This window comes from Symphalangus syndactylus, chromosome 16 (genome assembly GCF_028878055.3).
Source record: "Symphalangus syndactylus isolate Jambi chromosome 16, NHGRI_mSymSyn1-v2.1_pri, whole genome shotgun sequence".
Taxonomy (NCBI): Eukaryota; Metazoa; Chordata; class Mammalia; order Primates; family Hylobatidae; genus Symphalangus; species Symphalangus syndactylus.
This window is the reverse complement of record NC_072438.2, coordinates 62771840-63060197: the sequence shown is the minus strand read 5'-3', so window position 1 is coordinate 63060197 and position 288358 is coordinate 62771840. Positions and strand designations below refer to the sequence as shown.

The following is a 288358-nucleotide window of genomic DNA, read 5'->3' as shown; positions in this document are numbered from 1 at the left end:
ATAGACCAATGGAACAGAATAGAGAGCCTAGAAATAATACTGTACACCTACAACCATCTGATCTTTGACAAAGCCAACAAAAACAAGCAATGGGGAAAGGATTCCCTATTCAATAAATAGCGCTGGGATAACTGGCTAGCCATATGCAGAAGATTGAAACAAGATCCCTTCCTTATATTATATACAAAAGTCAACTCAAGATAGATTATAGAGTTAAGTGTAAAACCCAAAACTATAAAAACCCTGGAAGACAACATAAGCAATACTATTCTGTAAATAGAAACTGGTAAAGATTTTATGACAAAAAACCCAAAACAACTTCAACAAAAGTAAAAATTGACAAATGGTACTTAAACTAAAGATCTTCTGCACAGCAAAATAAACTTTCAACAGAGGAAGGTGATCACCTACAGAATGGTTGAAAATATTTGCAAACTATGCATCCAACAAAGGTCTAAAATCCAGAATCTATAATGTACTCAAACAAACTAACAAGCAAAAAGCAAACATTTCCATTAAAAAGTTGGCAAAGGACGTAGACATTTTCGAAAAGAAGACAGACACATGGCCAACAAGCATATGACAAAAATGCTCAACATCACTAATCATTAGAGAAATCCAAATCAAAATCACAATGTCACAATGAAATGCCTCTGACACCATTCAGGTTTATTATTAAAAAATAAAAAAACAGATGCTGGTGAGATTGTGGATAAAAAGGAACACTTATACACTGCTGGTGAGAATGTTAATTAGTTCAACCATTGTGGAAAGCAGTTTGGCAATTTCTCAAAGAACTTAAAACAAAACTACCATTTGACCTAGCAATCTCATCACTAGGTTTATGCCAAAAGGAATATTATTATTCTACCATAAAGATACATGATTGTGGCCGGGTGCGGTGGCTCACGCTTGTAATCCCAGCACTTTGGGAGGCCGAGGCGGGTGGATCACGAGGTCAGGAGATTGACACCATGGTGAAACCCCGTCTCTACTAAAAATACAAAAAATTAGCCGGGTGTGGTGGCAGGCGCCTGTAGTCCCAGCTACTCGGAGAGGCTGAGGCAGGAGAATGGCTTGAACCCAGGAGGCGGAGCTTGCAGTGAGCCGAGATTGCGCCACTGCACTCCAGCCTGGGCAACAGAGCGAGACTCCGTCTCAAAAAAAAAAAAAAAAAAGATACATGATTGCATATGTTCATTACAGCACTACTCACAATAGCAAAGAAATAGAATTGATCTAAATGTCCATCAATGGTAGACTGGATAAAGAATGTGGCACATATACACAATGATATATTATGCAGCCATTAAAAAGAATGAGATCATGTTCTTTGCAGCAATATGGATGGAACTAGAGGTCATTTTCCTAAGCAAACCAGTGCAGGAATATAAAATCAAATAATGCATGTTCTAACTTATAAGTGGGAGCTAAACATTGAGTACACATAGACACAAAGAAGAGAACAGCAGACACCAGGGTCTACTTGTGGGTGAAAAGTGGGAGGAGGGTGAGAATCAAGAAGCTTCCTATCAAGTACTATGCTTATTACCTGAGTGATATAGATTATTTCACCTATACAACAAACCCTGATGACACACAATTTAGCTATTTAACAAACCTGCGCATGTGCCCCTGAACCTAAAGTAAAAGTTTAAAAAATTAGAAGCTAAATAAGCAAATAAATAAATGCTGAATGTATGAATGACAAAGAGGCTCAGGGTGGTTAAATAAGTTTCCCAAACTTATGTTTTAATATTTAGTAAATATCAAGGGTCAAGATTTCAATCCATTCTGTCGTCTCTAAAACCTACATGCTCTCATTGATACCACAGTGATTGGTAAGCAAGCTTTAAGAGGTTTAATAGTTCAACTCTCTCTTCATGTGGATGTCCTTTATAATTTAGTTAACTTACTTTGGCATGAAATCTCTTTCTTGAGCTGCACGAAGCCCAGCTGCAGGATCAATTTTCCACACAGTGCTAGAGTCCTTGGAATACTTTGAGACACATATGTCCTCCTAAACTCCTGAAAAAGAAAGAAAAAAATCTTCAGTAGGAAAATACCTGTATCTTTTCCCTATTCTCCTAGGAGTCTGATAAAATTTTTATCCATTTATATTCTCTTGCAAAGCAAATGACCATATTTAGCTTCCTGATGAGATCTTTTCTAATTATGATTTTGTGCATTGCATATCACTAATATCTACCAATATTCTACACTGAGAGATTTAATTCACATCCTCACATTTGCTTCTGCATTAATCCACACTTGAGGCATGAATTCTAGAGTCAATTTCCTTCAGATGCATTGCAGCCCTTTGGTCTAACTTTAACCCAGCATATGCAGGACCTCTGAAGTGTCTAGTTGAATCCCTAAATGTTATAATCTATGTTCAACCTTCAACCTTCCACCCAGTTCTTTTGTTTTTCCATACATTTAATTTACCATACACCCATCATGTTCTACCAAGTATTTATGGGTATTAAATACATATAACTTAAAAAACAAACTTGTATAAATCTCTTCCTTATGTAAGTTTTTTAGGGTAATAATAGGCCTAGATTAAAATAATTTTCACCATCCATGGACTACCTGCCTCTAGACATGAGAATATAAACCCATGATCAAGCTATTACCTACAGCCGGTCCTGACTGATGGGGTGAGGAGACAAAAAAGGAAAGCAACTGGAGCACATTACAGGTTGCCTGCAAGAATATATAAGGTCATCAGGACAGGGTTCTAAAGGGAAAGAAAACATGTAAAAGGGAGAAGATAGAGAGTCACTAGAGAAAAAACAATCTTGACTGTGTTAATACTTGTCCCAAGGCCCAGTCCAACCCCTTCAAAAGCCTGATGACTATTGACCACAGTGGGGATTAAACATAAGCTGCACAGCAAAAAGCAACTCTCTGAGCAACTGTCCCTGTAGGACAGGTTTCTTATTTCTCCACAGAACAGTGTTCCTTGCTGCCATATTTCTGTTTTATTAGGTAAAACTCATTTCATAACTCTCAAATTAATTTCAAACCATTTATCATGTTTATGTTTCAAAAAGTCTTTTTCATTGCCAAGCAAATAGAGGATGATAAAAATGGCTGGATTCATTTCAGTCCAGGAGCAATGGATTCTCATTTATTTTCAGTACTAAATCAAAACATGACTGAGTTTGGTTTCTACTTTTAAAGAAATTATACTGATTTTAACTACACTGCATGTATAAAAGTACCTATGAAGAGACAGCCAATCCTTAATAAAAACCCAAGCCATGGAAGTTTGCTGACTTCTTACCATCTCTCCTAGGTCCTGGGGCAGAAAGTGCTTCTTCCATATCACTAGAAGTTACAATTCCCTAAACTCCATGAGCACCCATGGGATCATTGGTTTAGTCTGTTACTGTGGAAATCATATCCTAGGACAAGTAAAGAGCCAAATCATGGGAACAGGGTGAGGCAAGAGAGACACTCACCTCAGGCTCAAAATTTAAGGTGGGTAAAAAAATAGGTTATTAAGATAAATAATATTTGTGTGATATTTTTGAAAAAGCAATGACCCAAAATCCATGATGAAGAAAATATCAAAGTTTTTAATACAAACAGAATCTGACCCTGCATGTGCATGACATCTTACTCATCTCACCCTAATCCCAGCTCTGATGTCAAGTTGGGCTGGAAGGTCTCCATTGGCTCAGATGTAATACTTCCTGTATGTGGGGGACAGTTGCAAAATAAAAGCACAGAGAAAAAAGGCAACAACCATTGAGGTGTAACCTTGGGAAGGATACTGACCATTTATAGAGCATCCAAGGCCCCACATGGATCTTATTAATGGGCTTTCCCAGAAAATCAGTGCCTTCCTCCTCCCATCATTCCATCTCCAGAAACATGTTGATGTTTACTTGGCCTCTGCATGTTCAAACATAGCCTAGGATATTTCCATACCACCATGCCCTCAGACAGGACATCCTTGCTCCAGCTCCACTGGCATCGATGTGCCCCTATAGCTTCTGAGCCTTGATGATGCCCAGAGTCCCCTCTGAACCCAGGCTTTTCTCAGGTCCCACTTTGTCTTGAGCCCAAGCTCTTCTAGTTCTAACATAGCATGGTTAAACAAAATTGATGTCAGTAGGCAACAGTGACCTGATATTTTTCTATTTTCTTAATATTTAGAAAAATATAACATCATGATTCTTTTTTCTCTTTTCATTAAGGTAACCCAATAACATGACTTCCAATTAACAGATGTCTCATTTCTGCCTTAGGTGGGGCTGGAACCACCCAGGCTGAATAGGTCTTGTTTGTGAAACTTTCATTAGTACAAATGGCACAGTAGGTAAAAATGGAACTTCATACCCAGGTATTGTTTTAAATATGATTGCCATATGTACTTGTGAGTCATACATTATGTTTCTAGGCAATCCTGCCAGCAGCAATGCCAGATTAAGGAAGGTCTCTGACCTGAGGCATTAACTAGAGAAAATAATTTCTTTCTTCAGTTCTGTCCCCACAGAGTACTATATTTTGAAAATAAAAACAAACCATGTGCCCATGTGGATCACACAGCAGTGTGCATTGCTACAAAAGCAAATGTTCCCAAAAACTTATAGACCATATTTGAAGGTGGTCTTCCTGATCTCCTGATGGTTTCTCTAAATAATATAATTGGACCATCACTAATGCCATTTGATTTAAGCAAAACTAATCCTTGAAATACAAAAAGATTTCTGAAGCTCACTTTTTAGAGACTAGACACTATAATTTTTCATAAATTTATATTAAAATGGTCTTCAATTTGTTGTTTTCCTCTAGTAGTTTTTTATATGAGTTTCTTTTCTAAGGCCAAACATTGAACATTATGTCATATTTATAAGGATTCTGAACACTTGCTTCATACCAAAAATGGTTATGATGTTATGGTTTTCTTAACTTTTTATGGGACAGACACATTGTCTCTCCACTTCTCATATTTCAATCTTTTTCTTGCTTCTGAAAAATTGTACCAAATAGAGATAGGAATTGCATCTAATTTAGCTTATTCCTCTTTTCCTTATTATGTATCATTATTGATCTCTACCGTAGAGGGAGATTAGCTCTGCATATACTGTGGTACCTCAAAGGGAGGTTGGCTCTGTATATATTGTGGAACCTCAGAGGGAGGCTGGCTCTGCATATACCGTGGAATCTCAAAGGGAGGGTGGCTCTGCATATACTGTGATACCTCAGAGGGAGAATGGCTCTGCATATACTATGGAACCTCAAAGGGAAGCTGGCTCTGTATATATTGTAGAACCTTAGAGTGGGGTGCAGGGCTCTGGATAAACTGTGAAACCTCAGAGAGAAGGCGGTTTTGTATATACTGTGGAATCTCAGAGGGAAGGTGGCTCTGTTCATACTGTGGAACCTCAGAAGGAGGCTGGCTCTGTGTATACTGTAGAAATTCAGAGGGATTTGGCTCTGTATATACCGCAGTGGCCATTTTCTAGTACAGGAGGAGGGGAAAGCATGCCTTGAAGCTGACTAATAGATGGCTACTTTGCCTTTCCATCAAGCAACACTTGAGAAGCTGGTTGTTCTCAGTAATATTGTTGATCATATTATGCTACAGTCTTTAACTACTGAAGGAACTTGGTTGTCTAAGGTCACAAAGGAGACAAAGTAATCTTTTATTTTGCATGGGGTTTTAATAATTTTTTTTTGCCCCAAGCATAACAGCCACTCAGAAACCTGCCTCATTATCCATGTCTCCTTCTGCCTTCTGCATCCCATTTTATTCATCTCTCCATCTTCCTCCATCTTAATTTCTTGTCTCAGTTAAAATAGACAGTAAGAGAAAAGGCTAGCACTCTCAGGATCTAAGTGAGAAGTGGTGGTGGGGATAAGAATGGTTGGGGTTGAAGCATTCCTATGGTTTTTTTCCTCTGATTCAGGTGTGGGGGTCTGTTAGACAGGTTCTCTTGTTTTCTATAACAGTTAACAGCAAGAAGTCTGAATACAGAATTTGAACAAACCTGCTTCTGAAAGCAGACCCGAGATTATGATTATCTGGAACTCCAGGCTCAGTGAATATGCTCATTGCTGGTATACAGCCAGTCATTCAAGGGTTAGCTTAGGTAAACGCCTGCATTTGGCCGCAGTTAGCCTGGCCAAGTCTGATAGATTCAGTTAGCATGAGATTATCCTCACAGGCAGGTGTCTGCTCTCACTGTGACCCAACTCAGAGATCAAATACTCTCCTGGAGTCAGCTTTTCATTCTGTTCTGTCACTAGGCTCTAGGATCCTTAGGAATATCAAAGGGTATTCCCACAGGGCATAATAAAGAAGGCCAGGCTGGCCCTCTAATTGAGCTAGCAGGACCACAGGAGTGTGGAAGTTATGATTCCTTTGAAATGTGTGCTAACCTGTGTGGTGCAGTAGGAGTCCCAGCAGCACTCCATCACTGGCCTCACTTTTGCCAGTTTCATTCTAGAATCTCTGTTCCAAAAGAAAGACTTGAATAAACTCACTCATTTCATCAGAGATAACACACAGAAGGGCACGTAGCTTATTTTTAATGTGGGATAATATGCATTTATAGGCATTTTCTTGGTTTCTCTACCTTTTAATGAAAGCGGCTTAATTTATTCATTACACATGATTGTGCTCTCCATTAGATACAGCCTGGTGCTAATCAGGTCAACGACTTCATTGCCAGAAGGACCCATTGGTTTTATCTGTTTCCAAGGCTTCATTACTCACAAATTCCAAAGAACTTGGAAATGTCTGTGTAAGGAACATGGCTGTGCTTTGGTCAAGGAATAGGCCAAGGTAAACATCCAGAGTGACTCAGTGAGTTTGGAGCACAAGCATATAACTCCACTTGTTATCATAGCCATGTAGACATAACATAGAGAAGCTCACTGCCATAGTCATAACATAATGAAGGCTCCATTACTTGGCTGTATGCCACTATTGTCTGTAAAATATATAATCGTCCTGTTGACACGTGCGGGAGTGCTGGTGCCCAGAGAAAGAGAGAGAGCCAAAGCTGTCCATCTTTGCAGATGGACAGAGGGGAACCAGGACACAGCTCGGCTCACTTGTACCCAGAGAGAGAAAGAGTTGAGGTGCTAACCCTGAAGTCAGGGGAGAGCTGGCCACACAGCTGTATGTGGGACCCGCTGGCTCAAGAAGCCGAGACAGGGCAGACAGTGTGAGAAAGCTGTTGATGAGAGCTGCTGCTGAATAAAATCATCCTTCACCTGCCTGTGGCCCCCCAAGTGTTCTTTGTGCTCATCCACCCACTCCCTCAAACCTCAGCATGGGCTGGAACCCAACCCTGGGTGTGACATTTGGCATAGTCGTGAACCTGACTGTCTGCCATTGTCACATGAAGTACAAGAGATGGATTTGAACTGGCCTTTCATGGTATCCATATAACCTACACATACAAGAGACAACATTGATTTCTTGTTGTTGTCGCTGCTGTTGTTATACTACAGCATCACACGATGCTCTGGGATGGCCAAGAGAGGCAGCAGCCACAAGTAGAATGCATGGACCCAGAAGGCCTCAGTCCTTCCAGTTCCTAGGTGTGTGACTTTAGGTAAGTCACTCTCCTTCAGCTTCTTCATCTGTAAAATAAGGATGAAAAAAATTAATCCTTGTACCACTTTCTGCACAAGATTGTTTTGAAATTCACAATAGATCATGTGCACAAAAGTGCTTTAAAAACTATAATGTCTTTTAAAAATTACAGTTTTTATTGCCATTCGCCATTTTAAACCATAATCTCCCATTATTCATGGGTAGAAATCATCAGGGCACAGCTGGAGATAATACACGATTCTTCAAGTTTAAAACCAGGAACATACAGTCATTGACTTGGAGTAGAAAGAAGATGGTCTTTCCTGTTATATAGAACTATAGTAGGGCTGGATTCCAAGAGCCCACTCACTCCCAAAGCAGGAGAACCAGGTATGAAAAAAGAAATGGGTCCTCATCAATGAAGTCTGAGTTAGGAAAATAACTGATGTATGGGGGAATCCATTATTACCAGTAGAGAATTGGACCTAATTTAACAAGCACCTGCTGAATTTGTGGCACAGAGGTATGAAAGAACTATGGCCCAGAACAGATAGGAGTGGAGTGGAACATTTCTGAGTGGGAAGATCTTTCTTCTATCAGCAAATATTTGTCATAGAAGTCCTAAGGATTTCTTAGAGTGACCCAGGCTGTCATCACAAACTCTCATTTTTCCCATTACAAGAGATACTTATTGCCCTGAAATAGATAATTTATTAAAAATATCTGATCACTGAGACTTTGGGTTTCTGAGTAACCTTAGCTAAATTCCCCAAACTGGTGATAGATGAGACATTGCCCAAGTCCCACCAGCACTTCATAATCTCCGCCATAGGCTGTGAGATAGAGAGCAAACTCAAAGCAATGTGTTTAGACAACATGGGTCATTCCCACAAGTCAAATTTGGGAAGCAGAGGTAAGTAAGTACCCCTGAGGATTTCTGACTTTGGCTTAGAATAGTTTTATTTTGTGGGCCTTTGGTCCACGGTGCTAATTGTGTCTGGAAGGGATATTCAATTTGCTGTGCTTCATTAAGTATCTACTTATAACCTCACAAATAATAATTTTCAAATCTTTTAGGACTTCATGTCTAAAACACCAAAAGCAATGGCAACAAAAGCCAAAATTGACAAATGGGATCTAATTAAACTAAAGAGCTTTTGCACAGCAAAAGAAACTACCATCAGAGTGAACAGGCAACCTACAGAATGGGAGAAAATTTTTGCAACCTACTCATCTGACAAAGGGCTAATATCCAGAATCTACAATGGACTCAAACAAATTTACAAGAAAAAACAAACAACCCCATCAAAAAGTGGGTGAAGGACATGAACAGACACTTCTCAAAAGAAGACATTTATGCAGCCAAAAAACACATGAAAAAATGCTCATCATCACTGGCCATCAGAGCAAATTGGGCACTCAGCAGTAGCTTTAGCCAGGTCAGCCTTGGTGAGTGGAAGTCCATGTTGCTGAGCCCATGCATAACCTCCATCCCTGCCACTGTGGCCACTTTGTTCATGGGCCCATTGGGCAATGACAGGGGTGGCTGGGGAAAGACGCTGAGTGGTGTCCACAGAACAGGTCATCCTATCCACTTAATTATTAAAACTTTCTTCTGCTGAGGTCACCTGTTGGTGAGCACTCACATGGATACAAATATCTTCACAGTTTTTGACCACTCACAAAGGTCCATCCACATACTTCTTCCCCAAATTTCTTTGTCACCAATTTTCCAATCGTGCTTCTTCTAAGTCCCTGACCATCCAGCCAAACCATTCGCTACAGCCCATGAATTAGTATATAATCCCACATCTGGTCATTTCTCCTTCCATGCACAGTGCACAACCAGGTGCACTGCTCAAACTTCTGTCCACTGGGAAGATTTCCCTTCACCACTGTGCTTCAGGAATGTCCTAGAAAGGGGCTGTAGTGCTGCAGCTGTCCACTTTCAGGTGGTGCCTGCATATCATGCAGAACCATCTGTGGACTAGGCCCTAGTCTTCTTTTCCTCTGTCAGCTGATCACAGGGAACTCCCCATGAAGCCATCGGTGCAGGCTGGGGGAGAGAAGGCAGGGTGGCAGGAGTGGAGACCACAGGCATTTGAGCTACTTCTTCATGTATCTTACTTGTACCTTCAGGACCTGCTCGAGCCCTGTCATGTATATACCACTTCCATTTGATGATAGAATGCTTCTTTGCACGACCCACTTTATGGCTAGATGGGTCAGAAAACACTCAGTTCATGGTAGGCAGTTCAGTTCACATGGTGACTTGATGACCCAAAGTCAAACATTCAGTTTCCACCAAAGCCCAGTAACAGGCCAAGAGCTGTCTCTCAAAAGGAGAGTAGTTATCTGCAGAAGATGGCAGGGCCTCTCTTCAAAATCCTAGAGGCCTCCACTGTGATTGACCTGTGGGTGCCTGCCAAAGGCTCTGAACAGCATCCCTATCTGCCACTGACACATCAAGCACCATTGGATCTGCTGGGTTATATGGCCCAAGTGGCAGAGCAACTTGCACAGCAGCCTAAACCTGTTGCAGAGCCTTCTCCTGTTCTGAACCCCACTCAAAACTGGCAGCCTTTCAGGTCACTCAAAAAATGGGCCAGAGTAACACACACAAATGAGGAATGTGTTGCCTCCACCATCCAAATAAGCCCACTAGGCATTGTGCCTCTTTCTTGGTTGCAGGAGGGGCCAAATGCAGCAACTTATCCTTCACCTTAGAAGAAATATCTCAACAGGCCCCACCCCACTGGACTCCTAGAAATTTTACTGAGGTATAAGTTCCCTGAGTTTTAGTTGAATTTATTTCCCATCCTCTGGCATGCAAATGTCTCACAAATACGTCCAGTGTGCTTGCTACTTGTTGCTCACTGGATCCAATCAGCATAATGCCATCAATATAATGGACCCGTGTGATATCTCGCGGAAGTGAAAAGCGATCAACATCTCTCTGAATAAGATTATGACACAAGCCTGGAGAGTTTATATATCCCTGAGGTAGGACAGTAAAAGTATATTGCTGGCCTTGCCAGCTAAAGGCAAATTGCTTCTGGTGGCCCTTATGGACAGGAATAGAGAAAAGGCATTTTCTAAGTCAGTGGCTACATACCAGGTACCAGGAGATGTGTTAATTTGCTCAAGCAATGAAACCTCATCTGATACAGCAGCTGCAATTGGAGTCACCACTTGGTTAAGCATATGATAATCCACTTTCATTCTCCATGACCCATCTGTCTTCTGCACAGACCAAATGGGAGAGTTGAACGGGCATGTGGTGGGAATCACCACCCCTGCGCCTTTCAAGTTCTTGATGGTGGCACTAATCTCTGCAATCCTTCCAGGGATATGATACTGTTTTTGAATTACTATTTTTCTAGGTAAAGCCAGCTTTAATGGCTTCCATTTGGCCTTTCCCACCATAACAGCCCTAACTCTACCAGTCAGGGAGCCAGTATGGGGATTCTGCCACCTGCTAAATATGTCTATGCTAATTATGCATTCTGGCACTGGGGAAATGAGTATAGCATGAGTCTGGAGACTCATTGGACCCACTATAAGTTGAACCTGAGCTAAAACTCCATTAATTACCTGACCTCCATTAGCCCCTACTTTAACTGGAGGACCTCAATGATGTTTTGGGACCCCTGGAATCAATGTCAGCTCAGAGCCAGTGTCCAGTAGTCCCCAAAATGTCTCATCATTTCCCTTTCCCTAGTGCACAGTTACCCTGGTGAAGGCAGGAGGTATACTTGGAGAAGATTGGGAGACAGATTCACTGCATAAATTGTTAGTAATCTAGTGGGGTCCTTCCTTAAGGGGACCCATCCTCCCCTTCATTCAAATGGTTCTGGGTCTGTAAACTGGCTCAAGTCTGGAAATTGATTGAGGGGCCATGATTCTCTGTTTTCATAATTCAACTTAGTCTTTTCTCCATTAGACCTAGAAGTTTTCTCCTTATATAAATTAAGTAGGAATGCAGTAGGCTTCTTATCAATTTCACTTCTATGAACACTTTGATTAATTAGACAGTGCCAGAGCTCTACACAAGTCAGACTATTCTGATTGCCACTTTGCCTCTGCTGTCCATTCTGGTAGCTATGCCCACCTTGCTGTTGAAAGTTGAGTGCCTCCACTTGGCCCCTGCCACCTTGGGATTTAATTATTCCCATTGTATTTAAATTTTGTAGTTGAGTGACTGTGGTTCCCATTGTTAGATCTGGCATATAGAGAAGAGCAATTACAGGGACCTTCAAAGATGCAGATGCTGCCCTCACAAATCTATTTTGCAAGGTATTTGTCAAGAGTATATCTTCTGGACCCTGCCGGCTGACATGAGTAGGTCTGAAGTGACTAATCCACTCCACTATCCCAATCTCCCTAAGTCTTTGGATCTCTTCCTCTACATTAAACCAAGGGAGATCAGATATTTCCAGCTTGCTCACAGTGAACCATCTTTTAATCCATATTTCAGCTAACCAAGCAAGTAAACTATTAGAACGTTTTGTCTCCCCAGGCTACAACATTAAATGCAGAGTCCCTACTTAGTGGGCCTAAATCAATAAATTTAGCCTGATCCAACTCTATGTTCCTTCCACCATTATCCCACACCCTTAATATCCATTCCCATGCCTGTTCTTTAAATTGCCATTTATATAAATTAGAAAACTTAAACAATTCTTTTCAATTGTAGTGAACCTCCTCGTGTGTCACACTCTCAACCTCATCTCTAGGGGCCTGCCAGGACTTTAGTTATAGGTCTAGAACCAAACAGGGGTGTTGGGGTGGCTCCTAAGGAGAATCAACATTATTTTGCCTGGAAACTACCTCAGGGGAGGCCATCACAGTTGCTTCAGGGAGCACAGGGTTTATCTCCTCAGACAAAGGTGGAAAGACTGATGTCAGCTTGGGTTGGGAGGGGATATTGCCACTACTGGGGATGGGGAGGCTGTTTCTTCTGGCAAAAAGGATTCATCAGAGTTTACAAACTCAGTGTCCCCAGCTTCATCAGGGTCCTCCCATACACCCCTATTCCAAATTTCAAGGTCCCATTCTTTTCCAATCAACGCCCTCGCTCTAACAGTAGGCACCTGGCAAGGCTGTGCATGCACCTTTCGTTGCAGGTCAGCCACTTGCATGATAAGAGCTTGTGTCTGTTTTTCCACAATTTCAGCTCTTTCTCTACAAAAGAGAACACTCTCACTCAGGGCAATCTTAGCAGATTTGAGGTTCAGTATCTGCTTCTGAAGCTGGGAAATAGAATCCCTGAGTTCATCATTTTCTTTCATCACTTTGTCCACTGAACTTAGGAGCAAACAACCAGCTTTATTATGTTCTTTAGCTCTCCACATATGGTCAAAGGTATTATGTACAGAGTCACTAAACTCCTTGCCTCTCAGGAGTGATTAATCAGGAGTGTCAAATGCATTTATTTTGCATAACTCTCTAAACAGTTCACACCAAGGTCTATCAGTGTTCTCCATAGTGTTAGAAGTAAAGTCCTTAGCATTTTGGGGTCTAATCATATTAAGCAGCCAACTCCAGAAACCCCAAAACCAAGGAAAGAACTCCATCCTTAATATTCTCTTCCTCAAGTACAAAATCTGTATTAGTCAAGGTTCTCTAGAGAGAAAGATATATATATGGAAGTTTATTAGGTATTAACTCACACATATATGGAAGTTTATTAGGTATTAACTCACACATATATGGAAGTTTATTAGGTATTAACTCACACAATGTCAAGGTCCCACAATAGGCCATCTGCAGTCTGAGGAGCAAGGAGAGCAAGTCCAAGTTCCAAAACTGAAGAACTTGGAGTCTGCTGTTTGAGGGCAGGAAGCATCGAGCAAGGGAGAAACACGTAGGCTGGGAGGCTAAGCCAGTCCCTTTTTACATTTTTCTGCCTGCTTATATTCTAGCCACCCTGGCAACTGATTAGATTGTGCCCACCCAGATTAAGGGTGAGTCTGCTTTTCCCAGCCCACTGATTCAAGTGTTAATCTCCTTTGGCAACACCCTGACAGACACAGCCAGGAACAATACTTTGTATCCTTCAACCCAATCAAGTTGACACTCAGTATCAACCATCATAGACACTTTTTGCTGAACTAACATACCAAAGCTTATAAGCATCAGGGCACAAGCCATGTCAGTACCATTAATACAGTCATCAAGCTTAGGATCCCATTAGTAAAATGGGATTTTCCACATCAGTAAAATAAGACAGTTGAGCTAAAGGGCCTTAAAGTCAATTTCCAATATCTATAGAGTCTCTATATTCTAGGAATTCAGGTGATGCCTGCAGACTGGGGTGATAAATATACATTAATTTATCTATTGAACAAATATGTGTTGAGAGTCTACTATATACTAGACATTCTGTTGAGCTTTGGGGATATACAATAACAACATGGTTCCTACCTTTCACAATGTTTATAGTCTACTGGGTGAAACAGATAATATAAAAACAGACAAATCTACAAAGGAAAGAAACAAGATGTGGTTGTAGAGAAGGTGGAGGAAGGGGTATCTAATTTAAATAAGTAGTCATTAAATATCTCTTGGAGAAGGTAATATCATGTTTAAGGGATGAGAAGTAGGCACCAAAACAAAGTGCAAGAGGAAAAGCTTTCTTGGCAGCAGCAGGAACAGCACTATTAAAGGCTCAAATGAAAATAGCATGACACAATAAAAAGGAGAAGAAAGAGATAATAAGGTCATATTTACTAGACACTCTCTACATGTCCTAAGTGTTTACATTTGTGATCTCTTTTAGGCTTCACGCTTTTCCTATATCTAGGTGATACCATTATTCTCATTTTAAAGAATGGAAAAAAGAAACAGAAGTAAAGAAATTAAGTCCCTCTCTCATGGTCATAAAGACAGTAAATAGTGAAGCTGGAATTGGTTCTCTGGAAGACTGACTGTCATGCCCACACTCCTAATTATCATGCTTTGAGTATTTAAGGAACTGGAAAATAGCTATGTGGCTGGAGTACAGGGAGCCAGAATAATGGAAAGAGATGAAGTTGGAAAGGAGGTAGGGGCCAGGTCAAAAAAAAAAAAGAGAGAGAATGAAGGCCTATCATATAACTTTATTTAATCCAATATGTAATGGGAAGCACAGGAGAGTTTTAAGTAGGAGGGCAACAAGGTACAATTTGCCTTTTAAAAGACTACTCTGACTGCTGGATATAGATGGAACAGAGCCTAGCCTTGGACTTTCAGCATGATCATCATCTGGGAGCTTGTTAGAAATGTAAACTGGGCCGAGCGCAGTGGCTTACACCTGTAATCCCAGCACTTTGGGAGGCCGAGGTGGGGGCAGATCACGAGCTCAGGAGATCGAGACCATCCTGGCTAACATGGTGAAACCCCATCTCTACTAAAAATACGAAAACAAAATTAGCCAGGAGTGGTGGTGGGAGCCTGTAGTCCCAGCTACTCGGGGGGCCTGAGGCGGGAGAATGGCATGAACCCAGGAGGCAGAGCTTCCTGTGAGACAAGATCATGCCACTGCACTCCAGCCTGGGCTCCAAACAAGGTATACTGAATCAGAATCTTCATTTTATCAAGGACCATGTGTAAATATATATACAGTAAAATTGGAAAACCACTAGATTAGAGCAGTAGTCCTTAATCCTGGAGATACATTTGAGTCGCTTGGAGGATACTTTCTATAAACTCCATTCCAAACCCGTTGAATCAAAATTTGTGGAGATTGGGACCCAGACATCTGTAGATTATTCAATGTGCAAACTGGCTTGAGAACTATTGGATTAGAGGAAACAAGAGGAAGAAGGAAGACCAACTCAGAGGCCCTTGCACTAGTGTGGAGTTTGGTTTCCCTGGAGATAGAGGTAGATAGACTTAAGGTATCTTTTGGAAGTATAATCACCAAAATATGCTAGTGGATTATATGTGAAGATTGAGGAAAATGAGAAATTAAGATGACTCTACAATTCTGAGGTGAATATCAGTGGTGAATATGATAGTGATGACTTTTAGTAAGATGGAGTAAATTGTGGAAGAAACAGATTTGAAGAAGAGAGAAAAGAGGAGCTCAGGATTGAGCTTTGGACCACTCTACCTTATAATAGTTGTAGGGAGGAGAAGCCCACAAGTGAGACTGAAAAGGTATAGCTATTAAGGAAGAGAAATCAGAAGAGGAGAGCTACAGAAGCTAAGAAAAAAAAAATTCAAAAAAGAAAAAGAAGTATGAGTTGCATCAATGCTACCAAGATAACAAATAAGCTAGATGAGGATCAAGTGGAGGCATCTTAGTTTATTCAGGCTGCTCTAACAAAATATCTTAGGCTTGGTAATTTATAAACCATAGAAATATATTTCTCACAGTTCTGGAGACTGGGAAGTCCAAGATGAAGGCATCAACAGATTTGGTGTCTGTTGAAAGCTACCCACTCTCTGATTCCAAGATGGTACCTGATATAGTTTGGCTATGTCCCCACCCAAATCTCACCTTGAATTCCCACATGTTGTAGGAGAGATCCAGTGGGAGGTAACTGAATCATGGGGGCAAGCCTTTACTGTGCTGTTCTTGCGATAGTGAATAAGTCTCATGAGATCTGACAGTTTTAAAAAGAGGAGTTCCCCTGTACAAGTTCTCTCTCTTTGCCTGCTGCCATCTATGTAAGACATGACTTGCTCCTCCTTGCCTTCCACTATGATTGTGAGGCCTCCCCAGCCATGTGGAACTGAAATCCAGTTAAACTTCTTTCTTCTGTAAACTGCCCAGTCTCAGGTATGTCTTTATCAGTAGCATGAAAATGGACTAATACAGTACCTTTTTGCTGCATTCTCCAGAGGGGAAACGTGCTGTGTCCTCACATGGCAGAAAAGATGGAAGGGTAAAAGGGCCAGGCAAGTCTTTTGAAGCCTCTTTTATAAGAACATTAATCTCATTCACAAGAGCAGAGCCCTCAGGGCCTAATCATATCCTCAAAGCCCTACTTCTTAATACCATCATCTTGGGGTTAAAGGTTCCAACATGGGAGGGACACATATGTTCAATCCATAGCAAGAAGGTCCTAATGACCATGTAAAAATAGGTCCAATGGAGGGTGATGATGAAATCAGAAATCAGACTATAATCTTGGGCAAACAGAACAGGTCTCTGAGAACCCAAGTCAGGATGCAGAAGATTTGAGCCAAGTTGACTTACTAAGGTCAGAAAGTAAATAATTAGGAAGGAAAGAGGAATCCCATCATGCCAGGGTCAGGGTCTAGAAGAGAAAAGATCAGAGAAACAAAAATCTATCCACACAAAGATTACCTGAGGGTCTTAACCACCAGCTGTTCTCTCCACCTTTCTTGAATAATGTAATGCACCTGGTAATGTCACCCATTTCTTAGGTAGGATCCAGATCAATCAGAAAGTCACAGTAAACTTGGGAATTTTCCAAAAGATTTATTCATCTGTTACCTGCCAGACAGTGGCCTAGATACTGAAAATAGTGCACAAGAGAGACATCTCTGGTGCCTGCCTTTCTGATCTTACATTGGCATTGGGGAGAGGGAATGGAGGATGTCCAGAGGAGAGGAATAGAAAATAAGCAAATAGATACAAAAAATGATGTCAAGTAGTAACAGTATTGCACATCAAACTAGACCAGGGTAAGAGGATAGAAAGGGATGGGCCCACCCATCTCCCTGGGGCGGCAACATTTCAGCAGATATTTTAATAAAGGGAGAATTAGGATACATCAATAACCAGATTTATTTTTAAAGAACTTACCTACATAGAACAACCCTATACAGATTGTTTTGGAAATGTCAGTTTGTTCATTGAGCAAGCCCTCTTCCAATTTGATAATTATTTGTAATAAATAACTAAGGACCAGACCTCTAGGAAATTATAACAAGCCCTCTTGGGCAGTGGCTTGAAGCTCTGTCTTTTATGAATGTCTTGGCAGGATGAGGCCAGTGAATCTGTGAGGCCTTGAGGATGAAGGGGCTGCCTGAGCCATCCATCAGCTCAGTCTAGACACTGCTGAGTTATGGTGTATGGGGGTGCTAAAGGGCCCAGCTCACTCCTACTCTCATAAACCTCTTTTCTTTCCTTCCGCTTTAATGCATTATTACACCGTTTTCTCCCAGTGGGTTCTCAGAACCACAACTCTGTTACAGCACTGTAACAGTAATTCTCTCAGCAACAGCTTCTTACCAAACCCCAACCCCCAAAAGAACCTAACCAGACTGAGGAAAGATGTGACTCAGCTTCTATTAAAGAGTCTGTCTTGAACCAGGCACAGTGCCTCATGCCTGTCACTTCAGCACTTTGGGAGACTGAGAGGGGAGGATAACTTGAGCCCAGGAGTTTGAGACCAGCCTGGGCAACAAAGTGAAACACCTGTCTCGAAACGAAGAAAAATTTTTAAAAATTAGCCAGGCATGGTAGCATGTGCCTGTAGTCTTAGTTAATCGGGGGGCTGAGGCAGGAGGATCACTCAGAGGATGCAGTGAGCTATGATCACCTCACTGCCTTCCAGCCTGGGTGACAGAGTGAGGCCATCTCAAAAACTTAAAAAGAGGTTAAGTTTTTTTCCATCTGTTTAAACCATCACAAACTTTCCTCCTGCTGAAGACCAAGACTTGAAAATATAAAGGTGAGGTTTTCCTCCCAAAAAAACACTATGTCTATCCTAAGTGCAACACATTTACTTCAAATTTTCTATTTCAGCCAGTAGATATTTGTCACAATATGACACACTGTACATTTCCTTATAGCATATCAAGGCCATCTGAAAAAATATATTATTTCAATTAGATGTGTCAAACCATCTGCCACAAGAAAATGTGAAGTGCCCTTTCTGCCACCTGATGGAACATAGTTGATTTATACAGAAGGTGGCTGGAACATTGGCAAAGGCTCAGCTCTTCATGGAGCAGGCATTGCTGTCATAAGACACATAAACAAAAACTTCACTCAAAATAAAAAGGGAAGGCCTGCTGAAGGCAATGTGAGAGATAACACAACAGATGCCCTTCTTAAATTAGTTTAGTTTACAGTAGACTGCAGATCCCAGGTCAACTTAATGTGAATGAATCTTGACATGATCCTTGGAACTTGGAAACCAGATCTGTTATTCTGCAGCTGCTTTGCCACAACACCTGCATATTTTGGGTGTGGATGACATGCAGCCTCTACAAGCCTTCTCATTAAGTTTGACATAGAAATCACCACATATGTACAATATACAACCCCTTGTAAATTTGCGAGGGAGGTGCATAGGACTGTAAGAGGAACAGAGCATGTCAGTAATTTCTCTGGATTTCTTTCCTCCCTGCAGGACTACCAACAAGTAGGGAGGTAAATACCGAATGTTTTATTTTAGAAAATCAGTAGTGAGGTATGAACAATATTAATGTAATCTCAAGAAGAGAATGGATACTTTGTCTTTCTTATAACAGGAATGTGCTGAATCATACTTTATCACCACCAAATCTGATGTTTTAAAATATCCCATGTGGAGTAGAATTGACCAAGGTTTGTAATTCATTATCCCTACACTGCCAACTGTCTCTGAAACCCTTACCTCAAAGACAAGGTTTTCCTAATCTCGGCACTGTTGACATCTTGCACCTGATAATTCCTTGTTGTCAGGGGTGGTGGCACTGCTGTCCTGTGCACTGCAGGACGTTAGGTAGCATCCCTGGCCTCTGCTTAGCTAGATAACCAGCAGCACCTCCCTAGCCATGGCAATAAAAAATGTCTCTAAACATTTCTAGTTGCCCCTGGGGTGAAGGGCTAAATGGCACCCAGTTGAGAACAATTCCTATAAGGGTTTTGGGGAATAGTGATGTCAGAGTTCCCTATGGCAAGTCACATGACATTTTTCAACCAATTGTAGCCTGTTGGCACCTTCAAGATGACAGCTGTCTCAAGTATTAAGAAGGAGTACCCATTGTTTCTTCATGCTGGTAATGAAACTGCCAATGAGACCCAATTCTTGGACGTAAGTGATATGTGAATATGACATTACTAAAATCCCTTTTTCTAGCAGTCATGGTAGAGACAAATATGCCATTTGTGTGAGCTGGATTAAACTGTCCAAGATGATGAGGTATCTTGTGGTCCTCTCAGCCAACTCATGGCAGAACAGATCAAGAAACTCATGGTCTAGCTAAACCCAACAAAAGCAAAGCATTATTCACCCAGATGGCACAAGATAGTAGCTCAGATTTCAGTACAATTCCTACATGAGGGGCATGTCAGGAAGCAGTGAGGTCCATGATATATGTGGGTTATAAATACTGTGAAACTCAAAATAGTAATAAGTTCACATGCCCAAATGACATTATAAACTAACATGTGAAAAAATACTTTATGCTTTTAATTGAGAATAAATATGTCAGAAATAATATGATTAGGTAGATACAGTAGCACTGATATTTGACAATATTTTCCTTTTCATTTTATACACACACACACACACACACAAACACACACACATACACACTTACCCCATGGTGTATTTTAACCCAGGATTTTGCTTCTACTTTACTCTATAAAGAATATAGTCCCAGGTCCTACATGACCAGTTTTCATTATCTGAAAGTTATCATTTTTCATTATGCATAAAAATGATTTAAGACACTTTAAAATATCAGGAAATATTTTCTAAAATTCTGTTCCATTCTTTGTGAAGTGTAAAACGTATTCCTTTAGTGGACAGGGATCCCTTTCTTACATGCTTATTGGATAATCCATAGATCTTGGTTCTCTTAACACCAGAGCATAATATTGCTAGATAATAATAGCAAGATTTTGCATTTTTATGGCACTGTTCCATATAGCACTTAGAACTGTCTTGGATATCATCTTAATTAATCTTCACAAATTCAACAATCCTCATTTGACAGTTGAAAAAACTGAAACTGATTTTTTTTCAGAAGCATCTGGGAAGAGGAGGAGGGAGAAAGATTAAACACTGCTTCTCTGGTTTTCATCAAAAAACAGCTTCAACCACCTGTGTTTGTTGGATATAAAAGAGACACATTGGTTGCCGAAACTGTTCAATGCCATAAATTTAGATGTTTAGATCTGAATGGCGGAAGACGAAATGTTTAAGGAAGAAATGGTAACAAACTGTAATGTTACAGCCTACGCTGGCTCTTTGAGAAGTTTAAGTGTTTGGTGTACCATATTAAGGATAGCAGTACCAGTGGTCAGTGAAAGCTGCAAATAGAAACAGTCCCAAAGTATACCATGTAATGTGTGTTCCTCCCCCTCCTATGCCACAAATTTACCCAAGTGAAATCAGGCTGACGTAAACAACCAAGAGTAGCCTGGTAGTTAAAGGAAAATCATAAAAAGAGAAGATATGACATTTGGCTAGAGAAGGAGCTAGTTTCTATTATTGTAGCTTGGTAATAACAGTAGGGCTTATGGGCACATTTTATCATGGAATCTTAGACACATTTTTAACACCAGCTGACAGAGCTATCTTCTTTTTTCCTTCCAAGCAAACTGCCTTTCTAAGCCATTACTTTTTAGCAACAAGCCCAGGTCAGCCCTCAGGCTTATCGCCCCAGCACCTCCAGAACTACTGGATCTAGGGAAAGTGCTCTTACTTTGGGATGGTATTGACAGTGTGAGTGAAAAAAAAAAAAGGCTTCATAGTTCAGCACTTAAGGAAGCATGAGTAACCTGAGTTTCATGGTCTCACACCCTCTCTCAGGAACCAATTTACTATTAGATATGTTTAAATGTTCAGGGGCTTATAAAAAAATTGAGGCTCATAATAAAAGCCAGCCTCCCTAAGGTGATGTGAATAGCTCACAACGAAACACTTTTGACTCAGGCATATGTTCAGCAGACATCATAATTAACAGTGCCCAGGTGATGGGCACTGTATAACTTAAAACTGAATAGATCTAGGAATTGAAAGCATTGAGGGTTTATCAGCCGCTCCCATGTATTAACGTGTGGTCCTGCCAAATAGTCTCATCCATGCTTGTCATCCTTTTGCAGTCACTGTGCACCAATTATCTCTGCACATTATTCTCATTATCTCTGATTATAATAATGAGAATCCAAATGTTTCCAGAGCCTCAAGTTACTTCCAGATACTAAAGAAAGAACATTAACTCTTTTAAGTTTTTAGGGTGTTATTAAGGGCACAGCAATGGTAACATGCTAAATGGTACGAAGTAGCCAGAAAAAAAAAGAAAAATCTGCCTCTTTCAGAGCCCAGCAGAAAACCATGAGTTCAGTGCAGGTGACAAGAGAGGCCAGTAATAACCATGCCACATAAAAGAGTGACATAAAGCATTATCCTTATTTAAGCATTGAGTTACAATAATAATAATCCTAGTGTTTTGGGACCTCTCCTTGGTTGCAGCTAATTTTAATTTCTTAGTGTTTTTGCAGCACATAGTTAGGCTGGATCTTTGTTTTTTGTACATACATTCCATGGCTCTTGCTAAGTAATAAAGGCTTAGGCCTTATAAGACAGTGTCTCTTGAATCAGACAACTCTTGAAAATACATTTTAAAGACTCCAGGACCTTCAAGAGAAGGCAGCCAAGAGAAGCAAGGTTCCTAGAATTTAGAGAGTATTTAGAGACTACAGAAGGATGTCACTGGTGTAGGAACCAGCTTCTTTTCAGTGAAAAGTTATTAAAGGGCTGAAACAACACGCCTGCCACTGCAGCAGGATTACTTGCCTTTTCTGACCAGTCCAATTAATTTCTCAGTGCTGTGGGAATCCCAACATCTACACAAACCCAGATTGTACGATGGAAGCCACTGTGTTCAAAATGTCTTTCATTATGCCCAATTCCTTCAACATAGCAGATGGCATTCCAAACTTGTCTAGAAAATGCCTTTAAAGACTTTCTGTTTATTACAGTGATTTTTTTAGACCCTTATACTTTGGGTTATAAATTGTCACTACAATGTTTGAGTATTCATCAGTGAATCGACACCACATCTGCCCAGAAAAGGGACATGTGTTCTTTTCCTCCCAAACTTGATGCTTATATACCAGCTGAAGAAATTCAAATAACAGGATGGGAACTTTCAGATTTTCAATTAAGCTTCTGACCATACTGTTAATATTATATTCTCATAATTTTTTAATAAATAAGGAGACATAAAGGAGTTTTTTCAGCACAAATACTGTCCTTCTTACTTAGGTAAGCGGATTTATTTATCTTATTACAGCAGTGTAAACTTGTATTTTTTCTGAGACCACATCACATTTCAGGTTAAGACACTCACCTATCATATGTACACAGGATAATCTCCATGGCAACCTTCCTTCTTTTTAATTTTTTAGGGTTGACATTTTAAATGTAAATGATCTGGTTGTTTAATTGCATACACAACAAGTCAAAATATGCAACTCATTAAAATGTGCATAACATTGTGTTCTGATGTCTCTAGAAATGAAAGAATATTCAATAAAAGCCCAAATGTTCATTATCATGTAGCTTTGTGCTATTGTTTCCTCACAGCTTTAACCTCTGTACCCATGCCAAAAAAACCAGCCAGAACGCAGCAAATACTTTTAAAGCTGATCCCATCATCAAGGTAGTTAGTTTCCGTTCCTTTTATCTTACCTTATTGTAGCTGCTAAAATGGGGAGTTCTGGAGAGATTTACATTGCCAAAGCTGCTGCTTCATAGATTCTAAGAGTCATCAGGTTATTTGAAGAATGCTTGACAAATTTGATGGAAAAAAACACTCCATGAAACATATTATACACTTTAAATCTCATCACCCATGTGACAGTTTATAACAAAAAATTATAATAATTTAAGTGTGTGTACCTCACAAACATACATATAAATAATAGTTAACTACATATGGGTGCCTTTGTCACTTGGGATCCATTGCTCAGCTGTGGTAAAGTGCACATCATAACCACCAACACCCATGCTTGTTACTAACACCATTCAGGCCCCTGAGAAATGCTTCTTCTCATATCTTTTCCCTGTCCTAGAAACAGATGGCTACCACATCCAAACACCATGAAAGTTTTGGGCTATGTTCCTGTTGACACTGAAGAAGAATGCAGCTATGAAGTCAGAGGAGGATTTAGGCAGCAGATTAACTTAGGTAAAAAGAAAACAAAAGACTAATTTATCCAATCCTTCCACTCCAGTAGAATGGATACAGTATTCTTGCATGATAAAGCATCATTTCCCAGTAGTGCTGAATATCCTTTTTCTTACTCTTTTATTATTTTCCAACTTGTAATTCTGAGGATATTCATGAATTAGCACAATATTCACAACAGTTACACTTGGCTGAGAAACATTTAAAAATATTAAAGGTTCATGTTTCTCTTAAATGTGTACATCTAGGTATAACATCAAGGAGCACGATACCTCTTACTAACCTTGCTGACTAGTCGAAAGATTAATGATATAAGTACTTTTATAATAATATTTAATAAAATTAAATTACTTTTTAATATATTTTAATTTCAGCTCTAAATAATTTTTATTTTAAATGTAATATACATAATTGCAATTTATATTTTTTATTTTAAATATAGTTTATAATTATGAATATTAAGTTACATAAAGCCATGTAAAAACAATAACTTTACATAAATTTTTAAATTTGTCATTATGAAGGTAAAATTTTAAGGTAGTTGATTTATGACTTATAAATGCTCAAGCCACACAAATGTTAGGGGTGAGCCTGTTATTTGCTTTTAGTCAAGAATTCCCAATTTTGTGTTCAGCTCTACCATACCTGGATGGCCTCTCACCATGTTCCTCTCTCCACACTACACTTCCAGAGTTTCCTTGGATTATCACAGGGTGATACAGATGGACCAGAGGGATGAAGCATCTCCAGGATTCACGCAGGTTATCTTCTGCATTCCCTTCTGATACTCATAGACATACAAGGACAGGATCTCAAGGCTTTCAGGAAATAAGGGCTATCAAACGCTCACCAGAATGACTGGAAAACCCTCCCAAATCTATCCCTGGATATGCATTCCCCCAAAAAAGAGAATTTTCTTCTTGCCCTTAATCTTATCACTTTACAATGAATTCTAAAAATACAAAATATTTATTCAACTTAAGTATATAATTCATATTCTGTGAGCAAAGCAAGATTTTCTGATCAGTGAGTCATTCCCTCAAAACAAGAAAAGAAACAGAAAAAGTGCTCACATGGGCTACAGTCACTTGGTGAAAGTTTCTCAAACATTACTTCTTATCACTCTTCATTATAATTTTATATGTTTGCTTTTATGTTCTAAATTTGAAAACTTATCTCTTTGAACTTTATTTAGAAGAAACATTCTTTGTATCATTGTTTTAGAAATGCCTAGGATCTAGCCAATGAAGGAAGTGACTATTTCACCAATCTGTGCACTCAAGTCTGCAAGAATCCATCTCTCAAGATGTTTAATACATGTGTAAGCTACGATGAATAATTCGTCATGATTAGGGAAAAAATTAGATAATTCTTTGACTGTCAGGTTGTTACCCTAATGAAAAGCTGTCAAGATAATTTTATTTTACTCTGAAATGTCTCCATCAATTAACTGTATCTGATTGCTAGAAAATTAACCTTGGTTTTCCTTTCAGATCTGCTAGTCCCACAATGATGAGCAAAGTAAAATATGATATCAAATATTTTACTATTTAAAGTTGATTTGTTGGATTTTTTTCTATGCTATATAAATAAAATCTAATATCCTAATCAGGAAAATGTATTAACTATTTTCCTGGTATTAAAAAAATATATCTACTAGAAAAAGCCAAATGAATTATTGATCCTATAGCAGGTACAAGACTTATTTAGGTTTTTTGACGTCCGCAGAACTGTATGATCACATAAAGCTGCAAAATAACTGACCCAACAAAGTCACATCCACTGTTACCATTGCTAGAAGTGACACCTATACAAGATCTCCTTGACAATGTTGGAATGGTAGGCTCCTCGTACTCATCTTTTCCACGCATGAAGCAGGTTCAGATAACAGAAGAGAGCAGACTATATCAGCATTTTAATAGCCCCAAGAGAATAGGTTAAGCAGGTGATAATATCTTTGGAACTCTCATCTTCACCCCAGTTCTGTTGCTCTGTCTCCTTCTACCGGAGCTCTTTTCCCTCATAGAAACGAGGACATATTGGGGTGTTGGTGCAGAGAATAATGATTCATAAGATTCTAACCAGAGTTGAGTTTACAATTACTCCAATTGTGTTTAAGAAAAATACAGGGACATCATGTTACAGTGTTGATATTTTCTACAGTTCAACAAAATCATATTAAATAGACTTTGTGCACTTCCTTCCCTACTTGATTGTAAGCTCTTCACGACAGGAATCATATCCAATACATAACTGGCTCCCCCAAATATCTAACACAGTAGTAGATATTCATTAATTGTTGGTTGATTGGGATAATAAACAAACAGCCTTCTGTTTCTGATGAAATATTTGGCCAGGTATCCAACTAGGAATAACCACAAAAGACTGAAGAAAATATCTTTAAGCCTTTTTATTTGCACTGAAAACCTTGAAAAATGGTAGGGATTTTTCAGGCCAAATTCTACCTGCAGGAGGAAACTCATAAAAATACATTAGAATCACTTTTGCCCTGAGAGCATTATTTGAACTTTACAAACTTGAAGTTCACTTTTCATGACCTCACTGGTGTGGGAACAGAAAACCAAGCTCAGAGCCTGCCAGAAGGGAAGTTTAATGGGAGACCCTCCCCCTCATAAAGTTCTACTTTCAGTTAATAAGTTCAAATCAGAGGTAAATTGCTGCTTCTCCCAACATGAGAGCACTTGAAGAAAATTTGTTTTGGTGTTGAGCAGAGAAGAAAGAAATGTCCCTAGGAAGTCATAAATAATAGCTGGCCATTATGCAGATTTGTAAACTAAATTTAAATTCACTAGAGGTCTGTAACAAATGTACCATGCAGATAGGGATATTGATGGTGGGGGATGCTGGGGGGAAGAGGGGAGATGAATTAACTTTCTTTCATTTTGTCTACTTTGCTGTGAACCTAAAACTGCTCTAAATAATAAAATCTATTTTTTTTAAAAATATGTATTAGTGGGAATCCACAAAAACTTGAAACCAGTAATTTTGTTTTACATTTCAACTTTTATTTTAGATACAGGGGTACCTGCGCAGGTTTGTCACATGGATATATTGCTTGATGCTGAGGTTTGAGGTATGGATCCTGTCACCCAGGTAGTGAGCATAATGCCTGACAGGTAGTATTTCCACCCATGCCCCCTATCCTCCCAGCCCCCTCTAATAGGCCTGCAGTGCCTATTTGCCCACTTTTTAACGGGGCTATTTTTTTTTGCTTGTTTATTTAAGTTTCTTATGGACTGTGGGTATTAGATCTTTGTTGGATGCATAACTTGTGAATATTTTCTTCCATTCTTTAGGTAGTCTGTTCACTCTGTTGATCTTTAATTTCATTTGTCTGTTTTGCTGTGCAGGAAGTTTCTAGTTTAATCAGATCCCACTTGTCAGTTTTTGTTTTTGTTGCAATTGCTTTTGGAGACTTAGCCAGAAATTCTTTGTCAAGACCAATTTTGAGAAGGGTATTTTCTAGGTTTTCTTCTAGGATTTTTTATAATTTGAGACCTTACATTTAAATCTTTAATCCACCTTGGGTTAATTTTTGTATATGGTGAAAGGTAAGGGTCCAATTTCAACCTGACAAACCCACAACCCACATCATATTGAATGCACCAAAGCTGGAACCATTCCCCTTGAGAGTTCGAACATGACAAGGATGCCCACATTTACCACTCCTCTTCAGCATAGTACTGGAAGTCCTGGATAGAGCAAGCAAATAAGAGAAAGAAATAAAAAGCCTCCAAATAGGAAAAATAAGTCAAACTCTCTCTCTTTACTGATGATATGATCCTATGCCTAGAAAACCCTAAAGGCTCCTGGAACTGATAAACTGACAAAAGACCTCTGGAACTGATAAACAACTTTAGTAAAGTTTTAGGATGCAAAAATCAATGTAGAAAAATCAGGAGTATTTGTATACATAAATGATGTCCAGGCTGAGAGTCAAATCAGGAACACAATCCCATTTACAATAGCCACAAAGAAAATGAAATATCTAGGAATACAGCTAGCTAAGGAGGTGAAACATCTCTACAAGGAGAACTATAATACACTGCTGAAAGAAATCAAAGATGACACAAACAAACGAAATAATATTCCAGGCCCATGGATTAACAGAATTCATATCATTAAAATGGCCATACTGCTCAAAGCAACTTACAGATTTCAACACTATCCCTATCAAACCACCAAAGTCATTCATCACAGAATTAGAAAAATCTATTCTGATTCATATGGAACTCAAAATAAGCCTGAATAACCAAATTAATCCTAAGGAGAAAAAAAAAGCCAGAGGCATCATATTACCCAAGTTCAAACTATATTATAAAGTGACAGTAATCAAAACAGCATGGTACTAGTACAAAAACAGCCACATAGATCAATGGAACAAAAATAGAAAACTCAGAAATAAAGCTGCACACCTACTACCATGTGATCTTCAACAAAACTGACAAAAACAAGCAATAGGAAAAGGACTCCCTATTCAATAAGCGTTGCTAGAATAATTGGCTAAGTATATGGAGAATTTCATTTAAAAGTATTCCAGACTACTGAGGCTCCACGCTTCCCAAGCAAATGTAAGTCTTCTCCGAAGAAATGCCCCTTTACCGTAGGTGTCAAGAATTCCCACAAATACTTTTGTAAGGATGCACGTAGTTAAAAAACAAAAGCACCCAAGGAAACAAGGCTTCATGAGTAAAATCTGGCAAAAATAAAGTGCTTAAAATTTCAAATATTAAAATAAGGCTCAGAATTGAATATAGATCAAATATAAGCTTGAAAATATTTTCAGAGAGTATGAGATATAAAATATAATACAAAAGAATTGAACCACCATATAATAGTACTTTTAGAAATGATAAATGTAGTTAAAATAGAAAACTCAGCAAGTGGATTTATCAGCAAATTGATACAGCTTACTAAAGACATTAACATAAAAATAGGCCAAAGGAAATGCTTCAGAAAGTAGCATAGAAAAAGGTAATGGAAAGTATGAATAAGCACCTAAGAAAGCATAATATACATATAACTGGAGTTCCAGAAAGAGGAGAAAAAGAAGGGATTGGGGCAATATTTGAAGAGATAATGGCTTATATTTTCTACAACTGATGAAAAACATTAATTCATTCATTCAGAAATCATAAAGAATTCCAAGAAGGTAAATATAAAGAAACTCGTATCTAGTCATATCGTGGAGAAATTGCCCAACAACAAAGGTCATGAGGAGATTTAAGGCAGCCAGAGGAAAAAAAGCAAATTATCTTTGAAGGAGCAACATTTATATTAAGAAAGCCATAGGAGATGGGAGGATTTCTTCAATTCGCTGAAAGAAAATAATTGCCAACAAAGAAAAGAGAGAAATAAAATTCATTTTCAGATAAAAAAGTTTGCCACCAGCAGATCCTCACAAAAGGAAATTTTAAAGGAGGAAGTAAAGTGATCACAAATAGAGCTGTGATTTATGAGTAATGAAGTTATATCCTACAATTAAAGCATGATGAGAATTAAGAATTCACCTCTGAATTTAGCAATATGATAGCCAATCATGACTTTCATTTTTTTTAAAAAAGGTCTTTTTGGTATAAAAGCCTGGAGCAAAGGAAAGAATGAAAAGAGAGAAATTGGAAACAAGTATAGATAAACCCATTCAAGGAGATTGGATCTAAAGGGGAGAGAAGAGGGTATCTTTTGAGGTCAATGTCTCTAAGTGAACAGGGTAGATTGAGAGATATTGGAGGGTTTTACCTAGCTAGGAATTCAGGGTAGTTTAATCTGTTCATTGTGACAGAAGAGAACACAGACTATACAGGTTCAGATACAAACAGGTGGATAGATAGAGTGGTGGGAGTCTGTGGAAGAGCTTTCTGACTCTTTTATTTATTTATTTTTGTAAAACAATAAGTAAGGTCGTAGCCAAAGAGTAACTGTGATAAAGAAGGTATAGGAGGTCGGGAAAAAGAAAATATGACATAGTCCTATGCAAAGTGGAAGAATGAATAGGCCAGGGAAACAGTAGATTGCCTGTTTACATTAAAGGTACAGTTGAAGCTCTGGGGTCAATAATTTAAAACAAGACCATCGTTATGTTTTTTTTGTTGTTTGTTTTTTCAGCCACATCTACCTACACATAAGCAGTCATTAAAGAGGGAGACAATTGTTTTTAACCACATAGGTGGTTAGGCCAAGCAAGCTCAACAAGGCAGAAGAGAGCAAGGGAGTTGACAGTATGTATAAAAGAATGATTATAATAATTAATACTGAGTGTGTTAAGGCAGGCCCTCTGAGAAGCAGACATCAAGATGGAATTAAACGTCCAAAGTTTTTTTAGGGAAAATGCCTCCATGAGAGAAAATGAAGAGCCCAGAAAAGCCAGGCAAACTGTCAGACATTGATACATGTGAAACTCTGTTCAAAGGAGAGAGGGAAGGTTGGTTTGCTGTGCAGCCTAAAGAGATCTAAAGAAGCTCAGTGAAGCCTTTGGCCTCCAGCCACAGTGAGGCATCCAGCTCAGAGAAGAATCCAGTGTCTCCCGCGAACAGGCCTGTCTCTGCAACCCTGCTGCACTCAGCCACTGAGACAGTGAGATGCTTGCAGGAAACACAGGCTGGCCACAACATAGCCATGGATTTCAAAGCTCAGAAACTGGGGCCCTTAATCACTCCCTGTGGATGCAGGTCTGAGAGGCTCAGTCTGTGAGGCTCATTCTCACAGCCACCACAGTAAGCAAGGAAGGAAATGAAAATGAAAATGGTGTGAGATAAAGTGTAAAGATTAAACTCATAAGTGCAAGAATGAGAAAAATGTTACAAGTAACACATGTATTATGATTCTATTTATAGAGTCCAAAGATGGGCAAAAGAAAAAATATATATATGTATGTGTATATATAGCTTACGTTTGCATACATAGATGGTAAAACTAAGTAAAAGCAAAGAAATAACTAGGTAACCTGCAGGTTACCTAGTTATTTTTTGGTGAGAAAGGGCACTCAGGAGGCATCTTCTAATTAAGTGGTCACTGTTAGGTTCTTTAGATTACGTGGGTGTTTGCTATATAATTGCTCTCTAAAATCACTATATGTTGGCCAGGTGCAGTGGCTCATGCCTGTAATCCCAGCACTTTGGAATGCCGAGGCGAGTGGATCACCTAAGGTCAGGAGATCGAGACCAGCCCAGGCAGCAAGGTAAAACGCCATCTGTACTAAAAATGCAAAACTTATCCAGGCATGGTAGTACACCCCTGTAATCCCAGCTACTCGGGAAGCTGAGGCGAGAGAATCACTTTAACCCAGGAGGCGGAGGCTGCAGTGACCTGAGATCGTGCCACTGTACTCCAGCCTGGGTGAGAGAGCGAGAGTCTATCTCAAATAATAATAATAATAATAAAATTACTATATATGGTTTATACACTCCTTTATGAATTTCAACACTTTAATAATGAAAAAGAATACTGAATGAATGAATGAATAAACAAATGATCAATGGCTGCTGATTGGTAATTGCCTTTTCCACAAGAGCTCTTACTCTGGGCTTCATTTACATGGCTGCTTACATTTGGGGAAAGTTAGGTGAACCAGTCCACTACCATCCTTATTTGAATTTCCAGCAGTCTTGTGTTTCTTAAAAGAACAAAAATTTTTCTTTTAAAATATAACAATAGCCATTCCTGGAAACTCATTCAGTAGCATTTTAAACAGTCATTTGTTCCTTTTTAAAAGCTTTTTATCTTCAAAGTCTCCTCTAAAGCTTTAGATTTTGTATGCTTTTTGTTCCTAAGCCAGGCAATCTGCATAACAACTGTATTTCTTTTGAAACTTGCATGCAATTTCTGGAAATAGTCTGCCTGCCCACTATTTGTGGTATATTATTGGTCCAGCTGAGGATTAGACAAATGAGGTGATAGTTTTAATTATTTTCACTGTATTTAACTCCTACTCCTTTCTCAAGCTTATCAACAGGCTTTGGAGCCAAACATGCTTATTGTCAAATTCTACCGTTGTTATTTACTAATTGTATAGATTTGAGTAAGTCCATTCACCTCTCTAAGCCTCAGTTTCTTCAACTTTGTAGGGTTGATTAAAAAGATACGAAACAAGACAGGTAGGACATCTCTCACCAATATCTGATGCATAATAGTGATGCATGAGTTTTCTCAGTCACTTTGCAAGCAGGGGACCTCTGGCCAGCAAAGCTCCTGCCTAGGCCTCACTTGAGCATGCTACCTGCCACAGGAAACAGCCAGCTCACTCAGCCCACACGGGCTGTGCCTGGCTTGTGCATGAGCTCAGTCTGTGGTTGGGTCCCAGCCTGCCTGTGTTATAACTTGCACCTGCATTCAGCGGTGCCTGAGTTCTTGTCCCTTACCCAAGAAGAATGAGGATATGCCCACCATTGAAGGGTGATGAGGGCAGAGAATGTTATTGAGAGACAAAACAATTCTCAATGGAGAGGGAACAGGAAGGTGGTCTCTCACCTGAAGTTGGGTTGTCTCTCTCCCAGTGTGGCTGGATCTGGGGCTTTTTTGGGCTCCTAATAGGGGTGTGAATGCTGATGGGTTTCTGAGCATGCAAAAAAGTTAAAACAAAGGTACCACCAAAAGGTGGGCATAACACTGCAAAAAAATCTAATTAGGGAAGGGTGTGTATATGTAAAACAGGTGAAAGGTAGGGATCAATCAGAGGAACCCACACCAAACAGGAAGACAGGCTCTCAATCCAGTCCATAGATTTACCTGGAACTTGTAGCTAGGCTTTAAATTGTCTTCAGCTTGAAGGTGGGGTTTCACTGGGGACTCACCTCTGTCTTCCTAGGCATTTGTCTGCCTCCTGCCGCCATCAATATTTATTCATTAATGGAAATAATTATTACACCTGACTACATCTGACTAATTCAAGGAGATGAAGAATACGAAAACGAGAGTAAGAGGAAAAGTCTAGGAGGGAGAATAGAGTCCACTTCTTCCTACAAATGCTTTTTCCAAAATGTAGGTAGCAGCTAGATAATTAACCAGTTTTTGTAGGTGACAGTGATTTATCCACGACCATAAACATATCAAACCTGAGATAGGAATGCTGGATTCCCCAGGGGCTGACCCTCAGTCCAGTTATCTTTCAACCAAGTCTCAGTGCCTCCAAGGACATCTAATCAGATTCTAGAGCCCTCCTGAAGAATAGAGGTGTTTATCTCAGTATCTGGCACCTACGACTGTATCTGACTCTGTGGGCTTTAAAGATACCCCCATACCCCCGGGTAGGCTTCCTTGGCTCATTTAGCCTAATTTTCTCTAGACTCTGAGAGCACATCATGGTTACAGTTTTCTCAAGAACCCCAAGTTCTTCCCAAATGAGGTTCTTGAGGCCATAGTTCTGTTAGCTACTAGGAGTTCCTCATTTTTTATGTTACTTTAGTCCTTTATTCTCTCACACACCTGTGGAGTTACAAAGTGATCCTGGCCTTTTCTTCTCCACATCAGTTTAACTTCAGAGCTAGTCAGATTTTATAAGGGAATGAACAGGAAGTGACATGATCACTCATAGTATATAGTAGGTCTCTGCAAGATTGTGCTTATAATTTTTCCTTGCTTTTCATTTTCTCTAAGTTTCATTGTTAAAATGTAATTTTTATATTTTTCTAGGAGAAACAGAACCATGAATTATGTCACAATCTATACAGTTGCTTATATGTCCTATCATTTTGTGTGTTCTTCCAGCGGCTTTTTTCCAACCCCTCTCCTGCCACCCTGCGCCTATGTTCTTCTCATCATGTCATGTTTGCCCTGCTGTCTTGAAGGAGTTTGCATATTGTGATATAGTTAGGTATGGACAGGGCAATATTTCTTCTCTGTAAGCAGAACATTCTGCTTATCTAGAGTAGGAGTTAGTACAAATGTAATGCTCTCTGGGTGTGTAAAACCAGTAGTTTCCATTTGAGAGAAGAGCTAGGAGCGTGGAACACTCAGATTTTAGTGAAGTCAAAGAAGTAAAGGGAACTTTATCACTGAAGTTATTTTAATGTAGTCTAGGCTTTGATTTTTTTAAGTCAAATATTTTAGTAGTTTAACACAAAAGGAATTCAATTTCTTAACTCACACATACACAGAAGGCATTCCTGGATAGTAATACCATCCTCTACATCAAATTTGGATGCCATTCCTTGAAGTGCCATGACCAAAGAAGCAAAAAACAGGTTATTTACCTCTTCACACCCTGAAGAAAATGATGAAACAGAAACGATATTTGCAATAGAAACTCCCTTCTCAGAAAAGGCAGAATGGGAGACAGTGATGCCTGTGATCCACAGCATTGATGTCATGAAGACTGCCCCAGCAGTGTTTCTATTCCTTTATTGACTCTGACCCTGCCTTAGAGGACTCGACCAGTGTTTGCCTGGGGCGTATTATTTCATTGTTTCAACATGCTTCCTGTTTATACAAGTTTAGGAGGCTGAAGGCTTTTTTTTTTTTTTTTTTTGATGAAGTCTTACTCTGTGACCCACCACCCAGGCTGGAGTGAAGTGGCACGATCTCAGCTCACTGCAATCTCCACCTCCTGGGTTCAAACGATTCTCCTGCTTCAGCCTCCCAAGCAGCTGGTATTACAGGTGTGCACCACCACAACTGGCTAATTTTTGTGTTTTTAGTAGAGACAGGGTTTCACCATGTTGGCCAGGTTGGTCTCGAACTCCTGACCTCAGATGATCCACCCGCCTCGGCCTCCTAAAGTGCTGGGATTACAGACGTGAGCCACTGCTCCCAGCCCGAAGGCTTTTCTGAGGCTTGAATACTCAGTGACTTTTTCAGGTCATGCTATTTTTTTCATTGTCAAATTAATTCCCTCAAAATCTTATTAGCTCTCTTATTCATTTATCAGTAATCATACTTTTCCATGTATCAGTAACTGTAGCTACCCAAAGTGCTTTCCTAGACATACTTGTCCTAGATACAGTTTTCAAGTTTGATTTATGTTTTTTGTATCCTCAACCTCATTGTTACTTGTGAATGAATGAACACACATCAGTAGAATCTTCTGTACAAGTCAGCAACTTCTTTCAATACTTATTGAGGAGAATGCAAAGTGGTAAAAGACATGACCTCAGATCTCAGGAAGAAATATGGGTAGGGTGGGAGAATATATATGCCTAAAAAAGACAAAGAACAATTCAGGGTATTGTTTCAGTACTAAATGAATGATATAAGTAATGTTTTATACCAGTTCAGAAGAGGAAATGATGGCCAAAGTGGTGGGAGGAGATGGGTTGTTGGCCTGGAACAAAGGTCAGAACTCAGACAGGCTGAGAAGATTTGGAAGGATCTGTCAGGCATTGTAAATGGCGGGAAAACAGTCAGTGAGATACAAAAGCACATGATCTGCTGAGTAGACAATAGTAGACCAATTTGGCTGGCATGAATAGATCATTCATATAAGGGAGGAACAGAAGAGAAGTTTGGTGAAGTAAAGAGGGATCAGGCCTTAAGTAGCCTTAATGCCAGACTAAGCAATTTTGAATAGAAAGTCACAAATTGCAAAGAATTATGGGAATAATGAGAGTGGACTCTGGGTGGAGACAAACATTATATATCTGAAGCATGGCTCTGTCCGTACCAGCTATGTGATTTCATTTAAGTTGCTAAATCTGTCCTCATCCATACAAGGGGGATGATCCAACTTACTTTGGTTTCGAGCAGATTCAATGAGATAATTCCTGTAAAGAGTTTAGCATACTGTCTTGATAGTACTAGGCAACGTAATAGCTCCATTAAGAGACACACTGCAAAACTACGGAAACAGTAAAAAGATTAGTAGTTGCCAGAGGTTAGTGGAGAGGGAGGGATGAATTCACAGAACACGAAGGATTTTTAGGGAAGTGAAACTATTCCATATGACATATAATTATAGATATCTGTCATTACACATTTACCATAGCCCATAGAATGTTGACAACACCAAGAGTGAACCCTCATGTAAACTATGGACTTTTAAGGTGTCAGTGTGGGCTTACCAGCTGTAACAAATGTACTATCCAGACGCAAAATGTTGGTAGCTGGGGAGACTGTGCATGTGTGGAGGGAGGGGGTTATAGGAACTCTATAGTTTCTGCTAAATTTTGCTGTGAATCTAGAACTGCTTTAATTAATGAAGTGCATTTTAAAACTCCTTTAATTTTTTAAAAAAATTACTATCACCAGGGATTAGTAGTAAAGTTCACTAATTGTGGCAAAATATTATACGTAAATAATTGAATTACGATGATGTCATAAGTAGAGTTGAGTCTCTATACTCACAAAAATTTATTCTCTTCAACCTAATGAAAGGGGACACTATGTATTCCCTCTAGAGTGTCACAGGGGCTTTATCTTATTTATTGTACTGATTTCATTTCCCTAGTAGGACTCCCATTCACTAGATTTCTAAGTGAATGTGGGACAATCTAAAATTATTCCAAACAACAAAAAAGTATACTCCGTAATTTAAGAGACAAAATATCACTTACTCATTTATATACACCCTTAAGAAACTTCCGTCTATTACTAGTATAAGAAATGAACACAAATGAGGATTCATCAGTGGAAGAAATGACATCCTACTTCACTGAAGAGACACCACTGGGCTGATGGTAAAAGATGGGCAGGATTTAAACTTCTAGAAAGGTATTTCAGAGAGAAAGAACAAAGTGAGGAAAGGCTAAGTGGAAAAGTATGAGACCATATGAGTACCAGCAGGGTGTTAATTGTCCTGCTATCTCAATAACTCCTCACCAAGAAGTAATACAATACATACTTCCAAAATAATTTTTATTTCCCATAAAGTTGCCCAAGATACCTAAGTCATATCACATTAGGAAATTACCATATTAGCAAAAATTACAAATGCCTTTTCTATTGTCAAATACAAAAAGAAAGGCTTTGCCATCATTTCAGTACATTTGCTCTACGATCTTTTACACATATCATTCTTGATAAAGTGCTGAAGAAAAAAGTTGCAACACAGCTCAATTTTCTTTGCGGGATACTTCTGATTATCCAAACATCTAGAGTGGGAGAGTGATTGATTCAGCCTACCACATTAGATTCATTGTACTTTGGGAGTTGCAAAAGTGTTCAGATAGAAACTAAATTTGCTTTTGAAGATCTCAGCCATTTAGGATGCAAAATTCAGGTGGGCAGCTGCATGGTATTGGAGAATGTGTCTGTCCTGTTCACTAATGTTTCTCCAGTTTCTAGCATATCTGGTATATTTACTGAATACAATGTTTACCAACCAGAGTGTCTTTTGAGGTTTTGGTCTCCATACATGTAATATGAGGACTTGGAGGTGGAGTCAGGTGTGATTCTCTTAGTGTTTTTTTACATAACAAAACTTATTTTTTAAATTGTACATAATTATGGGGTAAAATTTGATATTTCTATACATAAATATGTTATATAGTGATCCAATCAGGGTAGTTACTGTATCTATCACCTCATGCATTTCTTTGTGGTAAGAACATTCAAAAACCTTTCTCCTAGCTATTTTGTAATATACAACACTTTGCTGTTAACTATAGTCACCTTATGTGCAGTAGACCACTAAAACTTATTTCTTCCCATTTAAACCTTGTACCCACTCACCAACCTCTCCTCATCCTTCTGGACCCCCTCCCTTCCCCAGTCTCTGATAACCACTGTTCTACTCTGTTTGTTTCACTTAACATGATGTCCTCCAGTTTCATCCATGTTGCTGTAAATGTCAGGACTTCATTATTTTTATGGATAAATAGTATTCCATATATCACATTTGCTTTATCTATTAATACATTGTTAGACACTTAGGTTGATTCCATATCTTGGCTGTTGTAAATAATGCTGCAATAAATATGAGAGTTCAAGTTCCCATTAAGGATCAAAACCTGAAAATGGAAGTCATATATGCTGAAAATCATCACATCCCAGTAAATATCTCTTGGACATACTGATTTCATTTCCTTTGGATCAATATCCAGTAGTGAGATTACTGGATTATATGGTAGTTCTGTTTTTATTTATTTTTATTTTTAAGGATTTAGGTGTATAAGTGCAATTGTGTTACATGGATATACTGCATAGTGATAAAGTCTGGGATTTTAGTGTACCCATCATCTGAATAGTGTACATTGTATACCCAATAAGTATGTCATCCCTCATCCCCCTCCCACCCTCCCATTTTTTGGAGTCTCCAATGTCTATTATTCCACTCTGTATGTCCGTGTACCCATTATCTAGCTCCCATTTATAAGTGAGAACATGCAATTTTTGACTTTCTATTTCTAAGTCATTTCACTAAGGATAATGGCCTCCAATTCCACTTATATTGCTGAAAAAGACATGTTTTTTTTCTTTTTATGGCTGAATAGTAATCCCTGGTGGGGCATGTGTGTGTGTGTGCATGCATATGTATGTGTGTGTGTGTGTGTGTGTGTGCGTGTGTGTATTTTTTAATGCCATCATCCACTGATGGACACTTAGGTTGATTCATTATCTTGCTATTGAGAAAAGAGCTGCAGTAAACATACAAATACAGGTATCTTTAATAAAATGATTTCTTTTTCTTTGGGTAGACACCCAGTAGTGGGAGTGCTGGATCACAGTGTAGTTCTATTTTTAGTTCTTTGAAAAATCTCCATACTGTTTTCTGTAGACATTGTATTAATTTACATTCCCATCAAAAGTGTATAAGCATTCCCTTTTCTGTGGATATTTGCCAACATATGCTGTTTCTTTTTTTACTTTTTAGTAATAGCCATTCTGACGGCTGTAAGAGTATCTCATTGTGATTTAAATTTGCATTTCTCTGATTAGTGATTTTGAGCACTTTTTTCAATGTTTGTTGGGCATCTGTATGTCTTCTTTTGAAAAATGTCTGTTCATGACATTTGCCTACTTTTTAATGGGGTTGTTTGGTGGTGTTGTGGTGGTGGTGGTTGAGTTGAATTTCTTATAGATTCTTGTTATTAGCCCCTTGTTGGATGCTGATATGGTTTGGCTGTGTCCCCACCCAAATCTCATCTTGAATTATAGTTACAATTCAAGTTAAATTTTGATATTTTGATATTGAATTATAGTTCTCATAATCCCCACATGTCATGGGAGGGACCAAGTGGGAAGTAATTGAACCTTCCACTTCCGGTAAATGGTGGTTTCCCCCATACTATTCTTGTGATAGTAAGTTCTCACGAGGTCCGATGGTTTTATAAGGGGCTTCCCCCTTCGCTCGGCTCTCATTTTTCTTCTTCCTGCTGCAATGTTTGCTTCCCCTTCTGCCATTATTATAAGTTTCCTGAGCACTTCCCAGCCTTGTGGAACTGTGAGTAAATTAAACCCCTTTCCTTCATAATTTACCCAGTCTCAGGCAGTTCTTTACAGCAGCATGAGAGCAGACTACTACAGATACATTGTTTGCAAATATTTTCTACCATTCTGTAGGTTGTCTGTTTACTCTATTGATTATTTGTCTTGCTGCTAAGTCATAAATTCTTTGTCTAGACTAATGTCCAAGAAGAGTTTTCCCAGGTATTCCTCTTGGATTTTTATAGTTTCGGGTCTTACACTTGAGTCTTTAGGCTGTCTTGAGTTAGTTTTTGTATATGGTGAGAGACAGAGGTCCAATTTCATTCTTCTACGTATGCCAGCATCATTTATTTAATGTGATGTCCTTTCCCCAGTGTATATTTTTGTTGACTTTGTCAAAGATCAGTTGGTTGTGGATATGTGAAATTATTTCTGGGTTCTTTAATCTGTTTCATTGATCTATGTATCTATTTTTATGTTAGTACTATGCTGTTTTGATTACTATAGCCTTGTTGTATAATTTGAAGTCAGGTAATGTGATTCCTCCAGCTTTATTCTTTTTGCTTAGAATTACTTTGGCTATTCAAGCTCTTTTTTGGTGTCATATGAATTTTAGGATTGTTTTTTCTATGTGCAGAATCATGTTGGTAATTTGAAAGAAATCGTGTTGAACCTGTGTATTATTTTTGGCAATATGGTCATTTTAATGATATTAATTCTTACATGAGCACATGATGTATTTCCATTTTTGAGTTGCCCTTTATTTCCTTCATCAGTATTTTGTAATTCTCCTTGTAAAGATCTTTCACCTCCTAGGTTAAATGTATTCCTACATTTTTTTGTAGCTATTGTAAGTGGAATCGAGTTTTTGATTTGGTTCTTAGCTTTATCATTATTGGTGTATAGAAATGTTACTTATTTTGGTATGTTTATTTGGTATCCTGAAATTTTACTGAAGTTATTTAGCAAATCTAAGAGTCTTTTGGAGGAGTATTTAAGGTTTTATATGTATAAGATAATATCATCAGTGAACAGGGATAATTTGACTTCCTCTTTTCCAATTTAGATGCTTTTCATTTATTTCTCTTGCTTGATTGCTCTAGCTAGGACTTCCAGTACGACGTTGAATAGGACTGTTGAAAGTGACCATTCTTGTCTTGTTTCAGTTCTTAGGGGGAATGCTTTCAACTTTTGCTCATTCAGTATTGATATAGCTTTGATGTTTGTCCCCTCCAAATCTCATGTTGAAATGTGATTCCTAACATTGGAGGTGGGGCCAATGGGGAGATATTGGATTATGAGGGCTGATCCCTCATGAATGACTTAGTGCCGTCCCCTTGGTAACAAGTAAGTTCTCATTTGTTTAAAAGAGTATGGCAGCACGCTCCTCTCCATTTTCTCTTGCCCTTGATCTTGCCATGTGATGTGCCTGTTCCTGCCTCACCTTCCACCATAATTGTAAACTTCTTGAGGACCTCACCAGAACCTAAGCAGATGTTGGTGCCATGCTTGTACAGCCTGCAGATCTGTGAACCAATTAAACTTCTTTCTTCATAAATTACCCAGTCTCGGGTATTCTTTTATAGCAACAATTTTCTGTGTTAGGCCGTCTCTGCATTGGTATAAAGAAATACCTTAGGCTAGGTAATTTATAAAAAGAATAAGTTTAATTGGCTTGTGTTTCTACAGGCTGTGCAAGCGTGGCACCAACCTCAGCTCAGCTTCTGGTGAGGGCCTCAGGAAGCTTATAATCATGGTGAAAGGTGAAAAGGGAAGCCAGCATATTACACGGGAAAAAGGAAGAGAGAGATGGAAGAGATGCCAGGCTCTTTAACCAACCAGATCTCAAATGAGCTGACTGAGTGAGAACTCGCTTATCACAAGGAGATGGTGCTAAAACATTCATAAGGAATCTGCCCGCATGATCCAACAACCTCCCACCAGGCCCCACCTCCAACACTGGAAATCACATTTCAACATAAGATTTGGCGGGAACAAACATCCAAACCATATTAAGTATGATGTTGGCAGTGGATTTGTCACATATGGCTTTTATTATTTTGAGGTATGTGCCTTCTTTGTCTAGTTTGGTAAGAGTTTTTATTATGACAGGATGCTGGATTTTGTCAAATGCTTTTACTGTATCTATTGACATGATAACATGGTTTTTCTTTTTAATTCATTTTATGTAGCAAATCACATTTATTGATTCGTATATGTTTAACCAACATTGCATCTCTGGAATAAAACCTACTTGATCATGGTGTACTATCTTTTTGATGCGCTGTTAGATTCAGTTTCCTAGTATTTTGTTGAGGATTTTTGCATCTACGTTCATTAGGGATATTGGTCTGTAGTTTTTTTTTATGTTGTGTCCTTGCTTGATTTTGGTATCGTGGTGATGCTTACTTCATAGAATGAGGTAGTAAGAATTATTTTCTCCTCGATTTTTTGGAACAGTTTCAGTAGGACTGGTACCACTTCTTCCTTGCATGTCAGGTGGAATTTGGCTGTGAATGTGTCTGGTCCTGAACTTCTCTGCTGGAAGATTTTTATTACTGATTAAATGTTACTATTAATTATTGGTCTCTTCAGGATTTCTATTTCTCCCTGGTTAGATCTTGGATGGTTGTATGTTCCAGGAATGTATCCATTTCTTCTGGGTTTTCTAGTTTATATACATAGAGATGCTCCAAGTGGTCTCTGATGGTCTTTCGTGTTTCTGTTGTATCAGTTGTAATGACATCTTTATCATTGTTTGTGCTTATTTCAATCTTCTCCATTTCTTTCTTGGTTAGTCTAGCTAGTGGTCTATCAATTTTGTTTATCTTTTCAAAAAACCAATTTTTCTTTTTCATCAATTCTTTGTAATTTTTTGGTCTCAATTTTGTTTAATTCTGCTCTTTGTTATTTCTTTTCTTTTGCTAGCTTTGGGTAGGCTTTGTTCTTGTTTTCTCTAGTTCCTTGAGGTGAAACTTTGGCTGTTTATTTTGAGATCTTTCTTTTTTGTTTGCTTTTAGCCATACACATCTTTTTTAAATTTTTTAGTTTTTGTGGGTATATTTAGGCATTTAATGCTATAAACTTCCCTCTTAGTACCACTTTTGCTATATCTCAGAGGTTTTGGTGTGTTCTGCCTTCATTTTCATTTGTTTCAAAAATTTTGTGGGTTTCTGTGACTATGGAGTAGTAATTCTTTTGTTTCTTTGCTTCTCTAATTAACTTGCTTTCACTTTAAAAAATTTTTAATTTCTTCCTTAATTTCATTGTTGACCCAAAAATCATTCAGGAGTAGATTATTTAATTTCCATGTATTTTTATAGTTTTGAGGGCTCCTCTTGGTTTTAATTTCTAGATTTATTCGACTGTGGTCCAAGAAGATACATGATACGATTTCAATTTTTTAAAATTTATTGAGACTTGCGTCATGGCCTGCAACATGGTCAGTTTTTGAGAACGCTCAATGCACAAATGAGAAGAATGTGTATTCTGCAGTTGTAGGGTAGAATCTTCCGCAAATGTCTGTTAGGTCCGTTTGGTCTACAGTCCAATTTGCATCCAGAGTTTCTTTTTTTGATATTCTCCTTTGATGATCTATCTAATGCTGTCAACGGGGTATTAAAGTCCTCTACTATTATTGTATTGCTGTCTATCCTTTTTCGTAGGTCTAGTAGTATTTGTTTTATGAATCTGGATGCTCCAGTGTTAAGCGCATATATATTTAGGATTATTATCTCTTCTTCTGGAATCAATCTCTTTATCATTATGTAATGACTTCTTTTGTCTTTTTTTTTTTTTACTGTTGTAGATTTAAAGTCTTTATAATGTGATAGAAGAATAGCTACTACTGCTTGCTTTTTGTATCTGTTTGCATGAAACATCTTGTTCCATCCCTGTACTTTGAGGCTGTTAATGTATTTACCCATTAGGTGAATTTCTTGTATGCAGCATATGGTTGCATCTTAGTGTTTTATCCATTCTGCTAACCTCTATATCTTTCAGGTAGAGCACTTAGTTCATTTACCTTTAAAATTAGTATTGATGTGTGAGGTTTTGTTCTTGCCATAATGTTAATTATTACCTAATTGCTTTGCAATCTCGATTGTGTAACTGATTTATAAGACCTGTGTTTTTATGATAACAAGTATCGCTGTTTCATTTCCATGTTTCAAACTCTTTTGAACATTTCTTGTAGGAGCAGCCTAGTGGTGACATTCCCTTAGTGTTTGCTTGTCTAGAAAAGACTTTATTTCTCCTTCATTTATGAATTTTGGTTTAGCAGCATACAAAACTTTTGGTTGGATTGTTTGTTTCTCTAAGAAGACTGAAAATAGTACTCCAATCTCTTCTGGCTTTGAAACTTTCTGCTGAGGAGTCTGCTGTTAGTTTGATGGAATTTCTTTTATTGGTGATTAGATGCTTCTCTCTTGCCACTTTTTAGGATTTTTTCCTTTATGTTGACTTTGGAGAGTCTGATGACTACATGCCTTGGTTAAGTTATTCTTGAAGTGTATCTTCTAAGGATTATCTGAGTTTCTTGTATCTGGATGTCTAGATCTTTAGCAGGACCAGAGAAGTTTTCCTGCATTACACCCTCAAATAGGTTTTTCATACTTTGTACCTTTTCTTCTTCTCCCTCTGGAATACCTGTAACTCGTAGGTTTGGATGCTTTGCACAATGCCATATTTCTAAAAAGCTTTGTTCATTAAAAAAAAAAATCTTTATTTTTGTCTGACTGGGTTAATTCAAAAACCCTATCTTTCCACTCTAAAATTTTTTCTTCTGCTTGGTCTAGCCTACTGTTAAGGCTTTCAAGTGTATTTTATGATTCCTTCCATGATTTTTTTTTTCAATTTTAGAAGTTCTGCTTTCCTTTTTAAAGTATCTATCTCTTCTTCATATCCTGAATTGTTTTCCTGATTCTTTTGTGCTGGTTTCCAACTTTCTCTTGGATTGCATTGAGCATTAAAGTCAATATTTTGAATTCTTTATCTGATATTTCAAAGATTTCATTTTGATTAGGATCCATTGCTGAAGACTTAGTGTGTACTTTGGAGGTGTTTTAACACTCTCTCTTTTCATACTTACACAATTGCTTCTCTGGTTCCTTTCCTTCTTACTTTTGAATTTATTTTCATTCGGATAGGATTTCCCCCCGTTTTGAGGATATTACTAGAGTGTGTGTTGTGCAGGATCCTTCGGCATCAGTTCTGGGTGTTTTCAATGTTAAAGATTCTGTATAAGTTCCTTGGTTATAGATAGCTTTTGTTTGGTGGCTTTCTCAAATGCTGGTTGAAGTCGTGATGTACTGTGTGTGTGAGCAGGCTCACTGCTTCCTCCTATGGGGCTGTGAGGGTGGTGGTCTCATGAGACTTACCTCATTCCCTAGTGCTGTGCACTTGTGTCAGCAGATTTTTCTATTGGGTTAGACAGTTCAACCTCCAAGCCAGTAGGTGGCACTTATGGATAAGAGCTGGCTGCAGCTAATGAAGATGGTATAAGTTTGATCTTTGTTTACCATGAGAAGCTCTCTGTAGATTCAGATATTAGACTGTCCTGTGGCATACATAACAGTCTGAGCTCCCTGGTTAGCCCCTGAGTGGGGACTAAGGGCCAGATCAGCAGGCCTGCCTACACCATCACTCAATGGCAGGCATAATTACCAGGTCCAAGATGGGATCCTGGGTACAGCCATCAAGCACCCAGGGATGTACTAGGGAGTAAAGTGTACAGACCTCCACTGTTCCAAGTTCTGTGCCTAGGACAGGTGGCCTAAACTCCTAATCAAAAAGAGTGGGTGCTCCAGTCATATGCCTGCAGATATGACTGGGCATGTAGTGTAGAGGGCGCCACCGCACCAAGAGGGGTAGTGAGAGGGAAAGGGGGTGACTCAGGCTTCTACTCCAGGTGAGTAGGTGCACTGATTGCTTGGAATTATGCCCGGGTATGGAGAGGAGAGGGCACCACTGCACCCAGATTTGTGCACAGGAAAGAAGGGGTGACTCAGGCTCCTAATTCAGGCAGCAGGTGTGCCAAATACCTGGAGATATGTACTCTGGCAAGAAGTGGAGTAACTCCTGCATAACATTTTAACAGCTGATGCAGAAAGGTCTTTGCAGGGGAATAAAGGGGCACCTCAGGCCCCTATTCCAGGCAAGTGGTTGTGCCAAATGCCTGGAAATATGCCCAGGTGTGGAGAAGAAGGAGCACCACCGCACCAAGTTCTTTGCAAGGGAAGAGAGATGTGGCCCACATTTCCACTCTGGGTGAGGAAGAGTAGGGTCTGACTCCGTCTTGCACCTCAGAGCTGGTGGGGCACTGTCTCCTGACTGACCAAGGGAGCAATCTGGGGGACCCAGCAATGACAGAGGCAGACCAGTCTCAAGCTACAAAGCTGTTCCTGGCCAGAGATTACACCACTCAGGAGAACCTGCAGCTTCAGCAATTCTCCTGCTCAAGTTCAGTGATGGGAGAAAGCCCAATTCTAGCACCTACTTCTGGGGTGCGCTCTACACTTGCCACTCAATTTTGGCTTTGGGCACTCTTCCCACACTCCAGAGCAAATGGTCTAATCTCTGGCTGGAGACTAAACTGTTTGTGACAGACACCACTGCCAGAGCATCAAGCAATGACTGACTGCATGAGTCCAGATTAAAAATGATATCTTCCACCCGGGAGTGGTGGCTCACGCCTGTAATCCCAGCACTTTGGGAGGCCGAGGCAGGCAGATCACGAGGTCAGGAGATCGAGACCATCCTGGATAACACGGTGAAGCCCCGTCCCTATTAAAAATACAAAAAAAAAAAAAAATTATCAGGGCATGGTGGCGGGTGCCTGTAGTCCCAGCTACTGGGGAGGCTGAGGCAGGAGAATGGCGTGAACCTGGGTGGCGGAGCTTGAAGTGAGCCGAGATCGCGCCATTGCACTCCCGCCTGGGCAACAGAGTGAGGCTCCGTCTCAAACAAAAAAAAAAAGAAAGAAAGAAAGAAAGAAAGAAAAAAAGAAAAGAAAAGAAAAGAAAAGAAAAGAAAAGAAAAGAAAAGAAAATATATCTTCTTCTCAGTCCTGGGTCTGGGAATATGCCTGCAGCTTTTCCCAGTGGCTTTTCCTGTTATTCTCTCCCAGCCTTTCCCCAAGTTAGCTCCAGCACTTCAGAGACCCAAGGTGTTCCCTCATGGCCTAAGTTGCATGGATCCCTAATGGAAAACTGAATCACAGCTATGCTGTCTGCCTCTCATGTACTGGGGATTCACTCACTTTTATCAGTAAATGCTGACACATAGCCTGCTTCCTGCCTTCTCTTTCACAGGAAATGTAGAGTCCTTTGCTTTTTGGGTGAATTCACATATTCTTTCTTGAATAAAAGCTCACAGTATTGATCTTCATGCACTATTTTGCTGTGTCCAAGTTTATGAGGCACACTAAAAGCCTCTAATTTACCATTTTGGAAAAAAAAAAAAAAACGTTAGCTCTATTTTCAATTTTTTTAAGAACTCCCATACCACCAGTACAGAATGGCTGTACTGGTATACAATTGCACCAACAGTGTGTAAGTATTCCTTCTTCTCCACATCCTTGCCAACTCTTGTTTTCTTTTGCCTTCTTGATAATAGCCATTCTAACCGAAGTGAATAGACTGACAGCCAAATGATTTTTCTACAAAAGTGCCAAGAACACATATTGGCAAAAAGACAATCTCTTCAATGAATGGTGCTGAGAAAATTGGCTATCAACATGCTGAAGAATGAAACTAGACCACTACTTGACACAATATAAAAAAAAATCAATTCAAAATAGATTAAAGGTTTAAATGTAAAACCTGAAACTCCAAAACTACTAAAAGAAATATAGGGAAAATGCTTCCCAAATTGGGCTGGGCAAGGATTTTTAAAATAAGACCTCAAAAGCACAAGAAATAAAAGTAAATATAGACAAATTGGATTATATAAAACTAAAAATGTTTTGGACAGCAAAGGAAACTATTAAGAAAGTGAGGAGACAACATACAGAATGAAGAAAATGTTGTGAACTATACATCTGACAAGAAGTTAAAATCCAGCATATATAAGGAACTTAAACAACTCATCAACTTAAAAAAAAATGACCTGATTAAAAAATGGGCAAAAGATCATAATAGGTATTTCTCAAAAGATGACACACAGTCAACAGATATATGAAAAAAATAATGTTCAGCATCTCTAATCATCAGGGAAATGCAAATCTAAACCACAATGAGAAACCTTTTAATGTTCTTTTGATGGCATGCTCTAAGTAGAGTTCACATGGTGGCCCAGAAACATGCTCTGTTTGATCTGCGCGGTGATCTAAATTTTTTTAATTAAATGCAAAAAAAAAATGGAGATTCCACACATAAAATACACCTGAAAAAAATCAACAGACATGACACATTGTGCCAACCGATCTGCCGATCAGATGGTTTAAATGAGTTCTTATGTCTCCAGTACTTGTGCTACACTTCCCACCACTCCCTATTACTTATACGATAGCTCATTTCACCCATTTCCTCTAACTCTTCAATCCCTGTAGAAATTTGATTTTGTGATCTTCTTAAACTTCCATAAAATATAATACTCTTCCCATTTAATAGATGGGAATAGAGACACAAAAAAATGCTGTATGATTATAATAAAGTTCTCATGAACTATCAAAGTCTGAAAAAAGAAATCAAATTCATTGAAACTTTATATCCAAGCCATAATATACTTCTTCAAGCTTTGAACTCCTTACTGCCAAGGATTAGCTATCTTTCACGTAAAAGTGTACTAGAGATTCATTTGGAAAAGAAAAAAATGCCATACTCAAAGCAATTATAAATTAGTTTCTATAGAAACTGCAGCACCAACTACATTTTATAATTAAAAATTTGTGGTTTTTTAAATTAATTTTTCCGTTAAGCATTAGCTGTAGTGACTCATACTATTGGATTAGTCAATTTCCATCTCCCTACCCTATAGATTGTTGTTTCTTACATTGTTTGGAACCACTGTTAAGGATCTGAGAGATGTTCCAGTCTATTGTTAAAGCAATTTTCCATTGCCTACAGAAAGGCTGCTTTCAGTGGATGGCAAAAGTCTATGGTTTCATTGACAGAAGAGAAAAACAGGGCTCCCAAAATTTGGCCACTTGCTCATAGTCACAAAACAAAAATGGCAGAACTAGAAAAAGAACTGTATGTCCTCATTGTATTTGAACTCTTTCCTTTACACCATGCAGACCATTCTGCTCCCATCTGCACTCCTCCTTTCAGTGCTGCAAAGAGAATTGTTACTTTCTGGAAGAGTGGTGGTAATAAGTTTAATCATGGCCCATTTTACCAAGCTTAGAGATATCAACAAACTTGTGGAATTTCACAGATTGCATGGCTTTTTGTTTATTTCTATAGAACTCTTCCTATCTAAAAATTGAACTGTCACTCCTTAACAAAATACTGGTTAAAATGGAATATCACTAGAAAATTCTACTGCTTTCCTGTTGGTCATGGCTAAATACTAGTCTATATTAGGAAAATGGTCAAATCATCTGAGAAACTAATAATTCTGCTAGCAATGTTAACCAATTAATTAAGATTAATCACCCAATTATGGACTCCCCATTGTTTGTGTTGAGGGGCACAGTTATAAGGTATCTAAAACAAAAACAAAGCCTAGAAAACAATTATTTTCCAATCTGTGTGAGACTCAATTCTCATACATTTTCACATCCTTTTCCTACTGTATTCGGAATTCAATGAAGAAATTGATAAAGCAATCTGGGATAAGAGGAGCAGGCTGCTCAGAAAAGATTGGGCTCTACCTGGGTCTTAAAGTAAAAGTGGATTACAGGTAACTGAAGAGGAAGAAAGGCAGTGAAAATGCATGAGAATCTATACCAAAAGAAGCGCTAATATAGAGTATCTACAGGTTGCGAGCAAGAACTCCACTTTAAACATTTCAGGAGCAGTGTGTAGGGAATAGTGAGAGAGGTAGTAGGTAGAGTGAGAGACTAGACACAGTATTTAACACTGAATAACATTCAAGGAGGTGACTGAGTAGGTAAATCTAAAAATAACCAAATCAAATATAAAAACAAAAACTAAATTTTTAACAATATATTAAAAATTAAAAATATTTTTAAAACCCAAATATTCATTATTTTTTCATCCTGTTTAGTAATAGCTTTCCTTATTAAAACCATTGTATTCCATTTTATAATAACCACCCCCCTGACAGACACATGCAAATAAACATTGTGTTTGCTATTACAGATCTCAGCAATGCCTATATGAAAGAACTTATATTCCTGTAAAAATTTTGTTTACTTTCCACATGTTGGAAAACAAGATCCAGCGATTTACCCTGAGAGCCTTTTCACTTTAAAATTCTCTTAAATTCCTGCGTAACATCTTGTGCCTTATTGTATATTGGGAAAACCTTTGTCTCACTTCAAGTCAATTCACGGCAGATTTGCAGACCTGTTTCTGAGGAAAGTTATCTTATTTGTTTTTAAAGACATAACTTCTGTTCAAATTATCACCCATCTGCTGTCTCACTCATTGGTATGAATCAATAGCCAGGGCTGTAGCTTCTGCAGTTTATGCCAGACGTCCTCCTTCAAGCTTCTCCAAGTCTGACCAGGGTCATACATAAATCCATGATGAAGGGAGCCAGCTTCTGCAGGCCACACATGTGCTCAGGTTGAAAGCAGAGACACAGGCAAGGGTTCTAGTTTATCTGCATGGCTTCCACTTTGTCTTCCCTTTCTCCAGCTTCACATTCAGTTTTTCTTTCCAGCTGCCTGCCCGACTGGCCTACAGAGACAATAGGCCACAACCAAACACAGCAATAACATCCTCCTGTAGAATTCTATCCCAACTCCTACAAATATGTAAGTTCTAATTCCTATGAAAATTCTTTATCTTTCGTAGTGATTCTGCATCATTGAATAAACTCTAGCTAAAACAAAATCGTTTTACCTTCAAACTTTCAACATCCATATATTTCGGGAAGTTCTCTTGTAAACCTTATAACTTGGGTTTATATATTCACATTCAGAAAATCTTTTAGCTTGATTATGTTTTTCATACTTAATGTTATTTTGAGGACATTTGGCTTTAAATAGACTACATTAATTTTTTTTCTATTTGTTCCGCATGTTCTACTTTACTTTTTACTCTGTTTTTGGCATTATTCTGAATTAATCTAGTATTTCCATTGTTGGTTTTACATTCTTTCGCTATTTTATTTTTAGTAGTTGTACTCATTAATCTTTAATTTACTCAAGTTTAATGTAAGAAATAGATCCACATTTCCTGTTGTTAATGGTGTATTTGGGTTTAAATATGACATTTTAAGATTTAATTTCCATTTGTTACAATGTTTCATATAACTTTCTCCCTTTGTTATTTTTTAAATAAATCAATTTTATTATTCCATTTTTTCTCCCTTTTAGCTTGTTATCCATTATTTTACTCTTCTTTTTGTGTGCTAGAGATTAAAACATGCATGCTTGACTTGTTAAAGTACCATATAAAATTTTCAGACAATGCAAGAATCTTCAACACATTAATTCTACTTACCCTTCTCCCATCATTTGTGCTATTGTCATATATTTCCTATACGCATTTAAAATTCCATAAAGTATTGTTTGTTTAGATCATTCCACATATTTACTCTTTCTATTACTTGTTATATCTATTCCCATTTCTGTATTTTCCTTCTGCCTCACAAACTCCCTTTAATATTTTAATACAGGTCTTCTGGTGATAAATTCGCTAATAGTTTTGTCTGCTTAGTGATAAGTTTAGTTTGTCTTATTTTAAAATTTTCTGTCCAACTTTTATATGTTTGGGGGTATATTTGCAGGTTTGTTACATAAGTAAAATCGCGTGTTGTAGGGGTGTGGTGTGCAGATTATTGTGTCATTCAGATAAAGGGCATAGTGCCCAATAGGTAGTTTTTCAATCCTCACCCCCTTCCCAACCTCCACCCTCAAGTAGGCCCTGGTGTCTATTGTTCCTATCTTTGCATCAATGCGTACTCAGTGTTTAGCTCTCACTTATAAGTGATAACATGCAGTAATTGATTTTCTGTTACTGTGTTAATTTGTTTAGGATAATGGCCTCCAGTTCCATCCATGTTGCTGCAAAGGATATAATTTCATTATTTTTTATGGCTGCATAATATTTCATGGTATGTATGTACCATATTTTCTTTATCCGGTCCACTGTTTTGTTTTTTCTTTTTTTTGAGATGGAGTCTCGCTCTGTCGCCCAGGCTGGAGTGCAGTGGCGCCATCTCTGCTCACTGCGAGCTCCGCCTCCCGGGTTCATGCCATTCTCCTGCCTCAGCCTCTCTGAGCACCTGGGACTACAGGCACCCGCCACCACGCCCGGCTAATTTTTTGTATTTTTGATAGAGATGGGGTTTCACCCTGGTCTCGATCTCCTGACCTCGTGATCCGCCCGCCTCGGCCTCCCAAACGGCCTCCCAAAGTGCTGGGATTACAAGCATGAGCCACTGCGCCCGGCCTATCCAGTCCACTGCTGATGGGCATGTGTGTTGATAACATGTCTTCGCCATTGTGAACAGTGTTGTGGTGAGCACACATATGCACGTGTTTTTATGATAGAATGATTTATATTCTTTTGGGCACATACAGAGTAATGGGATTGCTGGGTCAAATGGTAGCTCTGTTTTAAGTTCTTTGAGAAATCTCCAGACTGCTTTCTTCAGTGGCTGAACTAATTTACATTCCTACCAGCAATGTATAAGCATTCCATTTCCTCCCCAACCTCTTCAGCATCTGTTATTTTTTACTTTTTAACAGTAGCCATTCTGACTGGCATGAGATAGTATCTCACTGTAGTTTTAATTTGTACTTCTCGACTAATTAGTGATGTTGAGCATTTTTCCATATGCTTGTTGTTCATGTGTATGTGTTCTTTTGAGAAGTGTGTCTGTTTATATCCTTTGCCCATTTAAAAAATGTTATTTTCTGCTTGTTGATATAAGTTACTTATAGATTCTGTACATTAGACCTTTGTCAGATGCATAGTTTGAATATATTTTCTACTATTCTGTAGGCTATTCTCTTTATAGTTCTTTTCTGTGCAGAAGCTCTTTAATTAGGTTTCACTTATCAATTTTTGATTTTGTTGCAATTATTTTTGTAGTCTTTGTCATGAAATCTTTGCCAGGGATGATCTCCAGAATGCTATTTTCTAGGTTTTCTTCTACAGTTTTTATAGCGTGGGGTTTTATATTTAAGTATTTACTTCATCTTGAGTTTATTTTTGGACATGGTGAAAGGAAGAGGTCCAAATTCCATCTTCTGTGTATGGCTTACCAATTATCCTGGCAACATTTATTAAATAGAGAGTCATTTTCCCATTGCTTGTTATTGGTGGATCTGTCAAAGATCAGATGGTTGTAGATGTGTGGCTTTATTTCTGGGTTCTTTAACCTGTTCCATTGGTCTACATGTCTTTTTTTTTTTTTTTTTTTTTTTTTTTTGTACCAGTATCATGCTCTTTTGGTTACTATTACCTTGTAGTATAGTTTGAAGTCAGGTAGTGTGATGCCTCAAGCTTTGTTCTTTTTGCTTAGGATTGCTTTAGCTATTTGTGCTCTTTTTGGTTCTATATAAATTTTAGAATAGTTTTTTTAAATTTTTTTATTATACTTTAAGTTCTAGGGTACATGTGCAGAACATGCAGGTTTGTTACATAGGTATAAACGTGACCTGGTGGTTTGCTGCACCCATCAACCTGTCATCTGCATTAGGTATTTCTCCTAATGCTATCCCTCCGCTAGCCCCCCAGCCCCCAGCAAGCCCCCATGTGTGATGTTTCCCTCCCTGTGTCCATATGTTCTCATTGTTCAACTCCCACTTATGAGTGAGAACATGCGGTGTTTGGTTTTCTGTTCCTGTGTTAGTTTGCTGAGAATGATGGTTTCCAGCTTCATCCATGTTCCCACAAAGGACATGAACTCATCCTTTTTTATGGCTGCATAGTATTCCATGGTATATATGTGCCACATTTTCTTTATCCAATCTATCATTGATGGGCATTTGGGTTGGTTCCAAGTCTTTGCTATTGTGAATAGTGCTGCAATAAACATACGTGTGTATGTGTCTTTATAGGAGAGTGATTTATAATCCTTTGGGTATATACCCAGTAATGGGATTGCTGAGTCAAATGGTATTTCTAGCTCTAGATCCTAGAGGAATCACCACACTGTCTTCCACAATGGTTGAAATAATTTACACTCCCACCAACAGTATAAAAGCATTCGTATTTCTCCACATCCTCTCCAGCATCTGTTGTTTCCTTACTTTGTAATGATCGCCATTTTAACTGGTGTGAGATGGTATCTCATTGTGGTTTTGATTTGCATTTCTCTAATGACCGGGGATGATGAGCTTTTTTTCATATGTTTGTTGGCTGCATAAATGTCTTCTTTTGTGAAGTGTCTGTTTATATCTTTCATCCACTTTTTGATGGGTTTTTTTTTCTTGGAAATTTGTTTAATTTCTTCGTAGATTCTGGATATTAGCCCTTTGTCAGATGGATAGATTGCAAAAATTTTCTCCCTTCTGTAGGTTGCCTGTTCACTCTGATGACAGTTTCTTTTGCTGTGCAGAAGCTCTTTAGTTTAATCAGATCCCATTTATCAATTTTGGCTTTTGTTGCCATTGCTTTTGGTGTTTTAGCCATGAAGTCTTTGCCCATGCCTATGTCCTGAATCTTATTGCCTAGGTTTTCTTCTATGGTTTTTATGGTTTTAGGTCTTATTTTTAAGTCTTTAATCCATCTTGAGTTAATTTTTGTATAAGATGTAAGGAAGGGATCCAGTTTCAGCTTTCCGCATATAGCTAGCCAGTTTTCCCAACACCACTTATTAAATAGGGAATCTTTTCCCCATTAGGATAGGAATGGTGAGAGTGGGCATCCTTTTCTTGTTCAGGCTCTCAAGAATAATCTTGTTTATTCTTTCAAAGAACCTACTTTTGGTTTCCTTGATCTTTTTTATGACGTTCTTCATCTCCACTTTGTTCAGTACAGCTCTGATTTTGGTTATTTCTTTTCTTCAATTAGCTTTGGGGTTAGTTTGCTCTTGTTTTTTAAGTTTATCTAGGCATGATGTTAGTTTGTCAATTTGAGAACTTTCTAATTTTTTCTTGTGGGTGTTTAGTGCTATAACCTTTCCTCTTGATTTCTGCCTTAATTTCATTGTTCACCCAAAAGTTGTTCAGGAACAAGATTGTTTCATTTGCATGTAATCATATAGTTTTGAGGGATCTTCTTGGTAAAAGTTACAAAAGTGTGTCAGCTCCCAAGTGACTGAATCCCCCTTGGAGTTTTTGACTCTCAGGCTTTCACACACAAGCATTTTTAAACAAAAGAAGTCAGCTCTCTGTTTTATTTTTCCTCCTTTAAGAGTAGTATGTCTTTTATCACTCTGGCTGTTTTTAGATCTTTTTTTGTCTTTGACTTTCAGCTATTGGCCACTGATATACCTACTTAAGTTTTTGTTTTTGTTTTTAATTCTGCTTAGGTTTGACGGAGCTCCTTTGAATCTGTGGTTTAAGTGCTTTTGATAATCTTGGAAATTAATTGGCCAAAATTTTACCTATTAAAGCTTTTAGCCCCTCCCTTTCTCACTCTCCTCTTCTTCTCTAATATTTTTACACAGATATTAGACCTTTTTTCACCATGTTTCATAGGTCCCTTACATATTTTTTGTATTTATTAATCTGTTCACTTTTTCTGTTTAACTCTGGATATTTTCTATCATCCTATCTTTCGGTTTACTAATACTGTTTCATTGTCTTGTCTACTGCTACACACATATATCAGTTATTTTTTTTGTTTTTTTGGCTGTTTGTTGTTTTTGTTGTTGTTATTGTTGTTGTTTGAGATAGAGTCTTGCTCTTGTTGCCCAGGCTGGAGTGCAATGGTGCAATCTCGGCTCATTGCAACCTCCGCCTTCCAGGTTCAAGAGATCCTCCTGCCTCAACCTCCCAGGTAGCTGGGATTAAGGCATGTGCCACCATGCCCGGCTAATTTTTTTTTGTATTTTTAGCAGAGATGGGGTTTCTCCATGTTTGTCAGGCTGGTCTTGAACTCCCAACCTCAGGTGATCCGCCTGCCTTGGCCTCCCAAAGTGCTGGGATTAGAGGCATGAGCTACCGCGCTTGCTACATTGGCTTCTTGACTTTATTATGTAAGAATTTCTCTGGTTAAATTATCCACCTCATCATTTATTTTCTTGAATATATTTATCTTTTTCTATGTCCGTGTCTAATGGTTCCAACATACGGGACATCTGTGTGTAAAAAATTGGGGCAATACTTTGAAGTGCTTTCTGAGATCTTTTTTATAGGAATTTTCTTTTTCTTTCTATTGCATACTTCTGAAGTATAGTCTTCAGGAGAACTATAGTTGACCCTTGACCAACATGGGGGATAGGGAAGTCATCCCCCTCGTGCAATCATTCTTTGACCCCAGCAATCCCATTACTTGGTATATACCCAAAAGATTATAAATCATGCTACACATGCACACATATGTTTATTGCAGCACTATTCACAATAGCAAAGACTTGGAACCAACCCAAATGCCCTCAGTGATAGACTGGATAAAGAAAATGTGGCACATATACACCATGGAATACTATGCAGCCACAAATAAAGGATGAGTTCACATCCTTTGCAGGGACATGGATGAAGCTGGAAACCATCATTCTCAGCAAACTAACACAGGAACAGAAAACCAGACATCACAAGTTCTCACTCATAAGTGGGAGCTGAGCAATGAGAACACATGGACTCAGGGAGGGGAACATCACACACCAGGGCCTGTCAGGGTGTGGGGTGCTAGGGGAAGAATAACATTAGGAGAAATACCTGATGTAGATGACAGATTGATGGGTGCAGTAAACCACCATGGCACGTGTATACCTATGTAACAAATCTGCACATTCTGCACATGTATCCCAGAACTTAAAGTATAATAAAAAAATTGCATATAACTTTTGACTCCTCAAATACTTAACTACTAATAGCCTTCTGTTGACTGGAAGGCTTACCAATAATGTAAGCAGTCTAGTAACACATATTTTATATACTATGTGTATGATATACTGCATTCTTATAATAAGCTAGAGAAAAGAAAATGTCATTCAGAAAATCACAAGGGAGATAAATTATACTTACTAGTCATTAAGTGAAAGTGGATCATCAAAAGCGTTTTCATTCTCATGGTGTTCACATTGAGTAGGCTGAAGAAGAGGAAGGATTGATCCTGCCATCTCAGGAGTGGCAGAGGTGGCAGAGGTGGAGAAGGTAGAGAGGAGGAAGGAGAGGCAGGCACACTTGGTGGAACTTAATGGAAATACATCATAATTTCTGACATTTTGCTTGTTTCATTTCTCTAAAAATATTTCTATATAGTACCAATACTTCTTCCACTATTTGCATTAGTTTCATTGCCTGTATCATAGAAGGGTCCATGTCATAAAAGAAGTCAAAAGCAGTTTTGAATAATTGGAATCCTTCTGTCAAATTGTCTAATGTCAATTTGTTTTCTGGCACTGCTTCTTCTGTCTTCTTTTTCATAGTTTGGCATGGCTTAGAAGCATTCATCTTTTATGAAGTCATATTCTGTTAATTCCTCTGCTGTGGTGCCTATTACCACTTGAATTTCTCTAAGATTCACAAAATCTTTAAACACTTCACCCCCTACCTTTTCTTTTTTGCCATATCTATAACTTCTTTCACGATTTTCTTGATTGGCTCTGCTATAAATCCTGTGAAGCTATGCACATATAGACACAGTTTTCTTCAGCAGGAATGTATTATTTTGAGCTTGATGGTTTTCATGGGTTTTTCTATAACAAAGATGGCATAATCAACGGTGTAATCCTGTTAGACTTATGTAACATTCTAACTATCAGGTTTCTCTGTCATAGCATTGAAAATCTTTTCCATAGAGTAGCATGTATAATGAGCCTTAAAGGTTCCTATGACCCCAATCTAGAGGATGAATTAGAGATGCTGTGTCTGGAGGCACATAGACCACTTTGACACCTTCAGTATTAAACTCACAGGGCTCTGGATGAGCAGGGGTATGGTCCAATATCAAAAGAACTTGAAAAGGCAGTCCCTTACTGGCAAGGTACTTCCTGACTTCAAGGACAAAACTGATGAAACCAATCCAGAAAAGGGGATCCTACTGTGCAGGCCTTCTTCTCGTATAATCAGAAGACTAGAAGCAGGTGCTTATCTTTTCCTTTTGTTGGCCTAAAGAAAGAAACTGAAGCACAAAATACAACTTCAAACTTGAACTAAAATGAGAAGAGCTTCCCAGAAGACTCACACCCAAACCTTGGATATGTGCTCCATGTAGCCTTTGTTACAGTAGGTTTTTAAGGGCAAACAAGGGAGACAAGGAGTGGGCTAATACAAAGTTGTTTGTCAGGAATCCTTCATGGATTCACAAAAGTAGAATTTATTAGTGATTGTTGTACATTTTTGAACTATAGGGTATGATTTATGGTGTCCAGTATGTGGGATTGTTAGGTTAGTTTACAGCTATTTGTGCCATTAGTCAGTCTAGAGTGCACATAGCATGCAGCTTCAAGTGATGATTATGTAGCTCAAGGGGGAAGTTGGACACAGTTGGTGTCTCATTCCTATGCCTCCCTAGGCCTGATAATTTAGAGGAGATACATATTCCTCAGATAAAATGTTTATTTTCTTTTTTACCTTCAAGGTTCAGCGGATAGCAGTTTTATAGGTAAGGGCAATCCTGATCATAGACCTGACTGAACTTGCATAAAACAGTAGAATTAGCCTATCTCTTCCTGCTTTAAATCCCAGTGCTCACTTCTCTTCCTTACTAATAAATTTCTTTTGTGGATTTTCTGGAATAGGGCACTTTCATCTGCATTAAGAACTTGGTCAGGCAGATAGCTTTCCCTTCAATGATTTTCTTAATGGCATTTAAGAACTCATCTGCTGTCTGTTGGTCAGCAGAAGCTCCTCCTGTTATCTTGACATTTTAAAAGTCAAACCTCTTTCTAAAATTATCAAACCATCCCTTGCTGGCATTAAATTTTCCTTCATCTTCTTTTGCTTTAAGTCGTCACATATAATGACTTTGCTTTTTCTCAAATCATATTAGAGTTTATATGTATGCCTTTCCTATAATGCAACCCTGCACCCATATAAAGCTGTGTTTTCAATACAGATACAAGATAATACAAGATAAATAGGCGCTTCACAAAAAGGGCAAGGATTTTGTGCCTGCTAGCATAGCTGCAGCAACAGCTTCATGAATTCCCTTCCTTTTTTATTTTTTGACAGTGGTCCTTACACTGGATGCATTTATCCTGAAATGGTGGACAATCACAGCTTTAGACCCCTATCTGTGGTACACATCAAGTGACCCAAACTTTTCTTGTAATGCCATGACTTTTCTATGCTTCTTGGGAGCACTTCCAGCACTACTAGTGGCACTTTGTATGAGTCCCATAGTATTATTTAAGGTTTATGGTATTGCATGAAACACAAGAAAAATGTCCACAAAAATCATGAGAGATCACTTTTTACTGTGATAAGAAATTTACGGCTGGGTGCAGTGGCTCACGCCTGTAATTCCAGCACTTTGGGAGGCCGAGGCAGGCGGATCACGAGGTCAGGAGACTGAGACCATCCTGGCTAACATGGTGAAACCCCGTCTCTACTAAAAATACAAAAAATTAGCCGGGCATGGTGGCAGGCGCCTGTAGTCCCAGCTACTCGGGAGGCTGAGGCAGGAGAATGGCGTGAACCTGGGAGGCGGAGCTTGCAGTGAGCCGAGATCGCGCCACTGCACTCTACCCTGGGCGACAGAGTGAGACTCCGTCTCAAAAAAAAAAAAAAAAAAAAAAAAATTTTTACTAGAGAGACAAACTGCACATATGGAGATGATTAGTATGGCATGGCATTTTAAATGGAGACTTGGATACTCACAACAGGAGCTCACTGCAATTGCAAAAGAAGGTAGCTACAGTTATTACAGTAGTACAGTATTACTCCAGCTAATTTTTATGCAGTTCTCACTTACTTTATATTTATTTACATTTCTCTAGACTGCAAATGACACTGTGTGTAGTGAGTGTGTGCATAAGTTTTGATAAATTTTAACTTTTTATGTTAGATTTGTATATATCTTATGGTAGTAAAGGACAAAATAGATTAGTATCTACATATATTTTATGTATTCTTGACACACCTAACTTTATTTTTCTAAGCTACATGGTTTATCTGCAAGTTATTTCCAATTGTTGCAAATCTCCAAAATATTTTCAGTGTATTTAATGAAAAAATATCTGCGTAAAAGTGGACCCATACAGTTCAAACCTATATTGTTCAAGGGTCAAGTGTAATTGGAATTCTAAGGTCTTTAGTAGGACCGTTTTTCCTTGGCTGGCTCTGATTCCTAATTGTCGTCTCCCTAATTTATAAGATAACTTAAGCTCATCTGAGCTTCTCAGACTCTTAGCTGTCACTTTATGTTTACTTTCTCAGTGTTTTGGCCCTACAAGTTCCGTAAGTTAGCAAACACCTCAAAGGGGACAATACCATGGAATGTCAAGCTTAAGAATATAAGACTAACCTCATTTTGCTTCTTTATTGCTCCAGAAAGTTTCAGTTTCTCTTTGATGCCCTGAAACATTTGTGTGTGTGTGTGTGGTGGTGGTGGTGGTAGAGATAGTGGAACAGCGGTGGGGGTATTTTATCCAGCCTTCCTGGTAGCTTTCTGTTGCCAGATTTATCTATACCAATCTATGCCACCATTCCTGGCAGTAGAGAACTCCTAGCTTGGTTTCTAAAAGAGTGATTTTCCTCATTTGCCTTCAAAAATACTACTCATTGTCTGCTTCATAAAATTAGATGGATCTGGATATGCACATAGTTACTAATGAGACAATGCTGATCTTTCATAACTTCTCATTACAAGGCCAGAACAAGCTCTCACTCAGTACTTCTACACTTTTAAATCAACAGGTGTCCTTGGTAATAAACGAGAATTAATGAAAAATCACCGTGAGAATTTATATTCATCTTTAATGGCTTAATTAAGCAGCATTTTAAATTGCCATTCAATGCCACTAGTTCTTGATTTCATATGCTACACTTGGCCAGGAAGAGGATAGATCACTGAAAATCACAGATAATCCAACATTTCTTTTGGGTCACTAGTTTCAAGCTTTCTCTCCAAACTTTCTTTATTCTTAACCAGAAATTTTACTGTATATATTCATGTTCGAGGGAATACACAAACACATACAGAAATTCCCAAAGACAAATGGGAGAGCAAAAGTAAAAAAAGCAGGGACTGTAAAAAACCTACAAATGAAACATTATCTCTAGTGTAAAGAAGAATTTTTTAAATTGGCAACTATGTGCCAGGAACTTAAGATATATTTTAAATCCTTTCAGCAGCCCTGTGAGGAAGGCATTATATCCATTTACATATTAGAAAACCTACCCAGTGAGGTTAAGAAACTTGATTAGAGGCATCTAGCCAGTGGGTGGCATTCCTAGGTAAACCAAGTAAAGAACTTCCTAGGATTAGTAGGAAGAGTACAACCATTTCTTTTTATTCCCTTTGGAAAAAAAGTCAAGAAGATCATCTATCAAGGGTTTGAGCAGATTGAAAAGGCAGCCTTTCAACACTGATTTTTCAACTTTATTTGTAGTTGAAATTTTTATTGAGATAATTTTAGTTTCACATGAAGCTGTGAGAAATAACAACGGGGAGATCCCATGTACTCTTTACCTATTTTCCTCTGATGGGATCGTCTTACAAAATTATGTTACAATATCACAACTAGGTTAATGACAATATACTCATTTTATTCATATTGCTTGTGCTCACTTTTGCTTTACTTTTGTGTGTGTGATTTAGTTCTGCTCACTTGTATTACATGTGTAGGTTCATATATCCACCACTACAGGTGAAATACAGAACAGTTCCATCACCCCAAGGATCCCTCCTGTGACTCTGCTATAACCACACAAACCTCTTTTCTACTTTCCCTCCCAGATCCCTAAACCCTGACAACATCTGATATATTCTCTATTGCTAAAATTTTATCATTTCAAAAATGTTACATAAGTGAAATCATATTGTATACAGCCTTTTGCACAGGCTTTTTTTTTTTTTTTTCTCAGTGTAATTTCCTGGAAATTCATCCTAGTTGTTGCATATATCAATAATTTGTTTCTTTTTCTTGCTGAGTAGTATTCTATTTAAGAATTTCCCACAGTTTGTTTAACCATTCACCCATTTAAGGATATCTGGGCTGCTCCCAGTTTTTGACTTTCATAAATAAAACTGCTGCTGATATTCTTGTATAGGTTTTTATATCAACATAAGTTCATTTTTCTGGAATAAATGCCAAATACTGCATTCATTGGGCCATACAGTAAACTACATGTTAGTTTTATAAGAAACTGCCAAACTGTTTTCCAGAATGGCTATATCATTTTACATTCCCCCAGAAATGTATGAGAGATTTAGTGTCTCCATATCCTTACCAACATTTGGTGTTTTCACTGCTTTTATTTTAGTTAGTCTGTCAGGTGTGTGGTAGTATCTTAGTATGGCTTCAAGTTGCATTTCCCTGATAGCTAATAATGTTGTTTTTTTTTCATGCTTTTTGTACTTATTTTCATTCTTCTGGGGTTTGCATTATTCGTGATTAAAATAATAAAAATGAACTTGATTTAAAAAATCCATCCTCATCTTCTCTCTTCCATTGAGATTGTAGTTCCTCTTGACTAAATTGCTAATCCCAACCCCAAGGAATCATCACTAAATTTTCTTATTCAAAACTGTAATTATCATAAATATGCTATAATGGATATTGCATTTATACCTTTCCTTTGAAAACCCTTCTAATATGACAAATTTCAAACATACAGTAAAGAAAAGTATAATTAACTTTCATGTACCTGTCACCCCCAGCTTTACCCAAATTTTGCCAATATTACTTCATCGATTTTTCTGTAATTGTCATTATCATCACTATTTGACAGAGTATTTTTAAGCAAATCCTCATGTCCGATCATTTCACCCACAAATTAATACTTTTCCTGACAAGGTCAAGTCATGAGATTCCCGACATTAAGGGACATAAGTTGGTTGTGGAGCAAAGTTTCAAAATGCTTTCTATTTTTATTATTAAAATTAGTGCTTACAAACTATGACCTATTTGGCAGATGAACTTCTTATGCTGTTTTAGTAATTTTTTAAAACGTATTTGCTCTTTTTCTGGACTAGACTTATAGGTTGTATACATACTGGTAGATTGATAGATCTTTTTGTGCTATGGTCTTGTTAAACGAAAAAAAATTTTCCTTATTAATTGGATAGCCATTATGAGATAAACAAATGGATGTATGTATGGAACAGGTTTGTAAATGACTTTATGTTTTCATTTTTCCCTTCTAACAATATAAAGTAGTTTTATGTTTATGCCAGAGTTAAGTTTTATAAACATGTTCGACTTTAACACCAACTCAGATGTCCTTGGAACATTTCTGCTTCTCCATATTACAGATGACAATGAGGTCATTTCACAATTGCTTCTTCTCTGAAAAATACAGCTGGCTCAGTTCGGTTAGCAGCATTCTCACTGCTGCATTTCCTGAGTCACCAGAGTATTTCAATTGACCCCTTCAGAACAGATTGTATCTATGTAATATCCTTCCACAATAAAACATCCATAATCAAATGACTACAATAGCCACTGAGTGGTATGGCTTTCACCCTGGGCCAGAATCATTCTATTTCATATCCTTTTAATAACTCTATTATTTCACTGAAACTTTAAAGTTCAGATTTTCTCAGATCAAGCACAAGTGATGTTTGATTTTTGTCCTCTAACCTCTTTTACCAGAGTTCTGCCTTGTGGCTGAATTCTTTTTGTAATTTTTCACAGATGATAAGTTACTTGATCTCCATATTGTTTTGAGGGTTTTTTTTTTTTTTTTGGTTGGTTGGTTTTTATTGTCAAGAGTCACTTTAGCTTCTTTTTACACATGCTTTCACATTTTATTGAACAACCTGTGGCAAATGTAAGAATGTGCTGAACAGAGGCAAGTAAGAAGTATTAATATAACTTCAAGACCCTTTAAAATAACCTCTCATGGCACTCATACTTTTTCTTCATAAAAAGAAAACTCAACACAGTTATAAGTTAACTCTTAAGGGTGATTATGTGATTAAGAGCTATTTCTCTCCACTAGACTCTAAGGTCCATGAGGGTGAGACAATATGCTTTCTTATTGCCATATCCCTAGCATCTAGTACACTGCTGGCTTATAGCAGGTACTTATGTCAGTTAGCATCTTGCTGACTTCTGGCTCCAAATCCACCTTTCATTGCTTTGTCCAAGATAATACAGATGAAGCCTGCAAATATGACTTCTTTGCCAACTGGCACTATATTAAGCTTTGTCAATAGAAGGTGCTAGAGAGACACTGGAGGAGGAAGAGCTTTATCCTCCTAGTTCTGGTGTGCTTCTCTTTCCATGGTCCTGCAGCACACATAGCTTCCCCAGTACCCAACGATCACAGTAAAACTGGCTTTTCCCATTTATGGCTCCTGCAGTATGTGGCATCCTATGGGGCCCAGCAGCCAGCTACATCCCCCAGAATTCTTTCAGGTGTCTGTGCCGTGGAATGCCCCAGATGAGACAGCTCCCTGTTAACAGACTTCCCTAGCACCTCTTCGGGTGGCTTTGTGGCACCAGGAGAAGCATGGCTCCACCTCTGTGACAGCTTCCTGTTGCACCCCAGAGGCAGATTTCGAGAAAGTTCTGTTGGCATAGCATCACATGACTTCTCTGCCATCCAGTGAGCCACAGCCATGCACTTTTGAACAAGGTCTGGATCTCAGCCCTGGAGGCCTGTTCTTTGGTGCTCTATTTCAACTCAAAGTGTAGTGGTTGCTCCTTATAGCTGTTAATCTCATGTTGCTTAGAATTTGCTTTACTTCTTACTAGTCAATTATGCATTCCTCCAATTTCCTGTTATGGTTAACAATTCTTTATTTTAAACTTTCTCTGTGCAACTCACCATGTACTTTCTGTCTCCTGATTGGACTCTGACTAATAAGAGTGCTCAATACATATATCTTAAAAGGAAGAAAGGAGAGGCGGGAAAGAGATAGCGACAGAGAGAGACCTTAACTATCCCTGGTATCTCTGGGCCAGTTGTGCTTGTTTGCTGTTATTATGTGGAGTTAGAAATTTAAAAAGACAAACTGAATTTTGTCTAAATATGATTCTGTGCCACTGAGTTATTTATTAGTTCATATTCTCTTTACTCACTCTTTCACTAAAAATTTATTGAGCATCTATTGTTTGCCAAGCATATACAAATAGGTTTTTTTGGATAATGAGAGAATTAATATGTTTACAAAGAGAATCCAGACTGTAAAGCCAGTAGAAATTTCCTTGAATACCAGATTTTAGGAATGCTAGATTCCAGTACTGTCTCCAAATTAGACTACCCAACACCTCTCCTCTCTCTCCCTTTCTCTCTCTCCCCCTCAATTCCTACCAGTAAATAAATGAACATCATGGTGTATACCTTAAATATATGCAATAAAATTTAAAATAAATGAATGAATAAATAGGTCATTTAATTCCTGTTTCTTAAAATCTCATTGTCATGAAATGCTGGTTAGTGTCTAAATTAAATTCCACACTCTCTTCTTCTTCTTTCCCTTTGGGCCTGGGCATTCTTTAGTTATAAACGGCAGTTTTCTAAATTCTTGTTAAACCACTCTTTTAACTTCTCTTCTGCAAGTTAAATATTCCATGGCATTTTATTCTTTCTCCATAGTTGTATTATTTTTAATTATTTGTTTTCCTGTGCTTTCTCCAATTTGATCACATTCATCCTAAATGGCATTGTTCACTTCAACAATCTCATATAGAGTTTCATATTACTGACTTAACAGAAGTACCTCCTCAGATGCATTGGCCTTCTATACTTTGTTTATATATTTGAGTATCTACACCATGTTAAATATCTTTAATTACAACATTAAAAATTTTTCTTTTTATTTTTTTTTTGAGACAGGGTCTCACTTTGTCACCCATGCTGGAGTGCAGTGGTGCGATCTCAGCTCACTGTGGCCTTGACCTCCTGGGCTCAAGTGATCTTCTCACCTCAACCCCCCAAGTAGCTGGGACTACAGGTGTGTGTCATCATGCCCAGCTAATTATTTTGTATTTTTGGTAGAGATGAGATTTCACCATGCCTTGCCCAAGCTGGTTTCAAACTCCTGAGCTCAAGCTATCCACCTGCCTCGGCCTCCCAAAGTGCTAGGATTACAGGCATGAGCCACTGCACCCACCCCAATACTTAAACTTTTTCACAGATAAACTTTTCTTTTTTTGAGATGGAGTTTCACTCTTTTTGCCCAGGCTTGAGTGCAATGGCACGATCTCAGCTCACTGCAACCTCTGCCTCCCAGGTTCAAGCGATTCTTCTGCCTTAGCCTCCCAAGTAGCTGGGATTACAGGCATGAACCGTGCCCAGCTAATTTTGTATTTTTAGTAGAGATGGGGTTTTGCCATGTTGGTAAGGCTGTTCTTGAACTCCTGACCTCAGGTGATCCACCTGCCTCGGCCTCCCAAAGTGCTGGGATTACAGGCAAAACTTTTATATACCTGAAACAGAAATTGTGTGTATGGAAAAGATGGGTGTGAGGGGAAAAGGTTAGGAGGACACAGAGACAAACCTGGAAGGCAAATCATGATGGAAAGTTTCCATAATGAACACTTGGATTGCTGGGGGAACCATTTTTAAGCACTTATTTACATACACACTAATATAATTACCAACTCTTATTTGTGAAAGAGGTCCTTAGGGACTATTTTCTATGCAATCGGTGCTGTATGTAATAGAATGTAATGACAAGATGTTTCTTTAAAATATTCTGAAATCAAACATTATGCCAATTCAGAAAGACCTGAGAGGACTCCTTGCAATTCACTGATTTTAGCAAAGATAAACAATTTTCCACATTTTATCACCTCTGAAATTGAGATGCATCATCTCACAAATGGTGGCACACTACAATTGTCTTGACACCCTTGGCCTCTGGTTGCACTACTGTTCCAGAGGGGGAGCTGAGGCAGGCACCAGCTCCCCACACCTCCACCCTTCTCCTGACCTGATCCCCATCCTGACCCTGTCCCTTTGACCATTTGACCCCTCTTGTCACTGATAAACTCCTGGATTGCAAATGCACAGACTTCAAGACTGGTCAATTTTCTTGGGTCATTAACTGCTTGCAATGCCTATCAGCTGCACAAGGCATCCATTAATGACTCTTCTTTGCCTTAAACGGGCAGGAAGTAATTGGTGAACTCACCTGGGACTGAGGAGAAGTCTAAAAAATCTTAGTATCTACACAATAAAATTTCTAAGTGATAAAGTAAACAAAATCATAGTGCATTTTAAAATTGATGCTCTTAACATTTAAAGAAAATACAATAATAACACTTAAATGTTTCATATAAAGTGTGTCTTGCTGAACCCTAATGCCTTCTTACTCCAACCCCAACCCCAACCCACTCCACAGGCTCCAGTCTTCTTCTTTCCATGGATCCTGTCTTTCCTGTTGGAGGAAACTAATAGATCTCACTGAGCATTCCTCTATGTCACCTATAACATTTACTTTCAGGATACAAATATTGAGATGGAGCAGGGACCCCTCTTTGAGGCCTGATGGGCCCACAGAGCATAGAAATAAAAGAAAACCTGGAGTCCCTTCAAGGAAAATCCCAGGCACCTAGCTATCCTTGAGAAGTGGCTAGCTAGCCTATGAGCAACCTGTTAAGCAAAAAGGTAAATATAGCTTAAAACAGCCAAAGAAGTGAGAGCAATGAAATATTTGGTTCCCTATAGAAACTCAAGAGAACATCTTAATTTATGTCCCTGAGTTGTTTTTCAGAAACCCAGATCCCCAACAAATGGAAAATGCTCTTTGCTGGCACACAGACCTCAGATATTAGGGAACTGAGGGCTGAACTCTGACCAATGTTCTTCATTCTGAATTTCTTCCTAAGGGGCCTGAAGGAAGTCATGCCCACAGGCCAGAGCTTAGCACTTTTTTTCTACTGACCCCAAGTTTTTAAGCAAAGCTTATCTAAATGCAAATCAGAAAATCTTGAATCCATCTATGACCTATGGGCCCTGCTTCAAGATGTCCTGCCTTTTTAGGCTACACCAATGTACAGCCTCCATGTATTGACTTATGACTTCACCTGTAACCTCTGTCGTCTTGTCTTTAAAAACCCTTACATGTAAGCCATTGAAGAGTTTGGGTCCTAAGCATGAGCTGCCTAATTCTCCTTGCTTGCTGCCCTGCAATAAATACCTCACTTTTTCTTGCTGCATATCCCAATATCAGTGTTTGGCTTTGCTGTGTCAAGCAGGTAACCCATGTTCAGTTTGGTAACAATCTTAGCTTTATTTCTGGGGCTCAACTGAATTAGTCTGAAGTACAACTCTGACTTTGAACGTGGGTAAAGGTTAATTGCAAACAAACAATTTCAGAAAGTTGCTCAGCCACAAAGATAAAGCAAAGCCTGTCAGTCCCTCTGGTTGATGTCAGGTGAGCATGCTTACCTACATAGAACCTTTCATGTAAGCACATCGGGTAATTACAAGTCTTCCACGGGGACATTTTGCCTGGTGGGTGGCATCATCGTTTTTACCTGACAACTACCCATTTCCTTATAAAATGGGTTGTGTATAAGAGCTGTGAGGGCAGAGGGAACAAAATTTGAATATTTGTTCCATTAGGTTTAGAGAATTTGGACTCTGTTTTATAGCTTACCAAAGAGCCACAAATCTAGTTCTATCCAGGGGATTTAATTCACATCTCATTAACTACCTTGGCAAAATCCAACATTAGCCCTGAAAAGCTAATTTGATTAAAGAACTGACAGACATTACTTCTTTCCAACTAATCAAGTTAATTTTAATGGAGGTAATAATGTCTCCCTGGCAGGTTATTACGAGAATCAAATAAGCTAGCTAGCATATTTTGGGTACTTTATAAATTATCAAGTGTTAAACATGTGACCATTGCAGGTCTCTTTATTCCTGTGTTATGCCTTCCATATTCCACCTCTTGTTTCTTTTTCTTTTCTTACCTCTTCCTAAGGTCTTACCTTATTATTTAGCTGAGGGAACTCCTCTAAGTGTGGTGTACTATGACCCATGTTTTCAACCAGCAAATTGATTCAATAAATATTAACAGAGCAATTACAGAAACAGTTTGGAGAGTTGAGTACTCCAACCCCAAGAATGCAAAATGGGAGAAGCTACCTTCTATCCCCACATTAAGACAGAGGGTCTTCCAAGGGAACACCAAGGTTTTATATGCCAGCTTCTGGAACTGTCTGATTTCCTCTTAAAAACTTAAAAGGGCAAGAGATAGAATACCTGGTGTTTAGGAGTGAGCCAAAAACAAAAAAATGGCTGTGTTGGGCATCTGGGATCCTGTAGTTTGTCAGCAGAAATAGGTGTGTTTCCAACATACACACTGTGGGCCACGCAAGAGTCAAGGTAGAGTTGCCTGAGGCCCTTTCCAACAGGACCATCCAGAGTGGCCCCCCATGAGGGGTGATAATGACCACAATCAAACACATTTGTTTCCCATAGACAAAGGAGTTACCAATTAGTTATCTGGAGTGCTGTAGGCATCATGCTCATGGAAGCTGCTGTGTGATCCACAAGGGGTGTTTGGATGATTTTACACAGATGTGTCTAACTTTATGGAGGCAGGATCTTCAAATATATCACACAGATGTGCACTCAGATCACATACACTTATTGGTATTTATACTTAAATCCACTTTGATATTCAGTATTGTCTCCAGTGAGAAGGCAGTGTCATTAAACAAAAGGACAGGAACAATAAACAATTCTGTCTCCAAGTAATATGATGGCACAGCATTTTTAAAAGATGTCTGTTTTACAGCCAGATATTTTAATTACATCTTATAGAACCACAGTGGAAAACAGTGTGTTCTCCCCTATTTTAAAGATGGAGGATCTAAAAATAAGCTTAAGAAACTCAAGATCACACCCTGAGAAAAGGTAGGAAGTTAGTGCCAAAGGAACCCACTTTATTGATTAAATTTTTGCTTATACTTCCATTGAAATAACATCCCAAACTTGTGCTGAATACACTGAGATTGGAAGAGAATGAACCTCTACTCATAACCTCCCTACTCACTGTAAATACCCAGAAATGCTCTTGTGTTCTCTGGGACCAGGTACAAGCAGTTTTGCTCATATTCTGCATAACTTCTCTAGGAGACCAGGTCCCTCTCAGAACTCAAGAATTATGGCATGCATGTTGGGTCATGCCTGTAATCCCAGCACTATGGGTGACTGAGGCAGGAGGATCACTTGAGGCCAGGAGTTCCAGGCAAGCGTGGGCAGCATAGTGACACTCCGTTTCTATAAAAAATAAATTAGTCAGGTGTGGTAGTGCATACCTACAGTCTCAGGTACTCAGGAAGCTAAAGTGGAAGAATCACTTGAGCCCAGGAGGCTAAGGCTGCAGTGAGCCGTGATTGTGCCACTGCACTCCAACCTAGGTGACAGAGTGAGACACCGTGGTGAAAAAGAATTACAAAAGCTGTATGATTTCACTGTGCTTACAGGTGACAAAAACTCTGCTCAAGCAAAAAGGAGATTTATGAACTCTACCCAGGCATGGCTGGAGGGAAGTTGGCCTTAGGCACTTCCAGAACCATCTATCCAAATACCACCAGAATGCCCCCACTGACACACTTCCTATACAGCTCCATGTTTTGTGTATCAGTTTCTTTCTCTCCAGCTGGAGCTCAGCTAGGTGTGTGCATGTGTGTAGCAGACAGATGTGGTACTGGTGTCAGATTTACATTCTTATGGCTTCATAGCCCAAGAGGAGTAAGAAAGTTGACTTCTCATCTGTTTTTTAAATGTTGGAGAAATAAACTGGTACATCCTTGGTCATATGCACAACCCTGGGTATAACCACTGTCGACCGAGGAGAGCTATCAGAAGTAGCAAATCCTGGGGACGTGCCCATCCCTTTGTTACCAGAGGAGCAGCAACACAGATGCTAAGCAGACTACCACTAGAGCCACTTCAAAATGGAAATAAACTCACAGCACTAGGCAACTAATGTGTACAGTAAAGGAAAATGTTACACAAAAAGCAAACAAGGATTCACACATGAAGCCTTGGATAAATTATTTTTATAAACATAGCAGGCTCTGACAAGGAGCAAGTTGTGAAACTCAATGTTCATTTGGTCGTTCTAGAAGAACAATATCTTTTCTCTGGTAAGATAAAAAGAAAAGCAACAACTTGACTAGAAGTTGTGATGTGCGTATGTTTATTGCGGCACTATTCACAATAGCAAAGACTTGGAACCAACCCAAATGCCCATCAATGATAGACTGGATCAAGAAAATGTGGCACATATACACATGGAATACTATGCAGCCATAAAAAAGGATGAGTTTATGTCCTTTGTAGGGACATGGATGAAGCTGGAAACCATCATTCTCAGCAAACTATTACAAGGACGAAAAACCAAACACCACATGTTCTCACTCATAGGTGGGAATTGAACAATGAGAACCCTTGGACACAGGAAGGGGAACATCACACACCAGGGCCTGTCATGGGGTGGGGGAGGGGGGAGGGATAGCATTAGGAGATACACCTAATGTAAATGACGAGTTAATGGGTACAGCACACCAACATGGCACATGTATACATATATAACAAACCTGTGCATTGTGCACATGTACCCTAGAACTTAAAGTATAATTTAAAAAAAAAAAAAGGAAAGGAAAAAAACAGAAGTGGTGATGTGTGCTGACTTTATTGTTAGCTATCCTGACAATCTGTTGCATTATTCCCACATTTAGCAATGCCATTCCCAAGTGAAATAAAGGACAGTCACACTGATCTATATCGCTTTGGAATATTTATTGTATTCCTTAATGCATTTCCTAACATATATAGCACTCTTTAATCAAGAATATAAAGTCATCTACTTAGAATCACATTATCTTAAAGATGCACACTGGAATGATAAGCAAGTTTGAAGATGTAACTATGAACAATTCTTTTCAAAATCATATCAATATATTACTCTCATGGAACTTGCACATTCTAAGAAGGGTCATTTTTCCCCCCAGTACTGGGAAGGTATGCATTTAACCATGTGGTCAGCCAGAAAGGCTATTTTATATATGGTGTGTGTTACTCATAAAAAGCCTGTCCTTTCTCTAATATTGTACATTACACAATTGTAGCTACACCTGAAGAGATGTGAGTTTCAATGACCACCAGCACCTAAAAACATGAATAAGTTTCTATATTTAGGACCAGAGGAATGATATATTGTACTGTACTATGCCTACCTCTGTCCAGAGGCCAGCTGTCTCACCTGTTCTTCAGGGTGCCTAGACTTTTTACCCATCTATTATCTGGGATGCTTCTGAAGTCATTCCCATGGGCCCCTGTCTGGTATTGAGAATACCTCTAAGGAAGTTTCTTTCAAACCTAATCTACCCACCATGTTTATTCCCTGACACTAAAAGTTCATTGATTCTTCAAATCCTAGACTTGTCCATCATTATTTTCCCTAGTTGGATAAGGCTGAATTAAAGGCACTTTGTTAAAGGAAGTAGCCTTGGCAGAAGAAAAACCATTGTTCTGTAGAAGTGTCATTCAATATTTAAAATCTCCTCTGAACCAAAACGAGAGCCTGAAAGTAAAACACGTTTTATTTTTTAACTCTGCTGTCATTGCTACTAAGGATCCATGGTAAATTATCCCGCAGCCCTTCTTGGCTTGAGAGGAGGTACAGTACAAGTAGCCCACAGGGTCTCAATAACAGAAGTATTCTCAAGGACCCTGGAGGATACAAAGGAATACTGGGCTGTTGTAAAATGAGAAAACTGAGAAGAATCAGTTAGGTTTCTAGCCCTCTTCCTATAATACGCCTTAGTCTTTGCAAAGCATAGATAGATAGTTGGTTTGAACTAGTTATTTCTCCCTGCCCTCCCCCCACAAGAGACATTCCTGCTTGCCTTCTTGGGCATCTGTTTAAAAGCAGTATGGGAGGAAGGGGATGCTCTAGGGGGACAAGATGTAATCATAAAATCTGAAGCCCCAAAAGAAAAGTTAGAGGAGGGTGAAGAAAAAACAATCATGACAGCAACTCTCCTAACCACAAAATCACATATGTTATCTTTCTTTCAGGACTAATAATTAATATTTAAGAAGAAAGCCACATCAATTTCTAGGGCCCTTCTTGGGGAAAGGTTCATATAATTTAGCATACATACCATATTCAGTGAAAATGCATTCAATATAATTACTTATTATAAAGACAATCTTCTCAGCACTTAACAAATGAGATAATTATAAATGCTCCTTTTGCTTTTTATTAAAATGTCACAGCATGCCTAGAGAACAGTTTATATGGCTGCATAAAGTCTGAAACACAAGAAAACTAATCAAAAACCACCTGTCAAATACACAATTATGATTACTGATGTCCTTTCAATTAAATCCTATGTGTTTAAAATGAAAAACACGCAGCCCGGTACAAATATCCACATTTCAATTTGCGATCTGTTGCATTGGCATGAGTTTTGGTGAAACCTGGTAAAAGAGGAAAAAAAATCAAATTATGAAAAACTGCATGATATAAATCTCTCTCCTTTTCATTTCCAAATTTCAATCATGTAGGCAACAAGCAGCCTTGCCATGGACATTCCCTGGAGTTGCCATATGATTTTCCACCCTGAAACACTGAGACAGAACAGTTCTGTTTACATTTTGGGTATTTCGTAGTTCTCAACCTTCTTGTATTAGCTCCTAAATTAAGGATGAACAAGGCTGGCAACAAGGAGCGGGTGGAAGAGGAGCAGAGGAAAACAAAGGATCCCAATAACCAAGCCCCCTGTCAGATGGATCACTGATCTCAGAGACTGATGCCTCTGAGACTTCACTTAAGACACAGTACAAACCCCAAGTCTCCAAAACCTCAAAATAGATCCAGCCAATTCATAATTTTGTTGAAAGATGCTTTATGTAATCTTTGGATTACCTAAATACATATTAATGAAGAGACATATGATCAATGATAAATCTTATCGGAAATTTCATAATCAGAATAGAAATGATACAAAGGCAACAAGAGGATTCCAAGTTATTAAAATATGGAAGTAATAGCATTAAAACAATTAAATGTTGATTATAATTATGTTCAGTGTATAAAACAGTCAATGCTTTCCTGCAAATCTGCAAGCAGAGAAAAGTGACAATGAATGTATATTTAAGGTAGAGCCAGTTGCAGGAGAACCATAAATATAAGCGGTCAGCTTAACTGTGACAGATTTTTCAAAGTGTGGTACCAGGTATCCCTTAATTCAACAGGGCAAATATTGATTGGGTTCTAGTTAGTAACAGTCCCCATGGAAAGCAGGAAATACCAAAATTTGAGTGCTTTTTGAAATTCTGAAAGATGTGGCAATCGAAATGAGCCCAATTAGCACTTTACCTTCCAGAATAAACAACATTTTCTTAAATTGATAAATGAACAAATGAATAAGTAGATAATTATACAGGTTTCAAAGAACCAGAAGGGAGGTTCCTAATAGAGGTTAAATCAGTATTAAAAACTGAAAGAACAGGCTGTCATTTGGCTTTCATAAGGTTAAATAGTTTTAGTTCATTCATAAGTAATGTCTGCATTAGCTCTTCACAATTAACTCTTTATAGTATCAAGAGTTAATGTCTTGTCTTCCATTTTTCTACTAAAATATTAAACCAGAATGGCAAAAATGTCTACTAAAAGAATAAATAAGAATAAACAAGAATAAAAAAGTTCAGCACGATTTGGTATATAGCTTATGGTAAATGAGAACGCATTATGACTTATTTCTATGAGTAGACATATAGACAAAATAAACAGAATAAGTAGACAAAAAGTAACATCACACATATGCACAGATTTTCAACTCTACTAAGAATAACATTTAGTATTTATTTAGTATTTAGATAAGTATGTCTCACAGTTCATTTTCTTTCTTTTTTTTTAAACAACAGAGCATCTGTGGAAATAATTTAGTGAAACTTTTTTTTTTTTTTTGAGACGGCGTTTTGCTCTTGTTGCCCAGGCTGGAGTGCAATGGCGTGATCTTGGCCCACCACAACCTCCACCCCTGGGTTCAAGCGATTCTCCTGCCTTAGCCTCCCGAGTAGCTGGGATTACAGGCATGTGCCACCATGACCAGCTAATTTTTGTATATTTAGTAGAGACGGGGTTTCTCCATGTTGGTAAGGCTGGTCTTGAACTCCTGACCTCAGGTGACCCACCTGCCTCGGCCTCCCAAAGTGCTGGGATTACAGGCGTGAGCCACCGTGCCTGGCCCAATTTAGTGAAACTTTTTTACTACAAATCATTTTCTATAGATGCTTCATAGCACTTCCTTTAAAAAGAAACTGGACACATTAATGTTTTTAAACATCTGATCCTTTTCCTTGTCATGTCAGCCCTATTTTGAGCTCTTAATGTCATTTACATTCTCAATGTGAAAAATGACATCAAAAATAAGATAATGCTTCATATAGACTGACTTTGCCTGCTTTTTAATGAAAAACATCTACTAAACCACCATTTCTCGTTCTGTTCTCCCAGTCTCATCAACATTGTAAATTCATGCAAACCAAAGGAGTTTATTCTGCCAACGTGATCTGCAGGCTAAGCACAAGGTGACATGATTTAGGTATAGAAGACAAGCCAATGATTTGTCTTCCCAGTGCATTAATATCCCAAAAGTATATTGCTTGACTGTGGTAGAATGCCAGTTCATAGTAGATACTGAGAGTATAAATTTATTCAATTAGGCAAGGAATGTCTGCAGCTTCTTTCAGATTCCACTGCAAACATATCAACAAACAATGCTTTTACTAGTTTTTTATTTGTTTGTTTGTTTTGCCACTGGTGGTTTAGGTATATTCCTGCGTGGAGAATAAGGCCAAGGCTCTTGGGAGCAAGAACCATAAATTAGTTCTATTTTATTCACATTTTACAGCTCAATATGGAACATACATTGGGTGTATGACTAGTGACGTCTGGAAGTTTATTCTACCACATAATATTTAAATATGGGATACATTTTTAATTTTTTAAGTTAAGAAGACAAAATCAAAGAAATACTGTTTCAAAAGAGGTCCACAGACGTGTGGTTTATAACAACATCTATTTTACATAGCTTAAGCATTCATCAGAAAAGAAACAACCCAAATAACCAATTGAAAGCCGTTATTTTCAATGGCAAAACCATTTATTAAACTGCAATTACTTTTGCATCAACCTAATACTTTCGCCCATCAAGTAACTGGCATACTGAATGCTGTTAAGTATAGCCAAAAAATAAAGAAATTTGACATATTCATTAGCTTGTCACAGCTTTAATATGACATCATTTTGACTGTTTAAATATTTGGGAGACAGACGTCTTTCAAAATCTGAGGATAATGGGAGAAAAATAAGCCAAAGGATTCCTTAGTTGTGCAAATGTTGGGCTCTAGTAGCATAAAAGACAGACAGAAGACTATACTGAACTTAAAAACTTCCATGTGTCAAAGAAAACAGTGAAAAAGCAACCTATGAAATGGAAAAGAACATTCAAAAATCACCTGATAAGAGATTAGCATCCAGAATATATGAGAAACTTTGAGAACATCACCAGATAAATGCAAATCAAAACCACAATGAGATATCACCTCACAGCCATTAGAATGGCCACTATTAAACAGAAAATAACTGTTGGCAAAGATATAGAGAAATTAGAACCCCTGTGCACCGACAGTGGGAATGTAAAATGCGGCAACCATTGTGAAACAGTATGGCAGTTCCACAAAAAATTAAAAATAGAAGTATCATATGATCCAGCAATCCAAATTCTGAATTATATATCTAAAAAATTTCAAAGCAGAATCTCAAAGAGATACTTGCACATCCATGTTCTTTGCAGCACTATTCACAGTAGCCAAGTGGTGGAAGCAACCCAAATGTCTACCAACAGATGAGTGGGTCATGAAAGTGTGGTATATATGCACAATGAAATATTATACAGCCTTAAAAAGAAGAAAATCCTCTCATACGTGCTACAACACAGATGAACCCTGAGTACATTATGCTAAGCAAAATAAGCCAGTCACAAAAGGGCAAATACTGTATGACTCCACTCATATGAGGTATCTAGAATAGTCAAAATGATAGAAACAGAAAGCAAAAACAGTGGTTGCCAAAGGCTGTGTAATTAGTGTTTAATGAGTAGTTTCAGAGCTGCAAGTTATAAAAGTTCTAGAGATCTGTTGTATAACAATGTGAATACATTTAATATTACTGCATTGTACACTTAAACATGGTTAGGATGGTAAATCTTTTTAAAGTTTTTACCACAGTTATTTAAAAATAGGAAAGCATTACTGAACAGCATCACAAGCATTTGTAGAGCATGAACATACATACAAGGCTCTACCAATAACGCTGGGGACAGGGGAGCCTTTATTCCCCACTTCTCATATCCCATTCCATGCGGAAGGACACCTATCTATTCGTGTAACTACCCTGGCCTCTGGTGTGTCCCTTATTGATGTAATTAAATGATTATTTGGGCAGAGGAACCTTAACATGTGAAACTCAGCCTGACTCCTCCTCTTCATTGAGGTCTTCACCTAGACAGCAATGCTCTGTTTTGCTCTCAGCCATGTGGATGGAAGCTCAGAAATGAAGGCTACCCTTACGGGAGGCCTGGGTTTCTCTGGTGCTGCCTACACTGGGGAGCCAAAGCCTCTGTATCTGTGGGGTTCACAACTGGGAAGCCTGCTGTGGCTGTACACCTAGGCTACATCCCTCACTCTAGCCTGTATAATAGTAATACTTTTACCTCTACCTGCTAAGCTCCTTTCTCTCAAGGGATTCAGCGCTCAATTCCCAAGAAACAGCAAAGTCCCTATCTTCATAGCATCTACATTTTGAGGGAGAGTAATCATATGGTTGGCTTCTCTAGCTGTAAACAGCTCCTGACTAGAATCTTATTTTGGGTGTGTGCTGAAGGTTCCAGAAATATAATCAATATTTGCATTTCTACAACAAAATTTCCACAGCCTCTACCAAGTTCCAGACATATATGACCTTCAAGATACTGCCCTCCAATGGAAAACTCCAACTTTCAGTTGATACAAAATCATGAACAAAACTGTGACAGTCATTACAGATTTTTTAAAGTTATGTTTCATGTGATAGAAATCATATTTTTTCCATTTTTTTATTATGGCTAATAACACTATGATATATATGAAAAAGTCTTAGTAATTCTTTTTTTTAACAGTGCCAAAATATTTCACTATCATTCTTTTTTGATACCCTAAAACCAAAATTTTGTCACGTCCTATTATCTGATGCTGTCATATTTAGTCTTTTACTTTGGAATTCCCAGTATTTTCCCAACCAGCTAATATCCACATAATGTAGCTTTGGCCCATTCACTTGCCCATATCCTTAGGGATACAGAACTTTTACCAACACATTTTAAAATTGTTTTGCACTAGGATTTTACCTTTTTTTCTTTATGAGGCAACACTGGCCAATCATTCCCTTCTAGAATGTTGACTGCCAGTTGAAGGCTGAGTTCTAGGGGCTTTTCTCAAACAGAACTTGAGCAAATAGTATACAGTCACATAAGGAGTACAATGCTAGCTATGCAGTGATAACCACAGGGAATATTTTCTGAATTAAGACATAGAATGTCTTCTGAATTATCAAGAAAGAAATGCTTTCTTCAATGCACTTTTGTAATTAAATGTATCCTTATTGATAATCCAGGTATTAAGTAGAACATTTTATTATTTAGGGCACTCCAGCTCTAGCCTTACAGAGAAACAAACTGTTATATGTGATTTCATCTGTCAGAGTCTAAAGAGATGCCATTGATTGTCAGATGCTCAAAAGCTAGTCCTCTGGATGGTTCCATTGATACCACACCTTTTCATTCTCAGGACAACATTGACATACAAATTAACATTTCATCTCAACATCCTAATTTGGAGAAAACAAGATTACATATCCCTGTGAGAAGAAGAGATGGTACTGAAATTGAGAGGGTCTACAGAGATATTTTCCATTGGAACAGCACCTTTTATTGGAAAACAAAGCAAGAACAGTAAAAACTCATATTTTCATTCCTTATTTACCCACATGAATAAAAAAAGAACAAGATAACCAGGTCTTTCTTTGTACATTCTCTTTTGCTGCAAAAAAAAAACTGAACATTCTGTGGATCTTGAAAATGTTATCTGATGAAGAGGTTAATTCTTCCACATAGAAAAAAATAAAGAATAGCTGATTACAGATTGTTTGCTTTTCTCACTAGAGTAAGAAATCCTAAATAGTTAAAGTATAAGCATATCCTTCTCCTTGAGTTTATTGAAAAGCTAATTAAAGATGTGCTTTGCATGCAAGGTATTACTGGGAGACTTCTTTTTCCAAAGGGACATTCAAAAAAAGTTAATAGACAGAGACCTTGGTAGAGTACCAGGAACAGTTATTATATGGATAATGAACTATGAAACAAAAATCGTTTTGAGAGAAATGTGTAGGCTGGGTGCGGTGGCTCATGCCTGTAATCCCAGCACTTTGGGAGGCCAAGGCGGGCGGATCACAAGGCCAGGAGATCGAGACCATACTGGCTAGCACAGTGAAACCCCATCTCTACTAAAAATACAAAAAATTAGCCAGGAGTAGCTGCGTGTGCCTGTAGTCCCAGCTGCTGGGGAGGCTGAGGCAGGAGAATGGCATGAACCTGGGAGGCGGAGCTTGCAGTGAGCCGAGATCGTGCCACTGCACTCCAGCTGGGTGACAGAACAAGACTCCATCTCAAAAAAAAAATGTGTTATGCACTGATAGGTACAAGCAAAGCATGTAGTACACAAGAAAGACATACATAAAATATATGTATGACTTATCAAATAACTTTTGTTAAATTAGTTTCTCCAAGATGTGTAGCTGTAACATTAACATATTTTATTCTCATTATTTCATTTTAATTAGATTGGTTCTTAAATAGGTATGAGAATAATATCCCTTTCTGATATGGTTTGGCTGTGTCGCCACCCAAATCTCATCTTGATTTGGAGCTCCCATAATCTCCATGTGTCATGGGAGGGACCTGGTGGGAGGTAACTGAATCATGGGGGTGGGTTTTTCACATGCTGTTCTTGTGATAGTAAGTCTTTGATCTGATGGTTTTATAAATGGCAGTTTCCCTGCACACACTCTCTTGCTTGCTGCCACATAAGACGTGCCTTTGCTCCTCCTTCACCTTCCGCCATGATTGTGAGGCCTCCCCAGCCATGTGGACCTGTGAGTCCATTAAACCTCTTTTTCTCTATAAACTACTCAATCTTATGTTGTCTTTGTTAGCTCTGTGAGAATGGACTAATACACTTTCCTTCATTTCTTCAGAGACATTTTAGTTTTACTTTTGGTTAACTTCAAATAGACTGAGCCATGCTTTCAATGCCATTAGCTAGGTGATTGATTTATGAATAAGCACTTATATTAAAGATCAGTTATTTATATTTCAGTAATATTCTGTTTTAAAAAGGGATTTGGAGGTTTCTTAAATAGATACTCCCCTGACGTATTTATCTGCTTGGTAAGTCTGAGTGTTTTATGTACTTACCTTCAAATACAGGGCATGTCTGTTTTGTGATGATTAACCTGGTGATGTCAGAGGCCCAACATTTTAATATTTTTAACAGATGAAATATGGCATAGAATTTAGAGTAAGTCATAAGTCATAGATGGGTTTAAAAATAAGGAAGTATCATTTCTCCATAGGTGGCTCACATTTTTCAGTTAATCAAGTTCAAGCACAGCTGCCATATAACCAAAGAAGAGAGGATTACAAGGGCCTTCAAAGCATAAAGTAGCTTACAGCTCAAGCTCAACCTTGTTTCTAGCAGCTCCTGGTGGTGTGTCCCCTTCCTGCTTCTGAGTCCTAAGCCAAACCTTGGCCCGTGAGTCAGAGCACAGCTCTGTTCCCACCTGCTCTCATCTAGAGGCACCCTTCCTTCTACTCCTGTTCACTGTAAAGGTCAACTCCAAAAATGATCACAAATTAATGGTTCATGTCCTGTAAACACCCATTAATCAAACCTATAATATAAGACAAGTGGCTGGATTTGTTCACAGAAATACTTACTGCAAAATCACACCCAGTGCTCTTCTGTATGTCATCCACTGTCAGGCCTTCCCAGAGCTCGATCAGAGTCAATCCTTTCTTCTTGTCCACATCAAACACAGCCTGTCAGAGTGGGAAGAAAAAGGACAAAGACAATTTCCATCAAAATAATTATTATACGGCACAAAGCAGAAATAACCTCGCAAGTTCGACAAGGTTGGGCGCGGTGGCTCATGCCTAAAATCCCAGCATTTTGGTAGGCTTAGGCGGGCGGATCACAAGGTCAGGAGATAGAGACCTTCCTGGCTAACACGGTGAAACCCCGTCTCTACTAAAAATACAAAAAAAAAATTAGCTGGGCATGGTGGCAGGCACCTGTAGTCCCAGCTACTTGGGAGGCTGAGGCAGGAGAATGGCGTGAACCCGAGAGGCAGAGCTTGCAGTGAGCCGAGATCACGCCACTACACTCCAGCCTGGATGACAGAGCCAGACTCTGTCTCAAAAAAAAAAAAAAAAGGAAAGACAAGACCCAGGACAAAAGAAAAATCAGCAGTGAAAACATGTCAACTGTAACTATGGTATTTTGGTGAGAATAAATGCCAACTCCCTAATCAGCAATTAGTTGTGGAACAGTGTTAATGCCAGAAAATAAATGAGCATTGACCATGGATGGCATTTGTTACTACTGCAACCAGTTTTTAAAAACTACCTCCCTTTTGTTAAGTCTAACACTTTTGGTCAAAGGTCAATTAGTGATTAATAATGATTTGAACAAAGAAAGGAATGAAGAAAGAGGGAGAGAGAAAGGGAATATTTGGAAGGTGAAAGCACATGAATGATAGGAAAAAATTTATAAATGCTATTGGGTAAAGAATTACAGGAAACAGAAGAAGGTGCTCTGAAGTGTCTAAGAGTAATTATAAGAGGATAGCTATCCTGGTCCTGAAAGACATGCAGGTAACTGTTTAAAATATTCTCCTTAAGTCCTGTAAAACATATAGTCTCAAAAAGAGAGCATGGGAATCTCCCTTTGCTATGCAAATCAAATGAAGATGCTTATATTTAGGGCAAGCACCAGAAAGCCAATCTCACCTGAAACATTCCATCATTCTGGTCTGTAACATCAGGTGTTGGTAGTGCCAATTGGTATGGCTTGACCTCAGCAGATAGACCACACCTGTTGTATCCAATTTAGAACACATGCTTTCACACTTAGAAATATAACTCAAGTGGAAGTGACCTACGAGGTCACTTAATATAACCTTCCACCCAAGAATTCTTCAAAACATTCTTCTCAGATAGTCAATGGGGTTCTGCTTAGATACTTGCAGTGGCAGGAGGCTCACTTATTTCAAGGCAGATTATTTACTGAAGGGAAGCTCAAACCGTAAAAGCTAAAACTACTTCTCCTATGGCTTAAACTCCATGCTGTAGTTACCCTCCAGCACATTAAGCACTGTACCCTCTTTCAGTTCTCATGGTTAGTTTCCTCTTTCTCAGACGAAAATGTTATGCATCCCAGAGCTTTCCTCTCCTCTACAGTTAACCTAAATTCAACTATGATTTGCAGGCCTAGAATCTTTTTTTTTTTTTGAGACAGAGTCTCACTCTGTTGCCCAGGCTGGAGTGCAATGGCCCGATCTCTGCTCACTGCAACCTCCGCCTCCCAGGTTCAAGTGATTCTTGTGCCTCAGCCTCCCGAGTAGCTGGGATTACAGGCATGCCCCACCACACCCAGCTAATTTTTTGTATTTTTAGTAGAGATGAGGTTTTACCAAGTTGGTCAGGCTGGTCTCAAATTCCTGACTTCAGGTTATCCACCTGCCTGCCTCGGCCTCCTTTACCATGCCCAACCAATTTTTCAACTAGCTTGGAAGTCAAACCTTGAATTGTCATTTTTGAATACACTCCTAACTACAAGGGTAATATCAAGACACAGCAACACGTAGAGAAAAGAGCCCTGGCCTTTGAGCTCAGTGAGAATTCCACTCTGCTGCACAACAGTTATGCAACCTTCAGTGAACCTGTCTTTGCATCTGTAGACATATATAATAAAAATGTACTTCCCAAGATTGTGATACAGGACAACTATAAGAAAACATACTCTGAGCACCAACCCTGAGACAGGTGGGGCAGCATACAAGCAGTTTTTTTACTTTTTACTCCTTTAGTAGCTTAACATCTCACTTATATGTGATGCCAGATCAAAGCCCTGGAATGATTATTGACTCCAGTTGATTTATATTTTTCCCCAGAAACACACATTGCTGGGACCAGTGATAACGGCATTCTTGGTTTCTCTGATGAATTCACAGATAATCTGGTTGACATTACTGGAAAAGAGGGTTGAAATGTAAGACAAAATATTTCAGTAAACTTTCAGTTTGCTTGTACATTTTATGTTCCAAAAAAGTTTTTTGGCAGAAATGTGTGTTTCAAGAGGAAAAAAATAAATGGATAATTTAGGAATGTTTGTATACTCATTAGCTTGCTTCATTCCAAAATGACAATTAATTTTTTTTTAAATGAACACTTTCTTTGCAGAAAATGTGTCTGGAGCACTATTCATATGATTTGCTTTTTCTCGCATTCTGAACAACTGTCAATTTATAAAAGAACAAATAAGAAAAGAGCATCTGGATTATGTTATTAAGAACAGGCATGGAAATGATTTAGAAGATAACTGTGGTATCAAAAATGTAAGGCTTCAGTAATCAGGGAGAATAAATCTATGGCAAATTGACTTATTGCTTTTAAAAAAACCTTATTAACACATTTATCAAATCTTAATTAGATATATTAGAAAACCAAGTATCTATAATTTAAAAAAGGAAACTTACTTTTGAAATACTTACGAAACTTTCCACTTAGTGATATAAGGTGCAAACAAAAAATTGACAAAAATGGAGACTAAAACCTAAAAGCCACAATAAATTGTTCAACTATCCAGAATACCAAAAGTACTTTGTCTAAGAGATAAATGTTAATTACTTTGTCACCATGACAAAAGCTTACATTATGGGTAACAGTGAATCACAGCCCAGGTGCTGGTGAGGAACGCATCTTTCTTTTTATTTTATTTTATTTTATTTTTTTTATTATACTTTAAGTTTTAGGGTACATGTGCACAACGTGCAGGTTTGTTACATATGTATACATGTGCCATGTTGGTGTGCTGCACCCATTAACTCTTCATTTAACATTAGGTATATCTCCTAATGCTATCCCTTCCCCAGCCTCCCACCCCACAACAGGCCCCAGTGTGTGATGTTCCCCACCCTGTGTCCAAGTGTTCTCATTGTTCAATTCGCACCTATGAGTGAGAACATGCAGTATTTGGTTTTCTGTCCTTGTGACAGTTTGCTGAGAATGATGGTTTCCAGCTTCATCCATGTCCCTAAAAAGGACATGAACTCATCTTTTTTATGGCTGCATACTATTCCATGGTGTATATGTGCCACATTTTCTTAATCCAGTCTATCATTGATGGACATTTGGGTTGGTTCCAAGTCTTTGCTATTGTGAATAGTGCCACAATAAACATACGTGTGCATGTGTCTTTATAGCAGCATGATTTATAATCCTTTGGGTATATACCCAGTAATGGGATGGCTGGGTCAAATGGTATTTCTAGTTCTAGATCCTTGAGGAATCACCACACTGTCTTCCACAATGGTTGAACTAGTTTGCAGTCCCACCAACAGTGTAAAAGTGTTCCTATTTCTCCATATCCTCTCCAGCATCTGTTGTTTCCTGACTTTTTAATGATCGCCATTCTAACTGGTGTGAGATGGTATCTCATTGTGGTTTTGTTTTGCATTTCTCTCATGACCAGTGACAATGAGCATTTTTTCACATGTCTGTTGGCTGTATAAATGTCTTCTTTTGAGAAGTGTCTGTTCATATCCTTTACCCACTTTTTGATGGGGTTGATTTTTTCTTGTAAATTTGTTTAAGTTCTTTTTAGATTCTGGATATTAGCCCTTTGTCAGATAGGTAGATTGCAAAATTTTTCTCCCTTTCTGTAGGTTGCCTGTTCACTCTGATGGTAGTTTCTTTTGGTGTGCAGAAGCACTTTAGTTTAATTAGATCCCATTTGTCAATTTTGGCTTTTGTTGCCATTGCTTTTGGTGTTTTAGACATGAAGTCCTTGCCCATGCCTATGTCCTGAATGGTGTTGCCTAGGTTTTCTTCTAGGGTTTTTATGGTTTTAGGTCTAACATTTAAGTCTTTAATCCATCTTGAATTAATTTTTGTATAAGGTGTAAGGAAGGGATCCAGTTTCAGCTTTCTACATATGGCTAGCCAGTTCTCCCAGCACCATTTATTAAATAGGGAATCCTTTCCCCATTGCTTGTTTTTGTCAGGTTTGTCAAAGATCACATAGTTGTACATATGTGGCATTATTTCTGAGGGCTCTGTTCTGTTCCATTGGTCTATATCTCTGTTTTGGTACCAGTACCATGCTGTTTTGGTTACTGTAGCCTTGTAGTATAGTTTGAAGTCAGGTAGCGTGATGCCTCCAGCTTTGTTCTTTTGGCTTAGGATTGACTTGGCAATGTGAGCTCTTTTTTGGTTCCATATGAACTTTAAAGTAGTTTTTTCCAATTCTGTGAAGAAAGTCATTGGTAGCTTGATGGGGATGGCATTGAATCTATAAATTACCTTGGGCAGTATGGCCATTTTCATGATACTGATTCTTCCTACCCATGAGCATGGAATGTTCTTCCATTTGTTTGTATCCTCTTTTATTTCATTGAGCAGTGGTTTGTAGTTCTCCTTGAAGAGGTCCTTCACATCCCTTGTAAGTTGGATTCCTAGGTATTTGATTCTCTTTGAAGCAATTGTGAATGAGAGTTCACTCATGATTTGGCTCTCTGTTTGTCTATTATTGGTGTATAAGAATGCTTCTGATTTTTGCACATTGATTTTGTAATCTGAGACTTTGCTGAAGTTGCTTATCAGCTTAAGGAGATTTGGGGCTGAGACGATGGGGTTTTCTAGATATACAATCATGTCATCTGCAAACAGGGACAATTTGACTTTCTCTTTTCCTAATTGAAAATCCTTTATTTCCTTCTCCTGCCTGATTGCCCTGGCCAGAACTTCCAACACTATGTTGAATAGGAGTGGTGAGACAGGGCATCCCTGTCAAAGGGAATGCTTCCAGTTTTTGCCCATTCAGTATGATATTGGCTGTGGGTTTGTCATAGATAGCTCTTATTATTTTGGGATACATCCCATCAATACCTAATTTATTGAGCGTTTTTAGCATGAAGGTTGTTAAATTTTGTCAAAGGCCTTTTCTGCATCTATTGAGATAATGGTGGTTTTTGTCATTGGTTCTGACAAAAAAAGGCTGGGGTTGCATTCCTAGTCTCTGATAAAACAGACTTTAAGCCAACAAAGATCAAAAGAGACAAAGAAGGCCATTACATAATGGTAAAGGGATCAATTCAACAAGAAGAGCTAACTATCCTAAATATATATATGCAACCAATACAGGAGCACGCAGTCCTTAGAGACCTACAAAGATACTTAGACTCCCACACAATAATAATGGGACACCCCACTGTCAACATTAGACAGATCAACGAGACAGAAAGCTAACAAGGATATCCAGGAACTAAACTCAACTCTGCACCAATCGGACCTAATAGACATCTACAGAACTCTCCACCCCAAATCAACAGAATATACATTCTTCTCAGCACCACATCACACCTATTCCAAAACTGATCACATAGTTGGAAGTAAAGCACTCCTCAGCAAATGTAAAAGAACAGAAATTATAACAAACTGTCTCTCAGACCACAGGGCAATCAAACTAGAACTCAGGATTAAGAAACTCACTCAAAACTTCTCAACTACATGGAAACTGAACAACCTGCTCCTGAATGACTACTGGGTACATAACGAAATGAAGGCAGAAATAAAGATGTTCTTTGAAACAAACGAGAACAAAGACACAACATACCAGAATCTCTGGGACACATTTAAAGCAGTGTGTAGAGGGAAATTTATAGCACTAAATGCCCACAAGAGAAAGCAGGAAAGATCTAAAATTGACATCCTAACATCACAATTAAAAGAACTAGAGAAGCAAGAGCAAACACATTCAAAAGCTAGCAGAAGGCAAGAAATAACCAAGAGCAGAACTGAAGGAAATAGAGACACAAAAAACCCTTCAAAAAATCAGTGAATCCAGGAGCTGGTTTTTTGTAAAGATCAACAAAATTGATAGACCGCTAGCAAGACTAATAAAGAAGAAAAGAGAGAAGAATCAAATAGACGCAATAAAAACATGATAAAGGGGATATCACCACCGATCCCACAGAAATACAAACTACCATCACAGAATACTATAAACACCTCTATGCAAATAAACTAGAAAATCTAGAAGAAATGGATAAATTCCTCGACACATACACCCTCCCAAGACTAAACCAGGAAGAAGTTGAATCTCTGAATAGACCAATAACAGGCTCTGAAATTGAGGCAATAATTAATAGCTTACCAACCAAAAAAAGTCCAGGACCAGATGGATTCACAGCCGAATTCTACCAGAGGTACAAGGAGGAGCCTGTACCATTCCTTCTGAAACTATTCCAATCAATAGAAAAAGAGGGAATCCTCCCTAACTCATTTTATGAGGCCAGCATTATCCTGATACCAAAGCCTGACAGAGACACAACAGAAAACGAGAATTTTAGACCAATATCCCTGATGAACATCGATGCAAAAATCCTCAATAAAATACTGGCAAACTGAATCCAGCAGCACATCAAAAAGCTTATACACCATGATCAAGTGGGCTTCATCCCTGGGATGCAAGGCTGGTTCAACATATGCAAATCAATAAACGTAATCCAGCATATAAACAGAACCAAGGAACACATCTTTCATTACCTCATTCTAGCAGCTCAAAACTAGGAAATCAGGGTCATAGCATCCTCCAAATTCTCTTTCAAAGGGCAACTGAATGGAATTTTCTCTGGATCTGATAATGGCATTCTAGTCCACCGTTAGTGAGGGCTGGAGACCTTCCTTGCTCTTAACGGCACTGCATTCTCATTACTCATTCAACAAGTATTTATTGAGTACCTACTATGCACACAGCATAGCGATAAACACGCAACCTTCCTTTCCTTAAGGTACCGAAAGTTCCAGACGTAGATGCCCTTCTCTTTACTTTTTCTTGCTATACAATGTCATCTATAATTAAGGCTCCAATTATCCCCATATGTTAATGACACCCACAAGTTTATTCCAATACTGACTTCTCTTGTGAGCTCTAGATCCAAATCTCCATATTGCAATATCTGACTGGGTATTCCCAGGAATATCACACTGAGGCTGTCCAAACTGAACCTACTCATGTCTTGTGTTATCCTCCCCCTTCTCCTCCTGCAGTCCTGGGCTTCCTAAAGGATACACAGGTCAACATTCTCTCTAGTCAGAAAACTTAGGAATCACCTCTGTCTTACCAACAATGTGCAATTCATCAAGTTAGGTGGAGTCCATCTCCTAAATCTCTTTCAAATCTCTCTATCTGTCCTATGGTTTAGAATTTTGAGATTTTTTGCCTAGATCTATGGATCCTCTTAACTGGCTTCTGCCTAATCTCTTTTCTCCCCACTTTACATAAAAGCTTACAGTGTTTTTTTCTAATGCAAATCTAATTTATTGTGTCCCCAGCCTTAAAACAAAATCACTGAAGGGTTCCTTACTGTCTTCCTTATAAGACCCACAGCTCTTAACAAGACATCTACATCCCTCCATTATTTGACCCCTCACTGCCTTTTCCACCTCAGCCTTCAGAATCCAGCCATGCCCTTGCTCCAAACAGTTCCACTTGCAGGTTATAGGACAAGCCATGTTTTCTTCATACCTCTGTGACTACATGTTTTCTTCCTTTTTTCCAGAAGGTCCTTGTTGGTTTTCTAACTGATGAAATTCCTACTGCTCTTTCGAGGCTCACCATTCAATCCAGTTTTTCAGCAAGAAAAGCACAAGTATTCACTGAGTATGGGTTGGCACTGTGCCAAGTGTTAGATAAACAGTGGTGAGTGAGACAGGCAGAGATTAGAGTTTATTTCAGTACAGTGGTTTGTGCTAAGTTAGGATAAGTACAAAGATTCAGAGAAGCACCCAGAAAATTTGGGGAGGGATAGGGAAGACTTGCAAGAGGAATATATAGCCAAGATATAAAGGATGAGAAGAAATTAGCTAGATGGATGGGGTAGGAAGAATGTTCCAGACAGAGAAAGAGGATGTGCAAAGTCTCAAAAGAACATGGTCCAGGGAAGAATGGAATGTAGTTCACAGCATTTTAGTATGGCTCAAGTAGGGAGAAAGTTAAAGCAGAAAGGAATAGGCTAGAGGAGAAAAGGTACATACTGTGAAATGCTTTGCAAGATATGTTAAAAGCTTGTATTTAATAACACCAAAAAGCTTTCCTTGACACCTCTGCCCACACTGCTGGGCAGCTTTTCTCTGTGTCCCTAGATTAGCATCTGGTGTGTGTCTCCATATGGCCTTTATCATGTCAATTACTCTGACTGCTGGCAAGGCTGGATGTTTGGTGTCTCACCCTTCTTCCACATTGTCCTTTAGGACAGAGACTTTGCCTTCCTCCTTTCTGTAACACACTGTTGGGAACAATCTGGTTCAAAAGTTTTTAAAATGATAGCAAAGTTAAATACCAATGTAAGTTATAGCATAAGAATACATTAGATTATGAGTGCCAAAATGAACAGTGGGCCACTATGAGAATAAACTGTTGTGTGCTACGATGGTGCAAAACCTCCTTCATGATGAAGAGGGAAACTGCATTAGGTTTAAAGGACAGGTAGTATTTGGGGAGGCCGAGGATCAAGTGGGAGCTATGACAGGTAGAAGAACTGAACTGGTAAGAATAAGGGCAGGGCACATGTGGAGATGAGGAGAGGGCTGATGGAAGGAGGAGAGGACCCACAGGAAGAATGTTTCTGGAATTATCTTTAGAAGGACTACCACTTTATTTAAAAATAAACAAACAACCAACAGGGTAAAATATTGCTTTGCTTTTATCTTTAAAGTAATGGATTCTTTTCAACAAGCCCTGTTCATAGTTTTGGGGGGATTCAAGAAATGGTAAAGATTCAGAATAGATGGTGGGATAAAACATTCTGCCCTTTTATCTTGTTCTTCTTTATATGTTACCTTCATGGCATTCCACATAAGTAGTCCTGGGGACGGCATCATTTAGGACAGAACCTCCCTTAAAAGTGGCTTCTGGGAATAATAAGCCTCCTAGCCCACTTCAAAGCCTGCTTTAGGGTGCTCACTGTCACACCTCAATGAGGTTAGTGAGTCAGATTAATGCCAAGACACTAATGCTACTGTTCTTGGAACAGCACTAAAAGAACCTGATATACCTAATTCTGTTTTGTGGCTTCTTCAAGGTACTGAATCAAGAAAACACACCCTCCCAGCTGACTTAAAAGCAGTAAGTCGTTCCGATATACTAAGTTCAAATCTGAGTCAGAAGGGTGACGACAGGCAGCTGCTGGTGATGCTTCTCTGGTCTGAGCAGCTTTCAGTTGTACTACTGACCAACATGTTCCATCTAGTAAGAAGAATCTAGAGAGTCACTGTGTGTTTTGAAACCCTACCTATAAAAGAGAGCAGAAAGCATGCAAGAAACAGAATACATTTCTTGGCTTACTGTGGGGCCTATACTACGATTTGCACTGAAACAATTAAAAACCCAACTTACGCTGAATTTCTTAAAATCCAAAAATTTCTACTTGTGATTTAGAAAAGGTAGAAATAATATATTCATAACTTTGCATATATCATCATCCAGCCTGACATTGTAATAGTCGAAATATAAAGATCAATAAAACTTTTCTCTGATTATAGCATACTGTCAAAGTTACCAAGGACAGTGATTCAATTTTGTTTGTATGTTTCCAAAGAGTTGCACATAAAGAATTCTACATTTAGAAACATTAAATTGAGGAGCTTTCCTGTTCATTCTGCCCACAGACTAAATGAGTCCTATGACTACTGGTGTAATACACTCTTAGAAGGTAACAAAACTTTCTAAAAATGCTTACTTAAAACGTGGTAATATACAGTAGAAAAAGCACTTTTTACCTTTTCAGTAATAATGCGGTTGACACATTGCTTTCCAGTCAATGGTAATGTACATTTCTCCATGATTTTATGTGCATTTCCCTGTTTTAAAAAGAAAACATCAAAATGAGTAGTTAGGGAGCAATTTTTATCTAGAATTGGCATAACTACAGGATAAACAGAAACTATCAGAGAAATTGTCTCCTAAGTACAGACTCTTTCAGAATTTTTGCACAGTTACATTTTTTACTTTTTTTTGGAGGCAGCTTCTGTCCCTGAAATAACTTAGAGAATGCCAGATGAATGGTCAAAAGCAGAAATGATTTAATTGGGAAACATCCTGCCAGAAATTTGACTTCTCAAGCCTCAGCCCTTGTATCATTTGATGTGAAATTTCACTAATATCCTGATTATTTTTCCCTTCCAAGGAATGGTCTCCTTTAAAAATGTGAGCAGATATCTACCCAGGATGTGAAGCACATACAGAACACAAATACATAAGCCCTCTTCTTAAAAAATACTTTATCTGTTAAAAAAGTAATATGTACATGGAAAACAGAAGTGCCTTGCTTTGCCTCCCTTCCCCACTCTTAGACTTGCTCTTAACTGGAATCCATTCTAGTGGGTTTTTTTTTTTTTAGCATTTTCTTCTATGTTTCTACACATTTTCTTCTTATATCCACTTTTAAAATACTATGTTTACCATGCTACTTCTTGATTAATCAATTTTAGGCAGTATCTACTGATTTCCTATTGTGACAGAGGAAGACTTAAGAAAAACTGAAAGTGGAAAAAATGTTTTCATTCACTGACTCCCTCCTCCAGCCACTCCTCCAGCCCCTCCTCCCACCTGCAATGTAGAACTGGCCTCTGAGGCATAGCTGAGGAACACAGTTGAAACACTGGCTCTGAGGATCTGATCTTCAGATCATTTTCTTCTGTTCATGATTGAGCTACTTTTTAAGAGTCAAGCACCAGGAGCCTAAATTACTGTCTCCCTTGGGGCTGACAGCTATTCTAACACATTCTAGGTCTTCTCCAAAAATGATAAAATGCTTTTATTGCTTTCTTTTGGATCTAATGTACCATATGTGATGCCACTATCATCCTTAGCCATCTCAATGTCTTACCTGCTTAAATGCACACCTACTATCTAGTTTATATCTCTCCCAAAACTGGTGTCAGGCTAAGTATATGGGCAGAGTATGATACATGAATTTCAGATAGGTGGACTCCATTAAAATTTCATTCCTTGTGATAGCCTGCCAACTCAGCAATGCACTAGTAATTAAAAGGCTTTAATGTACTTAAGCCAGTGCAAGGAATAAAAGACATTCAGTAGTTTTTGAAGAAATACATGTAAGAATGAATGGGAAGAGAAAAGGAGGTCTATTGGGAATCTTGGATAGATTTTTAAAAAAACTATTACCTTAGTTCAGACAAAACTGGTGTAAATACATATGAAGTAAGTTGACATAACACCTTTTAAAACAATTCATATGTTTCCAGATCATACTGTGTAAGAAAATTTATAGTTGCAGAAATAAAGCCTCATTTTCACTTCACTTCTAATTATTTTTCTTTTAAGATTTCAAATTCTGCACATGACACAGAAGCTAAATTAATTAAACAGCTGAAATTAATGATGAATATTCAAACTTCTACGGTTGTCAGGTCTCCTTAAATTTAATATAAATCAAGGCCTGTCACAATGAATTCTGGGCCTGACTTCAAACAAAGTGAACTATCTGCCAGCCTCTGAAGAACATTTTCTGCAAGGAGCGCTTACTTAGTTCTCATTATTTGAGCAAGATCTACATCTGGCATGAAAGCAGCCACTTGGATTTTAATGAACAATCAACTTCATTTTAGGAGGAATCAAGGATTTCAACTGACAGAATTGGCTGTGCCCTACCAATGGAGACCTTTTTCTAGACCATTCTCTGCATACACTCTATAGCACAGTGGTTAAGTGTGTAGGCTAGAGCCAAAGGACCTGTGTGTAAAACCTGGCCATGCTCCACACTGTCTCTGTAAGAGCCACATGCCCATGCTTCTCCATCCACCCTACCTCGAAAGATTGGGGTAAGGTCTACATGAAATGCAAGGGTCCAGCACTTAGTGCTTAATGAATGTTAGCTGGTACTGTTTTTATACAATCCATAAGTAATATTTCTATAACCTGTGAGGAAATTAAGTTCCTATATGAAGTCTGACAGAGGATTATGTAGAAAATGGCCTAAATACAATTCCTGAGACACATAAAACTAGTGAAAACACAACACAAATTTGGGGGCAAACCATATGGCTCTCCTAAGAAACTGGCACCAAATATATTCCTGTTAAAACAATGGAGCTAGATGATTCCATTCACATAACACAGATCAAGGAAAAAGAAAATGAGATGCAGAAAGATTTTAAAATGTCACAATTTCAATATTCAATAAAAGGTTAGCTACGAAACCAAAATATGACTAGCTCCCACGTTAGCACTCTATTCTAAATATGCTGGGCTGAGCCCTACAGTGTGCTATGGCAGCTGCATATATTAGTGACTCACAAAGGAGGAACAAGTGCTGAGCTTTTAGCATTTAAAAATAAATCCTAGTAAAGGAATGCAGTATGGTGTGGCAGCAAAGAGCACTCTACTAGGAGTCCAAAGACCAGGTTTTTAGTCTTAGTTCTGCCATACAATTTTTGTGGTCCTTTAAATTCTTTGTGCCATAGTTCTCTCTTATCCTTTGCTTTAGCCTCCTTACCTGATCATTGTAGGAATCAAATGAAATGTTCTGAAACTGCAATAAACTAGAGTGGGTTGAATCTATGTGCAAATATCCAGGGTTACTCGGATCTCATTCATGCTTATATATTGCATTTCTTTCCTTCCCCATGAAGGGTTGTCAGAAAAGGCAGAGAAATAGATACAAAGCATAGCATTAAAAATGCTTTGTGCGTGGTGGCATGGGTCACACCTGTAATCCCAGCACTTTGGGAAGCTGAGGTGGGAGGATCACTTGAGGCTAGCAGTTCTAGAACACCCCAGGCAACATAGCAAGACCCTATTTCTACAAAAATTTTAAAAGTTAGCCAGTTGTATCTGTGCGTGCCTGTAGTTCCAGCTACTCAGGAGGCCAGGGTAGGAGGATTGCTTGAGCCCAGGAGGTTGTAGTAAGTTATGCTCATGCCATTGCACTCCAGCTTGGGCAGCAGAGAGAACTGGTCTCAAACAAACAAACAAACAAAAACAAACAAACAAAAAAAACTTTGACTAGTCCTGAGGCTCCTGATTTCAACATGCCCTTACTTATTAACTTCATCACAACCTCTGGTGAACATCTACCTTCTTTCCTGCATCAGCTTCCCTAATCTTTTTCTTTCTCCTTCAGCACTTACAGGCCTCGAGCAATACGTAGGGTAATTCACCATTTTCAAGTGACTAAACACTCTAGTACTTTCTACTGCTTGCTTCTTGGTGATCTCTTTAATTCTTTAGATGTCTGAATAAAATCCTGGGCCTAAGTTCTGCAGTATTAAACAACTCTAGTTAAATAGTAATAAATCCCTTTGCTATCATAACAATAAGTTTCATGTTATTGCAATGAACTTAATCCCAAATCCAAATAAGCTCTTTATCACAACAGAATGATTTCTTGCATTTCATGTCAACACATTCACCTGAAATCTTTAAGACTGTGCTTTATATAAAACCTCATTTCATGCTCATCTTTTATGTTAAGTGCTTGTTAAATGTGGCTGCAATACACACACACATAGAGACACACACACACACAAACACACATACACACAGAGACACACACACGCGTGCACATATTTTTTCTCTCAGGTACTTTCTTTGGCAAAGCCCTAATGATCAACGACAGAGAAGGCAAGTTCTGGGATTTGCTCGCTCCTAAAAAGACCAAGCCTTTCAGCTTTTGTTCATGCTGCCTGTTACCTGGAAGACATACCACCACATGCCTCATCACCCCAGATTCAAACGGCGACACGCTTCCTATTCAGGAGTTGGCTCAGACACCATCTTCCCTAGGAAAACCTTCATCCAGCACCCTCACCTGGTGCTGCAGTCATGTCCTATGGGTGTCCCCAGTCTGTGGCCCTCCTGGGTGCTCCTGTGCTTCCTCCTCCCTTCATATGTTGACCTCTTGCCACCACCCCCACTAGATGCTGAGCTCACTAAGCTAAGACTATTTTTCTTCATATGTAGAGCCATGAGTAGAACATTAGGCAAACCACAGTGATCAATAAAGGCTGCATTTCTGATTCAAGGAACTCCAGAGGGGAGCTATAAAATGCCATGTGACTAATGTCTATGGACCACTAGGGGCTGCCTTTCTAGTTCTAAGATAGGTACTCGTACATTCCTAATATCTCTGAGCTCACTAGAAGCAGCACAGCTAGCAGAAGCACATGACGGGGCTTATAAGACTTTGGCAAGACAGATAAAGGTGCGATAAAAGGAGGCAGCAAAGACACTTTAGGACTGTAGCCCAAAACATACAAATGTGAAAGTAAAGAGAGAAACAGTGAATTATAGTTATTTTACCTCTTCCACCTGCTCCCTTCTAAAGCTTAAAGGCACTTGCCATAATTTGCTGAAAAGAAGGACTACAAAGGCTGAACTTGGCAAGAGAATATTAAATACTTTGTCTGGTAGAACAAGGAAGCCAATGGCAGGTCTCTCTTTGAGCTTGCCAAAATATCATGGGTGAAGCCTGATTATCAACACCCTTGCCCTTTCCTTCTCCCACTTAATCTCAATGCTTAAATCAAGCATACCACATACACACACAAATACAATAACGGGAAATGCTGTATTACAAAATGCATGACTGTCACATCACTATAACTGATGTAGCTGGACTATTTGTAACACAAAAGACACATGCTTGAGAAGATGGATACCCCATCTCCACAGTGTGATTATTTCACACCACAAGCCTATATCAAAACATCTCATGTACCCCATAAATATATTCACCTATTATGTGCCCACAAAAATTAAAAAATTTAATTTTTTTTAAAAAAGAAAAGAACCAGATTTGCTAAATAAAGAAAATCAAGGTACACAGAATAAAAGGAAAGAATGAGATTACTCACACTGCATTTGTCCTCAGGGGATATGATTGACCTTTATACAGCGCCTACTCTATAGGGTTTCCAACAGTCCACTCAGGACTTTAGTGGAGATACTCAGCTAACTTAGAAGCAGAGAACACCTGCTATTACAAATGATATGTGGAGGTAATATATGGAGGTAATAAGAGTTTGTGGTTACAGGGATATTCTCAAGGGGAAGACTAGCCAAATGAAACAGTAGATACAGCAAGCCATTTGCCTGAAAAATGGTCTTCAGGGTTTTGAGATCTTAGAATAGAAGGCCCCTTATACACTGTATCATAAACATTTCTTGTACACAGTATCATAAAAATCATTATCATAGACAAACTTACTTTTTCTAAAGGTTGCATCCTATGATCTCTAACCTCCAGAGGGCAGAGCACAGAAGTCAGCAGGAATTACTTTCTCTTTTCATTCATGAAGTGTTGTGGTACCTTAGAAAGCCTCTGTTAGCATTAGTTTTCCTTTTTATTTTAGAAAATGTGGAGACTTGTGCACATAAATGCAAAGCTATAGAATTTAAAGTGATAAGCTTAATTAAATTCTGTAACACATTTTAAAGAGCTTTACTAGTTGCTGGACTGTGTTCTGCTTTTTTTTCTCCCATTTTATAATGTTTTTGCAGGCATTTCTATCATAAAGGAGAAATAGAAAGGCAAAACCATGTAAGGATTTATATTTTTTAAAGGTGAATTTTTTTCCCCAAACAGAACCCGGCTACTATACATTCTAATTGAAGCTAGGAAAGAATTATAAGCTTTTATAAATGAGAAAAAAATTAAGCTAGCTGAAACTCTTATTAATTATGAATTCTCCTAACAAAAGAATACTTTCATTTTGAGCTACTTTTCAATGTTGCTGAAAATTATCTGAAGGATGTCTCCCAAGAAAGGGTTTTCCTTAACAAGCCTTCATATTTGTTGGCTTTTGATAACACATTTCATCCAAAATAAACAGGATTAATAAACTCTATTTACCTTTTACAATTCTTCTCCACAAAAAGTGAAGTCAAGATAAGATACCTTTCAGTTCTATATGAGACCTGTGCTATAGACACAGATTAAAGGCTGAAATGAAAAAGATACTTGACTATAATTTGAATCAAGGTGAAGAAATAAAAACAACAGGAAAGGTAAATATAAAAGGTCACCTAAAAGCGAATATTGCTACACATAAAGGTACATACATAAATATAACATTTCCTTTACAAGACTGTAAACACAGTTGCATAAAACAACAATTATAAATATGTTCTGATGGGCAGATGACTACAAAGATCGCTACAGTTTATATGACAAAGGCAGCACAAGCCAGGAGAGAGTGAGTGAAGCTATATAAGAGTATACTTTTTTTTTTTTTTTTTTTTGAGACGGAGTCTTGCTCTGTCACCCAGGCTGGAGTGCAGTGGCGGGATCTCGGCTCACTGCAAGCTCCGCCTCCCGGGTTCACGCCATTCTCCTGCCTCAGCCTCTCCAAGTAGCTGGGACTACAGGCGCCCGCCACCGCGCCCGGCTAATTTTTTGTATTTTTAGTAGAGATGGGGTTTCACCGTGGTCTCGATCTCCTGACCTCATGATCCGCCCGCCTCGGCCTCCCAAAGTGCTGGGATTACAAGCGTGAGCCACCGCGCCCGGCCTAAGAGTGTACTTTTTAACACTAATAAGCTTAAAGTAATCCAAACTAAAAAACACAAGGTTTATTCTTTTATTCACAAGGTTTATTCTCAACTTCATAACAATTATTCTTTTTATCCCTTCAGAATCCAGACCTCCTACTGTAATACAAAAATCTAAACCTGTTTTAGGAATAGAGCTCTCATTTTGTCTCCAAAATTAAGAAACCAAGCTTTGTTTGTTGCCATTAAATGACAACGGTAACTGAATTCCTTTGCTTTTCTGGTCTGAAAGTTATACTTAGGAACATGTTTCCCATACATGATATTGAGAACAAAACAGATTCTTCATGTTGTTAGTGGTAATGGTGCTTGCCAGCAGAAAAGCTTAACAAAAGGAAAAGGAAGCCCAGAGGCAGAATGCATGGACTCTGGGCTTGGTTTTACTTTTTATCTTTTTGGGCTACTTAAGCTCTATGAAATTCTGCCTCTAGAAAGAAAATATCAAGAACCATGAGAGGGTTATAATGATAAAATGGAGACAGAAGCATGTAACAACTTGGAAAAGTTAGAAGTGCTTCCTATATGTTCAAAGTGGATTACTTGAAAAATTAATTCAACAAGTATGTATTGAGCCATGATGTACATAAGGCTCTGTTCTACTCGGTGCTTATAACAGAGCCCCTGTCTTCATGGAGTTTGCATTCTGCTGAAGAAGGGGGAGGAAGGATCATCTGAAGACGGGAGACTTCTGTTGTATATAATAAGGTAGTCAAAGAAAGCTTCTCTGGTATTTTGAGTCTGAGTGAAGTGAGGGAGTGAGCCATGTGGATAGCTGGGAAGAAACATTCTAGGCATAAAGAATAACAAATGCAAAGGTCCCAAGGCAAGATATTCTTATGATGTTCTAGAAACTTTCAGGAAGTGGGTGAGGGTGAAGTTAAGTGGGCAAGAGAGATAACAGATTCAGAGAGGCAGTTGGGGTGGCAAAGCAGGGGGAGTCTACAAACCATGGAAGTCTTGGAGACAATAGTAAGGACTCTGGACTTGAATCTAAGTGAGATGGGAAGTCATTGAGGGTTTTTGAGCTGCCATTGAGGGTTTTTGAGCCGACAAAGAAGTAGCATGATCCCACTTACATTTTGGCAAAAAAAAAATCACTCTGGCCACTGTGTGTGTTTAAGTGTGAGTATATTTTTTCCCACGCAACCTTTCTCCCTTTGTTCTCTGACAAGAGGGACCTAATTATAAATCTCTTAACATGCACCATCCTCCCGCACACCAGTGTCTATTCTTTTATTTCCTGCAACATTTAATCCCTGTCAAGCTGCCCCATCCCTCAGATCTCCTGCAAATACTCCATATATCCCATGGGAAGCCTCTTTGTTTCTCCCCAACAATGGAACTGGGACTAAGATGCCGGGTTCTGCAGGCTCTGCTTTGCTCACCTTTCATCTTAAGTACTGATTTCCATGACTCTGCCCCCATAAGACTGGGCTGCCTGAAGGACCATATCTCTTTTTTTATTTCAACAGAGCCTATGATAGTACTTTGTACATATCAGGTCCTCAGTAAATATTTTATGTCTGATTAAACAAGTAAATTAACATACTCATAAGGTAATTTTACCAAAATTCAAGACAAAACATCAAAGAATATTCCTTTGGTCATTCACAATGTCTAGAGGACAGAAGGAACTAAACCAGCAAATTCATAAAACATTGGCTCATTCATCTATGATTTTACAGAGGTAGGAATAAGCCAGATAAAGAGGGAGTGGGCACTGAATGTACAAACACTTAAGAGTGGGAAACACCATGATGCCTTTCTGTAGATCTTAGTAGACCTTAAGTTCTGCGGGCAAGGATAAGATAGGCTGCTGGGGAGCGAATTGCAAAGGCAGATGGGCTAAGCAGAACCAAGCAGTGTTGCCTATGTTTACAGATTTTAAATAGCAACAAGTCCATCTAGCTTTAGTTTTAGACTAGTCAGTCTGGTAGTCGTGTGCTTGATTACCGGGATGTAGGGGCAGTCGGCAGTCAGGGACCTTTGGAATGCTGCAATAGTGATCTGTGCAGATGTAAAGAAGGCCTTAACAGGGATAAACAGAGTAGAAATATATAGTGGTGAGCAGACTGCAAGAGTCACACTGATGCAATATTTATAGTGCTTGGTGTACGTAGGGGTAGGGGCAGAGAGGGACCATGGATGCCCTGCCAAATGATAGCTGGGAGATCATCACTTCTCTAGTTGGGCCAAATCAGCAGAACATATTTAGAAGGAATGATGATTTGGTTGGCAAAATTTGTTGCAGATGAGGTGGCTGTGGAACAACCAGGTGGAGTTGTGTAATAAGAAGTTAGAAATATAGTTCTATGGCTCATCAGAAGATTCTAGTGTGGAAAAATGATTAAGGAGCCACTGAGTGAAAAATAGTAGTTGGTACCAAAGATTCAGATGGCACCTTAGAAGGCTGCAGAGCAGAGGGCATTATAAAGAGTTCTGGAGGGAGATGGTATCTCATTGTGGTTTTGATTTGCGTTTCTCTGATGGCCAGTGATGATGAGCATTTTTTCATGTGTTTTTTGGCTGCATAAATGTCTTCTTTTGAGAAGTGTCTGTTCATGTCCTTTGCCCACTTTTTGATGGGGTTGTTTGTTTTTTTCTTGTAAATTTGTTTGAGTTCATTGCAGCACTATTCACAATAGCAAAGACTTGGAACCAACCCAAATGTCCAACAACTATAGACTGGATTAAGAAAATGTGGCACATATACACCATGGAATACTATGCAGCCATAAAAAATGATGAGTTCATGTCCTTGTAGGGACAGGGATGAAACTGGAAACCATCATTCTCAGTAAACTATAGTAAGGACAAAAAACCAAACACCGCATGTTCTCACTCATAGGTGGGAATTGAACAATGAGAACACATGGACACAGGAAGGGGAACATCACACTCTGGGGACTGTTGTGGGGTGGAAGGAGGGGGGAGGGATAGAATTAGGAGATATACCTAATACTAAATGACGAGTTAATGGGTGCAGCACACCAACATGGCACATGTATACATATGTAACAAACCTGCACATTATGCACATGTACCCTAAAACTTAAAGTATAATAATAATAAAATTAAAAAAAAAGAGTTCTGGAGGGAACCCATAAAGGAAGGAATGGGGAATCTATCTATGGATACAAGTGGCGGAGGCAGCTCTGCAACCCACAGCACATGGTTTACAGGTTTGTACCCAAGGCTGCTGCTGCAGTCAAGGCCTTTATCAGACAGTGGGGGCATAGAAAATCTAATGCAATTGGCTTTAACTTTAAAGACATACCTCAGAAATTACATACATCATAAATACTCAAATCCCACTGACCCAAACTTGGTAGCATGGATGTATCTATGCACAGGAAGGCTAGGAAATGTAGCCAATCACTGGGTTTATCTGTGTGCCCAGATAAAACAGGGAGGATCTAATGCAAAAACGAACAAATGGAGATAGGTACTAGAAGATATAATTAGATTTTTGGATTATTTTCTTTTAAACATATTGCTGATGTAAGTCTCACCTAGCAAAGAGAGCTTTGTCCAGGGAAAATGAAAAAAAAAAAAAAAAAAAAACCCTGAAGCTTCCTGAAAGGGCAGATGTGGGTGGGACGCTGGTGCAGAGGTAGCTTTTGTGAAGATGTGGCATGGTGCAGTGTGAACACAGGCTGCACCACACTGAATCAAACTCGAGCTCTGTCACTTTACTGGATAAGCTTCTTAATACCCATATCTCAACTTTACTTCAGAGGATCAATGAGATTAAGCATATGCAGTGCCAAGCACAGCACCTCCACCTGGTAAGGACTCAGATTGTTACTCCTTTCCTTTCTTCCCATTTTTAAAGGGCAGAAGATAAGATATACCTAGAAATGAAAAAGAAGCTTAAGAAGAAAGGTGGCTGGACACTAAAAAAAACTTTGCCTACTTCAAAGCTTTGCCTGTAACTCTGATGTCTAGGCTTAAATGAAAATCAAGTTACAATGCCAGTCTGACCCATGTGCCTGACATACGTTGCAGAGGTAGTCTGAGGGCAGGTGTTACTCCAGAGCAGCACCCGTAGGTAGCCAGGTCTCACATTTTAGGAGCTGCTGGAGTCTGAACTAAAGGCAGTAACTGGTTGCAAGAGTTTCCTTTGTCTTATTAAAACAACAACAAAAAAAACACATTTTTACAAAGTCAAGCAATGCTGTATTTATAAACAACCTGTAAATTAACTGTAACCCTATAGATAAGGAAAAAGGTAGCCCTACCCGAAAACCAGTTAATAGCTCCATCCACTTACAGAAAAAAGAAAAAAACAGCAAAACAGCAGCACAAGAATACAAGACTATATTTCTCAGGTTTTAATCCTTCTTTGCAAACTTTACTCCCATGTCTTACAAAACTCTAGAGATTGCTCCCCTAGGCTGTTCACTTAATCATAAGGCAGCAGAAGTTACCTGGCATGTCTAAAAGACAGATTCTTAACTGGAGAGGTTACCAGGAGTGAAAAAACTCTCTTCTCTACTTCTTTTCCAGCTCCTCTCAACTTTTAACCAGAGCAAAAGATGCAAAAAAGAAATAGCAGGTTCCCTGTCTTCCCTTGAGCTGGGCCAGTAACCATGAGTCCAGGTGAACAAAATAGTAGCAGCTACATATTCGAAGCCACAAGTAAAATGTGAGGGTGGTGAGAAGAGAAACTGCTGATTATTTTGCAAAGGTTAACTGTTAACTGTGAATAAATCATTACTATTATTTTAATCAGAAGTACATTGTTCTATTGGTTTGTTGAAATGAAACTATCTATGGAAAAATACCGCATTCCAATTCTGTTCTAAAACTCAATGCTAATTTCCCCACTGAGAGAAGGAAAGAGGTAAAAAATATGATCTTTCTTCTGTGGAAAGCTTTAATAAGATATTTCTAGTCTGAAGTTGGTGGCATCATTTATTTTCCTCTATCAGAAATTCCAGCTGAGGAGAAAGAAAGGACTTGGGGGAAAGAAAAGAATTTTCAAAATATAGGCCTAATGTTTTGAAAACGAATACACAAAAATAAACTAAAATAAGTTGAACTTCAGTGCCTTCGCGTGTCAATATTAAGGTTAACAACAAAAAGAATGTCTGAAAGAGTTTTTTCCAAATAGACATTATTTTCCAGAAAAGATTTGGATTTGATTTGCATGCTTGGCATCCTCTTGCCTCTGAAATGAAGTATTTTGGATGCTTTGCAAGGCATTCTCAGAATTCACCTGTGCTGGTACCATTTCTATTATTCCATATTTATGCACCACTGCTCACCTCCCACTGTTTATTAAACAATTTATGATAACACATATTTATAGCTGTTTTCACAACAAAATCATCTTGTGGCATACATTTCTCTGTAACCAAACTTCCCCAGGGGAAGCGGGTGGGATGTGAATCTTCTAGTTCCGTGCTTTAACATAATGCTGCATCACTAAACAAAAAGAGGGCAAATGAATCGTCATTTCCACTCAGATTAGCAGGTCTCAAAGTGAGAAGAGGTAGATTTTATTTTAAAACTAAGAATGATAAAGAATAAAGGAGGATGAAGAGAAGGCAAAGAAGATGAAGAAAGCATTCAGTATCAACTTTTCAAATCAGTAGAAGCCAATGGATTCAGGTTAGGAAGGCAATTAAGCTCAGTTCGTCCAAAGACACTGAGTTAGGAACAAGGAAGAAACTTACACTGTTAGTTCCTTGGTGAGACAACTGGGCTTTGGAATCAGAGACACCAGGTCTAGTCAGAGTTCTACTAGTTCTAATAGAACTTCAGGCAAGTTACTTAACCTCTCTAAAGCTCTGTTTCTGGACATACTAAGAACACATATCAAGTTCATGGGCTCATACACGTACACAGAGCTTGGTGTATTCTTGGCACACAGTAAACACTAAAAATGGTAGCTATTATTATGGCAATGTGAAGGAAGAGGAAAAAGACTGAATGTAAGCTTCATGAGATCAGTAATTTTTGTCCAGTTTTGGTCACTGACACATCCTAGCATGCCTAGCATGTAACAGGCACTCAAATATTTAATGATTTATCAAAATGAAAGTATAATAGCTTTCAGAGCTATCACCTAGTCCATTATTTTGTAACATCTTCTGGATACGGCACCTCATAGCTTTGAAGGCCATATGGTCCATTTGAAAACAGCTGTTGTTAAGATGTATGTTCTGCCGTGGCTTTTCATTTCACGCACAGATAGCAACCACTATAATCATCTTAAAACCTGAATCAATACATCCATACAGACATCTTTTCACTTCCTTTGGAGATATTAAAGCTTTTACTTTTAATATGTATGCATAAAGCTTTTACTTTTAATATGTATGCAGGACAAATATATGAAGAACATGCTGATGTTTGGTTTCACTCAAAGTTAAACAACCATTTAGCTAAATAATAACTGTTTTTGTCATCTTTCTCTCTCAAATGTAAATGCTATCACCTTGAATGAGCCACAGAAAATAAAATCCACAGTTAGGTGACCTGGTGGCACACTGGGTTTTGATGTATTGTAAATTTCCAAAAGCAGTATTTGGGGAGCACAGTACATGTTACCTTTGCAGAATGCTCCATGGTGACCACCACTTTGGTTTTGGCACTGGACACTAAATCCATAGCACCTCCCATTCCTTTCACCATCTTCCCCTGTAAAACAAAAAATAAATAGCTCTGTATCTTTCACTTCTTTTGTATGTGCCAGAACAAAATTAACTTGCAAAAATAAGCTACTAGAATCATTAAAACTCATTGTCCTTCATTGCTTGGTGCTTGAAGTTCTATAACCTAATATTCTGTCATTCTATTATTCTGTGGTTGAAGGATAAAGTCCAGGATAAACATTACAGCACTTTTATTAGGTGTGGCTAATATGATTTTCTTGACATTTTAGCAATAAGACAATCAGTGGATTAAAAAAAATTAAAAACCTTTCCAGAATTCTGGGACATTACTATTATTACAGTATCAGATTGAAATCCAAACACCCCTGACATCCACTTCTTTCTTTTTAAACACAATCAACTCTACTGAGTCTTCAATTAAGGGCACTTTCTAAAGTACTCTTGGATTTCCTGCAGATTAAAATTCCATTATGTAGTAGTAGGCTGAGGCATTAATGGTGTTTTTCTAGTAATGGCTAATATGAGAGGTGGCTCTGTCTTTCTAACACTTGGCATTTATCTTGCTCTTAGAAAAATAAAATGAAAAACATTCTTGCTAAGCAAAAACAGAACACAGAAACAGAGTTCAGGATCATTTCACCATTATCATTCTATTTTTGATCATCTGGCCATCCCTTCATTCATTATACTTTTACCAACCACCTTCTATGTACCACATGCTCTGAAAAAGTCCATCCATCTATTCTGTCTCCTGGTTACAGAGTTCTGGAAAAAGCAAGTGTTTCCAGAGATGATAAAATGATTCTTACTCAAGTATATTGAAGAGAAATGTCTTTGAACTGAAACCTCCTTAAAATTTTATTTATTTTTTAGCCTAAGTCCTCTTGCTGATTTGCCAGTAAAGTCTTAGAGGGCTCTTAGCTCCTTTCTGATAATGTTAGAGCTATAAGGAGATCAAGACATGCACTCAACATGGCCTTAAAACACGGTCTCGAATTCCATGATTTCGGAGACATTTTACAGGTCAATGAAACAGAACATGAACATGAATTAGATGAGCAGTATGAAGAACAGAAGTAGTCACCACCACATTTTTTGTGGTTTGGAGTCTGTCAGTAAATAAGACAGATGGCAGCTGGCAACAGCTGGGGTGCAAAGGATGAGGGTGGCAGGGGAGAGAAGTGCAGAGTACAAAATGAGCCTGGTTTCAGACCGTTTGAAGCAGAACATAATGTGGAAATGCACACTTTTAAACTTCTATAAGCAATGACTTCATTCTTAGCTGCAACCCTAATAAACTGGGGGCCAATTTATTAAGTTGGTCATAATATTTCTGTAGAGAACACTGATATGGTACAAAATATAAATAAGTCAGAGATGGAAGCAATCAATGCCTATCAAACTCTAATGAGAAAGTTTGAGATTTGTAGAGCAACAAGACAGTAAAGCAACCCTATGATAAAATGTGTCAATCTGCTATGGTAAGAACATCCAGGCAGTCTCAGTTTCTATACATAGTGTCCTTGGCAGACTGAGGGGGCGAGCGCTGGAAGAATGAAAAGGCAGCAGCCAAAGAAAACCAGAAACCAAGCTAGAGAGTTAATAACTCCTTGAATTAAAAAAAAGTCCCTGAATTAGAATATACCATAGGCAAATTCTGTCCCCTGTGACACAATGGTTACATAGGTAAAAACTTACGGCAGCCTCTAACAAGAAGGAAGCCTGCCCAATTTAGATGAATCTGATTTATATATTTTAAATTACTGTCAATTAGTTTACAAATATGTACAGAGGCCCTGCAGGGTACAAACCACTGTGCTGGCAAGAATATAACACACTATAAGACATGGTAGACCAAGCATATCTGTTTTTGTTAAAAACACTCTTGACTCAATATAAGTGAATAGCCTTCACTCAAAGAGATTCAGCTGGCTTGATGTCTCATTCCCAAAGCACATGTTACAACCTTTAAAGCACTATTTTGATTCTTAAATGTAATGCTTGTTTCCAAGAGTGAAAAATGCACAAGATTAGATGCAGAACACCTGAGATCTAGCCTGTTATACTATGAGTCAATGGCAAAACACCAAATCTCTCTGAATTTGTGTTCATTATCTATACACCATGAATAAGAATATCTGTCCTACCACAGAGCTGTGGTGAGCACTGTATAAGATGATGTATGCAAACGTGTAATAAATAGAGTTTATAAATGTATTCACTTATCTTCAATCAATTCAACTTACTGAATGTCTAGTATTAAGTGTGGCTGTATACTAGGGTGCTAGAGTCAGATCAAAACAAGGTTCTTCTCCTGGAAAAGTTTGTTGCCTATGGAACGAAAAGTATCCATGAATACTAAAAGACTCAGACTACACTTCCTTCCTCTAAAAGGAACATTTTCACCTCTCTCCTATCACAAAGTAGAGATAAGTGTCTTTTCCCTAAGCCTTTGTGCTATTCAGTATGTAATGCTATCACAGTGAATTTCAACTGTTCTCTTTCCCTCCCTTCCCTCTTTCTCTTCTTCTCTCCATTATAAATATTTGGATGAGTGAGTGGATGAATGAATTAAACCAACAAAGGTATAACACTGAGGATGCAACTGCTGACTGTGGCTGGGAAAGCAGGCAGGGAAGGAAGTAGCTCAGGGAGATTCACAACTGAGGGGATTCACAAAAGTAGCCCATCAGGTGGTAAGAGCAATACTGTGAAAGATAAGAGCAGTATCTTCTTATAGCATTTCTAGTAGGTTACAGGAAAACCTTCAAATATCCGGTTTTTCTGCTTTTAGTGTGTTCACTGTATTGGAAACAGAAAATAAAATGTTTCCCTCCATTTCAATTCCCAAAGGATTTCTGAAACAGTCAATTACTAAAAAGAAGAAAAGGCGTTCTATTTATACCAGGAGGAAAACAAAACAGGGTTATACAAGGCATACTCCCTGACATAAGCGGGAAATGCATCATCATCCTTCACTCCAGCTTAGGTAGGCATTCTTCTGGGTCCCCACTACTTGCATCTCCCAGATCTCTATTCCAGTTAGGGGTGGCCATGTGCCTGAGTTCCAGACAATGGAAAAAATGGAGGTGATATCTATGACTTTCAGCTCTGGCCTACAAAAATCTCTTTCATGCAGTTCATGTTTTTTCACATTCTGCAATCTGGACGCTGACATCCAAAGCGACTTTGGAAGATGGCTGAGTTTCCTTCAGCCTTGGTACTTAAAGGACCATCTGTTGCACAGCCCACTTCTTTGGAACTACATTGCACCATTCAATATGAGTAAAAAAATAAGTGCACAGGGTGCTAAGCCACTCAAACTGAAGGGCTTATTTGTTACAGAAGCCAGTCTGACTAATATATTAAAGTGGTGCCCAAATTATATGGAAGGGTGAGAATTCAGTGTCAAATTAGAACTGTTACAGCTGCACAACAGAAGGGGATCTGAGCAAGGCTCTTAAGGGGACATTTTACTACTGCTCCCTGAGTGAGGTGACTATGTCAGATGCTGTGCTAGGCAGAGTAATTCACCTTTCTATCCAGATGTCCAACACACTGCTTGACATTTTGCAGAGGTACAACATGATTGCTGAGTGAATAAAATGAGTGAGTGAGTGAATGAATGAATGGAAAGAATTTTAAGAAGATGAGAGCACTACAAGTTAAGGGAATAGCTGAACAGGGGAATATAGATTCCACCCCCATCCTTCATCTTCGTCCTCAAAATTCAACATCCTAATTCAACATACAGAACAAGAAGCTGATAAAACGGGGAGATTAAGGAGCTAAAAATATACCTTTAAATAAGTCACAGAGGGAAAGTGATACTTGGGGAAAATAGGCCTATAATGAAGAAGAGCTTCTGGGCATGATTCAAGCATTGGGCCAGCATGTCACAAAGTATGGCTTTCTTTAAAATCTCATCAGCAAACATACATTTCTTAAATGATGCAACTCTAGTTCTGAAATGCGTTCTGGCTAGCATAATGGAGAGATGATTGCTGGATGCTCATTTCATAGCCAACTCATCTTTTTGCTGTTAAGGATTGACCCTGATAGCAAGTATGGAAAGATTCTGCAATAAAATGAGCTAGCAATGCCGCATGCTCCATTACAACAGTTATACAACCTTTCTAAAGATACTGATTGAAGTATCCTCAATTCACAAGTATTTACTCAGAATCTATTATAAACCAGGCACCAAGATAGGAATTAGAAATAAAAGATGAATATGATGATCCACTTTTTTCTAGAAAATAGATTTAAGCTGAAATCAATAATTTCACCTACTTTGATCCTATTTTCTAATACTAGAATTTTAAAGAAAGAGAAAAACTATTATAAATTCAGTACCATTAAAAAGTCAACGCATCAAAGTATAAATATTACATTGTACTCCAAAAAAGAAAAAAACAACAACAGGAATTCAAGTTGTAAACATGATCTTTGGTGATGTTTTGAGGATTTTACAAAAAGGAAAAATGAATGCATTTGAATGGTTCTGTGAAATGCTGTTTAAAATAAAGTACGGAAAACACTGAAAATCATTCTTGCCATCACCTTTATCATTAGTACATAAACAGTAATGGCTCATTTCCAGATGTTACCTCTAAATATTCTGGTCTTAAGTGAGAAACAATTTATAATATATAGAAACAATTTTAAAAGCATTTTAAAGTAATGCTATATGACATAGTAGAAAGCGTGAATCTATTGGAAGTCAAAGGGAAAGATCATTGTAGAATGATTTATTAATAAAACTAGCTCTTGTTGCTCAATATTAAATACCAGAACATTAAGTACCCACCTCAATCCAAATGTAAGCCTCTTTATATCTGTCTTCCCCATTATTAAAAAATGCTCTAGAAAAGAAATAGTCCTCTAAGCATGCTCCTAGCTAAAGAGTAGGAGAGAGGAAAACTGAGAAAGATAACATTAATTTAAACATATAGTAACAGGTTATAAACTCCTTTCTCTAGGAAAAAAAAGAGACTTAAAATTTGCCTTAGTATAGCAAAGTTACAGCACAGTTACATAAGAATATTTCTCTTTTCTGTGTTACACTTTCTTTTAAAAAACCAAAAAAAGTTCTTTTCAAAGATTAATGGCATTTTCTAGGACAGGTGAATTGATTATGTAAACCAACTAATATGGAACGAGAAATATAATTATATTCTCTATTGTTAGGTTAGCAGAATTACTTACAATAAAAATCAGTTATCAATCATTATAAGGGCTTTTCAAAAAAGCATGTCAAAAGAGCAGTATTCTGATAAACTCAAAATTCTATTTTAATCAGCTCTGTTGTTCCTGTTCTCTCAGGGATGCTCTATGTCATCAGTTAGCCCCATTGCTCCAGTTTCTCCATCCTCTCTCCATGGCTCCTCTCTGCTAATTCCCTGGAGAGAGAAAATCTTGTTTCTGCTTGACTGTGCCCTTGAAGTGAGAACTCTACTCAGTCACGTCTCTAATAGTTAATCATCTGATTGAGTGGACACCTTGTGGTGTCTACTATATATCTATCTACTATCTACTATATATATATATGTATATATGGTGTCTACTATATATCTGTCTACATTCCTATATCTATCTACTGCATATCACAGTGTCTTCCATTCACTCCTTGAAACCCTCCACTTAGGGGCTTCTATGGTCCTGGTTCCTCCTACTGCTATTGAGGCTTTCAGTTTTCTACCTAGCATCCTTTTTCCCAGAACACTTTATATGTTGGCCAAATTAACAGCTCTGTCTTCAGCTCTTGCCTACTTGTTCTCCAAGAGTGACTCCATCTAGTTTCATCATATAAACTGCCCCTGTCTCTGATGAGTCCTAAAACCACATTTCCAGCTAAGGTCTTTCCTGCAAGTTTCAGACTTTGATATCCAAAAGTGTCCCTGTCACCCTGTGGCACATCCTGTTAACTGATTCCCAAAAGTGTTCCTTTATTCCTGAGCTCATAGTTAGGCCACATTTTCCAGCCTTCCTTGAAGTTACAATTGGTCACATGGTATAAGTTCTGGACAATGGAAAGTGAAAGTGATGTATACTACTTCCAGGGCTGGACCAAAAACCTGGCAAGAACAATCCTCCACATTCTTCTACCTTCTGCAAACTACAAGTTGAAAATGGTGGAGCCATAAGATGGAAGGAATCTCAATCCCTGAATTACTGCACAGAAGAGAGCTGCCTGACAATTAGGGATACTCATTTGGTTCTAGGTGAATGAGAAATAAAAACTTATGTTATATTAATACATGCCTCAGCTCAATATGATCCAAACTAAATTAAGTATCTTTATAAAGGCAAATCTCACCCACCTGCAAATTTCCTGGCTCAGTTAATGGCCAATCATCCACCTCAAGATCCAAATCAGAAACCTCCTTGTCTCCTGCCTCTCCCTCATAATCCACATCCAATCAGTTGCTCAACTACTAAGAACTCCACTTCTCCCAACATTTCTTGAACTTGACCTTTTCTCGTCCTAGATAAAATTCCCATGATTTCTCCCTAAAGAGTTATAGTAGTCTCCCTACTGGTCAACATGTGTCCAGCTTTGTCCCTCTTTGTCCAACTTGCAGCCACAAAAACTGCCTCTCTAAAATGCGCATCTGAATACATTGCTCCTCTGCATAAAACCCTTCGGTGCTTCAGGGTAAAGTTCAAGCACCTCAGCCTGGCATTCAAGGTCTGTGATAACCCGGCCCCTCCCCTCTTCATTTCCCCACAGCCCAGTTCCCATTTCCATGCCAGGAATAGTGAGTTGCTTGTACATAGCATATGGCTCCCACATGCCTTGAGGTTTCTCCTTCATACCATCAAGTGAGCTCCGGCTTATTCTTTATGTATCAAATCACGATGACTTCTCTCTGGAAGTGTTCACAGACCTCTGTCCCACGCTATCCACATGATTATTTTAGCAACCTCTCACAGCATACTTGCATATTCCCATTTTAAAATTTACCACATTATCAGCTTTAAGATCAGGGCTGATGTTGTAGTGGCAGGTAGTGGCAAGGCCATACAAGTAGTTATGATCTCTCCCTTATGAGACACCTTCTCCCTTCTCTCTAACCACACTTCCCCCCAAATTTAACAATTAAAAACACAACAGGGAGCCTCCAAGACCCCATGCAGCTATGACTACCAGTGCTCACATCTGTTCTCACATCTGTTCTGATTTCTCACATTTGTTCTGATTAATCAGTGCCTGTGCCTTACTGACTAATCAAGACCACCTGTCACAGGGCCAGGTGTGGTAGCTCACATCTGTAATCTGGACATTTTGGAGGCTGGGGTAGGAAGAACACTTAAGCCCGGGAGTTTAAGACCAGCCTGAGCAATATAAAAAGACCCTATCTCTACCAAAAAAAAAAAGTCAGCTAGATGGGATGATGTGTGCCTGTGGTCCCAGCTACTCGAGAAGCTGAGGCAGGAAAATCACTTGAGCCCAGCAAATCGAGGCCACAGTGAGCAGCCACTGCACTCTAACCTGGTCGACAGAGAGAGATCGTGACTCAATTAAAAAAAAATCACCTATCACAGATGCAGGATATCATCTTGCTCATTATTATTACTATTATTTTTTTTGAGACAGAGTCTTGCTGTGCTGCCCAGGCTGGAGTACAGTGGCAGGATCTCAGCTCACTGCAAACTTTGCCTCCTGGATTCAAGTGATTCTTGTGCCTGAGCCTCCCGAGTAGCTGGGGTTACAGGCACGCACCCACCATGCCCCACTAATTTTTGTATTTTTAATAGAGACGGGGTTTCACCATGTTGGTCAGGCTGGTCTCGAACTCCTGACCTCAGGTGATCCACCTGCCTTGGCCTCCCAAAGTATTGGGATTACAGGCGTAAGCCACCACGCCCAGCCCTTGCTCATTATTTATTAGACTATGAGCCCTTTGCCTTCCCTGTTCACCTTCAACCCAGTGCAGTTACTAATACATGATAGCTTGTTTTCAGTATGTATTTAATAAACTGAATTCCATCTTCAAGTTTGTTTCTAAAAAATACAGAATCAAAAAGATATTAAGGTGTACTAATGAGAGTAATCAAAGCTAGGGACATTACCTACAGAGAAAATGATAGCAAGAAGAAAAAAAAGAGGTGGCTAAAATAAAATGTAAAATTAAAACTTCACCTCAGGAAGTTGCAAAGTTATAGAGAAGAGAATATGGTGTCCTTCAAAACTGACCCTACTAAGGACTTTTTTAAAATATCTTCTTCAGAGCTGAATGTTAAATAAATGTTATTTAATACATATCTGAACTACACTGAATTTGCTTTTTCAAGTGGGGAGAAAAATCATTTATAAGACACCCAAGGAAAAGTCCTAAGAAACTGGATACCCCAACTATTAGTCATTAATTAAACATCTACTTAATATCTATTAGGTGTTCTGTGCTTTTCACTAAGCATACAAAACTCCTGCTTTTAATAGCTCATAGGTCTTTAATGCCTTCTCAATGTTTCTGAGGCCAAATTAAATAAAAAATGCAAATTCTAAAATCCTAAAACTACCACTTCTGTTTTCTTTCAAATATTCACAAAGGGTAAAGTCCATTTTTATAAATTCCACTATAATAAATATAACTAACAGAACCACTGATGTGTATCAGTTCATAATGATTTTATGATAATTCTATACATTAGATTTGATAAATGTGCTATTTTCTGACTCCAGGCAGAATATTTGAAAATAAAAAATTACTTTACAGAAACTATCTGTACTAGTTTATACCAGAAACTATACCAAAACCACATCAAGTTTCTCTAACACATTGTCTGTTGCAAATGAACCTGATGAACCTGAACAAACAAAAATGTAAGTGAAACTCATTTTATTACCATGATCAGAGTCTTCATTCATCTATTGTAAGACAGTCCAGACAAACCACTTTATGCAGGTTAGAAAATGTCACAAATGTAATAGGTTTGATTCTTAAAGAAATCAATTAACTTCAAATAAGAAAAATGAGTTCTGTTCCTAGCTATTAATTACAACAATTTCTCTCATTTTGTAAAGTGTAAATACCATTCAAAAGGGTCTCCATAGTTCACTTATGAAATCTCATCACTCCAAGAAAAAATTCCAATGCATATAAAATTGTCATTAATTATACAAGGTAATTAACTCCACCTTTGTATAGGAAATTAATAAGTATTTATTAAGTGAACAGTTAGAACTATGAAACCAATGTATTTTCTCTTCTCAAGGTACAATCAATGTGTGACAAAGTTTCTTTTGTTGTTATTAAGGCACTTTGGATTGGTTAAGCTCTTTGTATAAGGTCACATAGACTAACACTCTGATCTATTTGTTAGATTTTGAAAATGGACAGCAAGAGAAAAACGTACTCCTAGCTCTGTTCTGAAGCTGCAGCTGCAGTTTTCATAGAGTCTATTCATAATACTACAGAGATGAAAACAAACATCAGACAATATGGCTAAGTGAGTTCATCTTGTTTTAACAGGCCTGTTACAGAAAGCATTGATGGAAAGAACTTGACCAAGTGTTTCAGGATAAATGAAAAGGTACTCTAAGTTATTTGAGTTTATTGAATATAGCTAAGCACTGGAGCTTCTGGGCCTGTATACTACCCAGAAACAGAATAAATTACATATTTAAAAATCCAGGGATAAGTTATTTTCTTCCTTCCACTGAATCACTGAGAGAAATATATTAGATTCATATGAAATTGCTCACATAGGAGCATGTATGACCTGCGAATACAGGAATTTCATATGGTTGGTTCAACCTATGTTCTAATGGTGAGGTTTAAAAGATCACAATTACTATCACATAATTTTTTAAAGGTTTATAATTTTAGGAGGTCTCCAATAGTCACTACAAAATAGGAAACTAAAATACAAATGGAAAAATATCATTTATGTGTCTGCGTGTACTAAAATATATTAATCTCCTCAACAACTCGTTCACATGGAATATGGAATTATTACTACTTATTTTGCCATCAGGAAATAGTTGTTCTCAGAAAGTTTATTTTCTGATTCCTCAAAGGGGGTGTGGGTTGGTTGGAGAGAAGGGGGAGGGAATGAGAACTAGAACCATAGGCAGCATACACTTGCTCCATTACCTCCTCCCACTGTCTGCAAAGCTCTAAGAGCACAATTAGACTTATTGTAATTACACTGCCATCACTGACAGGTGGATGAGATTTAAAAAAAACAAAAACAAAAACAAAAACAAAAGAGACAGTGACTGAAAAAACATTAATAAATCAAAATCATTACCAGTGTTTTTTCCACAATAGAAAGGATCAGAAAATAACACAGAAGATAAATTTTAAAGGTTAAAAAAAAAAGCAGTTAAGAGCAATTGCAAAAGAGCATGCTATGTATAATAAATGTACGTGCCCTATTAAGCAAGTATTATAGGACTGGGTGGGAGAATACAAAGTATTTTGATTCTACATTAAATTAATAACTACTGTTTATCTCAAGGTGTCCTCTGGATTCAGTTGATGACCCCGTTTAATGACTGCTTAAGTACCTACTGGGAATTAATAGCTATGACATTCACGGCAAATTGATAACTCTGTGTTGGAGTCTTAATTTGTTCTCCTGTGCAAGTCTTACTCTGTGAAATAGGGATCCAGTGCCTCTCATATGTGGATGTAAGTCTAACCACTGGTTTGCTAAGAAAGCACACCCTACTCTCAGGACAAGGAGAACCATGGGCCTCCTAGGTAACATCATTCCACACAGACTCGGTGCATGGAATGAGTCTCAGGTCTGAGTCCCAAGAGGGAAAAGCACATCCTCTTTGTGAGAATGACCTATCTCTGGAGGCAACAGAGAATGCTGAAGCGCAATGTCACTCTGGGAGGGTCCTATCATCACAGGCAGGAAAAACACAATTTCTCCCTTCAACACCAAAACCAGTTAAAAGAACGACTTTGGGCGATTTGCCACAAAGTTAATATTTTTGAAAGATATAACAGGAGATTCAAAGAGCACTAATTTCTACCTTTTCAAGTCAACAGTGCCAGGCAATCTCTAAGATGGGGGAAAAAAAAGTGACGTGTCTTTAGAGCAAAGTAATAGTAAAACAAAAGCTTTGGTGAAGAACTTGGTAATGCAGAAATCAAACTACTGAGAACAGCTGGACATGGTAGCTCAAGCCTGCAATCTCAGCAATATGGGAGGCCAAGGCAGGCAGATCACTTGAGCCCAGGAGTTCAAGACCAGCCTGGGCAACATGGTAAAACCCTGTCTCTACAAAAAAAAAAAAAAAAAAATTAATTAGCTGGGTGTGGTTGCATGCACCTGTAGTATGAGCTACCTGGGAGGCTGAAGTGGGAGGATCACCTGAGCCCAGGAGGTCAAGGCTGCACTAAGCCATGACTGCACCAACCAACGTACTCCAGCCTGGGCTACAGAGTGAGACCCTATCCCTTTGCAACCCACCACCCCCCCCCGCCAAACAAAATGAAAAACTGAGAATAGAATGGAAAATTGTTTTCAAAGTGAAATACAAAGAAAGATCAGAAGAGGTAAAAAGCATATATAGCAATATACAAACTTTAACTCATTTCTTGATAGGCCAATGTTTCAACTCCCTGAATTTCATAGGAGACCTTTTAAATGTCTGATCTTGGTTTCAGTAAGGTTGACCGTTCATAATACCACATTTGAATGTTAAATGTGTGAAAAAACAGTATTTTAAAATCCCTGTGAGTAAAAACCCTAGTTACTTCCATTTCATTTTATAGGGACCTAAGTTGAGGTACATGTTAAAGCTAGTACATTCTCAGATGACAAGCAGGAGTTACAGTAAGTGAGTGGACTTTATTCCTTTTACAACATTACTAACTATATGGCTATATGACAGCTATGACCTCAGTCACATTCGTCTGGAATTCAAGTGTGGCAAATACTTGGTGGTGAGGTGTAATTGCTAAAATGTCACTATTTTTAATCCTAAGAATGCCATTTTCTAGGTCTGGTGTTTGGAAGAAAACACATTCTGTTGATACCACCTTGAAACCGTTATTCAGTAAGGAGTTACTTTTTTCCTCTATCCTTAGGAAAATGGTCTAAAATGGAAAGTTGTTTATTATTTAAAACTGCATGAGCATGGGTTAGTATGTGTGCATATATTACATAGCTCTGTCCATTGAGAAGGCCTAGAAGCAATGATAGCCCAGTAGCAACAAGCACACCTAGCACCCAGATCTTGGTTTTCTATATGTCATTCTCTTATTAGAGAATTAGCTTTTGAAGAAAAAGTTGACTGTAGGCGCACAAGAAACATAAGATGAGTGTCTTGTAGTAGCAGAAAGTAAGGAAGTGCTCAATGAAAAACAAAAAGAATGGAAGGACACCAAAGGGGTAGAGCAACAAACCTGAAAGAGCTCCCAATGGCTATAGCTGGAACAATGTGAGCATAAAAATAAACACGGGGCCAGGCGCAGTAGCTCATGCCTGTAATCCCAGCACTCTGGGAAGTGGAAGCAGGTGGATCACGAGGTCAGGAGATAGAGACCATCCTGGCTAACATGGTAAAACCCCATCTCTACTAAAAATACAAAAAATTAGCCGGGCGTGGCAGCACGCACCTGTAGCCCAGGCTACTAGGGAGGCTGAGGCAGGAGAATCGCTTGAACCCAGGAGGTGGAGGTTGCAGTGAGCCAAGATCACTCCACTGCACTCCAGCCTGGGTGACACAGTGAGACTCTGTCTCAAAAAATAAAATAAATAAATAAATGAATAAATAAATAATATAAACACGGTATTGTATTACAACCAAAATATAAAACATACTTGAGAACATATTGATATAAACAAATGATTAAATAAATGGGAGAGAAGAGACAAATCTTCTCTCCAGAAGAACTGCAAAATACATAATACTTCTTCACCTGTTGATACTCAACACTTCTGACATCAAATATGTGGGGTTTTTCCTTACACCACCCAATTCTGTAACCAGCTGAGTGCCCAACAATTCAACTCACTTCTGACCCTAACTACCTGGAATTAGCACAGGACCCACAAGGTAAGGGTTCAGTCTTACAAAACTGCTCCCCATTTCAAACCCTGATAGCAAATCCAGGCCACCAGTACCTCTGACGAACCAGCTATAAAGTCAAGAGGTTTCCACAACCCCCGCTCAGCTTCAGTAATTTGCTATAATGCTCACAGGATTCAGGAAGGCATTTTACTTGCTATTACTGGTTTATTAGGAAGGATACAACTAAGGAATGGCCCAATGGAAGAGATGTATAGGGCAAGGTTTGGGGGCGGGAGCACAGAGCTTCCATGCTGTATGCAGGTATGCCACTCTCCCAGAGCCCTGATGTGTTCAGCAACCCAGAAGCACTTAGAACCCTGTCGTTTAGGGGTTTTTATGGACATTTCATTACATAGGCATGATTAAGTCATTGGCCATTGGTGACTGAACTCAATCTGCAGACCCTCTCTCCTTCCTAGAGATTGTGTGTGGGGCTGAACTTTCCAACCCTCTAATCACATCTTGGTCTGTCTGACAAACAGCTCCATATTGAAGCTAGTTAAGGGCCCACTGAGAGTCACATTAGCGTAAAGTCAGGTATGGTTGAAAGGGGCTTATTATGAACAACAAAATGCTCCTATGGCCCTATCGCTCAGGAAATTCCAAACATTTTAGAAGCTCAGTGTCAGGAACTGGGGGTCAAAGACAAAATATATTCCTTATCACAGTTTCCCTCCAAGAGGTAGAGCTCAATCCCCCTCCAGATCTTTGAGGGTGGGCTAAAAGTACTAAATTGCTTCCACAGAGAACAAAGTAGGGAAAGGAAAAAATAGTAATTTTATATCATAGTGAACAAACCTGGTAAGCACTACCTTCACCAAGTGATAAAGATTATCATCACCAGGGATGCAATGTAGATATCCTATAACCCCTGATATAAGAAGAGCACTCTACTTCTGTGATATTCTTTCTAAAAACCCATAGCCCACATCTAATTCTGAGAAAAACATCAGACAAATCCAGATTGGGGGACATTCTATAGGACATCCAGTTAATACTTCAAGACTCACAAAGTTATGAAAAACAAGGAAAGACTGAGAAACTGGCACAGATCAGAGAAGGCTAGGGAGCTATGACAACTAAATGCAATGCAGTATCCTGAACTGGATCTTGGAAAACCGGGTGGAGGGAATATGGAAACTCTGTACTATCTCTGTAGCTTTTCTGTGAATCTAAACTAATTTTAATTTTTACAACAAAAAATTTATTTAAAAAATTCAGTATGTGGCCTGTTCCTGTGCTTTATATGGTTTTCATCAAAATGAAAACAAAATGGTTCTCAGATTTCGGGGGCTCTACTAGTAACTCTTTAAGCCTGTTGCTAAAAGGCTTTGCAAAATCTGACTCACAAAACAAGTACATTTGAGAAAGTCAAATGAATCTGTGCTTTGTTTTCAACAATGATTTGCTTTCTTGTAGTAACTGAACTTTATTTCTCTGCAGAATCCAACATTTACCAGAACAGAGTATGCTAGCATAACAAAGTCATGAGTTAGTCTCTGAATAAATAAGATAAATCTAAGACTGGCATGTGTGGGATTTTTGTTTTTATTCCCAATGGAAAAAACTTTACTATCCAATTCATTATGTTGATAAGCCTATCTTGATGCTAGACATCTTAGATTCTGATAGAGCTTTGGAAAAAGAAACCACACGTGTCATTAGCACTTTTTAAAACAGTGTTCTTTGACCATATTATTAACAGTGTGAGAAAATTAGAAATAGACTGGCCCTTTGTTCTATGACAAATGATGTACCATTTCTATTTTTTAATATTCTTATTTTTCTTGTTATGATCTACTTTGTTCATACTGAACATCTTTTAATCAACTCAATTATATAAAGATAGTCCTCATCACCTAAAAAGTACTTGCAGAATGTGTAACAAGCTCTCCTTTACAAAAAAGGGGTCGGGTGCGGTGGCTTATGCCTGTAATCCCAGCACTTTGGGAGGGTGAGGCGGGTGGATCATGAGGTCAGGAGTTCCAGACCAGCCTGACCAACATGGTCAAACCCCGTCCCTACTAAAAACACAAAAATTAGCCGGGCATGGTGGCATGTGCCTGTAATGCCAGCTACTTAGGAGGCTGAGGCAGAAGAATCGCTTGAAACCGGGAGGTGGAGGTTGCAGTGAGCCGAGATCGTGCCACTGCACTCCAGCCTGGGTGACAAAGCGAGACTCTGTCTCAAAAAAAAAAAAAAAAAAACCTTCAACGAAAAAAAGCTAAATACATCACCTGAAGTCACAGAACAAGTCAGAAAAAAAGTGGCTGAGGTAATCGAATCCCCATAAAAGATGCTTCCTATTTTAAAATGTCCATTATGTTGAACTTATTGCACTATTATTCTTTCTTATTGTTCCTAATCTGTTGGTGTTAATTAATTTTGCTAAGAAGCAGACAGCAAGCCTAGAGATGTCCTATGTACAATTTCTAAAAATACAGTCAGATCTTTCAGGGCTAAAGTTACAAAGCTTTCCAATGTGCTTATAAATAAACCATTCATCTTTTGCCAACCTGAAAGCCATGATTTATAAAAATTAAATTTCCTAAAAACTACATGATTATAAGCAGAAGTTACATTCAGGATGGAATTATGTTAGCAGATAGAGTTTCTAAGTATTAATAAGTTTGTTTTCATGAAGTTATGGCAGTAAGAAAGAAAAATTTTGCCTTTTAATACAGCCATTTTTGTAATATTTGTGGATTAATTTTTGAGGGTCTGGTTATTTAGGTCTGTCCTAGGCTACAATCATAATCCAGAAATATGCCAAACAGAGAGTGAATGGCTAAAACATGTACTTGAGTCAAAGCTTATGAGGAGTCTGTATCAGGCCTTCATGCAGAACCTATTTACTTTACTTATGCACAAATATAAAAAGATGGATTATCTAATTTTCTATTCAGAACTATATTTAGAAATTGGTACTAACATAGCTAAATTTGGATAACGTAAAAAAAGTTACAGATGGAATATCTTATTATCTAATAATTCTCTATAAATGAAGTATTAGTACAAATACTCCAATGATCTACTTGAGCTATCAAATAGTAATATGGGTAGTGTTGAATTTATTGGAAACAAAGTTAAAAACCCTGCCTTTTACTTAAAATAATTCCACTACACTGGTTAAGAGGGGAGAGAGAAGGGTAAATGTAAAATACTGACGATTTTGCCCGGCATTCAGTTTAGACAGAAGAGGTCTGGAGATGGAAAACTCATGTTCACTCAGTCCCAATCCCATATTGCTTTCATAATGTGAATTTATCAAGATGACTCTAGGGTTTAAGGATATATGTCACATGTCATATGACTCCCAAATAAAAGCCAACTGCTCTATCTGGACCTTAACAATAACCATGATCATCTGTTCCAGTGCTGATACCCATCTCAGCTGCTAGTATGATCGACTGCTGCAAGTTCTTCAACAATGCCCCACCACATGCATTAGACAGGTAAGGAATGCACACAAGCCAGAAGCGGTCAATGTATCATTTCTGCAAGTAACAAAAGCACTTAAGGTTCTCTTTTTATTCTGAGTATAATTTTAATTGTATTCCTCAAGCTTTGACACAAAGTTCTTAGTTTTTATTAGTTTCTAAATAAGTTATAATTTGTCTTTCTTTTTTGATCCAATGCCCTTTGGGAGAAGAACATATGTTAGATTTTATGTGTTTTGAAACTTTTGACAAGGAAGTAAAATATACTCAGAAGCAATATTGGAATGTGATTTTCACCACAGCATTGACTTTCAGAAGCAAATCCTCATTAAAATAACTCTCCACATTTCAAAGCCTTTAAGATCACCATAGGCTAAATTATTAAATGTAGATTATTTCTAGGTCTTATACGTGTTAGAAGCTTGAACCAGGTAGAAAAATGTTGAAGTTTTACCACCTCTCAAATATCGATTTTTTTCTAAGTATTCAAAATTCCCCATTACATAGCAGCATCTTTCGAAATGTGTAGATCCACAGCTTAGAGGTTAAATTTTAGCTTTGGGTTCTGTTAGGGATTTATTGAATCCAAGAACTTGATTTCAGAGATCATATATGCACTGTCTGATAAGTTAGACTAGCCACATGCGGCTATATAAATCTGAATTAAACAAAATTAGAAATTGAGTTTGTCAGTTACACTAGCCACATTTCAAGTCCTCAAAAGCCACATGTGGCTAATGGCTCCCACACTGTACAAGCACATATAGAATGTCTCCATCATCACAGTGAGTTTTCTGGACTGTACTGTATTAGACCAACAGACAGAAAGTAATCTGTATAAGGTCACAATTTGTTAGTAACAAAGCTAAAACTAGAATTCAGGTCTTTAAAACTCTGTGCTTACTCACTTTCTACTAACCACACTGTCTCCAAGAACTAACACACAAAGAAAGTAAAAGATCCGAATACAATAACTAACAAGCTCAATCTTACATAAAATTATCTTATTTTCATGTAAAGTTTAGAAAAAAAAATCAAGTTACCTGGCCACCAAGAAAACCCAATAAATTCCAAAAAGCAATGTAAAGAGTAACTCCTCCAAGCCTTTGAAATTTGAAGAAAAAACACTTATAAAAAATTACTGGGCCAAAAAAGAAATCAAAACTGAAATTACAAGCTACCCAGAAATTAATGAAAATAAGAACTTTCTCAAAGATTATGACATGCAATTAAAATTATATTCAGAAAAATACAGAGCCTTAAATGATTTTATAATAAGGACTAGCAAATAAAGTAAACATTTGAATTTACAAATCTAGAACTAGTATAACATTAAAAAGTGAGTAAAAGTAAACAAAATTAGTAAGTCTGAACATCTGCAGCATTAGGATAAAGAGAAGATATAATAACAGTCTGAGGAAATTAAAGGTATACAAGAATATGACATGTTTTGGGTGAATGAATTTGAAAATCCAAAAGAAATGGATGCTTTTTGGAAAATGCAAATTAACAAAATTGCCACAAGAAGGGAGAAAATTTGAGATGAAAAGGCAAGAGAATAACTTACAAATTGTTAAAAATTGACTATTTGTATTAAAAAACTGATTCAACATCAATTTCAATAATGACATTGATAAACTCAGGGTGAAGAACTGTGATTAAACAGATGGAAACATACTGACTACATTCAACTGCCATTCAGTTTAAAAACTATAAGCAAAGGACTAAAGGCAAACTGTTAGAACAGTATAAAGGACATTTAGCCAAAATTGACAAATGGGATCTAATTAAACTAAAGAGCTTCTGCACAGCAAAAGAAACTACCATCAGAGGGAACAGGCAACCTACAAAATGGGAGAAAATTTTCGCAACCTACTTATCTGACAAAGGGCTAATATCCACAATCTACAATGAACTCAAACAAATTTACAAGAAAAAAACAAACACCCCCATCAAAAAGTGGGCAAAGAATATGAACAGACACTTCTCAAAAGAAGACATTTATGCAGCCAAAAAACACATGAAAAAATGCTCATCATCACTGGCCATCAGAGAAATGCAAATCAAAACCACAATGAGATACCATCGCACACCAGTTAGAATGGCAATCATTAAAAAGTCAGGAAACAACAGGTGCTGGAGAGGATGTGGAGAAATAGCAACACCTTTACACTGTTGGAGGGACTGTAAACTAGTTCACCCATTGTGGAAGTCAGTGTGGCGATTTCTCAAGGATCTAGAACTAGAAATACCATTTGACCCAGCCATCCCATTACTGGGTATATACCCAAAGGATTATAAATCATGCTGCTATAAAGACACATGCACGCATATGTTTATTGTGGCACTATTCACAATAGCAAAGACTTGGAACCAACCCAAATGTCCAACAACGATAGACTGGATTAAGAAAATGTGGCACATATACACCATGGAATACTATGCAGCCATAAAAAATGATGAGTTCATGTCCTTTGTAGGGACATGGATGAAGCTGGAAACCATCATTCTCAGTAAACTATTGCAAGGACAAAAAACCAAACACCGCATGTTCTCACTCAGGTGGGAATTGAACAATGAGAACACATGGACCCAGGAAGGGGAACATCACACTCCGGGCACTGTTGTGGGGTGGGGGGAGGGGGGAGGGATAGCATTAGGAGATATACCTAATGCTAAATGACAAGTTAATGGATGCAGCACACCAACATGGCACATGTATACATATGTAACAAACCTGCACATTGTGTACATGTACCCTAAAACTTAAAGTATAATAATAATAAAATAAAATACATTAAAAAAAGAACAGTATAAAGGACATTTACTAGAAGCACAAACAGCAAACATAATACTAAGTTAAAACTCTAATTCATCAAAATCAAGTTCCTCAATCACTACTATTTATATTGTTTTAATGATTAAATTTAAAATATTTTCAGATAAGAGAATTGTGTAGAGTGTCTAAGAATTTTTTTAAAATTATTATAGCTAATAAGAAAATTTAGTAAAATGAATAGGTATAAGAAGTATATAGAAATCAACAGTTTTCCTTTATATTAGCAATAGATATTTGGAAACTGAAATTGACTATTGAGCTCAAAATATTGACAAGAACTATAAAATAATGTAACAAATGTAATGGAGGTAAAATGAGACCTGGAGAGTAAACTATATCATGTTCCTGGACAAGATGACTTAACTAATGCAAACTCATTTAATTGTTCCCAAACCAACATATTTTATGTTTCGTGTACTGCACTGACCTTACAGTACTGTCTCCCACATTTTTTTTTTTTTTTTTGAGTCGGAGTCTCGCTCTGTCACCCAGGCTGGAGTGCAGTGGCACAATCTCGGCTCACTGCAAGCTCTGCCTCCTGGGGTCATGCCATTCTCCTGCCTCAGCCTCCCGAGTGGCTGGGACTAAAGGCACCCACCACCACGCCCAGCTGGTTTTTTTGTATTTTTTTAGTAGAGACAGGGTTTCACCATGTTAGCCAGGATGGTCTTGATCTCCTGACCTCGTAATCCGCCCATCTCGGCCTCCCAAAGTGCTGGGATTACAGGTGTGAGCCACCGCGCCTGGCCTACTGTCTCCCATATCTTATTAACCTCATCATAGATATAAAAATATTCTCTGTACAGGAAAGGACTGTATTGGGTTTGCTCACCACTCTACCCCTCATTGTTAATACAACACCTAATGCAAAAAGAAAAAAAGAATTTTAATTTTGTTGAATAAAAGCTATGCCATGGATCACATTTTACAAATAAGAAGCCGAGGTCTAAAAAGGTAAAGTGACCACAGGGACACAGCTGCTGCTTTTTTTTTTTCCTTCAACTTTTATTTTAAGTAGCAGGGTACATGTGCAGGATATGCAGGTTTGTTACATAGGTAAATGTGTGCTATGGTGTTTTGCCACATAGATCATCCCATCACCTAGGTATTAAGCCCAGCATCCATCAGCTATTCTTCCTGATACTCTCGCTCCCCCCATACCCCAACAGGCCCTCTGTATGTGTTGTTCCCCCAGTGGTGTCCATGTGTTTTCATCGTTCAGCTCCCACTTACAAATGAGAATATGCAGTGTTTGGTTTTCTGTTCCTGCATTAGTTTGCTGAGGATAATGGCTTCCAACTCAATCCAGGTCCCTGCAAAGAACATGATCTCGTTTCTTTATATGGCTGCATAGTATAGCATGGTATATATGTGCCACATTTTCTTTATTCAGTCTATAATTGGTGGGTATTTAGGTTGATTCCATGTCTTTGCTACTGTGAACAGTGCAGCAATGAACATAACACACACGTTTCTTTATAACAGAATGATTTATGTTCCCATGGGTATATACCCAGCAATGGGATTGCGGAGTCAATGGTATTTCTGCCTCTAGGTCTTTGAGGAATTGCCACACTGTCTTCCAAAATAGTTGAATTAATTTACCCTCCCACCAACAGTGTAAATGTGTTCCTTTTTCTCCACAACCTTGCCAGCATCTTTTTTTTTTTTAATTTTTAGTAACAGTCATTCTGACTGGAGTGAGATGGTATCTCATTATGGTTTTGATTTGCATTTCTCTAATGATCATAATGATCAGTGATGTTGAGCTTTTTTTTTTTTTAATGGAGTCTTGCTCTGCTGCCCAGGCTGGAGTGCAGTGGTGTGACCTCAGCTCACTGCAACCTCCACCTCCTGGGTTCAAGTGATTCTCCTGCCTCAGCTTACCAAGCAGCTGAGATTACAGGTGCATGCCACCATGCCTAGCAAATTTTTGTATTTTTGTAAAGATCGGGTTTCACTGTGTTGGCCGGGCTGGTCTTGAACTCCTGACCTGAAGTAATCCGCCTGCCTTAGCCCCGCAAAGTTCTGGGATTACAGGCGTGAGCCACTGCCCCTGGAGCTTTTTTCCATATTTCTTGGCCCATGTATGTCTTCTTTTGAGAAGTATCTGTTCATGTCCTTTGCCCACTTTTTAATGGGGTTAGTTTTTTCTTGTAAATATGCTTAAGTTCCTTACAGACTCTGGATATTAGTCATTTGTCAGATGGATAAATTACACATATTTTCTCACATTCTGTAGGTTTTCTGTTCATCCTGATGATAGTTTTTGGGTACAGCCGCTTCTAAGCGTATTTGAAAGAAACATGGAAGGTTCTTTGTATTGGGATGTTTTTCAAAGGTAAACTTTCCCCTGTGTAGTGGAAAGAGCATCCCTACAAAACTATAGACAGAAGAGATGGGTCCTAGTATTGGCTTAGCTACTAACTAGAGTTTTGCAGCCTGAGCTGAGTCACTTCATTTCTCCTGATTCAGGTTTTCTGCAATTAACATTAGGGTGCTATATAGCTGAATGATATTAAAGAATTATATCCTTAATTCCTTACTATTAGGTGGGATAACAGAATTGCAGTTTATGAAAAGAATCCTTTTATGAAAAAATTTGAAAATAATCTTTCAGATAATGCCGAAATGTTTATGGATAGAATATGTGCAGTATTTGCTTCAAAATAATCTGAAGAAAAGGGAAATTGAGTACAGATGAAACAAGACTGGCCATAAGTGGATAACTGTCTAAGCTGGATGTATGCATTTACTATTCTATTTTTATAGAGAGTTAATTTAAACATTTTTTCAAAAGTGTTGATCAAGATGATCTCTAAACCAAAAGAATAGAGAAAGATTTCACCAACTGGGAATGTGAAATTCAGTCATTTAATAAAATTTAGTCTTCAAGATTCATTAGCCTTTAGCTGCAGGGTCACCAGCAGTAATCATCAGCCCTTCGGATTCATTCCCTGCTAAGTCATATCAGCAACACTATGATTTATCATATTACTAATAATGGGTTTCTAGGAAGCCTCATCTATCATTTTTAATGTTTCTTCTCCTCCTTTTAAGTGAGCTGTTTAATGAGAAGAGGCTGCTGCAGTCATACAAATGCATCATTAGCCAAAAGGATATTTATAACAAATATCAAACTCACTCATTGTTCATGAGAGAGACAGAGATCGACTGATTCAAAGATGACCAAAATCCCACTCTATGCAAAGAAGTCTGCCTTTCAACACCAGAGGAGATGGAGAATATTTGATTAAATTCTTACAAGAGTGTCTGGTAGGCAGCGTAGCAGCATGGTTTGGAATCAGGTATCTAGCTCGCCTTTCTTTCAGTCTCTGTGTTGAACATACCCAAGTTCCAGTGAATAGTCAAAATCTTAGAGGTAAGCAGTTGTTCAAAATATATCATATGAAACACAGCAAGGAGAGAAATATTTCCTTTCCTCCTAAAAAAGACTCAGGTAGCAATCAAAAGGCAAAATCTCTGTAAGACTGTTGAAGATGGAAAAAGTCTTTCACATTCTCATATCCTTTTGCTTCTGTCAAAGGTTAACATGTGTGAGGGCCTAGGCTGGGTGAGATGGCTTGCTAATGAATTTGCTTTTGTTCCTTCAGATCTTAATCTTTTTAAAAATTATCTTCAGTATTCCTCCCTTTGCAATAATTCTGATATTTCTCCAATTGGGCTTCAATGTTTCCCATTTAACAAGTATTGCAAGATAATTTTATAAACATTCTTTGTAGAGGGCCTGAAATTTTCCAAAGAATTCTTTGATTGGTAGATGATAAAAAACAAAATGGGTAAATAAAATGGATAAAGTACTTCATATATGACATTTAGGCTAATTATAAGTGACTGGGCAGTGGAGACTTTAGAATTTGGATGAAAGCTTAAAGAAAACAGGATGCAGAAGAACAAACATGCAAATGGTCCACCTACAAAAAAATCCCACCATGAATAAGAGTCATATGTACTCAACATATATCCTTCAAACCACAACAGGCTTTATCTGACAACCATTTCTTCATAAGGCTTACAGAATGCTATACAGATTTTTATGTATTTTGCAGGTTGTTTTGCTTCCATTCTGAAAGGCAGTTAAATATCCCCAAAAGTACCTGTGGCAGAATGTGAAGTACATAAGAGCAAAAAAGACTGTAATTCCACTTCTCTTTTCATCACTTGCCACAGATGTGAACTTGAATAGTCAACTCCCTTGGCCTGAATCTCTTCATCTATAATAACAGGAATATTTGTATTTAACTCAGTCTTCTGTGAGGAGAAAATGGCAATAAATATTCAGAACCTGGCCAGTGGCATGTGCTTAATAACTGTTAGTTCCCTCCTTGTAAAAAACAGATTTAGAATTTAGCTGTGGCTTTTAAACCTTAATCACAGTTTTTAATCATGGACAGGATATTTCAAGTAAGAGAAATTTTCCTGACAAAATGAATATGTCAAATATGTCAGTCTCTAAATATACTTTTAGTCTGAAAAATATCGGGTGTAAATAAGGAAACTAAACATTAGTTTTCAACATGTTTTCCAGATAGTCATAGATAAAAGTATTTTTGGATAACCAAATACAGCACCCAAGAAAAGTATAATAAATAGCTTATGTTTCTAATAACACCCTAAATTGGTGAATCACTAATAAAAAGTTGCCTTTCTAAAAAAAATGCATGCCCATTTGTTAAATCACTGTATAAGAGGAAATAACATTTTGCTCTTGGAAATTCTGAAGGCATTAAATGCATTTTCTAATCTGCACAGGAAGTAAAGGTCCATCCCAATGGGTCAGTATTTTTATTCCCTGGTAGAGCAAACAGGGCTTGGCTGGGTTCTTCCACAGTCCTCTGTGGAAAACAGAACAGGCTAGGGGGAACTGCCTAGAGGTATTAGAACCATAGATGGAAAACACCCTTACATGCACCAAGGCTTAGCTGAATATGAGCTTGAATTGGCAAATATGCTGGAAAAATATTAAAGAGTTTTTTTCCTCATTTTTAAAGATCACTTAAAAGACAGCTGACTGTTTAGAGCAAAAATGATAGCTAAGTATTATAAGATTTATATCACGTGCAGAATTAAATATGATAAATAGGGAGGATTAGTGGCAACAAGAAAAAGGCAGGCTCATGAGCAAAAGTGGTGGTAACCAGACATTAGATGAGATCTTGCTGTCTCACTTTTAACTGATAGAAGAGCTAGGGGATACCGGCATGTAGGATAGATGCTCAGAAGTAGAATTTACAAAGGAAATAGTCAAAAGCACATCCCAAGGCTCTTGGGACCCTCAGCAGGACCAAGGAATATAGTATAAGAATAGCAGAGGTTTTGTATGAAGGATTTATTTCATGAAAAGTATACTACCTACCCCCACATTTCTCAGCAACCAAGGAAGGGGTAAGGGTATGCCTGCTGCTCACTCCATTGACAACTCAGAGCCTGAAAGATGGGGAGTGCAGATAGGGAGTGTTGCCTGACTCTTACCTGAGAAAATCAAAGGGGCTGTTTTGGGGAAGTAACTACACTATCACTGGAAGCAGTACAAGAAATGTGAGTGCTTCCCAGATGGGGGCCATGTGAGAGAGGACCAACCTCAACAGGTTTTAATGCTTTGTCAACAGGATAGCCCAGGAAGAGGGACTCCACCGGTAAGAGTCTATATGTTAAGTGGACCACAGGAAAGTCAGAAGCTGCTGGGGAAGCATCCAGCCATCACCCATAAGAGCAGCTGCTGCAGGAGGTACCAAGAAGGGGGTCTCTAAAGACAACTGCTCACCCCACTCCGCACACACAGAGAGAAGAAGGGATCAGCTTTAAATATTTTTATGGACCAGAGATATGGAGCCAGCAAACAGTATTACTAGTCTCCCGCTAAGTAAAATCTTTCCTGCCCTATTTCCTTGCCTTCCCTTTCTCTTGAATTTTGATCCTGGTGGGTGCCAAACAGTGAGCTGGAAGAGGAGGGGAGTAGAGAAAAAGCAAAAGAATACTATATAACCTTCTTCAAATGCAGGCAAACTGTAGCCAGGAGATAAAAAATGAGGAGATGCATTGCTTTTGAATGATTATTAAAGCATTGTTCACTGTTTTGGAATGGACCCTCTAATGTCTGAATAAAGACTGAGTTTATGAATTAAAGTGACCTAAGAGCTGTTTATTTTCCTAGAGTGAGCTGAAATGTCATGCAGCCTGAGTATTCATTAATGGCAGAGGAAAAGCTTCCCTAACAGAATAGTTTAAAGAGTACCACAGGAGATAAAAATAGCTGTGTTTTTATTCTATCCCACATTTAGAGCTTGTTCAACATATTGTAAACAAGAAATGCACACACATTCACATACGTGCTTGTTATAGTGGATCTCCTAAGATACATTCAGTAACACAGAATACTCATTATCAATGTTGTTTTTTAATATAACTAAAGAGAGCAACACTGAAATTTGATGAGAGATAATTGCTAGAAGCCAAAAGGAAGGTCTCCAAAACAAGAGAGAAAATGATTAAATGCCCTCCTGAAGAGTAAGGTACGGCTGCCCCTTAAAAAATCCCAGAGAGCAGCTTTATAAAGAAATGCCAAATAACACAAGAAAATAATATAGCTTTTAAAAAGCTGATACCAGTGTTGGTAATAGAGTAGAAACAGCGTGACAGTAAACTGGGATAATTTTTCTGGCCAGTAACTCTGTGATATATCAAAATCCCTAAAATACTGACAAAGATATTCTATTTCTAGGGATCTGTACTAAGAAAACCATCGGTAAATACACAATGACATAAATTCAAACGTGTTATTAATGATATTAAACAGTTAGAAAAATCAAACTGACATGAAAAAGTGGCTTTCAGACATTAGACAACACACAGTACGGGACTACCATTTCTGAAAGAAGGGAAGCCAACAAGATAGGTCTACAATTTCCCCCAGCTTACGCCTGGAGAGAATTTGCAAGCTGCAGTACAGGAAGTCAAATCCAGTAATTTTGTTGGCTTCAGAGAGCCTGAGGCAACTACAATTTGAGATCTGAAAATACCAGAAAGGAGGTCATTATACAGAGTGAGAGCTCAGATTTGCAGAGGAAGAAGGTCTCAAGTCTTTAGCAGAGTACGGATATGTGCATATATGAGAAGAAATTAGTCAAAGCCTGAAAAACAACCACTAAGCAAGCATTAGGCAAAAAAAAAAAGCCCAAAGCTAACACAGGTATAGGAACAATTCACAATCCTACCAAACAGTGAGGAAAGATTTTGTAATATGAGTCTACAGCTCCCAGCGTGAGCAGCACAGAAGATGGGTGATTTCTGCATTTCTGTCTGAGGTACCGGGTTCATCTCACTAGGGAGTGCCAAACAGTGGCTGCAGGACAGTCGGTGCAGCGCACTGTGTGCGAGCCGAAGCGGGGCGAGGTATTGCCTCACTCGGGAAGTGCAAGGGGTCAGGGAGTTCCCTTTCCTAGTCAAAGAAAGGGGTAACAGACGGCACCTGGAAAATCGGGTCAGTCCCACCCTAATACTGCGCTTTTCCAACGGGCTTGGAAAACGGCACACCAGGAGATTGTGTCCCGCACCTGGCTCGGAGGGTCCTATGCGCACGGAATCTCGCTGATTGCTAGCACAGCAGTCTGAGATCAAACTGCAAGGTAGCAGCGAGGCTGGGGGAGGGGTGCCCGCCATTGCCCAGGCTTGCTTAGGTAAACAAAGCAGCCAGGAAGCTCGAACTGGGTGGAGCCCACCACAGCTCAATGAGGCCTGCCTGCCTCCGTAGGCTCCAACTCTGGGGGCAGGACACAGACAAACAAAAATTCAGCAGGAACCTCTGCAGACTTAAATGTCCCTGTCTGACAGCTTTGAAGAGAGTAGTAGTTCTCCCAGCACGCAGCTGGAGATCTGAGAACGGACAGACTGCCTCCTAAAGTGGGTCCCTGACCCCCGAGCAGCCTAACTGGGAGGCACCTCCAAGTAGGGACAGACTGACACCTCACTCGGCCATGTCCTCCTCTGAGACAAAACTTCCAGAGGAACTATCAGACAGCTGAATTTGTAGTCTCACGAAAATCCACTGTTCTGCAGCCACCGCTGCTGACACTCAGCCAAACAGGGTCTGGAGTGGACCTCTAGCAAACTCCAACAGATCTGCAGCTGAGGGTCCTGTCTGGTAGAAGGAAAACTAACAAACAGAAAGGACATCCACACCAAAAACCCAGCTGTACATCACCATCATGAAAGACCAAAAGTAGATAAAACCACAAAGATGGGGAAAAAACAGAGCAGAAAAACTGGAAACTCTAAAAAGCAGAGCACCTCTCCTCCTCCAAAGGAATGCAGTTCCTCACCAGCAATGGAACAAAGCTGGACAGAGAATGACTTTGATGAGTTGAGAGAAGAAGGCTTCAGATGATCAAACTACTCCGAGCTACGGGAAGAAATTCAAAACAATAGCAAAGAAGTTAAAAATTTTGAAAAAAAAATTAGACGAATGGATAACTAGAATAACCAATGGAGAGAAGGGCTTAAAGGAGCTGATGGAGCTGAAAGCCAAGTTTTGAGAACTACGGGAAGATTGCAGAAGCCTTGGGAGCCGATGCGATCAACTGGAAGAAAGGGTATCAGTGATGGAAGATGAAATGAATGAAATGAAGCGAGAAGGGAAGTTTAGAGAAAAAAGAATAAAAAGAAACGAACAAAGCCTCCAAGAAATTTGGGACTATGTGAAAAGACCAAACCTACATCTGATTGGTGTACCTGAAAATGACGGGGAGAATGGAACCAAGTTGGAAAACACTCTGCAAGATATTATCCAGGAGAACTTCCCCAATCTAGCAAGGCAGGCCAACATTCAGATTCAGGAAATACAGAGAACGCCACAGAGATACTCCTCGAGAAGAGCAACTCCAAGACACATAATTGTCAGATTCACCAAAGTTGAAATGAAGGAAAAAATGTTAAGGGTGGCCAGAGAGAAAGGTTGGGTTACCCACAAAGGGAAGCCCATCAGACTAACAGCTGATCTCTCGGCAGAAACTCTACAAGGCAGAAGAGAATGGGGGCCGATATTCAACATTCTTAAAGAAAAGAATTTTCAACCCAGAATTTCATATCCAGCCAAACTAAGCTTCATAAGTGAAGGAGAAATAAAATACTTTACAGACAAGCAAATGCTGAGTGATTTTGTCACCACCAGGCCTGCCCTAAAAGAGCTCCTGAAGGAAGCACTAAACATGGAAAGGAACAACCGGTACCAGCCACTGCAAAAATATGCCAAATTGTAAAGACCATCGAGGCTAGGAAGAAACTGCATCAACTAACGAGCAAAATAACCAACTAACATCATAATGACAGGATCAGTTTCACACATAACAATATTAACTTTAAACGTAAATGGGCTAAATGCTCCAATTAAAAGACACAGACTGGCAAACTGGATAAGGAGTCAAGACCCATCAGTGTGCTGTATTCAGGAAACCCATCTCATGTGCAGAGACACACACAGACTCAAAATAAAGGGATGGAGGAAGATCTATCAAGCAAATGGAAAGCAAAAAAAGGCAGGGGTTGCAATCCTAGTCTCTGATAAAATAGACTTTAAACCAACAAAGATCAAAAGAGACAAAGAAGGCCATTACATAATGGTAAAGGGATCAATTCAACAAGAAGAGCTAACTATCCTAAATATATATGCACCCAACACAGGAGAACCCAGATTCATAAAGCAAGTCCTGAGTGACCTACAAAGGGACTTAAACTCCCACACAATAATCATGGGAGATTTTAACACCCCCCTGTCAACATTAGACAGATCAACGAGACAGAAAGTTCACAAGGATATCCAGGAATTGAACTCAGCTCTCCACAAAGTGGAACTAATAGACACCTACAGAACTCTCCACCCCAAATCAACAGAATATACATTTTTTTCAGCACCACACCACACCTATTCCAAAATTGACCACATAGTTGGAAATAAAGCTCTCCTCAGCAAATGTTAAAGAACAGAAATTATAACAAACTGTCTCTCAGACCACAGTGCAATCAAACTAGAACTCAGGATTAAGAAACTCACTCAAAACCGCTCAACTACATGGAAACTGAACAACCTGTTCCTGAATGACTACTGGGTACATAATGAAATGAAGGCAGAAATAAAGATGTTCTTTGAAACCAACGAGAACAAAGACACAACATACCAGAATCTCTGGGACACATTCAAAGCAGTGTGTAGAGGGAAATTTATAGCACTAAATGCCCACAAGAGAAAGCAGGAAAGATCCAAAATTGACACCCAAACATCACAATTAAAAGAACTAGAAAAGCAAGAGCAAACACATTCAAAAGCTAGCAGAAGGCTAGAAATAACTAAAATCAGAGCAGAACTGAAGGAAATAGAGACACAAAAAATCCTTCAAAAAATTAATAAATCCAGGAGCTGGTTTTTTTGAAAAGATCAACAAAATTGATAGACCACTAGCAAGACTAATAAAGAAGAAAAGAGAGAAGAATCAAATAGATGCAATAAAAAATGAAAAAGAGGATATCACCACCGATCCCACAGAAATACAAAGTACCATCAGGGAATACTACAAACACCTCTACGCAAGTAAACTAGAAAATCTAGAAGAAATGGATAAATTCCTCGACACATACACCCTCCCAAGACTAAACCAGGAAGAAGTTGAATCTCTGAATAGACCAATAACAGGCTCTGAAATTGTGGCAATAATCAATAGCTTACCAACCAAAAAGAGTCCAGGACCTGATGGATTCACAGCTGAATTCTACCAAAGGTACAAGGAGGAACTGGTACCATTCCTTCTGAAACTATTCCAATCAACAGAAAAAGAGGGGATCCTCCCTAACACATTTTATGAGGCCAGTATCGTCCTGATACCAAAGCCTTGCAGAGACATAACCAAAAAAGAGAATTTCAGACCAATATCCTTGATGAACATCGGTGCAAAAATCCTCAATAAAATACTGGCAAACTGAATCCAGCAGCACATCAAAAAGCTTATCCACCATGATCAAGTGGGCTTCATCCCTGGGATGCAAGGCTGGTTCAACATACGCAAATCAATAAATGTAATCCAGCATATAAACAGAACCAAAGACAAAAACCACATGATTATATCAATAGGTGCAGAAAAGGCCTTGGACAAAATTCAACAATGCTTCTTGCCAAAAACTCTCAATAAATTAGGTATTGATGGGATGTATCTTGAAATAATAAGAGCTATCTATGACAAACCCGCAACCAATATCATACTGAATGGGCAAAAACTGGAAGCATTCCCTTTGAAAACTGGCACAAGACAGGGATGCCCTCTCTCACCACTCCTGTTCAAAATAGTGCTGGAAGTTCTGGCCAGGGCAATCAGGCAGGAGAAGGAAATAAAGGGTATTCAATTAGGAAAAGAGGAAGTCAAATTGTCCCTGTTTGCAGATGACATGATTGTATATCTAGAAAACCCCTTAATCTCAGCCCAAAATCTCCTTAAGCTGATTAGCAACTTCAGCAAAGTCTCAGGATACAAAATCAATGTACAAAAATCACAAGCATTCTTGTACACCAATCACAGACAAACAGAGAGCCAAATCATGAGTGAACTCCCATTCACAATTGCTTCAAAGAGAATAAAATACCTAGGAATCCAACTTACAAGGGATGTGAAGGACCTCTTCAAGGAGAACTACAAACCACTGCTCAATGAAATAAAAGAGGATACAAACAAATGGAAGAACATTCCATGCTCATGGGTTGGAAGAATCAATATCATGAAAATGGCCACACTGCCCAAGGTAACTTATAGATTCAATGCCATCCCCATCAAGCTACCAATGACTTTCTTCACAGACTTGGAAAAAACTACTTTAAAGTTCATATGGAACCAAAAAAGAGCCCACATCGCCAAGTCAATCCTAAGCCAAAAGAACAAAGCTGGAGGCATCATGCTACCTGACTTCAAACTATACTACAAGGCTACAGTAACCAAAACAGCATGGTACTGGTACCACAACAGAGACATAGATCAATGGAACAGAACAGAGCCCTCAGAAATAATGCCGCATATCTACAACTATCTGATCTTTGACAAACCTGACAAAAACAAGCAATGGGGAAAGGATTCCCTATTTAATAAATGGTGCTGGGAAAACTGGCTAGCCATATGTAGAGAGCTGAAACTGGATCCCTTCCTTACACTTTATACAAAAATTAATTCAAGATGGATTAAAGACTTACATGTTAGACCTAAAACCATAAAAACCCTAGAAGAAAGCCTGAACAATACCATTCAGGACATAGGCATGGGCAAGGACTTCATGTCTAAAACACCAAAAGCAATGTCAACAAAAGCCAAAATTGACAAATGGGATCTAATTACACTAAAGAGCTTCTGCACAGCAAAAGAAACTACCATCAGAGGGAACAGGCAACCTACAGAATGGGAGAAAATTTTTGCAACCTACTCATCTGACAAAGGGCTAATATCCAGAATCTGCAGTGAACTCAAACAAATTTACAAGAAAATACAAACAACCCCATCAAAAAGTGGGCAAAGGACATGAACAGACACTTCTCAAAAGAAGACATTTATGCAGCCAAAAAACACATGAAAAAATGCTCATCATCACTGGCCATCAGAGAAATGCAAATCAAAACCACAATGAGATACCATCTCACACCAGTTAGAATGGCCATCATTAAAAAGTCAGGAAACAACAGGTGCTGGAGAGGATGTGGAGAAACAGGAACACTTTTACACTGTTGGTGGGACTGTAAACTAGTTCACCCATTGTGGAAATCAGTATGGCGATTCCTCAGGGATCTAGAACTAGAAATACCATTTGACCCAGCCATCTCATTACTGGGTATATACCCAAAGGACTATAAATCATGCTGCTATAAAGACACATGCGGCCGGGCGCGGTGGCTCACGCTTGTAATCCCAGCACTTTGGGAGGCCGAGGCAGGCGGATCACGAGGTCAGGAGATCGAGACCACGGTGATAACCCCGTCTCTACTAAAAATACAAAAAAAAATTAGCCGGGCGTGGTGGCGGGCGCCTGTAGTCCCAGCTACTTGGAGAGGCTGAGGCAGGAGAATGGCGTGAACCCGGGAGGCGGAGCTTGCAGTGAGCCGAGATTGCGCCACTGCACTCCATCCTGGGCGACAGAGCGAGACTCCGTCTCAAAAAAAAAAAAAAAAAGACACATGCACACGTATGTTTATTGCGGCACTATTCACAATAGCAAAGACTTGGAACCAACCCAAATGTCCAACAACGATAGACTGGATTAAGAAAATGTGGCACATATACACCATGAAATACTATGCAGCCATAAAAAATGATGAGTTCATGTCCTTTGTAGGGACATGGATGAAACTGGAAAACATCATTCTCAGTAAACTATCGCAAGGACAAAGAACCAAACACCGCATGTTCTCACTCATAGGTGGGAATTGAACAATGAGAACTCATGGACACAGGAAGGGGAACATCACACTCCGGGGACTGTTGTGGGTTGGGGGGAGGGGGAGAGGGACAGCATTAGGAGATATACCTAATGCTAAATGTCGAGTTAATGGGTGCAGCAAACCAACACGGCACATGGATACATATGTAACAAACCTGCACATTGTGCACATGTACCCTAAAATCTAAAGTATAATAATAAAATAAAATAAAATAAAATAAAGAAAGATAAATAAATTAAGAATTAAAATTCAGAAAAAAAAAGATTTCGTAATATACGGAGCATCAGGCAGAGTCCTCTGAAGAAAACTTCCTCAGTAGTGGGGCTAAATTAAACTGCAACTACTGGCTACTCTCAGCTAATCTTAACACAGCTTAAAAGCAAATATTGAAAAAGATCAACCTGAGAGATATCTATAGAATTTGCACTACAAGAAACATCAAAGGATGTCCTTCAAGCAGAATGAAAACAACATCAAATGGCAATCTAGATCTCTGCACAGAAAAAGTGCAACAAACAGAAAATATGTTGGAAAAATATAAAAGATTTTTCCTCATTTTTAAAGATTACTTAAAAAGACAGTCGAGTGTTTAAAGAAAAATAATAGCAAAGTATAAGGTTTATGTCACTTGCAGAATTAAATATCACTAAAGAACACACACAATAAGGCAGAAAATAGTTTACTATTGTATAATTCTTAGATTATGTATAGTGATATATTACTTGAAGTAGATTGTGATTAAAATATGTATATGGTAGACCCTAGAGAAGCCACTAAAAAGTAATCCAACAGTGAAGATAAAATACTCAAAAAATAGTTAATTGATCCCAAAGAAATCAAAGGGCAAAAAGGACAGATGAAGTAAACAGAAAAAGAAAAATACATCCTGATAGATTTAAACCCAACCATATTGATGACTACATTAAATGTAAATGGTCTAAATCTCCAATTATGATTTAGAGATTATAAAATAACAATTTAACTATATGATTACAAAAACCTACTTAAAAATAAAGGTGTTCACGGGTTACAGGCAGAAGAATGGAGAAACATACTTTGAAGAGTGACTATATCAGCATCACACAGTAGACTTCAATATAAGGAATATTATTGAAGAGACAAAATGACAGATCAATTCATTAAGAGAATGTAAGCTTAAATGTGTATGAATGCAAGTAGTAACACCTCTAAAACAGATAAAGCAAAAAGTGGTATAATTGAAAGGAAAAACAGACAAATCCACAATTATAGCTGAAGATCTCAAGACTACTCTCTCAGTAATTGATAAGACACAGAACGCTTGAACAATACTAACTGCCTATTTGATCCAATTGGCACTTACAGAACATTGTACCCGACAAGAGCAGAATATATATTCAAGTGCAAATGGAAGTCACTAAAATAGACTACATTCTGGGCCATAAACAAGTCTCAAATTTAAAAGGACTGAAACTATAAAGTGTGTTCTCTGACATCAAAAGAATTAAACTGAAAATTTTTAAAAAAGTTATGTGGAAAATTACCAAATATTTGGAAACTGACACACTTTTAAATAAACAATGAGTCATACATACAAAAAATAACAAGGAAGATTAGAAAGTATTTTGAAGAGACTGAAACAACATAAAAATTTGTAGGATGTTACTTGCTCATATTAGAGAAAAAAGGTTTCAAATCAATGATCTGAGGCAGAAGTTGAAAAACTTTTTCTGTAAAGGGCCAAACGGTAAATATTTTAGGCTTTGCAAGCCACATAGTTTCTATCCTAACTATTTAACTCTGCTGTGGCAGTACAAAGGCAGCCATAAACAATACGTAAATGAATGGATACGGCTATGCTCCAAGAAAAATTTACAAAAATAGGCAGTGGGCCAGATTTGGTATATGGAACACAGTTTGCTGACCCCTGTTAGAATATCGGCTCCATAAATGCAGAGAATTTTGTCTGTTTTGTTAACTACTGCATCCCCAAAAACGTTGTCGTTTATATTTAACAGTGCCTGACCCTTAACATATGCCAGATCAATACATGTTGAATGAATTAGCGAATTTAATCCTCAGAACAAGCATGAGTTAAAAATTGTCATTTTACCAATGAATATACTACAACAGTGATATACTACATGATCAATAAGTAAAGAACCAGTATTTAAGCTCAAGTCTGTCTAATTCCAAAGTTTTATGAGCTTTCCACTACATTACACTAATAAGACAAAGGCATTACTAATTGTAAAAGTTTCATACAACCTCATAATGGATTTTCCACCCGTTTTTGTTTTCCTGAGCCTCAGGACCAAATGAACAATACAATAAAGTTAAAACAATATCTAGAGATTTATGCTTATTTCCTCACCTATGTCATAATATATTTAAATATCTATATTTTGGATTAATATTTAGATTACAATTGATGCAACTAAACAGATTGAATCTTGAACACAAACCCCCTTGTAGTTTTATAACCAGGAATACTAGAGACTTAACTTATTTAAAACAGGTAGCATGTCTAGAGAACCCAATCAATTTTATGTGCTCTGACATGCAGCACACAGGAGTATGACATTAATTAGTATTTATTCTTTTCAAATGCACAAAGATGTGAAAAATGTGAGGGAGAAAAGGAAAAAAATAAAAAAAAAAACACCAAAAGTGTCCCATTCTTTCTTGCTGTAAGAATGCCTCATTCAATCCTCTCCACATAGAGGAGGGCTCTTGGCTCTTGTGCCACTCACGTACTGCAGCCCTGTCCAGTGGGCTGCTATTTTGTGCTTTCAATAACCAGCTCTCATAGCTGACCATACACATCTGCTTCCTTTCATAAGTCAATAATCAATGCCAGCTGTTCTCCAAAAATAGGCATTCAGAAAGCACTAGAGCAGCTCTGAATATAGATTCAGAGGACTGCACATCTTTCCATCATTTATTCGCTTGCCTGGGGTTTTACCATCATCACAATCAGCAGCGAGCTTGAAGGAGCCAACTACTGTTTTGTCAAGTTTTCCTCCTTTGGATGCTCAGGGTAGAATTGTTAAAAATCTGTGTACATGAGACCAACACTGCATACTAAGAAGCTATTAAAGGGTAAGACAAATAGCATCCACACCATTTGCTTGCCCTGAAGGCTTAATGTTTATTGTAATCTGATGCTGTAATGATTGATGATGATGTCATGATGCTGAGAACTCATGGCTTCTACAGCCATTGAAAGATTATTAAACTCAGGAAAAAGATAAAAGTAAATGAAAAATGATATAATAAAGCTGAATTTTTCAGCTTCTTGACTGCCAGAACTTGCAATAAAAACATATTTAAATTATATAAGTCAACAAATCTTTGGGACAAATAAAAATAGATTGCTTACTGAAATTACATAAGGAAGGTAAGCTGTATCTTTATCCATAACCAATAAAAGAAAAAAATGTGTCCTCAAAGGGCTTAATTTTGGTGCTTGAATAGGGACTTAGGATAAGCAGGTTGTACTGGCTCCTGTAAAATCATCTCGCTTTTACCAGTGTATTTTAAGGTAAATATTTCCTCTTTAATTTTAAGTAATAAAGCATTACTTAATAGCCACTATTTAGAGAGTGCTTGCAGTGTTCACTTTTCATTTTCTTCTCACTTAATCCTAGCCAAAACATGTGCTTCAGATCACATAATTTGTAAGGGGTAGGGCTGAAATTAAAACCAAACTAAACCTCATGGACTTGATTCTGAAGCTGCCCTGAGTCTCAAACAATGAAAACATACGTGGTGCCTCACATACAAAGAAGTTAGGAAATGACTATCAGTTATGAAAGCAACAAAAAAATGCTAATCAGAAGTAACACTACCAACTTCCATTACCAAAACAGTGGAACCAAACCCAAGAACACTTCTTATGCTTAATTTTTCTCAACTAGATTTGCATGATGTTCCTACAGAACTCCAGAGTTGTTCATCCCACTAGGTCCATTCCTTTGGGAACTCATGGGCTCCAAGTTATATTGAGAAAAGTATAAAGTAATAAACATTTGTATTTTAATCATTCACAGGAATCTTAACAGGATATGTAAAAATATGATACGCATTGGAAAAGCTTTCCTACAATCTAACTACATAGTGTACACTACCACTATGAGAGCTTCCAGCTTTACTACATGCTAAATCATAATATAAACAAATCTTATACTGATATAAAATGCCCATATTCCCCAAAGGGAAGAAGATATTTAACACATTTCTGCTTCATACCCAGGACCACTGTGCAAACTGATTTCAAAAATCATTAGTCCAGAGAAACAGATGTACTTAAAACCCTATTGCTTTTGTTCATAGGACCCAATGCTTTTCTCTTCTTTGCCAGGTATCCGCAACTTCTTTCGTATTTTATTTATTTATTTATTTATTTTATGAGACGGAGTCTCGCTCTTTCACCGAGGCTGGAGTGCAGTGGCGCGATTTCTCCTCACTGCAAACTCCGTCTCCCGGGTTCACGCCATTCTGCTGCCTCAGCCTCTCGAGCAGCTGAGACTACAAGCGCATGCCACCACGCCCGGCTAATTTTTTGTATTTTTTAGTAGAGACAGGGTTTCACCATGTTAGCCAGGATGGTCTCGATCTCCTGACCTCGTGATCCACCCGCCTCGGCCTCCCAAAGTGCTGGGATTACAGGCGTGAGCCACCGCGCCCAGCCCGCAACTTCTTATAAGAACAATAACCTATTTACCAGGTACTGTGTCAAGCTCTGTGCTATGTACTTTGTATGCATTGTCACATGTATTCCTTCATATAGTCCTATAAAGTAGGTACTATTATATGATTCCCATTTTACAGATGAGGAAAAATAGGAAATTAGCTCAAGTTACACTGCCAGCAAGTGTCAGAAATAAGACTTTAATCCAGGACTATCTCACTACAGGGCCCTGCTCTTACCTACTAAGGTAAGAGAACAAAATGAGACCCCTAAAATTATCTGGTCTCAAACCCTCACTTTATAGATGAGGGCAATTTAACCCAAAGAGCATAAGTGAAATGTTCAACATCACACCTTGATTACTGGTAGAGTCAGTGCTAAAACCCAGGGCTTGCTTTCCTATACTCACTCTACTACCCCATATGGCCCTTTTCTAAAATTTGAAAACAGAAATACATTTCAATATCCTACACAAGTATTTCCATAAACTTTCTATCTGACTCACTGTACCATGCTCAGGAGACCTTCCCTGATTTTTTTGAAGCAATCAAAAGCTGCTCACCCTTGTAACTATGGCTGATTCTGAAAGATCAATATTTTTACAACTAAACTAACAATATAATCCACAATTTGCTAAGAGTTCTTATTATGATGGCTCAATGATGTTTTTCTCTTACATTTTAAAATGAGGTGAGTTGTAATCAATCTTTAATATGCTGGTTCTCAAACCTGGTCACATATTAGAACCACCTGAGTTGCTTTGAATGACCCAGTGTCCAGGCTACATCCCAGATTAATTAACTTAGAGACTACCTGGGCTGGAACCCAAGCATCAAAATTTCTTAAAACTCTGAGGTATTCTAATACACCACCAAGTTTGAAAACTAGGGCTTAAATAATTATTAAAACTTAAACATAACATTTCAGGTGGCATTAGATCAAATGAGCTAGACTAACATGATCTCTAGATCAAATGAGCTAGACTAACATGATCTCTAGATCAAATGAGCTAGACTAACACGATCTCTAACATTGTTATCAACTACATTAATCCACCTTCCTCAAAAAATTATTAGAAAACAAATTTAAGAGATTTCAAGAAAACTGTCCTATCACAGACCACCAGCCTCAGTTATTTGACAAGATTCTTCTTAGCTGGTTCTATAGAGAAACATATGGAAATCCTTAAATATACACACAAAGAGCAACCAGGCTACCAGCCAAAATGAGCTCATAATCACAAACATACCCATTGTTGTTTCCATGCACGTACTTGGGAAGCAACATCCTGGTCTATAATGAACTACACTCATGAATTAAGTCAGTGATAACAGTCCTCTTTCCAAAGCTAATTCTAAGAGGTTTCTTCCTTGATTTAGGTCACTATTAAATGACAACTGTGCATTTCAAATTAAATGACAACTGTGCATTTCACAAGGATATTAAACTCTCACAGGTTTTGAATTCCATAGTAGAGGACACTGATTATTTATGGGGTCACATGACCAATCAAGATGATTTCAATCACTGATTAATAGAATTAACAATTAACAATGTTAATTAACAATTAACGCTAACAAACTTGTTAATTGTTCTTCCTAGTTTAAAACTTTAGTGATGGTAATATTTGTATTTCTTACTTTCAGAGTATAATTAGCCCTTTTTCTGTTTTTTAAGTCTTCTCTAACTTGGTTTCTTCTAAGGAAGATGTTTCGGCTCTGACCTTGCCTACTTTTAATCCCAACTGCATAGTAAATTGGCAAAGCTGAATAATTCTCAGTGCTTACTTAATTAAAATTTGATTCTAGTAAGAAATATATATTAAAATATTTCATTTTTAAAGAATCTTGATCTCATGGCCCTTTTTCTTAGTATTTAAAAAATAATTATTCTGATCCAAACATAATTCAGAATAAAAAATGTCTACTTACAGGTATCATCCAGTTAGCCAGGTCACCATATTTGGAAACCTGCATCGCTCCTAGCATTGTCAGATCGACATGTCCCCTGAGAAAGAGGAAGAATAAAGTGAACCTCACAAGCTTTTGTCCCCTTTGCTTGAACTTGTCGGCAATTAGAATAACTTCATACCACCAAAATACACTTGCTTCCCCCCACACACAACTGATTTCCTAATAGATCAGCTCCATGCTGACAGAGAAATAATCACTAAAAAATCTTTTTTCAAAAAAAGTTACAGTATACATTGTCTCAGTAACAAACTATGAACAGGTGTACACAGGAAGATTGTTTCCTTCAGTGAGGCAGAATGTGACTATTTGAACACAAACACTAGCTAGAAAGTGAACACAGTTTGAAGAAAATGTTAGAATCCTCAGAAAGCACCTTAGAAATGTTTATTTCAGTCTGGTTGGCACAAAGACATGGATTCCATTTTGGGGGTTCTTTTCCTAACAGTGGGCTGGATATTCAATGCCCAACATTCGATGTGAATAATTTCACATCTTGCAGCCGAACAAACTCTGACAGTTTTCTGGCTGGGAAATGTGGCTGTGTTTCAGAGCCTTGCTAACACACTCAGAGGATGACTCAGCCCATTCCATACTGTGTGAAACATGAGGGGCTCTGTTATTACGTACCCTCTAATCATTGCAAATGATTCATCGCTGGAGAAAAAAGAGGCTCCTGGAAGAATAGTAACTGTTTCCTTGCCTAAACACACACACACACACACAAAAGAAAGAAAAGGCTATTAGATTTCTAAGAGTATCATGGTGAACAGAGATCCATATCTTCTCCATTCCCAAAAGAACTTAAGCTCCCTTTACCAGAATGCAGTGACATAGCAGGTGGGGGGACACAGTAGGAACTTTTTGTGGTGGAAAGCATTTTGTCACTGACATTGCTCTCGCCTTTGCATGATGATAATGAAAAGCAGACCACTTTTAGTTTTCTTATTGTTTGGAAATTCTCTACAGCAGCAGTCCCCTTTTTGGCACCTCAGACCGGTTTCATGGAAGACAATTTTTCCACGGACTGGGGGATGGGGATGGTTTCAGGATGAAACTGTTGTTCCTCATCAGCTTATCAAGCATTAGGTTATCATAAGGAATGGGCAACCTAGATCCCTCATATGCACAGTTTACAATGGGTTCAGTTGGGCTCCTATCAGAATCTAATGCTGCTGCTGATTTGAGAGAAGGCCAAGCTTAGCTGATAATGCTCGTTCCCTCGCCCGCTGCTCACCTCCTACTGTGCAGCCTGGTTCCTAACAGGCCATGGACCGGTACTGGTCCACGGCCCAGGGGTTAGGGATCCCTGTTCTACAGGAAATGCACCCCTCTATTGTCTATACCTCTCCAGCCTCTCACCATCCCCATTCCCTTCACAATCCGCTGCTAAATACTACTTAGGAATGAGGAGGAAGGAAGTTCTGGGGTAACACTTGTCAGAATCTAATGCTACTGTAAGTCACTGAGACAGAGAGACTGTGGAATCAACATGAACATAAGAAGGAATGCAATTTTGAAGGGAATGACACAGGAGATGCACCGCAGTTTCTTTTTTTAATCAACAAATAACTTCAGTGATAAGAAGAATAACTTCTGAGACTCTAATGTACAGCATATAGTATTAACTATAGTTAATCCTATACTATATCATTGAAATTTGCTAGAAAAGTAGATCTTAAGAGTTCTCACTACAAAAAAGGTAACTATGTGAGGTGATGGATGTGATGACGATTGTGGTAATCATTTCACAATGTATATGTATATCAAATCATCACGTTACACGTCTTAAATATAAACAATTTTTATTGGTTAAGTGTATCTCAGTGAAGCTGGGGAGAAATAAAAATAAAACTAGAAAACACATATAGAAAAAAAGGACCCACCTAATTCCTTAATTTCATTTGGCCTGAACTCTAGACTTTTCATCTCTCTCCCCTTTTCTTTCTTTTTCTGACTCATCTGTACTCTCTTGCCCCATAGGCTTCTATTAAAACCACAGGATTTTCATAAAATCAGGGAATAACATGGTAATACTGGCCAATGTATTTAAGGTTAACTTCCAAGAAGTCCCCTTGGAAGGACATCTCCCAAGACTTACATCTCATAATGAAGTTCAGAGCTGGAAAAGATTTTCAAGGTCATCTACTCCCCATAGAACTAATAAAATCACCTGACTCATATCTAAGCTGCTCCCATCTTGTGATCTATTTCCTCTCTATTCAGGAGCTTCAGGGGCCTGGGAATAGCTTCTGGTCTCAACTAGGAAGGTGCTCACATACCACTGTGCCAAAGATAAGTCACCTGTTTTGAGAACACCCTGTACATGGCCCTAGTATAACAGGGCAGACAAAAAGAAAGAGAAGCAAAACTGTTATTCCAAAATTGGAATAGGGAATAGGAATAGCTCCCATAAACAAAAGGACCACAAGCAGTCTGAATATCCCTAGCTGTGCAACACAATTATATCCTCAGATTCTCAAGTCTTTCCTGAAAGCTAACTTTTCCATCAATATCCCCCTCCATTCAAACTTGAGTATGGAGAAAGAGTCAGCTTATTTATAAATATATAAATATATAAATATTTCATCTTGATATAAATATATATCTCTCGAGGGAGTTTTATTCCAAATGATAGAAATATTTTCATATCTTTTAAAGTACCACAAAACTGAAAAGTTTTGAAAATACTTCCTGGTATGGTTAGCAGGGGCTTTTAAACAGCATGTAAGACTTAGTGGATTAAATTAGATAATGCATGCAAAGTCCTTACTCTAACTTGCCTGGCACAGAGAAAGGGCTTTATAAACGTCATCTTTTATTACTGCCATTTTTGTTATTCCTCTCTCCAAAGCTACTTATAAAAGAGACAATGCCATTGCCCCTCTAGGGATAAATGCCGCAGGACCAAGTAATTGGCTTATATGGTGGGGTTGTACGGCCAGTCTATGTGAGCTCTAGGTTTTAAGACAGGCATAACACAACTAAACCTTATTCTAGACACAGTGTCTATAACCTGCAAATTCAGATCCTCATCAGTCCTGTGGGAAGTCAAGGAGGAGGAATTTGTAGGACAAAAAGGAAGAAAAACATTAAAAATTCCAGTTCTTTGTTTTTTAGGGGCTAAATAACACTGACTTCCAAAAGACAATCTGCACTGGCTGATAATACATAGAAGGCATATTTACCATGTTATAGGAAACTGAAATCAATGGGAAGAGCTTTGGATCTCCCTATATTATTTGTGAAGCATAGTTTTATCAAAGAGCCCAGAAAACAACTCTCTTGAAAAATCATTATCAAGGCCTCTGCTAATACATTACAGCATCTTAAAAATTACATTCTTTTGAAGCAAGGTTAATTTTCAGCATTTTTAAACATCCAATATCTAAACAAAAATAAGTATCCTAAAGTCGAATCCATGATTTTCACGTACATTGTCCAAGTTTGGTCAAGAAAAGTCGTAACTAAAGGCAATCAACATAAAGAGGGCTTTCTTGTTTGGCTATTCCTGATTGATTTCTGTCTCCTCCAATTTTTCTTTATGTATATCTGAAGTTTTCATATTTGGGCAATAGAGTTATCAATTTCATGGTCACTGAGTCCTTTGGCTCATGATTTAACAGGTCATCCACACAATAGTAAATGCCTACTATATGCCTTAAACAGTGTTATAAACCAAATTTGGGTGATCGAAACTAGTGGTTTGCAAACTTTAACATTCATCAGAATCACATGGAAGATTTATGAAACGCAGAGTTTCTAATTCAGTAGGTGTGTGGTGAGGTCTGAGAATTTCATTTCTAAAACATCTCCAGTGATGCTGATGCTATGGGTCTGGGGACCACACTTAGACCACACTGCCCTAAGCAAAAGGAACTTACTATACAGCAAGAGAGATAAACAAATAATTACAAGGCAAAATGTGATATGCTTCTCAGAGAGACACTAGATATGTTGTGAGTTTAGGGGAAGGGCATTTCTGAGCTACAGTAGGATTTGGAGAAGAAAAATGAGCTGGAACTTGAAGGATAGGCATAATGAATGTTGGTAGAAAGTTATCAGTAAGGAGATGGGGATAAAAACGGAATGGAGCAGAACAAAATCTCATGAAAGACACACCAAGAGCAAGGACATGCAAAGAAGAGTATGAGCCGTAATCAGAAAACACCCAGCAGTCCAGAATGGGTACACAAAAGTATCCTTGAAGGGTACAGCAAGACAGAAAGCCATAATGGTTGGTTGCAACCACTACAGAGATCTGGAATGCCATGTTATCTGTACTTTAGACTGCAGGCCTGTGATTCTTCAGATGTGATACATATACCTCTAGAGCAGAGTTTCTCCTGCTTGGCACTATTGAGCATTGGGGCTGGTTAACTCTGGGGGATAGGGAGACTGTCCTGGTTGCTGTGGGATGTTTATCAGCATCCCTGGCCTCTACCTACTAGATGTTACTCCCCCAGGTGTGACAGTCAAAAATGTCCTGAGACATTGCCAAATGTCTCTGAGGGCAAAATCAGACCCCATCACATTGAAAACCACTAGTGTAGAGAGGACATGGCAGGGGGCCGGGGATATTAAACATGGTGATTCTTTCTAAAGCAACTTTAATCAAAAGTTAAGTCATTTAAAATACTGTATATTAAAATAAGAAAACATTAAGAAATGAAGAATGCAAAATGCACAATACAGAAGCAAAAATATAAGACTTAGAAATTTCACAACCGCATTGGGTTACTCTAGGTTAGAGCCCAGATCTTGATGGGACCTCTGGGACGTTCCTAGCACTGCTGTCTGCACCTCTGTGCAAGTCAGGTCATCAGCAGATATAACTCAGTGTATAGAGAAAAAGGCCAGGGGTCACAAGCAGGAGACTGGGTATGAACTCAGTCCCTAGCGATGTTATCTTGAACCTATCACTTCAATTTTCTGGACCTCAGTTTCCCAATTTGTATAACAAGATTTCATTTGAGGTTCCAATGGTATAATACACGTGAAAAAGTATGCCGTAAGCCATATAAAACTATACAACTGGTAGTTCATTTTTACATAAACTTACGAGACTTTTTAAAAAGAGATCTATTATTATTTTGAATTTTTAATATACCAATTATATCCAGAAACATAACTCTTTGTATTCAAAGAGATTTCCATAAAATACTTTCAAACTAACACAAATAATGGGTTGATCTTCCAGGTAATTTTGGGAATTGAGGAAACCACCAATTTATATTTTAGGCTCTCCAGCTTAAAGTATTTCCTAATTTAAAATCAAAAGTATGAAAGTATCAAAAATCCCAAAAAGGACTTTGAAAAAGTTATAATATTATTAAACTGACTTGCAGCTTGGCTTCCCATAAGCAATGAATTCCTGTTTTGTAAAGTAGTTTATAAATGTGGCACTTCATGTGTTGAAGTTGAAATATAAAATTGGTAGAAATATAAAATTGGTGGCTTCATTTGGACTGAGCTACTTCTAAGCTCTATGGAATCAGAAACACCTACTGTCCAACCACATTAAAAAAGTTAACAACTTTTCCAAGGAAAGTAGGTTTTATAAAATGAAGCCTGAAATTTGGAACATGCAGTTATTCATTTTGCAAATAACTCACTAACATCATAAATTAATTAAACCAAGCAGCAAATATTTTCACAGATCAATGAGCTATTGCTAAAGGGTACAGTACAATTAAATTACAGCCTTGGTTAAATGTCATTGCTTTATCACAGTAGGCCTTTCAGAGTTGAGTCGTGTTAACTAATTCAACTATTCAACCAGAAGCTGTTTCACTTCCAAAAATTCTAAGTATCAAACATCAACTCTACTTGGCAGCTGGCCTTTATTTTCAGCTCATATTACCTGTATTCTGAAATTTATACATACTATTTTTGAATGCAAAGTAAGAATAATAGTTTTGCGGGGGCAGAATGAATAAAAGAAGGATACAGAAAATCATGCTAGAACCTAAAAATTAGCTTCTTATGGGCAGCTGCACTCCAGGGATGATATACGGCTCCAAAGTGGTGGCAGTGTTGCCTCAAGCATAGGCCGTGAAGATGGCCAAAAGACCTGACCTGTTCTTCCTCCTCTAGGCTGTTGATATATGAGGCTACATCTCAGTCAAAGAAAAGGCTAATAATAAAAGGCAAAGCATATGCCTGTAAGAACAAAGAAGACAAGGCTCTAGTCCCCAGTTCAACAAAACTACATTTATTACATTACTAGATCATACTTACCAGCAGAGAACCTCCTTAAGAACCTCTTGCTCCAGTGAGAACTAGAAAATAGGAAGCATCACCACCAACAAAAACCCCAGTGTACCAGATCTTTTCTTTTTGCTGCTATGGATTCACTCCCACCCTTCTCTATCCTGAGAAGGCTGACCTACTTTGACTTGAGATTCGCCAGTGGGAGGCACAGGCAGGCGACCCAGCAGAGGACACCCTCCACCCAACCAGGTTGCTGTGATTTGACTGAGTTCCTCTACCAAAGGCCACAGTTCCTACTAAGTGGCCAGTTCCTCTACCAAAGGCCACAGCTCCATTAAGTGGTAGAGGAACTCAGTCAAATCACAGCAACCTGCCCCATAAAGCCCAGAGGTGATAACTCCCTGTAGAATTTCACCATCCTTTCTTGGTCTCTTTTAATCCTGTCCATGCCCTTGTAAACTGTCCCTTCCTCTAACTCTCAATTACCCCATATAAGAGTGCTCTCTATTCACAGGCAGGACCCTGATTGATTGATCCATCAAAGCTCTTCCATTAAATGTGCCTTCATCTGCATTTCCTCCTTTATCTTGGTCATTCCTGAATGAGGCGAGACCTCAAAAAAACTTATCACTCCTCCTCAACAATGAATACCATGGAGTGCTCTCCAGGAAAAGACAAAGAATTCAGTCCAAACTCTTATTATTTAGCACAAAATTAACAGCAAAGGGAAGGGCTAGAAATAAGTGAGCTTACCTGCATTGATGAGATCTGCATCAGCTTCATGTTGTCGTGGATATGGACCCTGTCAAATACAACACACATTCAATTAGTAAATGAAGATTCTCACTGAATCACATATTAGAACTGTAATATAAATAACTTCCCTAAAAACCCTAGAAATTTATCATCCGAACACTTGAGGTAAACTTTTGAAAAATAATTTGTTTGTGTCCATGGCTCTGTTTCTTATGTTAGTGTTTTCTATACTAAAGTTGTGATTGGGCAAATGAAAAATATTTTCTAAAAATTACCAGTTAGAAAGAAATGCTATACTATTAGAAATACAAGTCCATAAAACAAAAAGTAATTATTTAGTCCCTACTATGAAAATGTATTAGAAATATAGGTCGGTAAAACTAAGGTAGGCCAGGGCAATGGCTCATGCCTGTAATCTCAGCACTTTGGGAGGCTGAGGCAGGAGGATCACTTGAGGCCAGTTCAAAACCAGGCTGGCCAACATAGTGACACCCCATTCTCTTAAAAATATAAAAATCAAAGAAGAAAAATTTAGTACCTACTATGCAGCCAATGTTATTCAAAAACTTTTCTGTGAGGATTAATTAATACAAACTACATCACATTATTTGGCTAGAAGGACCTGGAGAGGCAAACTTTTAGCTTTCTGATTTGTAAAATGTAGGCCTGAATTTGGGTTTCTAATCTTGCTCCTCACTACATCTAAGTTTTGATATACTTATGTCCTTATGTTCCTTTTGCACAGCTACTCTCAGTAAAGTTTTTAAATTTTTCCATATGTTTTTATAACGTAACTCTACTTAAATAGGGCAAGTAGTTTAAGAATATCACATATATTCGATGAAAAGGGAGGAAACTATAAAAAAATAAAAAGGCATAAGATATAAGATGAAGCCAGAAATTAAGAAACATTGGCTGTGAAATTTTTACATACTTTCTAGACAGGGACAAAAAATTTATCCTTTAAACTGAAGTGGCAACTAATGTTCAGAACTATGTAAATTTTCCTTTAAACATTGGCCATGGATAATCCACACATTTATTTCCCTTTTCTCCAAAACTAGGAATTTGATCACTCTAGATAATCTCTAAGGCACCTTAAACATGCAAGTCTTTAACTTCCACATGAATCTGCTTTTATCCAAATATATAAAGATCATTTTTGAGTCTTTGAAAATGTCACGATTATTGCCTCAATCAGTATCAACTATATGCTCAGGATCATTATTTATTTTGAATTGTGAATATGTTTTCCATATGCATAATTTCTATTGCATTAACAGTTATCATCTACTGAGAAATAAAAGATTATGAATAGGCAAACCAAATCCCTGCCATTGTTAATTAAATTAAAATGTCATACAGGAAGCAAAAAATATATGATTTTATTATAATAATGAAAAAATATGGCCTAAGAAAACTGAGCTCATCTGGACACTTAATCTTAAGAAAGAAAAAAAATTAACCTTTTGGACAATAGAACCTCAAAAGGAGAATGAGATGAGAACTTCTACAGCTTTTTGAGGCAATCAACTCAAATAATGTCCCTGTCCTAAAGTAGAAAACTTACTCTTCAGTTTCTCACTCTGAGGCTTACTTAATTTTATTTAACATAGAACTATTGACAACCTTCATTATCTTGTCCAACAACAGAAGGATGAGAAATAGTTTACACAGGAAATCATGAGGTCTCTCTGAATCAGGTTCCACATGGGAGGTGCAGTCAGAAAGCCAGAGTCAGGAACGTACCATCTACTACATAAAATACAATACTACATTGCTCACATTTTAAGGGAAAAATTAAATATTTTATCATGATAAAAAGAAAAATAAGGTTGGGCGCTTTATGCAACAACTCAGATTTCACTATGTGTGACGGATCAACTAAACTCTCAGGTTTTAGCATTATAAAATTTATCCATGTAACCAAAAATCACTTGTACCCTAAAAGCTATTGAAATAAAAAAAATTTAATAAAAAATTTCACAACATGAAATATCTCATTCTTCATTAAGACTGGATTTTAAAAAACAAATTTTCATCTTACCAAACCCAGGACTCCATTTTCACTTTGAAGATGAACAGTTATATTTGGGCTGATAAAGTTGCTGGCCAGGAGAGGGATTCCTATGCCCAAATTAGCTGGAAAAAAAAGATGTTAAGGTCCAGCATATAAAAGGTAGAGAAGTTATACCATAAATCTTCTACATATATAGATCTGAATGGAAGCTTTATTTAAAGGTGGCTTACTCTGAATGTAATAAATAAATATATTCTCCAATCACCCATGGGGCATTATTTTATAATTTTTCAAAAAAAAAGTCTCTAATTAGTCAGCGTTTTCAATAACATTAATATGCTTTCCCACCAATATCAAAGTAGTGGCCTCAGAAGCTAGCCATTTGTTACATTTTAACAAAAATGTAAGCACATTTTCATTAAGGTGCTCTGCAAATTTGGGTTGATATATTATGACTGATTATTAAACACAGCTTGACTTTTAAAGAATGATTTTCACTATTCAAAACTCCTGCCAAAAGTAAAGATCATTTTTTATCACCTTTATTGATAAATGGAGTTATTGTTTTTAAATTTTAAAAAAGTTTTCTGACAATACCAAAATTTCTGCCTAAAAGTATATCAGATCCTTTGGGTCTCTATGGTAACATTCATTGGTAACTGAATTTTCTATGTGACATAAAAAGAAAAGTGGGGAGGAAATTAAATTTCAGCAAATACAATTGAGCTCATCTATAAAGTAGCTGTTGTTAAGGCATCAAAGAGTTAAATGAGATTGCTGAATTTTCTTCCTTAAATGATCAAAACAGGAGTGATGATGATTACTACTCAGTGGTGTGGGTTCAGTCCTGCCTATCAACATAGGCAGGCTGATCAGATCAAAGATACTCACACTGCCTGGAACTACTGCCCACTACTGTCCACTACCACTACACAACAAATACCTCACCAGAACTAGTACAAAGAATGATGGCACTCTGATGAGATTCTAACAGTGACATCTTCATAAATCAAGGCCAGAGGAGGTTTATATATGGTGCCATATTATAAACTACAAAAGCCAGCAGTACAACTCAATGACCTGGATCACTTTTTGTGGATACAGTAAATGTATGAAGCTATGATTATAGCTACTTGGTTTACCTCTAGTGTTCTATCACAGTCTAGTATAATTTGTAATTTATTTCTCAATAATGCACAGAACACACTGGGATACTAATTCCATTATGAGCAGGTATTTTTAGGACAGAGCAACCCAAATTACAAGTCTGGTACCTCAACTCTTTCTTCATATTCTATCATTCTCTCAGTTCTTTAATATTTTAAAGTCAAACACCAGGGAGGAAAAAAGTCTATGTATTTTGGGTTGAAAAAAAGTAGGAGATATGGAAAGACCATTTACATAAACTGACTTGCAAATATTTTTCACAGGCAATACAATAACTGAATAAAGAACACCTGAAATCAGTGTTTAAGTATCAATGGTAAGTCAGGGTAAGATGGGTTGAAAAGAAAGTCCAGTGATCAACTTTCACCTACTAACTCAACTTAGTTGACACCACACCTTGCTGATACAAGAGCAGGAAGAGCAGCAACATGCTATTCTTTTCCCCTGTGTGAGTTTGCACCATAACACAAGGTGTAAACTGAAAAATGAACAAAAATGAGGTAGAGGTAAAAAGAAAGGGGAAAAAGAAAAGTTCTCCCAGTCAAGATCACAATCTGGAAGACTGACATTCATGGACTAGGGAAGCTCACAGAATGGAGACATTTGTCATGTCTCTCATTCTTTCTGTCCTAGGTCTTTAAGTATGGCTTCACTGTATCCACCATTCAACAAACATGCATTTTATTATATGCTATCTGTATTTGTATGTGTTATCTGTATTATATAATTCAATGTCTACTATAGTGAAAACTAGCAAAATGGTGAACAGACTTGTTATTTAAATGCATTCAAAATCCAAATATTAATTGCATTAATTATGTCTACTCTACCTCTTTTTTTGACAAGGTATCTAAAGCAGAATTTGAATCATTTGTTGAATACCCTCTTAAAATATTAGATATAAAAGGGTACTCACAGGATCTTTGTCAAGAGAATAAAAGGGTTGTTAAGAAGTTGGATCTTTCAATGAGTATGCAAATGTCAGGACAGACAGAAAGTAAATAGCACTGGTTATCACTAGGAATTCTGAGATTTGAAAACACTCATCTTGGGTAATCTCTTTTCCCAATAATCTCCCATTAAATGCAAGTTGTACTGAAATCTAATGGGTATTAGAAAATAGCTAAGCAAATTATTAATTGCCATTTTGTTTCAAGAAGGCAAAGAGATATCTGTCATATATCTTGACATCTTTGGATTATATGCCACATTTTGTATTAAAAAAAAAAATTGATTACCTTAAAAGTTACCATAGACTAGAGACGACTCACTATGCAAGAGGTCTAATAGCCTGATCAATATGGGAAAAGCAAAGGCTATGTCTTTGCCCAGGCTCAGAAGGATAAAGGATACCATACATGCCATCCTCAAACTCAAGAGCGGCCCTCTTGATGATTCGTTCCCTTACGTCATCTCCAGGTTTGGCAGATTTGGCTTCCCCATCTCCCTCTTTCCGGATTGATAAACGCTTTAAGTTAAACAGAAATAAATTATTCGTGGTTGAAGGCATGCTTTGTATTTTATCACTGCTGAAATAAATTTTACTGGAAAAAAAGATGAGCTCTCTCCCATTATTATGAGACAAATCTGCAATATACCAGATACTTAAAAAATACTATGGGTGATATTTGATGGTAGAAATAATTATTTAGGAACTAAATGAAAGTGGTCAGATTTGTTTAAAGAGGAAGATATGCTGTTCAGTCTGTTTGAAGCAAATAATCTGTTACTACTTCTGTTATTCTTCCAACTAAATGCTCCTCTGGTGCTCAGGGATTGGCCAGAAGAACAAAAGAGGAACGGACTTTGGGAATGTGTTTTTCAGGGCTGTCAGAATGTGTTTACCAGGTGTTGCTGCTGTCAATTGCCTGTTTCCACTTGCAAAGTCCAGACTACTTTTACCACAAAATGCATCACAGGAATCATAGAAATACCCAGAAACCAGCCAGGAAACTGTTTCCTCTATTAAGTCTCTTTGACACAAACTCTGGCTTGTGTTTGCAAAAGTCCCATCCTTTCTTCCTAGGCCCCTGACACTGGTTTTGTATTATAAAATGTCTTCCTGTTTGATATCTACAAGGTAGTGGGTATCTCTAGCGCCCTACTGTATGTCTATTGTGTTGCTGATCCCTAGACACTTCTGAATCATGATAGTAATTCTGGTAGGGTGGCCATTGTCTACTCTCACTGGCCGATGATTTAGATATGTGTCCCCTCCAAATCTCAGGTTGAAATGTACTTTCCAATGTTGGAGGTGTGGCCTAGTGGGAAGTGTTGGATCATGGATGCAGATCCCTTATGAATTGGCTTAGTGCCATCCCCTTGGAAATGCAGGAGTTCTCCCTCTGTTAGTTTACACACGAGCTGGTTGTCTAAAGGAGCCTGGCACCTTCTCTCTCTCTCGCCATGTGACATGCCTGCTTCCCCTTTTCCTTCTGCTCTGAGTAAAAGTTTCCTGAGGTCCTGACCAGAAGCAGATGCTGGTGCCATGCTTCACTTATAGCCCACAGAAGTGTGAGCCAAATAAACTTCTTTATAAATTACCCAGTCTCAGGTATTCCTTTACAGCAATGCAAAAGGGACTAACACACTGGCCTTAGAATACCTTCAATGCTCCTGGTACCTATACTCCTTGCCACAATCTCATACTCACCAGCTACCCACAGCCCGAAGCTAATTAGAATGACATTCTGCACTCTAGAAAAGTGCAAAGCACCTTCAAGACAGACAATTCTGAACAATCGAACATTAAGATAAGACTACAGCAGGGATAAAACCACCAAAGACATGATTATTCTTATCTCCCCTCTAAGACAGCCAGAAAAACTATACATCATAAATTAGGACAGTAGAAGCCTGGTAGACAGAGCCTAGAGAATCTCATGGCATGGTGATACATATCTTGTGATGACAAGGCACTGTCAGGCTGCACAGAGGCATAGGCCATCATATCCCCATTATGATAGACACATGAGAAGCTCTTACTAAGTTCCAAAACCAGACTTTCTGCTCAGCTCTAGTTCCCCATCATCTGGAATGGCCCCAGGGATGCATTATCTCTGTAACTGGATCCATGAATACTGACAAAGCAGCTAAGTCAATTACCTCAATTCTTTTCTCATATTTTTCTCCCTTTATAAGGCGATGTACATAAATCTGAGGAATATGGATGTCTTCTGGAGGAAATGCTCCAATATCCACAATTTCTTCAACCTAGACAAAGAGAAATTTCTTTCAAAGTTAGTGAAAGCTTAAAGTGAACACTTTTAATTTTTTAAAAGGTATTCACATCTTCACATACAACTTAGGCTGGAAACACGATGTAAATATATATGACGGAATATGGACATGTATCTATGTATGTATATGTGTACATATGGGTAATGTCTATCACACCTCCTGGACCCACAAAAGAGAAGAAATTACAGTGTATGCATCTGAACAGAAAATACAGACCATAAAGCTCCAGAAGTTAGTCTTTGCTTAAAAGAGTCTCAGTTACAAATTTGTCAAATGGTTTGTCAGTACAGCTGCTTGAACTTTCACAAATTGCAGCTCAACTATGCAATGATAGCCCATTCCTTAAACACAGATTTTCTAAATTAATGGGAAATTTATCATATCAAAGACAAAAATCTGTAATAACATCTGCTTGGTCAATTGAAGAGCTTTTTAAATATAGATACAAATGCTATTTGTAACAGTTGTAAATTATTCTTGTTAGCTTCCTAGGATCGTGATACAACTGCAATTGCTGAAATAATTTACTTAAAGAGAGATAATTAATTCCAATATGGAAACTTCAAAACTGAAATATTAATTAATAACTAGAAATACTCAATTTAATTAGAATCAAAGTCATTCACCAAGAATAAGGTCATATAGCAATATGAAATGCCTCCACGTTAGTCTGTTATTTTAGAATTAATTTAAAAGACAATTTTTCTATCAACATAAAACAGTTCAAAAGAACAAGGATCAAGAAAAACTAAACTCAACATTGTTGCAGTCAAAGAATTAGCTTTCTGGTGACACACACGCACACAAACATACACACCTTTAAGTTGTGAGTACTCAGCTTAACAGATACAGTATCCAAAACAAACAATTGTTTGCTTCCATGAACTGACTTATACAAGGATAGTAATATTGATTTTTGTTTCCTAAACTAATCACCGAAATCTGGAAATCTGTGAGGTTAAGCAGCCCTTCTTTCTTTTTTTCCTTTTATTATTATTATACTTTAAGTTTAGGGTGCATGTGCACAACGTGCAGGTTTGTTACATATGTATACATGTGCCATGTTGGTGTGCTGCACCCATTAACTCGTCATTTAGCATTAGGTGTATCTCCTAATGCTATCCCTCCCCGCTCCCCCCACCCCACAACAGTGCCCGGTGTGTGATGTTCCTTCTTATGCTGTTCTACTACTATATGCCTTCACTAGGCTCCTCCTACAGTGCCAGAATACCGGGGCTTACAGAAGACATTTTACTCATTGTGCAATGCTCACAAATAGCTGAAAAAGGCAAGGACATAGTGGATAAAAGCTATCTTCTTTGATAAACAGAAAAATCAAACAAAAATTCCAAGGAAAGGTCAGAAAATATGTCGGCATCCAAGTTGAACTACTGGGTAGAGAGGCACCTGGGGATGAGTGAGGAGACAGGGAAAGTGGGGCCGAAGACCCCTTGCCACTGCACTCTGTGTCCTCCCCTTGAAAACTCTGTACGTTCCAGTATTTTCTATTCAAGGTGGAGGTGGGGAATGCAGAGCAGCTAAGCACTACTGCTACCTCTTCAACTGGTTGGAACTTTCAGCCATGAGGGCTGGGCTCATTCACATCTTTACATATTCAGTTTTAGCCTTCAAAGAAGTTCTTGACTTTAAAAATGTGTTTATACATTAGTCCAGTATCCTGAGGATAGACATGAAGATTTATTATTCATGAAAATACTAATCACAAAATTTATTATAATAATGAATTGAAAACAACTTTAATGGTCAGCAATAGGGAAATGGTCAAATAAACATGGTGTAGCCATGTGATTAATCAATATTATGCATTCATAATATTTAATGATATCTCATAATTTCATGTTTCATAAAATGCAAGATTTTGTATAAGTAAATAAAAATTTATAGAAATGCACTTTGGCATAGACAATTATTTATATACCTACAGAAAATAAAAGGAAACAAATGGAAATGCTAAGAATTGTTATCTCTGGGTAATAGTATAAGTGGTTTTTGTTTTCCTTTTACTTTTATAATCAAAACTGAAACCCACAATGTTATTTTTTCAAAAGATGTGATAAACACTAAGTTTCTAAAACTAGGAAATCATAAGTGGGGCATGTGATAAATCTCACAATTAGTTAGACATGTACCAAAGAGGGCATGTTAAAAAGAAAATAGAGATTCTAGGAAAAACTGAAGTTTCTAAACCCTAAAAGCAGTCACATTATGAACTAAACTAAGCAAACCCTTCTTGCCTGCATATTTGAAAATAATAATGTGAATTATTTTTCATGCCTAATGTTGCTCCAAAAGGTCAGGCCCTCAAATCTCTTGCTACAATTGTGACAGCAGCTTCCTAATTGGTCTTCCTGCCTCACCCTCTAGCAGGGGCAAGGAACATAGTAAAAAAGGAAGAAAAAAAATCAGTATTGCTCACCTAAACTGAAAATGCTGATGGAAACCCATCACTATTTTATTTTGGTTCCATCAAAGAATGTTTCAACAGAAAACACCAAATCAAGACAAAGCTTCATTACCTAGGACAATTACATCATAACTCTCAGAACAGAATGAATATGTCCTGGTAAAACAGCTCTGATAAGCAAGAATCTAGCTAAACGTAAACAATTCAATGTTTTGTCATCCTAATATAAACGGCTTTCAGACTGTAGAAAATGCACGTGCAGCATTTGTCAAAATAACAACATTCAACAGTATTGAAAATGTCTATACAAAAATCAAAGCTTTCTCAGAGTTGGTTAGCGGAGTTAATAGCTAAGAAAGAAAATATTTGAAGTACAAACCAAAAGAAGAAAAGATGTTTTCAGACAATCTATGAAAAGAGTTTAAAAAAAAAATGAAGAGGCAGAACTATCTTAATGCTAGCTATGGAAGGGACTGACTTCAGTGCCAGTTTCGTGTGATCTTGAGAACAATAAGGAAGAAGTAATGGGAGGATTAAAAAGTCTAGTGAGATCAGGTGATAACATAAGCGTTAATGGAAAACCTGATGAGAAAATGATGACTAAAATGAGCTGGTTAGGACAAACATAAAAATAAAAGATCCCTTACCAAAGATGGCAGAGTTTTCCTCCTGAAGTTAGAAATGGGTAATAAAGAATAAAGGACAAAGGAAAAGCCTCAGGGCAAAGCAATGGGCAGATGTAAGTGTCCTCAGGCAAGATCAAGATGGAAGAAAGGTAGCTAAGAACAACCCGGACTTCTCCATGGCACTATGAATAGTTCTCATGCCCCACCACTTGCTACAACCAGAAATCCAGACATTTGAGGCTTCTCTAATCGGTACTTGTCTTTAGTCATTAACAGAAAAATAGAGACTAGGAAATGTTGTTATTGATTTGAACTTTGTTTTAAAAGGCTGCTTTCTCTGCACTGCACTCTTCCTACTTTATAACTCTGAAAACTTATTTTAAAGCTTAGAGAAGGATAAGAATTCATCCCTTGGTGACAATGTGTTTGTGATTGCTTGGCAAACATTATTTATATCTCAGGTGAAGGGAAAGAGGAGCTGCAAGGCAATAACGTCCTCATTTTTTATTTTATTTTAGTGACAACCTCAATCTGTTATAGACACAAAAATGGGCCCAACCCTAAATGGTGTTAGTGAAAAATGATACACACCTGCAAAACTCTGTGTATGATACAAAGTAAGGGCTGTTGAGGGGGAGGAAGAGGAAGACTTACATTCCAGGCTTTCTTCCTGACTCATTTTAAGTCTCAAAAAAAGTTTAGGAGGAACATGCTTCTTTTGCCAAAAAGAAAAGAAAAAAATCAGACAACAAGCAATAATGTCTAGAATCATGAGAAACATTAACTCCAAAAGAGAGGGGGAAAAAAAGCAGCTGTGGAAGACTAGAAAAATAGAACTTAGAGACAATAAGCAATAAGAGAAGTTACAAGTTAAATGCAGAGGTGCTCTGGATGTTAAAATGAAGTAAAATGAGTAAAATGAAGAGGAAATGTGAATAAGACCTCATGTTAAATAGATCAATAGGATAACTATAGTTAAAAATCTATTGTACCTCTCAAAGTTGCTAGTAGAGAATAATTTGAATGTTCTTAGCATAAAGAATAGATAAATATGGTAATGGATATCCCAATTACCCTGATTTGATCTTTATGTTATACGAATATATCAAATTATCACAGGTACCCTGAAAACACAGAGGTCTATTATGTATCCAAAAAGAAATAATTCTTTAAACAAGAGGCAATGTAGAGAAAGAGGAGGTCAGCATGTAAGGCATCTTTCTCAAAGATCCAAATGAAGAGAAAAAATCCAAAGGAGCAAGAAAGTGAATATATTCTTAGGCTTCATGCTAAGGAATGATAGGACCAGTACAAAAACACAGAAAAAAATGGTATGAAAGCTAAAAGGGCCAGAGACAGATACATATGGCCTTAGATGTCTATAAGGAAATGCACGAAGACTGAAAAGTTGAGGGGCTACCAATGAATTTGCAACCTATAAATTGGTGGTACATATGATTGCATAGTCATTATTGAAACCGAGTAGATGGGATCTCGTGCAAACAGACATTCCACAATGTCCAATAAAAATAAACCTAACAAATTAGCATGTTCTGTCAAGAAAATATGCATACACCTGGGATGCCACAGACCTAGGCATGAAGTGTGGTGAGGAATATTTAAAGTGAGTTTAAAAGGAGAAAGAATATCACACTGATGGTCATATAATGCCCAAAGATATAGATGATATATTTGTAATAGAAGTGACAAAAATTGGCTCAAATAAGAGATGCCAATTATTTGAACATCTTCTATTCATCACAGTCTGCTGATAACTCTGTATTGCCTTCTGGTCACTTCTATCTTGCAGAATAAAACACTGAGAGAAACCAAGATTCAGGACCTCCAACCAATAAGAATAAATTGCTTGGTAAAGTAGAAATGACAGAAATTTTGAGGAAAAAAATGACAACGTAAAATTAGAACTGGAAATAGACCAGGAAGTGAATCTTAAACGTACACAGAAATACATCCTGGTCTTTGAAGAAAAAAATTCAGTAAGTTCAGAGAAAAGAGAAGCAGGATCAAGAGGTCAGAAACTCAAAATCACAAATGGGCTTATGAAAGATGAGGATTGCAAAACTTCCATTCTGACAATATGAAAATGAGTTATATTGATGAGGAAGATAACTGCATATAAAGAAATGAGTATAACAACATGGATAGCTTTGTGTTTCTTCATATTTTATCAGGGCTCCCACAAAAGGGACACGTATGACCTAGGACAAATGGAAGTCATGAAACCTTAAGAGGTCTAACAAAAGACACAAAATCAGAATGAGATGAAGACTCCTCCAAATGCTCAAGATGAGTAAAGGGTGGCTCCTGGGGTGATTTTGTTTTTGCTGCCACTGCTGGAGAATTTGAAAATGATAATCACTACTGCTTGGGCAGAAGACAGGAAAAAACAGAGCAGTTCAATTTTACTTTGTTTCTGACTTCACCAGGGAGAAAGAAAGTAGAACTAGTATGATTATGAAGAAATTCAATTCCAAGAAGAGATACCCAGATTCTCTGTACTAATACTAGACTGTAGACCCACAACATCTATATCCCAGGACCCTTAAAGAGCCTGAAGATACGATCACAGAATTACAGTCAAGCGAAAAATGGTAGAGGTGTCAACTGAGAGGCAAATATACTCCTTTCCAAAAGGAGGGCTCAATCTACAACAGTATTCTAAAATGGATTATTATATACATGGTCTAGATGGCCATAAAGAGAGAAAAGAAATGGACAGCAGTCTAAGTCTTCCCCCCAATTAAATCATGTCATATGATCTTCATTAATTTGTGATCAGGCTAGATAGAACATAAGTAGGCCAGGAAAAAAGCACAGTGTGTAGTTTCACAGAGCATCTGACCAAGCCCTTCACATAAGAATCTTATAGACATAGCAGGAAAATGTGACTTGAGCTCATTCACTTAAAATCAACAAATACAAACTAAGCACCTACTAGATTTGGCAAGGAAGAAAACAGAAAAGGTGTATGCTCTGGTGTACAGATAGGTAGACAAATACTTGAAGAACCATAAGTATATGGTGGCTTGATAAAGCCTTAGGGGGAAGTCTTCAGTGCTGTGGTTTTTATCTTTTGAGGGCAAATGTACTACTTTAAGAATCTCATGGGTCAATTCACATACACAAAGGTTTCTTTAGGTATAAAATCCTTTGTAAGATTCCATGGAATTATTCCACAAATATCTGTCCACCCCCATCCCCTAGCTCCAGCCTAGACCCCTGCTCTAATGGTTCGATGTCTTTGTCCTATGCTGTTCAGTCAACATATTTACAAGGCTTTAAATGAAGATAAGGAAGTCAGCATTATAGTTAAGGGGCAAGGGTTTGGGTGCATCCCTTTCTCTAATAGAGAAGCAAATCTGACGCTCATGCCTCCAAGTATTTACAAAAGAGGTGACAACCATATTCAGGGAGTTGAACCACTCTTTTAAATGTCCCAAGAATGGTATGCCCCTAGAACAAACCAATTACCTTTATGCCACAGTCATAAAGAGTCAGTTTTTCTTTCTTGCAATCAAGTGAGTTATTTCTTACCATTAAAACATAGTGCCTGACATAAAACTGTCTGGTTGTAGTAGCAAGAATAGTTGTATTTCATCTGATCATTAGCTTTCTTTTATATGTACTATTAACTATATAAATACTTTGATTTTTATTTGGCATCCCAGGCCTCACTCATGTTTGTCATTATAGTATCAATTTTTAGTCCAATCCTAGAGTCACTGTACGGTTCTACCATTCCTTTTCATTCTTATAGCTCTGTTCCTAATTGATGCTATCATGTATATTTATGTCTTATAAGCTATTTTAAATCATCTTTGGGAAAAAAACCGGTAAAAACTAAACAGCACATTTTTCAAATTGGAAACTGATCCAAGGCCAGAAAGAATAGCTAGTTCAATGAAGACAGAAAATGATCTCTACTGGTTAGGGAAATAAAATGGGTCAGTGTTAACTGAATGAACTTCAGCAGGGATCAAAGTTCATATCATAAAATACCTGGCCTAATAGTTTTTTGAAATGCAAATAGAAAGGTTTAGCTAACCACCAGCACAAAGACTATTACATGACAGAAATACTTCCAAACACCAAGAGTCTTCCTTTCTCTGTTTGCTGTCCAGCCTCAGAGTTGGTGATAGCACCTTCAACCTAATGTATCTCATTACAAAACAAAAACAGTCCTTCCTCCCTACAATGTCTCATTATAAAACGCAGAATGTGAAAAATGGATAAAGCAGTCTGAACTCTAGAGGAAAAGCTTTATCTGAAATAACTCAATTTGTTAAAATTGACTAGCAGCAAAATTAATAGCTTATATATTAAATCCTTATATTATACAATGTCTGACCCATATTGATCTGAAAAAAGTAGAACTGTTACTTCATATACCATCCCAATAGTTTTTGTAATGTGCAAGAATTGTTTTAAAAAAAAATAAAAAATAAAAGCAGTTTAAGACAAGTATTTTCATTTCCACTGACTCAAGCCAAACTAAAATAGCAAAATACCAGCATTGATTAGACTAACACTTTATTTTTATTTTATTTTACCTTTTGAGATGAGATCTCATTATGTTGCCCAGGCTTGTCTCAAATTCCTGGGATCAAGAGATTCTCTGGCCTCAGCCTCCTGAGTAGCTGGGATTACAGGCATGCACCACTATGCCCAGCTGCTAACATTTTTTGTTTGCCCAGAAATGCCAATCTTCTCTTTATGTGTGACTTAATAACATTCAGGCAATATTCTAAATATCTAGATTTCATTTGTCATATCTCTTTTAAAAATGAAATTTTATTAAGACTGCAGCAAATCCAGAGAAATAATTAAAATGAATACATCTACCCAAAGGAATTAAAATACATCTAACATGTTCATTCAAAGCACCAGTCTTATCTATAATAGTTTTTTAAAATTACACCATTATCATATACCCCAAGGAAAACAGGGAGACATAATATAATTAATAGAATTAAACGAGGAACATTTTTCAATGAAGACAGTCATAGAGAAACAGGAAGAGCAAAAGTTCGTGTTGGGTTTTTACAGCTACAGAAACACTGCCTATTGGTAATGCCAACTAAACTTTAAAATGTTACTCTAAGACTATTTCCTTCAATTTGAGGCTGTTAATCATCCCTGAAGCACTTTATAATGCAGGAACACAATACTTAACACATAAAATGCAAAATGGGATTGGGTTAAACCCTAGCATTTCCAGAACACAGTTAATGGCTGCTAAATCTAACAGATTTGATTTGCATTCAGCATGAGGATGACTCAACAGTCCCTAAATTTAAAATTGTTTAGCGTGTGCATTAGAAGAGCTTTACTTTATTCATTTCATCTTTTAAATGTTCTCCACGTTTTCATTTCCATAGAGCAGTAAGCAGAGTAGAATCCTACATATTTCATTAAGAAAATTAAGATGCCATGTTTGTTTTCCCTGATTTATATGAGGTAGATATAAAATGGAAAAATAAACTTTAAAACAAAATATTTCTTCCTCTCTGTGGTTCAATTTTCAAAACTAGATCTTTAAAGTCCTAAAGAAATTCCAACATGTTTATCACATTTCAACTATGACTTTAGCATTATGATCAAATGGCTCTTAGTACAAGTAGGGAGATGCACAATCAGTTTTAGTGCTGGCACCACTTGGTTCCAGGTTTTTCTAACTCACTGAATTTCAGCATCTAGTCATCATGGGAAAGCAAGGCAAGTCTTAATTCTGGTGTTAAATTAAATAATTCAAACTTAAAGCTGTTGGAATTTTAAATCATTCTGACCCTTGAGAGGAGTGTGGCTATGCAGCCAGGGTCACTTGGTATGCAGCTGCAACTTCTGCCTTTTTTTCCTATAAATAATTAGAAAGACCAAACAGCACTAGAGATAAGACCCCCTTAAGATCACTATCCCTCCTCATGAAGTAATAAACTAATCTTCCTTGAGCCAAATCACTACAACATATGATCTGGTCTCATATGAAAAATGTTGTAGTACTGCTAGAATTTCTGTTCCTCTATGAGTGAAAACTTAACTTTTCAATGTTGGAATGCTAACCCCATTTGTTTAGAGTGTCTCCTGCGTGGCTACCCTCAGACTATACTCAAACTCTATACTTAATCATATCTTCTGAATCTCATTATTTATGGTTGACAATAGCCATCATTCAGACAATCACTGAAATCTACCATGAGTAAAGCTCATTGAGGTCCCAAATCCAAAATATCTTCCTGGCATATAAACTCATTCCCAAAACTCAACACCATATTTGAAAAGTTAAGTTTGATGATTAAAAGAAGAGTAGGAATGGTTGATAAAGAACAGCAATTTATTGATGTCAATATTTAGTAAGGGACATTGATTCTAATGCCATGTATTTCACTGAGCTTTCCTATAGTTAAAAAAATAAGACAGTATGATATAAAGAAAGTACTGGATTTGAAGTCAGAAGACATTGATTTGTGGTTTCAGCCCTAACATCATCTAATACTATGTTCTTACATGAATCACCTAAAGTCATTTCACCTTTAAAATGAAAAAGTTGAACTGTAAATGAAGCCTAATATTCTTCCTAGCACTTGCATGGCCGTTAAGTCTATACTAGTTCCTAGACATTCTATTACAAGACCATAAAGTATGCACATTATTGTGTAGTATCTTTCTAATTATTCTGGATATTGAACACTCTAGATTAATGTCATCTTACTGGACATATCTGTTAAATGCAAAACATGATTTTAATTCCATGCCACGCAGCATATCTTCAATACCCCTCTGTACTTGTGTACTTGCTATATCCATCCTTTCCTGACCAAACAGGCTGTTGAATTTACAAGGCCAGTTTATTTGCCAGTTTATTACTTTATAACCCTTTGTATAACTAGGTAACTACCATATGGCTTGTTCTGCTTTTGCAGAGTAATAAAAGCTTACTGAATGAGACACACTATACCAGCCAGTATTAAAAGGCACACCTTGAGATAAAATGATCCCAGAGAAGTCAGAGGAAACTAGGCACAGTAATAAGGAAGGCAGTTACAGAACAGCTGGTGGCACATTATCAAGTCTCTCAATGCAGGACTGACAATGGCCTCAAATATAAAGCCATTAGGAAGAACCACTGAACATAAGGCATTTTTGCTTTCTTAGACCATGGCAGGATAATGATGTCAATCAAGTAAAATCCATAGAACATTTCTAAGCCTGCAAAGTGTTGTGTATGTTTTGAACCTGCTGATTCAGTGACTCAAATGTCATTTAATCAGCAGCTATTATGTCCCAAGCATTGTGTTACATGCTGGGACTACAGAGATGAGTAAGACAAGGTCCTACAAGGTGCTCACAGTTTCATGGAGAAGACAGGTAACCAGAGAAGCACAATAAAACATGAAAATAAGTGCAATAATAGAGGGAACATTCCACTAACCAGGCAGAAAATCAGCCACAAAAGGAGGCAGAACATTCTAGGCAGTAAGAATGTCAAGGGCAAAGGGTAGAGAAGGATGTGATCTCATGAGAGAATGTGAGGATGTGTTACTTGTCAAAGGACCTAGGGTACACAGGAAATAAAAGCATTGCATCAGAAGTTCAAAATTTTTATTCTGTGGAATGAGGAACCTAATTTTGGAAAAGCTATCAGAAATGGTAATAGCTAACTGAACAAAAAAGGAAATATGATGTCCTTCACACTTCAAAAAATTCACAAGAGAGTTCACTGTAGCTAATGATGCTGGGACAGTTTCTTCTGATTATTGTGGCTTCTCACAAGAAAAAAATTTAACATATTGGCAATTACCTTTTCTCACTTTTATTAATTTTTGGTTGCATACCTGGATTTTCAAGGGGCCTAGTAAAAGGCCAGATACTTGCATATGTTCTAATATTAGGAGGCTGCCATATGCTGCATGCTCAAACTACACCAATACATGGAAAAATGTGTTTATAAGACAAAAATTAACAAAAGGGGTCAATGAATCATATTTATCACTTTTTCCCACATTTCTTACTTAAATCATTTATATAAGCCATGACTTTAAGATGCCTTCTTTTAGCTTTGTCCTTGAACCAGAACTATTTGAAGAGTGACTAGGTTAAAAAAAAAAAAGAAAAAGAAAAAAAGCAACTAATTTTTCAAATGAAACAATCTTGCATAAGCCCTAATTATCACTTCAGTATTTGTAGACTAGATCTATATTTGAAGTTGGAAAAAATACCATTTTTTGACAAGGTCTCTGGCAGGAGTGAGGAAAGCCACTATTATTTTTAATCAGAGTGACTTTAAAATCATAAGTTATATTCTTAACACAAACATGAAATAAATCGATAAGTAGGTCAAAAGTTGTTAAACCAAAAGAGAGCAAATTTTTTTTTTTAGGAGAACATCCCCTCAGTTTGTATCAGTGACAGTGTACCTTATTTAATAATCTTTCAGGAGGAAATATCATAAAGATTCTAAAACCATTAATATGTTAGAAATGCCCTCTGGCTCTTCCTTTTTCGGGGTGGGGGGGGACAGATGGAGTTTCACTCTTGTTGCCCAGGCTGGAGTGCAGTGGCAGGATCTCAGCTCACTGCAACCTCCGCATCCCGGGTTCAAGCGATTCTCCTGCCTCAGCCTCCCGAGTGGCTGGGATTACAGGCATGTGCCACCACACCAACTAATTTTTGTATTTTTAGTAGAGACAGGGTTTCGCCATATTGGCCAGGCTGGTCTCGAACTCCTTACCTCAGGTGATCTGCCTGCCTCAGTACTCCCAGTAGGGGTCTGAATCCCAGCTCTGAGAAACCTCTGGCCCCAGCACCAGTTCCATTTACTTCTCTTTGTTCCTCCTGCAGTTACTAGATCCGTGTCACCTGCGTGCTTTTTTGCCTTTTTGGTTCTCAATTTCTTATTTAAATTCTATTAAAATAACTGACAAAACTAACTCAAGAAGGAATAAAGACCTAAATGTAAAGTGTAAAATAGAAAACTCATCGGAAATAAGAAAAAAGTGGCCATGCTTTTTTAGATAAAAACATGATCCCTGAGAGAAAAACACTTGATAGGTTGGACTTTGTTAAAATTAAAAACTACTGCTCTGTGGAAGGCACTGAACAGGGAAAAAAAATGACAAACTCTGGTTTGGGAGAAGATATTTGAAACACGTGTCTTATAAAAGACTGGTGTCAAACTTATGCAAAAACAATTAAAACTCAACAATAAGAAAATCACCCTATCACAAAATAGGTAAAATCTGAACAGGCACCTTACCAGAGAAGATACACAAATGGCAAATAAGCATATGAGAAGATGCTCAGCATCATATCATTAGGGAATTGCAAACCTAAATAAGATGACATTACGCACCTATTAGAATGGCTAAAAGTCAGAACACCAATAACCAAATGCTGATGAGGATGTAAAACCACAGGCACTCTCAATCATTGCTGGTGAGAATGCAAAATGCTACAGCTTCTTTAACAGTTTGGTGTTTTCTTATAAAACTAAACAAACTCTTACCAAATAATCCAGCAATTACACTCCTTGGAATTAAATCACTATGTTGGTTGGAATGCTTCCTGAAAGATTAATAAATTGCCTATTTTTGTTTCCATATAGAATATATGATAGACTTGTTCATGCTCTGATTCTGAGCCATTGTTGAATTTTATATTTCATTTCTCGTATTTTTCCTAAACATCTAAGAACCACTTTATTGGCACTGTGTACTGACTTTCATAAAGAGGCAATGTTTTCTTCAGGAAGTGATTGCATGTGTGTCCCTGTGTAGATAAAAACAATACTTTGGTTAAATGTGGGAGACAGGTAATTGGCTTTGAAGTCCATTTCAGCTGCATATTGAGTGAAGTTTCTAGCTTACCAAAACTACAAATTGCTACCTTCAGAGTTGCTTGGGGATGTAGTCAACAACATGGCTATTAGGTATACAAATGTTAAGGATTTGCTACATAAGACACTGTGATTGTTTTAGGTCATCTTACAATCTAGTTGAGGTAGGACTAACCTGAAAATAAGTTGTATATAGAGCAGTGAGTGCCCAATTTAGTGATAAAGATAGTAATTGCTGTGGGATCTTGATGGTGGTGGTTTGCTGCGAGTGTATGGCACTAACCCCACACAACCCCTCTCCACTTCTTGGCCTTGTTTATGCAGATAAACAAGAAAAATAAGGTCAATTGTGAAGGAAGGAGAAGACTTAAGGCATTTTACACTTGCCATCTTTATTGACAGGTCTAGGGACATTTGGGTGAGGATGGGCCATAATGGGATGGGGAGACACTTTCTGCATGGAACAAAGAGACTTGAGAGAAAACATGGAAGTGTTTTGGCTTGATTTTCTTTAATTACTGTTCATACATAATGTTTCTTTTTATAAAATAGGGACCATTTGAGTTATAATATATATTTCATTACATAAAACATTAAGCATGTTTTTGCAGTTCACTAATCCCTAAAGAAAGATATTTTAACAGTTACAGTAAAACATATCAACAATTCTATTGTTGGACTTTTATGTTTTCCATCTTTCACTATTAATGCTTTAGTGATTATTATTTTTGTGCATGTCTGATTATTTGACCACATTTCTAGAAGTAGATTTTCTTTATATGAGTACCAACATTTTAAGGTTTTGGAAAGTATTGCTAAATTATTCTCTAGAAAGATAATTTCAATTATAACCCTCAGTGATATATAAAAGTATCATTTGGAAACTACTCTCAACAACATGGATGTTATACTTTAAACACTTGATAACTTGCTAGGTGAAAAATGCCACCCTATAGTTTTAACTCAATATCTTTGACAAGAGACATTGAATATTTTTCATATATTTATTGACTCTATTTCTTTTGTGATTTTGTGTCTTATTTTAATGCGAATGTCACTATTTTGTCTAAGGTCACAAAAGTGGTGAGAAGCAAATTTTAATCTCATATTCTGTTCAAAAAAAAAATGAAAAGAAAAAAGATAAGACTCCTCAGGATTAGTCCCAGTGCTTCTTTCCCTAAGTGATCTTTTCCATTCCATAACCCTAACTCAAGTATTTGTGAATTATTCCCAATTGTATAACTACCTTCCCGACCTCCCCTCTGAGCACTACACATAACATATCCATCTGCACCTGTGTCACCACCATTTGAATGCCTAAGAAGCCAATCAATCCTAAGCGAGCTCTTGATTCACTCCAACAGGTTCATCCCAGGTTTCCCATCTCAGTAAGTGATATATCATTGCTCAAGCCAAGTGTAGGAGTGAATTTCTACCTTTCCTCTATCCAAGCTCTCCACATCTAAGGCATGGGCATGTTGGATAGATTCCTCTTCCAACATATCATATCTCTTAATTCTATCCTCTTCTCCACCACTCAAGTGCAAGCCACCATTCAAGCTCTCACCCAGATCACATTGGTCTCCTCATTGGTCTGCCCCTTTATGCCTCTAAAGTCTGTTCTACATACAACACACAAGCTAAAATTATGACCTTTCCAAATGCACTTAAAATCCAAGCTCCTACAAATGCCTATATACCTACCTACATTCAGATTTTTATAATTCCTATTTATACATATCCAAAAATAAAGCCTCGATATTGTCAGAACAACCAGAAAGTCACAGAGACTCAGGACTTAATCCAAGTCTTCCAAGTGTCCTTTACATGCAGTTCAACTGCCGAGTCACCTAGTCCAAGAAATTTATCTATGTCAGTTTTCTCATTTACAATATTGTAATAAAGCTGGTTCTCCTCCAACTTCACCTGGTGATTAGAGGATCCGATGAGATACTGTATGTGAAAGTGATTTGAAAAGCCCAAAGCATTATGCAAAGTAATATCAAACACAAGGTACTGTGGAAATGGTGCTCAAGTGTGAAGTTCTGAACACTGTTTATAAGAAAGGGGAGTTAAATGAATCTAGCTAAAATAATTGACTTGCCACTCACCACTAACCTTGGCTGTTTCAATCCTTTTCTGCTGCTTAAGAGGACCGGTGCAAGACAAGAAAGCACATTGCTACCCTGGGTAAACTTCCTGCTTTGAGGCTTTACCTTACCAACAAATAAGAATTTATAAGTCTTACAAAAGTGTTTCTGACCAAAAAGAAAAGAGAGAGCTACAAGGCAGTTTACAAAACTGGTGGGGGATAAAAAGAGTAATCAGCCTCACCATCCTCAAAGTCTCTCCATCACTGTTCTTCCACCTCCTTAGGTGCTGATGATACAGATGAAAAATCAGAGACACAGGGCCCTCCCAAACCCCAAGAACACGGCATGACTTCAACCCTGGACTATGTCTGTAGCTCTTGGAAACTCTGCCAGCCAGCAGGAGCTACAGCCACATGTCAGGCTGGAGAAGATTCCACCCATCATCCTGGTTACTGACATTCATCTGGCTGTGCAATATTTTTTTGTTTTGTTTTGTTTTTGAGATGGAGTTTTGCTCTTGTTGCCTAGGCTGGAGTGCACTGGCAAAATCCCCTCTCACTGCAACCTCTGCCTCCCAGGTTCAAGCAATTCTCCTGCCTCAGCCTCCTGGGTAGCTGGGATTACAGGCACTTGCCACCACACCTGGCTAATTTTTTTTTTTTTTTTTTTTTTTGCATTTTTAGTAGAAATGGGGTTTCACCATGTTGGTCAGGCTGGCCAAGCTGGTCTTGAACTCCTGACCTCAGGTGATCCACCCTCCTAGGCCTCCCAAAGTGCTGGGATTACAAGCATGAGCCACTGTACATGGCCTGGCTATGCATTTCTATACATGAGAAACTGGCCCTTAAGTATAAGTCAAATAAGCAAGAAAAAGGCAAGTGCTTCTAATAAACTGAGTCCATCAATATGTAATTATATCATATTAACGTCAGATCTATTGACAGAGGCATTGTGCTTTTAAAAGATGGTAGCAACTAGAGCTGGATACACAAATTGCTTGCACAAGGTCTTCCCTTCATAGAAGCCCCAAAACCAGTCCCACAAAATTGCAGTCATTTCTCGACATCCATACAAATTCACATTATTCTAATTAATTTTCTATTCATTGTCTTCAAACCGGTTATTTCAGTTCTATGTTGATCCTTTAAGAAATACTGAGTGATTTAATATATTCAGACTACAGAAATAGAAGTTATGCTGTAAATGAAAGGTCTGCACACTTTTTTCTGTGAAGGATTAAATAATATTTTAGGCTTTGCAGGGTACACACTGTTACATACTTTTTTAAAAAATGGTCTTTTCAAAATATAAAAATATTCTTAGCTCTCAGACTGTACAAAAACAGGCCGTGGGCTGTATTTTGTCAATCCTTGTAAGTAATAACTGTGAACCAATATTACAGAGGAAAAAAAATGTTCTATACAACATGAATCAGCCTCTCTTTAATACAAACCACATTAGTTCAACAGGCTCTCCTAATGTCCTGAATTAGGAAGTTCCATATTAGAGAAGGATGAGGAATATGCCCTATTTTTCACGAGGCAAAAAAATTTCACCCAGATATTTCTCTCTTCTTTAAGTGGTCAAGGATAAAAGATGTTCAATAAGGACTATGAAGCATCACTTATAATATGCATATTTATAACATTTAAAAGCCTGGATTTACACAATACAGGTTAATAAAAACACAAATTTGAGGCCTGAAAAATTATAAATAAAGACAAAAAGCCAAAAATAGCTAGGATAAAATTCACCAATCCATCAAGAAAGGGGGATATATTATTAAAATGACTTTCTTTTAGGATCTCTATACAAACTATAAAAAATAGCTCCAAAATTTTGTGAGGATAATGGCATACAAATGACTTGCTGTAATTGGTATTTTTACCCCATAATGCAATGAAGTCCATTGTACCTGAGATAATGGAACTCTCTCGCATAGCTGCAGCATTGTTACCAAGCAACAAGAAATAAAATGTCAAGATTAACACTTTGTTTAATATATTTTTATCACCAATAAACTATTTCTATTCTGCTATTCTTCTGGGTGTAAATGGTCATTAAGCTAAGAATTATATTTGTTAATATACAAGCGTATGTAAAATAATGCAGTAAGTTAATACTAGGCATTCACCAAGTCCATATTTTTATATTTATTGCTTCCTTGGTAGAAACAGCAAATATTATCATAACAGTAATTCTATTAGGTTATTTTGCCAAACTACTCAACTACAATATGTCTTCATTGAGTACATCTTCATTAGCATCCAAATATTTTCAAACCAATCTAGCATTTCATGAAAATTCAAGGAAACGAATGAATCGTCTTTAAATACTTCAATACTCTTGAAACAAGTATGATCAGTCAGTTCATTCAGTATGCTTTTTGTTAGGATATTATATTTTCGAAGCATTCTATATCTGGCTAAATATGTGGCACAGAATTTACAGATCTCTTTAAGAATGATTTAGTAATCAATTTTAAAAAGTCCAAAAGCACAAGTAAAATAATATAACTGAAAAACAATAAGGAAAATAAATGTAAGTTAAAGATTTTATATAATTTACCATGTCTAAAAAATCAAACTGTGTGAATGATATCCATCACTAACCACATCCATCCCAAAAGTTAACACTTAGGAAGGTGATAGTATTCTGCCAAAGGACTAAGGATTCTTCAGGGAGGGTTGGTGGAAGGAAGGTATTTCTTTTTTCCATATTGTATCAAACGGACACCTTTTTCTTTCTGTTAAAAGAACTTGTGTCAAGTGTTCAACTCAACTGGCCCACGTGAGTAGATTCAAGAAGATTAGGAAGAGTTTTTTGCTAACCTCATTCTACATAGCTAACTGAAATAGAGAGCTTTAACCAGGTAAATTCTAAAGTGCAGCAAAGAGCATGCAGCATAGTAAGTTCACACAGTGAATGCCAAATTTGACATTTCAGCCAAGTTCTCATAAATATGCCTCCATATGTCAGAGATGTTTGTGTGTGAATGAATTTCACACAGGAATGAGCCTGTGTATGGATGTGTGTGTTCTTGAAATGGGATCTAATGAAGTTTTTCAACATAGTGAGAAGTCTTTGTCTTACGTGGACAGAAGCTTCATTTTTCTTCCTATCCCAAGATTCTTTTTATTGCCTCTTGAAAAATTATGAGTTCCACTGCTTTTAAAACTGTATCATTAGGCATTAGCAGTCTAAAGAATAAGAAAAATTTAAGAGGGAAGGAATTATGCTTACTCTTTAGGCATTTTCATTTCTCTAAAGCAGGAAGCATGATGGCCCAAATCTCTAAAACACTGACACATTAATTGGCCTGCTTAATAATGAAAATTAAATGTTCATAGGATCCACTTCAGTGCTTAAGTCACCTGGTTAAAATCCACTGCGTTCCCACCTTCTATTGTGAAGTAAAACAACCAGCTTGATCACTTCTAAGATAATGTATGAGGAATTATTAACACAAAGCTCTTCAAACAGGGCCAGAGTCACAAATACCAGGAGGCTCCAATGTCAAAAGTCACAGTCTTTGAAAAACATATTGCCATTACTCTCAAGAAAGTTAATTCTCATAAGACTCCACACCCTACGACCATGCAATGAAAAAAGTTTGTCATCCCTGTTCTCCAAACCACCAGGGATGCTCTTGCTTCAGGCCACTGCAAGAACTACTCATTTGGCCCTAAAAGGCTCCACCATCAGTTAGCTGCAAATCTAGCTTCCTCTCTTTCTTGAGGTCTTTACTCAGAAGTCATTTCACCGAGGCCTTTCACTGTACCACCCTAAGTTTCAGTTTCTTTCCCTGGCATTTCAGGTCCCTTTTCATGCTTTGTTTTTCCTTCCTTAACACAGCAATATCAAATACACTACATATTTTACTTATTATTCATCCTATTATCAAGATAGACCATCAGAATGTAAACTCCATGAGGGCAGTGAGTTTTGTTTTGTTCACTGCTGTTATTTCCAGAACCTATAAAAATACCTAGTACACTAGAATTTGAGTATCAGTGAACTTTCCTTAAACTATCTTTGTACTGTAATATCTGGTACTTGCTTCAAATCAATTAGAGGAGGGAGAAGGCAAAGAGATGGGAATGTGAATGGGGCAGGAGTGACCATGGGTTGATAGTCATTGGAGCTAAGGTGTTGGGCTCAGGAAGGTACATTATACTCCTCTGCTTACTACTATATATGTTCATTATCCTCCAAAATAGACATTTAAAATGAAAATTTGTATTATCAGTTACACTGCAATCTTTACCTTTCCTCACTCGCCAACCAGAAACACTATATGTCTGCTTGGCAGGATGGCAGACATACCCCGATCTTTTCCTCTGATTAATCTCCTAAAAAGAGATGGAGAGGTGGTGGAGCAAGATGGTGGAAATGAAGCCATTTGTCCACACCTCAGGAGCACCAAATTTTAACAACTATCTGTACACAGAAAAGCACCATCACAAGAACCAAAAATCAAACAGCATTTGGGGAACTCACAGCACTGAAGGTAAGAACGCAGACCTGGCTGGTTTCGCCACCTGTTTATTGTAGAGCCCTAGGGCCTTGAGTTAAAATAGGTGGTAGTCAGGTAGTAGTTACAGCAGGCCTTGGGCAAAACCCAGTGTTGTGCTGGCTTTAGGCCTGACCCACCACAATCCCAGTGGTGGTGGCCATAGGGGTGTGTTTGTATCACCACACACCCAGTTCCAGGCAATTCAGCAGAGAGAGAGAGATTCCACTTGTTTGAAAGAAAGTAAGGGAAAAGAACAGCAGTCTCTACCCGGTAACCCAGAAAATTCTTCTGGATATTACCTAAGACCATCAAGACAATACCTCCTACAAGTTTACAAAAACCACAGCAATTATGTTTGGAGCCCAAGTCCCTTTGAATACTTAGAAAGCGTTCCCAAGGAAAGGCACTAACAAGACAAGACAACAAAGACTACAATAAATACCTAACCCTTTAATGCCCAGACATCAACAAACATCTACAGGCCTTGAGACAATCTAGGGAATCATGACCTCACTAAACAAAATAAGGCACCAGGGACCAATCCTGGGGAAACAGAGATATGTGACCTTTCAGACAGAATTCAAAACAGCTGTTTTGAGGAAACACAAAGAAATCCAAGATAACAAAGAAGGAATTCAGAATTCTATCAGATAAATTTAACAGAATGAAATAATTTAAAAGAATCAAGCAGAAATTCTACATTTGAAAAATGCAACTGACATACTACTGAATGCATCAGTCTCTTAAACAGCAGAACTGATCAAGCAGAAGAAAATCACTAAGCTTGAAGTTAGGCTTATTGAAAATACCGTCAGAGGAGACAAAAGAAAAATAAAGAACAATGAAGCACACCTACAATATCTAGAAAATAGCCTCGAAAGGGCCAATACTAAGAGTTACTGGCCTTAAAAAAGAGGTAGAGAAAGAGATAGGAGTAGAAAGTTTATTCAAAGGGATAAGAAAATGTCCCAAACCTAGAGAAAGATAAACATTCAAGTACAAGAAGGTTATAGAACACCAAGCAAATTTAACCCAAGGAAGACTACCTCCAAAGCTACCTTTTGGGAGTTAATCAAATTCCCAAAAAATCAATGATAAAAGAATTCCAAAAGCAGTAAGAGAAAAAGAGAAAAGAAACAACAGACAACAGAGCTCCAATATGTCTGGCAACAGACTTTTCAGTGGAAACATTACAAGCCAGGAGAGAGTAGCATGACATATTTAAAGGACTGAAGGAAAGAAACTTTTGCCCTAGAATAGTATATATGGCAAAATGTCTTTCAAGCATGGAGGAAAAATAAAGAACTTCCAAGACAACCAAAATCAGAGGGATTTCATCAACACCAGACCTGTCCTACAAGAAGTGATAGAGGGAGTTCTTTGATCTGAAAAAAAAAAAAAAAAGGATGTTAATGAGCAAACAAGAAATCACCTGAAGATACAAAACTCACTGGTAATAATAAGCACACATAGAAACACAGGATATTATTAATATAACATTGCAACTGTGGTGTGTAAACACTCTTAAGCATAAAGACTAAATAAAGAACCAATTAGAATAACCACAATAACTTTAAGACATAGCACAATAAGAAATTAAGAGAAACAAAAAGTTAAAAAGCATAGGGATGAAGTAAAAGTATAGAGTTTTGGCTGGACGCAGTGGCTCATGCCTGTAATCCCTGCACTTCGGGAGGCCGAGGTGGTTAGATCACCTGAGGTCAGGAGTTCGAGACCAGCTTGGCCAACATGATGAAACTCTGTCTCTACTAAAAATACAAAAAATTAGCTGGGCGTGGTGGTGCGCACCTTTAATCCCAGCTACTCAGGAGGCTGAGGCAGGAAAATCACTTGAACCTGGGAGGCGGAGGTTGCAGTGAGCCGAGATCATGCCACTGTACTCCAGCCTGAGCAACAACAGCAAAATTCCATCTCAAAAAAAAAAAAAAAAAAAAAGCATAGAGTTTGTATAATTTTTCTTTTTGCTTATTTGTTTATGCAATTAGTGTTAAGTTTTCATCAGTTTAAAATAATGAGTTATAAGACAGTCTTTTCAAGCCTCTTGCTAACATCAAATACAACATAAAAAATAAAAAGCAAGAAATCAAAGCACCCCAGAGAAAAATCACCTTCACTAGAAGGAAGGAAGGAAGGAAGGAAGGAAGGAAGGAAGGAAAGAAGAAAGAAGACCACAAAACAACCAGAAAACAAAAAACAAAATGGCAAGAATAAGTCCCTACTTATCAATAGTAACATTGACTGTAAATGGACTAAACTCTCCAATAAGACACAGTAGCTGAATGGATGAAAAAAATAAGACCCAGTGGTCTGTTGTCTACAAGAGACATGGTTCACCTATAAAGCTACACAGAGACCAAAAATAAAGGGATGGAAAAATATATCCCATGCCAATGGAAACCCACAAAACAAAACAAAACAGAACAGGAGTAGCTATACTTACATCAGACAAAATAGACTTCAAGAGAAAAACTGTAAGAAGAGACAAAGAAGCTTATCATATAATGATAAAGGAGTCAATTCAGCAAGAGGATACAATGATTATAAATATATACGCACCCAACACTGGGGCAGCCAGATACATAGAGCAAATATTACTAGAGCTAAAGAGAGACAGATTAAAATACAACAGCTGGAGACTTCCATACCCCATTTTCAGCACTGAACAGATTTCTCAGGAAGAAAAGTCAGAGACATAGGACTTAATCTGCACTACAGAATGAACCTAATAGAGATCTACAGAACATTTCATCAGATAAAAATTACTAAGAGGAAAATTTACAGCTATAAGTGCCTACATCAAAAAAGAAAAAAAAAATAACCTAATGATGTAACTTAAAGAACTAGAAAAGAGCAAACCAGGCCAGGCGCAGTGGCTCACGCCTGTAATCCCAGCACTTTGGGAGGCCGAGGCAGGCAGATCACGAGGTCAGGAGATCGAGACCATCCTGGCTAACACGGTGAAACCCCATCTCTACTAAAAAAAATACAAAAAATTAGCCGGGCACGGTGGCAGGCACCTGTAGTCCCAGCTACTCGGGAGGCTGAGGCAGAAAAATGGCGTGAACCCAGGAGGCGGAGCTTGCAGTGAGCCAAGATAGCACCACTGCACTCTGGCCTGGGCAAAAGAGCAAGATTCTGTCTCAAAAAAAAAAAAAAAAAGAGCAAACCAAACCCAAAACTAGTAAAAGAGATATAGATCAGAGCAGAAATAAATTTGAAATGAAGAAAATACAAAAGAACAATGAAACAAAAAGTTCGTATTTTGAGAAGATAAACAAACTTGACAAACCTTTAGCCAGACTAACAACGGTGGGGGTGGGGGTAGGGGTGAAGACCCAAATAAAATCAGAGATGAAAAAGGGAACATTACAACTCGTAAGAAATTCAAAGAATCATTAGTGGCTACTAGGAGCAACTATATGCCAATAAATTGGAAAATCTAGAAGAAATGAACAAATTCCTAGACATATATAACCTATCAAGATTGAACCAGAAAGAAATTAAAAATCTGAACAGCCCAATAATCATAAATAGATACACCTACTATGTACCCACAAAAATTTAAAAATTTTAAAACAATGGCATGTGCCAGGCACTGGTACAGAACACAGAAGATACAGCTCCCTGAAGCCTGGCTCTTATAAATATAAGTCTTAGGATATCACTTTTGAAAATAATTTTCTATATGTCCATTAACCTCTAATTCTTATATTAGATGGGTTTACCGATATTCAATTTATATTATGCTTCATAAACCACACAGGCTACAGTAAATATTTGTGTGCACCAAATATCATATCATCTAAGCAATTCTTTTACAGTTCTTTTACAATTCTTTATACCACAATATAAATACAATAAAAGTAATTATATTTATGTCATGATAAATATACTTGTTTTGACTGAAAGCCGCAGTTAACTAAAATAGTTGAAAGGGCCTTGGGTAAACCTTTGCTGTCTCGTAAACTAGCCATGGCACAAGCCTGACAGCACAAAGAAATCCACAGCAGCGAGGTTATTTCAGTCACAGGCAGCCTCAGCAGCTTCAGTGGCTGAGTCAGACGACCTTTTCTGACAGCACGTGTATGCCAGGCTGCTTGCAGGAGACAAAGCATCAACAGTCTCCTGAGTGAAGCACTCTCATCCCTCCCCATAGGTTTTCTATTATAGGCTCCTTCAAAAAAAAATAGAAATAGGCCATTTCCAGAGAAACTTAGATGGTAGGTTATGCACACAGAAGACTAGCAGAGGGGCTCATAGGGAGTTGAGAGCTTAACACAATAACAGGATTCCTCCTGAGAAACAGCCAAATTAGTTCCCTTTGGAAGACGCAAGAGTCCTTGCTACTCCTTGTCATACACATGGAAGGCAACATCCAAGAGTCATTCCCTGACTGGTTTTGCACTTGAACTTGTAAAGTTTATCAGGGAAGACTTCACCCTCACTCGAAGAGAGGGAGGTCCAGAAACAACACTGTCTGGACTGAAAAGAGAAACATCTCTCTGGCATGTGTGGCAATATGCGCCCATGTGCACTAGTTTTCCCAAGTAGCTACCTAGGTCCATAAGAGGGGTAGGAAGATACAGCCAGCATCAACTGTGTCACAACTTTGTGGGGAAGCAGGCAAATGGTTGCACATTTTAAGAAATATGAATGTAATGTTCATATTGGTTTTGTTAAAAACAGACATAAGTGATCACCTCTATGGTTTTACACAACTCATAAGTTTATCTAGAAAAGTGGTCCCCAACTTTTTTGGCTGGTACTAGGGATCAGTTTTGTGGAAGACACTTTTTCCACAGACAGGGGTTTGGCGGGGACGTGGTTTTGGGATGAAATTGTTCCACCTCAGATCATCATGTGTTAGTTAGATTCTCATAAGGAGCGAGCAACCTAGATCCCTCACATGCACAGTTCATAATAGGGTTCCCACTCCTATGAGAATCTAATGCCAGGGCTGATCTAACAGGAGGCAGAGCTCAGGCAGTAACGCTCACTAACCCACCACTCATCTCCCACTGTAAGGCCCAGTTCCTAACAGACCATGGGCCAGTACAGGTCCATGGCCTGAGGGTTGGGGGCCCTTGGTCTAGAACACATCTGAAACCAAAACTTTGCCAAAAAGGACTAATGTTTCCCTTCTGCAGAGTCTAGAAATAAGTAACATCAAGGACAATTTGATTTTCTTTTAAATTCACAATAAACATACTCATTTACTTCTTGATGTAAAACATTTGCTGTAAATTATATAATTTAAAAATTATAAACAAAAAAGCAAGAGGTATGTTCCCTTGCCACTCTGCTTCTAAATCCAAAACAAATTTAAGATGTCTAAGGGAATCATCATTAGTACTTTAAATATTTATAGTTCTATCCTCCTTAAAACTCAAGTCAAAACTCAAATCACCAGGGAGAAGAAAGGTTGAGAAGATGCAGCATTGTGGAGTGGGAAGATGCTGGCACAGAGCTTTAAGAGACAAGCTCTAATCCAGATTATACAATTCAAAAGAAAGGAGATGAGCTAAAAGTTCTTCATTTAAGAAAAAAAAAAAGACGCCGTTGACTATGTTATATAGGGTGTAGTCACACTGTTATGCCTCCCACTGCTTAAGATACTATAGTACTAGAACAGACATTCAGTCACCACATTTAGAGAAATATGTAAAAAGCTTAAAGGTCAAAGAGGCTAGACAATCGAATGAAGAGAGTCCAAGAGAAAGACCGAATGAATGCACGGGGCCACTGAACAAAGGATGATGCCTTTCTCAAAGACATCTCTAAGGTAGATGGTACTAGAAGAAAAAAAAAAGACTGCAATTGAAATAATTGTCAAGGAAGGTCTGGGATAGAAAAATAAGCTGGGCAAAAAAAAAAAAAAAAAAGGAACTCCTTATTTGCTTGTATCTAATAGTTAGCAATGAAATGGACTACTTCTGGAGATTCAATATCTTCCAAGAGTTTAAAGCATCCATTGATAGATAATATGGAAGCACTTCATAACATAATGGAAAAGAGTAGACAGCCTGGAATCAGTTTCTCTGTGGGTCTATCCTGGTTCCACCTAAGCTGTGTGACATTGCATATATAACTTAACCTCTCTATGCCTTAAAGTCATTATCTCTAAAATAAAGATAATTATTATTCCTATCTCATAAGACTATTGTGAGAATTTAAAATAATGCACATAAGGAATACGGTACTGATTGATACATCACAAATGCTTGAATAGTAGCTAACATTATTAGCATTTTGTACGCAGAAGAATATGCAGTTAACTTAATGATCTCTGAAGATTCCTCTTAAATGTTGCACTTCAGAGACCAGCTCATAATCATCCATCCCACTATGACCCCCATAAAAGAAAGCAAGATAGGGCTTGAAAAGTCATAGAAACCTGGAGCCCAGCACAGGTAACGGAGTGCATAGGGCATAGCACAGAACAGGGGGCTGGAGGTCCAGGGTACTCACTGGACTCAAAATACAAGTCACAAAGCCAAAACAGAGTTTCATATCAGAAAATGCCCAATCTAGGCACTAACCCCAATTCCAAATTATTTTCCACTTTTGAGAGCACAGTTCTTACAATTCAATCTATGGTCAGGTTTCTGCTATGTATACTATATGTTCCTACTATGAACAGGTGTCAGGGGTAGGCTTACAATAATCCTATAGTCCAAAGAGCTGTTTTGCTTATGTTCCTGAACTAGTGTAACAGATTATTCTTGATCCTTCTAATCCAGCTTTGTCCAGTAAAACTTCCTGCAATGATAATGTTTACTTGTGCTGATCAATACAGTAATCACTAGCCACATGTAGCTTTGCTTGACATGGGACTAGTATAAACGTAAATTCAATTTCTCAGTCAATTTTTTTTTTTTTGAGACAGGGTCTCACTCTGTGGCCCAGGCTGGAGCACAGTGACACAGTCACAGCTCACTGCAGCCTTGACCTCCTGGACTCAGGCAATCCTCAGACCTCAGCTCCTGGGTAGGTGGGACTTAGGCACATGCCACCACGTCTGGCTAATTTTTTGTAATTTTTTGTAGACACGGGGTTTCACCATGTTGCCCTTGAACATCTAGGCTCAAGCGATCCACCTGCCTCAGCCTTCCAAAGTGCTGGGATAACAGGCCTGAGCCACTGTGCCATAATTTTAATTTTAATTTTATAAGTCACATGTGGCTAGTGGCTACCATACTAGAGAGTGTAGTGAATTAGGAGTGGTTGCACACATCACCACTGTGTTGAAAGAGACCCTAATGTGTGTCTCGGCCTACCAGAAAAGCATTCTATGATCCATCAGAGATGTCTGTTCCGGGACACAGAAGGGCAGCCTTTATTACATTTGCTGGATCAGTTAAAGGATTTTCTCTCCTTAGGCCAAAAGAGAGCCTCTCTTTCCTAATACCTACAATGATTCTTCAACACAAGGTTATTTTCTGCTTTTGTAAGAAATGAGATGAACTGAAAAGAACCAGATTATAACAGAAAAAATTTCAAAGAGAACTTCACCCAGGATAATGCATAACGCCCCTCTGTACTCTAGAAAGAAATACTGGTTTCTGACAGTTTTACAGAAATACAGGAAGTCAACAGGTGTAAAACTATTGATTATTTTAAGCTATGCTGTAGGCCTTTTTTCAGTAATGCTATAGTTGTGTGCCACGGACAGGTCATTAAGATGGATGAATAAATTAAAGACAGGTTACACAGAAAGTGTAAGCCACATTATCCATTTTAAATGCAGAAAATGTAAAGCCATTGCAAAAGAAACCACCACGCCTCGGTTGAAAGTAACATATACCTCAGCAATTTAAAAATAGCACACTTCATTTTCCAAGAAAGGAACAAAACTCTAACATTTGATTGTTTCAAAATACACTGTACTGACTTCATGAAACATTATCTTGGCCTTGTAAAAATGAATCAAAAGATACCACATACAACACCTGCCATCATGAGAAAAATCAATCAGGAACCTATGTATTTTCAATTCCAGATCCCAACAGGGGTCCTATAAAGCCCTCCCAAGGAAAAACTACCTCAAACTCCCATGAAAATTTGGTTCCAAGTTGATCCTCAAAGCCTCAAGTTGAGAACCATTTGAAGTCTTCTTTGAGGTTCAATATGTTAAAACCAAAATGGCACGGTTTTGGTAAAAGCCCCTGTTTCTGCCCTGGGTCCTTAAGCCTGGGAAGGCTGCAGAATTATTCAAGCCCCTTCCAAACACTGAGATACCCAAAGGACAGTCAGTGCCTGAATTTGCTCTGAATTGAACCACATCAAAGTAGTTATATGTGCAAAGCTCTTCCCTTAAAGAAATCACAAAATCTATCTCAGTAAGATCATGAACTTCTTCTGACACATTTACTATTTTCCAGGGATTCCACATACACAAATTCATCTTGGAATTTCATTCAAGGAGACCTATTTCATTTAAGGATCAAAAGACTTTTATAAGCTGGTCCCACTGCTTGATTCCCAAAGAGAGCATTCTAGTGAGACCCTATCTAACCAGAAAGCTGAAGTTACAGCAAAATTTTAACTATTATATATTTAGATAGAATGGATCCATTTCCAAAACAAAAAAAAAAGCTGTCATTGTTATCCAGAAAACAAATGAACTGTGGTACTTTTTCTTGAATTAATACTTAACATCAAGTTAAATAATTAACACCAAGAATTCAAAAATAACCTCTTACCTCTACCACCGTGGTTTCTGCAGCTTTGCACATTGGCAAGTTGAAATTCCTTGCACTTTTCCTACAGGGGTGGAGGAGATAAGAAAGTGGGGGTGGGGGGAAGACCAAAAATAAGCATCTCTGTCACCTTTAAGGTTTTATAGATTAGAATTTCTATGCACTAAGAATCTAAGAATCTTTCCAAAAAGAGTGTATCATATTTTCCATTAATAAAGTTTTACAAATATCTCATAAATTTTAAAAAATCATAACTACTTTATTCAATGTATATAGTTTTGTTTTGAACAGGATTGAGGGAAAGAGGACTATTTTTCACATTCAACATATAGCTACAACAAAAAAAGGAATATTAATAAATCTATCTTATTTGAAGTTAATTTCCCTTAATCTTTCAACAAGTATGCTTTGTCCCTATTAGTTAAATATTTCATTCAACCACTTGCTTTCATTAAAATATTAAGGAAGGAAAAGTAGCAAATGCTTCACATGAGAAGATACAGTAATTACATTCTCTATTGAAGAGAAGCCTATTGCTGAAACTAAATGAAACATTCATTGATAATTTGTGAGTCACCTATAAAGATCATTCTGGAGAATCATTTTCTGATGAAGTTTTTGAAAGTATACCACCCACATCAGACCCCGAGGTGTAAAAATTTCTAGCAGGTGCCAATTTTGCTGATGGTTTTGCACTCTGATGCTCCTCAATACAGTTCCCCTAATGGTAAAAATTAAAATATATTTTTTGTCTCTGGGAATATAGGTTGACGGCAGAATTTCTTTGGTAGAAGGAAGTAAGTCACAGCTATGTTTTACTAGCTCTTTTAAGCCACCAATATTTCTTTTGCTCAGATTGAAGAATGAGTACAGGAAAAGGAGCATCCTTGAGAAAGGAGCCCTCATGAACTTTCACAAGTTGCTGGGTTAGATCCCACCAGACATCCAGGCATCAAAAGCGCCAAGGGCAGAATGGTCAGAGGCAAAGGAGTCCCAAGTCCCCCACTTGAATAATCTAGACAGCCTTCTGTTCCAGCTGTCCCACTAAATATGAAGTCAGTCCTAAGGTCACTTGACCATTGGTGATGCAAGCTTTCATTTCACACCAGAACTCATTAACCACCAGCATAAAGTCAGTGCCCAGAATAGCCTTTGTGCAGCCTTTAAATACCAGAGCCAGGCACTGCAGTGCAGAATAAACGTGGGAATATTTTCAATAATTCCTTTATGCTTGGTAGTATACAATTTTGTTAATCTTTTAAAAAAAGCAACTAAGCATGTGTAAATATTACACAAACGTGTCAAATAAGGTAAAGATGATGTAAAATGTCTCCTGTTCTTGCCAAAATTTGTTGTACTTTAAAAAGCTGGCTAAATTAAAGAAATCAAAGAGCATTAATATCACATAAGTCCTTCAGAAATAAAAAGTGATATGAGAGTGTCACTGAGAACTTAATTGTGATTGCACCAAAGCTGCATTTGCTAAAGATTTAAAAATTGTTAATCGAAAGCAGCAAATGATAAATGAGCAAAAACAATGATTTCTGTAATCTGATAGGTAAAGTCTTCAAGATCAAACAGTTTGGAAAACTCTTAAGTGTACACTCAAAGGTTTCATAATCCTCAAAAAACAACTATATAAATCTATAAATCCAAGATATAAATACTTAGTATGCTTAGAATAACCAAAAGACTTTAAAATCTATAAAGTCTGTGGCTGAGAGTGAGGATTGAAAATTCAGTATTATAAAGGTTAATCAATTTTCCAGATAGAACCTTTGTAAGCATTTCCTAGAAGACACCAAAAGGACTGAAGGACTGACCCCAATGATTATTAGCAGTATCTTTCCAGAGTATCAAATTAACTTTGACATTTTAAGATAATACATGTAAATTATAATATCAATTAAATAAAATTGTATGATGTCACATTTTCTAAGCATGTAACTGGTCTTGGCAACTAAAATACATAAGGAGAAAAACAACTGCACGTGCCTATAGAAAAGGGCATATAGATTCAAATATTTAACAAGCAGTGCAACATAGATATCAACCAGTCCAAACAGACTCCCACAAGTAGACATACCAGCAGCCCTGCACACACCTATATAGGTGCAATACACATGGGCGTGTATGATTTTGGGCCATTTCGAAAATACATTTTTAAATTCCAAATTCACTCTGACGTCCATTTTTAGAGTTGCTGATATGCACGAGTGTTTTTAAAACTATCACAATACCTGAAAATCACGTTTCCTGCTCGGTCCGCCTTCCAGGCTTTCACCAAAGCAAAATCCCCTGTAATTGCTTCTTCCAAAATAAAGTGCTGACCATTGAACTCCCTCACCTGCAGAAGAGGGAGAAGACGTCGTCAGGTATTTGCACAGGTCTTGATTGTGACAGAGACACTCTGATAGAGGTAGATAATAAGGATACAAGCCTAGTGAGGGAAAATTTCTCAGAGGGAAAAGCATCCCAGAGACTTCAAAGATAAGCAGTGTTAGGCAAGCAGGACTTAGTCGAAGTGGTCTAAGGGGAGCTAAGGAAAGAGACAAGCAAAGGTCCACTGACAAAAGAAAACTTGTGCATTTGAGGGATTGAAAGTTCTATGGCCTGAGGGATAGACTATTTTCATTTTACTATTTGTATGTACAGGTTATATATTGAATACGAAAAGTAGTCCTTCTTTCCCTCCCCCCTGAAAAAACAGTTTGCATAAAATGGTCTATGTATTGTTTTTCTACATAAAAGAGTTACAAAAATCTATCATTCAGCTATCCTCATTAACCTGTAATCACCTGTTGAGATTTTAAATGGGATTCACGGAATCAGTAAATTTGGAGAAAACCAACATGCCCTATCTTCCCACCCATGAGCATAGTATATGTCTCCATTTACTGAGGTTTTCTTCGACCTCCTTCAATAGTTTTATTATTTTCTCCATAAAAGCTTTATATATTTTTCTTAGGTTTATTTATAGGTACTTAGTGGTTTCTCTTGCTACTGTGAATGTTATATTTGCTCCTATCTACTCTTCTGACATTACTGGTCTAGGGAATGCTATTGATTTTTATTTATGTTTATTGCCCTTTAATTATACTACAAATTTTGGAGGGAAGAACATAAAGCAAAACTGTCTTGCCATCCTGTTCTTTTACTCTTGAGGGTTTATTTCCCGGAATTAAAACAAACATCCATTGCCACACTCCATCACTGCACAAAATGGAGCCATGTGAATGTAGAACTCCATTCTCATCCCTACTGCACCCCCTAGTGGAAAAACAGACTAAGTGCGTTTTACAAAAAGCTGCTATAGAAAATTTTGGTACATTTATTTCAACTATGGTTTGAAACAAAACCTTTCTTAAATAAAAGCTGCTTTAAAGACGTTAACCAAGTTGCCTGCTAGAAAAAAAGATTAATGCACTTAGGGAATAACTGATGAATGAGGATCTTACTATAGGAACTAAGATAAATTATATGAAAGATATTTCTGAGCCACATATCAATATACAAAGTTATTTTGGAACGGCTTATATATTTCAAAAATCACTGTAAATACCAACAATGATAGTGGAGCATTTTACATACAGATCTAGAAAACTGGGGTAAATATATGCAAATGCAAGGCAAAGTCAATAAACAGGCTTCTTTGATTTTCCAGTTACATAATTTTCTGATGTGTCTACACACCAGCTGTTGCTGAGTGTTAGTTTTACTGAAATTTAAAAATGGGGAAGGAGTTGGTTTTGTCAAACTAGCTATTATACTCACTTGAAAGAATTGTACATTTCATAGTCACCACTTCCTCACGTTTTGGTTCTTTCTTGAATCTAATGAGATTTTCATCCCCTCTATTCCAAAAAGGAATAATCCTTAAAGTTGTCAATGACCTCTGTTTTTCCAAATCCAATGATTCAATTCCAGGCCCTGTATTACCAACCTCTTCACACTCAGTTGATCATTCCCTCTTTTTAAAATTTCCCTTATCTTTCAAATTGCCAGATGCCCCTGGGTTTCTTCTTTACTTACTAATCACTCTTTCCCATTTCTCTTTGCTGCTCCTTCTCTTCCCAATTTCTAAAATGTCAACGAGGTGCTCTGCACTCAGCCCCTAGACACTCATCTAGTATATAGATTTAAATACTATAATGCTGATGCCTCCAAAGTCTCTACCCTGGCTCTAGACTCTCCCCTGATCTGAAGTCCACTAAGCACCTCCTCTTGGAGTCTAATGAACATCTCCAATGCACCATGTTCCAAACAGAGCTCTTTGATCAGGCCTGTGCTTCACTCATCTTACACAGTATGCTTGACTCCTCTTACACCCCTTACCTATCCACCAGCAAATCCTGTTGGCTCTACCATGAACATAACACCAATTTCAACCACTTCTCTCAAACTCCACCGTTACCACCTTGGTCTAGCCACCTTCCATTCCCTCCTAAATTAACACAACAGCCTCCTAAACCCTCTCTCACTGCTTCTGCTCTTGGCTTCCTAGCAAAAAAAAAAAAAAAAAAAAAAAAAAAAAAAAGAATCACCACCCCAGCAGCCACAGTGATAGTTACAAAAGACAACTCAAATTACATCATTCTCACGCTTATTCAAACCTCCATAGACCTCCCACTACGTTCCGTAAAATTCAAACTTTGCATGAATTTGGCTCCTGCCTCTCTTCAATCTCCATCCCTATCACTCTCTGCCTCATGTGCTGTTCCAGCCTCAACACCCTCCTGTTCCCCAAACACGGCAAGCCTATAGCTGCCTCGGCACCTTGTACTTACTCGTCCTTCTGAATAGACCACAAACCCTCTTATGTCCACTTGCCTCGTTCTCCTACCTTATTCAGGTCTTTACCAAGTATCACCTCCCCAAAGCTCTCCGTGGCCACCAATCTGGAATATCAGCTGCCTGGCCAATGATAGTTAATTCTCTTTGCCCTTAATCTACTTGATTTGTCTTCACAGTACTTCCACTATAGACATTATGCATTTATTCATTCACTGTCAGTTCCTCCACTAGTAGGAGGACTTGATCTAGATCATTTTACGACAGTGCTTAGACCAGGGCTCAGCGAAGAGTAGGACCTCAATAAATAACACTAATTCAGAAATTAACTCACTTCTTCCTACTTTAAGTAAAAAAAAAAAGTACTAAGAATTAAGAAATAAATTGTCTGTCATATTCCTAGGGAATTCAGACAAAATTAAAAAACTACGAGTGTGAGGCACCTGACTCCAGGCAGAAATGAACCCAAGAAATATTTTAGTCTCATATTTTCCCAAGGTGAATTAATTCTTCAACTTCTAGCAAGCTATCAAAGTATTTATCGCAAGTTTTCTGGGAACCTTTATGAGATACTACTACAGCTCATTTTAATAATTAGGCTCCTGTCTTTTACTTTGTCAAGAAGCCTTTTAAACTTATTTAGACAGTAAAGGAAAAAGATCAAACATAAAAAACACATTAATAAAAGCTTTGAATCCACATAGATCACTCTCAACAGAAAGATGTCTCCAGATGGAAGACACAGCTGGAGACCAACACTGAACATCAAAGGATATATTCGGTGACCTCCAATCTTCCCTCTGATTGTTCCTCGGAAAGGGAGGGGCAGAGCCAGCATCCCCATATGCAGAAAAGTGATAAGAGATCCCCTGATTTACTATGTTCACTTCCCCAGAGATGAGTACAGCATTTCTGCAACCTGTGTTAACTCTCTTTGGCCATCTAGACAAGGAAAATGGAAAGATACTAAAAAATACCGTAATGAAATACTGGCCAGTGTAATTTTTGGAATTTTCTCCAATCTGAGCAGCTCAAATATCTTTATCTGAAGTTCTACTCTTCTATAATATACCTATGATAAATGTACCCCATCCTACTCAGCACTTTAAACAGAAGTAGGTTATTCCGTCAAAAGCTCAAATGTGTCCAAGATACAAAATAAATAGTGATCATATGAACTCTCTATTCTATCATAACAGTTCCTTTCAAGGTTTCAGACAAACATATTATTTCCTTGTTTTTGTCTTCCTACAGTCACTTTAGGAAGGGCCTGAGCATAAAGAGTTTGCTAGCATGCATATCACAACTACTTTATTTTCCATATAAGCATAATCAGCAAGTATAACTGTTTCTCAATTTGTTAAAGACTACCATAAAATCAGTTCAAGTAACTAACCTTAACTAGTACACCATATGTGGATTACACCATTTTTTCCTTCTTTTTATTCTAGTTTCTCTATGTGATTTTAAATGCTAGTGGATGCCTAGATTTAGCTAGAAATTTTGCCTATTTATGAAAATTAATGAGTGCTTTTTCTCACACAGAGGTGATTTTACACTTATTTGTCCAATGATCCACCCAAAATCCCACGTGGAAAGAGAAATCCTGGTATAATCTGGTTAAGAGTGTTTCTTACCTCTCTTGGCTTACTGGCAATGGCAACACTGCCATCTTTGTTGTATTTGATAGGCGATCCTCCTTCTTGTACCAGGGTCCCATACCCTGTGGGGGTGTAAAATGCAGGAACTCCGGCCCCGCCTGCACGGATCCTCTCTGCAAGTGTGCCCTACAAATGAGCAACCAACACCCCATAAGTTCACTAAGCACACTTCTGTATGTGGACACAAACATTTACACGTGGTTCCTACTCTCTAGAGGCTTATAATTCTAAAAAGTAGCTAGCATTGTACATTAGTGTGAGTATTTCACTAATATTGTATGCTAGAAGATCAATTTTAAGAAGTTACTGCCCCTCTAGATCCATTCTAAATCCACATTCAAAATGTAACCACTTATTTGTATAGACATGCTTTCAGCTTCCATACCTCCCAGTGATCTCTTGACACATTTAAATGTGTCTATTTTTGATATTCTAAGTCAATTTTAAAATCCAAATTATGAAACTTTAGTTATATATTAAGTAATGCAATTAAATGTTGTTTTATTTCATGATCTATGTTGGTATGGCCTAAATTTTATTCAAGTTAATAATGTAAAGTGTTTAAATTTTAGAGCTTATTTTAAACCATTTTCATAAATATTTTTCTCTACAAATTGTCTAAGAAAAAAAAACAAAGTGAAAAATACAGCATACAGGTAAATTGGTTTTTAAAAGCCAAGAGTACATCAAATTGTTTCAGAATAGAAACAGCTGCAAGCAAAGTTTCTTTGTATCTTCTTTTGATCATCATCTTTCCCATGGGTGACTCTTCTTCCTAGGTACCAGTGATTTCAAGACTAGTTTCCCTAGCTCTCTCACTCTCAACTGTTTTTCTACCCAGGTTTTCCCTAGGGAATCAACTCTGGCCCTGAACCTTGACACCCCTCCTAACATTGACGCCTACTGTGATAGACTTGTTATGACAGTCTTACTAGAAAACTGACTGGCTAGTCAGTAGTTAAAAATTGGGGCTGGACACCATGGCTCATGACTGTAAATCCCAGTGCTTTGGGAGGTGAAGGATCACTTGAGGCCAGGAGTTTGAGACCAGCCTGGGCAACATAATGAGATCTGCCTCTTTAAGAAAAAAAAAGAATTGGTTCATGGTATTAATGATGATGTGTTCATATTGTCCCAACCTTAAAAAGTATTTTCTACTTTAACAGGACTCTAAGCATTCAACTTGAAGAAGAAACTAACAGTTGGGACTTGAGACATTGAGTCATTCAAGTAGGTGGAATATTCTGGGGAAAGACAGACTTGGGGTATAACTGAAAATCTTCCAGATAACTGATTATCTAGCCAATGGAAAGAGATGACTCTACCTTGTGTTGTGAAGTTAGTAACATTCACAAAAAATTAAATCATCAAAATCACCATAACACTACCCCCAGCCTTAAAATATGTTTTATATATACCCTCCCTGAATACTCTCCTTCTATCATACCAGGTAAGGGCCTGAAAGTGGACTATTTCTGCAGATAGACCTTCTGTAGGTGCCACCAGCTTCTTACCCTCACCCACCAAAGAAGTCCTGATCCCCACCATTGATACTCCTCCCCCTAGCCTTCAGGCTGCAAAATAAGCTGCCAGAGCCAGTGTTTACTAATGGGCCACTAAGTTGGGGAAGGAGACACTGACCTCTCTTAGCCTGAGGAAAAACTGTAAAAAATATATATATATTAACGATGTACATCCTTTCTGACAAAATAAGGAGTAACATAAAAGATACCAAGGGTAATCAAAAGGTTAATTTTCAATAGCTCCACAACCCAAAGAATACTGTATCTCAACCTACCATGTGAAAAATACTGCTATGGACTGAACTGTGTTCTCCCCAAAATTCATATATTGAATTCCTAGTCACCAATGTGACTGCATTGAGATAGGGCCTATAAGGAGGTCATCAAGGTTGAAGGAAGTCAAAAAGATGGGGCCCTGATCTGGTATGATTAGTGTTCCTACAAGAAGACAAACCCAGAGAGGGAGCATGCATGCTCTCCGCCATGCAAGAACAGTGAGAATTCGGCCATCTGCAAGCCAAGGAGGACTTCCAAGCCTTCAGAACTGTGAGAAACTTCTGTTGTTTAAGCCACCAGTCTGTGACATTTTGTTATAGCAGCCTGGGCAGACTAAGACATCTTTGTTTTTTTTTGTTTTTGTTTTTTCAAAAAACTGAGGAAATTGAGTAAATACCAAGCCCAGTTCAACGCTATGGTATGTACAGGTAACAGTGCTATAGAGTGACCAGGTGTGACTGCAACACGAGCCTCAGAATAGTTCCCCATGTGTGCTTTCTAGACAAACACACCATGATTTCATTACTAATTTTTAAAAATCTACTAAATTATGTTAATAGCAACTTGGCAAAGTCAGTAGCAATGTTTTCTGTTGATTAAAATAAAGCAGAGTGGCTCAGTTCAAGAGCTGAAAGCAGAGCATGTCAAAATGAAAGAAGAGCAAACTGTAGACCCTTGTTTTACTTAAAGATTTCAGAAAGTTTTCCTTTCTTTATGAATAACTCCAATTAGTTAAGAGATGACATAGAAAATGAGTGAAAAGTTGCTAGATTAATTATAGTAACTGCTTGCTTTGTAGTAACGTCAGTTCCCTGGAAATCTAGGTTCTGATCCCAGCACTTACTCAGATATAGTCACATGCACCTTTCATGGGCTTCACTCTGATGTGTCTCAGCAAGGCCAGATCACCCACAAATTTCTAGTTCTAAAATTCATAGAAATTGGAGAGGCACGGTGGCTCACACCTGTGAGGCTGAGGCAGGTGGCTCATTTGAGGCCAGGAGTTCAAGACCAGCCTGGCCAACATGGTGAAACCCCGTCTCTACTAAAAATACAGAAAACAAAAGTAGCTGGGTTTGGTGGTACATGCCTGTAATCTCAAATCTCAGCTTCTCAGGAGGCTGAGGCAGGAGAATTGCTTGAACTCGGGAGGTGGAGGTTGCAGTGAGCCGAGATCACACTGCTGCACTCCACCCTGGGTGACAGAGTGGGACTCCGCCTCAAAAAATAAAATAAAATAAAATAAATTCCTATAAATTAACTTTTTAGGGTGATTCTCAAACATTCCAGCAAATCCTTTTATATGCTTCTGGCACGATACACATTACAGTGCCAAACTTAAAATCTTATCTTGCAGCCTGGATATCTTTTAGAAATATCTCCTTTTTCAGTACACAGTAGAAGAAAATATTAATCCTCCAGCAATCAACAGGTGTGAGTTAGAAACAAAATTCCTTGGTTTGGCAAAGTAGTATTTCTTCTGCCTTACCTCTTTTGCACAAAGAAATTTCCACAGAGGGCCGGGCGCGGTGGCTGAAGCCTGTAATCCCAGCACTTTGGGAGGCCGAGGCGGGCGGATCACCAGGTCAGGAGATCGAGACCATCCTGGCTAACACGGTGAAACCCCGTCTCGACTAAAAATACAAAAAATTAGCCGGGCGAGGTGGCGGGCACCTGTAGTCCCAGCTACTCGGGAGGCTGAGGCAGGAGAATGGCGTGAACCCGGGAGGCGGAGCTTGCAGTGAGCCGAGATCGCGCCACTGCACTCCAGCCTGGGGGACAGAGAAAGACTCCATCTCAAAAAAAAAAAAAAAAAGAAAAAAATTTCCACAGAGAAAAGGAATTTTTAAAGTAAGTTAGTATTATAAAAGAAAAGCAAATTTTCTCACCTGTGGTGTCAGCTCCACTTCTAATTCACCAGATAAGTACTGTCGTTCAAATTCTGCATTTTCTCCCACATAAGAAGAGACCATGCGTTTTATCTGCTTGGACCGAAGCAAAAGCCCCAAACCAAAATTGTCAACCCTAGAAGGAAAATGAAGGGAGCTTACCAAAGAGCATCTGACAGAACACTATTACATCTTTTTAAAGAGATAAAACTTTGTTAACTTAAAGAAAAATAAATCCTTCCTCATAGCCATTTAATCCACATTCTCAGTCTCCCGTAACCCCAAAACTTTTGCAAGGTAGCTATCCTTTTATTTTACAGTTGAGGAAACTAAAACTCAAGAAGTTTAAGTGATTTTTTTTGTGGGGGCGGGGTATGCACAAGGCAAGGTCTTGGGCAGTAAGGGACATACAGCCAATATTCACACCCATGTCAACCCTACAGTTTTACCCCACACCTTTTGTTATTTTCACGGCTGCAGAGTGATTCTGAGTTAGAAGATAAGCAAAGAGATGAATTGGTTCTTGTCCTATGCTTTGAAGGAACACATAAATGCAGTGGCAATATACTGACCCAAAATGAAGATCTGGATGGAGAAGCTCTTTCTCTTCTAGTAAGGAGAGAGGGGCATTCTGGTATTTAAAAGAGAGATTAACATACTCATCGAAATGTGGACCCAAATTATAAATAGCTATGAACATTTTCCCTATATCATAAATCTTTTGCTCAAGAAGATTTACACGTTCTTAACAAAAACAACAAAAAAAAAACAAAAAATTAATCACAAGCCAGTGAAGAGTGTAAGTGGAAACAATAATCCTGTATCTGTTAAATTATATATACTATAGTTTAACATCTTTATTATTTTAAAGCTGGCGCTCAATTTATTCTTAGAAATGGTATACACATTGTTGACTTTATTTTTTCATTGGGTGAAGGTCTCCAGGTTTATGCCTTTCTTTATTTCTATTATTTTTTGAAGCAAAATATGCCTAGAATTTAAAGCAAAGTCAACGTAACAAGATAGACAACTGAATGAATTATTTTTCCATTTCAGTCACCTTAAAGACTGAAGATCATCTTCCATTCAAGAGTCAGAAATATTTTAACCAACTAGAGAAATAAAACATTTCTAAGATAAGAATACTTGACCTTAAGCTTTTTTAATGGTGAAATTTTTTAATGGCGAAATATTTTAATGACGAAATATTTTTTTAATGGTGAAATATTTTTAATGGTGAAATATCTTTTAATGGTGAAATATTTTTAATGGCGAAATATCTTTTAATAGTGAAATATTTTTTAATGGTGAAATTTTTTTAATGGGGAAATATTTTTAGTAGCAAAACACTTTTAATGGCAAAAAGTATGATGAGACATCACCACAAACATGAAGGGATGGCTAAAAAAGAAGAAAACACCAAGTCTCGACAAAGATGTGAAACAATCAGAACTCTCATATGTGCCAAGGGGAATGTAAACTGAAATGACCACCTTGGAAAAACTGTTAGTACCTACTAATGTTCAATATATCCATATGCTATGGGTCAGCAATTCCATTCTGGGTCTATAACCAACAGAAATGCATACTTACGTTCATCACAAGGCATGTACAAGAAAATTCATAGCAGCACTGTTCATTATGGCCAAAATTGGAGCCTCCCAAATGCTCATCAGCAAAATAGATAATTGTGGCATACTACATAATGAAGTGGGGTATAGCAGTGAGAATGACTCATCTATAACCATTAGCAACAATGGTTGAATCTCACAGAACAATGTTGAGCTAAAGCCAGATACGAGAGCATACTCTGAAATATTCCTTTAATATGACGTTCAAAATCAGACAAAACAAATCTATGAGGATCAAAAGTAAAGCTAACGATTAATATTGGTAGTAGGAGAAGAGAATAGTGACTGGAAGGTGCAGGAAGAGGGCTTCCTGGGGTACTGGGCATGTTCCATTTATCTATCTGGGCATTGATGACATGGGTGTGCAGCTTGTAAAACTCCATCAAACTGTATTTATGAGATGTTCACTTTTCTATATTACTCCATACTATGCTTCAAGAAAGCCTTTTAAGAGACAGAAATGTAGTGATAAGGACCAGAGTGCTTCCTAGAAACAGAAGTTTTTATTTACAATCTCTCCCTCCTAATTCCTTTAGTGCTCTGATGGTTCCTTCCCTACAGAGCTTGTGTCATCTACACGGTTCATTCATCTAAAACTCCCTTACTGAGTGCTTATTCTATCCCTGTGTCAGGCTCTGGAGCTACAATCATGAATAAGACCTGGTCCTGGGCAGCTTTGAAACTGAGAAAAGAAACACGTAACCTATAATTACAACAGAGGGAGAGACATGCTAAGGGAATTAGGCACAAATTGTGATAATTCTGAAAATGGAGAACCCAACTTTTGGGGAGGAGAAAGATAGCAGAAAAAATCTTACAGGAGGTGGCACTTACACAGACACAGGAAAAAAGAAAACATTTTGAGAACAGTGTGGGGTGGAGGTGTAGAGAGAAACAGACAGATAGACAGCTTTCCAAAGATGCACTCAGGAAACTACTTGAGTGTTCCTGGAGTATGGACTGAGGGCAATAGCATGTGGGAGGGGAGAAGGCAGGACCAGTTGTGATCAGCCTTGTGGGATTTCATCCTGAAAGACAGGAAGCCCCTGTAAAAAGTTTTCAGTGGAAAAGTAACAGTATGATTAGCTGGAAAGGTTGAAAGATGAAAGGCCGGGATATCAGTGAAAAGGCTTGAAGTAGTCCAAACAAGCAACAGTGAGAGTCTGAGCTAAAGCAGTGGGAATGGGAATGGAGAAGGGAGAAATCAAGAGGGTCTTTGGGGGAAATAATTCATAAGACTTGTTGCCCATCCTGATGTAGCTGCAGACCCACTCCAGAATTCTGGCTTTGGTGATGGAATATAAAGAAAGTTGGTTGGGGAAATTAATGAGCACTAGTGACGCCTACTTACTTGATCTGGAAAGGTGTTAAGTATGTGACAAACCACTGACATTTCTCCTGATACCACCTGTTCTCCCAACTTCATTCCACTCTCCACTCTCATACTCCTCACACTGACAAGTGACCATTCCAGCTCAGCTGATTCCTTCCCAATTCTCAGAATTTCATTTCCAAACCTCTTTCCTACCCCTGGCACTCCTGACACAACGAACACTTCGAAGTGTCTAGGTAACAGGTAACTGTCAACCTCCTACTCAACTTGTTTTGCATCCCTAGCCTCCAAATGCTGAATCTGGTAAGATTTCCCATCCACCTTGGGTAGAAAAGAAATAGCTGCATGACTTACTCTCACTTGGTTCAAAAGAAAACGAATGCCTAAGTAACATAAGCATTTTCAAGAGTGTACTTTTGAGCTAGAATGCCCTGCAAGTTAAGAATACATTTGTCCACTAGAGGTCACCAGATGCCTAAGGATTCCGTTGTTCAAGGGCTGTCTCCCCATTACTCTCAATGCACACAATGCCTTCTGAGTTTTTAACCTACTCCTAGTACCTGGCTAGGTCCCCACAATTTTATTCCCCCAAATTCAACTCCACTGCAGCCTTCCCATCTCACCTCATGGCAGGCTCACCTTACAGATCCTCAGCCCAAAACTAACGCAGCGATCTTCGACTTCTCTCACAAACTCCACATTGAATCTATCAGGAAATGCTGATTCCACCTTCAAAGCCTATTCAGAATCTGGCCATTTCTCACTCTCTCCTTGGTACTCTGCACTATCTTGCCAGGGTACTGCAAACCCTCCCTGCTTCCGCTCCCTCACAACATGGCAGCCAAAGCAAGCCATATAAAATGTAAGTCAGAACATATCACTGCTCTTGCTCACGCCCTTGTGATGGTACTTTCATTCAGAGTAAAATCAAAGGTCTCCAGAGTGCCCTGCAAGGTCCCATGTGATCAGATGCCCTTTGATGTCCCCAACCTCACTCCACCCATTCTCCTTTTGGCTCGCTTCTCTTCCTCTCCTGGCCTCACCATCCCTCCAACATACCCACATATCCCACCTGGTGCCTTTGCACTGGCCTTCCGCTGTCTCAAACTCTTCTTCCAGACATCTGCATGGCTCACTCCTTCACTTCCTTCAAGTCTCTGGTCAAATGTCACCTCAGGGAGTCCCATCCTGATCACCCAATTTAATATTAAAACCTGCCCCTCCACTTTCACACTCCCAATTCCCCATTACTTTTTTTTTTTTCCTTTTCCAAGGCACATATAACTTAACATATTGGAAAGTTTACTTATTTGTTATGTTACTATTATAGTCCACCTACAGCATTTGGTCCATGAAGCAGAAATCTTGGTCTGTTTTATTTACTATTGTTTTCTAAGCTGAACATTTGTTAAATTGATTTATTGCTCAATTCCACTGTCCCCCTCCTCACTGTCTCTTCTCTAATAGTAGTGAAAACCTCCAAGTCATTATACTGGATATTTACTGTTTGTCCCTCTGGATCTGTTCTCCAACCTCCAGCCTGCTCTGGACCTCAGATGGCTGCCCTGTAGACTAAATTGAGGGGTCCCCTTGCCCTCTGGCTTCTGATCGGGTTCAGCCACTCTGACTGGGTTCACCCAATGGGAGGCACCATCAAGAGGATGTGGGTGAGGGGAAAATGTTGGGATTTATATTCCTCTGACTCTCTCCCTAAGAAGTTACAGCCCGTTGGATAACCCCCTCCATAAAGCTTTCTTCCAGGTCCTAGTAACAGCTCCCTCCCTTCACTCCTTCAGACCTGGGGCTGGTAACAGCACCCCTCCATTACAAACTCCAGGGTTCTTTATTACTCATTTTTCCCTCAGCCCTGACCATTCCACTGAAAAGGCTCCCTTTGGTAAACTCCTCAACTACTCAGAAAATTCAATTACGTTTGATATCCTCTGGGGCCCAGACTAACAAAGTTGTAATGAAATAATTCATGAAGGTAGATATGATCCATTTTACTTTCTGTAGTTTTAAATATCTGAAATGCCTACAGGCCCATAGTAAAGCCAGAATATAGTTGGACATTGATTGACTTGGGAATTTTTCTAACTACTCTCTTCTGTATCTCTTTGGCTTTTCAACCTATTACCCATTTTAAGTTGGCTCTATTTGGAGATCACGTCTCTTTATTCATCTATGTTAGCTGTGAGAATCATTGTTTATATGGGCTTTGCTTTGTTTTTAGACTAGTATCCTGGCATAGCAATCAAGCAGTGCATAAGACGCTAGCCCCAGGTGCACTACCTGACCAGTTCTTCAGGTCTTGAAAATGCTGTCAGCTTACAATGAGAGTGTTTCTTGCCACACACTTTACAACCCAAATTTGGCAAGTGTATATCTTACCTATTGTCAGACATTGATGACAAAAAATTAGTAAGACAAGTCCCTTACCTATAAAGGCTTACGAGATAAAGAAAAATAGATGTGATCTTTTGCAAATGGGGAACATATCATTTCTAATAGAGATATGTATATTAAACCATCTTATAGCTCTTTAATACTAAAGACAATGCTGATAAGACTTTCAAAAAGATTGGTGCTTTCCTTTAGTAGCCAACATTTTTTAGCATACTAAAGAGAGATGTGATCTTTTTCCTGCATCACAACAAACCTGGGTTTCAAACATGTTGGTGACTAGAAAAAGTCGAAGGCCAAGAATTCATTAATGAGACAAATTATTATAAAGCAAAAAGATACTGCATCGGAGACAATGTTCTGGAAATATTTTCATGTTCTGAATATGAAATTTAATTTGCTGATTTTCTGAAATCTCATTAATTGGCAATTCTTGTCAAAATAAGATAAATAAAAATAAAGTTGGGATCACTTACCAAGTTGTATTTCTTTTGTTTACTTTTCATTTTAGACATACTTAAATCTGGATTCGATAATTATATTTAATATATCAAGAGTACCAAAAACAAAATACTTCATTTAAATATAAGGCTAATTTATGACATACAGTAATTTCCCCCTCCCCCACCCAATCTGCAGTTTCATTTTCTGTGGTTTCAATTACCCAGTCAACTGCAGTCCACAAATATTAAATGGAAAATTCCAGACATATAAAATTCATAAGTTTTAAGTTGTGCACCATTCTGAGTAACGTGATGAGCTATCATCATCCTACTCCATCCTGCCCGGGATGTGAATCCTCCCTTTGTCCAGCATATCTACACCATATATACTACTCTCCTGTTCTTCACTTAGTAGCCATGATGGTGATCAGATAGATTGCTGCAGTATTTGCTGTGCTTGTGTTCAAGTAGTCCTTATCTTACTTAATAATGGCCCCAAAGCACAAAAGTAGTGGTGCAGGCAACTTGCATATGCCAGAACGAGGCCGTAAAGTGCTTCCTTTAAGTGAAAGATCTAAGTAAGAATGAATCTTTTATCCATTAAATTTCAAAGAAGGAGAAAAGTATGTGCTAGTTTTGCTGTCATATCTCAAACTGCAAAAGTTATAGCGACAGAGCATAATAAGAGCTTAGTTAAGATGGAAAAGACATTAAATTTGTGGGTGGAAGACAAACAGAAATACATTCCCATTGACAGCAATTGGATTGAGTATTAGCCATGATTTCAGAACACATCCCCCTCGAATAAGAGAAGACTTCTGTAGTTACATGAGACAAATGGAATCTTTCATGAGCTGAGCACAGAGGTTCAAGTATACATCCCAGGAATTGGTTAGCCATTCCCAGACAAAATAACTAAATCCTAGGGAATGCCCATAATCAGCTCATGGCCTACATCTGATTATTAACTCCTTCAGAGCTGAAGCTTCCTCAACAAAGAACAAGGGCACAGCAGAGGGTTCACTGCCTTTATCTCAAGGTTCAAAGTCATTGGTACAGAACCAGACATTTTAGAGTGATAGACTGACCATTGGGCTCTCAAAAAACTATTATACCTGACAAGTATAGTAATATATATATACACACACACAAGTAATTATAGGTGTAGGTACATATGTATAATCAGATTTCTTAGCCTTTGACATAACAGCATCCATTCTGCATCAAGAATTTTATATTGATCTGCAGTATCCCTTATAAGCATAAAGCTATCTGGAAAACTGAAAGTGCTGATAATCAAAAGTATGTATAATCAAGTCAAATTAAATGGCATAAGATACGTTTAAGAGTTATCAAGTTGTCGTAAACAAGTTACTTCTCTATTTTCAGATGATCTGAAAAGTCAGTTAAACAAGGGACAGATGATTTCTACAATCCCATTCCCCTCCGACACACAGTAACTCTGAGACTCAGACTTAGAAGCTCAGGACAGTAGGGAATACATAACTACTGTAAATAAAGGAGATTGGTAATGTAATATATATATATATATATATATATCAAAGATAAGTAAAATTCAGCATACAAAGAAAGGCTAAAAGTCTCTAAAGGAACTCAAAAAGGGGCAAGATCAATAAAGACTAGAAAAGTTTCTGCAATTGGATAAGGATACTTTGAGGATATATAACTTAAGTCTAATCCTAAGAGATGTGGATAGACAGGAAAGAGGAGGGACAGTCTCCCAGAAGGAAACAGACTCAGAAAAGGAAAAATGGGCACAAAAGTAGCATCAGTTTTATTTCCTAAATAACCTACACTATTTATTCTAAACTGCTTTTATAATCGGCTAAAATGCCAATTGGGTGATTAAAAATGTAAAATCCTTAAAGTCTTTAATTGTTGAGAACTGATGACCTACCATTTTGTAAAAATAAAAATATGGCTTTTCCTAACATAGCTAAATGTACCTTAATGTGCATGCCATTATTAAAATGATGGCTTATTTCTGACCACCGTAATATGCAATCCTATTATCTTAAGTGCTGGCTGCATATCCACCTTCCAAGACCAGCCATGTTTTTGTGATTAACGGTATCCCTTTACTTATGATCTAGAATGATGGCATTGCTAAAAGAAAGGGCTTTAAACAGATTTCAAATTGATGCCCACCTTGCTTTATAAATGATCTAATAAATAACATAAAACAATACCTTTAAATTTTAAAATGCAAGACTTAATTTGAAGATATATATTCTAACTTCAATATATTTTAAGTTTAGAAAAATAAAAACACATCACATTAAGATATAAAGTCTTAATTTATATCTTTATACTAGATGAAGCAAGTCTGTTTTACTTATGAAGGATGGTACCAAAAACATTTGGATAAATGTGACCACCCCTCTTGACCTTGTTAAACATTAGATTTTGATGCTTGGACATATTGCTCATGTGAATAGGAGAAAACTTCATTTCATTGATAAAATCTGTTTAAATATTGAGAACTGGCATTTCTCTCCAGCCAATTGTTTTTAAAATGCACACTTACCCTGCATTGTTGCTGACTGCAGTTAGTCCTTTTACTCCAATTTTCAGTAACGCATCTATAAGATTCTCTGGAATTCCACATAGCCCAAAACCTATATTAAGACCAAAAAATAAACAATTTGTAAAGGGGGTAACAACGTTCTTTCAGAGAAGTGTGTGTTATTCTTTTTAAGACAGAAATAAAACAAAGCATATTATTAGATCTACTAAGCAAAATACAGATATATCTCAGCAGCTAAGTAAATGGTCATATAGCTGTATCCAAATGTTTTGCACCATTATATCACATATCACCGCCCAGTCTTTGAACCACAAGTATAAGGCCAAGTGCAACCAGTTTATATGGCTACTCATTGCTCAGTTTGCACTTAACTATATATCTATTGTTTTCCTGCTTTGTAAATCAGTTTTTCTATAACTTTTTCAAGAATGTTTATATGTCTGAGTAGATTTTGCATAGTTGGAAGCCTAAGCCCAAAACTGTCATTTCTTTATATTTTCCATGATTACTCAAATTGTACTGGGTTTAAAATGAACATTAATGACTTATTTGAATGAGTGGGGATCAATCCTAAAAATAATCCTTGATATTATTTATCAGAAGCAGGCAGCAAGTTGGGTGCGGGTGGCTCACTCCTGTAATCCCAGCGCTTTGGGAGGCCAAGGTGGGCAGATCACTAGAGGTCAGGAGTTTGGAACCAGACTGGCCAACATGGGGAAACCCCATCTCATTTTTTAAGTTTTTCTAGGACACTTAATGTATTTTGTAAAAATACAAAAATTAGCCAGGAATGATGGCGGGTGCCTGTAATCCCAGCTACTTGGGAGGCTAAGGCAGGAGAATCACTTGAACCTGGGAGGCAGAGGTTGCAGTAAACTGAGATCGCACCACGGCACTCCAGCCTGGGCGACAAAGTGAAACTCCCTCTTGAGATTCCAAACAAGAAGCAGCAACAGAATTGGCAGTGGGGGAGGTCAATACATGTCTACGGGGTCTCTGAAGGTGTAAGCTTATGAGATTAATGCAAACATTTTAAGTTAAAAAATTGGGATCTAGGGATTTTTTTCAAAGCTATTAATAAAACATGACTACCTTGAAGCTTCAGTTTTTCAAAACAGAAACACACAAATACACATACACACACACACACACGCACACAGAGAAAGTAAAATATTAAATGCTAAACCTTGCTAAACTTTTAGGAAGGAGACACTAATAAAATAGATGATACTATAATATGTACAATAAATAATGCATAATAAAATAATTATCATTTTTATACATCTTTGTCATTGTGATTTGCCTCCTTCATTTAAACACATAAGGACATTACCATAATATGTAAACAGAGTTAGTACTCACCACCAACCAAAACCGTGGCACCATCAGGGATGTCTTTTACAGCTTCTACTGGATCTGTATAAAACTTGGTATGGCGATGAGCACTGGTGGAAAAGGAACAAACACATCCCTAAAATATTAAAAAAAAAAAATTGATAATCATTTGGAGATACAGTTTTACTTTATGTGTGTAGCAATTTATTCAATTGATAGACAAATGATAATTTCATTATCCCCTTTACATATACACATTTTTAATTGCCAGGTAATAACTGTATATAATATATATATTTATACAGGTAATACATGTATGTATTTATGGCATACATGGTGTTTTTATATGTATAGTAGACCCCACTTATCCACAGTTTCCCTTTCTGAGGTCTGTCACCCTGGGTAAGTACGGTACAATAAGATTTGAGAGAGAGAATGCATTCTTATAACTTTTATTACAGTATATTGTTAAAACTGTTCTATTATTAGTTATTGTGACTAATGTCTCATAGTCTAATTTGTAAATTAAAATGAATGATACACACATGTAGGATAAACAACTTATATAGGGTTTGGTACTACCCACAGGTCAGGCAGCCACTGGGGTTCTGGAAATATTCCCCTTGGATAAGGGAAGATACTATATACATTGTTGAACAGCTAAATCAAGCTATTTATAAATGCACATACTTTTTTGTGGTAAAAACACTTAAAAATCTCTAAGCAATTTTCTAGTATACAATATATTATAAATCATAGTCACCATGGTGTTCAACAGATCTCTTGAATTTATTCCTCCTAAATAAAATTATGTATCCTTTGACCAATGTCTCACTAACCCTTCACCCCCAGCCTCCATAACCACCATTTCACCTTTCTGTCTGTGATACTATCCCCCTCTTTAAAAGCCTGGAGTTTTAAGTGACTCATACTTAAAAGTAGGATGGATATTTTATCCACAGATGATCACTGAAGTCCCCTTGTAACAGATGTCTTCTATTACATAAGGGATAGTTCTAACTCCATCATTTGTGGCCACCCAAAAGAATGAAAGTAGAAAGAAAAGTCCATATACTGGAATTCAAATTCATAGCAATGGTGTCATCAAGCATCGGTTTCTGGTAACCCAATCTTCCATTAATCAACAAGTATTTACTGTAAACCTACCATGTGCCAAGTCCTGTACTATTTATTCCAACACAGTTAAGTATTAAGACATGAGCACTGCTCTCTAAGAAATTAAAGCCAATATGAACAAAACACATACCTACAGAGTTGGGCCCCAGGTTCAATCTTAAATGTCAAAGAATGCCTCCTAGAGGGACAACAACACCTTACAAAACAACTCATCCTCCTATGGGTCTTAAGGCTTATGGAGGCTATATAAAAGGAACAAACCATTATCTACAAGGAAGGTAAGTCTAGCCTTACCACAGTATACTGTTTGGTCCCAAATGAGTCACCTAGTGAATATTCATGAGCAATCAGTTGTAAACTTTTCCCTTTTCCCTACATCATCCACACTATGCACAAAAGAAAACAAGAAAGCAGATTCTGTAGCAATCATTCATACTCAATATCACCTCTCCTTTATTCTCACTATACAGTCAGCCTAAAAAGAAAGAATAACATCTGAATCCTGGTATACTGCCACCTTAACATGCCAGTTATGAGCTCACATCCACTGCCTAACAGTCTCCCAGACAGACACAACCCGAAATGGTCAAGGTGACAGCATAAATGTCTATCATTCTTTTCTTCCTCTAAAAATAAGCCAGCACACTGCTCAAACCCTGAGAAATAGGTCTAGGCAGAGATAGAAAGGGCTCGAACCACAAAGAGTTTTCCCTCTTTCCTATCCTCAAGTAGCAAGTATTCATCTGCTTCTGTTTTAAACATATATTTTTTAATATATTGGAAATTACAGGTGTGATAGCCTGAATAAACAGGCCAACAGAAGGATCATAAGATAAAGTTGAGGATATCTCCTAGAGACACTTAAAAAATGCAGATATCTAATCCAACCAATTCATTTCACAGGTCAAACTTTTGAAGCTTAGAAGGATCTTGTAATTTACACAAAACTGTGTTAAAACAAGACCAGATCCAAGGCTTTATTTGGCCTTCTACCTCAGGGCCTTTCTACTACAATATGCTTCTCGCCATGTTTTTTGAAACCTCTCATACTCCACTTCTCGTGTATTGATACAAAACAAATCTTTGTGAGTATTCTATTTCTTCCTGTATAACTCTGCTGTCATTATCTCCACCCAAAAGTGAAGAGTCAGCCCCTTATAGCTGGAAGGGGAAGAAAATTAAAGAGTTCATCCACAGCTCAACAGTCTGTGCGGTAAGATCACCCTAACTACTTCAATATGCTGAGAAACACAAATCCCACATAGAGAGGAAGTTGGAAGAAAACTCATTTCCCCTATATACCTATAGAGGCTTTTTAGATTCAGGTATCCATTCCCTCAAGCATTTATCCTTTGAGTTACAATCCAAATACACTTGAAGTTATTTTTAAATTTACAATTAAGTTGTTATTGACTATAGTCACCCTGTCATGCTATCAAACAGTAGGTCTTATTCATTCTTTCTATTTTTTGGTACCCATTAACCATCACTACCTCTCCCCTGCCCACAAATAAAAGCATATAACCATAGGCTTGTCAAGAATTCTATTCTTTTGTTTCATCTGATAGTTTTCACTACAGTTAGAAATTACCAAAGAGCTTGCCACACTCTCTGCAAAAAAAAATACCTCAAAAGTATTTTAGAGAAGACATGTTTACCCAGATAATCAAAAGTTAAAAGCATAAAGTGAAGATGTTTTCCAGGTAATCTGAGAAGGGCTCAAGACAATGAAGAACCTGCAGGTACTCGTTTTTTTCATTATTCATATATTCAGTTAACAATATTTGTTGACATTTGATATCTATTTACTAAGAGGTCAACCTGTACTACAACAGATTCTATCCTAAGAAACCCTAACATCTAGTTTAGGAGATAGTGTGGCATAATAGATCATGCTCTTGGGATCAAAAAATACCCTTGCTTCAAATTCCAATTCTCCACAGTTGTATGAATCTAGGAAAATTACTTAACCACTGCATCTCTTTTTCATGGGGGGAGAGGGTATTTTAAGTTTACAAAAAGATGATAATTGTTTTCTAGGAATGTAGTAAGGATCAAATGATGTTATATACATAAGCCTTGTTGCAGGACTATAGAAGATACCCAGGGGATACTAGCTTCCTTTGGAAAATGCAAACTTTTCTTCATTCTCCACTAGGGCAGTAAGATCAACTTGTCATTTATTGGAGTTTAGTTTTAATTTTAATTGTATATACATGTATATATTTATGCAGGTAATAAATGTATATATTTATGGCATACATGGTGTTCTTATATGTACTGTAGACCCCTCCCCCCGCTTATCCACAGTTTCCCTTTCTGAGGTTATGTACATATGTAACATATTCTGATGTTATATAGAGAAGCCCTGTGCCTGGACTATAGAAGATACTCAGGGGATGTTAGCTTCCTTTGGAAAATGCAAACTTTTCTTCATTCTCTACCAGGGCAGTAAGACCAACTTGTCATTTATTGGAGTTTAGTTTTAATTTTTAACCACCTCACTCTACCCTATACACACACTCCACTGATTTTACAAAGAATGTTTTTAAACACAATTCGTACCATAGCAAATTAACCCAGGTGATCTTTGTTGAAGGTTTTCAAAAATACATAGGTCTTAGCTTTAAGATTACTTTAACAAGAGGTGATATTTATTTTGTCACCTTACAGTTAAATAAATGACAAGGAACAGCTGATATTGTCCAAGTAAGTATCAGAGTTTGAGAAACAAAAGTGGGGAGAAGTTATATGGAGAGAAGTAAAGAGATACAGGTTACAAGGAAAAGGCAGTAATATGTGAGTGGATACACTCACAGACCTGCAGAGCATGGCATCACTGCCAAGAGATAGTGATGTGTGTGAAAACACTTTAGCTGTCCAGAAGTGGACAGGTGTCTACCAAAGGTAGAATTTTCACCTTGAACCAAACACTGCCAATTATGCACATGTAACAAGAATAAATCTCAAGCAGCTCACAGAGAGTTACAGCACCAGGCAATTCTCTACAGCAGTGGTGTGCATTGTTACTGAGGGAACATACATGTTCTTCTCCAATGCTGGAGGGATACTCAGTGCTCCAAAGGGGCACAGATGAAGGAGTAATTCATTCTACCTGGTGGACTAGAAAACCAGAGTTTGCCAGGTGTTAAATACTTGTCAGGACAGTGATTCCAAACAAGGGAGCCACATGAGTAAGAGTTCAGGGATATGAAAAGGCTGTGTGGTTACAGACATGTGGGATCAGGTCTCATGGAGAGAGGTTCATGAAGATCAGGCTGGAGGAGCTGACTGAGGCAGTTTGTAAAAAGCCTCACAGACCGCACTGCACAGTTTCTTTTACCTTTTCTTTTCAATTTTTTTATTTCCATAGGTTTTTGGGGAACAGGTAGTATTTGGTTATATGAGTAAGTTCTTTAGTGGTGATTTGTGACTTGATCATTCAATGAGGAAGGGACAGCAAAGCTTTTGAAACAGATGTCACAACTCAAAGGAAGCCTGAATTAAGAAAGTGGTATGGAAACTCATTATTTCTTTCCTTCACCCATTTGTACCAACTATACAAAACACTGAGGCTACAAAGTTAAAATAAATATTAAAAATAAAACACAGACATAGTCCCTGCTATAATGAAACTTACAAACTAGCAAAGATAGTAGTCATTAAATAATTACAAAATTTTAAACACAATCATAGTATTTAATTGGGGAGCTATAGGGAAGAAACAGTTGCTGAGAAAGAATGCCAGGGACAGCACTGAGGAACATTTCAGAAAGAGGCACACATATGACACTTGGTGATCAATTGGAAGTGCAGCAAGGAGAAGAGAAGATGGTTCCAGGATTTCCAGCTTATATACTGGATGGATACTGGTGCTGTTAAGCACAGTGAAAGAAGAACAAAACAAGGAATGGGAAAGCCACTTTATGGCTAGTTTGCTTTGGATCAGAGAGAGCTTTAAGCACCAACTGACATCCAAGTGAAGTTCACCAGTTGCACCAGAAGGACTGCAGCTCAGGAGAGTCTGACGTTGGAAAGAGATTTCGGAAAAGACAGTGTCAAGGATGAATGGTGGGTAAAGTGTTAGTGGTACTCTTATAACCTTTTTTCCCACTAATAATTTTCTATAGTGAAAATAGTATTAAATGTTCCACACTGCCCCTCAGTAATAATGAAGAAAAGAAGATACCTTCCAATAGTCTATTTTCAGCTAAGTCCATGCCAGATAACTCTGAAAGGGGCAGTCAGTCTCCAAACCAGCAGCATCAACATCACCTGGAACTTATCAATGCAAAGTTTAGGGCCCCACCCAGGACCTATTAAATTAGAAATTCTGGGGGTGGGTACAGCAATCTGTTTTAGAAAACCTCCAGGTAATGCTGATGCACTCTCAGGTCTGAGAGACACTGGGCTCGCCCAACATAAAAATTTTAAACATTTAAGAAAATAACTATCTCATTTTAGCTGTTAGTTACGTTTAGTGGAAAAACTCAAGGTTTCTGTTTGCCTGGAGGGTTCTCTCATCCGTACGTTAAACATGTGTAGAATATCTCATCTATGCAGAGTAGTGTGTTTGTTGAGGGAGACTAAGTGTAAGGCATAAATATGGTCTCTGCCATCGGGGAGCTGTCATCTGGTTGAGGAGACAATAGACACATCTGAAAAGTTAAACAAGTAGGTAAGTGGTACAGTTCAACAGAAGCAGCAGGTGAGGATTTAAAGTGCTAAACAATAAGGGCACTAAGAGCCACAAGCTAGGGGAATAGTGGAAGGCAGGAGTTAGACCTACCATAATCAAGCCTGACACGGCTAAGTTTGAACTCTGTATGAACTTTTAATGAGATATAGCAGAACCCCTTATTTGCATCTCGTCCCTCTAAGAAGAGGTTTGCTGAGCTTCGGAAATGGTTTAATGATATACTCAAGATGGAAAAGACTTGAAGTGAGTAAATTACAGTTGGGCAAATAAGTAACCGCCAAAAGAAGAAACGTTCTTGACCTCGGCCCAAGGGTATCGCTGTGCTCTGGTTTGCATTAGCTTCAGCACCACTGCAATCTCACTGAAGGTCAAGTTCCCTTTTAATAATGCTTTATATATCCAAGTCTATCTGCAGTTATAAAAATGCTTCCTAAGAGGCATTTAAGAGTAAAATGGGGCCGGGCGCGGTGGCTCACGCTTGTAATCCCAGCACTTTGGGAGGCCGAGGCGGGTGGATCACGAGGTCAGGAGATCGAGACCACGGTGAAACCCCGTCTCTACTAAAAATACAAAAAAAATTAGCCGGGCGTGGTGGCGGGCGCCTGTAGTCCCAGCTACTCGAAGAGGCTGAGGCAGGAGAATGGCGTGAACCCGGGAGGCGGAGCTTGCAGTGAGCCAAGATCGCGCCACTGCACTCCAGCCTGGGTGACAAAGCGAGACTCCGTCTCAAAAAAAAAAAACAGTAAAATGGTCCGGTTCTGAATCATTCCCTAGCACCTACCGAAGGAGCTCAGTGGCTCCTTTGTGTTCTCAGCCGTCAGGAATTGGATGCAGGAAAGAGCAATGGGGCCAGGCAGGCACGCTTCAGGAGTAAGTACCGTGTGCATGGCACGCTGTCAACCTCAGACCTATTATTGGATACCAAGGAAGAGGCTCCCTCGATTGACACGGCGGGGATAAAGCTACCCTCCTGGACCTGGCGCTCTGGTCCTGTAATTCGCTCCTAGGGCTCCAGACAGGGGTGAGCTTACAAGCGAGGACAGTGCATAGGGCAAAACCACAAGCCAGTCCACAGTGGGAATGCCTCCAGATACCACTCTGTGGAGAGTTGGCAGTGGGGCACAGAAAGGATTTCAAAGGGCTCTGAAAACCGAAAGCCCCTAACCCGGATACGAGGGGCCTCGAGAGAAAGGTTTGTCCGCTCCTGCAGCCCAGGCGCGAGCCAGGGACACACCTCGGATGGTTTCCCAGCTTGGCCGGCAAGATGCCCTGGCGAGTGCTCCAGTCTGCGGGGCAGCAGAGCCAAATAGGGAGGAGAGGATGGGAGCGGCATTCCACACCCGCCGCACCCGGCATCCAGCCCCGGTGAACTCGAGCAGAGCCATGGCTAACCCAGCCTCAGGTTCTGGGCCTCTAGAGGTTCCTCTGCCCAGAGATCCAACATTGGGGGCGCAAACCTACCCGCTGTTGCCTCACTCCTAAACCTCCATACACTGGCGCCCTCCTCCCCCCGTTCAGACCCTCAGAGTCCCTTTCCAAGGGCGGGTGCCAGGAGGGACGCCGGCGAGCGCCAAAGGGCTCGGGAGCGCTGCCAGGAGTCCTCCCGCCCCTTCTCAGCCTCTCCGCGCCCTTCTTTACCGCGTCTCGCTCCATCAGGGAAGCGACTGCAGAACCAAGCAAAGGCGACCATCCGAGGAGCCGGCGAGGCCAGGAACGCGTCGCCGCGTGTCCCTGACCAGGGCACCGCGCCACGGATGCCAGATCCTAGGCTGAAGAGAGCGGGTAGGGGCAGAGGAGAAAACGCGGGCACCAATCAGGGTTTGGTCCACGTTCTTCCTGCCCATGGCCTTCCTCTTCCCCCGCACTTTACCTTGTACCAGGTTCCCCCAGATCCGCGGGCAGAGGCGCAGAGCCGAAGCCCGGAGGAGAGGAGTTTGAGAGCCGCCATCTTCAGGCGGTGAGGCAGGAGAAGGCTGCGGGCTGGAGCGCGCGTTTGAGCGTCGGTGCGCGCTGTCCCGGGCGCCGCCGAGTCACTGCGAAGGAAAGCGGGGCGGGCTGGAGGCTCGACAGCGCGTCGATGACGTCCTCCCGGCCTTTAGAGCCGCACGCCACCGGCGCGCTGCTGGCTGCTGCTTTTAAAAGAAGTGAGGCGGGGCGGGGCCCCGGCGGGGAGAAGGGGCTCTGCGCAGCCAGGGCGGATCGCGGGGAAGTTCCTCTCAGCGCCCCGGGTGTCTGGGCGTGTGCAGCTGTGTTGGCGCGCACTTGCCGCTGCAGCCCTTCTGTCAGCCCTTTAGCTTCGATGGGGCGCTGGTGGCCGCCTGCCCCTAGGTTGTGGATGAGTCTTGGCCTAGAGTTCAGGGCCCTCCGGCCACGGGAGGATCTTCCGCCAAGCTTGTTGTTTTCCCAAGTCAGTGCCTGGCGTATGTGTGGGCTGCATAGGGGCACCCCTCGAGGCCCCCTTCTCTTCTCCCGCCTGGACTGCGTTCACGTTTCTAACATTTCTCAGCCCCTTTTCCCCACACCTGGCCTTGGCTTACATAGAGTAAGTTTGCTGTGAGCACCTGCCTCGAACTGTCGGTCAAGAGGTGTGAGCAACAAGGCTTGCAGAGGAACAAGATTAAGACTGGACATCTGTGACCTGAGTTTAGCACACCTTTTCTTCCCCATCATCCAAGTTTGCGAATTTCAGGCTCTTTCTCACACTGGAGTCCCAGCAACCCCAGAGATTACTAAGAAGATGCAACTATAAAAGTAGTATATTGCTTTAACCTTAGGCAAGTTAGATAACTTCCCTGAGCCTCAGTGTCCTCATCTGCAAATTAGGATTGCTTATAATACAACGTTATAACGTTTCTATGAGTTAATTCATACAAAGTTTGTGGCCTTATTATGAGGAGTCAATAAATGTTAGGCATTATTATAAGTTTTTTCCATTGTATCAGTTCATTGACATGGCACGTACATATTCTCCAAGCCTTGTCTTTTGACCAACTCCTTGAGGACATGAGCCAAGACTGATTTCTCCAGAACTATCTTTGCACTTAGCAGAGTGGAAAGACCAAGTGGAAGCTCAATAGCATTTCATTTGATTAAGGCCTGACCAAGTTCTGAGAATGTGATGTTAGTTTTGAACCAAAGCAAAGCACACAAAAATTAAATGAGATATTAGCTTCCTTAGCAAATACAGTAAGGTAATGAACAGTGAAGATCCAGTTCAAAGTTTGTGCATAAAAGCATTTGCCCTTTCATGGTATTCTTTTAACTCTGAACTTTTTTTTCCCTTTAAATATTATAATTTTAGTCAAAATCAGTTAAGGAGTAAGATACCAAGTTAGACTATTCAATTACACTGGAGAAATTAACTTATTACTGGTTGGTATTTCAACACATTTTAAGAAGTTGGATTTGGGGGAAATTCAAGTACTATAACTAAAGTCCCATACCTAGTGATAATTTAGCATATAGCAGCTGTTGTACCTTTAACTTACACAATGTGAAAAAAACTAGCATTCCAATTGAGTCTGCTTTTCCACTTTTGCCCATTCCAATTGGGTCTGCTTTTCCACTTTTGCCCTTCCACGGGGCACATGAAATGGAAAAACTGCATTGGCAACTTTGCCGGTGGTCATATGACTGACTCTTGGCTGGTCTCACTTTGTTGCTCTTGGCTGAGGAAGACACATTTTAAATGTTGCATGCTATGTGACTAAGTCTCCTGAGAAAACCCCCTCATTACTGTATGGTCAAAACCCACTGTACTGTATTTTTGATGACTGTGACTTCATTTTATACTTTTTACATAATGTGTAAGTCTCTTCAACTTGAATAAATTGGATTACAATTAGAAAAAAAGTTCTTATGTGCTGATTTCCCTTCTAGTTACACAAAGGCACTTCAATTTTAATTGGTGTGCAAAATTTTACTTCTTTTAAATATCTGAACTTTTCTGAACTAGTAAGGATATTTCCCACTTGCTTTGAAAGGCAGTTTCTGGCAAATATGTTATATTCTGGAAACTTTCCTTTGTGGAGTCTTACAGTTTAACTTCCACACTTTTAAAAACTGGGAGAATTGGATTCAAAGCCTTTAAACAAAAGTTCTGATTCCAGTCATGCAATGAAGAAAGCTTTTTTTGTTTGTTTTCTTTGTATTTTTTTTGTATTATGTTATGATACATATGTATATGTGTGGGTGTGGGTGTGGGTGTGGGTGTACATACACAGAGTCATGTGCTACATAAGATTTTGGTCAATAATGGACAGCATATATGATGGTAGTCCCATAACATTATAATAACATATTTTACTGTAGCTTTTTTATGTTTAGAAATGTTTAGCCATGTGCAGTGGTCCACGCCTGCAATCCCAGCACTTTGGGTGGCCAAGGCAAGTGGATCGCTTGAGCCCAGGAGTTCGAGACCAGCCTAGGCAATATGGTGAAACCCCATCTCTACAAAAACAGACAAACAAAAAAATTAGCCGGTGTGGTGGAGCACACCTGTAGCCAGCTACTGGGGTGTGGTGGGCAGTGGGGACTGAGTCAGGAGGATTGCTTGAGCCTGGGAGGCAGAGGTTGCAGTGAGCCAAGATTGCTCCTCTGCAAGCCAGAGCAAGACTCTGTCTCAAAAAAAAAAAAAAAAGAACAGAAAAATTTAAATACACAAATAACTACCATTATGTTACAATTGCCTACTAAATATTGTACAGTAACATGCTATACAAGTTTGTAGCCTAGGAGCATAAGCCATACCATGTAACCTAGGTGTGTAGTAGGTTAGACCATCCAGGTTTATGTCAGTATATTCTATATTAGCACAGTGACAAAATATCCTAGCATCTCATTTCTCAGAACCTGTCTTTGTCATTAAGCAAGGCATGACTGCGTGGCACCATTTTATCAGATAAATGCAGGTAATATGTCAGAGTTTATTAGATTGTAAGTTATTCTCTGTTTTAAGGAGTTTCATTTTAATTCTCCTAAAATATGATGCATTAGCATCTCTCATTAGTGCAAGATAGGACATGCTGTTCTCACAGTTGATGGTGTACTCCCCCAGGCTGATAATCGGGGCATCTGAAGACTTGTTTTTCAAATGTTGATTAACTGGTTTCACTAGAAATAGCAGTTTTTAAGTAGGTCATTTTGAGAGGTGACAGCGTGCTGGCAGTCCTCACAGCCCTCACTCGCTCTGGGCGCCTCCTCTGCCTGGGCTCCCACTTTGGCAGCACTTTAGGAGTCCTTCAGCCCACGACTGCACTGTGGGAGCCCCTTTCTAGGCTGGCCAAGGCCAGAGCCAGCTCTCTAAGCTTGCGTGGAGGTGTAGAGGGAGAGGCGTGAGCGGGAACCGGGGCTGCACGCGGCGCTTGTGGGCCAGCTGGAGTTCCCGGTGGGCATGGGCTTGGCGGGCCCCACACTCAGAGCAGCTGGCCGGCCCCACCGTGGTTTTGTCTTTCAGATGGGAAACACTCAGGCATCAACAGGCTCCCCCTTGAAATGCATCCTAAGCCATTGGGACCAATTTGACGCACAAACCCTGAAAAAGAGGCATCTCATTTTTTTCTGCACTATGGCTTGGCCCCAATATTCTCTCTCTGATGGGGAAAAATGGCCACCTGAGGGAGGTACAAATTACAATACTGTCCTGCAGCTTGATCTTTTCTGTAAGGGGGAGGGGAAATGGAGTGAAATACCTTATGTCCAAGCTTTCTTTTCATTGAGGGAGAATACACAACTACGCAAAGCTTGCAATTTACATCCCATAGGAGGACCTCTCAGCTTACTCCCGTATCCTAGCCTCCCTATAGCTCCCCTTCCTATTAATGATAATCCTCCTCTAATCTCCCCTGCCCAGAAGGAAATACGCAAAGAAATCTCCAAAGGTCCACAAAAACCCCCGGGCTATTGGTTATGTCCCCTTCAAGCTGTAGGGGGAGGGGAATTTGGCCCAACTTGGGCACATGTCCCCTTCTCCCTCTCTGATTTAAAACAGATCAACGCAGACCTGGGGAAGTTTTCAGATGATCCTGATAGGTACATAGATGTCCTACAGGGTCTAGGGCAAACCTTTGACCTCACTTGGACAGATGTCATGCTACTGTTAGATCAAACCCTGGCCTTTAATGAAAAGAATGCGGCTTTAGCTGCAGCCCGAGAGTTTGGAGATAGCTGGTATCTTAGTCAAGTAAATGAGAGAATGACAGCCGAAGAAAGGGACAAATTTCCTACCGGTCAGCAAGCCATCCCCAGTATGGATCCCCACTGGGACCTTGACTCAGAGCATGGGGACTGGAGTCGTAAACATCTATTGACCTGTGTTCTAGAAGGACTAAGGAGAATTAAACAAAAAGCCCATGGATTATTCAATGATGTCCACCATAACTCAGGGAAAGGAAGAAAATCCTTCTGCCTTCCTCGAGCGGCTACGAGAGGCCTTAAGAAAATATACTCCCCTGTCACCCGAATCACTCGAGGGTCAATTGGTTCTAAAAGATAAGTTTATTACCCAATCAGCCGCAGATATCAGGAGAAAGCTCCAAAAGCAAGCCCTGGGCCCTGAACAAAATCTAGAGGCATTATTAAACCCGGCAACCTCTGTGTCCTATAATAGGGACCAAGAAGAACAGGCCCCAAAGGAAAAGCGGGATCAGAGAAAGGCCGCAGCCTTAGTCATGGCCCTCAGACAAACAAACCTTGGTGGTTCAGAGAGGACAGAAAACGGAGCAGGCCAATCACCTGGAAGGGCTTGTTATCAGTGTGGTTTACTAGGACACTTAAAAAAAAAGATTGTCCAATGAGAAACAAGCTGCCCCCTCGTCCGTGTCTACTATGCCGAGGCAATCATGGAAGGTGCACTGCCCCAGAGGATGAATGTTCCCTGGGTCAGAAGCCCTCCAACCAGATGATCCAACAACAGGACTGAGGGTGCCTGGGGCAAGGGCCAGCTCATGTCATCACCCTCACTGAGCCCCAGGTATGTTTAACTATTGAGGGTCAGGAAATTGACTTCCTCCTGGACACTGGCGCGGCCTTCTCAGTGTTAATCTCCTGTCCTGGATGACTGTCCTCAAGGTCCGTTACCATCCAAGGAATCCTGGGACAGCCTGTAACCAGGTATTTCTCCCACTTCCTCAGTTGTAATTGGGAGACTTTGCTCTTTTCGCATGCCTTTCTTGTTATGCCTAAAAGTCCTACACCCTTATTAGGGAGGGATATATTAGCCAAGGCTGGAGCTATTATCTACATGAATATGGGGAACAAGTTACCCATTTGTTGTCCCCTACTTGAGGAGGGAGTCAACCCTGAAGTCTGGGCATTGGAAGGACAATTTGGAAAGGCAAAAAATGCCTGCCCAGTCCAAATCAGGTTAAAAGATCCCACCACTTTTCCTTATCAAAGGCAATATCCCTTAAGGCCTGAAGCTGATAGAGGATTACAGAATATTGTTAAACATTTGAAACTCAAGGCTTAGTAAGGAAATGCAGCAGTCCCTGCAACACCCCAATTCTGGGAGTACAAAAACCGAACAGTCAGTGGAGCCTAGTGCAAGATCTTAGACTCATTAATGAGGCAGTAATTCCACTATATCCACTTGTACCCAACCCCTATACCCTTCTCTCTCAAATACCAGAGGAAGCAGAATGGTTCACGGTTCTAGACCTCAAGAATGCCTTCTTCTGTATTCCCCTGCACTCTGATTCCCAGTTCCTCTTTGCTTTTGAGGATCCCATAGACCACACGTCCCAACTTGGGGTATTGCCCCAAGGGTTTAGGGATAGCCCTCATCTGTTTGGTCAGGCACTGGCCCAAGATCTAGGCCACTTCTCAAGTCCAGGCACTATGGTCTTTCAATATGTAGATGATTTACTTTTGGCTACCAGTTCAGAAGCCTTGTGCCAGCAGGCTACTCTAGACCTCTTTAACTTTCTAGCTAATCAAGGATACAAGGTGTCCAGGTCGAAGGCCCAGCTTTGCCTACAGCAGGTTAAATATCTAGGCCTAATTTTAGCCAAAGGGACCAGGGCCCTCAGCAAGGAATGAATACAGCCTATACTGGCTTTTCCTCACCCTAAGACATTCAAACTGTTGTGGGAGTTCCTTGGAATTACCAGCTTTTGCCGACTGTGGATCCCCAGATACAGTGAGATAGCCAGGCCCCTCTATACTCTAATCAAGGAAACCCAGAGGGCAAATACTCATCTAGTCGAATGGGAATCAGAGGCAGAAACAGCCTTCAAAACCTTAAAGCAGGCCCTAGTACAAGCTCCAGCTTTAAGCCTTCCCACAGGACAGAATTTCTCTTTATACGTCACAGAGAGAGCCGGGATAGCTCTTGGAGTCCTTACTCAGACTCGTGGGACAACCCCACAACTAGTGGCATACCTAACTAAGTAAGGAAATTGATGTAGTAGCAAAAGGCTGGCCTCACTGTTTATGGGTAGTTGCAGCAGTGGCAGTCTTAGTGTCAGAGGCTATCAAAATAATACAAGGAAAGGATCTCACTATCTGGACTACTCATGATGTAAATGGCTTACTAGGTGCCAAAGGAAGTTTATGGCTATCAGACCACTGCCTACTTAGATACCAGGCACTACTCTTTGAGGGACCAGTGCTTCAAATACGCACGTGCGTGGTCCTCACCCCTGCCACTTTTCTCCCAGAGGATGGGGAACCAATTGAGCATGACTGCCAACAAATTATAGTCCAGACTTATGCTGCTCGAGATGATCTCTTAGAAGACCCCTTAACTAATCCTGACCTTAACCTATATACCAATGGAAGTTCATTTGTGGAGAATGGGATACGAAAGGCAGGTTATGCCATAGTTAGTGATGTCACCATACTTGAAAGCAAGCCTCTTCCCCCAGGGACCAGTGCCCAGTTAGCAGAACTAGTGGCACTTACCCGAGCCTTAGAACTGGGAAAGGGAAAAAGAATAAATGTGTATACAGACAGCAAGTATGCTTATCTAATCCTACATGCCCATGCTGCAATATGGAAAGAGAGGGAGTTCCTAACCTCTGGGGAAACCCCCATTAAATACCACAAGGAAATTATAGAGTTATTGCATGCAATGCAGAAACACAAGGAGGTGGCACTCTTACACTGCCAAAGCCATCAAAATGGGAAGGAGAGGGGAGAACAGCAGCATAAGCAGCTGGCAGAGGCAGCAGAAAGGAAAGAAAGAGACAGGAGGTCAAAGAAAGAGACAGAGAGGAAGACACAAAGAAGAAGTCAGAGAGAAAGAGGGACAGACACAGAAAGTCAAAGAGAGAGTTAAAGAGAGGAAGAGACAAGAAGTCGAAGAGAGAAAGAGAGAGATGGAAGTAGTAAAGAAAAAACAGCATACCCTATTCTTTTAAAAGCCAGGGTAAATTTCTATCTACCCAGCCAGGGCATATTCTACTTATGTGGATCTTCAACCCATATCTGCCTCTCAGACAGTTTGCAAGAAATAACGAAATCTATTCTTACGTTACAATCCCAAATAGACTCTTTGGCAGCAGTGACTCTCCAAAACTGCTGAGGCCTAGACCTCCTCACTGCTGAGAAAGGAGGACTCTGCACCTTCTTGGGGGAAGAGTGTTGTTTTTACACTAACCAGTCAGGGATAGTATGAGATGCCGCCTGGCGTTTACAGGAAAAGGCTTCTGAAATCAAATAACGCCTTTCAAATTCTTATACCAACCTCTGGAGTTGGGCAATATGGCTTCTCCCCTTTCTAGGTCCCGTGGCAGCCATCTTGCTGTTACTCACCTTTGGGCCCTGTATTTTTAACCTTCTTGTCAAATTTGTTTCCTCTAAAGTTGAGGCCATCAAGCTACAGATGGTCTTACAAATGGAACCCCAAATGAGTTCATCTAACAACTTCTACTGAGGACCCATAGACCGACCTGCTGGCACTTCCCCTGGCCTAGAGACCTCCCCTCTGGAGGACACTACAACTGCAGGGCCCCTTCATTGCCCCTATCCAACAGGAAGTAGCTGGAGTGGTCAACGGCCAAATTCCCAACAGCAGTTGGGGTGTCCTGTTTAGAGGGGGGATTGAGAGGTGACAGCATGCTGGCAGTCCTCACAGCCCTCACTCGCTCTTGGCACCTCCTCTGCCTGGGCTCCCACTTTGGTGGCACTTGAGGAGAGCTTCAGCCCACCGCTGCACTGTGGCAGCCGCTTTCTGGGCTGGCCAAGGCCGGAGCCGGCTCCCTCAGCTTGTGGGGAGGTGTGGAGGGAGAGGTGTGAGCAGGAACCGGGGCTGCACATGGCGCTTGTGGGCCAACTGGAGTTCCGGGTGGGCGTGGGCTTGGCAGGCCCCGCACTCAGAGCAGCCGGCCAGCCCTGCTGCCCCGGGCAGTGAGGGGCTTAGCACCTGGGCCAGCAGCTGCGGAGGGCGTACTGGGTCCCCCAGCAGTGCCAGCCCACCGGTGCTGCACTGGATTTCTCACTGGGCCTTAGCTGCCTTCCTGTGGGGCAGAGCTCGGGACCTGCGGCCCACCATGCCTGAGCCTCCCACCCCCTCCATGGGCTCCTGTGCCACCCGGCCTCCCCGATGAGCGTCGCCGCCTGCTCCAGGGCGCCCAGTCCCATCGACCACCCAAGGGCTGAGAAGTGTGGGTGCATGGTGCGGGACTGGCAGGCAGCTCCACCTGCAGCCCTGGTGGCGGATGCAGTGGGTGAAGCCAGCTGGGCTCCTGAGTCTGGTGGGGACATGGAGAACCTTTATGTCTAGCTCAGGGATTGTAAACGCACCAATCAGCGCCCTGTCAAAACTAATCAGCAGGATGTGGATGGGGCCAGATAAGAGAATAAAAGCAGGCTGCCCGAGCGGGCAGTGACAACCCGCTCAGGTCCCCTTCCACACTGTGGAAGCTTTGTTCTTTTGCTCTTTGCAATAAATCTTGCTACTGCTCACTCTTTGGGTCCACACTGCTTTTATGAGCTGTAACACTCACTGCAAAGGTCTGCAGCTTCACTCCCGAGCCAGCAAGACCACGAACCCACCAGAAGGAAGAAACTCTGAACACATCTGAACATCAGAAGGAAGAAACTCCAGACGCGCCACCTTAAGAGCTGTAACACTCACCGCAAGGGTCCGCGGCTTCATTCTTGAAGTCAGTGAGACCAAGAACGCACCAATTCCGGACACAATGTGAGTCACTTATAAAAGTGCATGCGTGCTTCATTTTATCACAATAGTCCTTTAATATATGGAGAACACAGTCCTTCAAACAATTTTCCTCTAGTAGGTTTGAAGAACATAAATCTGAAATTTCACATAAATCTGTAAATCTAAGTATTGTTTTATAATGCAAGTCACCCATTAATTTGCATATTTTGAAAGCTTATTTTCATAGATCCTTTGAAGGAGTCCCTTGTATTAACTAGTGTGTATTTAATATTTGTTCAATGATTAAAGAAAAAATAAATTGATTTTTTTAAAGTGTAGTTTTCTCAGAAAAAAAGTAAAATAAATGCATGAGATACTTGGAGAAGGCTTAAGGCCTGGAATGAAATTGAAAATTATGATAAGGTACAAAGGAAACCTAAAAGAGTAAAATGCACCAGAGTTATCTTGTATACACACAAGACTGATCACCTTATTTCTGCTTAAAACCTGTCATTGGTTTTCCCCACTGCCTTTGAGATCCACAGTTCATACTTAATAACATGACATAGAACAGGATCATCTCTTCTGGTCTTCCTTTCCCCAACACGTCTGCTTTATATTTCAAACTATATGTGCCTCTTGATTTTTACACAGTGAATTTGCACAACCTCAGAATCAAGTGTTGACAGCAAAATAATAAAGAGCAGGAATTCTGTGGTTAGGCTGGTAGGGTTCAAGTCTTAGCTCTGCAGTCTTTAGCTATATGGCCTTCTGTGATGCAGTAGTTAAGCAGGGCTTACAGAATGTTAAGATGTAAGGTAATCTCTAGATCAATATTTGCATTATTCAGGTGTTAAAAGATTATACATTATTAATCATTTCCCAGATGCTATCTTAGTCCATTCTTGCTGCTACAACAAAATATCTTAGGCTGGGTAAGTTACAAAAAGAAATGTAATTTCTCACAGTTCTGGAGGCTGGAAAGTCCAAGATCAAGGCACCAGCACATTGAATATGTTAAATTAAATTAAATTTGGCCAAAAGCCGCTTCCATACTTTGAAATTCTGCATAGCAAACTGCACCTAAGTTAGTGCTTAAATAAACCTTACTTAAGAGTATATTCTTGTAACAAATAGCTGAATCTCAGCTAATTACAGCAGCCAGGTTTCATCCAATCACATACTACCAACTGATAAGACCATGTCCACATAAGGCAAATGCCTCATTGCATTGTGCCCAAATAAGGCAAATGCTGGGCCATAATCAATCAAACTGTGTCTGTACCTCAATTCCTCTTTCTGCCTATAAATACTGCCTGCTCACATTGCTGAGGGGGGCTTTCTGAACCTCTACTGGTTCAGAGTGCTGCCTGATTCATGCATTGTTCTTTGCTCAAATAAACTCTGCTAAAGTTAATTTGTCTAAAGTTTTTCTTTTAACAAGGGTCTGGTGAGAGTCTGTTCCTCACAGATTATACCTTCTCTGTGTCCTCACATAATGGAAGGGGCAGAAGGCGCAAACAGTTCCCTTGTACCTCTTCTGTAAGGGCACTAGTCACATTCATGAGCTCTCATGATTTAATCTCCTCTGAAAAGCCCCATATCTTAATACTATTGCATTGGCAATTAAGTGTCAACATATGAATTTGGGGAGGACACATTCAAACCATAGCAGATGCTTTCTATATTTTCATAAACTGAAAAACATAAGGCAAGATTCAAACCCTGGACCATATGTTATTAAAAGCTGCTATTTCTTTATCCCACCCTCTTTCTGAGATATCTTTGAATCTTACCCCAACTCTCCAGTTTCACTCATTCTGCACTACTTCAGGGCCTCAATTTCAGTTTCTCTCATCTGAATTATTTCTGTTTCTTTCTAAATGAATTTCCATTCTCCCTCAATTTAAACATACTTAAAATTATTATTTCAAATACAGGATCTGGTCTTCTCACATCTTTTTCTAAAATATTTCACGAAATCCTCAAAGGCTACAAGTGAAGTCCAACATTCAATTATAGCCAACGTTTTCTTTAATCTAACCTCAACAAACCATGTGGCCTTAAGGGTTCTGCAGAGGTATTTCAGGGGCTATGCAAACATTATATTTTGAAATTAAATTTTAGATTACATTTTTACTGTTCTATCAACACTAACAAAGAAGGAGCATGCACACTCAATTGTGATCTATCTTTGATTTAAAAGTATTAAAAATTACCAGATTGTGGCTGGGCATGGTGGCTCACACCTGTAATCCCAGCACATTGGGAAGCAAAGCTGGCAGATCACCTGAGGTTAGGAGTTCCAGACCAGCCTGGCCAACATGGTGAAACCCCATCTCTACTAAAAATAAAAAATTAGTCTGGCCAACATGGTGAAACCCCATCTCTACTAAAAATAAAAAATTAGCCTGGCATATGGCACATGTGCTCCAAGCTACTCTGGAGGCTGAGGCAGGAGAATCACTTGAGACTGGGAGAGGGAGGTTGCAGTGAGCTGAGATCACACCATGTACTCCAGCCTGGGTGACAGAGAGAGATTCCATCTCAAAAAAAAAAAAAAAAAAAGACCAGATTGTGCAGTTGGGAGACAAACCTTAGGTTAAAGGTTCCTCATCATCGAATTTTCTATATTTGAATATATAAAATATGTCATTGATAAAGAAGTTTGTAGCTCTGTATTTATCTTTTTATCATTTAGACCTCTGCATTTTGACTCACTTAAATTTATATAAATATATAATACTTTGAGGCTTTGGTCAGAGACATGTACTGCCTAGAATTATTTCTTATCACAGCATAGTAGTTGTTCAAAAAGAGCATATAAAACACTTCATAATAATATTATACTATAAATAGTTTTAGAGATTATTTTCCATTTTGGCTACATCTTGTCTGACATTTACATATGTGAACAAAAGGTAATTGACATTATTAGTTGTTGACCACTGAAACAAACATTTCCTGCTACTTTTCTTTCAAGCCTCTGATCTACTTTAATTGAAGCATATACTGAAATTCTGGGACAAGCTGCAGTGTGGATCAGAACTTTCTTATTATTGTGCAGCCAAACAAAAATAAAATAAGCAAAGTATCAGATATAACTCCATGGTTGCAATTTTTTAGCTTCTCCGAAGAGCTTTATTGTTCTCATTTTTTCCACGTATAACAGGAAAATATTTCACAATTAAAATGATAAAATGCATTTAAACTGTAAAGTACCACTTTTACACATTGGATATGTTAGGTTCTAAATACAATTTTATTTGAAAGGGTGACTCATATTAAATATGTTTGAAAATTATGGCTTTAGCTAAATTGGACTACTTTCTGCTCCCTGCACATACCAAGCACCTTCTGACAGGGAGCCATTGCTAAAGCCTTTTTTTTCTGTGCCAGCTGAGCAAACTCCTACTCCTCTTTCAAGACTCAGATCAAATGTCACTCCTCTGTGTACCTTGACTGTTCACACTCTGAATTCCACCTCTTAAAAAACTATGTTCTTTTACTTTGTGCTCTCAGGGCCTTTGGTCACCTGGATTATGAGCTTATAAAGTTTTGTTCATTTTTGTATCCATAGTGTCCTAGGATTTCTTTTAAGCATAGAGCAGTTCAACAAATATCAGTTGTGTTGACTTGACTTGGGTAGCCCTTTTTTGCTGCCTTAATACAAGCCATGAACTTAACCTGTGTCTCTCAGCTCAGCTCTTTAGATTGAATACTTTCTTTCTAATTATGATGTGATAGTAGTAATTATTTACATTTTCATTCTCTTTTACAGCTTACTTTGTGCTCACCATCATCTTTTGGGCTTTCTTCTCTAACACAGTTCCTATATCCAGCCTCATGCTCTGCTGTGCCTGTAACTATCTTCTCCCCACAGATAACCTGCCATTGAAGTACATGAAGAAAATAGTCAAATAGTGAGTTACAAACTGTACTTCCCTCTTTCAAATTGTCCCTGTTTCTCTCATTATTATTTTCTTCCCTTCTTGTGAGTATTCCATTTGGTTAAATCTTTTCCACAATAAAGTAACTCAAACCAAGTATGATATTTTGGCTACATGAGCCCACTGTTTATGTTCCCAGACAACCAGTAACACCTGCAATAATACATTTCAAAAAAAATACTGCCAAGAGATTGTGACACCCTGGCTCAGTAGAATACATCAGGGTCACTTATAAATATCCAACCACAGAGAAATGATTCATTACAGTATAGTGCATCATCTTGAAAAACTATTATGCCACTATTAAGAAGTAAAAATTTTAAATTGTATGTGGAAATGGTTAGGATAAGTATAAAAGTCAGAATTCAAATTGTATTATATAAGGATTACAACCATGTATTATATATTTTTGCAAAATAAATGAAAAGACCATCTAAAAGTGAGGAAAAAAATCAGTACAATGAGGGCAAGAATTTAGGTACTTTTAACTATGGTACAGCCTTTATTTAACTTTTAAAAGCACTAGACATATAGTTTTAGTATGAGAGTTCTAAATATACATGTCAGGTGTATATTTGGTTGCTTGAAAGAGGTATTTGCACACCAATGTTCATTGCACTATTCGTAATAGTCAAAATGTGGAAACAACCTAAATGTTGATAAATGGATGAATAGATAAAGAAAATGTGGTATATACACACAAGGGAATACTGTTTAGCCTTAAAACAGAAGAAAATCTTGCCATGTGTGACAACATGGATGAACATTGAGGATATTATGCTAATTGAAATAAGCTAGTCACAGAGGAACAAATATTGTATGATTCCAATAACGAGGTATCCAGGAGTTCTAGTCAAATTCCTAGAAACAGAGCAGAATGGTGGTTGCCAGGGGCTATAGGGAGGAGGAACTCGGGAGTTCCTATACAGATTTCAGTTACAGAAGGTGAGTAAGTTCTAGAGACCTATACAGCACTATGCCTGTAGTTAGTAATACTGTATCGTATACTTAAAAACATGTTAAGAGCGTAGATCCCATGTTTAGTGTTCTTACCACAATAATATATATATTATTTGGTTGCCAACTTTTGCCTTCTCTAGTCTGAACCTGTGAACCCAGGGGAATGTTTCAGGATAATAGATTCTGTGTTTCGCATCACATACTAATATTTTCTTTGGCTGCCAATTCAGAAAATGGAATACCAGGATAATCTTTCAATATGCACTTCTCTGTAGGTGAATGAGGGTGGTAGCCTTCAGTGAAATAAAGCTATTAAGTTGGAAAACCAAAGAATCAACAATATAGAAATCCCTCCTCACTTGTAAATCATTAATGAACATTAACCAGTCACTAGTGGCTTTGAGCTGTGACTTGAAACACTGCTACTCTCTAGCCAGATCTATATCTGTGGGTTTTCTATCTATCTCAGATTTACACTATAGTCATTTGTTGATGTCTAGGAAAAACCGCCTGAGTGTTAAAATGATAAAACTGATTATTTCACTGGCTAGTCCTAAAACATAATAAGTACAAAAGTATTGAACTGCTATTCACTGGAATGCAGCCAGGAAAGTACTGGGAGAAAAGGAAGTGCTATGGTCTGAATGTTTATGTTTCCCTTTCCAAATTCACATGTTAAAATCCTCACCCCTAAAGCAATGGTGTCAGGAAATGGGGCCTTTGAAAGGTGATGAGATCACGGGAGTGGAGTTCTCATGAATGGGATCAGTGCCTTTATCTGTGTCTTTATCACCAAATCTGCTGGTGCCTTGATCTTGGGCTCCCCAGCCTCCAGAATTGTGAGAAATAAAATTGCTGCTGTTCATAACAGCAAACCACTGAGTTTATGGTATTTTATTACAGTAACCAAAACAGACTAAGATAACAAGGGTCACAGAATTTATAATGAGCTTTCAATGACCAGATGTGGAAAAAAGGCAAAGCAAATTTTAACAGCACTCAGACTTCATTCCCCATTTTCAATAATAAACTTGGATGAAAAATTGGTTTTATATCAATATCTTATGACAATTATGAGTCTTCACTATTTTTATTCTCTGCACGTTTTAGAGCAGTGATGTAAAAACTTTTGTTTGTGTCATCAATGTAAATGTATGTAGAAGTTGTATCCTACATGTACATATATATGTAAAGTATGTATATGTTTATTTTTTATAAATTAAATACATTTACTACAGTACATTTTAAACACAATTTTGAAAGATTAGTTAAAAACAAATATAAACAGACCTTGTTTTATTTTTTTCCAGTGTGCCCATGGGTTTTCCTGAGTACTTCTTACAGGGTATGCAGTCCACTCTGAAGATCACAGCCCAGTACCATAAGTATGCAGTGAATATCTTCAAGACAATAAAGCTCTATCCACAGAATTCTGAGGATGGAGCTGATGCTGGAAAATCAGTATTCTCTTAGGCAATGTTACATCATCTCCGTATAACTATGCTACATGCTCTCAGTATTATTTATATCATCTTTCCTTCCCTCCACCCAGCAGTCTCATTTCAAGGGATTTAACCTAAAAAGATACAAGAACAGGTGCACAAATATATATGGAAAAGGTGATGCATCACAGCAATTTTTAAAACAGCAACAAAAATAATAGCAATATGGTTAAATGTGTCAATCATGTATTGGTCTATAAAAGTATGCTATATCATTAGTTTATAGACTAATTGGGCTACAGACTAACCATTAAATGCTTTCCTTCATGTGGCACTATACTAAGTGTTAGAAATTCAATTGTGAATAAGACAACAGACATGGTCCCAGATCTCCAGAAGTTTATGTCTTATGAGGAGATGAAGACTGAAGAAGGATACGCACATTCTTATGCAGGGTATTGTCAATGAGAAATACAGAGTGTTAAGAATATGTGTGACAGTCTGACCCAAGTTGAGGAGGGGTGGTCAAGGAAGACTTACTGTAAGAATCATCTTTAAATTAGAACCTTAAGAATCAGAAGAAATACTAGGTGAAGGGAGAGTGGGAAACATTGTAGTTAGGACAATGTATACAAAGCATTGACATTGAAAAAAAGTATGGTGGGTATAAGAAATAAAATCCAGAATGAGTAATGGTGGACAGGGTACAGATTTTGTAGGACTTTGTAAAGTATGTTAAGGATCTGTTGGCAAAAGGAGTCAAACTCTAAAATATTTGAAGATAATAATTCTGAGCCAAATATGAGTGACCAATGGCCCATGACACAATGCTCAGGAGATCCTGAGAATATGTGCCCAAGGAGGTCAGGCTACAACTGGACTTTATACATTTTAGGGAGACATAAGACATCAATCAATACATAAAAGATGTACATTGGTTTGGTCCAGAAAGACCAAAAGTGGGGGTTTCCAGGTCATCAGTAAATTCAAAGATCTGATTGGCACTTGGTTATTGTCTAAAAACTTTGAACCAATAGAAAGGAATGTTTGGGTCTTCAAGATTAGGGACTGTGGAGATCAAGGTTTTATCATGCAGATAAAGTCTCCAGGTGGCAGGCCTCCGAGATAATAGATTGTAAATGTTTCTTACCAGACTTAAAGAATCTGTTCTATGAGTAATTCCAAAAGAGTAGAGGATATAATGATGCATGTCTGGCTCTCCCTTCACATCATGGCCTGAACTAGTTTTTTCAGGTTAACTTTGGAATGCCCTTGGCTGAGAGGAAGGATCTGTTCAGATGATTGCATGGCTTAGAATTTTATTTTTGGTTTACATTCTCTCCCTTCTGGCCAATATTTGCCAGAGGCAACATCAATGGCCACCAAACTTTTATTTTGTCCCATAGCATTGCCAGGGTGGCATGGCTGCCTGCCCCAGGTCCATTCTGCCCCTCAGTTGAACTCCAGTGGCCAAGAGACTTAGTGTCAAAAGACTTATAGCTAGATAAACTGTCCTAGGCTAGACGGGAATGGACGTGAACAGACATTTATTAACTCTTAAATTTTTTTTAAGTAATATAACAGCCAACAAACAAAAAGCCTAAAGCAAGGATAAAAAATTGACTTACCTTTAACTTCCATGCATTGAACTATTGTAATCTCAGCTTTAGTTACAGACTTGTAGCAGTTAGCATAAAAATATAGCATAATAAAGCATAAGAATTGGTAAAACCTTTTAAGCTAAGGAATTTAGGGATTTTGTTATGTCACAATGCTTTTTGCAGTCTTTTAGTAATTTGTCCTAAGATGGCTGATAAAATTTTTTTAATAAATATATACATATATATGCATGAATCACACAACTGGGAATATTATACCCAGGAGACTTTGTCATGAGGTATCTTTGTAGCCTTTCAGTAATAATTTTATTTTAATTCTATAAGAAGCAGTAAATTGTTTATAGTTGGGATGGATGAAAAGGTGCCACATAATAGCTCAGAAAGCAAAGTTCCTTATTTTCCAGCTGTTTAGGCATTTGTATACCCATCCTTGATTTGCAGGGTCTGAACAAATTCTATTCCTCAAAACCGGCCCTTAAAATCTCACATGCCCACCACTTTTGCAATAGTTTCTGGACCTGGAGGGAGAGTGCTTGTATAGTTTTAGCAGCAGGGGATTTGTGGTAAAAAACAGATTGGGCCCAGTGGGATCCCAAATGAGGGTAATTCAAAGGCTTTGTCAAATCATCTCTGGTCTTCAGAATACCACAATTCTGGTTTTCTTGGAAGAAGTAAAGCTATGAGAGATAAATAACATTAATAATTTGACAATTAAAAAGAGAATGTATGTGTCAGAACAGAAAAAGTGACCTATTCGATTAGGGTGCTAACAAAAAACATGGAGAAAAATTATAACCTGGTTCATCTTTAGAGGATTATTATAGCTAAGGAATAACTCATGATTTAATCTGCAATCAAAAGAAAAGTCAGGGCTGCAATCTAATAACAGGGGTTATAGTTTTCCTTTAAAATAATTTTTCTTTCCAGCCCTCCTTTTCTACTAAGGAAAAGTTATAGTAAGACCAATTTGTATGTAAAATAAGTTTTAGGCTTATTACACTTGGCCTGACTTTTCACATAAAGTGCAGGAGGAATTGATTGGTCATATAGGCTCTTTTCAAGTTGGCTTTGCTGGAACCTTACCTAAAAATACTTATTCTAGCCAAAACTTTGGTAAAATAACTAGTGTCTCCAATTGTCTTATTTTAAAAGAAAATACTCTTACTAAATTTATGCAAATAACTATTGTCATAAAATCACAAACAGTTTTTAAATTTTGGAGAACTCATGGAGAGAAAAGTACATTTGTTCACAGAAACATACTTTACCCAATTGCTTTAAACTATAACTAACTCGCTAAATACCACATGTTCTCACTTATAAGTGGGAGCTGAATAATGGTAATGTTAGTGACAATGAGCCATATGGGTCTAGAGCAACCTCAATTCTTGCCTTCTCAGAAGAAAGAATTCTACCGAGGAGGCATAAGGCAGAAGGAGAGATCAAGGCAAGTTTTAGAGCACGAATGAAAGTTTACTAAAAAGCTTTAGAGCAGGGACAAAAGAAAGTACACTTGGGAGAGGGCCAAGCCAGCAACATGAAGAACAGGCACGTGGTTTGACCTTTTGACTTGGGGTTTTATATGATGGCATGCTTTCGGGGTCTTGCATCCCTTCTCCCCTGATTCTTCCCTTGGGGTGGGCTGTCTGCATGCTCAGTGGCCTGCCAAAACTTGGGAGGTGAGCTTGCAGAGTGTGTTTACTGGAATTGTTTGCATGTTCACTTGAGGCATTATTCCCTTACCAGTGAAATGTCCCTAGAAATTCATATAGAATGTCATATGCCAGTTAAGCTCCACCATTTTTGCCTCTTACTGTGCATGCTTGAGCTCACTAGCCCAACTACTGAGATCTTATCAGGAAGCTGCTGATGGCCAGTTTCAGGCGTTTTTATCTATCGGGAGACTGCCTTTCCCTGTCCCTGGCTGTGACAAATTATTATTGTTGAGACACAGTTTAATAACCACCTGACCATCACCTGATAGTTGCCAGACCAATCCTGGTGGTGGGGGGGCCTCGCCTAGCCTGCTCGTGTCAGACTAGCTACTTACTATAACAAGAACACATGGACACATAGAGGGAAGCAACACACACTGGAGCCTATCAAAGGGTGGAGGGTGGGAGGAGGGAGATGATCAGGAAAAATAACTAATGGGTACTAGGCTGGGTGATGAAATAATCTGTATAACAAACCCCCATGACACAAATTTGCCTATGTAACAAACCTGCACATGTACCCCTGAACTTAAAATGAAAGTTAAAAAAAAAATTTACTCACGTCTGTAATCACAGCACTTTGGGAGGCCGAGGCGGGCAGATCACTTGAGCTCAGGAGTTCAAGACCACTCTGAAAAACATGGCAAAACCCTTTCTCTACAAAAAAATACAAAAATTAGCCAGAGGCGGTGGTGTGGGCCTGTAGTCCTGGCTACTTGGGAGGCTGAGGTGGGAGAATTACTTGAGCCTGGGAGGCAGAGGTTGCAGTGAGCCAGGATTGTGCCACTGCACTCCAGCCTGAAGTGCCAGAACCTGTCTCAAAAAATTTATAAATAAATGAAAATATATGACTCAAAAGAAAAAGACTTCCTTGACTCTTATTTAACCAGAGCTGCAGCCTTCTGAAGAAAAGATCTCTTTGGTCACTTGGGCACTACCATTCACAAGCCAAGCAGCTTTACATGCCTTTAGTTTTGTAGTACTAGATAGGGGAAACATCCCCCAGTCAGATACAATACCCATTTTCGTAAGATGTTTAGGCAAAGGAGTCACAACCAGTTTACATAACGGCTGTTTAAACATCTCAAATTTCATAATTTCATAATCCTCTCAACCTTTACATTTTTATGTTCTGGTCCCAGGTAATTTTCTTCTCTACTGCCAGATCATTTTACCTTTTCTGGTGAAAAAAATTTGGGCTCCTAGCAGGGAGTTGAGCCAAGGAACTCAGGCCCTTTTTTGCAATCTATATCTTAATTTGCCTCAACATTGCCCCAGGCAATGTCAGCTTTCTCATTATAACCTTCGTCTTTTGATTTTTTTTTTTAATTTCTTCAATCCAGAACCAAAGACAAAAACCACATGATTATCTCAATAGACACAGAAAAGGCCTTTGACAAAATTCAACAACCCTTCATGCTAAAAACTCTCAATAAATTAGGTATTGATGGGATGTATCTCAAAATAATAAGAGCTATCTATGACAAACCCACAGCCAATATCATACTGAATGGGCAAAAACTGGCACAAGACAGGGATGCCCTCTCTCACCACTCCTATTCAACATAGTGTTGGAAGTTCTGGCCTGGGCAATCAGGCAGAAGGAAATAAAGGGTATTCAATTAGGAAAAGAGGAAGTCAAATTGTCCCTGTTTGCAGATGACATGATTGTATATCTAGAAAACCCCATCGTCTCAGCCCAAAATCTCCTTAAGCTGATAAGCAACTTCAGCAAAGTCTCAGGATACAAAATCAATGTACAAAAATCACAAGCATTCTTGTACACCAATCACAGACAAACAGAGAGCCAAATCATGAGTGAACTCCCATTCACAATTGCTTCAAAGAGAATCAAATACCTAGGAATCCAACTTACAAGGGACGTGAAGGACCTCTTCAAGGAGAACTACAAACCACTGCTCAATGAAATAAAAGAGGATATAAACAAATGGAAGAACATTCCATGCTCATGGGTTGGAAGAATCAATATTGTGAAAATGGCCATACTGCCCAAGGTAATTTATAGATTCAATGCCATCCCCATCAAGCTACCAATGACTTTCTTCACAGAATTGGAAAAAACTACTTTAAAGTTCATATGGAACCAAAAAAGAGCCCACATCACCAAGTCAATCCTAAGCCAAAAGAACAAAGCTGGAGGCATCACGCTACCTGACTTCAAACTATACTACAAGGCTACAGTAACCAAAACAGCATGGTACTGGTACCACAACAGAGACATAGATTAATGGATCAGAACAGAGCCCTCAGAAATAATGCCACATATCTATAACTATCTGATCTTTGACAAACCTGACAAAAATAAGCAATGGGAAAAGGATTCCCTATTTAATAAATGGTGCTGGGAAAACTGGCTAGCCATATATAGAGAGCTGAAACTGGATCCCTTCCTTACACCACCTTATACAAAAATTAATTCAAGATGGATTAAAGACTTACATGTTAGACCTAAAACCATAAAAAACCTAGAAGAAAACCTAGGCAATACCATTCAGGACATAGGCATGGGCAAGGACTTCATGTCTAAAACACCAAAAGCAATGGCAACAAAAGCCAAAATTGACAAATGGGAGCTAATTAAACTAAAGAGCTTCTGCACAGCAAAAGAAACTACCATCAGAGTGAACAGGCAACCTACAAAATGGGAGAAAATTTTTGCAATCTACTCATCTGACAAAGGGCTAATATCCAGAATCTACAATGAACTCAAACAAATTTACAAGAGAAAAACAAACAACCCCATCAAAAGTGGGCAAAGGACTAGGAACAGACACTTCTCAAAAGAAGACATTTATGCAGCCAAAAAACACATGAAAAAATGCTCATCATCACTGGCCATCAGAGAAATGCAAATCAAAACCACAATGAGATACCATCTCACACCAGTTAGAATGGCCATCATTAAAAAGTCAGGAAACAACAGGTGCTGGAGAGGATATGGAGAAATAGGAACACTTTTACACTGTTGGTGGGACTGTGAAGTAGTTCAACCATTGTGGAAGTCAGTGTGGCGATTCCTCAGGGATCTAGAACTAGAAATACCATTTGACCCAGCCATTCCATTACTGGGTATATACCCAAAGGACGATAAATCATGCTGTTATAAAGACACATGCACACGTATGTTTATTGCAGCACTATTCACAATAGCAAAGACTTGGGACCAACCAAAATGTCCAACAACAATAGACTGGATTAAGAAAATGTGGCACATATACACCATGGACTACTATGCAGCCATAAAAAATGATGAGTTCATGTCCTTTGTAGGGGCATGGATGAAACTGGAAACCATCATTCTCAGTAAACTATCACAAGGACAAAAAACCAAACACTGCATGTTCTCACTCATAGATGGGAATTGAACAGTGAGAACACATGGACACAGGAAGGGGAACATCACACTCCGGGGACTGTTGTGGGGTGGGGGGAGGGGGGAGAGACAGCATTAGGATATATACCTAATGCTAAATGACGAGTTAATGGGTGCAGGAAATCAACATGGCACATGTATACATATGCCAGATCACTTATAAGTAAACCCATGTACCCATCAAATCACTGAGGTATAAAGAAACAAGATACCCTCCGTCTATTACCCTGCTGGATATTATCATCTTATCCAGAGGTCAACAAGATTTTTGTGCAAAGGACCAGAAATCAAATATTTGTACTATTATGTGCCATACAATCTCTGTCTCAAGTATTCAACTCTGCCTTTGTAGGACAAAAATAGCCATAAATTATTTGTTACAAATTATGCAAGATTGTGTTCTTAGAAAATTTTATTTACAAAAACAGTTTGGCTGGATTTTGTCAGCAGGCCATAATTTACTACACTTAAATTATAATCCATTAAAATAAACTTTTTTAGAATGTGGAATATTAAGGTTTAGTCTCTGCATAAAAATCAACAACCAGAGGATAGACTTGTGCACAACAGTATGAGGATCTCATGGACCCACTCTCTAGGGAAATGGGTTAAAATTATTTTTTGAAAGACTCAACTGTATAGAGTTTCTGAAAATGGCCTAAAAGACATGTAGCAAATAAGAAATGTTTATTCCAGAAAATCTGTAAAAATCTGGCAGAGCAAAACCAAACACTGACATTGGCATTTGCAGCAAGAGAAAGTGAGGCATTTATTTCAGGACTCTGAGCAAGGAGAATCAGGTAGGATGCTTAAGACCAGAACTCTTCAGTGGCCTACATGTAGGGGTTTTAAAGGCAAGGAGGCAGAGTTACAGGCAAAGCCATAACTCAATACATGGAGGCTATGCATTGATTTGGTCTAAAGAGGTGGGGCATCTTGCAGCAAGGGATCACAGGTTATTGGGAGATTTAAAGATTCTCAGATTTGTGATTGGTTAAAGAAGCAAAGGTTTGTCTAAACTCTTGGGGTCAGCAGAAAGGAATATTATGCTCTGGCCTTTGGGCATGACTGTCCAGGCTCCACAAGAAGAAATTTAGAACAAAGAACAGTGCTCTGAGTTCAGTCTTCAGTTCTCCCTTATCTGAAGTCTATGTGCCAACAGATGGCATTTTCCATTTTGTGGAGGTCTAGGCTTCTGAAAAACAATTCAGGAACATATGTTAAGATGTTATCTTTAGTTTCTATAGGGAAGCAAACATTTTGTGTCTCTAATTTTCTTCACTGTTGTTTTAAGCTACCTTCTTGTTTATCAAGTTGCTCATTTACTGCTCAAGGCTAGCTAGGTCCTTGGATTTTCCTTGAAGGAACTCAGGATTTTCCTTTATTATCATGCTTGTGGGGGCTTGAAAGGTCCCTAAAAAGGGTCCTTGCTCCATTTCAGGTTCATTGATGATATAAGCCATAAACCAAAAATAAAATTTTAAGTCCCACAACTAACTTAATGGACCTCCCTTTCAACTAAGGGGATTCCAAAGAAACATGAAAAACTATTAATAGTTTAGGCCAAGATGGCAAGAGAGGGGAGTCAGACATGCTTCATTATACCCTCTCCCTTTTGGAGTTTAGACACAACTGAACAGCATTAGCATTAAAAATAGAGCTCCTAAGACTGACAGAGCAGACTCTTTGTAGCAACGTGTTACCAACTTAAACCTGATTGTGGTATAACATCATATGATAGATAAGAGGCCCTAAAAGAAATAAAAGTATTTTACTCCAAAATATATTTCTTTTTTTTTTTTTTTCTTTTTCTTTAGCTCTGTCATCCAGGCTGGAGTGCAGTGGCACGATCTTGGCTCACTCTAACCTCTCCCTCCCAGGTTCAAGCAATTCTCATGCCTCAGCTTCCCAAGTAGCTGGAATTACAGGCCCATACCACCACGCCTGGCTAATTTTTGTATTTTTAGTAGAGATGGGGTTTCACCATGTTGGCCAGGCTGGTCTCAAACTCCTGACCTCAAGTGATCTGCCCACCTCAGCTTCCCAAAGTGCTGGGATTACAGGCATGCCGCCACACCTAGCCCCAAAATATGTTTCTTTCTTTGACATATTTTGGAATAGTCTTGCAAGTCTGCCTCATGTGGGGAAAACATACACTCTATAGAAAATCCCCTTCCCTTTCCAGATATTTTCCTGATCTACAAGTGATTTAACAAGGAGTCTGAAAACTTTTAAGGCCCAGTTAGAGACATTTACCATCTATTCCCTCTGAAGCCCAGTACCCGGAAGTTTTATCTACATAACAAGAACCTTGGCTTCTATAACCTCCTTTATCTTAACCACAAGGATTTCTTTCTGCTGACTTCAACTCTATAGGCAAAGCTTAACTCTTTCAACCAATTTTCAATCAAGAAAGCTTCAAATCCACCTATCACCTGGAAGCCACCCCCATCCCTTGGAGATGTCCTGCCTTTATGGGCTGAACCAGTGTATTCTTTACATATATTAGTTTATGTTTTTGCCTGTAACTTCTGTCTCCCTAATATGTATAAAATCAAACATCAAACTGTAACTCAGTCACCTTGGGCACATGTTCTCAGGACCTGAGGCAGTGTTATGATTCAGAATAAACTTCATCAAATATTTTTCAGAGTTTGACCTTCTCTGTCAACAAAGCAAAAGGCAACTGAAAGGTGATTAGTAGTTTCATTGGAGATATAAGGTAAACTGTAGGTCTGCTAGTTTGTTGAAGGAAGAGGCAGCTGTGGGGAGATCACAAGGGGTCAGAATAAATCTCAGTTAACTATTCCTTCAAAGGAGCCCCTTTAGATTGATTTGGTCTGTGGAGCTATTTATGCCCTCAAGGCATTGCCGAAAACACCAGAACACTAACTAGAAGTTACTAGTGCTTGATAGTTAAGGTGTGGTCAGGGAAAGACATAATCAAAAAGTGACCTAACCACAACAACTGTCATCTAAAAGTGACTCTGAGAGTACCGCAAATGCTGGGCCCTGATGAGCATCAGAGGCTTCACACTGGGGCATGAGGGTTGTGGGGATGGATTTAAATTCTGTTAAAATAATGCAGCTGGTCACTAAGCAAATAGCAATAACAAGTATGGGCCGGGGGTGAGAACAGCACTCAGAGTTACTACAGTTTATTATCTAAAATGTTGAGTTTTCAACAAAAAAATTATGAGACATGAAAAGACACAGAAAAGTATGACGCTTATAGCAGGAAAAAAAAATCAGGCAACAGAAACTGCCTGTGAGAGTAACCAGATGTGAAATTTCAATAGTAGCTATTATAAATATGTTCAAACAACTAAAGGAAATCATGATTTAAAAAGTAACATGAGATGACCATGTCACATCAAACAGAGGTTACAAATAAATAGAAACAGGCCAAGTGCAGTGGCCCATGACTATAATCTCCCAGCACTTGGGGAGGCCAAGGCAAGAAGACTGCTTGAGCCCAGTAGTTCAAAACCAGCCTGGGCAACAAAGTGAGACCCTATCTCTACAAAAATTTTAAAAATTAGCCAGACATGGCAGCATGCATCTGTAGTGCCAGCTGCTCGGGAGGCTGAGGCAGGAGGATCACTTGAGCCAGGGAGGTCGAGGCTACAGTGAGCTATGATCTCACCACTGCTTTCTAGCCTAGGTGACAGAGCAAGACCTTACCTCTAGGGAAAAAAAAAATAGAAATAGAAATAATAAAAGAGAGCCCAGTGAAAATAATGGAATTTTCAATAAAGTATAATTTACATGAAAAATTCATATAGGGGCTCAAAAGTCAATTTCAACTGATAGAAGAAAGAATTTACAAACTCGAGCATAGATCAATAGATTCTACAATCCAAAAAATAGAAAAATAAACCAGGAAGAATGAACAGAGCCTCAGAGAAATGTGAAAAACATTCGGCAATGACATATGTATAATGGAGGTACTAGAAAGAGAAGAGAGAGAAAAAGGAGCAAAAAATATTCAAAGAAACAAGGGCTGAAGCTGGGTGTGGTGGCTCACACCTGTAATCCCAGCATGTTGGGAGGCCGAGGTAGGCAGATCACTTGAGGCCAGGAGTTCAAGACCAGCCTGGCCAACCTGGTGAAACCCAGTCTCTACTAAAAATACAAAAACTAACTGTGCATGGTGGCATGCGCCGGTAATTCCAGCTACTTGGGAGGCTGAGGCACGAGAATCACTTGAGCCTGGGAGGCTGAGATTGCAGTGAGCCAAGATCACACCCATATTACTCCAGCCTGGAGGACAGAGTGAAAATGTCTCAAAAAAAAAAGGAAAGGAAAGGAAAGGAAGGGGAGGGGAAGGGAGGGGAAGGAAGAAGGGAAGGGAAGGGAGGTGAAAGAGAGAGAGAGAAAGAGAGAAAAGGAAAAGAAAAGAAAAAAAAAAGAAAAGGTTGAACACTGAAGAAATTTATTTATTGAAAAGCAATCTGGACAACGAGGAAGCTCAATAACTCTAAGCAGGAATAATGTAAAGAAATCCACACAAAGACACATCATGATAAAAATAATGAAAGTCAAAGATCAAGAGACAATCTTCAAAATATCAAGAGAAAAATGACTTGTCACTCACAAGGGAAGCATAGTAATATTAAGAGCTTACTTCTCAGCAGAAATAGTGGAAAACATAAGATAGTTGTATAACATATTCAAAGTACTCAAAAAACAAGGTCAACCACGAATCCTACACCCAACAAAGCTGTCTTTCAAAAATGAAAGCAAAATAAAGACAGACCTTCCCCAAGAAACAAAACTGAAAATGTTTGCTGTTGTCAGATTTGCTATATAAGAAATAATAAAGGGAGTTCTTCAGGCTGGAATTAAATTACCCAGACAGTAATTGTCAGAAAATATTTTTAAAACATACCTCTCATAAGGTACTTGTATCTAGAATATATAAAGAACTATTATAAGTTGGTTATTAAAATATTAATAACCTAATTTAAAGTGTGCAAAATATCTAAATGGACATTTTTCCAAAGAAGATATGTAAATGACCAATGAGCACATACAAAGATATTCAACATAATTATTCATCAGGGAAATTCACATCAAAACCAATGAGATACCACTTCATGTGGACAAGAATGGCTTGTGAGGATGGCCACTAATCACAAAGTGACATAATCACAAATGTTGGCAAGGATGTGGAGAAATTAGAACCTTCATATACTGCTGGTGGGGATGCAGTATGACGTAGCCACTTTGAAAAACAGTCTGTCAGTACCTCAAAAATTAAACACAGAGTTGCCATATGGCATGCAATTCAACTGGTATGTATATATCCAACAAAAGTGAAAACGTGTCTTCACAAAAATGTGCATGGGAATGTTTCTAGCAGCATTATTCATAATAACTAAAGGTGAAACCAACTCAAATGCCCATCAGCTGGTGACTAGATGAGCAAAACATGGTATATCCAAACAATGGAACCTAATTCAGCCACAAAAAGAAATGCAGCACCAATATGAGCTACAAAATAGATGAACTTCGAAAACATTATACTAAATGAAAAAAGCCTGCCACAAATGGCCATCTATTATATGATTCCATTTATATGAAATGCAACACAAATATAGACCATTTCTTTTATTGCAGAAAGTTGTATTGGACAGAGCTGTTCTGCCTGATAGTAAGGGAAAAGGTGGTTATATTTTAAGCTTAAATAGTTTCAAAAATTAAATCTTGTAAGAGCTGGCATCAAACTAGTAGACATTAAATTCTTAGGCAAGAATCTAGGATACAGATTTTTTGGTACAGATTAGAGACAGATCTGCATAACTGAAAAGTCAACTGAGGAGATGGGTATGTTAGTTTTCTATTGCTTCAGTGACATACTACTACACCTTAATAGCTTAAAACAACCAGATTTATTATCTTATTAGTTCTATAGGTTAGAAGTCCAGCCTAGGGCTCATTGGGCTACAACTTAAATATTGGGCTTCTTTGAGAAAATACCAAATGACAGATGTTCCTAGTGCTGCCAGAGGGCCCCCCCGCACCTGGATGTCCTGGAAAAAGAAGCCTTGGCTTCCACAGACGTTTCTGCGGCAGCATTTGGTCCAAGTCTCAGAGCTTGTGAAGGAACTAAAGACAAGGGACGCCTTCCTATCACCAAGCTGTGCCACCTGGATCAAGTCCACAAAGGAGATCTTTCTGTTTTCCTTACCCATTCAGTACTCTGAGATCATCTACTTTTTCCTGGGAATGTTGCTCAAAGACAAGGTTTTAAAGATTACACCCCTGCAAAAGCAGATTCACGCTGTCCAGCTGACCAGGAACAATGCATTTTTCACTGTCTTGGACTATAACCCACATATCATCTGTGCGTGAAGTGCTCCAAGGAAGTAGCCACTGCCATCAATGAGGCAGTCAGCCTCGCAAAGCTCTCTGTAAGTCCCCTGCAGTGAAGCTACTGGAGGAAGATTGGCAAACTCCACATTGTCCCTTGAAAGGTAATAGGCAGTTGTAGCTCTGTGCTGGTACTCCTCACCCCTGCCACCAAAGAAGCTCTTAATAATGGCCGGTATCCTCAACTACTACATTTTAGCCACGGGATTGCACTACCACCCTGGGCAACTTCACCAAAGCCACCTTTGATGCCATCTACAAGACCTATAGTTATCTCACTCCAATCTCTGGAAAGGCACTGTCTGCTTAACAAGAATTCACTGACCCACACCAGAGTGTCCATGCAGAGGATGCAGGCTCTGGCTGTGACCAGCACGCTAATGTCTTTAAACAAGAAAAATAAGATGATTTAATTAAGCCATTAAAAATTGCTGGTAGTGCTTTATTTTTTCTAGAGTATATAGGTTAAGATATCCAGATCCTAATCCTTAAGACCTTTGAATGTTGCTTTCTATGACGAAAGGAACTTTGCAAATGTTAAGTTAAGGATCTTGAGATGGGAATATTATCCATAATAATCAGAGACAGGAGACAGTGTAGACTGTACTTCTGTAGTGTTTGGATGTTGGAACTTACATAGAGAATAGAAAGGAGCCAGAGAGAAATTCAGGGACAAGAGATTGGAGAGATTTGAAGATTTTTAAGGTGGACTCACTTATTTAATATAAATGTTATGAATTAACTCATTAGTATTTAATAATTTGCAAATATTTAAGTGTTCACTATAGGCAAGTCAGTGGCATGTGCAAGAGATGCAACCACACATGAGGTATTCACTCTGCCCTCAAGGAGTTTACTATCTGAGGAGAATGCACCAGAGGAAACTGACTGGGGACAGGTAAGAGAACTGTCAGGTAGCATGAATGATCCAGCTCAATTTATAGTGGCAGCAATCTGTGTGCAAATGAGGCTGTTGTGCTGCAGAGTTCACCACCTGAATGGCAGGGCAAAGAAACATTGACTGAAGATTTGTTGGATTTTACGGGTTAAAAGGATAGGGAACTGAGAGTGCTGAAAAGATAAGGAACTCAGGGTTTTGGCTTAAGTGATCAATCATGTGACTCAAGCTACAAAAAGAGGGAACAGGGGCCAGAAGGGAGTTAAAAACATTGGGAGAAAATGTTGCCAGAAGGTTTTCTAGATGAAAGATCTCTTATGGTATGAGATCATGAGAGAAGATGCAGTCAGAGATTGGGCTTTAGAGTTTAAGATTTCTGAGATCCACAGCATGGCTTGCTGGCTACAAGGACATTGGACTGTCTTAGGATTATGGCAGGATTCTTAGGATTATGGCAGGATTTAGGGTAAAGATAAATAATTTAACCCCAGATTCACTGGCTTTACTGGATATGAGCAAGGAATCCAGAAGTATAGTCAGGGAGCTTGACATCATAGCAGATGAAGCATGGATTAATAGGTGTTCGCTGGACCAAATTTCCATCTAATTTTGAAAATATGGAGGCATCTTTTAATGTTGGAGCAAAAGTTCCAGGCAGTAGAGTGAAAGGTGGGAGGAGGGTGGTTGTTGGAAAGAATCTCAGGAGAGGGAGTTCAGGATGGTAAGGAGATGAAGGCATGAAAGCAGGTTGGAGATTGTAAAGCTTCCATTGTATGAAGACTGTAGGGCTAAGAAATATGCTTAGAATTGACAGACTTCAAAGGATTTAACCTGGGCATAAGTTGTGTTTTTTGTTGCTGTTGCTGTTTTTGAGACAAGGTCTCACTCTGTGTGTAGGCTAAGGTGCAGTGGTACCATCTTAGCTCACTGCAGCCTCAAACTTCTGGGATCAAGCAATCCCACCACCTTAGCTTCCCAGGTAGCTAGGTCTACAGGCATGCACCACCACACTGGCTAATTTTTTAATTTTCTGTTTTGACAAATTCTTGCTATGTTGCCCAGGCTGGTCTAGAACTCTAGAGCTCAAGCAATTATCTCACCTCATCCTGCTAAAATGCTGGGATTACAGGCAGGAGCCACCATGCCCATTCATAAATTGTTTTAAGCCAGAGACAATTATATTATTAAGGCCAATAAAGTAAAAGGAGGAAACTTTCTAGTTTGAATACAAGAAAGTGTATTTAATTCAGGCAGTTCTCTGATATTGTATTATATGACCTCTTTATTTTTATCAATTAATTGAAGATACAAACTAAAATTTATAAATGTTGTGCATGGCCAAACTACATTAATGCTGTCTTTAAATCCCCAAAGTTAATATGATCAACATTGTACAATGGAACGGAGAGAACTTTGACTTCAACAGATTAAGAATTTAGAAGGTAGGTGATGGATTTTTCTTGTTAATAGGCACAAAGCAGTGATCTTGGGCTTTAACTTTGTGCTAAATTAATGGCAAATTCCTACTGATTTTACCTCTTAATAATATGTATTTTATCATGTCCCTCTTGCCCTCCTATGCTGATCCTATCCTTGTTTAGGACATCATCCTCTCTCTCCCGGATTACTTCAAAAGCCTCCCCACTCGTCTCCCTATCTTTAGACTTAAACCTACTAGTTCATCTTCCTTACCACCAGTGTATCTTTCAGACATCTAACCTTGTCATTATCCTACTGAAAGCCATTCCAGGCTCTCCACTGTCTACAGCTGAGGGTACAAACTCTTTATCATGGCATAATATCGGCTCTATAATGTGTCCCCTATCAACTTTTTCAATTTAATTTTTTTTCCTTGCTGCCAGTAGGTTCCCATCTAATCAAATGCAGTATATCCTAGTTTTTAAAACAGGAATCCTCCATTAAAAAAATTACTAGATATCCATCTAAAGTATATGCCTGTTTTGTGCTTGACAAATTAGTTTCAGAGTAATTAATCTTAAATGGGTTGGCATTATTTAGACATGGCTATTCCACCATTGACAACTGGATTATTTTAGGAATTACATACAATTATATTGGGGCTACAACCTTTGAATTTGTGCACAGGAATTGCTATGGATGAAGTTTCAGATGCTCAGTATAGAACACATTTTTTAACAGTTTTATTGAGATATAATTCACATACCATATAACTCATTCATTTAAAGTATACATTTCAATGGTTTTAGGATATTCACATATATTGCAACAATCACCACAATTTTATTTTATTTTTTATTATTTTTTAATTTTTCACATCCTCATGAGGCATCTGACATCACCACAATTTCAGAATATCTTAACCCTCTCCTCAAAAAAACCCTGTGTCCTTTAGCTATCATCTTCGTATACCCCATCTACCTTAACTCTGAGCAAGCATTAATCTACTCTCTGTCTCTATGGAATTTGCATATCATAGGCATCTAATATAAATGGAATCATATGACATGGTCTCTTGTGTATGGCTTTTTCACATACCATAATGTATTTAATATTTAGATTCTAGCATGTGTCAGTACTTCATTTGTGTAACAGAATAATATTTTATTGTATGGTTATACCACATTTTGTTTCTCAGTTCATTGACATTGAGGTTGTTTCCAACTTTTAGCTATTATGAATAATACTGCCATGAACATTTGTGTAAAAATTTTTGTGTGGCTATATATTTGAATATCTCTTCAGTATATAGCTAGGAATGGAATTGCTGCATGTCTTAGTCTGGGTTGCTATAACAAAATACAATAAACTGGGTGGTTTACAAAAAGCCCAGAAATTTGTTTCTCACAGTTTTGGAGGCTGGAAAGCCTAAGATCAAGTAAAAAGACAACTTGCAGAATGGGAGAAAATATTTGCAAAACGTATACACGATAAGAGACTAGTATCCAGAATATGCAAGGAATACTTACAATCAAATAGTAGAAATATTAATAATCTATTTATTTTGAACTACTTATTCAAACCAGATTCTGTGTCTGGTTAGGGCCCTCTTATTAGACAATCATCTTTTTTCTGTGTCCTCACATAGTGGAGAGTTTGAGAGACCTCTCTGAGGCCTCTTTTATAATCCTATTCATGGGAGCTCCACCCTGGTGACCTAGTCACCTCCAAATGCCACACTTCTTAACACTATCATCTTGGGGATTAGGATTTCAACATATGAATCTGCTTCAGGGCTGGCGGGGGCGCATAAACATTCAACCCATTGCACTGGGTCATATGATTACTCTATAGTTAACGTTTTGAGGAACTTCCAGCTGTTTTTCAAAGTGGCTGCACCATTTTACCCCACTAGCAGTGTATTAGAGTTTCAATTTCTCCACATTGTTGTCAATATGTTTTATTACCTGAGTTTTTTATTATCGCCATCCTAGTGGATATGAAGTGGTATCTCATTGTGGTCTTGATTTGCATTTCCCTAACGCCTAATGATGTTAAACATCGTTCCATGTGCAAATTGGCTATTTTAATTTTTTTCTATGGAGAACTACTTATTCAAATCTTCTGCATATTTTTAATTGGATTATTAATATTTCTACTATTTGATTGTAAGTATTCCTTGCATATTCTGGATACTAGTCTCTTATCATGTATATGTTTTGCAAATATTTTCTCCCATTCTGCAAGTTGTCTTTTTACTTCCTTGATAGTGTCCTTGAAGCACTGAAGTTATTAATTTTTAGTAAGTTTAATTTATCCATGTTTTCTTTTGTTGCTGCTTTTTTTTTCTTGGTGTCATATCTAGGAAAACATTTGCGCTCTTATTTCTTCAAATATTCTTTTGACTTAACTGTCACTTTGATTTCAGATTTCTTACTGCCAGAGCTGTGAGCAAATACATTTCTGTTGTTTTTAAGCAACATAGTTTGTGGTATTTTTTTTTCTTACAGCAGCCACAAGAAACTAACTCTGTTGGCCTCATCATATTCTCTTTCTCATTTTTCCCCAAGGACGAAATAGGTCATCTGACTGAGTGTGGCTCTAGGGAGTATCCCTTCATTCCCCTCCCCTAGCTGCCAGTGGCTGTCATCAATCTGTGGTATTCCTTGGTGCATCACTCAAATTATTGCCTCCATCTTATATCTGTGTCTTCTCTTCTGTCCGTGTCTTCTCTTCTGTCCCTTCTAAAGATATTTGCCATTGGATTTAGGACTCACCTAGATAATCCAGGATGATCTTATTTCAAGATAATTAAATTAGTTACATCTGCAAAGACCCTTTTCCTGTATAAGGCCACATCCACAGGTTCTGGGGTTTAGGACATGGACATATCTTTTTGGAGGCCACCATTCAACCACTACAATTACTCTCATGGTGGTCTCTCCATATGGAAACATGGGGGAAGGGAGAAAAGTTCTACTTTAACTTACGCTTATTGTAGCATTTGTAAAAAATAAAAGAAAATTAAAAAATTAAAAGTCACTTATATGTGCACCCATTGTATGAGTTTATTATTCATAATTGATATTCTCTCAAATTTTGGATTCATAAACCCAGATTAAAACTGAAGCTTGTCCAGTACCATGGCTCACACCTGTAATCCCAACACTTTTGGAGGCTGAGGCACATGGAACCCTTGAGCTCAGGAGTTTGAGACCAGCCTGGGCAACATGTCAAAACCCCATATCTACAAAAAACACAAAAATTAGCCGGGCATTGTGGCATGCACCTGTAGTCCCAACAACTTAGGAGCTGAGGTGGGGGGATCACTTGAACCTGGGAGGCAGAGCCAAGATCATGCCAGTGCACTCTATCTTGGGTGACAGAGTGAGACTCTGTCTCGACAAAAACAAAAACAAAAATAAAAACCAAAACTAAAGCTCTACTCTGTGTACTGTTATACTTATTTTTATTTAATAAGAAATTATGATCATCTTAATCTGTCAATAGATATGGAGATAAAACATAATTTTTAATGCCTACAGCATATCCTGTTGCATAAATATACCAAAACTTATTGAATCAATCTCCTATGACAGATATCTGTGTTATTTCCAAATGTTCACAATTATGAACAAAATTGTGGTGAACCTCCTTGTTTTATTGAGCTTTACACACTTCTCCAGTTGTCGTCTTAGGATAAATAACTGGATCAGTTATTTTTAAAGGCTTTAATACATAATTCCAGGTCATCCTTCAGTAGTTTGTATAAAAGTATACTCCTAACAACAGTGTATGAGAGTGAGTGCTTATGATTTTGAGTATTACCTATCTTTTAAATTGAGTACATTCTAATTAGGATTTTTGCAAATATATTAATGATATTTGTTTGTTGTGTCTCCTTTTGTACCATTTTTGTCACAAAGCTTGGTGTTTACGATAGAGGCCTAAAAATTAGAATCACACTCATAGCTAGAGAAATACTTTATTAGGAGCCTGGTAAATATGAAAGAGTCTTAACGTCAGGACTCAATGCTCCTTGGTAGTTTAACCAGACAAGACTGGCTCAGCCTAATAGAGCCAGAAGAAATGTAGCAGAGTCTGGAGAGATTGAGCAAAGATGGCAAGGAGGAAGTTATGGGGGTAAGGGTGATTTTATTATGTTTCAATATTTTACAGTTTACGTAAACTTTGAACTAAATAAAATGCATTAACAAACATGAAGTTTCTACATTTGACCACAGCATTAACTAGGGAAAGAGAACATAAAGGAAAACAAGAAAAAGACTTCAAAGTATTGGAAACACACTCCACTAAAATGTTTTTATTTTTTATTTTTATTTATTTATGTTTTCGGACAGAGTCTGTCTCTATAACCTAGACAGGAGTGCAGTGGTGCGATCTCGGTTCACTGAAACCGCCACCTCCTGGGTTCAAGCGATTCTCCTGCCTCAGCCTCCTGAGCAGCTGTCACTACAGTCACGTGCAACCCTGCCTGGCTATTTTTTTTGTATTTTTAGTAGAGAAGGGGTTTCACCATGTTGGCCAGGCTGGTTTTGAACCCCTGACCTCAGGTGATCTGCCTGCCTACACCTCCCAAAGTGCTGGGATTACAGGCATGAGCCATTATACCTGGCCTAAAATGTTTTCAATAGCCACATTTATGGAGAGGGAACAGATAAAGCTGTGGTTGTAATGAAATAACCTTTTGAATATTTGACTCTAAATGTTTATTTTAAAAAGGAACTCTTGATTCGAATGGTGATCCAAGATCACTTCGAAATCATGAGCAAGATCTCCCAGACCCAAATCTCACGGCTAGAAAATGGATGACCTGATTACATAGACCCTAAGATGTCTTTTATAAAACCCTGAGAAGAACAGTGGACCTGAGAGAAAAACACTTCTGCAGAGATAATTTGTAGATCCACAGTCAAAATATTTCAGCTATGCCTTTGTCTGTTGCCCACATGTCCAGGTAATTCTTTTAAGCAGTTTAAGAATGGTAAATTACACATTTTCTAGGAGACTGAAAATTCCTAATCAAAGGTTAATTATCTTTTGAAAATTATTTTTTGAAAAGTTTAGTAAAATCTTCTGAAGGCTTCATTTAGTTCTACATCTTGTAGAAGATTCAGAAGGCATCAGGTGTAACCTTCTGCTCTTTTCTCTATCCATTACTGGCTCCCTACTTTCATTTTGAATTTATCCCTATTTCCCTATTTTTCCCCCTTTGCGTACGTACAGATACGATCATTCTCCACCCTACCTTCCAGCACTTGATCCTCTTCAACTACCACCTTCTCCACCCCTTATTGAGAAAGCCTTCTCTCAACTTCTTGTCTATACTTAGATTCTTTTTTTCCTCACCTACAATTCCCAAACTATTGAATAATTGTCTACTCCCACAGACCACATCATATCTCCTTGCCATCTTGCTTGTTGACAAGAGTGCATATGTGCCAGGCACTGTATGAGGCACCAAGGACACAAAATACATGATTCCTCTCCTCTATATTTAGGGTGAATTGTCAGAAGAAGAAACTGGTATTACAAAGGTCAGTTAGAGAGTCATTGTGGTCAATCACTTATAAATCACAATACACTTTTTCTCTATTTTTAGTATTTTTCTATTACATATAAAAAAACTACCTTCCATAAGAAATAATAGGATGGAGATTATTCAAGATATAGTGTGTGAAACTGAGAAATGAATACACAGAGTTAACGATTTGTTTGACCAGAGGCAAGAAAGCAGTCACAGAATGCAAAGTGAAGTTAGACTTGCTGACTGAGTGCTTTGAAACTCCCGGTTGAGAGGATGAACCTCATGCACAATTAGCGCCTTAAGGGAAGGTCTTGAGATGAAAGAAAAATGAAAATAGTTTTGTGGCCGCACAATTTAGTACCACTGGACGCAAGATGTCTAAAGTACTTTAAATGTGAACTCCAAGGGAGGTCAGAGATAAATTCGACTGCTAAAAATCAGATTTAGAAAAGCAATATTCAACCACGCAGACTGGCAACTCCACTAGTGTTTGGAGCTCCCCATCCAGATGTACAACAAACTCTTGGAGACTTGGATGTGTTACACAGGGGGCCGGTGGGGTTTCCGTTTCGGACCAGGAGATTATAATCACTTGATTTTAGCAACTTCCTTACTACAAGGCCAAAACTTACAGTCCTCTCTCCAGACCCTCGCGTCCGCCCTCCAGACTGTGCTTCCCGCGCCAGATAGGGAAGTGGGAGCGCGGACGACACTCCGCATCCTGCCAGCCAGACATCACCAAGCTGTCTTCCAAGAGGCAGGCGGAGAGAGCTGACTTCCCGGCTGATTGGGTCAGCCGAGGGGCACGGCTGGCTCCCTATTGGCTTACAGGAGGGGGCAAGAGAGAGGCGTGCCTCAACGTCACACCAGCCCCTAGTCTCCTTGCCGCTCAGGATTATGGGAGGGAAGGGAAGTCCAGCAGGGAAAAATGACCGGGAACGACCTTTGCCGGCCTGGGCCAGCCCTCTTCCGGAGCTGATGTCTCCTCCCACCAACCAGGAGAGTTCCGCCCTAGGCCCCGCCCATGCTGGAGGATCAGGTGATTGCCCGCCAACACGGTCACGTGACCGGGGCGCGCCCGCAGATTGTGGCCATGGCGGCCGCAGTGTCTAGTGTGGTGAGACGAGTGGAAGAGCTCGGGGACCTGGCTCAGGCCCACATACAGCAACTTAGCGAAGCTGCCGGTGAAGATGGTGAGGGAGCGGAGGAGAGGGAGGCGGGCGGGGCAGACGGCGCTAAGGTACTGGCGCTCGATGGCTGTGAGGGCTGGAGGCTGAGGCCTGTGTTCCTTTGGGTCCCAGGCCGCAAGTGGTTACCCAAGGTCTGTCGCTTCTGATCCCCGCTGCGCCATCGATTGCCCACTTCCCGGAACTCACATTGCCAAGGCATTGTCTTCGAAAACCGCATTATTCAGAACCCATGGAAAATCTGTGCAGATCCGTGCTGGTGTAAACTGTCTCGGTAGCGATTGGAAAAAGGGCAGAATCGAAATAAAATACAGAAGTTTAAATAAATGGCTAAGGTGAATGATAACACTCAAATTAGTAATGGTGGTTTGCATCCTGTAAAGATAAAAAGGCGTGTATAACAGTTCCACTTTTTCATTGCTGCGTTGTAATTTGCGTTTTACGTTTTGGATTCAAAACAACATTCTATAGAAGAGCTTTACATTGGTGTGTAGACTATTCTGCCCCATACATCATGCCAGTTCTCACAAGGGCTCTGTTAAGTATTGGCATGCTTGTTTTGGAAAGGTCTAAGCTGTTAGGAAAAACTGGGCTAGGGAATTACCTCAACCTTCTGAATTTAAGTCCAATTCTTTTCATTACGTCTCAGCTGCCTTTAGGTTCTACATTATTCCTTTCTGAGTTTGAGCAATTACTACAGATAGTTTTTAAAATTCTTGTGGACTGACTCATATCATCGGACTCATAGGAAAACAGTAGTGGAATATTTTCTTAAGCGATTGAATAGTTGGTGAATTTCTTATTAAATAGGGTCTATGATTAAATGCCTTAGTTTCAGTGAATATTTTTTGCCGGATTATCATTTCTCAGGAGTGTTTTGTTTTGTTTTGTTTTTAGAGACAGAGTCTCATTCTGTCGCTCAGGCTGGAGCCCCTCTAGTAGTGGGACAACAGGCGCACACCATCACGCCCGGCTAACTTTGGTATATTTTGTAGAAACGGGGTTCACCATGTCACCCAGGTTGGTCCTGAACCCCTGGGCTCAAGCATTCCACCCGCTTTGGCTTCCCAAAGTGCTGGGATTACAGGCATGAGCCGCTGTGCCAGGCCAGGAGTGTGTTCTTGAAAGACCTACAGACCACCCTGAAGCCGACTTATATTTTGGTCTGTGGATTCACATGAATAATTCTTGGGTAGTAGGAGCTATTAACTGGAAAGTGTATCTAGGTTACCTCTAATTCCAGATTCACTTGAACCGGTCCAGAGAGACCAAAGAATGTTTTTTATTCACTTATCACTGAACTAAAAAGCTATTCTCATTTCCCTTGGAAGAGTTCTTCTGGAATGAATCAGAGCTGGAAATAAAAGTCATGTTCTGTATATGGAATTCTTGTTTGAGGCTTTAAACTTCTGAAAATTTACTAAAATAAAATGACAATGTTACTGGTCCACATTATGAGTCGTTGATCAGCATGGAAATCAGTTCAATCTTAAAAACATTACAAGATTTATGAACTTTAATTAAAACAAGATTTCACGTACTTGAATTTGGCATTATTTTTCCACGCAACAAGAATAATATACATTCAAATTTTGTTCTTTAATGTAACGAGTATATATTTATACTAGGATATAGGGGTTTGATGATTTCCATTGTCTTCTTCAGATTAGATGAGATACAGCCAGACATTATTTCATCTAAGAATGCGGTTTTTAGTTTCTAGTCATTTTTTGTCAATTTATTTCTCATCGTACAAGCACAATCTGTTTACTCTATGGAAGTACGTCATGAGGGAGTTTTTCCAGAGATTATATAACAATCAGTTTCATCTTTTGCTTTGCCAGTCATTACTTTGACTAAATAGTTCTAGTCAAAATACTGCATTTTATGGGCTTTTCCAAAATGTGAGCTATGCCACCACCACACCCCTGCCACAGTAATTATGTCATCAATTTATGTGACATACTCTTTTCAGCAATGGTTTAGTGGTTCAATGCAAATCTTTACATTGAAAATAATCCTGCAAGTTAAAATATCAACACACTCTCTAAAGAAGCACCTAAGGAGTGTCATATTCCATATAATTTCAGTTTATAGTAGAATCTTTTTCTACATTGTGTGGTTGTCACTTCTGGGCTAATGAGAGGTGGAAGGACAGTGCTAAGAAGTAGATTTCAACTCAAGTGAAAGTGGATCTTACAGTAGTCAAAATCCAATCTCAGGCTTTACCTGAGAAGACTTAAGGCAGCAGTCACATGATTGCCAACAGACATAACCTGATGGTGCTTTTTTGCTCCAACAATGAACAGCTTATCTGTGTAACTCCTGAGGCTGGATCAGGTAGGCCTACACCAAGTGCTACACTATCTGTTCATTGGCCCGTGAAGAAGAAAGTGATATATTTTAGAATATCAGAGTATGTTTCAGAAGGGAAGCACAGAGAGGTAAACTCAGAGAGTTTAGTGTCTTGATTATGGGTGTATCTAAATTTGACTACATGAAGTGCTGCAGAAGGGTGGATAGTACCTTGAAGTGGACACATAAGAAAAGGTGAAATCATAGAAACAACAAAGGGATTATGACATTAGAGAAAGGGAAAAAAATCAGGAGACGGTGAAGGCGGAGGGAGGGTGACTTGTGATTAGAGGACTTATTAGAAGTATTTAGTTCCTTTTCTTCCAGGTTTTGAGGAAATGAGGTAATTTGTTTCTAAGTTTTTAAAGGAATTAAATACACAGATGTATTATGTAATTTTAATTGTAGATATAAACACAATTGTAAAATTGCTCATAATGCTGGCATTTTATAAGGAATTCGATTTGGTCAATCATGGTCTTTTGAGTAACATTTGCAACTACATTTATGAAATTTTAAGTTTTCAGTGGAAGCCCTTTCTGTAGATTTATGTATATTATTTGTATATTCCAGTAAGTTTCTAATTTGTTTAACTATTTTGAGTGCATTATCATCATAAAAGAAGCATAATGAGAATACAGACTGCATTTAAGAAATGGCAAGAGTGACTCTAGAAAGTTTTCAGTATTTTGCTTTGTAGAAAAAATTTTCATGATAAATTTACTTAATTAGGATTAGGCATTATGAGATATTTCATGTTTTAGATAAGATATTATTACTATAAAACTGTTTCTCCATATGCCATAATATTATTTCATCTTGTCATTTCATCACTTCATCTTCATATATAATTTGTTTTTTGTTTAAATAACACTCTGAAACTAGGTGAAGTAATCCTCATGTTTTTGTTTCTTATAGATCACTTTTTAATTCGGGCCTCTGCAGCATTAGAAAAATTGAAACTCTTGTGTGGAGAAGAGAAAGAATGTTCAAATCCATCAAATCTTCTAGAACTTTACACACAGGTACTGAAAGAGCGGTGGACTGTGGCATTTTATGAGGGCAGGTTGTTTAGATGATTGGCTCCAAGTTTAGGTAAAATGAAATCAGTTTATTCCATATTTCAATTGTTTAATTTTGCCCAAAAAACTACGAATAAAACACAAAAACTTAAAACTTTGAGGCAGTATGAAAAGAAGTAAGATTTATTAGATGTGTTAATAAGATAAGTCAGGAAGAAAATCTTACAGATGACGGAATTGTTTTCCTTTAGAGATAATTGAACAGAACACTAGTGTGTGCAATGTCTAATCTCTTGAAAGTTTCAGAGGAAGCAGGGGAGTATATAAGGGCCCTGACTTTTTTTTTTCCCCCTGAAATTTACCTTCCCTAGGATTCTCAATATTATTCTCCCTGCTAGTGTCATGCATATCTATGTGATTTTTCTGTTCACCCACTTTTTTTTTAACTCCTTTCCAAATCAGGCTGCTGTGTGGACAACACCTTTTTTTCTTGGTTTTCTGAAACACTGCTGAGGCATGCTAACATCAAGAAATGTAATTTTATTATAGTAACTAACATTTATATAGCATTTTGTAGTTGATAGAGTGTTTTCATGTGCCCTTTTTGGATTGCTAAGGGATAATAAAACTGAAGTGGTTACAGAAAGTACAGTACACTTAGTTAGGCTTCCAAAGTGCCCATTTATAGCATTTAAATGCCTGGTGCTGTTCTTCCTGTTAGGAAATTTCTAAAGATAGCTTCTGCCTTCAAACACCATGGCTGAACAGGCCTAACAGCTACTCACAAACTGCAGAGAACTGTTTAAGTTTGGCAGGTATTTCGTTTGGCTTTCTTTCCGTTCAGAAGACTCTGTGCTTGTCTGTATGTGTTTTATGTCATCTCATTTTTTTTCACATGAGAGTGTTCCAAACATTTTAACTTACTTACTGGAATAAGGCAAAAGACCTAGAGATACAGATTTCAATTTTAAGATCCTCTTAAACCCTATTTATGGTTCTGAATAAACAGATCACCTTTCATATGATGATGAAATCATATATGATGATCTCTCCTTACTGGCTTAGGCCTTTTGCACGGTAACAGTTACTCCTCATGTTTACAGAAAGTAAAAGCACTAACTAGGTGCTAGGTAACGTTTCTAGTACCTTACATATGTTAATTAATTGTATACTCCAACAAGGAACTTTGAAAGGTATTTTAGTCCAATTTATCATTTAGCCAATTAAGAAACTGAGGCTCAAAAAAGGTAAAATTGACTTGTCTTTGAATAGTTAAGTTATTGGTGGTAGAACTGACACTAGAACCCAGTTTCCTTAGTCTTAGTTCAATAGATTAAAAAAGGAAAAAGGATTGGGGAGTTTTAATATGCTTTAACAGCGTCTCTAATAATTAGGAATACTGAGGGCTTAGTGTTTGAGTTGCATTTGTTGATGGTATGCTTCCTCTATTGGGTGGCAGGATACATATGCCCCTAATGCTGGCTCTGTATTTGGGAAAACAAATAAATCCTTTGAAGATTCAAAACTGGAAGTAGTGACCTTAACTTGATACAGCAGGCATTTAGAAAATTTTCAGGGATTATATAAATAGGAGAATATAATAATTACCTTTTTCATAATTATATATGATTAAATTCTGTAAATTAAAACAAAGCTCTATTTTCTTTTTTGAGGGAAAGAAAGATTATCATTAATTCGGCACTTTAGTAAAATACCTATGCAGTTTTCTTTAAAATCTTTCACAAATTACACTTACATCTAGACATTTTGCCTACTTCTCAAATTTACATACTGAGCTAGAAGATTTAAATGTGTAATAAAACACCTATATGTGCAAGGTTAAACTGTAAGAATTGTTTTTTTTTCAATTTTAAATCATTGATAGATACCTTTTTTTTTTTTTTAAGGCTATTTTGGACATGACATATTTTGAGGAGAACAAGCTAGTAGATGAAGATTTTCCTGAAGACTCTTCTTCACAGAAAGTAAAAGAGCTGATCAGTTTTCTTTCAGAACCAGAAATTTTAGTCAAGGAAAATAATATGCATCCAAAAGTAAGTTTTACATTCCTGTTAATTATGATGGAATATTGCTGGTACTTTCTGTCCTGCTCTTTGGAGTCTATATTTTTTTCTTCTTGATTGTATCTTTGTTTCTTAAATTAAGATTGGAAGAGGGAGATAAAAGAGCTTAACACTTCAGACCAATGTTGCAACAAAAGTATCATATTTTACTAAATGTATTTCAGAATATTTGCATAATAGAATTGTAGTAGCTGTGCCTAATCATTTTTTTTAACTTAGATATTCCCATTTCGACCCCCTTTACTTTTGCAGATACTGTTTTCTTGAATGTCCCTATTAATCTAATTACCACATCTGTTCTTACAGTCCTTATTCTCTCAAACATTTGCTGCCCTTCTTAATATTGATCACCCCCTCCCTCTGAGACCCTGCATGCTCCTTTTCCACTTCTTCATCTCTGAAATGTCTTCTCTTGCTAGCAACTGTCCTGCCTTCCATTCTAGAAGCACAGGTACTAGCCAGGGATGTCTCTTTCATCACTGATAGTCTCTATTCTGTCTTTGCTTGACAACCTGTTCACAGGCTTTGTACTGTCATCTCTGTTTGGATAATCCTATGATTTGTATCTCTAGTCCTGGATACTCTTTCAAGCAAATAATTTATCATCTTTAACTGCCTGCTGACTGTCTACTTAGATATATTTTTTTCTCTATTTATTTATCAGGGGAGGCTGTGGAAACATCTCCAAATTTCAGTGACAAACCGCTTTAAAAATTTTGATTTATTAAAATTATTTTTGGGTGTAAATTTTCATTATTTTATTCCAGCAGTAGTAGAAATAGATATAATCTCACTTCAAGTAATGTATTTGTGAAAAGTTACCTTTTTAATGAGATGATGACTGCTTGTATTGCAAACCTGTTAGGGGAATTTGCTAGTAAAAATATTTTTTAAATTATTTTGTAAAACTACTAGTAAATTGAAGTAGTTACTTTAACTTTCATGTATTAATAGAATTGCATATTTATAATTGATTGAAAGTAAGGCCTCCCTGTGTAAGCAGCTAAACAAAGGGCACATTTTGTGACTTGAGAATGTTTTTAATTGATGAGTTTTTGAAATTTAACTTCAACTTCTGTAGACATCCAGTTTCCCTTTTTACCTATGTCTTTTTTTGTGTGTTTCAGCACTGCAATTTGCTTGGGGATGAGCTACTGGAATGTCTCTCTTGGAGACGTGGAGCCCTGCTGTATATGTATTGTCATTCTCTTACCAAAAGAAGAGAGTGGCTCTTAAGAAAATCCAGTTTGCTTAAAAAGGTAAGAAGACATTCCTTACACATTTTTCATTGTTGACATTTATAGGTTTCAAAAAGCTGTCTTTGTTGTAGTACTAAGAGTAGTGGATCAAAGGGTCGGGGTTTGTATTCTATGTCTTTTATTTACTAGCTGGGTAATCATAAATAAATTGGGCTTGTTGTAAAGACTAAATCAGATAACATGTGAAAGCACTTTGTAATCTGTGAAGTTCTTTTTTTAAGGATTTGTATTGTTTTAAATATAAGATAAACTATATTAATTTCTAAACTTTTAAAAAATTTTTGTCCTGAAAGAAACACTTGATTGTGAGCCTGTCAGCAGATCACTTCTAAGGAACTCACATGACCCTGCTTCTAGAAAACTGTGGCCCTCTGATTCACTTGACCATTATGACTGAATCATTAAATCCAAAATATGAGTCTTGGTATTGTATCACTAAGGATTCTAACTTGGGTTAAATGTACACACAGTTTAGGTGGGCTTGGAAATGGGAGGCCACACTTGCAGATATAAAAGTTTGATCATAATATTTCTAAATTATAAGCACATACATGTTTTTAATACATTGTTGTTGAGCACATCTTTATTATTTTTATTCTTTTCTTCCTCTGATGACATCTTTAACAAGTATATTACTGAAATGTGTTTCTGGTTAATGTGTTCTTTTTTTTAGTACACTTTCTTACTACTAGAGCATTTCAAGGGGTATATTTATATTAGCAGAGTCTTGGGATGGTGGGTCTTTATACCATTGAAATAGAATGGCTGTAAGCTATGCCTATATATTAACCAATTTTCTCTTGAGTAAAGAATGGAAAATATTAGTATTTGAAGTTTATATATCTCTGCATATAACACTTCCAATTCTTTGGCTCTGGCTTTTATTTAGTACCTTCTTGATGGAATCAGTTACTTGCTACAGATGCTAAATTATCGATGTCCTATCCAGTTAAATGAAGGAGTTTCTTTCCAAGACCTAGACACAGCTAAATTACTGAGTGCAGGTAATGTGATCTCTCATTAAATTTTCTAAGTGATTTAAAGCTTCTTAAGATTTTAGGAAGTTTGTTAGATTTCACTCTGATTTAAATAAATGTCAAGGTAGATTATAGACAAAAAAGTAATAAGTAATAAAAGGGTTTATATAAAATTCAAAGATAAAATCTTTTGATGTAATACAGAAAAATATTTCTAATCCCCTGTGTTTAGTAATTTTGGAAGTTATGTATTATGTTCCTTCTGCTCATTTTGGATCCTCACACAGCCCTGTAATTAGTTTGTTTTCACACTGCTATAAAGATACCACCTGAGACTGGGTAATTTATAAACAAAAGAGGTTTAATTGACTCTCAGTTCCACGTGGCTGGGAAGGTGTCAGGAAACTTACAATCATGGTGGAAGGGGAAGCAGGCATGTCTTAAATGGCAGCAGGTAAGACAGAGCATGTGTGAGTGCAAGAAAAACTATCATTTATAAAACCATCAGATCTCATGAGAATTCACTCACTATCACGAGAACAGAATGAGGGAAACCACCCACATGATCCAGTCACCTCCCACCAGCTTCCTCCCTCAACACCTGGGGATTATAATTCAAGATGAGATTTGGGTGGGGACACAGAGCCAAACCATATCAAGCCTCAGTCAGCATTTTATCAGTGTTAGATTTGGCTACTTGTAACCGAATGGAAGTAACTTTTAAACAGGGTAGGCATTTAGTGATCTTTCTTACAGTAAAGGTCCAGAGCTGGTGCAGTGGCTCCATCTCATCATGTTCTTACCTTTTTCCTCCATTCTTCTTTAAAACCAGACCCCCTCTTCATGGGGAGGCACTTTATATAGAACATAATATAAATGATACTTTCCAGACTGTGCAGCATGCATTTCTGTTTAGGACATTGCTTTTATTCTCAGTATCCCAAGATGTTCCTGGAGCTCCTTCAATCTCACCTGTGTTTCAGGCTACAGGAATGGCAAAAGGGAATTTCAGCCAAGTCTGTTCCTTTAGACCATCCTTCTCAGAAGTTTCTTACAACCTCATTTCACTGGCCAGAATTTAATCAGATGACTTTACTTAGCTATAAGGAAACCTGGGAAGTATAGTCCTTAACCTGATACATTGCCATCCGAAATAAAATTAAGATTCTTTACTAAGAGGGGGGTATTGGGGAGAATGAATACTGGGTGACAACTATAAATTTCTGCCACAAGCATCTGTGTACTTGGAAATTCTAGGAACTGAATATAGAGCATCATCTGGGTTTTAGACTTGTGTGTGAGGAGAGAAGAACCACTTACTTTTACCATCTCCTTATAAATGGAAGAACTGAGATCCAGGTAAACCCAAGTGAATTGTTCAAGGTCAAATAGCTGCAAGTAACATTAGATCACATGTGTAAACTTTTTTATACTTCATCTGAAGTTTTGATGAGAAAAAAATGAAATATGAAGAATAATCAGAATACCTCTTTGGAAATATTCTAGTATATTAAATATGTTTTAATTCTTCCTGTTTCTTTGTTAGCCTCTCCTGGATTATTCTATTTGAAAGCATTTCATAGAAAAAAAATAGTGATTTAAGTGACCTGATGGCCAAAAATTATTACTTTCTGCTCATTTAGACAAATATTTTATTCTAAAACAACTTATTGTGAATACAAAAAGCTCCCTCAGTGGGCATGACATTTTGACCAACATGGGATATTTGATGTATTTATGGCAAGTATATACTAGTTATTAGTTATTTCAGATAACTAGGAACCAATTAGAGGCATTGAAAATGGCTTTTTAAAAATTTCTATTTATACACATGGACTGATTAAATTGAATTCTTAATGTGGGACACTTTAAAAGAAAAAGGTGGGGTAGGCACTAAAGCTCATTTAGAACCAAAGGGAGTGGCACAAATCACCTGTTTTCCTAATTCTCTCATTTCTAGTTATAAAGTAAGAGACTCTCATAGCCTGGAGTCTTTTCTTCAGGAAGCATGTAATATTGGTGGCGTCTCTTTGTCATACTTTGAATTTACTAGCTCCTAGTTTCAGTTGGTTCTTCAACAAGGGAATTAAAAGGGTCAGATAGGGTAGCATTTTCCAGGCAAAAAGAAACAGTATAGGCACCACAGCAGTTTGCTACATACTGTCCTAAGTCCTCTTAGGGTGTTGGCCTTTTGTTCTTATCTAAAGAAGTTTGCACTTGAACCTGGGAGGCGGAGGTTGCAGTGAACCAAGATCTCACCACTGCATTCCAGCCTGGGGGATAGAGCCAGACTCTGTCTCAAACAAAACAAAACAAAACAAAAAAAACATAAGTTTGCCTCCTTTAGGAGGCCAAGGCAGGATGATCAGTTGAAAAAACTGGCGCCAGGAGTTCAAGACATAGTGAGACATCATCTCTGCAAAAACTAAAAAAAAAAAAAAAAAAAAAAAAAAATTAGCCAGGCGTGGTGGCGCGTGACTGTAGTTCCAGCTACATGGCAGGCTGCGGTGGGAGGATCAGTTGAGCCCAGGAGTTTGAGGCTGCAGTGAGCCCTGATCGCACAGCTGCACTGTAGCCTGGGTAACAGAGTGAGACCCTGTCTGAGAAAAAAGAAAAAAAGGCTGCTTTGCCCAAATGTATCTATCTGAACATGATTAGATTAGAAGCCAGGAAACCTACTTTTCATTGACTGAATTACTCCTAAGTCCTAATTTGAGAGGCTCAAATTATTTTTTGTTAGTCAATATAAAATACAATTCTGAGTAATTTTTAGCATTTAGGGAGAAAAGTTCTATATGAGACATCAAATTTTCTGTGGCTAGATCTTGGTGATAATTTACCTAATTTTAGATAAAACTCAAAACTGTGTATGGTTTTTGTTACTTTTTCTAAGGTAAGATAATCGTATTGTTGTTTAGACATTATCTGTATATCATTAAATTTTATGCAGTAAGCCCTTGTATCTCACCTCTGAGCCTCATTCTTCTGTGAAATGGGGCCAGAGAATTTTAATCTTTGGACATGGCCTTATCAGATAAAAGGGTTATAAAAACTGCATTTTCAGAATAAACCTGGAATCACATGGGGGTAAATAAAAAACTGTCCAACTTTTACACCCTTTGTTTATGCCCTTAATACCACTGAGGAGCCTCCCACCCCTACAAATCAGAGCTGGTATCACAAAAGGTTGTATGAGTGGGAAGAGGGTGATGAAGAGAGGTTGGGTTAATGGGTACAAACATACAGTTAGAAAGAAGGAATAAGTTCTGAAGGCAAAAGTTTGAGAACCACTATTTATCATATAGCCATTTGTATTAGTCCGTTTTCACACTGCCAATAAAGACATACCCAAGACTGGGAATTAAAAATAGGTTTAATGGACTCACAGTTCCATGTTGCTGGGAGGCCTCATAATCATGGCAGAAAGCAAAAGGCACTTCGTACATGGCAGTGGCAAGAGAGAAGGAGAGAGAAGTGAAAGCAGAAACCCCTTATAAAACTGTTAGATCTTTTGAGACTTATTCATTACCACAAGAACAGTATGGGGGAAACCGCCTCCGTGATTCAGTTATCTCCCACTGGGTCCCTCCCACAATACATGGGAATTATGAGGGTACAATTCAAGACGAGATTTGGATGGGGACACAGAGCCAAACCATATCACCATTCATTCAGCTATTCTGCTGAGCCTGTTGTTTCTCTTGCTACTCTTTATAAGCAGAAATTGAGGTGAAATGAAGGTGAAAACTGTAGTAACAAATTTTGATACTTTAATAAGCTTGCAATAGATTCAAAACAGAAACTATCACTATTTTGAAAGTTGAATTTTTCATTTCCAGTGCCATCATAGTCACTTTTGTTGAATCGTATTAGGTGAACAACAGACATTATGATGCTCATTTATTTGAAGTAATCTTTTCTAAACACAGAAGCACATTGGAATACATCATTTACTTTTTCTTTAATGGCTTTAAGAAGTTACATTTTTATTTCTTATGTTCTTTAGGAAAATTCCAGGAATTAAGTAGGGGATGGAAACTCCTTATTTTTTCAGATTTAAAACCTGAGATTCAAAGAGCTTTGGTGACTTGCCCAAAAGACACAAAGCCAGTAATTTATACCCAGATCTTTTTTATTCTAGGTTTATTTGTCTTTCTGCCAAATTAATACACTTTATGCACCATAAATTTTTAATTATATAATTGCCTACTGGAAAAACTATCCATAAGAAGAAATAGTTCAACTTTTGATGAAAATTCTGCAGCATATTCTCTTTTTTTCTGGTAATACAAAGCATCTTGGAGATAACACCTTTAATAATTTAAAATTGTATGGACTCTCAGGCTTGATTATGCATGATAATTTCTTAGACTTTTAGAGAATATAGGAGGTCTAGGATACTTGACTTTAGCTATATGAATGATCCTAGAGCATACCCCAAAATAAAGGGTGTGTCCATGGATGTAATTCAGGGAGTTTATAAGTACTCTGAAATTGACTGCAGAATTTGGGGTGTATATTCTGGGAGAAGTTCTATTCCTTAAATTAGATCCTCGAAGAAGTTATAGAGTGGACCCCAAAAAGGTCAAAAACACTTACCTACATGGTTCTCTAAAAGAATTCTCTGGTACTCTGTTTTTCTTTTTGTAATGGGCCTCTTTTATCAGTAAAATCGATATTAAAAAATGCTAAAATGCTAATTAAATGAAGATTGTATTAGTCATATTTGGCTTTTGTGTTACTGTTAAAGTGAGAACAGAAAATGCTTAATGACAAAAGGAACTTTAATTAGAGTTTAGTTAATAACTATGGTTTCTTTTTAAGCTTTTAATTCTAATCTGTCAACCTAAATGACTTTCCCAGGAATATTTAGTGACATTCATCTGCTGGCTATGATGTACAGTGGAGAAATGTGTTACTGGGGATCGAAGTATTGTGCTGATCAGCAACCAGAAAATCATGAAGTGGATACTAGTGTTTCTGGAGCAGGCTGCACTACACACAAGGAACCCTTGGATTTCCGAGAAGTAGGAGAAAAAATCTTGAAAAAGTATGTGTCTGTGTGTGAAGGACCCCTGAAAGAACAAGAATGGAATACAACAAATGCAAAACAAATTTTAAACTTCTTTCATCATCACTGTAACTAGTAAGTTCATCTAGTCCTTTTCAAATAGAAAAACAACAAAACCCATGAAATGGAAAAGAGAGTTCCAAAAAAGAAGACATGTTGATACTGAATATGAGAACATTACACTGCATAAAGATATCCAGCTTGGGTACCCTACTAAAACAACATCACCATCTTTTTCATTATATATTATTAAACCTATGACGGGATGATTCTTTAATTTCTAAAGTGTTGTTCAAACTCACCTTAAAATACAGATATTATGTCACTAATAATTAGTAGTAATCCAATTTAGCCTTACAAAGATTTTTTCTACTACTTTATTTTTTTTATTGTGGTATATGTAACACAAGTTTACCATGTTTGTCATCTTTAGATTATTTTTTAATCTCCCTACCTTGAAGTTTGCCATGCTTCAGAAATTAAAGTCAAGTTACTTCACTGCTTTGAATACATACTATGGATATAAATGTAGGCAAAATGAAAGATTATGACTAATATTCAGATTCCATTTTCAAGAAGGTAAATAATGAAAGATCTCACAAAGGAATCATTGTGTTTAATTATTTTGCCATGTATTACTAATTGTATTTAAAATTTCTACTTCCTTTAGGCATTTTATAAAAATTTAAAAATTATTTTTCTATTTTGTTTAAAAGAAAATGCATGGCTTTTCAAGTGAGTAATGAAGATAAAAACCAAGTTAGGTTAGTCTACCATTAGTTCATATGTTTTTATAGCACATCTTTTCATACCATATGGAAATTTTAATCTTTTCTGCCTTTAATAATAGGGGTGAGTGTTAAAGGCCAGAGAGCCTAACTTGATATCTTGCTCATAGTCTTTCTGTCTACCTCAACTCCTGTTGTCATCTTTGGATGATCTTTCTGATACCTTGCTGATATCTTGGACTTCTGTGCAGTGACTTTATCACATTCCAGCAGCTTACTCCCGTGGCCGCACTTCGAATGTCACCATCTTGAATTTCTCTTTCTGGTAAAATTTCAGTAACTGATAACTGCCCTCTTTTCAGTTTTTTCACTTCCTTATTTTATTGACTTTTCTCTCCTTTTGTTCGTTCCACATTCTTCAGTTCCTTCTTACCCCCTTTTCTTGACTGCTGCCCTTCCTCCTAAACTATCAGTCCCTTTCAGGCTTTCCTCCCTATCCACCCTCAGCTTTATGGGACACTATATGAACTAATCTCACCAGTTATTCTTCTTTTCCTGGTCTTTTAGTCTAGTCCTTCGGCAAGCCCTCAACCTTAGATTAATCCTGTTTATTATCTACCTTTTCTGGGATGCTGAGTTCTTTGTGATGGGTAGTCCTTCAAAGTAGAATCACTACAAGTGTCTCGCTTCAGCCTTAGAAAAGCCCTCAATGTAAACCTTATGTTTGTTACTAGGGTGGCCTCTCTCCCATTTCCCGCTGTGGCTAAGCCAAACTTCATTACTTTCCTTAGGCCCTCTGCCCCTCCCCTAGCATATGGCTCTTCCTCCTATTGAACAGAAAATTGAGACTATGAAGAGGTCAACTTGTATTTACCAACTTTACTCATTTTCCCCTGTTTTAGAGGAAAAGAGGTTGCCTGCTTCCTATCAAAGCCGACTCTGCTACACGTTGGTTTCATCTCTGCTATCTCCCTCATTTCCCCACAAAGTATTGTCTCACTTTCTGCCTACCTTTTAGGTATTGATCTTCACTAGATTTTTTTTCACTCTCTCTCTTTTTTTTTTTTACTTTACATATTTTATACAATGTCATTCATAACTATGGCTTCTTTTACCACCTGTGACATCGGACTGAGTCTCAAACCTGTAACTTGTATCCTGACTTATCTCTTGCTCTCTAAACCTTGTTTCTAACTGTCTATCAAATATCTTCAAAGACATCCCACAGTAATTTTAAACTCAGTGTGTCCAAACATCAAGTCCTTGTCTTTTATATAAAATCCTTTCTGCTTTGTAAGTTTTCTCTTTTTGGGATTTTCCACAGATCAGGACAACACAGAATGGCTACCTTCCCAGCCATGTCTCTGCAGTCATCCTATGTAATCATATTCTAGTCCAGTGTTGCTCAAACAGTTAAAATCCAGGCTGCTTTTGGTAAACATAAAAATTCTGATATAGAGCCTTTGTGGCAAAGGGAGTCCCTCAGTTCCTGCCCCAGCCCCCTTGCTTATCGTTACACAGCTAAGATTTTTATTTAACTTAGCATTTTAGCAAGTTTTATTATGAAAATACCTTTGTGCTAAGTATAAAGATTTAAATTATTTTTAATATGGTTTTTAGAACCACAGACTATCCCTCTTTTTAGAGCATCCTGATCAATTGCAAGTACTTCCACTTCCCCCAATGTGCTTTGTTTTCAACCTCAGTAGCCTTGCACACATCATTACTTCTACATCCTTCTTTATGACCAAGTGAATACCTACCTACCTCTTAGGACTCAGCTTCAGTGATTCTGTTTTCATAGGCTTTTTAAAGCCCTTTTGAGTCAAATTAGATGCTCCTTTGTTCTGGTCCTTTACTCTTCCCCTCCCATGTTATCACACTGATCGCACTGCTTTGTAATTATTTTCTTTATTGTTGGTAAACTCCATATTTTAAAAATTTACTTGTATACATAGTGCTTAATGCATGTTAGGCCCTTAGTAATGTTTTGAATTAATGAGGCATGATTCTAAATGCCAAACTTTGCACCAAACTTTGCTATTGGATTCCAAACTGCTATGCCCTCTATACCAGTGGCTGACAAGGCATATAGGGATATATGTCATCCTGAGAGGAGTAAAGTGTTTAGATTCTGAACCTGAGAAAAGAGAACTTTCTCTTAAGAAGTTGGAAACTTCATTTTACCTTCATGACCCTGGTAGACCACTTGGTCTCACTGGTTGGTACAATTATGAGGGTAGTACTGGGTGCTTTTTATACAACTTTCCATCCCCCGCACAATTGGAGAATAATTTGTAGACCATAGCAGTTAAAATGCTTTTTACTCTGGTGTATTATAGAATAATGAACACATTTTTATATATGTTAAAGCCTGCTAAATCATTCAGTTAGAATGAAGTAACCTCAGGGTACCAAATACCCCACAGAAGGAAAGTACTACACTAAATTCACTCAACTATTGTATGCCTACCATATGCCAGATTTTATCCTAGACACTGAGGATATAGCTTTTTAAAACCCCCTCCTGTTTCAGAGCTTGTATTCTAGTGGAGAAAGTTAGACAAGCATTTTAAGTAATAAATGTATAGAGAATGTCAAGTGATGAGTACCATGAAGAAGAATAAATTAGGGTAAGGGGCTAGTGTGATAGGGAGAGGGGTGGGATGCCATCATATTTAGGGGTGGTTGGGAACTGTCTACTGCTTTAGCATTTGTGTCTTCAAATTTCCCTCCTTTGGTTATATACCTTGCATATTCAGCACACTCATAAAGTTTCTTTCTTACAGAAGTTCTGATATTGAATTAAGGAATGGTTCACTACTTAAGACTTTATCATTTCAGCTACACATAAAAGGTTTCTCTCCCCTATGGATTTTGCTAATGGTTGAGTGATACCTAAAGGCCTTGTTGCATTTTTTACACTTGGGGTTTCTCTTCAGTTTGAATTCTCTCATGGTTACCAAAACTCTGTTAAAGGACTTTTCACAGTCGTTAAATGTGTATGGCTCTTTCCTAATATGAATTTTTTTGATGTTAACTAGGCTTTTAGACTTAAAGACCTGTGTGCTCTGCTGCATTTATAGGGTTTTGGGCTACTGAGAATAATTGATGCTGATTAAGGTGCAAATCATGACTAAAGACTTTTCTTTCTTCTTTTGCATATAGTAGTGAGGTGAGGGTCGTGGCTAAAACCCCACAATAACATTACATTCCTAGCTTTACAGTCTTGCTCTGAATTCTCTGGTGTTCATTAAAGTGTGAGCTGTGTTAAAAGGCATTCTTAGATTCATTTTAACCATATTTTTAAAAACTCACAGTTGGTTAACATGATGGTTTTAGATTGCTTGCCTCTTTTCTCTTTCTACCTTACAGGGCTCCTTTTCTAGCTTAAATAAGGGTACTCCATCTGCCACAGAATCCAGGATTCTATAGTTTTTCAGTTTCACTTCCCTATGTTCTTTTTTTTTTTTTAATTTTTAACAATGAGATGATACCATGTTACAGTGGTATTACATTAAGATACATTTAATATAGCCACAATTAAAGTGTGTATTATGTATTTATGCTGGTGTTCTTTCATGTTATTTCTTCTAGTGAAAATTTCCAAGTAAACTGTTTTTGAGCATATAAATTAAAAAAAAAATAAAACCATACACCCCTACTTGTTGCTTGTTTTCTTTTATATTTGGCTGTTGCATCAGAATTAAAACTTTCATAATCTCAGTTTACTGTTTTAACTTCTGAATGTTATTTCTTCTGGTCCTAATAACTTTTAAAGATAGGGTAATATAGTGGTTAGGATTCTGAGCTCTGGAGCCAGAAGGACTGAGTTTAATCATAGCCCTGCCATTTATAATACTAACTGTGTGACTCTCTTTAAGTTATTTAATTTTCCTGTGCTGCCTTATCTTATTTTTAACGCAGTAATAGTACCTACCTCAAGGATATTGAAGATAAATTAGTTAATGTTCAGAGTGCTTTAGTTCAGTGCCTAGTATATAAGAGCACAAGAGAATTAGCCATTACTAGACTGTTTCCCTTAAGGTCTAGTTCTGTATATAGGCATACCTCATTTAGCATGCTGACTCATTAGCCAGACAATTGAATGACAAACTTGTTGGCCAGGAAAGCACTGCCTTTTCCTTAGTTCAAGTCATGCCGCTCTTTGTAGATGGGAAGCAGATTTCAGAAAAGAAATCAGGACTTGGATAGGCATCTCAAATGTTTTTTGCGGATATGACTGGAAGAAAACATCCAATTTTTAAAACATTTTCAGCCCTCCCTCAAAATATATATAAAACCCACTGTATTGAGATGTACTAGTCATCTAAATATGTTATACATACCCTATTTAAAACTGGATTTTTCAATCAGCCTGATTGCCTTGGCTTCTGATACCTTTTGGTCTAATTCTTAACTCACAAGTCAGAAGCATTCAATGAAATACTGGTTATTTAAATACCATACTTAAAAATAGATTATTCTAAATCCTTGTATAGCCACATGATTGAGTAGTATGTAGCTATAAAAATCCATGAGGTATATTTCTGTATAACGCTACAGAGTGGTCTTATTAAGTAAAAACAAAATGGAGAAGGTATATATATATATATATATATCTATGTGTGTGTGTGTATATATATATATATATATGTATCATATTTAAGAAAGGGAATATAAAAGTGTGTGTATGTGTGTAGTTAAAAAAGAAGAAACAATGGAAGCATAACCAAAACTTTAAAAAATGGTTACTTACGGTGGAGGCAGGAGGAGAGGAACCAGATGGAAAGGACCAGGATGGAAGCTAGATTTCTCAGAATATATCTTGAATTTTCAACATTTGACTTTGGTACATAATGTTATTCTAAAACGAGATTTAAGCAAAGTTAAGAAAAGCCCTACAAGTCCAAAGCAAAGTGAAACAGACGACCTGCATTGCATATCAAGTTGATGGCTTGAATACACAGGTATGTTTCAATTACCTTTAAAGCATAGTAATTTGTGTGTCCATTCTTAATGGGATATATCCAAGGGCAAAAAGAAATGTGAAGAAATCTTAAACTCTTCAGTAATTAAATTGTTAATCATAACTATGTTAATATAATTAGAAATGAGGATTTTTAGTGTATGAGAAAAGAGACACACATACAAAATCAAAGAGTAAAAAAAATCTGTAATCCTAAATTTGAATGGGAAACAACACGAAATTATGTTTTCTCTATATAAAAGACACTAGAAAGGTCTGGAAACCATGTTCAAATACCATTCCCGTCAAAATGAGCCAGGGTTTTCTGGAAATATAGCTAATTCTGGCTTGAGCAGGACAATCAAATGACTGACGGAAAATTTTTCTTTAGTTCAGCTACTAAAAGGAATTATAGAACTAGAATACTAACATTTTATAACTTGCAAGCAAATAATATTCATTGATAAATGCTGTATCTTTGAGGTGAAAAACTTACAGGAAATTTGAATGGATCAGCCCAGTGAAACCACTGATCACTCCGAACATTAGAAAATGAGAATGACTTGTAGCTTTCAGTCTCAGTATATAATACCATTTAAGAATGTGTTAAAGACACTATTGAGATTCCATCAAGAGTGTCCAGGCCGGGTTCAGTGGGTCACACCTGTAATCCTAGCACTTTGGAAGGCCACAGCAGGAGGATCACTTGAGCCTGGGAGGTCGAGACCAGCCTGGAAAACATGGTGAAACTCCCGTCTCTACCAACCAAAAAAAAAAAAAAAAAAAAGGAATATAGAAAAAAGAAAGTCCAGAGAGGTCCAGAAAGACCAACCTGTTTTCTTTAACAAATATCAAGGGAAAATAAAGGAGAGGGAGCTATACAATGAAACTTAAGCTTTAAGAGTATGTGTAATGTGTGACCCTTGTTGGGCTATGATTCAAACAAATCAAATGTGAAAAATTATTTTCAAAGCAGATGGGGAAGTTAAACACTGACTCGGTATTTGGTGATTTTAATGAACTAAAATTGCTGAGGTACAGTAGTCTGTTTCTTAAAATGTGTGTTTTTTTTTTTTAGGGACAGATACTGAGATATTTACAGATGATAGGTCTGGGATTTGTTTCAAAAGAATCCAGAATTGGGGGTGTACTATTAGGTGAATATAGCAACAGCGCAAGATTAACCAGGTGTTGGTAATTGAATCTTGGATATTGGGCACACAGGAGCATATTCACTCTCCTTTTATAAATGTTCAAAATTTTCCATAATAAAAATAAAGTTTTTCTCATTCATTTAACAGATATAATTTTAATACTTTATACTTGAACTGATTTTTTTTCTATCTCTAGTTCCAGTTTTTTGCTCTCAAAGTAAATCACGTCCTAGAAAGTGATGACAAATGCCATATGGTTAATCCGTGGTCCTTGTCCAGATTGCCTCCCAGAAATGAGGCTGCAATTTTATTGGTTATTGGCCCCTGCCAACGGCATGCAAATAATAAAATATAATGAAACTTAAACTTGTATGTTACAGAGCCTTACAGAACCTTAGTTATCAGGCTTTCTTGGATTCTGTTGACATTTAGATCCTCAGAGATTTACTTTTTGAATGTATACCTACCCAGTTCTATGTAACAGATTAACTTGTAATACGTTCTCTTAAAGCACTTTTTTTTTTTTTTTTGGAGACGGAGTCTCGCTCTGTCACCCAGGCTGGAGTGCAGTGGCGCGATCTCCGCTCACTGCAAGCTCCGCCTCCCGGGTTCACGCCATTGTCCTGCCTCAGCCTAAGTAAGCCTAGAGTAAGTAGAATGGGCATCTGTTTTGAGAATTAAAAAACTCTCTAGTGGGATTTCAACACCGCCACATCTGGGTTCTCCTAGCAGTTTTTGCCGCCCTTTTATGAGACACACAGGTTAAGCAAATTTTAAATGTGCTTATATTTTTGCATAGTGCGTCCAGACTTCTCATTTTGGCAAAAGGTTCTTTATAATTGACCCGCTGACTGCCTCTCTAGTCTGTTTTTGCTGATAAGAAAATAAATGGTAACTTGGTGATTGAGGAAACACCACACACAAAAAACACCCCACACGTAGTAAGGTAGTGCCGAAAAGGAAGCAGTGGTTATTAAGCCCAAGATAGTGGCAGAGAGCTATCGAACAAGCAGAGTCGCCTAGGATCAGGCATAGTGGAAATGATCCCGGAGAGAGCATCTTGAATGAAGTCAGAAATCAGCGGGCCAGAGGTTGTACAGGGGCTCTGCGGTTGGCGTGGCTGAGGTTGAGGCCACAAGTTACTGAGGAAGTTAATTGTTGACAGGAGCTTCGTACTCGGCTCACAACCACACACAGTGGGCTTCCTGCCAGTACCCCGCTTGCCCCTGGGCCTAACCCTGCCCTGGAGGCGGACTGGCGGGCGAGGCGAGAGGCGGAACGCCCGAGGGCGCCCTCGGCTGGCGCGGAGCTGCGCAGGAGGCTGACGCGCTGGCGTGGCTCTAAGACTCGTCACCCGCGCTCCGGGCAAGCCATGGCGGGAAGCGAGCCGCGCAGCGGAACTAGCTCGCCGCCTCCGCCCTTCAGCGACTGGGGCCGCCTGGAGGCGGCCATCCTCAGCGGCTGGAAGACCTTCTGGCAGTCAGTGAGCAAGGAGAGGGTGGCGCGTACGACCTCGCGGGAGGAGGTGGATGAGGCGGCCAGCACCCTGACGCGGCTGCCGGTGAGCGTCGGCCGCAGGCCGCAGAGGACAGTGGGGCCGGCCCGGGCCGGAGGGACCTCCCCTGGAGCCCCCCGGGGCCTGGGGAACTCCTGCGCCCCAACCTGGGTCTGGCTCCGTCCATGCAGCCATTCCTGGCAGTGTAGTCACCGAGAAGCTACAGTTGACCAGAAGCGTCTTGGCATGGACCCTGGTGCTCCGCAGGGGGCCCGAACATCTCAGGGAAGCACCTTCACGGGGCCCCTGGGGACCCTCCCGATTGCCCTCAGGTTTTCCACCCCCAAAACAGGCACATGTGACTAGGACACCTTGAATGTCCGGTTATGGAAATGAGACCGTTCCCAACTTGCTGATTAGCTTGGGAAAGCATTCCAGCGTCCGTGTTCCCAGCGTCTTTGATTCCGGATCATTGTACCAAAACACCTGGAGGGCAAAGGTTTTTACCCTCTCAAGAGGACATTGTGCCTGTGGCTGTTATTGTAGATTTGAAGAAACAAAACTGCCCCTCAGTTGAAAATAAATGACTTAAGTTACAAGTGCCTGAAGTTACATCAAGGCCAAGAGAATGATACACATAATTTATTGTTAAACTTTGGGGTAGATAGGTTAAATGAAGAGAACAAAAATTATTGAAAATTGTTACAATTCTTTGTCTCATTTGGACTATTCACACCTCCCTCCAATGTGTATATCAACGTGAAAACTGCAGCTTTAGAATGCTTCCCAAGTTTCTCCTCCTTGCAGAGGTTTTTCATAACATTTTAATAGATTTTGTAGAGGAACTAAGATGACAAATTTACGGCCGGGCGCGGTGGCTCACGCCTGTAATCCCAGCACTTTGGGAGACCGAGGTGGGCGGATCACGAGGTCAGGAGATCGAGACCATCCTGCCTAACACGGTGAAACCCCGTCTCTATTAAAAATACAAAAAATTAGCCGGACTTGGTGGCAGGCGCCTGTAGTCCCAGCTACTTGGGAGGCTGAGGCAAGAGAATGGCGTGAACCTTGCAGTGAGCCGAGATCTTGCCACTACACTCCAGCCTGGGCGACAGAGTGAGACTGTGTCTCAAAAAAAAAAAAAAAGACAAATGTACACTCTTTGATTTGGTCTGATGATAAAATCAGATAAAGGTTGAGATAGGTTTTCTTTTGAAGAACAAATTATTTCCTTAACTAATTTATGTAACTAACTGGTATATCCAAATATCTGAGGAAAAATTAAAGGAACTGGTGATTTTGCTGGAAAAATAGCAAGACAGTGGTTGCTTTTTCAGGAATGTTTCAGTGTTTCAGAAATTAAATGTTTAACAACTACGAAACTAAAATGTTCAGTTATGATTCTTTGCTGATGGCAGGAAAATAATAGATTTAATTATTAATGGTAGATTTAATTATTAAAAATACTAGTCAGTTGGCCTTTTGTTATTTATTTGTTGATTGTGTGATTTATCACCCCAAAACTATTTTCTTCATTCCTTTTTCCTACCTGCTGCTTTCTTCTGTTTCAGATTGATGTACAGCTGTATATTTTGTCCTTTCTTTCACCTCATGATCTGTGTCAGTTGGGAAGTACAAATCATTATTGGAATGAAACTGTAAGAGATCCAATTCTGTGGAGATACTTTCTGTTGAGGGATCTTCCTTCTTGGTCTTCTGTTGACTGGAAGTCTCTTCCAGATCTAGAAATCTTAAAAAAGCCTATATCTGAGGTCACTGATGGTGCATTTTTTGACTACATGGCAGTGTAAGTATCTAGTTTTATGAATTAAAAATAAGATATTAAATTTTACTGTATTACTAGTCAATATCCAAGTTAGTCCTGACCCTGCTACTGATTTGTTGCGTGGATTTGGGGTCTAATTGTTCTCTTGTCAAAACTGGGAGTTAAATGACTTTCTTCATAGGACCTTTCAGCTTTAATATTTTATTATTTCCGTGTGGTGCCTAACCAGTATTTGAATAATTATAAGTAGTATAGATGGCAAGAAGTAAAAGACTTCTTAAAATTCTCATGATCTTTAGAACAATTGTCATTTTGTTAAATAAGTAAATACTTTTGCATATCCAGAAAATGGATGATCAGAGACCCCTGTTGTTTGGCAGGGAAGAAGAAAACCATTCTAAAGGCTCTAAGAAATAAGATTATATTAGCACCCAAAAGCACTGACATTTTTTAATATTGTGTAGGTGAGATAATTAATGTTACTGAGCAACTGCAGTGTACGGGATTCTACGAGGGATGCTTTATGTATGTTTTACTCATTTAATCCTCATGCAACAAGAAGGTGTTATCTTTGTATCCCAGATGTGGAATTAAGGTTCATGGAGGTTATGTGATTTGCCTAAAGTCACATAGCTTGTAGAGGACTATTCAGACTGGAACCCCATTATGCTACCTCAAAGATATATAATGACATTGGATCTGGATGTAGCCTGTTTTTCTGAGAAACTCAAATTTAACGCATTATTTTAAAAATTTGAAAATATTTATTCTTTAAAAATTGTTGTGCTTGACTCAGTGGCAAAATACAGGATTTTTTTTCTCAAATTTTGAGTTATTCAGAGCCTTTCCTTATTCTAATACAGATGCCGTTATGTCAAGTGTTGTGAGACTATTTGATTCAAAGGTATGTTGTCTGTTATAGATAATCTCAGCAAGTGCCGCTGTATCGCCGTATCTCACTTGCTTGGCAATACCTGTACAATAGCTAACCATTGCATCAAGTGTATATGAGGCTGTGGAATTAGATTTTGCCCAGGGAATAGTAATAATAGTAACTACCATTTATGGTCATATAAATTACTTATCATTTTTACAACCTTGAGTTATTTCTTTCTTTTTTTTTTTTTGAGATGGAGTCTTGCTCTGTCGCCCAGGCTGGAGTGCAGTGGAGCGATCTGGGCTCGCTGCAAGCTCCGCCTCTTGGGTTCATGCCATTCGTCTGCCTTAGCCTTCCGAGAGCTGGGACTACAGGCCCCTGCCACCAAGCCCGGCTAATTTTTTGTATTTTTAGTAGAGACAGGGTTTCACCGTGTTAGCTAGGATGGTCTTGATCTCCTGACCTCGTGATCCGCCCACCTTGGCCTCCCAAAGTGCTGGGATTACAGGCGTGAGCCACTGCGCCCGGCCAACCTTGCGTTATTTCTGTTGCTCAAATAATACAGATGAAGAAACTGATATTCAGACTGTAAGTGGCTCATATAACTAAAAGTGGTGAGGCTTGGTCAGGTCTATCTAGCTTCAAAGTTGTTTTTTGTTTGTTTTTTCCCCTTCATGAGTTACAAGGTTTCTAATAAAAGGATTTTGTTAGTTTAGTGATTTTGTTAACCAGCTTGACTTATTTGAAGGACTTTAGGTTTTATTTTGATTTGGGTAATTTTTAATTTTTGATAAAATACCTAATTGGTACTTTAGAGATTTATAGCTATTTCAAGAAATGGAATTGTTTTACATCATTATTAGTTTGCTAGGTTTGCTGCAAGGATCATTTGAGCCTCCCTCATTTAACTCTTACGAAACTGTTATATTTGAGGCTATTAATAGAAGTACCCAAGACATTTGAAATTTGGTTATATTGGTAGTGTTAGCAATTTTTTTGGTTTGTTTGTTTGCTTTTTACCTCTAGGGATATTGTGCTAACTATCTGTGTGTAGCTTATCTTTAGTGCTGAGTTTCTCAATCTTGGCACTATTGACATTTTGAGCCAAATAATTCTTTGTTCTGGGGCCTGCCCTATGCATTGTAGGATTAATGTTTAGCAGCATCCTTGGCCTCTGCTCACTCCTTCTCCCCTCCCCAGTTGTGACAATAAACATGTTGTTCAGACATTGCCAAATGTTCCAGGGGGGCAGGGATAAACCTCCTCAGGTTGTGAACCTTTATGTAGTAAAATTTCACCATTCAAATGTTCCATGAGAGAATCTAAATTAAAGATTAGAAAGTAAGCAACCACTTCATGGGGGAAGAGTTCCTTAGCTTCTGGCCCACTCCCACCCCCATGGCACCTTGTGCTTTTCCCTGTCAGAGCACTCCACATACATATTATAAAGATGTCTCTACCATTGCCCTCCTGGAGTATTGGAACTATATAATCATTGTATCCCTTGTGTCTAGCAAGTACTCAATAAATTATATATTTTTGAATGAAGAACTGGCTAAGTGTTTTCTGTGTTAATGTTCTAATTGTGACAATTTTATACAGCTATAGAATGTGCTGTCCATATACAAGAAGAGCTTCAAAATCCAGCCGTCCTATGTATGGAGCTGTCACTTCTTTTTTACACTCCCTCATCATTCAGCATGAACCACGATTTGCTATGTTTGGACCAGGTCTGGAAGAATTGAATACCTCTTTGGTGTTGAGCTTGATGTCTTCAGAGGAACTTTGCCCAACAGCTGGTTTGCCTCAGAGGCAGATTGATGGTAATTTTCATGTTAATCTCCAGTTAATTCAAACACTTTGAGCTTGACATTCTTGTTTAAAAGAAAGAAATTCATTTTAAATTAATTATTTGCTATAATGAAAAACAGTACTTTGGTTGTTGGGAGCCCTACCAGGTTCCACTGAACTGACAGAATTAATTTACTTACTATAAGAAAGCTTCTCTTAATTCCTCAAATTTGTACAATCCAGCCTTTAAGATTATGTGAATTAAATTATTTGTAGTCAAGGCGTTGCATTTGTACAGTGGGATATCATATTAATCATGTTTGAAAAAGCAGAAAAAATTGAGCATCTGTGGGGAGAGTATTTTGATATGTATTGGAATTCAAAAGAGTTAAATCATCACCTTCCCCTCTTTCTATTAAAAAAAATGCATAAGTATTTGGCAAGGCAGGATAAATAGTAAATATAAGTAATAATAAAATTTAGCCTTTGCTTTACTTATTTATTGAGAGCCAGCCCCTATTAGTGAGATGATAGGGATGCAGAGATTTAGAACAATGTCTCTGTCTGCCTTCAAGATAGGTGTGGGTGAGGACATAGAGAAGTGTACAGACAATTAGAATATGAGGTATTTAGTTCCTGGGTAGAAAGGTAAGGGTCAAAGAAGGCTCCATATTGATGATGTCTCATATGAGTCACTAGGGTGAGTAGGTGTAGGCCGTCACAAAAAGACAATAAAGGTGTTCCAGGCAGCGAGAACTACATTTCTTTTTTCTTTTTCTTTCTCTCTTTTTTTTTTTTTTTGAGATGGAGTCTCGCTCAGTCGCCCAGGCTGGAGTGCAGTGGCGCCATCTCGGCTCACTGCCAGCTCCGCCTCCCGGGTTCACGCCATTCTCCCAAGTAGCTGGGACTACAGGCGCCCGCCACTACGCCTGGCTAATTTTTTTGGTATCTTTAGTAGAGACGGGGTTTCACCGTGTTAGCCAGGATGGTCTCGATCTCCTGACCTCATGATCCGCCCGTCTCAGCCTCCCAAAGTGCTGGGATTACAGGTGTGAGCCACCGCGCCCGGCGGAGAACTACATTTCTAAAAGCACAAAGCTCTGGATGTGGAGGACACATGTGAAGTATCACTGTGTATCTAGAAAGAGTGGAGCTATGTGAAAAGACACATATGTACCATGCTTAAGCATTTGGGAGCTGCTGGAGGATTTTAAGTAGAAGATTGAGATGATCAAAATTGCATGTTAGAAAGATTACTCAGGCTCTTGAGTGAAGAATTGATTAGAAGGGGCTAAAGATATGGAGACCCATTAAGAAGCCACTGTAATATTATGATTAAAATATGAAGAGGATCTGAACTCTAAGTCACTGTTAGTGAAGATGAGAGAAGAGAATGAATAGTAAGGATATAAAATTGACAGAATAAATGTATTAGCAGTAATAAGGATGGCTCCAGGTTTCTGACTTGAGTTTTGTGTTGGATGATAGAGGATTCACTAGGGTAAGAAATCACTGGAGAAGTAAGAAAAATTTGGAAGGGGGCAGGTAACAGTAAGACCTGTATAGGGAGAATGGCAGCTATTCTTTGGAATATGTTGACTTTGATAACTCCATGGAAGATCCAAGTGGAGATACCTACTGTAAGCAAATCTGCTAGAATGGAAGCTCCATGAAGGTAAGAATCTTGTTCACTTTATTTTTAGCTGTATCTGTGGTGCCAGGCACATAACAGGCACTCTCTGTATATATGGTGAATGAGTGAATGACTTTATGGATTACTGTATGCATCCAGCTCTCAAGAGCAAGATCTGGGCTAGAAAATCGAGATTTGGGAGTCATATGGAGTCCACATGGACTTGGAAGTTTTTGAGGATGGAGGGGAAGATTGGAGACAGGTGCCGAAATGTTCAGTTTATGTTTGGGGGAAGTGACTATTAAATGGAGATTCATAAATAATAACGACAAAGAAGGAAAGAGTGCTACAGCTGAATGATGTGTTTCTCAAGTAGAAGGATTTTTTTCAGAGGGTTGGTGAGTAATGGTTTAGATATGGCATTGGGAGTTAAGAGAACATGAATCCCACCTCTTTACCTTGAGTTTTGAGAAAATAAGCATCTTTGCTACTTGAGAGTTCACTGCAGGAGAAGCCTCACCTAGGGGTAGGCCAATTTCAAGTACGGCTATTAGGTCGAAGGAACACCTCAAGAAGAGGTTGAGGAAATGGGGAAGTTTGATGGTTATAAAATGTCAATTCCATTTTCCAGAGAGTAGCTGAAGTGATTGTTTTAAAAGTTCAATTTATGCCTCACACTCGCAAGATGAGAGAATATGGGGTTACATAATAGGCAAAGAAGAGCAGAACAGTATGGCTACTATATTGGACTGAAGTTAGACGTGTTGAGAGGATAATCTCTGGGAGTGCAGCTGATGAAAACAAAGATCAGAAACATGTTAAAGTTGGATTCTGTGGTCTCCGTGAAACATGCACCAGACCTGGTGGCTGGAGGACTAGGATCACGTGGCCTGGCATGGTTGCAGTCCTAGTACTTAAGAGCCCTGTATGTGTGTTGCCTAGAATGATGACATGAGATGGTATGGCATAGCTTATTTAAACAAATAAATTACTTATAATGCAGGAATTAAGAGTATGAAAGGCTGGAGTTGTCTCTAATGAGGTTAGTAGGGGCCAGATATTATGGTTTTATTTCTTCATCTGAAGGGCAATGGCTTTGTAGAGAAGACACTTAATTAGATACCATTATTAAAAAATTATTCCAACTGATGTCAGAGGAAAGGATAATAGGAGGCAAGAAGATATAGGAGACTGGTTAGAAGTGATTGCAGAGGCCCGGGTGAGTGGTGATGACAATGTGAACTAAAGTGTCGTCATGGGGATGCAGAGAACTGAACAGATCTAGAAGAACATTTATATAACAGGATGAAGTAGAGCCATGGAAGCCCAGAAGGGTCTTCTGAGGAGGCAAAAGGAGAACCAGCCACTTAGTGTTAACACAGCCCAAGGAGGGAAGAGGTTAAGAAAGAAGGACAAATAACAGTGACTAATGATGCAGATATAAAGCAGTAAGAAGCTAATATTTAGCACCTGTGGTTTACTAGTCACCCTACTAGGAGTTTTACATATATGATCTCATTTAATCTTCCCAGTAAACCTAAGAAGAATATATTAGTGCTGAATATATTAGTTCAACTTCTTTCTGGTGTCAAACTGAGGGATACAAATACATGGCTGTTAGTGAGAAATTCAGAATTATAATCCAACTCTGTCGAATTCTAAATTTCAGTATCTTCAGTATTTTCTCAATTTACTAATGTTCTGTTGGCAACTCCTCATTAATTCATTATTATTTTTTAAGACAAGGTCTCTGTTACCCAGGCTGGAGTACAGTGGCATGATCATGGCTCACTGCAGCCTTGAACTCCCTGGCTCAAGTGATCCTCATACCTCAGCCTCCCAAGTACCTGGCAAACAGGCATGGGCCACCATGCCTGGCTAATTGTTTTGTATTTTTTTAGAGATGAGGTTCTCACTATGTTGTCTAGGTTGGTCTTGAACTCTTAGCCTCAAGTGATTCTTCCACCTCAGCCTCCCAAATTGTTGGGATTGCAGATGTGAGCCACTGTGCCTGGCCCCCCATCAATTTAAAAACAGCTTTTCAGAGGGGGAGAAAGACACTTAATTGAATGTATACATGGATTATTAAACTAATGAGAAACATAAAAATATGAAAATGAGTCTTAGTCTTGAGGAAAAATAGTAGTAGCTGTGATTATGCAGCTGCTACTGATAAGATGATAAAGTTGTTGATGATAGTGATGATGATATAAGGACTGTTATAAGCCTTGCAGTTTTTTTCTTTCTCTCTATTTTTATTGCCATGTGAATGAAAGTTACCTACGGTATCTTTTCTTCAATGTATACATTTTATTTTATTTCAAATCTATGTATAAGTTGTTATAGAATTTTTTTCTTTGCTCTTTTTGCTTTCACTGGGTAATTTTCAGTGTGATCTTTTGCTATTTTTATTAATGATTAGTTTTGGTAACTGTGATTTTCTTTCTTAGGTATTGGATCAGGAGTCAATTTTCAGTTGAACAACCAACATAAATTCAACATTCTAATCTTATATTCAACTACCAGGTAAGGCTACATACTTGGTGGCTTAACTGAAACATCAGAACTAAAACATTTCAGGTGAGTGGAGTCTGTTTAGTGTCTTTTTATATTCTATCTTTACAATTTTTTTTCTAGAAAGGAAAGAGATAGAGCAAGGGAAGAGCATACAAGTGCAGTTAACAAGATGTTCAGTCGACAGAATGAAGGTGATGATCAACAAGGAAGCCGGTACAGTGTGATTCCACAGATTCAAAAAGTGTGTGAAGTTGTAGATGGGTTCATCTATGTTGCAAATGCTGAAGCTCATAAAAGTAAGTACTCATATGTACATTTTTAAGCACATTGTTCTTTTCAAAGCAAATGGAAAATACCTTTTTAGTCTTTACTGTGGCTTCTTAAGAATATGATGGCTTATTTTATCAGTGTGATTTTCTGACCCTTACTATTAATAGTGTGTTCTCACACTTTGGTGTGTATTAGGATCACCTGGGGAGCTTGTTAAACATGTTAACAAGCTGATTCCTACCGTGGTGGATTTTATTCCTAGATTTGGGTTGTGTGAATCAGATTTGGGCATCTGTTTTTTCCAAGCACCCAGGGAATTCTGATGCATTCCAAAGTTTGGTACTAGAGCTATACAATATTTTTTTGCTGTATGCTTCTGCATTTTTTTGATACTGACATTTTGTCTGCTTCTGGCTTTATTCAAATAATCTATGCAAATAACTATGAAAAATTTTACCTTTGTTTTATCCAAATGGTAGGGTGTTAAGTAGATCAGTTGAGAACACTGTTCATATATTCTGAATAATTACCATTCAGAATGCTATTTTTGTGTGAAATCAAAATATCATTGGGCCATGAGCTAGTATTATAATATCTTTCCCAAATCCTTTCTGAACAAGGTAGAATATAAATACATAATATACTGTATATATATTGTAGTTCTCTAATACACTGGTTTGAATTTCTGTTGAATTTATTTTCCTTGTGATCTGTTAGGCATCTGTTACTGTTTAGGCAGTAAAAGCAGTTGCAATTACTTTCTGTTACTACCGAGCTATCTAAAAAAAGAAAACTTAGAAGCAAAATAAAAGATAAGTTCATTTAACAAATAGTTTTTTAGTTCCTACAAGCATGTTGCAGTTACAATTGCAACATACAATATCTGAACTAAAACAGATATAGCCCCTACTTTTATCTAGTTTTCCAATCTGCTCCTATAAAACAGGCACACACAAAATAAATTTAAAAAAATTACAAGACACAAAGAGACTATACCCACTTATCAGCTTTTTCCCACTGGCCCCTACTAGGTGCTCATGTAAAAGGTTAGTGGTAGGGTAGGAGACCTATGAGTGCCCTCCTTGGTGGTACAGGCATACATGTGATGACCAGCTGGTGCTTGGAGACAGGTATATCCTCCTGCTTTCTATATCCTTTTCTCAGTGAAGCCAAAGCTGTTTTCCACAGACAAAAGTTGACTGCTGCTGTCTCAAGGGAGATAGAAACAAAAGCTGTCTTAGGGGAGGAGCAGGAATTCCACTTGTACCAAGGATCTTGCACTGATAGAAATTAAATGTTTGCTGACTCTGGAGGAGAGGCAGGAAATTTGCAGTGGAGCCTTTCTACCACTACAGGGCAGAATTCGGCAGTCATGCTGGAACACTGAGAAAGCCCGCACCACTGAGGCTCTGGTGCACAGGGCCTACCTAAGGCCTGAGGCAGGGATGAGAAAACTGAGAAATCTCCATGTCCCTACCAATTAAGGAGCAACAGCAGACTACTGCAGGGATGGGGGAAGGGTGTGGAGAGGCTCTCCTTGCCTCTTCCCCATAACCCCCATGACACAGTTAAAAAGATAGGCTGAAAGCTGAGAACAAGTAGAAACTCTGAGAAAGAAACTCTGGTACTCCAGTGCTCTTACTGAGAACAAGATAGGCAGCAGCATGCTGCTGGAAGAATTTAAAGTCTATGTGTTACAAAGTTAACTATAGCGATAAAAGCCAAATCCAGCTCAACTACAGACTAGTTTGATTCAGCCTACTGCATTAATACCCTAACCGAAGTATGATGCCTGTTTTTAGGAGTAAATCCTTTTTACCTTAGTCTCTACTGCTCTTCTACATAAAACACCTAACATTAAATCTAAAAATTATGAGACACTCACAAAATCAAAATGAAATGATACGTTGTCATGAGATAAGGCAGTCAGTTGAACTGGACCAGAGATGGTCTGCATGTTGTTATTCTAAGAAAGGGACATTAAAATAACTGATTAAGAGATCTAGGTCTGATGCAGTGGCTCTGGGAGGCCAAGGCGGGCAGATTGCTTGAGCCCAGGAGTTCGAGACCAGCCTGGGCAACATGGCGAAATTTCGCCTCTACCAAGAATACAAAAAATTAGCCAGGCATGGTGGCACGTGCCTGTAGTCCCAACTACTTGGGAGGCTGAGGCGGGAGAATCGCTTGAGCCTTGGAGGCAAAAGTTGCATGAGCTGAAATCACACCACTGCACTCCAGCCTGGGTGACAGAGCGAGACCCCGTCCCCCACCCACAAAAAAATGAGAGATTGAGAGAGACCTAGTGGAAAAGGTGGACAATATGTGTGAACAGATAGATTTTTCAGCACAGAAAAAAAGCTGTTTTGAAAAAGTAAAACAAGAATGCTAGATATGAAAATATGACAACAGATGAATAGTTCCTTCTGTGGGCATATTAGCAAAGGAAAGAATCATTGAAAGTGAAGATAAGTCACTCAGAATTATCCAAATTAAAACACAAAGAGAAAAAAACATAAGAGCAAGGAGCAGAGTGAGAATTGGGGGAATCTATCCAGTGATCTAACTCAGGGGTCAGGAAACTCTTAAAGGGACACAGTAAATATTGTAGGCTTATGAACCATACAGTTATTTTTTACAATCACTTAGCTCTGCTATTACAGTACAAAAGCAGCAGAGACAATAAATACGTAAATGAATGGACAGACGGTTTTCCAATAAAAATTTATTTAGAAAAATTGACCCACAGAATGTAGTAGGCTGACCCCTGATCTAACTTATCTGTAGTTGGAGTCCCAAAACGTGAAGGGAGAGAGAAAAGGGGAAAAGGAATTTTTGAACAGATAATGGCCAGAATTATCTCAAAATTATGGAAAGACAACAAACCACAGATTGAAGATGCTCAGAGAATGCCAAGCATAAATACAAAGAAAAATACATCTAGGCACATCATAGTCAAACTGATAAAAATCAAAGATAAAGAGAACATCTTTAAGGCAGCCAGAAAAAATGAAAGCATACATATATAGAAGGCCAAGATAATAGTGACAGCAAATTTCCTGTCAGAATTGCTGCAGGATAGAAACCAATAAAGAGAAATCTTTATAGTACTCCAAGGGGGAAAAAAACATCCTGTATCTAGCAAAAATATTTTTTTGAAAATAAAGGCAATGTTAAGACTTTTTCAGACAAATTTCAATGTCTTAGTTCATTTGTGCCACTATAACAGAATACCCCAGACCTGTATATCAGTGCATTTCTGTTTTTAGATTATGGAGACATCGGAATGGTACTGTGATTTTTTTCCCTCTGGCTTCACCTAAATTCCTATTCTCTCAAGACTACTTAGTCTAATTTTATTACAGATCAATAAATGAATTTTTAAAGAACAGAAATTTATTTCTCACAGTTTTGGACACTAGGGAGTCCAAGAGTAAGTCACCGGCATCTGGTGTCTGGTGAGTGCCTTTCTTGCTGATGTCTTACTTGGTAGAAGGCAGAAAGGGAGGCGGGAGATAAACATTGCATTCTCACATGGCAGAAGAGGGAAAGACAGGGCTGCAACCGTTTTTAATGGCAATATTAATCTACTCATAAGAGTAAAGCCCTTATGACCTAAACAACTCCCAAAGACACCCCTTCCCCCAACACTGTTGCATTGGGGTTTAAATGTCCAACACATGAATTTTGAGAAACACATTTGAACATAGCACTGAGAAAATTGATTGTTAACAGATCTTCACTATAAGAAATCTTAAAGGAAGCTCTTTAGGCGGAAGACTATGATAACAGATGGAAATTTGCATCTACCGAAAAAGATGAAGACTCCTGGGATGGAAACAATGGAGCTATCTATAAAAGGTTTTTTTCTAATTTTAATTAAAAAAAACTAATAGTGTATTATACGTGTATGACGTTTTAAAGAAAAATATATGATAATAGAACACATCATGGAAGAGAGAACATTTAAGTATATTATATTGTAAGTTTCTTCTATATGTGAAATGGCATAATATTTAAAGGTAGACTTATAACTTAAAAATGTGTATTACATATACTTGAACAACCACTAAAAAATGTATAATGAAGTTGTAACTAAGTCAGTAGTGGATATAAAATGGAACCATTAAACTCGGTCCAAAAGAAGGAAGGCAAAGAGAGAAGGAACAAAGAACAGATGGACAAGTCACAATCTAAGATGTATAGGATACATTTAAATGCACCTTGTTGATAAGTACATTAAATGTTTATTAATTTTCAATTTCTATTAACAAATTACCTCACATTTAATAGTTTAAAACAACTATTTTTTTAGCTCACAGTTCTCTATGTCAGATGTCTGGGCATGGTAGTACTGAGTTCTCTGGATAGGGCCTCTTGGGCTGAAATTTGTGTATCATATGATTGCATCCTTTTCTGGAGGCTCTGGGAAAGAATTTGCTTCTGAGATCATTCAAGTTATTAGCTGAATTCAGTTCCTTGTTGTTGTAGTACTGACCTTCCTGTTTTCTTGCTAGCTGTCAGCTGGGGGCTGCTATCAGCTTCTAGAGGTCACCTATATTCCTTCCCATGTGACTGCCTCCATCTTCCAATCCAGCAATGGAAAATCTCCCCTGCATCGAATCTTTCAACAAGAAGAGCTGCTTTAAAGGGCTCACCTGATTAGGTCAGGCTCAGTGAAGATTACCTGTCTTTATTAAAGTCAACTGTGTCTTAAAGCCTAATCATGGGAGTGATGCCCCATCTTATTTGTAGGTTCTTCAGATACTAAAGGGTAAAGGGATTATGCAAGGGTTTGGAACATTGAGGTTATCTTAAAATTCTGCCTACCACAAAATGCAGATGGTCCAAACACTCCAATAGAAGGTTGAGATTGTTGGTATTCATAAAAAAAGCTAAACTCTACTATATGCCTACATTTTGAAAGTAAGCCCTTTGAATGAAAGGGCAGTGACATCTACAGAATTTGTGAAAGGAACTACCTGTATCAAGCATTTTTGCTTTTAGATTATGGAGACATCCGAAGAGTACTGTGATTTTTTTCCCTCAGTTTATGTTTGGATCCTGGTAAATTTTTGTTCCCTCGCTTTGTTAATTTTTTATTTTATTATTTTCAAAACTACTAAAAGTAATGCAAATTAAAGGTTTTGACTTACATTCCTTAGGACATGAATGGCAAGATGAATTTTCTCATATTATGGCAATGACAGATCCAGCCTTTGGGTCTTCGGGAAGACCATTGTTGGTTTTATCCTGTATTTCTCAAGGGGATGTAAAAAGAATGCCCTGTTTTTATTTGGCTCATGAGCTGCATCTGAATCTTCTAAATCACCCATGGCTGGTAAGATCATTTATACTCTAGTGACAAAAATTTTATTTTGCACTCTATTTTCTATTTGATTTTATTTTTTAAATTTATCTTCTTTAATGAAATGGCATTCTAAAGTCAATTTTAATAGCTTAATCTATGGAAGCTATTTGATTGGTGATAATAAATGTTAGCTAATCAATTGTTTCTTACTTGCCTCTTCTCTCATACAGTGAGATAACAATTGGGGATTTTTTTTTTTTTTTTTTTTTTTTTTGAGACAGGGTCTCACTTTGTCACTCAGGCTGGAGTGCAGTGGCACGATCACAGCTTGCTGCAACCTCAATCTCTCAGGCTCAGGTGGTTCCTCCACCTCAGCCTCCCAGGTACCTGGGGCTACAGGTGTGTGCCAGCACACCCAGATAATTTTTTGTATTTTTTGTAGAGATGGGGTTTCTCCATGTTGCCCAGGCTGATCTCAAACTCCTAGGCTCAAGCCATCTGCCTGCCTCGGCCTCCCAAAGTACTGGGACTACAGGTGTGAGCCATTGTGCCCAGCCAGGTTGTTTTTTTTAGATGCCACTATTATGTTTTTTACAACATCAATGTATTATGCTTTATGGATCATCAAAGGTATATGTTCCATCTTATAGTTTATTGCTTTCTAAAATATATTTTATTTATTTTTTTGTGATGGTCTCGCTCTCACCCAGGCTGGAGTGCAGTGGTGCAATTTTGGCTCACTCCAACCTCTGCCTCCTGGATTCAAGTGAGTCTCGTGCCTCAGCCTCCCAAGTAGCTGGGATTACAGGCATGTGCCACCACACCTGGCTAATTTTTGTATTTTTAGTAGAGACAGGGTTTCACCATGTTGGCCAGGCTGGTCCCGGATTCCTGGCTTCAAGTGATCCACCCGCCTCGGCTTCCCAAAGTGCTGGGATTACAGGTATGAGCCACCGTGCCCAGCCCTAAAATACATTTTAATTATAGCATTCTTTCTTCAAACAAAACCTGACATGATAACCCCTGAGTAAAACAGATAAAGAAAAATTAAAGTTGGAAACCTTTTGCGGAAAAAGTAAGAGGATTTTCTTTGTTCCCCTTCCATCTCTTCCCTGGAGCTCCAAAGACTCTTTGGAATGAAGTTTGAAAACTACTAATAAAGTTTTCCCTTCTGAATGGTGGCAATTTTAGCTTTACCATTAGGAGGAGTGGCAGTCTTCAAGACACATTTTTGCAACATGGTGTCACACATATGACTAACTGGGTCACTAAAAAATGTTTTAGTTTTCAAAGTGGATCCTTTGGAGGAATTTTTTCCCCTCATATATGGAAGCAAGTCATGGAAATGGTAGTTCTTTCCATTTCCAAAGCTGAATTCCAAGGCAAATAAGCTTTATATTGGTAATAGTTACAAGAGAGATGATCATATTTTTATCTAAGTGCTCTACAAAACAAAACTTGAGCAACTTATCCAAAGTCTATTGGGATTTTTAAAAGTTCTATTCTCTCTTTAGTGTCTAGAAAAATGTCCCTGCTACTCATAAGATTTTGGACTTAGTTTCTTACTAACAACATTCTCTCTTATGTATTTCAAGGTCCAGGATGCAGAGGCTGAAACTCTGGCTGGTTTTTTGAATGGCATTGAGTGGATTCTTGAAGAAGTGGAATCTAAGCATGCAAGATGATTCTCTTTTCAGATCTTGGGAACTGAAACCATTTGAAATTTATTACTAAGGTCATGATGTGAATATTTGCTCAGTCAGCCCACCTTGTCCTGCCTTTTTGCAGATGGGTCTTAATTTGGACAGCTATAACTGCTGTGTTTTTTATATTATTTTTATTCTTTACCATAAATCAATTACAAGAAAAGAGTTTCAGGCCTAGTATTTAGCCCCAAAATGAACCTTTAAACATTTTTTTGGTAATTTTTATATTTTCTGTCTTTTTAAAAATATTAAATTCTGGAAAAAACAAGTTTGTGCCTCTCATTCCCTGAATTTCTATTCTTTTGGGTATAAAGATTGCCTTAGTGAGAAATAGCAAATTTGCTAAACTTTCCATTCAGTCTTTTCAAGGGTTCATAGGTGGTTATCAGAAAAGAAATTTTTATCTATTCTTAATAAATACACTGCTTAAAGACTGAAAAATGTAATGGAATTGCATTTAATATTATGGCCATACAATCCCTCTTTTATTATGAAACAGTAGAAAGCAAGCTTATATCATATTTAATACTGCTTTAGTGAAAAATAACTTTTCCTGATAGTTCTTACTATTTTCAGATAACTTCGCAAGCTCATAAGATACTAAAGCCAAATTCTATTCCATATTCAGAGTGAAAACTTGCCAGAGACTTGTATGCATCATATTACTTCCTTCCACAAATGGCTTATACTCGGCAGAAGAAACACCCTAATATCTCACTGGAACTCGGGAATTTTAAGATTATAGTAAAAGCTATAAATATCTATATATAGTTTGTATAAGTTCCATATTTAAATGTATTTCTGTTTTGGACAGAAAGTTTGTAACATATATTATACATATAATTGTATTTAGTCTCTTTTAGGTCAATGCTATTACTATTTTAACCTTTTTGTTGAGGAGGCAGAATTTTGCCTAATGGACTATTGGGTTAGCAGACCTTTGAGAAAGACCTGTGAACATACGGTTTCACATTTGTCAGAATGTTTACTTAGATATTTGTAGTTTTACTATGCTAAGGCATTATTAATATTTCTAATAATTAATAATCCAAAGTTATGATAGAAGAGTGGTTTAATTTATTAAGTACCACATGGAAGCAGAACAATGCTTTTATATCAGCT

The 288358-nt window shown here is 38.3% G+C and overlaps 3 protein-coding genes across 12 annotated transcripts; 2 read left to right on the top strand and 1 right to left on the bottom strand.

Annotated features, from left to right (window-relative positions):
- Positions 1-71030: 71030 nt before the first annotated feature.
- Positions 71031-225610, bottom strand: OXCT1 (3-oxoacid CoA-transferase 1). Of its 7 annotated transcripts, XM_055246755.2 has the most exons (18): positions 212497-213769; positions 204818-204926; positions 203456-203546; positions 195098-195233; positions 193051-193071; positions 191386-191535; positions 187198-187304; positions 184961-185021; positions 156590-156697; positions 154838-154952; positions 152345-152439; positions 150295-150343; positions 143959-144031; positions 143290-143365; positions 103824-103913; positions 90473-90553; positions 80351-80452; positions 71031-72731 (listed from the first exon to the last, which is right to left on the bottom strand). In XM_055246755.2, the coding sequence occupies exons 1-18, from the start codon at positions 212572-212574 to the stop codon at positions 72690-72692; spliced, it is 1584 nt and encodes a 527-aa protein (XP_055102730.1). In that variant the 5' UTR covers positions 212575-213769; the 3' UTR covers positions 71031-72689. The 7 variants fall into 7 exon arrangements, with proteins under 7 accessions (XP_055102730.1, XP_063475601.1, XP_055102729.1 ...); XM_063619531.1 differs by lacking the exons at positions 193051-193071; positions 212497-213769 and adding an exon at positions 225525-225610; XM_055246754.2 differs by lacking the exon at positions 193051-193071 and having other exon boundaries at positions 211861-213769.
- A 24328-nt stretch (positions 225611-249938) lies between these two features.
- Positions 249939-267394, top strand: RIMOC1 (RAB7A interacting MON1-CCZ1 complex subunit 1). The gene is made up of 6 exons (XM_055245956.2): positions 249939-250240; positions 253508-253614; positions 255519-255665; positions 256823-256954; positions 257844-257958; positions 262795-267394. Exons 1-6 carry the CDS (start codon positions 250072-250074, stop codon positions 263076-263078), a joined length of 954 nt encoding a protein of 317 aa, XP_055101931.1. The 5' UTR covers positions 249939-250071; the 3' UTR covers positions 263079-267394.
- Positions 267395-270925: 3531 nt separating this feature from the next.
- On the top strand, positions 270926-287504 carry FBXO4 (F-box protein 4). Of its 4 annotated transcripts, none has more exons than XM_063619529.1 (7): positions 270926-272157; positions 272920-273155; positions 275614-275834; positions 279886-279961; positions 280073-280248; positions 285385-285560; positions 287126-287504. In XM_063619529.1, exons 1-7 carry the CDS (start codon positions 272128-272130, stop codon positions 287213-287215), a joined length of 1005 nt encoding a protein of 334 aa, XP_063475599.1. In that variant the 5' UTR covers positions 270926-272127; the 3' UTR covers positions 287216-287504. The 4 variants fall into 4 exon arrangements, 2 of the variants coding, with proteins under 2 accessions (XP_063475599.1, XP_055101903.1); XM_055245928.2 differs by having other exon boundaries at positions 271163-271414; XR_010116232.1 differs by lacking the exon at positions 287126-287504 and adding an exon at positions 283955-284080 and having other exon boundaries at positions 271173-271414; positions 285385-285519.
- Positions 287505-288358: the final 854 nt, after the last annotated feature.

What these genes read in the sequence shown, in the direction of transcription:
- OXCT1 (XM_063619530.1), bottom strand. Translation starts at nt 212,574, where the DNA reads ATGGCGGCTCTCAAACTCCTCTCCTCCGGGCTTCGGCTCTGCGCCTCT. An exon ending in CAGAAACCACGGTGGTAGAG is followed by an intron (nt 156,698 to 184,960) that starts GTAAGAGGTTAT and finishes CTCTTTGTCTAG; the next exon opens with GTTGAAGAAATTGTGGATAT. An exon ending in TGCAGATCTCATCAATGCAG is followed by an intron (nt 144,032 to 150,294) that starts GTAAGCTCACTT and finishes GTGTGTGTTTAG; the next exon opens with GCAAGGAAACAGTTACTATT.
- RIMOC1 (XM_055245956.2), top strand. Translation starts at nt 250,072, where the DNA reads ATGCTGGAGGATCAGGTGATTGCCCGCCAACACGGTCACGTGACCGGG. An exon ending in CGAAGCTGCCGGTGAAGATG is followed by an intron (nt 250,241 to 253,507) that starts GTGAGGGAGCGG and finishes TGTTTCTTATAG; the next exon opens with ATCACTTTTTAATTCGGGCC. An exon ending in AAAATAATATGCATCCAAAA is followed by an intron (nt 255,666 to 256,822) that starts GTAAGTTTTACA and finishes TGTGTGTTTCAG; the next exon opens with CACTGCAATTTGCTTGGGGA.
- FBXO4 (XM_055245928.2), top strand. Translation starts at nt 271,226, where the DNA reads ATGGCGGGAAGCGAGCCGCGCAGCGGAACTAGCTCGCCGCCTCCGCCC. An exon ending in GCCTCAGAGGCAGATTGATG is followed by an intron (nt 275,835 to 279,885) that starts GTAATTTTCATG and finishes TTTCTTTCTTAG; the next exon opens with GTATTGGATCAGGAGTCAAT. An exon ending in ATCTTATATTCAACTACCAG is followed by an intron (nt 279,962 to 280,072) that starts GTAAGGCTACAT and finishes TTTTTTTTCTAG; the next exon opens with AAAGGAAAGAGATAGAGCAA.